Source organism: Pan troglodytes, chromosome 1 (assembly GCF_028858775.2).
Source record: "Pan troglodytes isolate AG18354 chromosome 1, NHGRI_mPanTro3-v2.0_pri, whole genome shotgun sequence".
Classification (NCBI taxonomy): domain Eukaryota; kingdom Metazoa; phylum Chordata; class Mammalia; order Primates; family Hominidae; genus Pan; species Pan troglodytes.
In genome coordinates, this window is record NC_072398.2 from 199,567,519 (window position 1) to 199,854,655 (window position 287,137).

At 46.5% G+C, this 287,137-nt stretch overlaps 4 protein-coding genes and 2 long non-coding RNA genes across 21 annotated transcripts; 4 read left to right on the top strand and 2 right to left on the bottom strand.

Moving 5' to 3' along the window:
• Positions 1-38,727: 38,727 nt before the first annotated feature.
• Positions 38,728-51,249, top strand: FABP3 (fatty acid binding protein 3). Of its 2 annotated transcripts, none has more exons than XM_016957917.4 (4): positions 38,728-38,887; positions 42,274-42,446; positions 44,336-44,437; positions 50,969-51,249. In XM_016957917.4, exons 1-4 carry the CDS (start codon positions 38,815-38,817, stop codon positions 50,999-51,001), a joined length of 381 nt encoding a protein of 126 aa, XP_016813406.1. In that variant the 5' UTR covers positions 38,728-38,814; the 3' UTR covers positions 51,002-51,249. The 2 variants fall into 2 exon arrangements, with proteins under 2 accessions (XP_016813406.1, XP_003307987.1); XM_003307939.4 differs by lacking the exon at positions 50,969-51,249 and adding an exon at positions 45,877-46,164 and having other exon boundaries at positions 38,729-38,887.
• Positions 46,885-114,983, bottom strand: ZCCHC17 (zinc finger CCHC-type containing 17). Of its 12 annotated transcripts, none has more exons than XM_063783564.1 (9): positions 114,709-114,807; positions 101,608-101,728; positions 93,532-93,601; positions 92,602-92,659; positions 74,509-74,609; positions 72,737-72,828; positions 65,049-65,149; positions 62,815-62,960; positions 46,885-47,791 (listed from the first exon to the last, which is right to left on the bottom strand). In XM_063783564.1, the coding sequence occupies exons 3-9, from the start codon at positions 93,571-93,573 to the stop codon at positions 47,630-47,632; spliced, it is 702 nt and encodes a 233-aa protein (XP_063639634.1). In that variant the 5' UTR covers positions 93,574-93,601; positions 101,608-101,728; positions 114,709-114,807; the 3' UTR covers positions 46,885-47,629. The 12 variants fall into 12 exon arrangements, with proteins under 12 accessions (XP_063639634.1, XP_063639636.1, XP_063639635.1 ...); XM_063783566.1 differs by having other exon boundaries at positions 114,688-114,772; XM_063783565.1 differs by having other exon boundaries at positions 114,571-114,722.
• LOC134807301 (uncharacterized) lies at positions 65,122-66,168 on the top strand. The gene is made up of 2 exons (XR_010147401.1): positions 65,122-65,211; positions 66,046-66,168. It is a non-coding gene; the product is annotated as an uncharacterized LOC134807301 (long non-coding RNA).
• Positions 114,984-115,032: 49 nt separating the features above from the next.
• Positions 115,033-151,985, top strand: SNRNP40 (small nuclear ribonucleoprotein U5 subunit 40). 2 transcript variants are annotated; one of them, XM_003307937.6, is made up of 10 exons: positions 115,033-115,173; positions 118,246-118,375; positions 119,587-119,680; positions 122,183-122,348; positions 130,079-130,201; positions 140,082-140,202; positions 142,337-142,419; positions 143,645-143,706; positions 149,994-150,097; positions 151,528-151,985. In XM_003307937.6, the coding sequence occupies exons 1-10, from the start codon at positions 115,033-115,035 to the stop codon at positions 151,575-151,577; spliced, it is 1,074 nt and encodes a 357-aa protein (XP_003307985.2). In that variant the 3' UTR covers positions 151,578-151,985. The 2 variants fall into 2 exon arrangements, with proteins under 2 accessions (XP_003307985.2, XP_063639631.1); XM_063783561.1 differs by lacking the exons at positions 143,645-143,706; positions 151,528-151,985 and having other exon boundaries at positions 149,994-150,092.
• A 14,193-nt stretch (positions 151,986-166,178) lies between these two features.
• On the top strand, positions 166,179-230,572 carry NKAIN1 (sodium/potassium transporting ATPase interacting 1). 3 transcript variants are annotated; one of them, XM_063783578.1, is made up of 7 exons: positions 166,179-166,457; positions 222,118-222,255; positions 224,984-225,064; positions 226,296-226,493; positions 227,713-227,773; positions 228,362-228,443; positions 228,591-230,572. In XM_063783578.1, exons 2-7 carry the CDS (start codon positions 222,196-222,198, stop codon positions 228,598-228,600), a joined length of 492 nt encoding a protein of 163 aa, XP_063639648.1. In that variant the 5' UTR covers positions 166,179-166,457; positions 222,118-222,195; the 3' UTR covers positions 228,601-230,572. The 3 variants fall into 3 exon arrangements, with proteins under 3 accessions (XP_063639648.1, XP_016813380.1, XP_016813374.1); XM_016957885.4 differs by lacking the exon at positions 166,179-166,457 and adding an exon at positions 171,638-172,118; XM_016957891.4 differs by lacking the exons at positions 166,179-166,457; positions 224,984-225,064 and adding an exon at positions 171,635-172,118.
• A 21,986-nt stretch (positions 230,573-252,558) lies between these two features.
• On the bottom strand, positions 252,559-253,305 carry LOC112209511 (uncharacterized). The gene is made up of 2 exons (XR_002944331.1): positions 253,254-253,305; positions 252,559-252,660 (listed from the first exon to the last, which is right to left on the bottom strand). It is a non-coding gene; the product is annotated as an uncharacterized LOC112209511 (long non-coding RNA).
• Between the last annotated feature and the right edge of the window lie 33,832 nt (positions 253,306-287,137).

Sequence of the window (287,137 nt, forward strand, 5' to 3'; positions counted from 1 at the left end):
CCAAAGTGCTGGTATTACAGATGTGAGGCACTGCACCTGGCAGATACCCTCCTCTTAAAGGTCCTTCTCCTTATCCCTCTTTCTCCCCTTTGAAGCTTGCTCACATGCCATACCTCTCAGTGAAGAGAGCCACCACCCTCACCCCCAACCCACTACCTGGTTCCATTAGGAATGAACATCCTCCTGATTCCCCCAAGCCTCCAAACAATATGGGCCTCCCTTATGGCCTCACAAACAACCTGAGCACATGCCCAACTTTCCCCCATGGTACCATTTGAGCCCCACAACAGCCCTGAGAAGTCGATTAATTCCCCACCCACTCGTTTACAGATGAGGAAACCGAGAAACAAAGAAGTAGTGACACGCGAAATGTAAATCAAGCGTCGAATAAATGTTGACTGTGATCACTGTGGTTGTTGTTACTGTTGCTGAAGGCCACACGGCTCAGAAGAAACAGAGCTGAAAGGCCACCTGGCCTGGCTTTCACCCTGATGTCCTACTGCTTCCCTTGAAAAAGTAGAGGTGACAATATCTAGTCTTCCTATTTTTCTGTCCAGTAATATTTCAGTCCTTCCCTAACCCGAGGCCTTTAGGGGACTGTGAACCACCCAAGAACGGTCTGCTCTCTGGCCACCCCCTCTCCTACCCAGAGCACAGTACAGGGCCTGGCACACAGTCAGGCAGTGAATGCTTACTGGATGAATGTCTGACCTTTTACCATAAGTCCACTTTCCTCCTTCTTCTGTGACTGACAGTCTGATCCAAAAACATACCCTACACAGTCATCTTCTGCACGGAAATCCTTTAGACTGAAATGCCACCAAGCAGTCTCAAGTGAGCCCTCCTCACATGCTCCCGTCCCAGGGTCAGCTCCCTTGGACACTTCTGCTCTAAGAGCTGAATTTTTCACCCCCAACCCCTCCCTATCCATGACCTAGAACAGTAGAAAGCACCCAAGACCAAGAGGATCAACCCCTGGGATTCTTGTTCTGCCACAGATGACCATGCCCCATGCCATCCTTGGGGGGCCACTTCACCCCACAAGGGATGTCCGTCCATGCCTTTCCCTGAAATAGGTAGGGTTATTCTGTTTAACCTCACAGAGCATGTGTGAGCATCTGCAAAAACATTCTCAGAAATAAGCAGTTATCTGCAAGGAACGAGGGATTAAGATGACTGTATGTGTAAAGGGATAGCCACTCTGACTTCAGGCTAAAATTTTCCAGAGCAAGGTAATATGCTGCCACTGTCCTGGCCTCCTGCCTGCCCAAGACCAAGGCCGGCTGGGCTCTCACATGCCCAGCATGGAGGGCATAACTCACTGTGTGGCTGGGTCCCGGTGACTCCTCCTCTCTCAGCCTCATGCTTCTCATCTGTAAAATAAAGATAAGTTTTTTTACCCCAGCTATATGAGGGGACTACTGAGGAGATGAAGTGAGGACATGGATAAAGAGCTTCATTTCTTGGTGTCCTGGCCAGCCCATCAGCCTTTACTCCCAGATTTGAACCTCCTGCATGGGGCCAGAGTAGCTCTGTCTCTTGCACCCCCAAAAGCACAGTCACAGTCAGCAGCTATGTGATACTGGCAAGTCACCCAACCACTCTGAGCCTCACTGGAGGGTTGGAATTCAGGATTCAGCTTCTCCACCCAATGCTATGTAAACCATGTCCCTTGAAATAAACATGTAGGGGTCATTTGGTCCATTGCCCTGTGCCCATCACCCAGCCCAGACAGATGCTCAACTCCAGTTCCCCCGCCCCAGTGCCCCCAATCCATTCTCTCCCCATCCCCTCTTACCATCCTCCCGTCCATGAGGACTCAGATGTGTGCCGGCTTTGAGCCCTCCTATTCCTTGGGCTTCGCTGTCTGTACTGGCCTCTATTTCCTGCTTCTGACCCATTTACAGAGCAGGGCTGAGGCCATCCCTTATGAATATGCATATAAGATAATGAGAGCTTGGGATTGGGGGAGCATCTGGGGAGAGGTATTCACATACGCACCATCCACTCTGCTCTCCCCATAAACACCCCCCAATCAAGGCTGTCCTTCCTCACAAAGCGTGCATGGGATTTCAGAGCAAAGGCTAAAGTAACAATAATCATATTCATAGCAAGCATTTTTAAGAGCTTACAACATGCCAGGCACTCTGCTGAGATTATCTCCTTTAAGATGCATTTAAGGTAGGAACTATTGCCCCCATTTAGCAAATAAGGAAATTGATGCTCCAAGAAGTTAGGTAACTTGTACATAAATCATACGGGGAACATGCACAGTGATCATGTGCAGAGCCAGGGTGGAACCCAGGTTTTCTCAGGAGAATGCAATTCCAAAGCTGGTGCTCTAAACCCCTGTGCCCAGATGTTCAGGGCCAAGCTAGGAGCCCTGAGCAGTCATGGGACCACATCTGGATCTCACATGTCAGCAGATGAGCCCACAGTGGTATTAGGTGATTTTGTGAAAGGACCCAGGTCCTGGAAGGGACTCTATCTGGAAAGTATGGAGACAGGCAGACACGATGCGTGTTCATACGTGTGCAGGCACACAGTGATGCAAGCTTGAGCATGCACACACACACAGGGTGTTCTGCGTGCATGGACGTAACTGTGTGGGGTGGAGGTACCCCTGTGGCTGCCCAGTGTATGTGCCTCTGTGCTGCTCTGGTGACTTTTTTCCAATCAACACTTAGAGAGAGCCACAGGGGGCCAGGAGCTGGGAATGCAGTGTGGATAGGGCAGACCCAGTCCCAGCCTGCATGGAGTGGTTGGTCTGTGGGATTTGCTTCCCATAACAGTAACACTCTGGAAGGAATCCGTTTCCTTTGTAGGAAGTGACTAGGGGTTGAGAGAGAAGATGGGTAAGAGTGGAAAAGGTAGGACATCTGAGGTAGGTAGCTCAAGGGAGCCTCTGGCACTTGCTAGAAATGTGTGGAGGAGACAGCCAGGACCTGGCACCGGCTCCACGACAGTCACAGGTCTGAGGATTCCCAAAGGTCTCCAGATGCTTTCCTTACAGATGTCCAGGGTCTTCTGTGAGTGTATATGTGGGCAGTGTGTGTGTGTTGGGGGGGGGGGGGGTGTTTAGGTATATGTGCACAGATGAGCATGTGTGGTTATGTGAATATGTGCATGGAATGTGCATGTATAAATGTGGGGACATGGGTAAGTCATATATGGTGTGTACGCAGGTGGGGTTTACATGTAGAGGTGGCGGTATGCTTGTGTGTGTGGCAGGGCCTGTTACTGCAAAGGAGAGAAGAGAGTGCCATTTGGCCCAGGCCTCACATTCAGAAGTCTCAAAAATGCATCCAAAAATGAGATGGAATGAAAGGAGGGAGGGAGGGATGGATGGCTAGGTAGATGGATAGGCAGAGGGCTGTCTGTGCAGAGAGATGGACAGAGGGTTGGACAGAGGAATGGATATGTGATAAAGCAGATACTGCAAAATGTTCATTGTAGTCCCCAGGTGCCGAGTATATGGGTGCTCACTGTACCATTCTTTCAACCCTTCTGGATGCTTGATACTTTTCATAATACAACAAGCACACAAAGTGGGCTGGATGTCTAGCCCCAGAGAATTATGGATGAGATGGGAAGAACAGAATGCTCTTCATGCCATTTGAAACTTACATCCCATCACTGGACCACACAGCAATGTGAAATCACATTTTTTATAATTCTTGTGACGATCTGGTGAGTCTCTCAGTTGCACTGCATTGGATGTGTGTGGGTGTATGTGTGTGTTAAAAAACATTAATTTGTTAAATAAAAACATACCACAGTTGTGAACATCCTATTTAGGACTTTCTTCATTTTTAAATTAGCAGGAGCCTTAAAAGACAGAAGTGGTCTGGCTCAGCTGGGCGCGGTGGCTCGCGCCTGTAATCCCAGCACTTTGGGAGGCCAAGGCGGGCGGATCACCTGAGGTCGGGAGTTTGAGACCAGCCTGACCAAGATGGAGAAACCCCACCTCTACTAAAAAATACAAAATTAGCCGGGTATGGTGGCGCATGCCTGTAATCCCAGCTACTTGGGAGGCTGAGGCAGGAGAATCGCTTGAACCCGGGAGGTGGAGGTTGCAGTCAGCTGAGATCAGACCATTGCACTCCAGCCTGGGCAACAAGAGCGAAACTCCGTCTCAAAAAAAAAAAAAAAAAAAAGAAGTGGCCTGGCTCTTTCCGTCTGTGAGCCCCTACTATGCAGGGTGCGTGTATGGGTTTGCATGTATGTGCACGTGTCAGGGATGTGAGCACACGTGGGTGGGTCAGGCTGACACCCATGTGAGTGCCCACACAGAGAGCTCAGCCTCCTCCAAGCCCCGCTGAGGCCAGCACCACTCTGAGGTGAGGAGGATGTCTTAGGATCGAGGAAGGGCAGCCACCAGCCCCAGGGCAGCATAAGGGACCAGGAACTCTGTCATCTGAGGCTTGGACACGCTCAGGCCAAGCGGCGTCCTCTGGCCAGCAGCGAGAGTGTAGGAGGCTGTTTCCTGGAGGAGGATGGGGCAAAGGCAGGATGTCCACAGCCCTCCTGGGCCCAGCGGCTCCTTTCTTCCTCCCCATACATTTATATCTCCTGTCAGGACCATTCATCCTCCCCTGCTCAGTGCCTGTGGGCCCAAGTGGTCAATACCCCATCGTTGGACAGATGGAGAAATGGAGGCCTGGAGAGAATGCAGCCACTCAGGCCACACAACAAATCAGCCCAGAGCCAGCCTGAGATCCAGCCTGGGTTCTAATCTCTGCCCCTACTGCCTGCCAACTCTGCATCTCCCTCCTTCAGTCATTTGTCCACCAGCCAAGGCCTGCAGGGGTCCTACAGAATGGGCTCCAGGCCCAGCAGACCCAGCAGGGGAGGCCCCAGAGTGCCCTCCTGCCTAGGGAGGTCACATGCAAAATCCAGGAAGACAGGTGGGCACCAGAAACAGCAGGTGGCTGAGAGGCAGGGCCTGGCTCAGCCACCAACCCTGTTAGAATGACCCTAGACAGCTCTCTGCCCCTTTCTGGGCCTGTTTCTCTATCTGTAAAATAAATGGGTTGAGGCCAGGAGCAGTGGCTCTCACCTGAAATCCCAGCACTTTGGGAGGCCTAGGTAGGCAGATCACTTGAGCTCAGGAGTTCGACACCAGCCTGGGCAACATGGCAAGACCCCCATCTCTACTAAAAATACAAATAGCCAGGCATGGTGGTGCACACCTGTGGTCTCGGCTACTCGGGAGGCTGAGGTGGGAGGATCGCTTGAGCCTGGGGAGTAAAGGTTGCAGTGAGCCAAGATTGCACCACTGCACTCCAGCCTGGGCATACAGTGAGACCCTATCTCAAAAAAAAAAAAAATACATAAATTAAAATAAATAGGTTGAACTATTAACAGTGGCTTTCAAATAATGTTTTGAAGCAGAATCCCTAAGTAGCTACAACAGGAGCTCTCCTGGCCCATGTGGGGAAGGCAGGTGGATCTTGGCCCCTCACCCACTCTCCACTAAGAAGCTGGCCAAAGAGTGTCCCACCGAATCACAGAAGCAGTGGACAAGAAACCAGCCTTCAGCACATAACCAGGGCCCAATTCCAGCTGGGCCATTTACCAACTGCATAGACCTAGGCAAGGCTCTCCAAGCCTCAGCTTGCTCATCTGTAAAATGGGGGCAACGATACCAACCTCCTACAGCTGTGTAACAATTAACTGAGATAATTCATGCCCAGTGTTTGGTATGCGGTGAACATATTAAAACTTGAAGCAACAGTGACTGTAACTACTAGTTAGCCCTCAGATGAGAACCGGCATGAATTTGCTGGCTTCACCATGAGTTGTATCTCTTGTGCCAGACCCCAAAGCCAGTGCATTTTGGCAGCTGCTATCCCAAATTCCTCAGCTCCGCCTACCTCTGCAGCTGCTCCAGAACAGCTGGGCATGCCGGGGCTGCTGCAAGGCCAGGCCTGGGCCCTGGGGAGGGCAAGCACAGGGCTCCCTGTAATCAGGCCAGGCCTCAGAGCAAGGCCCGTTTCATCTGGACAACCAAGCCCCTGGCAGGCCATCATTAACTCCCCCACCCTTGCTCAGCACCCAACCCTGACCCAGCTGCTGAAGCCTCAGAAGAAGGCAGCAGGTGTTTAGCCAAAGCCTTTCATTCCTAGGATCCCTCCCCAGGGTCTCCCAGGACCACTGGGCTCAGGGAAGGTTCTGGTGACATAAGCAGGAAGGAAAGTCTTTCTGAAGCCAGGGCCTCCACTCACCCTATAGGCAGCAGTTCACCCTGAGGAACAACGGAGACCTGGCATTGAGACTCCTACAACCTCAAAGTTGAAGAAAGCTCTAAAGCCATCTCATGTATATACATACAATACAATACTATTCAGCCTTAAAAAGACAAGAAATTCTGACACATGCTGCAACATGGCTGAACTTTGAGGATGTTATGCTAAGTAAATAAGCCAGACACAAAAGGACAAAAACTGTATGATTTCACTTATACAAGGTACCCAGAGTACTCTAATTTGTAGAGACAGAAAGTACAATGGTAGTTGCCAGGGGCTGGGAAGAGAGCAGAATGGAGAGTTATTAAAAAACACAAGATGGGCCAGGTACAGTGGCTCATGCCTGTAATCCCAGCTACTCAGGAGGCTGAGGCAGGAGAACTGCTTGAACCCGAGAGGCAGAGGTTGCAGTGAATTGAGATCTCGCCATTGCACTCCAGCCTGGGCAACAAGAGTGAAACTCCGTCTCAACAACAACAAAAAAAGATGAAAGACAAGTGTTGGCTGGGTGCAGTGGCTCATGCCTGTAACCCCAGCACTTTGGGAGGCTGAGGCAAGAGGACTGCTTGAGCCCAGGAGTTCAAGACCAGCCTGGACAACATGGCGAGGCCTCCATTTCTACAAAACATTTAAATCTTTTTTTTTTTTTTTGAGACGGAGTTTCGCTCTTGTTGCCCAGGCTGGAGTGCAATGGCACGATCTCGGCTCACTGCAACCTCCACCTCCCAGGTTCAAGCGATTCTCCTGCCTCAGCTTCCTGAGTAGCTGGGATTACAAGCACCTGCCATCATGCCCAGTCAATTTTTGTATTTTTAGTAGAGACAGGGTTTCACCACGTTGGCCAGGCTGGTCTCGAACTCGTGACCTGAGGTGATCTGCCCGCCTCAGCCTCCCAAAGTGCTGGGATTACAGGCATGAGCGACCACACCCAGCCTCATAAAAAGTAATTTTTTTACTTTTTGTAAGTGTTTATACTTTTTACAAGTGTTGGTGAGGATGTAGAGAAAATAGAACACTTGTACACTTCTGGTGGGAATGTAAACTGGTACAACCATTATGCAAAACAGTATGGAGGTTCCTGAAAAACTAAAAATAGAACTACCACACGATCCAGCAATCCCACTTTTGGTTATATATCCAAAAGAAATGAAATCAGTAAGTCAGAGAGATATCTACACTCCCATGTTCACTGCAGTATTATTCACAATAGCCAAGATATGGAAACAACCTAACTGTCCATCACGGACTGAATGGATAAAGAAATTGTGATGGCCAGGCACAGTGGCTCACGCCTGTAATCCCAGCACTCTGGGAGGCCAAGGCAGGTGGATCACCTCAGATCAGGAGTTCGAGACCAGCCTGGCCAACGTGGTGAAACGCTCTCTCTACTAAAAACACAAAAATTAGCCAGGCATGGCGGCGGGTGTCTGTAATCCCAGCTACTTGGGAGGCTGAGACAGAAGCACTGCTTTAATCCGGGAAGTGGAGGTTGCAGTGAGCCGAGACTGCACCATTGCACTCTAGCCTGGGGAACAAGAGCAAAACTCTATCTCAAACAAACAACAACACAAAAAAATTATGATATATACACAATAGAATATATACAGCCTTTAAAAAGAAGGATATCCTGTCATTTGCAACAACATAGATGAACCTGGAGAACATTACGTTAAGTGAAGTAAGCCAGGCACAGAAAGATTAACACTGCATGATCTCACTTATGTGAAATTTTAAGTCGGACTCATAGAAGCAGAGAGCACAACAGTGGTTAATAGGGGCTGGGGCCAGGCCCAGGAGAAGGGATTGAGGAGATGTTGGTCAACAGATACAAAATTTCAGTTAGACAGGAGGAATAAATTCAAGAGATTTATTGTACAACGTAGTCACTATAGTTATTAACAATGTATTGTATATTTCAAAATCACTAAGTAAATTTTAACTGTTCTCATTGCAAAAAAATTAGTATGTGAGGTAATGCATACTTAGCTCAATTAGCCATTCCACAATGTATACATATTTATTTATTTATTTATTTTTTATTTTTTGACAGGGTCTTACTCTGTCACCCAGGCTAGAGTGCAGTGGTGTGATCCCAGCTCACTTCAACCTCCACCTTCCGGGCTCAAGCCATCCTCCCACCTCAGCCTCCCGAGTAGCTGGGACTACAGGTGTGCAACACCATATCCAGATAATTTTTGTATTTTTTGTAGAGAGAGGGTCGCATCATGTTGCCCACGCTGGTCTCGAACTCCTGGGCTTATGTGATCTGCCCACCTCAGCCTCACAAAGTGCTGGGATTACAGGCATGCACCACCATGCCTGGCCAATATATACATATTTCAAAACATTATATTGCACACTATAAATGTATAAATTTGTATTTGTCAATTAAATTTTTTAAGTTCTCTGATTTGAATAATAAAGAGATAAACACACACATCTAGTGCCTTCTCTCAGTTAACAGATGGAGAAACTGAGGCCAAGACCGAAGAAGGGACTTACCAGAGTACACACAATGGGTGTGGGTTGAGAGGCATTCTCTGGCTTCCTGCTTCTTTCTAAACAAGCCCTCACCCCCACTCCCTAGTCTGCCCTACTGCTGGAACAGCCCCCTAACTACAAGCTTCCAGCTGGTTCTTCAGCACATCCGGAATTTCATCAGTCTTTTAAAAAAATAACTTTGCTCCTTTACTCTGGGTTTCATTCCCTCCAATTATAAAATCCTACCTGTCCCACGATAGCAGGGATCTTATCTGCCTGGTTCACCACAGGATCTCAACGCCCAGAGTTGCATCTGGCAGGGCATCGCAGAGGCTGAATAAAAAATGAAAAATGAATTTTAGGCCGGGTGCAGTGGCTCATGCCTGTAATCCCAGCAGTTTGGGAGGCTGAGGTGGGTGAATCACTTGAGGTCAGGAGTTCCAGACCAGCCTGGCCAACATGGTGAAACCCTGCCTCTACTAAAAATGGAAAAATTAGCCGGGCATGGTGGCGCACACCTATAATCCCAGCTCCTTGGGAAGCTGAGGTGGGAGAATCACTTGAACCCAGGAGGTGGAGGTTGCAGTGAGCTGAGATCATGCCATTGCACTCCAGCCTGGGCAACAAAGCGAGACTGCATCTCGAAAAAAAAAAAAAAAAAAAAAGAATTAAAAAATTCAAAAGAATTCACCAATGGATTCCCACCTTAGACATACTTTATGTCCCATTCTCATCTATTCTAATGCTTAAACGCTTTTCTAAAATTAATTTTAAAAAATTTTTGAGACAGAATCTTGCTCTGTCACCCAGGCCAGAGTACAGTGATGTGATCTAGGCTCACTGCAACCTCCACCTCCCGGGGTTCAAGCGATTCTCCTGCCTCAGCCACCTGAGTAGCTGGGATTACAGGCATGCACCACCACCTCAAGCTACTTTTTGTATTTTTAGTAGAGACAGGGGTTTCACCATATTGGAAAGGCTGGTGTTGAACTCCTGACCTCAAGTGATCCACCCACCTCGGCCTCCCAACATGCCGGGATTACAGGTGAGAGCCACCATGCCTGACCACTTAAACACTGTGAAACAATTTGGACTCACACTACCTACATAATTTTGTGTCCCATCTTTTTCACATAACATTCCATCATGAGCATTTTTCCTTGCCATTAAAATATTTTCTTAACAGCACTGAGATGGCCCCATACTCGCTGTCAGTGGATGTCCTCCACCCAGAAGCCATCTTCTCGGCCAGACTTCTGGGACCACTCAGGATGGGGCAAAAGAGAACAATGTATTGCTGGCTTCCAGCACACAGTCCCCCTCAACAAACATCTACAGAACATCTGAGGTGCCAGGCACAATTCTAGGCCCTGGGAGGACAGCAGTGAATCAAACAGACAAAAGCCCTTGCTTTCATAGAGCTTGCACTCTAATGGGGAGCGAATGAATGAATGAACCAACGAAACTACTTCCTGTGGTTGGACATTGAAGTCAGTGCTCCTTAAATGTTCCCTCTGCAGTAGCACTAGTGAACTGCAAGCAGAAAATCCCTTTAAAGTCTTATATGTTATTATTAATATGAATGTAAAGTCTGCATTCTATGTGGGCTGGCCAACTCATCCTGCTTTGCCTGGGACCTTTCTGGTTTGCGTACTGAAAGTCTCATGTCCTGGAAAAACTTTTTTTTTGAAACAAAGTTTCATTCTTGTTGCGCAGCCTGGGAGGCAGAGGTTGCAGTGAGCGGAGATCGCGCCATTGCACTCCAGCCTGGGCTCACTGCAACCTCTGCCTCCCGGGTTCAGGTGATTCTCCTGCCTCAGCCTCCTGAGTAGCTGGGACTGCAGGCATGCACCACCACACCCAGCTAATTTTGTAATTTTAGTAGAGACGGGATTTCACCATGTTGGCCTCTGCCTCCCAGGTTCAGTTGATTCTCCTGCCTCAGCCTCCCAAGTAGCTGGGACTGCAGGCATGCACCACCATGCCCGGCTAATTTTGTATTTTTAGTAGAGATGGGGTTTTGCCATGTTGGTCTTGAACCCCTGACCTCAGGTGATCCGGCCGCCTCGGCATCCCAAAATGCCAGGATTACATGCATGAGCCATTGCGCCCAGCCTCTGGGAAAACTTTCTGTACTGGGCAAACTAGAACAATTGGTCACCCTAATTCTATGCCATATCATATCCATTTAAAAAAAAACCACCTTTATTGAAATATATTTCACATACCATAAAATCCGCCTATGTTAAGAAACCATTCAGTGGTTTTTAGTACATTCACAAGGTTGTGCAATCACCACCACTAATTCCAGAACATTTTCATCACCCTAGAAGGAAACCCCATGCTCGTTTAGCAGTCACCCCGCATTCACACTTCTCCTAGGTCCCAGCAACCACTCATCTACTTCCTGTCTCTACGGATTTGCCTATTCTAGCCATTTCTTTTATGACTGTCTTCTTTCACTTAATATAATGTTTTCAAGGCTCATCCATGTTGTAGCAGGTATCACTGTATCAGTGCCTCATTCTTTTTACTTCCCAGACAAGATTCCATTGTACAAATATAAACCATACTTTGTTTATCCACTCATCAATTGTTAGACGTTTAGGTTGCTTCCACTTTTTGACTCTTATGAATAATGCTGCCATGAACACTCATATGCAAGTTTTTATATGAACATATGTTTTCATTTCTCTTGGGTATATACCTTGGAGTTGAATTACTGGGTCATATGGTAGCTCAATGTTTAACTTTTTGAGGAACTGCCAAACGGTTTTCCAAAGTGACCACACCATTTTACTTCTTACTAGCAATGTAAGAGGGCTTCAATTTCTCCACATCCTTAGCTATACTTGTCATCATCTGTCTTTTTGATTTTAGTCATCCTAGTGGTGTGACCTGCTATATTGGTTTTAATATAAAGTTTTTGTTCTAAATTAGTCACTATCAAGTAAAACCAACCCCCTTTGAATGTGCACCATGTCTACCATATTGCTTAGAGCACCCTAACACACAACTCAGTACCTCTGAGGGCAAGGGTGCCAGCCTGAAGCATGTGGATTAAAGTCATTTGTAATGTCTTGATATTATAAATGACACTGTGATAACCAGCCTTGTACAGATTTGTGCACCTCTATTATTTTTTTTCCTTAGGAAAAATGCATAGGGATGGAACAATTTGGTTAAGGGATACACATTGAAAATGTAAACACGTGGCACAAAATTTCAAAGGGTGTACAGAGAAAAGTAGAGTTTCTTTCTTCCCCTGCCCTCAGGTCCCCTCCCCAGAAACAACCACTGGCACCAGTTTCTTAAGTATCCTTCCCAAAACATCTTAGGGTGCACATTTTTGAGGTTTCCAAACAAATTGCCACCAGAAATTTGCACTCATTGATAGACCCACTGCTAGTGGGAAAGTTTTCTTTTCACCATTTTGCCTACATTGTTCTTTGTTTTTTCTTTTGAGACAAAGTCTCTCTCTTGTTCTCCAGGCTGGAGTGCAGTGGCATGATCTCAGCTCACTGCAACCTCCGCCTCCCAGGTTCAAGTGATTCTCCTGCCTCGGCCTGCCGAGTAGCTGGGATTACAGGCACACACCACCGTGCCCAGCTAATTTTTATATTTTTAGTAGAGACAGAGTTTCACCATGTTGAACAGGCTGGTCTCGAACTCCTGACCTCAAGTGATCCACCCACCTTGGCCTCCCAGAGTGCTGGAATTACAGGCGTGAGCCATGGCACCTGGCCTTGCCTACGTTGTTCTTTTTTTTCTTTTTGCCACGTTAATCTTTAATTTTTTTTAATTGCTAATGAAGTTGAACTTCTTTCCATTGTATTTGTTGTATTATTCATATATATTATTATTTGTATTTTTCATATGTTTATTATTTGTATTTCATATCTGGTGCCAGAATGATATTTAAAAAAAAAATCTGGCTGGGCGCAGCAGCTCACATGTGTACTCCCAGCACTCTGGGAGGCCGAGGAGAGTGGATCACTTGAGGTCAGAAGTTTGAAACCAGCCTGGCTGGTTTCATGGTGAAACCCCATCTCTACTAAAAATACAAAAATTAGCCGGGCATGGTGGCACACGCCTGTAGTCCCAGCTACTCGGGAGGCTGAGGCAGAAGAATTGCTTGAACCCTGAAGGTGGAGGTTGCAGTGAGCCTAAATCGCGCCACTCCACTCCAGTCTGGGCAACAGAGGGGAACCCTGTCTCAAAAAATAAATAAATAAATAAATAAATAAATTTTTTAAAAGAAATCTAATAATGCTCTTGGTTAAAAATTATTAGATTTTTTAAAAAATCTAATAATGCTTCCCCACTGCCTGGGAATAAAGACCCAGCTCCCTAACTGGTCCACAAAGCCCCACATAGCCTGACTCCAGCTGCTCCTGGCCCTGTTGTTTGGACAACTTGCAGTTTCTAGAAACAGCCATGTGGCTTCTCTCCTCCTGGCTCTGGCAGTTACAGACATCACCTCCTCTCTGATGACTTTCAGGCTCACCTCCATCACACATCTCTCATGAAATCACTTGCTTACAGGGCCAGCTTGTATGGGCCAGCTTGTATGGGTGTATGACCTCTGCAGAGGGACCCTACGGTTAAGAAGGGCCCCTGGACTGGTTTGATGCTCTGCTGTCACTGTTTTGAAATTCATAGTACATTTTGGACAAGGGGCTCTGCATTTTCATCTGCACTGGGACCTGCCAAATATGTAGCAGGTCCTGCTGGTTTACCTTGTGCTTCCCACAGATGATGAGACACCCCTTGACCTCAGGGTCAGTCCCACCCCCTCTTGCATCCCCAGTGCCTGGCAGGAACCAAATGAATGCCTAAATTTTGTGAATGAAATGAATGAATGGATGAAAACAAAGAAAGAATGATGGCATGAATTAAAGGAAGGAGTCTGTTATTCCTTGAAGAGTAAGGTAGATGGAATTATCAATGTAAACAAAAGTCAAAAAGGCATTCCAAGTAGAGGGAATGACCCCCATGGGCAAGAATTCACTGTGGGCAGGGCTGGGAGGCCCTGGGATTGTGGTTGTACCAGCCTCAGTGGAACCTCCTGAATCTGGAGGAAGTGGGAGGGGTGGGGCCATGGCTGATCTCTGGAAGGAGCTGTTTCCCTGACCCCAGTCAGGGAGAAAGCCCTGGAATCTAGAAGAGGAAGTTCTAATTAGTGCCCTCAAAGGGACTTCTCCTGTCACTGGGGGTAGCAAGAAGTGAGGCCAGGAAGTTGAGGGGGGTCAACGGGACGGCTTGACTCAGGGTTGGGGCATCAAAGCTTGGTGATCTTAATGACCCCAATTAAAGTGCCTTTGCACTACCTGGCCTCTGACTCACGGGTCAACACCTCCTGCCCACCCCGCATTTAGTTTAAAGGGTTTCTCTGGGCCCTAGGCCCTCCCTTGGCATCCTCCCCAACATTCCAGAAAGTGGATGGTCATCAGGGTCCCAGGACCAGTGGGACCAGTGGGAGATTAGAGGCAGCCCCTCAATGGATGCCCTAGCCACCCATGGAGACAGAAAGATAATGACGTTTTGGGGTTTATGGGCATAGGGCTTGGCCTTGCCCGAGCAAGGGAAAAAGCCCAATGGCTGCAAACCCCTTTAAGGGTTTTATATTGCCAACCTGGGTCCATCCACTCTTCCCCTCACCTCCTTCCACTCTCTCCTCTTCATTCCTGCCCTCCTAGTCATAGAGGCTTCCTTTCCAGCTCTTGACCACATCAAGTTCATTCTTGTCTCAGCCTTTGCACTTGCTGTAGTAATCTTACTGCTTGCAACACTCATCCCCCAGATCTAGGCACAGCTGCTTCTCATTAGGCAGGTCTCAGCTAGAAGACCACTTCCTCCCTAAGGAAGTCAACCCTTCTGCACCCCATGGCCTTGCTTAATTTTCAGACTGTCTGAATTGGAATCCTACCTCCATTAGCTACTAGCTTGGGCAAGATACAGAGCCTCCCTGTGCCTCTGTTTCCTCGCCTATACAATGAAGATAACAGAAGCATTTATATCATTACGCTGTCGGAAGTAGTAAATGAGTTGACACAGGGCCCGGCACATAGTAGGGCTCCATGCATATTAAGCATTATGACAATCACTGTCTGCCCCCTGGAGGTCACTTTGGGAGAAGAGACTGTGTCAGCCTGCACAGAGCTGTTACCCCAGGGCCTAAAACAGTGCTACATAAAAGGCACTCCAGAAATAGGTATCTAAATCATTGATTCATTTGTTTCTCTCTGGGTATTTTCCCTTTTGCTATTCTCCCTCTCCCAATTCAAGCAGATTGTTGGTTAGGCAGACAAGAGGCTTCCAAGGCTGGCAGGGGAGGAAAGATGGAGTGAATGGTAACTGCAGAGACACCTCTGGCTCTGCAGATGGTGGCCAGAGCCCAGTGACCAAATGACCCCGAGCCGCACTGTGAACCCAACTCCGCAGAACAATTCTTGCCTTTCTAGTAATGCCCAGAAGAAGCAGAGAGAGATGTCAGCCCCAGAAGGGCCACTCAGAGCAAAAAGGACAATGGGTGTTGCAAGGTGACCCATTTAGAAAACATGCCTGGGAACACACATGGACCTACCAAGCCTTAGCTGCACATACATTTATCTCCCATCCCAGCTTAGACACAGCTCCGGATTGAAGAGAAAGAAAGTTCTACTTCTTATACCCCTAAGTCAATCACACCTGGTGCTCAGATAAAAAGTTCCCTTATGACTCCTCACTGAGAGCCTCTCAGAGCCTCAGTTCTGCCAGTGTAAGGTGAAGGCAGTTCCATCTCTCCTACGATGCTTGTGCAGGTTTCAATCATGATAAAAAGTTCCCAAGGGCCAGGTGAGGTGGCTTACACCTGTAATCCCAGCACTTCGGGAGGATGAGATGGGAGGATCGCTTGAGCCCAGGAGTTGGAGACCAGCCTGGGCAACAAAGTAAAACCCTGCCTCTACAAAACAATAAAAAATTAGCCATGGTGGAGCCGCATGTGGTCCCAGCTACATGGAGGCTGAGGCAGGAGGATTGCTTGAGGCCAGGAAGTGGAGGCTGCAGTGAGCCACGATCGCGGTATTGCACTTCAGCCTGGGATACAAAGCAAGACCCTGTCTCAAAAAGAAATGTTCCCAAGGACTTGCTGTGTTACCTCTTTTAATCCTCTCAACAACCCTGTGTGATAAGAACTATGATCTCTGCTTTAAAATAAGGAAACCAAGGCACAAAGTGATTGTGTAACCAGGTGAGTTTGAGTAGCTGGTGCAAGACTGAAGCTCAGGTCTAACCCCAGCCCCCGCCACCCTTCCTCTCTACTCAGAAAAAGAAGGTAATCAGAGGGTGTGACAATGTTTGGTAAACGGCAAAGACTTGTGCTGATACGGGGTGACAGAAGGCGGGGCGGGCGCGGTGGCTCACGCCTGTAATCCCAGCACTTTGGGAGGCCGAGATGGGCGGATCACCTAAGGTCAGGAGTTCAAGACCAGCCTGGCCAACATGGTGAAACCCCGTCTCTACTAAAAATACAAAAATTAGCTGGGTGTGGTGGCGGGCGCCTGTAATCCCAGGTACTCTCGGGAGGCTGAGGCAGGAGAATGGCTGGGACCCGGGAGGCAGAGGTTGCAGTGAGCCGAGGTCGCGCCACTGCACTCCAGCCTGGGTGACAGAGCGAGACTCCGTCTCAAAAAAAAAAAAAAAAAAAAAGAAGAAGAAGAAGAAGGCGGGGGCGGGGAGCGGCCCTGGACAGAGAGGGAATGAGGCATGTGTCGCTCAGCACCGGCCACTGTCCAGTGGAGGTGCAATGCCATGCCAGACAGAGCTGTGGCTCTGCACAGCCTGGCCCAGGAGGGCCTTCGCTGACCCCAGTTGACGGGAAAAGAAGGAGCAGCCCGGCCCCCGGAAGTGGGGGAGGGACGCGCTTAGACGCCGGGAGAGTGCACCTGACTGGTGTCAGGAGGTCCGCGTCAAGTGCCAGCTCTGTCTCTAGTTCTCAGGGTGACGTCTGGCTAGTTCCTCTCCTCTCGGGACACCTGTTTTCCCGCCGGGCTCAAGTGCGGATGAATCAGGGCTGGGAGACTGCGGGAGCCCGAGCGCTCTCCTAGCTCGGCTCCGTAGTGCCCCCCGGTGGACAAACTGGTGCGTGCCAACCTCAGCTCCGAGAAGAACACCCGCAGGAATCGCCCCTTCCGTCTTCAACGCCTGGCCCTGGGTGCACGGAGGAGGCGCGCACATGCCTCATTTCCAGGGCCCAAGAGGAAGGTGAAGGTTCCGAGGAGATCTGGGCGGGCGAGGAGAATCCCCAGGCTCTGGCTGTGACGCTTGTTTGCTGTGTGAATTTGCACTCACCTTCCTCTCTCTGGGCCAGCTTCCCTATCCCTAAGAAAGGAGTTAATAGGATGAGTCCTGACCTGGGAGCCATAAGACTTGGTTTTCAATGTTAATGAGCTTAAGCAAGTCCCTGCCCTACCCTGGGCCTCAGTTTCCCCATCTTCACAAGTTGAAGGCACCAAATGGCCTCAGGACCCTTCTGGCTCTGACATTCAGTAGTCTAAATGGCAACAATGTGTTTAGGAGAATTAAGAAGAGGTGCAAGTGACCCCAAGAAGAGTTTCTTGAGGTCTGGGAGATGATTTTGACTGGGTCAAAAAGTATTAATATTTATAATTATAAATATTATATCATGGGGCCTCTTTTGTTGACAATGCCCTGTGGGATGCCTTTGGCTGGGGACAAGTCCATCAGTGTATAAGAGCCGCTCACACCAGCTAGCAAGAGAAAATTGCTAAAGTTTCAGGCATTTTGCAAGAGGGCTGTTGAACAGTCATTGTTAAAAATTAAATTGTATACTGGGCACAGCAGCTCACACCAGTAATCCCAGCTGAGGTGATTGGAGGATCACTTGAGGCCAGGAGTTCCAGATCAGCCTGGGCAAAATAGTGAGACTTCCATCTCTATTAAAAAATCATAATATCAGGCTGGGCAACATAGTGAGACCCTGTCTCTACAAAAAATTTTAAACATTAACGGGGTGCGGTGGCGCATGCCTATATTCTCAGCTACTCAGGAGGCTGAGGTGGGAGGATTGCTTGAGCCCAGGAGGTCAAGGCTGCAGTGAGCTGTGATCATGCCACTGCACTCCAGCCTGGATGACAGAGTGAGACCCTGTCCCCAAAAAATATATATCATCATAATAAAAATTTTAAAATTAAATTGTATACATTTACAATTAAATAAATTATATTAAAACAAAGATATTAAAAATCATCACTTCCTAATTATTTTACTATATTTCACTATTATCTATTCTGTTGAGTTTACCTACATCTATTTTTTTTCATTTTTATTTATTTATTTATTTTTGAGACAGAGTCTTGCTATTGCCTGAGTGACACCATCTCAGCTCACTACATGGAGCTGACTGGCACCATCTCAGCTCACTACAACCTCTGCCTCCCAGGTTCAAGCAATTCCCCTACCTCAGCCTCCCGAGTAGCTGGGATTACAGGCGCACACCACCATGCTGGGCTAATTTTTGTAATTTTAGTAGAGACAGGGTTTCACCATGTTGGCCAGGCTGGTGTCGAACTCCTGACCTCAAGTGATCCACCCACCTCGGCCTCCTAAAGTGCTGGGATTACAGGCGTGAGCCCCCGCACCCAGCCCTACATCTGTTGTTATCTGTGTAGTGGAATTATGACATAATGATGTGCTTCTGCACATCTCTTCCTAACTCTTGGCTCCATAACATCATGGCAGCAGCTTGAATCAGCCAAGTGGGGGTATTTACACCACAGAAATTGGTAAACAGTATATGGGGGCCAGGGAAAATTTTCCCTTTTGCTCTCTGAAGGTTCATGGAAAAATCAACTCACAAAAGGCAGAAAATTGGAGACAAAGCATACAAAAGTTATTATTAACATGTACATGGGAGCCTTCAGCATGAAGACCTGAAGAAAAACAGAAAACTATTCGTTTTTATGCTTAGGTTCAACAAAGTATGGACAGCCATGTAGAAATATGACTGGATGACAAGGCTATGATCAAATGCTAATAGACTGAGTGAGGAAGCCCAGCAAGGACTTCTGCCTGGATTCTTCCTGGCCTCTCTGAGCATTCATTCCTTCCTTCTGAATATGGGGCAGGACCCACTCTGGAATGAGGATCTTATGACCTAGAGTCAAGGTAGGTAAGATAACTTCTTTTCACACAGAAAGGTGGAGGAAAATCCAGAGTAATGCTTTTAGGTTTTACGGCTGGCTTCGGGGGAAAAGGGGTTTGTTTTCCATGAAATGTCTTGGGGAAAAGGGATGCTAGCCTTGGGGAAGAGAGATTCTAGTTTCTATGGCTAGCCTCAGGGGAGAATGGAACAGAAAGACAAGAGGACAGGAGAAGGTCAAAGAAAAACTTTTGCTTCTGAGGCCTTCATTTTGGGGTATTGTTGTCTGAGTCCTGATAGGTACAAATAAGGAACTGATTTGTTGTTTTGTTGACTTTCAAGACTAAAGAAAGTGATAGACAAAATGTTAAAAGTGCAAATTAAACTTAATAGTTTGTCAAGTCTGGTGCTAAAGCTGAAAGAAGTTTCTGTTTAATGAATATATCTGTAGAAGGGTGAAAAATATTATAACAGTAGGTTGGGTGCAGTGGCTCACGCCTGTAATCCCAGCATTTTGGGGGGACAAGGCGGGTGGATCACTTGAGGTCAGGAGTTCGAGAGCAGCCTAGCCAAGATGGTGAAACCCTGTCTCTACTAAAAATACAAAAAAAATTAGCTGGGGGTGGTGATGCACGCCTATAATCCCAGCTACTCGGGAGGCTGAGGCATGAGAATCACTTGAACCCGGGAGGTGGAGGTTGCAGTGAGCCGAGATCAAGCCATTGCTGCCTGGATGACAGAGTGAGACTCCGTCTCAAAAAAAAAAAAAAAAGAAAGAAAAATATTTTAACAGTAGATCCTGTAGCACATTTAATGACAATAAATTTATTAGGAAAATAATTAGCAGATTGGTATCTATGCAATTCAATTTCAAATTTTGGTTGAATTGCAACCATAGGTTGGCTACAGATATGAGTTTGGCAAAAATTAATGAAACCATTCTGCCAGAATCAATTGGCTGTATGGAATTTACTATCAAGTGTTTGTATATGGACCAGCATGGTGCCTCCCATCCATAATGCTAGTGCTTTGGAGACCCATGTGAGAGGTTTGCTTGGGGTTAGGAGTTTGAGGACAGCCTGGGCAACATAGCAAGACCTTGTCTAAAAAACAAAACAAAACAAAACAAACAAACAAAAAAACTGTTTAAATGATCTGGGTGTCATGGTACGAGCCTATAGTCCCAGCACTCAAGAGGCTGAGGCAGGAGGATCACTTGAGCCCAGTAGTTCAAGGCTGCAGTGAGCCATGATCGCCCTACTGCATACCAGCCTGGGTGACAGGGTGAGACCCTGTCTCAAAAAAAAAAAAAAAGGAGTTTGCATATTGTGTCATTTGTAAGTTAAGCTGTGTGCTACACAGCCTTTATTTATTTTTTTGAGACAGGGTCTCACTCTGTCACCCAGGCTGGAATGCAGTGGCACGATCTCAGCTCGTTGCAATCTCCATCTCCTGGGTTCAAGAGATTCTCCTGCCTCAGCCTCCTGAGTAGCTGGGATTACAGGTGTGTGCCATAATGCCCAGCTAATTTTTGTTTTTTTAGTAGAGACTGGGTTTTATCATGTTGGCCAGCTGGTCTCGAACTCCTGACCTCAAGCCATCTGCCCGCATTGGCCTCCCAAAGGGCTAGGATTACAGGCACGAGCCACTGTGCCTGGCCTACACAGCCTTTATATCAGTAAAATTTATAATAAATATATGTCCATATATAACCTATACATTTGGATTTTTGAGAAACCAGTTGTCAAATATTTATTGTCCAGCAAACCACTGGGCAATTCCAAGCTTAATAAAGTCCTTTCAAAGCACATTTCTTATCAGGAAAGCCATCTCCACTCCACTAGGGGATGTACACAGAGACAAACAACCTCAAGCTTCCACTGGGGATACTCCAGGACACATGTAAGCTCCACGGCTTTGGAGTCTGTCATATTCAAAAATGACCATAAAACCAACACATTTAGGAGATTTGCGGCACTCTCTTCTCTTTGATGTTTTCTAATTCAAGTGCCTTAAATAAGGCCCTTTGACTACAAGGAACAGAAACTGTCTCAGGCTAACGGAAAGAAAAATCAGGCGTTATCATAAGGATTGGGGGAGCAATTGTGGCCCCTTGTGGAGCTGGATGGCTTCTGGAGCTCAGCACTTTCCCCCTCTTCACTGCCTCATTCTTCTCTACCCCTGTAGAGAGCTTTCTGCTTCTTTTCTTCTGTGTAAACCGCAGTGAATGTGAAGGTGGCTGCTTTACAGTTCCCAAGATTACCTGTTCTCAGTTCAGGGGCCAGTCCCAGCCAGTGGAATGCAGATTCCCAAGCCCCAGACAAAGGACCTGATTGGCCTACTTGGATCAGATAGGCATTCCTGGATCAGTCAGTCTCAGTTGCTTCTGAGGCCTTCATTTTGGGGTATCCCCTCTGGGAAGCTGGAGGGGCAGGAGTCAAAGCATACAAACATGGCCTCAGGGGCCATACCTAGTAGGGAGCGGCAACTCTCAGAGAAGGAGGGTGGGGCTCCCGAAGGTTTGTAATGTTGAACTAAGTCATAAATGAGGCCCGCTGCGTGCCCAGAACACACACCGGCAGAGCAGGTTTCCTTGCATTCCCACCATTGAGAAAGCCCTCTATCTAGGCTGGGTAACCAGCCGCCGTGTGGACTGTCCATTATCTGACGGTGTATGCTATCAGTGAAAATGCCTTTATTACATATTTGACAATTTTGTCTGTAAAAAGGTAAAAAGGACTATGTCTCTCATGCAGACATCTTCCAAATATTGTGACTGTAGTGAAAGAAAATCATCTGTTCCACCAGCCAAGTGACCATCCTGGGGACTCCTGGGACTGACCACGGACCCCAGTCAAAAAGACGCTGCATCATTATCACCTTTTTTCATCATTTCACAGAGGACCTGAGCTCCTCAGGGGCAGGCCCTGGAACCACTGGGTTCACAGTGCCTGGCATGCCCAGTACAGTCACATCAACAACTGACAGACCATGCTGTCTACAGCAGGTTAAAATTCCGGCTTCCTCTCCTACTAGCTGTGATCTTGCTCAAGTGACTTAACTTTTCTGTGTCTCAGCTTCCTTACCTATAAAATGGGGATAAAAAAATATTACCTACTTCAGGGCCGGGCGCGATGGTTCATGCCTGTAATCCCAGCACTTTGGGAAGCCGAGGAGGGTGGATCGCCTGAGGTCAGGAGTTCGAGACCAGCCTGGCCAACATAGTGAAACCCTGTCTCTACTAAAAATACAAAAAATTACCTGGGTGTGGTGGCGGGTGCCTGTAATTCCAGCTATTCTGGAGGCTGAGGCAGGAGAATCGCTTGAACCTGAGAGGCAGAGGTTGCGGTGAGCCAAGATCGCGCCACTGCACTCCAGCCTGGGCAACAAGAGCAAAACTCTGCCTCAAAAAACAAACAAACAAAAAAAAATTATCTACTTCATAGGGTTGTGGGATTAAATGAGTTAGTATTTATAAAGTGTTGGAACAGTGCCTGGCACAGGTAAATGTTCAACAAGTGTTAGGTTTTTTGTTTTTTTGTTTTTGTTTTTGTTTTTGAGACGGAGTTTCGCTCTTATTGCCCAAGCTGGAGTGCAATGGCGTGATTTCGGCTCACTGCAACCTCCCTGCCTCCCGAGTTCAAGCGATTCTCCTGCCTCAGCCTCCTGAGTAGCTGGGATTACAGGCATGCACCACCACTCCCAGCTAATTTTTGTGTTTTCAGTAGAGACGGGGTTTCACCATGTTGATCAGGCTGGTCTCAAATTCCCGACCTCAGGTGATCCGCCCACCTCGGCCTCCCAAAGTGTTGGGATTACAGGCGTGAGCCACCGCGCCCAGCCAGGTATTATTATTGGCATCTTATCCCCAGCTGGGTCCCTGCAGGCTGGCTGCGGAGTGGGTGGAAGAGCTGGCATTGCCCTCTCCTCTATCCTCCATGGCCAGCCCAGCAGGTAGGCTAGTGTGCATTTGGGGGAGGGACTGTGTGGAGCAAGAGGGTGGAGGAGACCCTGGCAGCCCGAGAGAGGGGTGAGTGTAATGGCCCTGTGCCCTGGTGGGATGCCTGGACCCACCCAGCTGGGAGGAACTCTGGCTGTAGGTGAGGCTCTGTGGTACTGGGGCTGATGTGACTGTATGTGTCTGGGGTGGAGAGGTGGGTGTGCCCTCAGTGGTGATGGGTCTAGGGGTGTGAATGTTTGTCCCTGGATGAGTGTGTCTCTCTAGCAGGATGGTGTCTGTGGGACTGTGAGTCTCCAAGGGAATGGCTGGAATGTGTTAGGAGCAGAGCTAGCTAGCATCATTGGTGTGAAACCAACCTGTGCGGTCAAACAGAGCCCTCAGAAGGGCCCTGCTCTTGGTTTAATGATCTGCTGTCATCATCTTGAAATTCTTTTTTTTTTTTTTTTTTTGAGAGGGAGTCTTGCTCTGTAGCCCAGGCTGGAGTGCAGTGGCGTGATCTCGGTTCACTGCAAGCTCCGCCTCCCGGGTTCAAGCGATTCTCCTGCCTCAGCCTCCTGAGTAGCTATGATTACACGTGCACCGCTATGCCCGGCTAATCTGTATATTTTTAGTAGAGACAGGGTTTCTCCATGTTGGGCAGGCTGGTCTTGAACTCCTGACCTCAAGTGATCCACCTACCTTGGCCTCCCAAAGTGCTGGGATTATAGGCGTGGGCCTTATCTTGAAATTCTTAATAATTGTTGAACAGGGGCTCACATTTTCACTTTGCACTGGATCCTGCCAATTTTGTAGCCTTCTGTGTAGGGGCTGTGTGTGTATGGTCCACCATGGGCCAGCTGCAGGCCTCTGCCCTAGTCTCTGATGCCAGGTATGTGGTGAGGATATGTGGGTGAGGTCGTCCATGTGGATGTGTCTGGATGTGTGGGTGAGATCATCTGCATGGATGTGTCTGGGGGTGTGGATGAGGTCGTCTGTGTGGACGTGTCTGGGGATGTGGGTGAGGTCATCCGTGTGGATGTGTCTCGGGGTGTGGGTGAGGTCATCTGTGTGGATGTGTCTGGGGGTGTGGATGGTGAGGTCATCTGTGGGGATGTGTCTGGGTGTGGATGGTGAGGTCCTCCGTGTGGATGTTGTCTGGGTGTGGATGGTGAGGTCCTCCGTGTGGATGTTGTCTGGGTGTGGATGGTGAGGTCCTCCATGGGGATGTGTCTGGGTGTGGATGGTGAGGTCCTCCGTGTGGATGTTGTCTGGGTGTGGATGGTGAGGTCCTCCGTGGGGATGTGTCTGGGTGTGGATGGTGAGGTCCTCCGTGGGGATGTGTCTGGGTGTGGATGGTGAGGTCCTCCGTGGGGATGTGTCTGGGTGTGGATGGTGAGGTCCTCCGTGGGGATGTGTCTGGGTGTGGATGGTGAGGTCCTCCGTGGGGATGTGTCTGGGTGTGGATGGTGAGGTCCTCTGTGGGGATGTGTCTGGGTGTGGATGGTGAGGTCCTCCGTGGGGATGTGTCTGGGTGTGGATGGTGAGGTCATCCGTGGGGATGTGTCTGGGTGTGGATGGTGAGGTCCTCCGTGGGGATGTGTCTGGGTGTGGATGGTGAGGTCCTCCGTGGGGATGTGTCTGGGTGTGGATGGTGAGGTCCTCCGTGGGGATGTGTCTGGGTGTGGATGGTGAGGTCCTCCGTGGGGATGTGTCTGGGTGTGGATGGTGAGGTCGTCCGTGGGGATGTGTCTGGGTGTGGATGGTGAGGTCCTCCGTGGGGATGTGTCTGGGTGTGGATGGTGAGGTCCTCCGTGGGGATGTGTCTGGGTGTGGATGGTGAGGTCCTCTGTGGGGATGTGTCTGGGTGTGGATGGTGAGGTCCTCTGTGGGGATGTGTCTGGGTGTGGATGTGAGGTCGTCTGTGTGGATATGTCTGGGTGTGGATAGTGAGGTCTGTGGGGATGTGTCTGGGTGTGGATGGTGAGGTCCTCTGTGGGGATGTGTCTGGGTGTGGATGGTGAGGTCCTCTGTGGGGATATGTCTGGGTGTGGATGGTGAGGTCATCTGTGTGGATGTGTCTGGGGGTGTCGATGGTGTGGTCATCTGTGTGGATGTGTCTGGGGGTGTGGGTGAGGTTGTCTGTGTGGTTGTGCCTGGGGGTGTGGGTGAGGTCATCTGTGTGGATGTGTCTTGGGTTGTGGATGGTGAGGTCATCTGTGTGGATGGGCCTGGGGGTGTGGGTGATGTCATCTGTGTGGATGTGTCTGGGAGTGTGGATGGTGAAGTCGTCTGTGTGGATATGCCTGGGTATGTGCATATCTGGGATGTCTCTTCTGGACTTGAGAACCAGAAAACCATGGTCTCTGAAGGGGTTCCAGAAATTATTAGAGAAACCTTACCTCATCCCAACCCCAGACACAGGGGAAAGCTCTGTGCTCAGTTCCTCCCTGCACATCCTAGCCCAATCTCATGCCCCTACACCTGGACCTCTTTGTCACTGCAAAATCCCAACCCCCTTTTCTGCTGCTCCTGTCTGACTGCACCCCTATCCTGTCCTTGTGGAAAAGATAGGATGGTTAACTGGAGACTTCTGAGATTAACAAGTCCTGAGCAGAGTGCAGGACAAGCAGAGAGAAAAAAGGAAAGGGAACACAAGCCGGCTCCCATTGTATTATCTGTTTCCGCACCTCGCAGGGATGTGGAGGGGCCATCTCCCCGCTCCCCAGACAAGGCTACTCCCTGTACCTTCTATCAGAGCTTCCTGTGAGGAGAAGCTGGAATAGATGGTCAGTAGTCCCAGTTTTCATCCTGTCTCTGTCCGCAACCCATTCTGGGACCCTCGACAACTGGTCTTCCCACATCCAGCCTGTTTCCCCATCTATAAACCAAAAAAGTTGGAGGTTCCTTCAGCACTCCCACCTGACTCTTGGTTTTCTACGCTACCTTTGACAACCACTCCTGGCTCTGCACAATGAGACTGTGACCCTCACCTGGGCCAGCTGCAGGCCTCCGCCCCAGTCTCTGATGCCAGGTGCAGTCACTGACTCCTGGGTCTGGGAGCATCTAGTCCCATTAGACAGATGGAGAAAGTGTGGCCCCAGGAGGGGACAACACCCACTAACTTAGTGGCAGGGCCCAGGTTCAACCAAGTCTTCCTACCAACCCTCCCTCCAAGGCTCGGCTGCTGCAGCCACCATCACTGGCTCTGAACTATAAGCAAGATGCTCTCTCGGGAAACTCAGCACCCGCAACACAATCTCTGCCCCCATCCCCACTCCTATCATTCTGCCAGTCACAAATGAAAGGGCATTCATCCCTCATTGTACTGATGGAGAAACTGAGATCCAGAGAGATGCAGTGGCTACTCTAGATCACTTAGCCAGGAGCCTCCTGGCTCCAATCTCGTGGTTTCCCCGAAACACATTTCTTCTCTTCCCAACCCCCTACTAAAGACCCCAATCCCTGCTAAGCATCCAGAGTCTCTGGAATCTGAGGGCTCTCTCTGGGCCCCTCCCCCAGCCCAAGGGACCCAGGGCAAGACCACTGTGTCTGTGTGGGGTGGGACTGGGGTGAGTGGTGCTATTTCCCGGAGATTGAAAGACAGCCTCAAGAGAGGCACTGCTTGCTCTTTGCAAGTTGACTGGACCCCCATTCCCACCCAGGCTGCAGAAAGGACATGTGGAGGTAGTGGGGATGGGATAGTAGGCAGGGGTGGGATAGCCAGGCCTGCTTGAGGCCCAGAGAGCACAGCTTCCATTCTTTAAACTGGCCTCCGCAGACCCCCAGGACCATATAAGTGGGTTCCAACACCCTTCCTGGCTTCCACCGGTGAAGATCCCTTTTATCTCCTGGACTTCCAACTAAGAATTTGTGGTTTTTTGAGACAGAGTCTCACTCTGCTGCCCAGGCTGGAGTGCAGTGGCGTGATCATGACTAACTGCAACCTCGACCTGGGCTCAAGTGATCCTCCCGCTTAGCCTCCCAAGTAGCTGCGACTACAGGCATGTGCCACCACGCCCAGCTAATTACTTAATTTTTTTTTTTTTTTTTTTTTTTTGTAGAGATGAGGGTCTCACTTTGTTGCCCAAGCAGGTCTCAAACTCCTGGGCTCAAGCGATCCTCCCACCTCAGCCTTCCAAAGTGTTGGAAATACAGGCAAGAGCCACCACACCTGGCCTAAGAATTTGTTTGAAGATAGGATTTAATGGAGTAAAAATAGCTCTCAAACCACAGCCATGGACTCACATTACTCAGATGGGGAAAGAGCTTTAGAGGATAAGTGGTTTGTCCCAGGTAGCACAGCAAGGCACTGAGGGAGCCCTAGCAGGACCCACCCTCCTGTCTCCCAGCTGCCCTTCCTTCTCAAGGCTGCCTTTCAGATCCTCCCGTAAGCAGGGCCTGGGTGGGGAGGCTTCATGAAGGCTCAGTGGGGGGCCAAGTCTGGGGTTCAGTCAACAAACTCTGACAGCAGAACTGTTTTCGGTGGAGGCTTATACTGTGTCCTGCCCTGAGAAGAGGACAGAGAGATGAATAAGGCACAGCACTACCCTCAGCAAGCTCCCCATCTGTGCCTGAATATGGGGAGAGTGGGTTCCCACAAAGCTAATTCTAGACACCTCCCCCTTCACTCTAAGTTTTCATTTTCCTCAGCCATGAGCCCTCAATCTTACCATTCTGCCTTTCACCTGATGTTGCTATCCTCCTCCCTCTTGTTTCCTTCCACCCATCCTTTCCCTCCCACATTACTCTCTTATCCCACCCTATTTTACAACCAGTAGCCTAGGGAAAAGAGTATAGCTCAAATGAGGAAGAAGGCAGGACAGGCAGTCATGGCTTAGCTGGACTGAGCTGCAGTGCTTCTCCTTCTGGGGAAGGGGGTGCACTGTCATCTGCTACTGACATCCCTCCAAGGCACTCAGCCCTGCAGGGAGCAACCTGATTCTATGACTGACATCTAATCTTCACATTCACCTTGCAGGAAGGCAAGGAGAAGTGATCCCAGCCTCCAGATGGAAAGATCAAGGCCCAGAGAAGGTCAGTGGTGGTTGGAGGCCTGAGATCACACAGCAGCCAAGTCTGGAGTCACTAGTCAAGGTGACCTTGACTAGCCACCCCACCTCCCCTTCCCTGCCCCACCATGGCCCTGGGAGATCTGTTGTCCTGTGAGGGAAAGGGGCTCCAGGCTGGGCTGCATCTGAAGCCCCTAGATCCAGAGACTTCATTTCTTAGGCTATCTATCCTTGAATTATCTCTAAAATCCACCTTCCTTTCTTTTCCCAGGACCCTCATACCCTGCTCCCAGCATCGTCTGCCTCAGCTAAGCCATGGGGATTGAGAGAATGGAGCTAAAGGGCACAGCTCATAGTCCTGGCTGCCCTAGCCAGACATCTGCCCCACTGTGGGTGCCTCAGCGATTCCTGGGGAGTCGGGCAATACCTGTTCCCAGAGCCCCCACTTCTCTTAGAAACAGAAAATAGCTCTGGGCCTCATAAGTGCCAGAATCTATCTAAGCACTTGGTGTGTGTTAGCTCACTGTACCCTCAGAGGAGGCAATTGAGGCACAAGAGAGGGTGAGTAATCTGCCTGAACAGATGGTAAGTGGTTAAGGCAGGACTTAAACTCAGAAATCTGATTTCAGAGACTTTTTTTTTTTTTTTTTTTTTGAGACAGAGTCTCGATCTGTCACCCAGGCTGGAGTGCAGTGGCGCAATCTTGGCTCACTGTGTAGCCTCTGCCTCCTGGGTTCAAGTGATTCTCCTGCCTTAGCCTCCCGACTAGCTGGGATTACAGGCATGCACCACCATGCCCAGCTAATTTTTGTATTTTTAGTAGAGATGGGGTTTCACCATGTTGGCCAGGCTGGTCTCGAACTCCTAACCTCAAGTGATCCACCTGCCTCGGCCTCCCAAATTGCTGGGATTACAGGTGTGAGCCACCATGCCCGGCTCAGAGACTTTTAACCACTGTATCAGAGACCTCCAGTACCCTGATATCTACTCTCTCCCTTTTCTAGAGTAAAAAGCCGTCCAGAATAATCACTATATTTCCTAGTCTCCCTTGCATGTAGATGTAGCCAAGAGAGAAGAGATGTGTGCAGTGGCCAGGCCATGCCTTTAAGTAGGAGGAGTGTGTCCTCTTCCCTTTCCCCCTCTCTCTAGTTGCAGTGGGTGCATGGCTGAGCCCTGCCAGACTGTGCAGTCTGGACAGCTGCCACAGCCACCTAACTGATATCTTCCATGCAGCCTCCACACAGCAGACAGGGAACTCTTCCCATAATACAAATCAGATCATGAAGGTCCCCTGCCCGAAATCCTCCATTACTCTCAACTGCTTTCAGAAGGAAGGCCAGACTCCTGGATGATGAGCAAGGTCTTCTCCTGTGTGCCCTACATTATCTTTCCATTCTCATCACTTGCCATTTTTATCTTCTGCTGTCACCCCAGGGCAATCATCAGGAAAATCTCATCCTCTCTCAATGAATCCTTCTCCTCTGCCTTCCCAATTCCCCTCCCCACATCTAGTGGACTCCTATGTGCCTATCCTTCAAGACCCAGCCCAAAGAGTGCCTCCGTATGAAGCCTTTCCTGACTTTTCTGGCAGAGTGGGGGGCTCCCTTCCTCCATGGTATTCCATGGTATAGAGACAGCCCTATGTGATAGTAATAGCCTTTCTGTATTGTCATAGTCTGTAGACAAGTCCACCTCTCCCATCCCTCTATGAGGGCAGGGACCAAGTCTAGGTCATCTGTTGGTTATCCATACTCAGCATGAGGCCAGGCATCAGACTAGTGACAGTCAAGTTCAATGAGTGATTGACAGAGAAAATGTGTGTGTGCACATGCATGTGTGTGAATGGCCTAATCTGGCTAGAGGCCCAGGCCAAGGAGACAGAAGACATCTATAAATAGCCCCATCCCCAGGCCCCACACCAGGCCTGGTGCCCAGATAAACTGATCCTGGGTGAGGGGACAGGGGCCCAGAATGGGCGGGTAGAGACTGAAGACTGAAGAAGGGTCCTCTGGAGTCTGTTAGCAGAAGCAGATGGGCCTTGCCTGACTATTGGCAGGCGGACCTGGTGGTCAGACCTCAGTGATCCTCAGGGACCAGTGATATTTCAGGCTGGGGCTGAGCATCACCTGCTCCCTTGGCCCCACTTATAGGGCAAAGGGGAGCCTGCCAGCCTACTCACTGATGAAAAGGCAGAGACACTGGAAAAGTTTGTCCTGTCTCTGCTCTGGCCCCACCTCGCCCTCTCCCCTACTTGGAAGTTCCTTTCCTGAACCACTGACTGCCAAAGCTTGAGGGATTAAATAAATCATCTGGCCCAACCTCCTACCATAGAGTTGGGAACACTGAAGAAAAGAGACTGGCCCAAGGTCACAGAGAAGGCAGGGTGAACACTGTCACAGGGAGAGCCAGTGTAGAATAATGGTTAAGCCACGCAAGCTCTAGAGCCACTCTATCTGAGTGCAAATCCTGGCTGTCATCTGTAAATCAGGGATGAGAATAGTACCTGCCTCACTAGGTTATCGTCAGGGTGACATGAGTTTGAAAGACAAAAAGCTGCTAAGGCCGGTGCAGTGCTCAGGGAGTGCTGCACCAATGTTAGCCACAATTTTCTGCACCTGGCTCATAGCACACAAAGCTTCTCTATACCCACAATCTCATTTATTCTCTTGAAAGGTTAGACATTACTATCCTCATCACACAGAGGAGGAAACAGGCACAGAGAGACTGACTTGTCCAAGTTCATGCAGGTATTGTGTCTCCCAACTTTCCTTGGTGGTCTTTACGCCTCCTCCCCATTTCCTCTGACAGGTCATAAACTGGCTCACCAGTGGTGGGAGAAGAATCGGTAGCCAGACATATACCAGCCTACTATGACTCCTAGTGCTGCCTGGGCTGGTTTTTTGTTTGTTTGTTTTGAGACAGAATCTCACTCTGTTGCCCAGGCTGGAGTGTGGTGGTGTGATCTTGGCTCACCGCAACCTCCGCCTCTTGGGTTCAAGCGATTCTCTTGCCTCAGCCTCCCGAGTAGCTGGGATTACAGGTGCCCGCCACCATGCCTGACTAATGTTTTTTTATTTTTAGTAGAGTCAGGGTTTCACCATGTTGGCCAGACTGGTCTTGAACTCCTGACCTCAAGTGATCTGCCCCTCCTTGGCCTCCCAAAGTGCTAGGATTACAGGCATGACCTGGACTGTTTTTACTCCTGCACAGGGTGATCCCATTCTAAGGAGAGCCTTCTTCATCTGACTTTATCTTTTCCTGACTCTGATCCTATCCCTCTAACCTCATGGTCCTCCCACCGCCAACCTTTACAAGGAGAAATCTTTCACCCTGGGCTCCAGTCCTGGTCACCCCCAGCCCACCCAGTCCTTCCTGCAAATGGGCTCCTTCCTTTTCCTATCCAGTGTCTTTGTTTACTATAGAGTCCTGGGTTGCTGCCCCATCAACCCATCCCGGATAACTCCCAAGATCTCAGCCCAAGCCAGGCTGACAGTGTTGGCTTTGTACTTGCTTCCTGGAACACATCTGGCCTCAGACTCCTGAGGCCAAGACACACTCCCTGCCAGCCACCCTGCCATGGCTTGCCAGCTCTCCTCACCCAGGGACAACAGTGGGCATCTGTCCACACCAACCAGGCTCGTCAGGTCTCTGGGAGCTGCTTGAATCCTTCCACAATCTTGGGTAAGCTGTTCCTGAATAGAATGCATTATGAGGCATGACTACTGGACCATGTGTTTGGTGCCAGAAGAGGGGATGGAGGCCAGGCCACATGGCACATGAACATGCTTGAGACCTCATGGTGATGTGAGGTGCCATTTTATAAGCCTAAGGTTTACTTTTCTAATTATACTTTACCTAATCCAATATTAGAGGCTATTTAGATTTTTGCAGAGGCAATCTTTTTTTCATTTGAGAGAAAAGGAAACTGAAGTTTGAGGAGGGAGCCAGGGTCAGCCCCAGGTCTGGGGCCTGGTTTAATCACTTTCTGGGAATAGCCCCATCCCCCCAAAAAAGCTGCTGTTGAGATCCAGGCTACCCTCATGCTTTCCAAAGGGCAATTCTCACCTGGGAGTACTTGGGGCCCCACCACACACAGGAAGTGGCCCAGGCTACTGGCCCTCAGGGATGGAGTGAGAAAGAGGACACAAAACAGGATACTTTGGCAGGAGGAAAGTTGAGAGTAGTGGAGGAGATGGTGATGGTGTCAGAATTTCAAAACAGAGAGAACACTGCAAGAACAAGTGGCTTTCTTTTTCTCTGGAGAGACTGTCCACTCCACAAATACATGCCAGGTCCTGTGCACAGCAAGAAGCAACACAGACTGGGTCCCAGCCCTCTAAGGGCCTCCAGTGTAATGGCAAAGACAGACTCTGAAACAAACATCAAAGCAGGATAGGGAAGGCCAGGGAAGATGGTGCTACCCAGAAGCAGGATAGTTACGCTGAAAGCTGAAAAATGAGTAGGAGTTGGCCGGGTGTGGTGGTTCATGCCTGTAATCCTAGCACTTTGGGAGGCTGAGGCAGGTGGATCACTTGAGGTCAGGAGTTGGAGACCAGCCTGGTTAACATGGTGAAACCCCACCTCCACTAAAAATACAAAAATTAGCCAGGTGTGGTGGCAGATGCCTGTAATCCCAGCTACCCAGGGGACTGAGGCATGAGCATCGCTTGAACCTGGGAGGCACAGGTTGCAATGAGCCGAGATCGCACCATTGCACTCCAGCCTAGGTGACAGAGCTGGACTGTCTAAAAAAAAAATATATATATATATATATATATTTTTTTTTTTTTTTTTTTTTTTTTAAGATTTTTTAAAAAAGAAAAGACTGTAGGGGTGAGGAAGAGCACTGTTGGCAAACATAAAGAGAGAAACATGGTGTCCCCTCAAGGTACAAAAAGGTCAGAATGGCTGCAGTGTGTGTGGAAAGCTGGGAGAGGCAGGTGGGGGCTAGAGTGTGTGGGCTGTGATGCTATAGGCTGTGGCTATGGGGTCATGTCAAAGAAAGTGGGTCTTGTGCTCAGGACCACAGGCAGCCAAGGAAGGAGGCTGGAAGAGAAAAAACATAAACCAGGTACACCTGTCCCAGCTACTGGAGAGGCTGAGGCAGGAGGATCGCTTGAGGCCAGGAGTTGGAGAAACATCCTTTGTGCTGCATTCCTCAATTTGTCCTCCCCTAGCTTCTCAGAGTCCTTGGGAGGCTGGCTAGGTGAGAATAGTGACAATGCTCTTTGCAGATTTAGAAACTGAGACCCAGTGAGATCATGACTTGCCCGAGGTCACACAGCTGTTGTATACATATGGCAAGACTGGAACCCAAGTCTCACTCCAGAGCCCCTAAAACTAGAGAGGTAGATAGATTCTCTCCTTCACTCACTCATTTGTTCATTCATTCAATATACTGTACCTGACTACAACCATACCACCCTGAATGCACCCGATCTTGTCAATATACTATACCTTATTCTCCACCAGAAACTCTTCTTAAAAAGGATTTCAGCAACAAATTAGACCAAGGAAATAGATGAGACCAGGCTATACAGTCTGGGCTTTCTTCTGTCAGCAACAGGGAGAGGATGGCTTCTGAGAAGGCAGATTGCCCCTCCCCACTGAGGTACCCCCTGTCCCCCAGGGCAGGGAGGGTCATTGTTCTCATTTCAGGGAGCATTCTGCCACAGGCAGCAGTTTCTTAGAAGCAAATTGGTGTTGAGTAAACCTCTACCTTCTGCCATCATTTGTTCTCTCGAGCCCACAGTATCTGGAACTCTTGGGGAACAAGGAAGCAGATTTCCTAGTGGCAGAAAGAACACTCCACCCACTGTGGCTGCAATCCCCCTGCACTGTGAGCTAAGTGAGAGCAGGGAGCTCTCCTGTTCACCCTGGATCCCCACTGAGCCTAGCACAGTGCCTGGCCATAGGAGGTGCTCAATTAAGATTGGTAGAATGAATGAATATTTAAAGAGAGAGAAAGGGAAATATGAGGAAACTTATGTCCAAGATCTGAAGGCCACTCTGTGACCTCAATGAAGAGGAGTTGGCCATATACTTGAATCCTTTCCTACTGATTCAGGGTCTCAAAGGGCCTTGGCTTACTCAAATATCCCGGGGAAAAGAACTGGAAGGAGGAAAGGAGAAAGGAGTTACTATTCCTTCAATATTAGTGCACGGTAGGCTTTCCATTTGTTATCTCTTTTAATTGTCCTGACAACCCTGAGAAGTTGATGGCCTTCCTCTATTTGGGAGAAAACAAGACTCAGAAGGGGGAAAGGGAGCTTGTTCTAGGTCTCTAGCTAGTAAATGCAGGCCTGGAGTTTAGAATCGGGGCTCTTTCCAAAGACACTGCATCTGAAGATGTCAGAGGCATTCTAACCAGAGTGACTCCATCTTGAATAGAGGCTGGATAAAACGAAGCTGAGACCTGGCTGGGATGCATTCCCACAAGGTGAAACATTCTTAGTCACAAAATGTTTACAGTTAAGAGTTAAGGGAACAGGTTAATAATTTACTAAACAGACATTTCTTTACTTCTCTAATAAACTTGCTTTTACTTTATTCTGCAGATTTGCCCCGAATTCTTTCTTGTGTGAGATGCAAGAACTCTCTCTTGGGGTCTGGAATGGGACCCCTTTCTGGTAACAAAGACACCATGGACCAAGGGCATAAAAAGAAGGGATGCCTAAGACTTGCTGGTTCTATGGCAGGCAGAGGCAGAAAGAGCCCCACTATCATTCCCAGCAAATGGGAAAAGTTCCCAGTTGCAGATATTAGGGGTGGGATGGGGCGGGGGTAGTCAGCATCCATAGACTTAGACCCTGAAGAGGCAAAAAAGGAGGGCCATGTTCTTGGGTCAGCAGAGCTTCTACTCAGCTTCTTCAGCCTCTAGCTCTTTCCTGGTGCTAGTAGCACATTCTCTAGTGGAGGCATCCAGATGGCAGGGAGGGTCCAGGAAACAGCTGAACATGCTGAGCAGGCCTCCCCTGTCCCCGCTCCCCATGGCCCCATGGATCATCCGGTGCTGCAGCTCATCTCATTGGCTGGCTTCTGGTTACTCATCTCTCCTCTTCTCCATCTTCCCAGCCTGTGGTTGCCGTGGAAACATAGAACAGTGACCTCACCATAGGATGAGGGCTGGGGAGATGCTGTTCTTGGCAGGCGCTGGTCTTGCTGCCTGCCAGATGTTATATCCACATCTGGATCTGCCAAGGGCAAGACAGAGGAGTACAAAAAGGGACAGGGCTCACATTCTTCCCCAAATGTAGTCAGCATAACAGAGGAAGAGGATGCAGGTAACTCAGAGGGATGAGGAGAGAACTGTACATACTTAGAAGGGAGAAGGGTGTAAACCAGGAGGAAAGGAGATGGGGTGTGGCTTATGGGTTAACCTCGGTGACCCAGGTCTGAGCACCATGGCGAGGTGAGGGAAGGGCAGTGAGGGTAGTTGGTCTGAGGTTTGTCAAGTAGAGCTCCTCAAAGCCCCGTGCTGCTCAATTTGGACAGGCCCAAGAGAGGGAGCAAATGGATTTTCTGGCAGTGACCCCACCCCAACCCATTCTGAAAAACCTCTATAGCCCCTTTTTCACAGTTGAAGCCATTTCTAATCCTGTCCCAGAAATAATAAAACTGAGGATTAAAGAAGCAAAGCAATCTGCCTCGGGTAACTAACTCAGTAGGTAGTGGCAGAGCTCAGACTAGGTCTTAGGTGTCTGCACTATCCCTGGAGACAATAACAATAGCAGCAGGAGGAGCAGCAGCAGTGAACTTTCGTAAGTCAACCATGCTTAGCATTTAAATGTATTATCTCGGGCCAGGTGTCGTGGCTCACACCTGTAGTCTCAGCACTTTGGAAGCCGAGGCAAGCAGAATGCTTGAGGCCAGGAGTCCAAGACCAGCCTGGGCAACACGGCAAAACCCTGTCTCTACCAAAAAAATGCACAAAAAATTAGCTAGGCATGGTGCCATGCGCCTGTAGTCCTAACTACTCAGGAGGCTGAAGTGGGAGGATCCCTTGAGTCTGGGAGGTCAAGGCTGCCATGAGCTGAGATCATGCCACTACACTCCAGCCTGAGGGACAGAGTGAGACTCTCTCCAAATAAATAAATAGGCCAGGCGTGGTGGCTCATGCCTGTAATCCCAGCACTTTGGGAGGCCGAGGCAGGCGGATCACTTGAGGTCAGGAGTTCAAGGCCAGCCTGGCCAATATGGTGAAACCCCGTCTCTACTAAAAATATAAAAATTAGCCAGGCGTGGTGGCCTGCGCCTGTAGTCCCAGCTACTTGGGAGGCTGAGGCAGGAGAATCACTTGAACCTGGGAGGCTGAGGCAGGAGAATCACTTGAACCTGGGAGGCAGAGGTTGCAGTGAGCTGAGATAACAAGATTGCACTCCAGCCTGGGCGACACAGTGCAAGACTCCATCTCCAAAAAAAAAAATCCCTTCATTTTAAAGATGAAACTGAAGCTGGCGTGGTGGCTCATGCCTATAATCCCAGAACTTTAGGAGGTCCAGGTGGGCAGATCACCTGAGGTCAGGAGTTTAAGACCAGCCTGGCCAACATGGTGAAACCCCGTCTCTACTAAAAATACAAAAATTATCCAGGTGTGGTGGCAGTTGCCTGTAATCCCAGCTACTCGGGAGGCTGAGGCAGGAGAATTGCTTGAACCCAGGAGGTGGAGGTTGCAGTGAGCCAAGATCACACCACTGCACTTCAGCCTGGGCAATGAGACTCCTTCTCAAAAAAAAAAAAAAAAAAGGGAGACTCAGAATGGCTTAAGTGAATTGCCCAAGGCCACACAGCTAGTACCCAACAAAATTCAGATCAGAACGCAGATCTGCCAGCAGCCATTAGCCCAACCCCAGCTCTCCATCATTGCATTATAAGGGCCACATAAGGAGTCAGTTCTAGTTCCTGGCCACACAGTCCTTGAGAGGAGGCCCTATGTGTGAGGGCTGCGACCTTGAGTCAAAAATCATCTTTTCCCCCTCCTCCTCTCCCGGCACCTGTTCCAACAGTGAGATCACCAACGCTCCATGCCCAGCCCTGAGGCCTGTCCCTATAGCTTTGGCAGAAATGAGCCTCTGAGTCTTCTGGCAACTGGACCGTCCAAATGAATCAAGATCTTAGGGTGGGGAGAGGGCTCTTCCTCCCTGGCCTTGTTCTCAGAACAGTCCAGGGAAGGGAGGCAGGGTTTGCACATGGAGAAACAGAGTCCCAGGAAGGAGGGCCTGCCATACTCTACGCACGTGGCAGGCCTCAGGGCTCCTGTGTTGGCTCCTGCAGGCCCACCCTGGACAGACTGCTGCTGGCTGAAATTCAGTTCGGCACTACTCCTTGGTGTGCAGGGCCTCCTGCCATCCCTCAGAAACTCATTTATACCTCACTCCCTTTGAGAAGTCTACATTGGGCCCTCAGGTCAGGACAGGACAGGACTCCCTTTAGAGTCACCACGCTAGTTTTGTGTCTGGCTGCCCAGAGGTGAATATGTGTCTTGTTCCCTGTTGTCTCTCTCCAAAGCAGGGCCTGGCACAAAGTAGGTGCTTTATTAACTGCTGAATTAATGAGTGAGCTCCTCAGAGCTTCAACTTGTTCACCTTTTTAAAAAGAGAAAATAATACAGTAACACCTACTTCATGGATTTTGCTTTAAAAGTTCAATGAGGCCAGGTGTGGTGGCGTGTGCCTATAGTCCCAGCTGCTGGGGAGGCTAAGGTAGGAGGATCCCTTGAGCCCCGGAGTTTGAGGCTGCAGTGAGCTATGATGGCGTCACAGTACTCCAGCCTGGGAGACACAGCGAGAGACTTTGTCTCTAAAAAATAATAATAAAATAAAAAGTTCAATGAAACAATACACCTAAAGCCCTCAGCATGCAATAAATAGCAAGACAAGGCAGGTCTTATTTTTACTGAAAGTGCTTAGTAAACTATACAGTGACAAACCACCGCACAACAGGCTCTCGAAAGGAGGCAGCAAATTACCCAAAAGTGCAGGCGGCTTGCTAGTGTGCACAGGTCAAAGAAAGGGCGGCAGGTGGGGAAGGCAGCCATGGGCCTTGAAGAGCTGACCGAATTGGCAGAATTTCTGAAGGAGGGGAGCTGGGAACGACCTGAGCTAAAGCTCGGAGCTGTGCGAAGAAACCGGAAAAGCCCGGAGCACTTGCAGGGGCGGGTGGGGAGCTAGATGGTGGGGTGGGGTGGGGACGGAGGAGGGCCAGCAGGAGACATTCCGCAGGGAGGGGCAAGCACGTGTGAGGCGGGCGGGGCGCGAAGGGTCAGGCTTTTGCTCAAAACAGGCAGAGGACAAGGTCAGCTCAGCCGCAGACCGAGCCGCTGGTGACTGTCTCCGCCACCAGGCAGTGAGAGTGAAGGGAGAGCGCGAGCTCTGAAGCCCGCTAGACTAAGCTTGCAATCTGAGCTCCATTCACCCCCTCCTATTTCTTGAGACCTTGTCAGTTCCCCTCTGAGCCTCGGACTCCTCACTTGTAAAACGAGGACAGATGCCCGTGCCAGAAGTCAACCAGAGCTTTCCCCGGCGTGGGCACCAGCCCAAGGGCGTTTTACTTTTCTAGTCTCATCTCTGCTCTGACGCTAAGCTCAAAGAGGGACTGGGGGACGGAAGATATCCACCATGGCATGCGCCCTAGCTCTCGGGCTGGTGTCGGCTGCTTCCTTCTCAGATTCCAGAGTGCCTAGAGGCCAGGAAAGGGAGAAGGTCCTGCCAGCCTGGGGTAGGGACTCGGGGGCCAGGCACTGGCGCTGACGCAGGCTAGCAGGGCGCCACTGGCTGGTCCCCACCCACCTCGGTGGGTTGGGGGATGGGCGGACCAGCCCCTCCTGGGTGAGCCCTAGCCTGGGGCTTCCTATTTCGGGAGCCGGGGGCGTGGGCCACGTCTCCTCATGTGATGCGAGGGCTATTTAAAGCGGCAGCCCGGGCAGGGAGCCGCCGTCGGAGCCCTTGCACGCCTGCTCTCTCGTAGCTTCTCTCAGCCTAGCCCAGCATCACTATGGTGGACGCTTTCCTGGGCACCTGGAAGCTAGTGGACAGCAAGAATTTCGATGACTACATGAAGTCACTCGGTGAGCAAGCCGCGGGGCTCAGGATGCTGGCTTGGGGACTGGCTGGTGGCGTGCCTAGCCCCACGCAGCACTCCTGCCGCATCCCTCCTGGTTAAGACTGGGGAATAGGGGAGCGCAGAGATGGCAGCCTGGCCTAGAGCAGGTGGGGCCTGTTCGGAGGGGGCTTTGGTGGTCCAAATCTGGTTAGAGACCACGGTAGGGAGGTGGTGGAAGGAGGCAGCTGTGTGGGAGGCTCTTTCCAGGAAGAGGGATATGTGATTTGGAGGTAGGAGGAGGGTTTGGATAAAGAACACTGATCACAGGAAGGGGAGTCTAGCCAGGGGAGAAAAAGAACAAGGGCATGGGTAGTTTAGAAATTGGAGGAGACTGAACCCAGAAAGGGAATGGGGCAGCCAGGGAGTGTACTATGACGTAAACAAGTAGGAAATACGTAGGAGGAAAAAGATTAGTGGGGAAAAAACTGTGGATCAGTGAATCAGATATGAGAAGGACGTAAGACAAGAACCTGCAGTAAGCAGCAATCCCCATCTCTCCATGTTGGTTAGGGAAGAGAATTCTTGCTGGAGAATGCCCTTTCTCACCAGCCAGTCTGACCTTGTCCTGCAGTCTATGTATCCAGGCCTTCATCACTGTCTGTGAGCCTCGTGGTAGGGTGGGGCAAGAGGCCCATGATCAGCTGGGCCTTTCCTGCAACCCAAGGCTCACCTATCTGTGCGAGGGGTAGGCAGAGAAAGCCATTGGACTTCTGATGTGCAGTAGAGGGTCCCAAGGCAAGGTCAAGACCTAGGAGGGAGGAGCACTGGTTTAGGAGGATGTGGAGAACTGCTGTGGTGTTGGGATGGAGAAGAATCAGGATTCAAAGAATCTCACAGGTGAGGAACTTGGAGATTCCCATACCATCTAGTTCAACAGGGAAACTGAAACCAGGAGAGTAGAAATGTATTATAACAATTCCACAGCAGAGCCAATATGAAAACCTAAGGTTTCTAGATCTGTAACCCAGAGCTCTTCCCACTACCCTACAGGCCCTGCGAGTGGGAAGAAAAGTACAAACTGCTTAGCTAATGATTGACCTCAGCCCTTCTTCTACTGCTTTGGGCTTAGATGGAGAGGTCAAAGCTCTCAACGGCCTCTACCCTATCTTGGGCGCTATGCCCAGTAATTCCAGGCAGGCAGTCATTCTTAGAGGAGCACCCCCCAGCCCCCACGAACACAGCCCAGCAGCTATTGGGAAGTTGGAATGCCCAGATTTAGTTCCTCCTTCCAAAGCTGGGCCAGAGCTGAGTCTTGAACTGAGCTGCAACAACTTTACCATTCTTGTTCCCTTATTCTGCCCCGAGTTGGGTCGGCGGGCTGGTCTCCCTGAAGTCCTGTTATCTTTCAGCAGCTTATGTTAAGGCAGCCAGCATTCTCATCGTAGGAATGGAAAGCCTGGGAAAATACCCTCCTCAGCTCTCAGTAAGTAGTGCTGGCTTCATTTCTAAGTAGAACCCAGATCTTCCTGAGTCTCCTAAATTCTGTCAGCTCAATATTCTTAGTTTCTCTTGATTCAGACCCTCACTCATCCCGCAGTGGTTTCCTTTTCAAACACTCCATACCTCTGGGTAGATCCTAAGTGAACAGAGCTCCCAGTGCCGTGACAAGGTCCTGCTCTGTGCAGGGGAGTGTGATTGGCCTGACTCATCCTGATACCAAGGGGCAATGCCAAGTTCCTCACTGGCCAAGCAAGGGTGGGCTGATAGCATAATGGCAGAGGCAGCCCCTGCCCCTCCTGCTGTAGACCTAGGGCTCTCAAGGGGCAAAGAGGTCCAGTCTAGTACCAGTGACCACAGGCACAACTGCTGGCCTGGATTGAGTATGTGCTGGACAGAATCGCCCAGTGAAAATAGTCAACAGTTTTGGAGCCGAGGTTCAAATCTATGTCAGTAGTTTATTCTCTTTGAATTTAGAGAAGACACTTCGCACTCTTCATTGTAAACTGGGGATAATCTATGCTTCAAGGCTGTTACAAGCATTAAGTAAAACAACCCATGTAGGGCATGTGCAGAGTACCTAGCTTCCAGCAAGCACTATGTAGCCAGGTACATTTGGAGACTTTACACACACCACCTCACCACACTGGGCTGCCTCCTGCCTCACCTTTGCCTTGGAGGACAGTTCAACGTTAAGCTGCTGGGGGGAGAGGGGGCAGTCATGATTAGTTCTTTGTTCTTTACTTGGTTGCAGGACACTTAGGACTTTGCCCAGTACCCAAGGAAGCCATGCTTGGGTCAGGAAGAGAGTCTCCGTAAAGCCTTAGACTGGGAGTCAGGAGACGGGTTTGAGTCTAACTCATTGTTGCTACCGCTTTAGGCTCCTCCTGAATCTGTACAATAGGACAAATACTTCCTTTGTACCTAACTCCTAGATCATAGATAACAGGCTTTGAAAGTGATGGGTTGCCATGTATAAGGGACAAGAGCACTAACACTTCTTAGTTTCAGGGTAAAAACTTCCAAAGTTGGAAAACTCTTATGCCTAAGGCTTTGGAAGGGAAAGTCTATGTTTCTCTTCTTTCCTCAGCCTTATTCCTAAGGCTTTGAGAGCTTTTCAGGTGCCCTGGAAGGCAGCCTTATGCTCCAGCCTTGGGAGGTAGTATAGCTGAGCACTTAAGCAAGCCCTGGACTCAGACAATTCTGGGCTTCAATCTCAGATTTGTGACCCTGGGCTTTACCTCTGTTTTTGCATCTGTAACGTGGAAACAGTCTTCAGAAGAACAGGAAGAACTAAATGAGATAACATGTACAGTTCTTACTACACAAAAAGCTCATAGTACTTAATAGTAGCTTTTTTTTTTTGAGATGGAATCTCACTCTGTTGGCCAGGCTGGAGTGCAGTGGCACAATCTCGACTCACTGCAACCTCCACCTCCTAAGTTCAAGCAATTCTCAGCCTCAGCCTCCTGAGTAGCTGGGATTACAGGCACATACCACCACATCTGGCTAATTTTTTGTATTTTTAGTAGAGACGGGTTTCACCATATTGGCCAGGCTGGTCTTAAACTCTTGGCCTCATGTGATCCGCCTGCCTTGGCCTCCCAAAGTGTTGTGATTACAGGCGTGAGCCACCACACTCAGCCCAATAGTAGCTTATTCTAATCCCAGCTCTGCCACTGACTTGCTATGGCACTGCTGTTCCTTAAGTATCTCTCATCTAATGGGATCAGTAATCTGTGTTCACCAAACAGAACTAAGCACAAGACTGAATTTTAAAATTCCCATGCAAAGGCTTTGAAAGATACAGTCCTCCACCTCCCCATACCCAGGCTTGAGAGTTATTCATTGAATTTCTTGTACACTGCTTCTCTACCCCAGCTCGTATACTCATAACCTTCCCCCTACCCTCAGGTGTGGGTTTTGCTACCAGGCAGGTGGCCAGCATGACCAAGCCTACCACAATCATCGAAAAGAATGGGGACATTCTCACCCTAAAAACACACAGCACCTTCAAGAACACAGAGATCAGCTTTAAGTTGGGGGTGGAGTTCGATGAGACAACAGCAGATGACAGGAAGGTCAAGGTAAGTCAGGGAAACAGGGGTGGGGAATGGAGAGTGCTGAGACTCTAAAAGAGAATAGGCTGGTAGTCTTGGCTCCCTGGTATTGCACCCTGAGGGGCAGACTATCATGGGGAATTTAAATGAAACAAGATTCATAAAGCCTGTGTAGTGCTGGAATGCCACTGATGCTAAATACATGTCAGTTCTGTCCTCTTGTTTTCTTCCCTCCCTTCTTGGGATTCATCTATTGTCTGCCTCGGAATGGGCAGCACAGAGCCAGGATGTTCTTCTGACCTCAGTATCTACTCCAGCTCCAGCTGGGTGACCCTGTGCAAGGTATGCAGTAGCTTTAGGTTTCTTTCCCCTTCCATAGATGGTGGAGTTATGTGGCCAGGGCTGTGACCTGAAGTGCTTTAGGAATGATGCCCGGAAGTCAGGGCCCTCCACTGAGTGAGGTCATTGTGACCTCCAGCAGCAAAAAAGGCAGCCAGGAACTAGAAGCACTTACTCAGATGCCGCTTCAACTTCTAACTCCCAGACATGGCCAATGACCCTGACAAACTATTTCCAGTGTTGCCAGCTGACAGGCAGGAAGAGCTATGTTCCGTGATAGGGCATTCACCTTGTCATGAATGTGTATGCAGTGTCTTCCCACCAAGCCTTAGCCCCTCCTCCCAGGGTTCTATCACCCTGCAGTGGCTGTCTTGGCAGCTTGCCTCAGCCTTCCAGGCCAGGCATGGGAGCGAGAGAACTTAGGGGCTTTGACCTCTATAGGGTGTCCCTATAGCAGTGTTCTATCATGACACTATCATTCAGCCCCATCAGCTGTTTCCTCTTCCTCATAGCTGTCCCCAGAAAGAACAGGATCACACAGGTGGCTGGCAGCAGAGCTGGGTATGGTGCCCAAAGATGGCAGTCTACCTTGGATAAAGGTGGCTGCCCCACCACCTGCTCATACCTCCTTGGACTTGCCTACTTTCTCAAGGGGCAAGAACCCCAATTAAACACAATAGCCCTGTGGAATGCCTAGGGCAAAAATATCTACTGTGAGTAGGCAAAAAAACTAGGGGAATGAGAACAAGGAATAAGGTAAGGATAAAAAAAGAGCACACTAAGAGACAGGCCTCATACTCCTTATCACCTAAACAATACACAGAACCTTCTCAGATTCTCCTACTGAACCACCTTGCTCATCAGGATCCCTTAGCCTGGCCTTGTGACCCCCAAACTCCTAGGAAAGAGACCTGGAAGAGCTGCCAAATGAGAACCAGCTGATGTATGTATGCTGGCAGCACCCAGAGCTGAGGAACACTTCAAGGGCATCCAGTCACAGGACTTTGTGGTTGCTGCCCTCTTGTCGGCTAAAGAGGTCACATGATGTGGACCAAGAAAAGGTGTAGGAATACAGGGCAGGAAGTCTAATTATCCAATACTTCCTATCACTAAGGGTCTTTTAGACATTATGTGAACTAACCACAAGGCTGGAGAAAGATTCTCAGGACTACTCCTCCTCCTCAGTCAGTCTTTCCCAGGGATAGACTAGTAAATCTCACCTGTATCTGAGGGGACCAGGCTATGGGAATCACCTAGAGTACAGATAAGTGTCTGTCTTGAAGGCTTGTGGTACTTCTCAGAGCCAGGCTCTCTGGCTCCACCATACTGCCTGCCTCTCCCTCCTTGCCTAATATCTGAAGGCCTCTTCCCCAGCAAGGCAGTAGTGGAGCAGAGGCTGGAGGTGAACTAGATGTCCTGCAGGGATAGCTGGGAGGCGGACTGCCTGAGCTCTTGTCCTCACACCATCACTAGTTTGGGTCAAAGGCTGTGTCCTCTGTGGCCCAGTGTCCAGACCCCACCCTGCCCCTCAATTCCTGACTAAGATCACAGCTCAGGCCTCTACCCTCTTTCCACAGTCCATTGTGACACTGGATGGAGGGAAACTTGTTCACCTGCAGAAATGGGACGGGCAAGAGACCACACTTGTGCGGGAGCTAATTGATGGAAAACTCATCCTGGTAAGATGGGCAACTTTGGAGCTGTATCTGATTGGTTATTACTACTGCTCTTTCAGCCAAGCCTGTTCTAAAAAGCGAAGTCCTCCCCTGAGAGCCGTAGAAGCTGGGACAAGAGAGTGGTTGTGGGTCAGGGTGGTATCAGGTGGGAATTTTCTGTGTAGTGGCTTTGGACTCACACAGGCCGGAACTCAAATCTTACCTTATAGGCTACATGACTGTGGGCAAATCACCTTCTCCAAGTGCAACTGTAAAACGGGTATTAATAATACCAACCTTGTAAGGCTGCTGGGAAGCCTGTAAGAGACAGTGTATGCACAGCACAAAGCATCACTGATTGAGGAACACAGCAGGTGCTCCATGTCCTTTGTTTGCTCTTCCTGTGTTTCTACCTTGCCTCACCTCAGGAAGAAGTAGAAAACAGGGCCAAATCTGATCCCAGGCCCTCTAGGAGGGGCTCCCATTGCCTATCTCAGCATTCCCTTTCCTCTCCTCCCTAGGACTGCATTGTCACTTGCAGGGACAGGCTCTTGACTGGTGGGGACACTGAATGACAGTACAGTCCTTTCTTCCCCATTCTAGTCCTACCCCATTTTCATGCTTTCTATGTCTGGCCTACTGAAACTACTTGACTACTGCTTGGGTAGGAAGTACCACAGCCAGGCTGGCAGATCTGTTCAAGCTTGGGGACTTCACTTGGAGAATCTAGCCTTGACTGAATTCCCCCCAGACCCAGGGAGAGCAGCCAACTGTGGATTCTGCCTAACCACAGGGCCTCAGGTTTTCACCTAGGCATCTTCACTGCACACCTTCTTGGGTCAGCATAACCTGTTAACTGCATTCTTGTACTCATGTGGGACAGGGGTCCCCTTGAAGTTTGGAATGAGGTGCCTAGCTTTGGTGGGGATGTGATATGCAGGACCAAATTCTCAGTGGCAGCTGAACTATGGTGAGGCCATGGGTCTGGGTCTATGATGCCAGACCGGATAGTGGGAGGTACAGGGCTCTGGCCCTGGCACTACCCTAAGTTAGGGAAGGATTGGAGTTAGTAGCCAAACACAGTCGTTTCCTGAGTCTCTGGATATTTTTCCTATTTGTCAACTATATGCCAGGCACCATCTTAGACACTAAGGATGAAGGAAGCCAAATGGTATAAGGGAAGGAAAAACACTCAGGATCTTGACCAAATTACTTCCTCTCTACAGGCTCGTTTTTTCCAAATCTCTAAAATAAGAATTACAATGCCTGTCTTAAGGATTTGCTGTACATATCAGAAAAAAAAAATTATATATGTATACACACACACACACACACACACACACATACATATAGCCGGCACATAGTAGGTACTCAAGTGACAATTATCAGGAGGAAGGGAGGGTAGAATGCTCGCAATGGCCTTCCTGGCTCCACCCCCCATCTCACTCTGTCTTTCCTTCCAGACACTCACCCATGGCACTGCAGTTTGCACTCGCACTTATGAGAAAGAGGCATGACCTGACTGCACTGTTGCTGACTACTACTCTGCCAATCGGCTACCCCTCGACTCAGCACCACATTGCCTCATTTCTTCCTCTGCATTTTGTACAAATCCACGAATTCTTCTGGGGTCAGGTGCCACTGACCGGGATCCAGTTCCAGTTCCCATGGTGTATGTGGTTTTTTTTGTTTTTTTTTTTTTAACTGCACTCATAGGGTGCTCTGAGGTCAATAAAGCAGAGCCAAGGCCACCCAGTTGCCTTTTTGCCTTTGGTAACATAACTCTGGGAGTCTTGGTTTATCCTGTGTGTCAGAGAGTGGGCAGAAATAACGGCCCAAAGGTTACTGAGGAAGAAGCACTGGATGGGAGACTGAAATGGACAGTCTCGGAGCCTGTTAATCAGCTGATCACCTTACACATTTAATAATAAAACAGCTGTACCTACACGTTGCCTTTACACTGCCCCCCCCTCCATGGTCAAATGACCTAGTTCAGTCAGTGATGGGGCTTCCCCAGGTTTGGCTATTGAACTGTCACTTCAGGCCCCTCCTACACTGAAAGCTCTTGGGTCTGGCTGTTCTCTGTGAAATGCTGTAGTCTCTCCCTTTCCAGAATTCAGGTTCAGGGCACAGAACCCAGGCTTGTACCATGGTGGTGGGAGAAAATGACCACTGGCCAAGAGGACTGCTGACCTGTGCACCAGGCTAGTACTTATGACTACAAATTCTTACTGCTTCTCTAATCAACTCTGACGGCAGAGGGCATCTGATCATTACAAAAGGGAGGGCTTATAAGTGATCTCCCAAGAAGGCAGTGATCTGCTAGTGCCTTTGGCTCTGTACCTCTGCTGGGCATCTCTCCAAGGTCTAAGGTAACATATTAAATGTTTTTGTCAGCTAATGCAGGCTCAGTGACTTTAAGTCTGTAAGTTACCCAGGAAGAAGGATTATAGGAAAAATAACTCAGTAAGTTTAAAACCAAACACATTTCCATTTAGTGACAGGAATTTAAGCAAGGACCTGAAGTAGAATCAACTGATTCACACAGTAGTAAATACAAAGTAGAACAATGATCTTGGCTTCGCTGTCTGGTTCAGTGGTCTGCTGGAATGCAATACACAAGTTAAGTCACACTGCAGACTGTTTTCTAGCTGTGGCCGCTGGATGCCACTTCTAGCATAGTAGAACTATGTTAGGAGGAATGGGAAAAGTGAGCACCACTTCTCACCATGTTCCCCCCTCCTGCTGCCAGTCTCTCTGCTCCCATGTTGGATGCAGCAGAGATCACCCACCAGTTGGCCCAGGACAGACCAATAGGAAGGGTCCAATCACTCTAACTACAGCCGAACTCACCTCCACAACAGTCTCTGTGGCTCTAGCCTGGACTCCTTTACAGGAATCCAGCTCTGGCAGTGGCAGCTGGAGAGGGTAATAGGACCTCCTGCTGAATGAAGGAAGTTGGGTGAATGAATGGGTGAGCTGCAGGGTTCACTTGCAAAGGGACCAGGAGTGATAAGGAAACAACAACTCATTCAGGCAGCTGCTTTTGACCTCTAACTCCCAAACCTGCCTGTTGCATGAGGGGAAGCCATCTCCCATGGGAGCGAAGTTAATGGGGTGGGAGGCTATATTCTCACTATTGAGTCTTTCCAGGAGTCTCAAGGCACAAGGCTCCTGGTTTCTTACTCTCAACCACCCCCTACACTCTTTATACTCTCACTCCTTGTGCTTCTTCTTGTGCTTCTTCTTCTTTTTCTTCTTCTTTGCTGCCTTGCTGTCTTTTGATGTGTGCCTTGCCCTCTTGCCTGTATCACTCTCAGAGTCTGAGCTGTCAGAGTCAGATGACTTCCTATCTCTATGTTTCTTTTTCTTCTTCTCCTGAAAAGAAAATTTTAAAAATCAACATTGTATGTGTATATTTGCTTTTAACAATCATAGCACATAATTGGCCAGGTGCAGTGGCTCACACCTGTAATCCTAGTACTTTGGGAAGCCGAGGTGGGAGGAATGCTTGAGGCCAGGAGTTCAAGATCAACCTGGCTAACATAGCGAGATCTCATCTCTAAAAAGAGAAAAAAAGAAAAATTATAGCACACAATCAATAGGGGACCACTTAATTTTCTTTTAGACAGTCTCGCTCTGTTGCCCAGGCTAGAGTGCAGTGCAGTGGCACGATCACAGCTCACTGCAACCTCAACCTCTTGGGCTCAAGCAATCCTCCCACCTCAGCCTCCCAAGTAGCTGGGACCACAGGTGTGCACCACCACACCCTGCTAATTTTTATGGAGTTGGGTTTCTCCATGTTGCCCAGGCTGGCCTCAAACTCCTAAGCTCAAGCAATCTGCCCACCTTGGCCTCCCGAAGTGCTGTGATTACAGGTGTGAGACACCATGTCCAGCCAACACTTAATAAAGTATAAGACGTTGTGGCCAGGCACGGTGGCTCACGCCTGTAATCCCAGCACTTTGGGAGGCCGAGGCAGGTGGATCACGAGGTCAGGAGATCGAGACCATCCTGGCTAACATGGTGAAACCCCGTCTCTACTAAAAATACAAAATATTAGCCAGGCGTGGTGGCAGGCGCTTGTAGTCCCAGCTACTCGGGAGGCTGAGACAGGAGAACGGTGTGAACCCAGGAGGCGGAGCTTGCAGTGAGCTAAGATTGTGCCACTGCACTCCAGCCTTGGCGACAGAGCGAGACTCCATCTCAAAAAAAAAAAAAAAAAAAGTATAAGACATTGAAAACAATAAAGTAAATCTTTAAGTACCAACAAGAAAAAAACAGCTAAAACATGTTAAGTAAAAGAACCAAGACATAATATGTATTGTAGGTTCCAGTGTGTATAACATATACATGTGTATTTATATATACATGCACATGATATAAAGTGTGTATGTTACACATACTTGTGTATATTTAGTATACACAGAGAACACTGAAAAGGATATATCAAACTGGTAATAAGTGTTACACATTGGGAATGAACTGAATGGGGGAAAGGATATGGGTCTTTCACTTTTTCCTTCAAATACTTCTGTCCAATTTGATTTTTTTTAAACAAGTATCTTATTACTTTCATTTTTTAAAGTGCAGGATATTAAAGCTGAAAGGGGCCCCTAAAGACTAGCCAGTCCATCTAGAAACAGTGACTCACATATCCAAGGTCAAAGAATAGGAGTAAAAGATTTAGAACTCCTGACTGCTATTCTGGTTTCTATTAGATACTGGTGCCAGGGGAAATAACTGCCATCAAATAATAAGCCTGTACTTGCTACCCTTGAATATTCATCATCTCTAACTTTACAGCCACCTCACAAGATTATACTCATAAAGAAAAGAGCTGAGAAAGAACATTCCCAAAACTATACTCACCACACCATGCTACCAAAGTAACAGTACAAACCCATACAAAAGACGAGAGGCAGATTCCCAGGTGTCTAATGGGGCAGTACGAGCAGATTTTAAGCACGGCATAAATCTCTTCTTTGAATTTCAAATACCTATATTGCCTCTGTAAGGTTTCTAAGAAGAGGGAGAAAGTATGGGAGGAGAAAGAGAGCAGAAAAGGATGCCAGCTTCCAACCAGCACCCTCAGAACTATAAATCTAACTGAATGATACACCAGGTCTTAGAAGCTGGCTGTGAAAAATGGTGGAAAGAACACTGAAGCAGGTGTTAGATAGACCTGGACCTGAGTTCTGGCTCTGCCATTTACTATTCTGCATCCGTGGGCAAGTCATCTGAACTCACTGAGGCCTGTTCCCTTCAAATGTAAACTGGAGATAAGAATAACATCTACTGGCTGGGCGCGGTGGCTCATGCCTGTAATCGCAGCACTCTGGGAGGCCAAGGCAGGTGGATCATGAGGTCAGGAGATCGAGACCATCCTGGCCAACATGGTGAAACCCTGTCTCTACTAAAAATACAAAAATTGGCCGGGTGTGGTCACGCGGGCCTGTAGTCCCAGCTACTCAGGAAGCTGAGGTGGGAGGATCACTTGAGCCCAAGAGCTGGAAGTTGCAGTGAGCCATAATCCTGCCACTGCACTCCAGGCTGGGCAACTGAGCAAGACCCTGTCTCAAAATAAATAAATAAATAAATAATCTCCCCCTCCCCCCCAAAAAAAACACCTATGGTGACAAGTTAATGAGATAGTATCTAAGGCTTGGACAAGTTGAAAGCCACTTGTCCCAGATCGCATAGGCGCAGTTGGGATCTTCATGTAGATCATATGAATGGAAATCTCCGGAGTTTTCCTATGTAGCACATGGCCCCTCTTTCTGTATAGTAACAGGAGGCCTCATGGTATGGTCATTAGAACAACAAATTTTGGGATAGAATTAAGTTCAAATTCTAGCTCTGCAACTTAACTCACTATGTGACTTAGAACAAGGGACTTAACTTTTTTGAACCTCAGTTTTCTTTTCAGTAAACTGGAAATAATAAGTACCTATCTCAAAGGATGCTATGAGGTTTAAACAAGATAAGCACTAACTATAGTGCCTGACACATTATAGGCACTTAGTGGGAGCTATATGTATTTTTCTCTCATTAACTCCCAGGATGTTCTGACAGCCTGGCCAAGCATCTACAGGAGACAAGTCAAAGTTTTAAGAGAAGATGAAATAACAATTCTTCCTTGGCATCTCCAATGGAGTAGAGAGAAGGCAACAATGCTTCTTAGACCCACATTACCAAGCTATAACAACCATGGCTGGGAGGAGCTGAGAGTTGGCAAATCAATAGTTTAGCTATGTTGCTGAACCTTCCTGGATGGCAAGACCATGGAAGTCCATCACAAGATATTATGGGGTCAGGAGCCTCACTGGGTTCTGCCCCTCACATAGGTGAATATCCTGGGAAAGTAAAAATGAAAATACAGAGTCTGGCACCAGTTCCCTGCAAGCCTGGTCCAGCCTGGATAAAGAAGTGAGGAGAGTAATAATACTGCCTTACACCTAAACAGTGCTTTAGTTTATCAAGCTTTTTGCATCCTTATCTTACAATAATAGTCTGTAGAGTCAAAATTCATGAGTTATTATTCCCATTTTACAGATGGAAAAACTGCAACTCAGAAATGTAAAGTGAGTCGACCAAGGCTAAAGCGGCAAAACCACTATACTTTATAACACAGAGTTTGGCACTGTTTCCACTTTGTTCTCTCTCAAAGATGAAGGCTCAGGAGGAGGGAAGATAAAAACAAATCACTAGAGTCCTGGCATGCTGGAACATGGACTCTAGCTAGCAAGAAGGGCTCAAGGAGGTGGCCTTCTCCTAGACCTCAACTTTGATGCAAAAGCTGTTTTGCAGCCTGAACAAAGACAATCCAATCCTCCAGCAAATGGCGTCATTTTCCCTATGTGTCTAGCCTTGAGCTACAGAACAAAAGAACAATCACATCCGAAGTTGTAGTTCGCCCGGTTGCGGTGGCTCACGCCTGTGATCCCAGCACTTTGGGAGGCCAAGGTGGGTGGATCACCTGAGGTCGGGAGGTTGAGACTAGCCTGACCAACATGAAGAAACCCCATCTCTACTAAAAATACAAAATTAGCTGGGCGTGGTGGCACATGCCTGTAATCCCAGCTACTCGGGAGGCTGAGGCAGGAGAATCGCTTGAGCGTGGGAGGCGGAGGTTTTGGTGAGCCAAGATCGTGCCACTGCACTCCAGCCTGGGCAACAAGAGCGAAACTCTGTCTCAAAAAAAACAAAACAAAACATGCACACACAAAAACAAAATTAGCCGGGCGTGGTGGCGCATGCCTGTAATCCCAGCTACTCGGGAGGCTGAGGCAGGAGAATTGCTTGAACCTGGAGGCAGAGGTTGGGGTGAGCCAAGATTGTGCCATTGCACTCCAGCCTGGGCAACAAGATGGAAACTCCGTCTCAAAAAAAAAAAAAAAAAAGGTTGTAGTTCAAAAGCAAAGTTGGGAGTTGGGGTGGGGGAAGACTGAGAGCCAGAAGATGAACCAAGCTTCTGCTCTCGCAACTTCATTCAAGTGAGAAGGGAAACAGAAGATAATGGGTTAAAAAAAAAAAAAATGACATGGATTCAAGTATCAGATGGAAATAGAAAATTAAAAATAAAAAAGTTTTTAAACGGCATAGGAGTGTGAGCCCATGGCGCAGGTCAAGGGGGCACTGGAAAGAAGCCACTGCTCAAACATCTCAAAGACTGCTCTCTAGGAAAAGCACATATCCCTTGCTAGAGCAGCTAGTCTACCCATTTTCACTATAGTTCTGAAACAGGATAGCAGCAGCCCAGTGTGACAGAAAAACAAAAATAAAAGCAAAAACTGAAAAAAGAGAATATAGCAGTGAACATTTATCGAGTACTTAATTTTCTATTTTATTTATTTACTTATTTTTAGGATGGAGTCTTGCTTTGTCACTCAGGCTGGAGTGCAGTGGTGTGATCTCGGCTCACTGGAGCATCTGGCTCCTGGGTTCAGGCAATTCTCCTTGAATCGCTTGTAGTCCCAAGTAGCTGGGACTACAGGCGCCTGCCACCACACCCGGCTAAGTTTTGTTTTTTTTTTTTTAACTAGAGTCGGGGTTTCACCATATGAGCCAGGCTGGTCTCAAACTCCTGACCTCAAGTGATCCACCTGCCTCATCCTCCCAAAGTGCTGGGATTACAGGCATGAGCCACCACACCCAGCCAGTACTTAACTTTCTGAAGGCAGGTGGATCTCTTGAGCCTAGGAGTTCAAGACCAGCCTGGAAAACATAGTGAGACCCTGTCTCTACAAAAACAAACAAACAAAATTACCAGTAACCTCCACGTGGCCAAATCTAGTGGTCAATTATTGGGTCTTATTTACTTGGTCAGTCAAGATGGATACAGACCATCTTACCTAGAACACATTCCTCATGTTATTTCTACCACATTCTCTTACTTTTCTACAAACTTCCTTGGCTGTTCCTTTCCTGTCTTCTTTGTTAGTTCATCCTCATCTCCATAACCTCTAAGTGTTGAGCACTCTGGGGCTCAGTCTCTTCCCTATATTTACTCTGCAGGTGATCTCATGAACATAAATACCATCTATATGTAGATGACTCCCAAATTTATATATCTTACCTGGGCCTCTCCCTTGAACTCCAAACTATATATCCACTGTCTACTCTATGGTCTACTTGAATATCTGATAGGCAACTCAATTTCTATGCCCCACCCCCTCCCAAACCTAGACTCTCCCAGCTATCTTTCCATCTGTGTAGACAGCAACTCAAACTAAACTCCTGACTGCTCCCTACTCCCACACTTACTTCTCCTGCATTCCTTCTCTTAACTCAAATCTTCCAGTTACACAGTCCAAAAATTTTGATGCCATCCTCACCTGCTCTTATATCTTCAAAATATATACACACTTCAACTCCTTTCTCATCATTTTTGCCACTGTCATTCTAGTCCAAGCCACCATCATCTGGATTATCTATCAACTCACTGCTTCTACTCTTGCTTTCTGACCATCTAAGTTTCTACATAGCAGCCAGAATGATTCTCTTAAAAGGAAGTCAGATCATGTCATTCCTCTGCTCAAAACCTCTAATAACATCCATCTCACTCAAGTGAAAGAGGAAATCCTCCCAATCACCTATAAGGCCCCAGTGATCTGGGTTCCTTCTGATCTAACTTCCTCTCCTACCACTCTCTTTTCATTCATTTCACTGTAGCCACACTGGCGTCCTTAATGTTCTTTAATCATGCCACACTCTTTCCCAACATCAGCTGTTACATTTGCTGAAATGCTCTCTCTCCACTTACCTGAATAGCTTGTGTCCTCACTTCCTTCTGATATCCACTCAAACAACACTTTATGAGAAAGGCCTGGCCTAGGCCAGGCGTGGTGGCTCACGCCTGTAATCCCAGCATTTTGGGAGGCCGAGGTGGGTGGATCACCCGAAGTCGGGAGTTCAAGACCAGCCTGAACAACATGGAGAAACCCGTCTCTACTAAAAATAGAAAATCAGCTGGGCATGGTGGTGCATGCCTGTAATCCCAGCTACTCGGGAGGCTGAGGCAGAAGAATTGCTTGAACCCAGGAGGCAGAGGTTGCAGTGAGCTGAGATCGCACCATTGCACTCCAGCCTGGGCAACAAGAGTGAAACTCCGTCTCAAAAAAAAAAAAAAAAAGAAAGGCCTGGCCTTACCATCCTATCTAAAATGAAAGTCACCTGCTCCCCACATCCTCATTCTAGGACTCCCTATCTCCCTTAATCAAATTAATTTTTCTCTATAGCACTTATCACTACTTGATACATTATTTTTACTATTTTGTATTTGTTTACCAGTTTATTATCTGTGTCCATCAACCCCATCCATTAGAATCTAAGTGCCATGAAGATAGGGATTTTACCTGTTTTGTTCACTACTTTACCTGCAATGGCCAGAACAGAGCTTAGCACATAGTAGAAGCTCTATTAATGAATGAAGCTGGAGTATAGTGTGTGGGAAGAGACTGGTGGGAAATGATGCTAGGAAGCTGGGCAGATTGTGAAGAGTCTTAAAGGAACTTAGACTTTATGTCATAGAAGAAAGCGAACCACTGAAGGCTTCTGAGTAGGCAACACTGGGCAACGCTCTCTGCTGTATCTGAATAGGCAGAGAATGTGTCCCTGAGTGGGCTCAGGACTGGCAACCTTTCTCTATATAGGCACCAGAAGAAGTTCTCTGAACAGTAGGACAGAGCCAACACTGCAGCCAAAGAATGACATTCCTATTTCTTGTTCTTCTATATATGGTACAGCAGAAAATCATACGGTAAAATCAAAAGAAAATTATAATCTGAATCAAGTATATCTAAAGTTTACTATAATCAGTGGGCAGCTTGGTCCCCAAGGCACTTACTTCTTCATAACATAACACTGATTCAGAAAGACCTACGATGGCATATGATTAATGAAAGAGGCCAGTAAAGCACAGACCACAAGTTCATCAGAAGATTATCCAGGGATTCACTACAAAACCTCCATTCCTATTTTACCAACCACTTCATAGCCCATTTTCAATTGCAACACACAGTTTCCTTTTATCCTAATTATGCCCAACAAAAATTACTTATAACATTCAGTCACTGGGACAAAAATTGTTCATGGTGCCAGATGCACACAACTAAATCAATGCATCCTGGACTTGTGGGAAAAGGCATTCAATACATGTATGTTTTAATGAAAAGAGGTGGGAAGGCTCAAGGTTAGGAAGATCTGTTATTCTTACTCCTGCCCCTGCTCCTTTCATTATCGCCCACTGCCAGCAGCAGGAGTCAATACCTATTACTCTGCAATCTGAGGGCAGGTTTCACTGAGTGAAGACACCCAAGGAATGACAGAGAGCACAGACTATGAAGTCTATCTATTCACAGGTAGTTAGTGCATGTATTCCTATTAAGCACCAGGCATTATTTGTAAAAGGTGACATCCTTTCCTTATCCTGGGCTATTTCTGGTGGTTCCTCAACAGGTCTACCATTTTCTGTCTTAGAGGCTTTGCATTGTCTTCCACTAGACTATAAAAAGTGAGGTAATGAAACAGACTTGTGAAGAAACGGAGATGAGAACCTAATGAGACTTTCCAGTTCTAGTCCTAGGTGGCCTGACTACACTGCATTTCCTGTCCTTGGATGTCCATAAAATCAAATAACCTCCTTGGAATGTGTTTCTATCCTTTACCACCACACATAGCTTGGCTGCTTATCTTTCTCCTTATATGATTAGCCGCTTGAGTGTAGGTACCATATGATCTTTATTTCATGAGTTACTTTTTTAACTGTTAGAAATGCATTAACTGAACTTACATGAGTTACTATCATATATGCCCTTCCACACGCCAGGCATTCCTACTCTCCACTGTCCAACTCAGGAGCATGGACTGCTAAAGGCATGTTCCTTCACAAATCTACTCAGTTCCATATTTGGCTCCCAGAGCTGACTAGTCCTGAAACAAGTGTCCAAATCTGCCACTCACACACCAAAAAAGCCATCTCAGACAGATTTTACTGTTAAGGAAAACCAACCTCCTGCTGGAATCCAAGATTTAGAAGGTAAAAGGAAACAGGAGGGTTGGAATCTTGACTTACAGTTGTGAGCAGAAACAAATCAATAGATAACATCACATGATGGCTAACGGTAGCTGGGAACAAAACAAAAACCCACCAAAAACTGACTTGATGAGTCCTGATATGTCAAGTACCTAACACAATGCTAGATACCTATGAAGCAGATAATACATATTTGTTCAGTAAATGAATAATTGAAGAGTTAAATAAATGGTTGAAGTGTGATATACAGAAAAGAATATTGTTAGTAATCTGAAGACATGGGTTATTTTTTCAGCATTATCTCTTATATTTGTGTGACTTCCGGGGAGTTACGTCAATTTCTCTGAAGCTCCATTTTACTCATGTGTAAAATGGTGGGATAATAATTCCTGTTCTGGCTATCTCATAGAATTGTATAATGATAAAAAGAAACAAAAACAGGAATGTATTTTATAAACTGTAAGCACTAAACAAATATGAGGCATAAAAGATAATGACGAGATTAACAATGAGGTGAAAAGACAACGATGCTAAATACTATCTTGGTAGAAATAGTGGACATCAAGAGGTAAGTTTTACCCTTCTACACTCCCTAGAAAACTTTTTAATCAAAGAGGACTCATGAGTTAGAAGTTCATATACACAAAGATACTTTTTTTTTTTTTTAATTGAGATGGAGTCTCACTCTGTCGCCCAGGCTGGAGTGCAGTGGCGCAATCTCGGCTCACTGCACCCTCCGCCTCCTGGGTTCAAGCAATTCTCCTGCCTCAGCCTCCCAAGTAGCTAGGATTACAGGCCCTCGCCACCACGCCTGGCTAATTTCTGTATTTTTAGTAGAGACGGGGTTTTGCCACGTTGGCCAGGCTGGTCTCAAACTCCTGATCTCAAGTGATCCACCCGCCTTGGCCTCCCAAAGTGCTGGGATTACAGGCATGAGCCACCGTGCCCGGCCAAAGATACTTTTAAGAAATAATAATGTATAATGATTATTACTGCCATTGTTCATCAGACCATTCCTCTACTAAGTGAAAGGCAATGGAGGGCTGGGTAGTAGGTTGACTAAGCAGGTCATAAAAAGCCTCATACCTAGCAGATAGAGCCTCAGTAATTGGTTTTGTGAACTGAAATACATATCTCAAAGCAGCTTTAGAAACAAAGGAATAACAAATTATACTCAATATATTCAGCAAAAAGAACTCAACCAAAGACCCACAGAAGTGAGATATCCATATAACCACTTTAGGAATGTAACAAGTACCATTTACCTCTAAAAGGTTAAAAGAGAAAGAATAATGCTTGGAACATACAAATAGAATCACAGTTAAAAATCTAGATCTGGCTTGAGCCCAGGACGTCAAGGCAGCAGTGAGCCACGATCATGTGACTGTACTCCAGCCTGGGTGATACAGCAAGACTCTGCCTCAAAAGAAAAAAAAAACTAAATCTGCAAGAAAATTATTTCTGTTTACAGATGGCATGATCTTCTATGTAGAAAACCCTAAAGATTCCACAAAAAAATCCTGTTAGAACGAATAAGTGAATTTAGCAAAGTTGCAGAATACAAAACGAACATGCTAAAATCAGTTGTGTTTCTATACAGTAGCAAGGAGCAATCAGAAAAAAAATTAAGAAAACAATTCACACAGTAGCATCAAAAAGAATAAAATACTTAGGAAGAAACTTAACCAAGGAGATGAAAGACATGTATACAGAAAATTACAAAATGTTGCTGAAATTAAAGAAGATACAAATAGATATCCAATTTTCATGGATTGGAAGATTTAATACAGTTGAAATGTCCATACTATCCAAAGCAATCTACAGATTAAATGCAATCTCTATCAGAATTTGCAAAAATATAAAAATCTATCTTAAAATTCATATGAAATCTTTCAAAGGACCCCAAATAGCCCAAACAATCTTGAAAAAGAACAAAGCTGGAGGATCCACAATTCCCAACTTCAAAGCTTACTAAAAAGCTACAGTAGTCAAAACAGTGTGGTACTGACATAAAGACATATAGACCAGTGATAGAATAAATCCTCACTTATTTGGTCAAATGATTTTCAACAGGGTGCCAAGACCATTCAGTGGGGAAAAGGACAGTCTTTTCAACCTATGGTGTTTTAAAAACTAGAGATCTACATGCAAAGAAATTTTGGACCCTTTCTGTACACCATATACAAAAATAAACTCAAAATGGATCAAAGACCTAAACGTAAGAGCTAAAGCTACAAAACTCTTAGAAAAATATAAGGGAAAAGCTTCATGACATTGGATTTGGCAATGATTTCTTGAGTATGACATTAAAAGCATCAGCAATAAGGGAAAAAAAGGTAAGTTTAACTTAACCAAGATTAAAATTTTTTTGTGCAATGAATACCTATCATGAACATACTCAACATTACTGAACTGTACACTTAAAAATAGTTAAGATGGTAAATGTTATATGTTCTTTACCACTATTTTAAAAAGTCTAAATCTGATAGGGAAAAAAGGGACACTATCAACAGAGTAAAAAGACAATCCACAGATTAGAAGAAAATATTTGCAAACCATATATCTGATGGGATTGATATCCAGAACATATAAAAAATTCCTACATATCAACAACAACAACAAAATAAACAAGCTTATGCAAAATAGGCAAAGAACTTAAATAGCCATTTCTCCAAGGAAAATATACATATGGCCAATAAGCACATGAAAAGATATTCAATATCACTAATCATTAGGGAAATGCAAATCAAAACCACAATGAGATGTCACTTTACACGCATTAGGATGGCTACTCTCCAAAAAACACAAAACCCAGAAAATAAGTGTTGGCAAGGATGTAGTGACACTGGAACCCTTGTGCATTATTGATGGGAATGTACAATGGGAAACAGAGTGCTTCCTCAAAATATTAAAAACAGAATATATGATCCAGCAATTCTACTATTAGGTATATACCAAAAAGAAAGAAGAGTGGGATCTCAGAGATATTTATACATCCATGTTCACAGCAGCATTATTTATAATAGCCAGAATATGGAAGCAGCCCAAGTGTTCACCAAAAATAAATGGATAAGCAAAATGTGGTATATACATAAAATGGGGCTCGATGTGGTGGCTCATGCCTGTAATCCCAGCACTTTAGGAGGCCAAGGTGGGAAGACTGCTTGAGGCCAGGAGTTCAAGATCAGCCTGAGCAACATAGCAAGACTCCATCTCTACAAAAACTAAATTAGCTGGGTGTGGTGGCACACTCCTGGATCACTTGAGCCCAGGAGGTTGAGGCTGCAGTGAGACATAATTGTGCCACTGCACTCCAGCCTGGGCAACAGCACAAGACCCTGCTTCAAAAAATAAATACATAGAACAGAATATTATTTGGGCTTAAAAAGGAAGAAAATTCTAACATATGCTATGATGCAGATGAACTTTAAGGACATTATGCTAAGTGAAACAAGCCAGTCACAAAAACAAATACCACATGGTTTCAAGACAGAAAGTAGAACAGTGGTTGCAAGTGCAGAGGGGAGGGGTGAATGGGGGGCGTTATTGTTTAATGAGTATAGAGAGTTCTCGAGATCAAAGACAGTGATGGTTGTACAACAATATGAATGTATTTAATGCCAATGAACAGTACACTTCTATAACGGTAAATTTTATGTTATGTGTATTTTACCATAAAAACAAACAAAAAATACTATACAAAAAGGCTGCAGATTTTGGCTTATCAAATGGGTCAATGAGTTCCAATCACTGAGACAGGGCCAAATGTGGAAAGAACAGCTTTGGCTAGGAAAATTAAGTTTTGGAGGTATGTTAAACTTGATGCTAACTAGACAACCAGATGTAGACGTCAAGTAGGCAGTCTATTAACTAAATTTGGAGTTCCAGAGAAAAAGTCAAGAATAGCAATGCAGATTTGGATAAAATACAGACACAAGCACTTAATTTGGGGGTTATGAGTACAGGGATGATATTTAAAACCATAGGACAGGATGAGATTCCCTTGGAACACTCCAACATTCAGAGTTAAAGCATAGGGTGAGAAATCAACAATGAACAGAAGTGGGCAGTGACATAAAGTAGGTGGTTTTGTTGTTGTCGTTTTGAGGCAGGGTCTCGCTCTGTTGCCCGGACAGGAGCGCAGTGGCATAATCACAGCTCACTGCTGCCTTGACCCCTGGGCCCAAGCGATCCTCCCACCTCAGCCTCCTGAGTAGCTGAGACCACAGTCCATGCCCCACCATGCCCAGCTAATTTTCTCTATGTTTTATAGAGACAGGGTCTCCCTATGTTGCTTAGGTTGGTCTCAAACTCCTGGACTTGGGCTATCCTCCAGCCTCAGCTGGGATTACAGGCATGAGCCACCATGCCCAGCCAAAAAAGGTGCTTTAAAAAAAAAATAAAATGCCCAGACCTAGGCCCTGTAAACATGGTACCTAAGAGGTAGAGGGCAAATATGTCTTTTTTAAAACTCCCTAGGCTACAGCGTTCAATAGTCTGACTGTAAGAGAAGTGAGGGGATAAACTGTACAGTAGCAGTGGGAATGGGAATGGGATAAACAATTTTGAGATATGCACTTAAAAGGCACCACTGCCAGGACTTGGTGACTGACTAGATGTGGGATGGAAAAGGAGAGGAAAATAAATGACATTGGTTTCTTTCTTGGGAGACTGGGAGAGTATTGCTGCCATTAATAGGTAATATATGATAGAAAGGTAGAAACAAGGGTTTTGGTGGTACTGGTGATGGTGGTAGTGTGTGTGTGTATGTTTAGGAAGGAGGACTAAAAAAGATAATTAGGGCTGTCACAACAGCCAACGCTAATTAGGAACTTACTTGTCAGTGCTTTATATCTTATTTTTGGGAGTCAGGCATCCCTCTGCAAGAACATTGTCATCAAAGATCACAAGAATCCCACTTTGAAAATGAAAAAACAGAAGTTTGCCAGGCGCGGAGGCTCATGCCTGTAATCCCAACACTTTGGGAGGCCAAGGCAGGCGGATCACTTGAGGTCAGGAGTTTGAGACCACCCTGGCCAACATGGTGAAACCCTGTCTCTACTAAAAAAATTCAAAAATTAGCCGGGCATGGTGGCTTGCGCCTGTAGTCCCAGCTACTCAGGAGGCTGAGGCAGGAGAATTGCTGGAACCCGGGAGGCGGAAGCTGCAGTGAGCCGAGATCACACCACTGCACTCCAGCTTGGGAGACAGAATGACACTCCATCTCAAAAAACAAAAAGAAAATCAAAAATAAAGCCCCAAATTAACAGCTAGTAAATAGCGCAGAAGAGCCTTAAGTCTGGATTTGACTGATTCCAGCCAAAGTTTGAGGTACCCATGGCATCCTAGTTAAGGATGTGGAAGTCAATAATGCAGCTAAAGTCTCAGGAGGGATCGGATCACCGAGAAAGAGAATATATAGATTGGGAAATTATTATTCATATACTTGGCTAATTCTTGTAATGGTATAGAGAACTTTTCCTCACCCAGAAAATTAAGATAGTACTTAATCTATAGATAATAACCACTGAGGGCAAGGACCTCATCAGTTTTTGTATTCCTAGAGTTACAATGCCTGGTACAAAATGACCCCTCAACAAAAGTTTGCCAAAGATTTAAAAACGAAACAAAAGTCAATATACTGGCCATAGTTAGAAAAATCCTACACGATAGAAGAAATATTTCCTGATCAACCTACAGAATAGTTTTTATTGTCTGTGTAGCATGCTACAAATGCACTTTCTTTCTGGACCACAATAATATCTGTTTTATGAATTGCTCTGCCATAAGTAGTAGATATAGGAGATGGAATTCAGTGAGACAGGTGCTCTGATACACTGCTAGGGACAGATAAGTATTTTCTGGAAGGCAATTTGATAAAATGTATCAAGAGCGTTAAAGCCCTAACTCAGTAATCTTACTTAGGAATTTATCCAAGAAAACAATAAGAGATGTGGCCAAAAATTTAGGTTGGAAGTAATAAAAAAATCCAGTAATACGAAAATAATTAAATATATCATCATACAGCCATAGGGTAGAATATTATGTTGCTCTTAAATCAAGTTTTTGAACACTTAAGGATACTAGGAAATGCTTTTGATAAGTGAAATGAAAAAAAGGTATAAACTATACCTAGTATGACCACAATTTTGTATTTACATGTATGTGTAGCTATATATATCTGTATTTATTATTACCTAGAAAAAAGTGGACGGGTGTCGTGGCTCATGCCTGTAATCCCAGCACTTTCAGAGGCCGAGGTGGGTAGATCACTTGAGGCCAGGAGTTTGAGATCAGCCTGGCCCACAAGGCAAAACCCCCATCTCTACTAAAAATACAAAAATTAGCCGGGCATGGTGGCGCATGCCTGTAGTTCCAGCTACTCAGGTGGCTGAGGCATGAGAATCGCTTGAACCTGGGAGGCAGAGGTTACAGTGAGCCAAGATCATACCACTGCAAGAGACCCTGTCTCGAAAAAAGAAAAAAGATTAGAATATACCACAAAATGCTAATAAGAGTCTCTTTGGGTAGAAAGGTTACAGAAGATCTTGGTTTGCTTCATTATGTTTTTCAGTATTTCTAAAATTTCTGCAAAAAGCACATTTTCATTTTTCTTTTTTTTTAACAAAAAAAATTTCTTTTTAGAGATTGGGTCTCACTATGTTGTTCAGAGTGGAATGCAGTGGCTATTCACAGGCATAATCATAGCGCACCGCAGCCTTAAACTTCTGGCCTCGAGCAATCCTCCCACCTTACCCTCCCAAGTAGCTGGGACTACAGGTGTGTACTGCTGCATGAGGCTTTTCAGATTTTCATCTTAAGACTTGAAAAAGACATGATAAAATAAAAGCAAAGTAGCATTCACCTTCTTTCTTTTTCTAGAAGGATTCCTTGTAGGGTCAGGCTTCTCAAACTCTGCTGACTTTGCCTCTTCCTTTTCCTCTTCCTCATCAGGTATCAGAGAGTATTTGGTCCCACCTGGTTGCATGAAACAATCTTTTGCAAAGTGGCCTGCAGAAGAAAAGTAGCAAAGGTATAGAAAAAGGAAGTAGTCTCTCTTCTCAGCAAGTGAATCTTTCCCCAAGTCTCCTGAAATGGGCTAGCTGGCTCAGGAAATATTGTTGAGTTCATTCAAAGCAGCTGTTTGATTCAGGGTAGATTTTCTACCACCTCAACATGACACTGCTCACTCAACCACAGCCAGACTAGCAGCTGGTCTCAGGGCTGTGGGGAACACTGGTACTGTTCTCGAAATGGCAAAGGATATGAGGATGCAGGTTTTTACTGCCCTCCATTAGCAATGGGGCTTATTAATTTTTTAAGATCTATTTTGGAACATATTCCTGACAATCAAAGACTGCTCCAGAGAGCAGGATGTTTAGCAGAAGGAGCTGAGTGGCAGGCCAAGCCCTAAAGGAAGATAGCTTGTAGGCAGCTGGTAGCAAGTGGGCACTCACATCTAAGCTAACACACAGAGAAATAGGCACAGTCACCTAGGGGCACTGAACATTTACAGACTGTCAGGTCTGGCAAGCACCTTAGAGATCATTAAATCCATCCTACATTTGTAGAAGATGAAAGCCCAGATTTGAGAAGTAGCTCAAGGTCATATAGACAGAAGCAGAGTTCAAACTTATCCTGGGTCTCATGCCTCCCTGCCCTGTGCTTTCTGCTGCACCAAAACCAACTACCTTTGACCTGACCTTTACTAACTGGGACAAATTCCACCTCCCATTATTCTTCTCTTCTTTATGTAATGCCTGTTGGACACGGTTAAGGTTAAAAGACCCCCACCTTCACTGAGCCTATAGTGGTATTGAGGGGCCCTTTAACAGATGCTATGCTCTACACTGCTAGCTGTGTCTGAGTTTGTGGTAGATCCTGTCTTAGGGGCACAGAGGAATTGTATGAGATAATCAAAAAGCTATGTGTGGGCTGGGCACAGTGGCTTATGCCTGTAATCTCAGTACTTTGGGAGGCTGAGGCAGGAGGATCACTGGAGCCCAGGGAGACCAGCCTGGGCAGCACAGGGAAACCCCGTCTCTACAAAAAATTTTTAAAAATTAGCTGGACATGGTGATACACACCTGTGGTCCCAGCTACTCAGGAGGCTGAGGTAGGATTGCTTGAGCCCAGGAGGTCAAAGATGCAGTGAGCCATGATCATAACACTACACTCCAGCCTGGGTGACCCTACCTTAAAAACAACAAAAAAAGCTATCTGTAAAGTACTCTGTACCTCTGGGTCCAACAGCTGGGTGGCACCTGGCAGGGAAATATAGCAGAGTTTTCCAAATACCTGGAATGTTCCCACAATTTTCCTGAGGAGGTATTCTTTCTCTCAATTTTATTTTTTCCTTCTCCCCTCTATGCTAATGATAAATAGGGGCTTAAAACCCCACAACTTCAACCAGGGCACAAATCTGCTACCAGTTATTGTAGAAAAATCACACAGTAGGGTACACGGAAGACTAGGGAGAAGGGGTGACAATTGAGGTCACCCTGAAAATGAGAAGCTGGCAATCTCTCTCATTATAGCTCCAACTAGGGATCAGGCTGAAAGACCTTTTAATATTTGAGTAAGAGTAGAGGAAACCTGAGGAAATAGAGCTAAAAAGAAGTGACTATCCTGTATTCTTTATTCAATATCCTGTAAAAGGATATTGTATTCAGAACTCTGACATTAAAGAGATAAAGATGAGAGTCTGACTTGGATCTTTAAGTTATATATGTCTAAGTTGCTTAATTTTTGCAGAATCATCATCCTTGGAGATAAAATTAGAGTGTTAATCATAATCCAACACTCTTACTCCTCCTGGCATAGTTCATGGGGGTCTTGCCCAGACAAGGCATATGCTGTGGGTGGGGTGGGAGGAGTGGTGGTAGTGGTATAGTATCTGGTAGGGCCAGCACTCAGAAAAGAAAACAGAAAATGTATCACCCCATGAACTCTGATGTGAGTCTGGTGGAAAAAACAGCAAAGGCCATCACTTGGCTAAAAAACAGGGTAAACTAAACTCACACTGGGCTGCCTCCTTCTTCCAGAAAAGGGTCCATCCACAAGGAGAGAAACGTGGAAAGGGCAGAGGCTTCACCCTACCTTTACAGCCACACTTCTTGCAGGTAGTGTTCAAGACAGCCTCAAGGGTGATCTTCTGCCCAGTGTAATCCTGGAAGGATCGCCTCCGCCTCTCTTCTTGCCTATAATGAAAAAGATACCGACTGCCTGCCCCCTTAAGAGATATGGCCAGAGATACTACAAGGTAAGGTTGTATGTTGGTTTTTTGTTTTTGGCAGGGAAAGGGGAGAAAGAAAGAAAGTTTTTGGCAGAACGAGACAGGCAGTAAATGCAATGATGTGAAATAGCCCTAAATTAACAATTACGAATGAGACTAACCTTCATCTCACTAATGCACAGAGGATGAAAATATATAATTACTCAACATGCTAAACACCCTACAACCCTTACCAGGTCACTCATAGGTTTAAAAGACCTTCAAAGGCTTTCTAGAAAATCAGCTCCAAATTCTTTACCTTGGCATTCAAGGTCTTTCACAGTCTGTCTCTAAACTACTTTTCCAGCCTCATCTTTACTCACACAATATGCTCTGGCCAAAGAAGTCTATTTTCTCTTATCCATGTGGCTCAGTGCTTTTGCTCAGGCAGTTCTCCCCCTCTCTGAAATGCTCTGTTTCCCCACTTGACTCTCACCTCACCACTTCACTATACCTAGACATTTCATGGCTCAGTTCAGTTACTAGCTCTCCTTCTATCAAGTCTTTTCCTCTGAGCTCCTCAGACAGAATTAATCTCTTTGTTGCATTTCTCATAGCCTTTTAAAACATTTTTAAACTTCTTACCAAAATATAATATATATGTTGATGTGATTTGGCTCTGTGTTCCCCCACACACAAAAATCTCATGTTACATTGTAATTCCCAGTGTTGGGGGAGGGACCTTGTGGGAGGTGATTGGATAATGGGGTCGGATTTCCCCCATGTGATAGTGAGGGAGTTCTCATGAGATCTGATGGTTTAAAAGTGTGTGGCACTTTCCCCTTTGCTCTCTCTCTCTTTCTCTCCTGCCGCCATATGAAGATATGCTTGCTTCCCCCTTCACCCTTCAGCCATGACTGTAAGTTTCCTGAGGCCTTCCCAGCCATGCCTCCTATACAGGCAGTGGAACTATAAGTCAATTAAACCTCTTTTCTTTATAAATTACCCAGTCTCAGGTAGTTCTTATAGCAGTGTGAGAACAAACTAATATATATATATATATAAACGTCTGTCATAAGTATACAGCTCACTTGATTTTTCATAATTTGAACATACCAAAGTAACCAGTACTCAGATCAAAAAACAGAACATTAAGGCCGGGTGTGGTGGCTTATGCCTGTAATCCCAGCACTTTGGGAGGCCAAGGCGGGTGGATCATAAGGTCAGGAGATCGAGACCATCCTGGCTAACACAGTGAAACCCTGTCTCTACTAAAAATACAAAAAATTAGCCGGGCGAGGTGGCGGGCGCCTGTAGTCCCAGCTACTCGGGAGGCTGAGGCAGGAGAATGGCATGAACCTGGGAAGCAGAGCTTGCAGTGAGCCGAGATTGCGCCACTGCACTCCAGCCTGGGTGACAGAGCGAGACTCTGTCTCAAAACAAACAAACAAACAAACAGAACATTGCCAGCATCTCAGAAGCCCATCTCATGCTCCCTTCTAGTCACCTGCCTCCCCCAAGGGTAATCACAATTCTAATTTCTAACAGTACAGATTCCTTTTACTTAAAAAAAAAAAAAAAAAAAAAAAAAAGCCAGGCATGGTGGCTTGTGTTTGTAGTCCCAGCAACTCGAGAGGCTGAGGCAGGAGGATCACTTAAGCCTGCAAGATTGAGGTTGCAGTGAGCAGACTGCACCACTGTACTCCAGCCTGGGTGACAGAGCAAGACCCTGTCTCCAAAACAAACAAACAAACAACAACAAAAAAAAACCCATAACAAAGGCAGAAACTTGAGGACATAACTCAAGGAACTCACAAACATGGTTTTTGCTTTCACCTATCTATTTGTAGAGATGAGTTTCAAGTGGCTGTGAGTTGCAGCTTAAGCAACCCCCATGACAATCAGTTCCAATACTCTGTGGCTTCTAACAGACTACAAACCAAATCATACTTCCCACTTAACACTCAATTCAACAAATGTGTCAGTCACCCACATCTCTCTTTTTGTCCTCATTGCCATCATTCTAGTTTAGGCTCCCATCATGTTTCATCTAGAGTAATAACTCCCTCACTGGTCTCCCTGCCTCCAGTTTTCTTCCTCCAATCCATCCCAGCACAGATTCTGAGATTAATCTCATTTTTTCAGTACAGCTAGTAAGTGGATAACGCCAGTGCTAATACTAGTGATAGTAATAATTATGTATACCAAAACGAACAAAACATGATTCTTTTCTGGAATGAACTAATAGTCTGGCAATGGAGGGAGACATACAAATGAAAAATTTTAACACAGTTAAGTCATATGTGCTTTTTCTAAAGACTACCCTATGGACCAGGAGTTGTGGCTCACACCTATAATCTCTCAGCACTTTGGAAGGCCAAGGTGGGAGTATCACTTGAGACCAGGAGTTCAAGATCAGCCTGGGCAACACAGCAAGACGTCATCTCTACAAAAAATTTAAAAATTAGGCCAGGCATGGTGGCTCACGTCTGTAATCCTAGCACTTTGGGAGGCCGAGACAGGAAGATCACCCGAAGTTAGGAGTTCAAGACCAACCTGACCAACATGGAGAAACCCCGTCTCTACTAAAAAAACAAAAATTAGCCGAGCATAGTGGTACATGCCTGTAATCCCAGCTACTCGGGAGGCTGAGGCAGGAGAATTGCTTGAACCCAGGAGGTGGAGGTTGCAGTGAGCCGAGATCGTGCCACTGCCTCCAGCCTGGGTAACAAGAGTGAAACTCTTGTCTCAAAAAAAAAAAAAAAAAAATTAGTGGGGCATGCTGGCATGGACCTATAGTCTTGGCTACTTGGGAGGCTGAGGGAGGAGGATCACTTGAGCCCAGGAATTTGAGGTTGCAGTGAGCTATGATCACTACACTCCAGCCTGGGAGACAAAGACCCTGTCTCAAAAAAAAAAAAAAAAAAAAAAAAAAAAAAAATTATATACTACACTCAATTCTGATCTTGATCATAATAAAAAAGAAAAAGACTGTACTTTGCGGGCTACGCCTAATTGGAAACTGCTTTTAGCCCCTTTCCATTTACAGAGTCACTTATTAGATTATCTCATTAACACTTTGGGACCTGAGGGGATGAATATAAGAGTTAGATTTTTATGGAAAATGAAAGGTGGCTGACAAACTATGGATGGCTGAAGACAGGATGAGAATACTGAGCATAACAGGGCAAGGCCAGACAATGGGATTCCTGGGGAGGTTAATCTGACGAGAAGCCTCTCTGTCCAAAGGCTTTTTTAAAAAAATTCATGGGCTGGGTGCGATGGCTCACGCCTGCAATCCCAGCACTTTGGGAGGCCAAGGCAGGCGGATTACTTGAGGCCAGGAGTTCAAGACCAGCCTGGCCAACATGGTGAAACCCCGTCTCTACTAAAAATACAAAAATTAGCTGGGCGCAGTAGTGGGCACCTGTAATCCCAGCTACTCAGGAGGCTGAGGCAGGAGAATTGCTTGAACCTGGGAGGCGGAGATCATGCCACTGTACTCCAGCCTGGGTAACACAGCAAGAGTCCATCTCAAAAAATAAATAAATAAAAATTCATATTCTTTAACTGATATTCATGGCTCTCCACAATCTGACCCTAAATTATCTTTCAAGCCTTCCATTCTAGTACTTGACCATATCCTCTTCTTTCCTTAAACAAGGTTCCCAAATGTACTATGTGCTTTCCTGCCTCATTCCTTTCCTCAAACCATTTCTTTTGCCTGAAATACCATTCCTTCCCCTGCTGTCTGACAAGATCTTATCTGTTCTTCAAAACCTAACTCAAATACCACCTATTCTCTGACCATCAAGGCCTGAAGTAAACTATTCCTCCTCAAGTAAATTCCTAGAACCCTTTCTTTAAACAGGGAGTCCCTAACCCCCAGGCCACAGACTGCTACTGGTCCATGGCCTGTTAGGAACCAAGCTGCATAGCAGGAGGTGAGCAGCAGGTGAAGGAGCATTACCACCTGAGCTCCGCCTCCTATCAGATCAGCAGCAGCATTACATTCTCATAGGAGTGCAAACCCTATTGTGACCTGCACATGTGAGGGATCTAGGTTGCGCACCCTCTATGAGAATTTAATGCCTGATGATCTAAGGTGGAACAGTTTCATCCCAAAACCATTCCAGCCCCCTATCCATGGAAAAATTGGTCTTCTACAAAAGTAGTCCTTGGTGACAAAAAGGTCGGGGACAACTGCTTTAAACTACGCTTTTAGTATTTATTACAAGTTGCCTTATATTTGTTGAACAAATGAATAAATGAAAGTACTAACTAGGGCCGAGCGGTAGTGGCTCATGCCTGTAATCCCAGCACTTTGGGAGGCTGAGGCGGGGGATCACTTGAGGTCAGGAGTTTGACACCTGCCTGGTCAACATGGTGAAACCCCGTCTCTACTAAAAATACAAAAATTAGCCAGGCATGATGGCCTATGCCTGTAATCCCAGCTACTCGGGAGGCTGAGGAATGAGAATTGCTTGAACCCAGGAGGCAGAGTTGCAGTGAGCCACGATTGTACCACTACACTCCAGCCTGGGTAACACAGTGAGACTCCATCTCAAAAAAACTAAATGAATACTATGGATGCTATACATCAGGCACAATGGCAGACAAGTCATGGTCTCTGTTTTTGTGGGTCTTACACACACATTCTTTCAAAAGCAAAGGTGTGGTTCCATACACCATAGTATGAGGAAAAAAGAAAAGGTGCTATAATCCCAGATATTAGAGGATAAAACAAAGCGGCATTTAAAACAATAACTACAAGTAGCTACATATATGTCTACCATAGACTAGACATGAAGCTGGCTCCTTACAAATAAGATTTTACTTAAATCACTCAAGCATTCCTTAGATATATGTTACTGTCTCCTTTTATAGTAAAGAAGCTAAGATTCAGATAGACTAATTAATCTGCTCAAAGTCATATATTAGTTTGGAGCAGAACCAGTACTCTTTCTGATTCAAGTCTAGCTCTAAATCCTCTAATCATTCCATTATGCCATGCTTCCTTCCTGGATGCAGCTATAGACATAATTTACAACAAAAGTTACTGTTTCAGCCACTTGATTATTACTAAAAATAGTTCTACACAGAGACAGCCCAAAACCAGGGAGCCCTTTCCCTTCCCTACCCATTTTCTGAGAAACAGGGTTAGCTCTTTTATCTTACATGTTTTATATTTTATCACTGTAAGGGTGGCTTTGGGAAATTTCACTACTTTTTAATGAGTCCATATAGCATTGGATTTTTTGGAGCAGAAGCAATTTATTACAATGCAATCATCAGAATTTTTTCTTTTTTCTTTTCCAAACACTAACTTGAACCACAGCCAGATTTAAACACTTCTGCACTCTGAGTTATAAAAGATTCCTACTATTACTGACAGTATTTTGTCAATAATCAGCCTTACAAACATGTTAATATTTAGAGACTAAACTACAGAAATATGAAAAGTTCTGTAAGTCACATGCAAGAGTGAGAAGCATTATGTGGTGAAAAGGGCATTAGCTTTAAGGTCAGAGAGACCGAGTTTTGAGTCCCTGATAATTTGCTATGTAACCACAGGTAAGTTACTTATCACCAGGCACCAAACTATAAAGTAGGAATATAAGGTAAAATGGAGATAACGTCCACTTTGCAGGTTGTTATGTACCCAAGAATGTACATAAAATGCCTGGCACTGCAGTATGTATTCAATATCATTTCCCTTACTTCCAGATAAAATTCCTTCAAATTCAAAGTGATTTTGCTCAGAACTATAAACATAAGGCTTTCCAAACTTTTCACCAATAAGATCCCACTCAAATAACATTCTATCATTTTTCTTGTCTTTTAAATTCATCAATGACATAACTGTCATTGAGCATACCTAATTAACATAAGACAAACAATGTGATATTTTATCATCAAAAGCAACAAAATAACAGCATGGTTAACCTGAGGACACACATAGAATTTTGGATGGCTTTCTAAAACACTAAAAACAGTTAATAAACCCTCCAAGGGCCGGGCGCGGTGGCTCACGCCTGTAATCCCAGCACTTTGGGAGGCCGAGACGGGCAGATCACCTGAGGTCGGGAGTTCAAGACCAGCCCGACCAACATAGAGAAACCTCATCTCTACTAAAAATACAAAATTAGCTGGGCATGGTGGCACATGCCTGTAATCCCAGCTACTGTGGAGGCTGAGGCAGGAGAATCACTTGAACCTGGGAGGCGGAGGTTGCGGTGAGCCGAGATTGTGCCATTGCACTCCAGCCTGGGCAATAAGAGCGAAACTTGTCTCAAAAAAAAAAAAAAAACCCTCCAAGATCCCCCTTTAAGAGACTTTAGGGATCCAAGAACCTCCGATGAGAAATTTAAGAAAGAAGCCTGGGCATGGTGGCTAACAATTGTAATCCCAGCACTTTGGAGACCAAGGTGGGAGGATCGCTTGAGCCTAGGTGTCCAAGAACAACCTGGGCAACATAGGGAGACCCTGTCTCTACAAAATAAAAATTAGGTGTGGTGGCGCATGCCTGTAGTCCCAGCTACTCGGTAGGCTGAGGTGGGAGGATAGCTTGGGCTTGGGAGGTCAAGACTGCAGTAAGCCGTGATTATGGCACTGCACTCCAACCTGGGCAACCCCATCTCAAAAAAAAAAAAAAAAAGAAAGAAATCCAAGAAAGACTTGAGACAGATAGAACATTCCTTGTATTGCCAGACATTGTCCTACATAGATAATTTCCCATTCCTAAATGAAAGGTCAGAAGAGCCAACGAAAGTAAGATGTTGTTTTCAGAGCACAGTGTATCCCAAGATGTGGGAGTCTAAACCCCGCTGGAGTTGTTCCTGGATTACTCTACCCTTCCACGTGGTCTCTATGTGGAAGAGACCCACGTAACCCCACTGCAGAAATCACTGAGAGAGAGGTAAAGAATAGTTCTTCATGAATGCTTATTAGCTATCTCGTTAAAGGGCAGAATCAGAAAGAGGTTAAGGGAAAGGAAACAAAACCATTGATGGAGCACTCCAATGCCAGGAGCTTGGTACGTTAACGTTTCATCTTAGAACTCTATGCAGCAAGGTGTTAACTATTTTTATTTTATTACTTTATTTTATTTTTTGAGACCGAGTCTCACTCTGTCATCCAGGCTGGAGTGCAGTGGCATGATCTCAGCTCACTGCAACCTCTGCCTCCTGGGTTCAAGAGACTCTAGTGCATGACTCAGTCTCCCAGGTAGCTGGGACTAGAGGCACGCACAACCACATCCAGCAAATTTCTAGTTTTGTATTTTTAGTAGAGACGGGGTTTCGCCATGTTGGCCAGGCTGGTCTCAAACTCCTGACCTCTTACGTGATCCGCCCACCTCAGCTTCCCAAAGTGTTGGGATTACAGGCGTGAGCCACCACGCCTGGTCTAACTTCATTTTACATTTCTAAAAACCAAAGATTGCAAAGGTTACGTAACTCATCAATATCACAAAGTCCATAAATGGTAGAGTTACCAGTTCAGTCTGATTTACTAAACCATTTTATGCTTTGGGAGGCAGAAGAATTTTCACCTTTCCAAACCTTTTACTTACTCAATGATAACGTTGTTGGGATCAAGGTCTTTCCCAGTCCCTTGATTGACAACCTTCATGGAGAGGGATACTTTTATTCTATCATTTTTCATCTGAAAGAGACCAAAAAAAGTCACCGAAAACTTTAAATACATCATTTAGATGGCCAGTCTAAAATTAAGAGTCAACATTTTCATCATAACATTGAGCTTCTTTAATGGACCAGGTACTGTGCTAGGAACATTGCAGATACAAATACGCCTAACAGGTAGACCCTGTGGCAGAAGAATTTTAGGAAACAGTCTTAATCTCATTCTTGTCCCTCCGAGGGAAAGACAAAAATGGTAGCTCAAAAAATCCATGGCTTGTGGAAGTAACCAGGCAGAAAATAAAAGTTTTTCTTCCAGGTAAGTTCAGCATAGTGATTTGTTCAGATATCCCTAAGTCCAGAATAGGTTTTTGAACACTTCAAGAGACTAGATCTCCTTCTGGACTTGGTCTAGAGCTTCTTTAAGCATGAAGGCATTTGTCACATTGGTCTTCTTTTGCTTCCCGCAGCACATGAAGCATTTCTTCACTTCAGGGTCTTTGCATCAGTTATTCTCTCTGCCTGGAATGTTCCTATCCCAAGTCTTCCATGACTAGTTCCTTTTCTTTAAGGTCTCAGCTCATATTCTATCTCCTCAAAGAGTCCTTTCCTGACAACTAGAAATCTTCCAATAGTGTTTGAACCCAATATAGCACTTAATATAACTTGCAATTATTTTATGTATATTTGTCTTGGTCAGGCATGGAAATTCATGCCTGTAATTCCAGCACTTGGGGAGGCAAACGCAGGAGGATCACTTGAGCCCAGGAGTTTGAACCAGCCTGGGTAGTAACACAGTGAGACCCCATCTTGACAAAAAAATTAAAAAAAAAAAAAAAAAAAAAAGGCCAGGTTTAGTGGTGCGTGCCTGTAGTCCCAGATACTCAGGAGGCTGAGGTGGCAAGATCAGTTGAGCCCAGGAGGCTGAGGTTGCAGTGAGCCGTGATGGCACCACTGCACTCCAGCCTGGGTGACAAAGAGAGACCCTGTCTCAAAAAAGAAAGAAAAATTGTCTCTACTTATATTCTATATTAACTCCATAATAGCTGGGATCATTTTTGTCTGGTTCGCTCTTATATCTCCCAAACCTAGCACATATTAAGCACTTAAATATTGTTGAATAATAGTTCTTTCATGCCTATCTCCCGTGCTGTCTCTGGTAGAACAGGACTCAGCGTATGCTCTTATTTCTCCTGTGGTCGGCCCACACCCACAGCCCTCATACCCTCAAGTGAGTAACAGGGTCCTTCAGATTTTTTTCACTTTCTGCACATTGCATGGTGCCAGATATTAGGGAAAATGACTGTAAACTATCTGTGTTCTTTTTGTTTTGTCCCAAATTGAAGTGTATCTGGCAGGTATTCTTTGAAGTCTGTGATAAACACTTGTCCCATAGGTCAACTTTCCTTCTCTCTTTTTGGTTCTTTTTTTTCTCTTCCAGCCCACCCTATGGGTAAACTTCAGGGAGGGAAGTTTTACAAACGTGCACTTATTGCACCACACTTTTATAGCTCATATCATTCCTTCTGAGTTTGCAGGACAGTCTACCAGAAGGTTTGAATTCAGAATAGATTCTAATGGCAGGATTTAAAAATAAGATTATCAGCACAATTAACAAAATTTACACACTCACTATCATAAAATATCAAAAATCCCAGCTCTTCCTAATCCTTTCTAACCACAAGGGAGCCGCACAGAACTTTACCTCTCGGCCAATAAGCTTCACCCACACTTTATCTCCGACATCTACTATCTCAGAGGGCTTATCCACCCGACAGGATGACATATGAGTTCGATGGACCAGACCTGGGCACAAGAAGAAGAAATAACGTAAAGCAGAGGGCATATCTGGTATTTATACTCTAAACTGGATAAGAAGGTAAGAGTTGGGGAATGCAAGGGAAAAATGAAAATTTTTACTGAAAAGCGTGAAACTTAAAACTGCAAATTGAGACTGCTTTTTATACCCAATCAACCAACAAACATTCTTAAAATAATGCTCAAAGTGGCCGGGCACAGTGGCTCATGCCTGTAATCCCAGAACTTTGGAAGGCTGAGGCGGGCAGATTGCCTGAGCTCAGGAGTTCAAGACCAGCCTGGGAAACATGCCAAAACCCAGTCTCTACAAAAAATACAAAAAAAAAAAAAACCTGGCCAGGCATGGTGGCACGTGACTAGCTCTAGCTACTTAGGAGGCTGAGATGGGAGGATCGCATGAGCCCAGGAGGCTGAAACTGCAGTGAGCTGCAACTGTACCACTGCACTCCAGCCCAGGTGACAGAGTGAGACCTTGATTCAAAAAAATAAGTAAATAAAATAGGCCAGGCACAGTGGCTCACGCCTGTAATCCCAACACTTTGCAAGGCCAAGATGGGAGAATACCTTGAGGCAAGGAGTTTGAGACCAGCCTGGTCAACATAACGAGACCCCATCTCTAGTTTTCAAATATTGTAAATCTTATTTTAAAAATAAAAAACAAAAAATTTAAAAAACGTAATGCTCCATATTAGTAAAGATGGGATAAAATATCTGTAGTTACACAATACTGATAGAAATATAAGTTGGTAAAATTATTTGAAAGCAAAAAGATAAAGATGTTTATCTTTGATGCAAGAATATCATCAATAGAATTTTTTCAAAGGAAAAACTCACAGGGGCAAAAAAACTTACAGAGCTGAAATAACTTGCAGTCTAGCCTGGGCAACATGATAAAACCCCATCTCTACCAAAAATACAAAAATTACCTGGGCGTGGTGGTGCAAACCTGTGATCCCAGCTACTCAAGAGGCTGAGGTGGGAGCACTGCTTGAGCCCAGGAGGCAGAGGTTGGAGTGAGCTGAGATTGCGCCACTGCACTCCAGCCTGGGTGACAGAGCAAGACCCCCATCTCACAAATAAATAAATACATACATACATACATAAATACATAAATAACCTGCAGTATTATTACCTACAGAGGTTAAAAAATATATAAGAACCATAAAACAACCCTAATGAACAATAACTGGAAAACAGCATGGCAAACACAGTAAATCTGTGGAATAAAAAAGTAAACAGCCATTTAAATTAATTACAAAAAATATTTATGATAGACGTTAAGTTAAAAAAGGAAATATAAACAAGCTACTATTTTTAATCCATTAAATTAGCAAAGTATTTGGAAAATAATATTCAATGTGGTGAAAGGATAGTAAAATAAGAACTATTACTAAGGCTAGAATAAACTTTTGGAAGTCACTATCAATGGCTATCAAGAATGATAAAATACTAATAAACTATTACACATTTAATAAAAATAATTTAAAATGAAATAATTGCTGGGCATGGAAGCTCAGGCCTGTAATCCCAGCACTTTGGGAAGACTGCTTGAGCCCAGGTATTCAGGACTAGTCTGGGCAATACAGTGAGACCCCATCTCTAGAAAAATTACAGAAAAATTAATAGGATGTGGTGGTGCATGCTTGTAGTCCTAGATACTCAGGAGGCTGAGGTGGGAGGATGGCTTGAGCCCAGGAAGTCAAGGCTACAGTAAGCTGTGATGGCACCACTGCACTCCAGCCTAGGTGACAGAGCGAGACTTTGTCTCAAAAATAAATCAAATCAAATAATAATTTAATAACATTTAATAAAACACTTATAGCAGACATCCTTTTCCTGTCTGTCCAAAATCCTTTCCTTGGGAGAACCACCTTGCTTATTACATTTTACATATACAAATCAGGATTGTAAACTACAAAAAATTGCCAATGCCAATCTTTACCACCAGACGGCAAGAGTCTGCCAGAGAAAAGCAAAGAAGAGCACTGGTAAACAAGAAACAAAGCCCTGGGAGTATAAACTGAGCACCCAATACAGCAAAGGCTGAAGTCCCAGCAATAGAGGAAAGAGACAAGGGGCAGAAACATAACTGAGAAACATAACTGAGAGTTATCCTGGAAGCCCCTGACAAGATTGGCCAAAATGTTTCCCAATTAAGTTTCTGCCCCTTGCAACCAAGAGTTCTAATACTTTATTTGACCCCAATTGCTTCTGGGAACCTGTCCTAAGAAAATAACTTTATACATAGGAAAAACTATATGCTTCAGGAAAAGTGGTTTACATCAAAATATTCAATGTATTTTTAAGACAGGAAAATTTAGAAACAACAAAGGGTAACAATTAGGTCAATTATGGTATAGTCGCTTGATGGTCCATTCAAAAGATTTTTAAACAAGTCAATAATTCCTTCTTTAGTAAATAGTTATTGAGTGCCTATTATGTATCAAGTACTGTAGGTATCTAGCATTTTCCCATACTAAATAACAAAAGCATAATGCAAAATTATACAGTATGATTACAAATGCTTTAAAAACATTTTAAAAATTAGAAAGAAATGACTTGAAATGCCAACAGTGGTTATAGTATTACAAGTTAACCTTTTCATTTATTTTCGATAATAAATAATAATAGAGGATTACTTCGATTCTGGAGAAAATGAACATAAATAATTACTCTGAATGAATAAAAATCAGTCATCCTGTCTAAAATAACTGCCCTCCCTAAAGTTGCTTGGGAAATTTATCCACCTCTATTCTCATTCTCCCACTCTCTCTTTCACACACACACACACACACACACACACACACAGAGAGAGAGAGAGAGAGAGAGAGAGAGAGATGCACATGGATGCCTGCACATGCCTGAAACTCAAAGTACCTGCCCTTTCTGTTTAGAGCTCCTACTGGGAGCCACTAGTTTCTCTATCCATCATCACTACATCCCTCATACCTACATAAGCTGATTCTGGAGGTTGATAGCCTACCTACTACCTATCTAAACAACTCTGGGGCCTCTAAAATGTTTTATATACATTATGTTTTTAATTTTACATCAACACATAATCTCCAAATTTGGTGAAATTCATGCAAATGGGGTTTATTTTTTTCCCCTATGATGTAATGAGCCAACTAGCCTAATTTTAAAGTTTGAAGAGGAAATTCAGATCCCATAAAGGGGAAGCCCTTCATCTTGACTTGTTTTTGGCTGCAACTGTCCTCTACTGGTTAAAATTCATCTCTTTCCTCTATTGCTAATGAAAGTTATGAAGGAAATTAATGTTGAACCTAATATACTTGAGAGAACACTATTCTTCTTCCCTAAAACAGAAAGTCTATTTACTGGAGTACCACATAGAAATAATGGCATCAAAACTTGTCCTTCTCTCACCTGATTCCATATAACCAGTGAAAAAAATGACAAAAGATTTCAAATGAACTTTTTTTGTCTTTAAGTAGCTTAAGCAAGTTAATTTGAAATATTTTGCTCTTTTATGCTATAAATGTATTTATTTTATGCTACAACTGAATTTCCATGGGTGTTCAGAGTATATGTAAGAGTTAGTGAGAGTAAACTATATATATACACACACATACACACACACATATGTATTTTATTTTATTTTTTATTTTTTTGAGATGGAGTCTCACTCTGTCACCCAGGCTGGAGTGCAGTGGCACAATCTCTGCTCACTGCAACCTCCACCTCCTGGGTTCAAGTGATTCTCCTGCCTCAGCCTCCCGAGTAGCTGCGATTACAGGTGCCTGCCACCACGCCCGGCTAATTTTTTGTATTTTTAGTAGAGACAGGGTTTCACTATGTTGGCCAGGCTGGTCTTGAACTCCTGGTCTCGTGATCCACCCGCCCTGGCCTCCCAAAGTGCTGGGATTACAGGTGTGAGCCACTGCACCCGGCATTTTTTTTTATTCTATTTTATTATTTTATTGTACTTATTTTATTTTTGGTACAGGTAGCTCTCTCCTGGATAAACATGACCAGTCTAGAAGCGTTAGCAGTGAAAAACTGGAAACAACTTAAAATGATTATGTGGTACATCTGAATGACAGAATAAAGCCATTAAATGTTTATAGAAAATATTTTTTTAATGGGGAAATGTTTAAGGTCCATTACGTGCAAAAAACTACAAATTTTAAATATACAGTATAATCTTAATCTCAACATATTAAATTGTGTACACATATGTGAATATACAGAAATACACCAAAATGTTGGCCAAGCGCGGTGGCTCATGCTTGTGATCCCAGCACCTTCGGAGGCTGAGCCGGGCGGATCACTTGAGGTCAGGAGTTCAAGACCAGCCTGGCCAACATGGTGAAACTCCATCTCTACTAAAAATACAAAAATTAGCCAGGTGTGGTGGCAGGAGTCTCAGCTACTTGGGAGGCTAAGGCAGGAGAATCGCCTGAACCCAGGATCGTGCCACTACACTCCAGCCTGGTGACAAAGCAAGACTCCATCTCAAAAAAAAAAAGAAATACACCAAAATGTTAACAGTGCCTATCTCTGTATGGTAGTAACAGCACATAATGATCATTTTCCATTGTGTGTTTTTCCCTCTATTTTTCTATGATGAGCATGCATTATTTCCAATCATAAAAATTTATATATTTTTATAATTAAATAATATATACACTATGAAATAATGTGAAACTATGTCTCATATGGACATAGACCAAAAGGAAACATAAAAATAGTTATAACGGGGTACAGGATTATTAAAGTTGAGACATTAATGGCTTATTACCAAAAGGCCTTAGCTTATGCAGTGAATTAAACAAAAGACACGGTCTAGCCCTCGCCCTCGATCTTGAATGCAAATGTCAGGTAGGCAGTTGCATATCCAAGTCTGTAGCTCAAGGGAAAGGTATGAACTGTAGATATAAGTGCAGGAGTCTTTAGCATGCAGATGCTTATATACTAAAATACATTAACCAGATTGTCAGTTTAGTGACGGTTCAGAGAGAGACACACACCAGTTTATTAATTTACAATACAAGATATACTTTCCTTATACCTGGAAGGTTCTCAGTCCTCATCTAGGTAAACTAGCTGCTGCCTTCAGATTAAATACCTGAACAATTACATTAGTGATCAGAAATTGCTTCCACATGGAATCAGAACAAAAGGGAGACAACTATTTTGAGATACTTTTTTTGTCCATGAAGGTTTAGTGTACTATCACTTCCTCATAAAAAAATCCATCTCGGCCGGGCGTGGTGGCTTACGCTTGTAATCCCAGCACTTTGGGAGGCTGAGGCAGGCGGATCAGGAGGTCAAGAGATCAAGAGCATCCTGCCCAACATGGTGAAACCCCATCTCTACTAAAAATACAAAAATTAGTTGGGCATGGTGGCGCACACCTGTAGTCCCAGCTATTCGGGAGGCTAAGGCAGGAGAATTGCCTGAACCCGGGAGGCAGAGGTTGCAGTGACCCGAGATCGAGCCATTGCATTCCAGCCCGGCAACAGAGCGAGACTCCGTCTCAAAGAAAAAAAAAAAAAATCCATCTCTACAGTTCCTATCATTAGATTCATTTCTGCCCTAAATAAGGCAAGATAAACTCTGCCAACTTCAAGCACTCAGCCTGTCTTTTACTATGTTTACCATGTTTTAAGCTGACAACCCCCTGCTTGTTCCCATAATCTCTCCCTCAGTAGAATATTATGATACAGGACGGGCACGGTGGCTCACGCCTGTAATCCCAGCACTTTGGGAGGCTGAGGTGGGCAGATCACTTGAAGTCAGGAGTTCTAGACCAGCCTGACCAACATGGTGAAACCCCGTCTCTACTAAAAAAAAAATACAAAAATTAGCCAGGCATGGTGGCACTTGCCTGTAGTCCCAACTACTAGGGAGGCTGAGGCACAAGAATCACTTGAACCGGAGACGGAGGTTGCAGTGAGCTGATAATCGTGCAAATGCACTCCAGCCAGGGCGACAGAGCAAGACTCCGTCTCAAGAGAAAAAAAAAAAAAAAGAATATTATGATACAATCAACTAGATTTCAGTCTCCTAAATTACAATTTCATTCCAATCCCTTTTCCCTGGAATTACACCCAGATTATCTTGTTTGCATCTTGAGTGCTCCCATCTCTTCAGTCTGTTTTATAGGCAATTACCTGGTTTATTTCTATCTATGGCTGAAACTATACTCTGTATGGGAGGGATTCATGACTAGATTCATTCTCAGAAAGCAGTCTGAATTCTTGTGAGAGACTTCATTGTTAACGTGGACACACCACCAAAAGTCAGATGACGTGTATGCAGTAGAGGACACCATATAAAATATTTGAGGCCCCTTCCCTTTGTGCTGAGTACCTCACTATATATACTACATCCATCCATTCATTTAATCCTCTTTGACAAAGGTACATGGGAAAAAATCATCTAGAAATCATATAAATTATCCAGGATCACAAGGCTGATAAATAACAGAAGTGCAATTCAAATATGAGTTTATCAGGTCTCCTACATCATACCAATATTTTCCCCATTTTTATTATTAATCTATATTATCCTTACAATTAAAAAAAGGAGAAAGATGAACTTACCTACAAATAGAGGAAAGTACATCTAATTCTGTTCTAGCATATGCTCCAAAATCAAACAGAAACAAACAAACAAAAATGCTTTGCTTGCCACGCCACACCAAAGGGAGCTCTTCAGAGCAATCTGTGCATGGATTTCTGACATCAAGCCATAAATAAATGCCCAAGAGGCATATCAAGTCCATCATCAAGTTCAATAAACCCAACATGACACTTAAACAGAATTAGTCCCATCTGAGTGTCTGCTGGTAAAAACAGGAAAAAAACCAAACCTGACAACTTGGAAAGGGCTAGCTCCTCAATCACCACATGAGAGTAACAGAGTGAGCCCATTATAGTCCCCTTAAAACCGTTACCCCAACTGCGTTAGGTTCAACATTAATTTCTTCCACAACTTCCACTGGCAATAAAGGAAAGAAGTGAAAATCTCAAATCATTAGAGGATAGCTGCAGCCAAAAAAATGTCAAAACAAAAGGTCACTGTTACCCTTGGGTAATCTTAATTCCCTCTCCACAGTTTAAGTCAATTCATCTCCCAATCAATGGTATATGACAATAATATAAGCACATTCGTGAAAGTGTTTTAACACCCTTTATTCTTGTTGGGATTAAGGATTCACTAAAACATTTACTAAACGCTTAAACTATATTATAGGCAAAAATATATCCAAGCGTTAATGAAACATGGTCCTCCCAGTCAAAACAACTCAAGACCCTAAAATATGCACATCATTCCCATTTCAGGGATAAGGAAATTAAGGCTCAAAGACTAGGAGACTTGCCAAGAAGCCAGTTAATGGTAGAACTGAGGCTATAATTCATTCATTCATTCAGTGAGATTTACTGAACACCCACCCACTATACCTCAGGTATTGTACTATGCCCTGACTCATCCAAACAGCCTAACCGTTCCACAATTCCATGGACTAAGTGCAACAACACTCATTTTTATTACACGCCACTCTAATTTGTTTACATCACTAGACTGTAAGCAATCTGAGGGCAGCAAGGGATTATGTTTCTCTTACCTCTGTGTTCCCACCAAAAAAGCTAATCAGAAAATAGAACTCAATAATTATTTGCTAAACTGAATCCACTGCTAAATATATTTGAGCTTCTATCATAAGCAAGAAACTCTGAAAGTATAATGTTGAAAAATCTGTTCTCAAAATTTCATAGTTTAGTGCTGGACGGCAGAAGACAGTAGGAAAAAAAAAAGAACTTTATAATTGTATAGGGTTGCACTGCCTAATAAGATAGTCACTAGTCATGTAGCTGTTTTAAGTTTCAATTTCAATTAGTTGAAATAAATAAAATGAAAAAGTCATGTATCAGCACAGATGTAGTATAATACAAAAATACATTTGTCCATTTTCCTGTCAAAGAACTTCTAAAACTCCTGGGATTTACTAAGCGATAGGAGTGTATTCTGTTATTCATAGTAAGCCCCTTTTGATTATACCTGAGTTTATGTTAATGAGGTGACAGAGTGGGATCCCTAGATAGCCTCAGGATGGACTAGTCACCAGAAAGACCAAGCGATCAGAGGGCTGGAACTTTTTCTATTTTGAGACAGGATCTTGCCATATTGCCCAGGCTGGACTCAAACTCCTGGACGGCTCAACTGATCCCCCTGTCTCAGTCTCCCAAGCAGCTGGAACTACAGGTGCTCACCACCATGCTGGCTTAGAGGACTGGAATTTTCAATCCCACCCACCAATCTCCTACTTCTAGGAAGAAAGAGGAGGGTTGGGAGCTAGAGACTGAGCTCTATAAAAACTCCCATACATGAGATTTGTAGTTTCTGGGTTGGCAAACACATCCTAGTGCTGGGAGGGTGGCATACCAGAGAGCATGAAAGCTCCCCACCACACCTTACCCGATCCCACTCCACTCCAGCCATACCCTACCCCATGTATCTCTTCAATTATTTGGCTGTTCCTAAGTTGTATCCTTTATAATAAACTGGCAAAGAATAGTACCGAATCCTATACATACTATGTTTTTCCTATACATACACACCTAAGATAAAGTTTAATTTTTTTTTATTTATTTATTTTTTTTTTTTTTTTGAGACAGGGTCTTGTTCTGTCACCCAGGCTGGAGTGCAGTGGCATGATCTCGGCTCACTGCAACCTCTGCCTCCCAGGCTCAAACAACCCCCTCAGCCCCCTCAAGTAGCTTGGACTACAGGCACACACCACCATGACCAGTACATTTTTGTATTTTTGTAGAGATGGGGTTTCACCATGTTACCCAGGCTGGTCTCAAACTCCTGAGCTCAAGCGATCCACCCACCTTGCCTCCCAAAGTGCTGAAATTACATGCGTGAGCCACCATGCCTGGCTGTGAAGCTTAATTTATAAATTAAGCACAGAAATAGATTAACAATAATAACATAACAACATACTGTAAGAACAGTTATCACACACTGTTGCTGTAACTTTTGCAGTTAGAAATTCGACAGCAAAACTAGTATGAATTTTTCCTTCTTCACAATTTCACACACAGAAGATTCATTCTTAGGGTAGATCTTAGCAACCACAGGATAGGATTACATTTTCTTTCCTTAATCTTTTTTTTAACCTTTATTTTAGATTCTGGGGGTACATATGTTCAAGTTTCTTATCTGTGTACACTGCATGATGCTGAGGTTTGGGATATTAATCATCCCGTTACAGAAGTACTGAGCATAGTACTCAAAGTTAAATTTTTCAACCATTCTCCCCCTTCCTCAGTCCCCCCTCTAGGGGTCCCTGTTTTTCCCTTATTAAGTCGAGAACTTTTACCTTTTGACTTAAAGGAAGCCCTTTATGGCTTCTCTCTGGCATATCAAAATTGCCAGCATCAGTATTACACTTTGGGGCCATTAAGTAAAATAAGGGTTACTTGGAACACAAGCACTGCAACAGCAGTCGATCTGATCACTGAGAAGGCTACTAAGGGACTAATGGGTGGGTAGCGTACACAGTGTGGATGGACAAAGGGATGATTCACGTCCCAGATGGAATGCGGCAAGACAGCACAAGATTTCATCACACTGCAACTGCAACTTAAAGCTTATGAATTGTTTCTAGAATTTTCCCTTTAATATTTTCAAACCTCAGTTGACCTAGGGTAACTGAAACCGTGGAAAGTAAAGGCACAGATGAGTGGGGACTACTGTAAAGTGTTTTCCTGACTTCTGTAAGCCATTCTGGCAAAGTCTCAAACCTAAGTAGGTGGTCATGGAACCCCTGTTTACAGCTGATTGGTCAGAAGTACAAGTGGCCCAGGACTTGCAGCTGGCATCTGAAATGGGGGAAATTTTGTGGGACCGAGTCCCTTAAATTTGTGAGATCTAACACAAGCTCCAGATAAATAATGTCAGAATTGAACTGAGTCATTGGACACCCAGTTGGTGTCCAGAGAATTGGGGAGTTGGTTGATGTCAGGAAACAAATCAGAGAACATAAGGAATATTTTCATCATCACAGAAAGTTATATTGGATAATACTATGAGAGGGGAAAGAAAATCTAGCTTAGGTTTGAATAGTAGGAAGGGGTCTTCAACTCAGTGGTGGCTGAAGTATTCTGAGAACATGACATCTGGGAAACCAGCTCAAATTAGAATCTATCTACCTGAGCCAAAGATGTTAAGACCTGATCAGACCAGAGTTATTTTCTAACTCAGTCCTTTCAGGCTGAGACTTAATAATCTTCCCTCTTTATGGGCAGAGAAACTAAGATACACTGTAAGGAAGTCAATTGCTCAAGTTATCCAATAAACCTATAGATCTCAGGATTAAAACTCACAGAGTTTCCACCTAATTATTTGGCTCCCTGAGCTTTCCCTCTGAGGCTTGCCTCAGCCCAGCTGTCAGACTGACAGATTCACTTGTAAGCTGTCAGCCACAATCAGAGGCATCACCTGACAGGGTATGGATAAAATGAGTTGAAGATTGACTGCTGGAAGGTCACAGGCCTTTAATCCCACACAGTCCCCAAAGTGTCACATATGCCCAAATTAGAATGGGACTTTCAGGCACTGGCAGCTATGGCAAGTATACTAACAAGAAAACCTGTGCTCAGACAGAAAGAGATGAATGTCCTGTGGGGTGGAGAAGAGTTCGATGTCATTAAATCCCAGACAACATAAAATGAGAAACTTAATTACAGACTGCTGACTGCCAGCTTGAAAACTGCTGGTAAACCATTTCTTAAGCAAAGATGCAAGTTGCAGAATAGTAGTCTACAAGGTTAGAGGCATGGATTTATTATCCAAAGATCACCTCTTGGATTTTTTTTTAACAGAAAAAACTTAAAAAAAATTTCCAGAAGTCAAAGTCCCTCTTCCATGTACATCCCTTCCTTAGCAAAACCAACTCCCCAGAAGTGACCATTGTTAATCTGTTGAATATTCCTCCAGCCTTTCTTCTAAACATAGGCAGTAAACTATATAAAGAAAAACGATATATAAAGGCATATGCACACTTGCTTTAAAAGGGGAAGAGAGATGCTATACAAAGTCTTCTGCAACATGTTTTTAAATTTTATTATCTTAGACTTCTTTCCATGTCAGATTTTTTCTTTTTTTTTTTTTTTTAAGGGACAGGGTCTCACTCTTACCCAGGCTGGGGTGCGGTGGCACAATCATAGCTCACTGCAGCCTCTAACTTCTGGGCCCAAGTGATCCTCCTGCCACCACACCCAGCTAACTTTTTTGTAAAGATGGTGTCACAAGATTCTTCAGGTGTCACTTTTCCAGCCAGAAGCTGCTGTGGCCAGCAGCACCTTTGCCCGAGTTTTGCTTGGACCTGCTGGGCTCGTTCTGCCCACTTGGCCTGGCAGGCTGCATTCAGCTTTGCTTGGGGCCACTAGGCCTGTTCCATCCACTTGGTCTAATGGGCTGCGCTTGGCTCATGCTGCCGTCCCAGATCCCACACCTGCCAAGGGTGAGCCAGGCTTGGAGTGGCGAGGGGTGCATGAGTGAGTGAGCATGGGGTCCAGCCACTGTGCACAGCCAGGCACACTGGCTGCTGTGGTTGGGCAGGCAGCTCCAGGTGCTGGCACAGGCACCAGCTCCATGTGAGGCTGTGGATGGACCAGGCATACCACAAGCGGCTTCCACTGTGAACTCTGGGGAACATGGTGGTGCCCAGAAGCTTGGAGATGCCAGGAACCATAAAGCCCCAAAGAGGTGTCACAGCTCTGGCTCAGGGAGCCCTTGGATCTGTTATAGCTCTTTCAGTCCCGCCATTCAACGGGTCCCAAGTTCTTGTCTTGCATCCAGGAAGAATGAGGTACGCAAACAACTGGAGGGTAAGCAAGGCAAAGAGTTGCTTTATTGAGTGATGGTACAGCTCTCAGGAGACCCAAAGTAGGTAGCTCCTTTCCACAGGCAGGTCAACCTGTTGAGTGCAGCTCTTAGCAGAGAGGAGACCCAGAATGGGCAGCTCTTATCTGCAGGCAGGTCATCCCAACATCTGCAGCCCTCGACGGAGAGGAGACCCAGTGTGGGTAACCCATTTCCACAGGCAAGTCCTCCCAGTGTCTGCCCAAGTCTGGCTGAGTCCAGGGTTTTTACAGTCTCCAGAAGTGTGTGCTGACTGGTCCGTGGGCAGGCCCAGGAAAAGCACCTTAAGTTCTCACTCTGGGCCACAGACTCCACCTGGAACTGACAGCCTGGCCCCTATGCTTCAGGCCATCCCTGGCTTGAAGGTGCGGCTTCACCGAGACCTGCCCCTTTCCACCCAGGAGCCTGTCTGCCTCTTGTCACCATCAATCATGTTGTCCATGACGCCCAGTTGTTCTGTGCCCGGGGGCACCTGCAGGCCCATGCTGAGCCACCCTCAGCACCCCTTTGGCCTCCCTCCTGTGCTCACTGGCACCCAAAGTCCAGAAGGGGCCAAGGTGGTAGGAAGCTGGCATGTCAGCACCACCCCAAGGTGTGCAAACCCAGCCAGGTTGCAATAGTGCCCAGGCTCAGCTTCGACTTTGCTCCAAAATCAGAGCAGGAGCCGGGAGCTGGGAGAGTCCAGGCGGTGGGAGCAGGCACTTCTGAGACTGTGGGGGAAAGGGGTCTTCCCGGACCTCCAAGAGTGCAGGGATGCCTGGGTCTGCAGCCAGGGCTGGGTGGCGGCAGCTGCACCCATGAGGGTGGGCTCCCACCCCACTAACTCATAAGGGGGCTGGGCTCCTGCCAGCTCCATGGAACATGCAGCCCTGGCCGCACAGCCCCCACTATGGCTGGCATCTTTGCAGCAGCCACTCTAGACAGGCCTCCATCGCCATCAGTGGGGTCTTGCTATGTTGCCCAGCCTGGCCTCGAACTCTTGGCCTCAAGTGATCTTACTACTTCAGCCTCCCAAGTAGCTGGAATTACAGGTGCATGCCACCACTCCTGGCTCATGTCAGTAAACTGACATTTATTGTGTTTCATTGATTCTAAGATGCACTTTCTTTTCCTCTCACTTTAATATCTCTGAAATTGGAGTGCTTCTCATAATCAATGATGTTTTACAACTGTTATCAGTCAGGTAGCAGTGTGATGGAATTGTATGAAAACCTTCCATGGCATCTTTCTGGTAAGATGAGGCATAATTATGTCTTAGAAATACAGTCATTCTTTTAATCATCTGCATAGTCTACAAAACAGATGCACATAATTTATGTAATTCTCTACTTACACTAAATTCTTCAAAGAATTTCTGGATTAAAGGGTAATAAGCACATTAAAGATGTTAATAGGCACTGCCAAAGTCTGTGAAATTATGCTCCTGATAGAGAGTAAAAGTATCCATTTCTAACACTGGGTATTAACAGCAATCTTTTAAAATATTTGTTAATCTCAAAGATTTTAGGAGTGTTTTAAATCGTTTTTTAAAAATATTTGATAACTTTGCTGCCCTATGTGAAAAAAAAATTTTTGAGATAATTGTACATTCATCTGCACTCAAAAGAAATAATACAGAGGTCTAGGCCGGGCTTGGTGGCTCACGCCTGGAATCCCAGCACTTTGGGAGGCCGAGGCAGGCAGATCACGAGGTCAGGAGATGGAGACCATCCTGGCTAACACAGTGAAACCCTGTCTCTACTAAAAATACAAAAAATTAGCCAGGCATGGTGGCGGGTGCCTGCAGTCCCAGCTACTTGGGAGGCTGAGACAGGAGAATGGCGTGAACCCAGGAGGCGGAGCTTGCAGTGAGCCGAGATTGTGCCACTGCACTCCAGCCTGGGCAACAGAGCGAGACTCCGTCTCAAAAAAAAAAAAAAAAGAAAGAAAGAATACAGAGGTTTTATGTACACTTTATCCAGTTTTCTCCAATGGTGACATTTTGGAAAACTATAGTACACTAACACAACCAGGATGCTGGCATTGATACTGTGGTATAAGAAATACATATTCGATCTTTGTCCCTAGTTCCTGGCAGAGTTCCTAAAACCCTTGGACTATTCTGAGTGATAGAAGTGTCTTTTGTTATTCATTAAGTCCCTTAATGAGGTGACTACTGTGGGTCCCTAGATAGCTTCAGAAACAGAGAAATCAACGATGTGATTAGATAGGGTTAGAAATTTCAGCCTGGGCTGGGCATGGTGGCTCACACCTGTAACCCCAGCACTTTGGGAGGCCAAGACGGGCAGGTCACAAGGAAAGGAGTTTGAGACCATCCTAGCCAACATAGTGAAACCCCTTCTCTACCAAAAATACAAAAATTAGCCAGGCATGGTGGTGCACACCTGTAGTCCCAGCTACTCGGGAGGCTGAGGCAGGAGAAATGCTTGAACCCGGAAGGCAGAGGTTGCCGTGAGCTGATATTGCACCACTGCACTCCAGCCTGGGCAACAGAGCTAGATTCCCTCTCAAAAAAAAAAAAGAAATTTCAGCCCTACCCTCTGACTTCCAGGAAGGGGAGAGGGGCTGGAGACTGAGCTCTATCACTGAAGGCCAAAAATTTAATCAACCATGTCTATATAACAGATCCTCCATATAAACCCCTAAGCAATGGAGTTTGGAGAGTTGGTGAACACATCCATGTGCCAAGAGGGTGACACACCCCAACTCCATGGGGACAGAGGCTTTGTACTCGGAACACTTTGGGTCTCACCCTGTGTACTTCTTCATCTGACTGCTCATTTTTATCCTTTAAAATAAACTAATAGTAACTATAGCATTTTTCTGAGTTCTGTGAGTCACTCTAGCAAATTACCAACTTTGGGGGGAAGTGCTGGGAATCCCAAAAATTATAGCCAAGTGAGACAAAAGTGTAGGTAATCTGAGGATTCAATATTGGGGCTGGCATCTGAAGTGAGGGTAGTCATGTGGGACTGAGCCCTTAAGTATGTGGAATCTGACACTAATTCCCAGGTAGTTAGTGTCAGAATTGAACTGAATTGTTGGGACATCCAGTTGATGTTAGAGAATCAGAGAACTGGAGAATTGGTTGGTGTAGGGAAAAACATCTCAGATAAAATCGACTGGCTCTTGTTCAGATTTCCCCAGTTTTACCTGTACTCATTTGTGTTTCTGTATGTGTATGTATTTAGTTCCATGTAATTTTACCACATGTGTAGATTCATGTATACACTGCCACAGTTAAGATACAGAACAGGTCCCTCACCACAAGGATCCTTCATATTGCTACTTCCTTCCCCTTCTTAATCCTTGTGAATCATTAAATAATTTGTTCTCCATTTAAATAACTTTGTCATTTCAAGTATGTTACATAAAAATCTTTGCAAATCATATATTTGATATGGGACTAGTATCCAGAATATATGACAAACACCTAACTCAACAATAAAAACAAAAATAACCCTATTTTTAAAAGGGAAAAGGCAGGTGTGGTGGCTCACACCTTTAATCCCAGCACTCTGGGAAGCTGAGGAGGGCAGATTACTGGAGGACAGGAGTTCAAGACCAGTCTGGCCAACATGGCAAAACCCTGCCTCTACTAAAAATTAGCCGGGTGTGGTGGCACATGCCTGTAATCCCAGCTACTCAGGAAGCTGAGGCATGAAAATCACTTGAACTCAGGAGGCAGAGGTTGCAGTGAGCCAAGATTGCACCATTGCACTCTAGCCTGGGCAACAGAGCAACTCTGTCTCAAAAAAAGAAAAGGATTTTGTATTAGTCTGTTCTTACACTGCTAATAAAGACATACGAGACTGGGTAATTTACCAAGGAAAGAGATTTAACTGACTCACAGTTCAGCATGGCTGGGGAAGCCTCAAGAAACTTAACAACCATGGGGAAAGGGGAAGCAAACACATCCTTCTTCACAGGGCAGCAGGAAGGAGAATAAGTGCCCAGCGAATGATGGTTTTATAAGGGAAGCCCCTTATAAAACCATCAGATCTTGTGTTACTATGATGAGAACAGGATGGGGCAAACCACCCCCATGATTCAATTATCTCCACCTGGTCCCTACCACAACACATGGGGATTATGAGAACTACAATTCAAGATGAGATTTGGGTGAGGACACAGCCAAAATATATCAGATTTGAATAGACATTTCCCCAAAAAAGATATACAAATGGCCAATAAACCCAAGAAAAGAGACTTAACATCATTAGCTATTAGGGAAATTCAAACCACAATGAGATGTCCGGGCACATCCATTAGGATGGCCATACCCAGAAAGATAATAACAAGTGTTAACAAAGATGTAAAGAAAATAGAACCCTCATACATTGCTGGTAGGAATGTAAAATGGCGTGGTCACTTTGGAAAAACAGTTTGGCAGTTTCTCAAAAAGTTGAACATAGAGTTATCATATGACCCAGTATTTCCACTCATAGGTATATACCCAATGAAAGCAAATATCCACACAAAAAGTTGTACACAAATATTTATAGCAACATTATTCATAATACTAAAGAAGTGGAAACAACCCAAATATCCATCAACTGATGGAATTGCAATAAATTTGTAATGGCAATAAAAAAGAATTAAGTACATATTATAAAACAGATGAACCTTGAAAACGTGCTAAGTGAAAGAAGTCAGTCACAAAAGACTATATACTGCATTATTCCATTTACAAAAAATGTACAAAATAAGCAACTATACAGAGACAAAGTAGAATAATGATTGCCTAAAGCTGGGGGCATAGAGAGAATCTGGAGTGATGGCTAATAGGTACAGGGTTTCTTTTTGGGGTGACAACAATGTTCTCAAAGTAGATCGTGGTGATGGTCACAAAACTCTGAATATACCAAAGAAACCACTGAATTGTACACTTTAAGCAGGTGAAATGTGTGGTATGTGAATCATATCTCAAGTAAAACATAAGAATGTTATATAAATGGAATCATAAAGTGTATAACCTTTTGAGATTAGCTTTTTTCACTCAGTATAATTTCTGGAGAGGGATGATCCAGGTTGTTGCATGTATGAATATTTTATTCTCATTCCTTTGTATTGTTGAGTAATATCCCATTATATGAATCTACCAGTCTAAGTTACTTTTTAGTCATACGGAGAATGAGTATCTTTTACTATAGTACCAAGTAATATTTTTTTATCCTGTGAGTTGTTTTTTCATATCCTTGGCACCTTTTCCTAATACCCCCTTTGTATTAGCTCTTTATCATATGTACTACAAATTCTTTTTCCAAACTTAACTCTGATTACAATGATTTTTGCAGTTAAGTTTTTAATTTTCATGTAGTGAAATATTCTTCTAGATTTTCTTCTAGTATTCTTATGGTTGCCTTTTTTAAAAATGTTAAAATCTTTAATTAAACCTTATTTTAGCATAAGAAGTTAGCAAGTTGAATCTTTGGATCCACCAGCAGTGTGATATAGTAGAAAGATCCAGGGGCTAGGAATCAGAAGGATTGGGTTCTAGTCTTGGCTATACCACTACCTAGCCAAATCACTCTGGGCAGACAACCGGTCTGTGGAACCTGCCTTTTCGGCTTAACATAGTTTTGGTAAATAAATAAGATTATAGACTTATAACAGGATTCTCAAAAAAATGTTCAACAGATGCCTCTTTATGAAAAAAACTTAAAATATTATATATATTATATATGTTTGTATCACTTGCAATACTAATCCCATTTCATGCGCTATCTACTAGAAAACTCACACTGTCAGCCTCAGACAGAGGTAGCTTGCCCTCCCGCAAATCCTGTGTCTAAAGAAGTCAAGTGATTTGCCTAGGGTCACAGGTGAAGTCTAAGGAGGACCTGGTTTCAGAAGTAAACCCAATTAGCTATACCCCAGTCTTCCTCCTGAGTCAGAGACCACAATTCTCTGCCCACTAAAAATGAACTGTCATCTTGTATTCATATCTATACATTAAAAAGAAAACAAAGGAATGAAAAACTACTGTCTGAAAAATGTACAGCCTATAATTAGGAGGTGGTGGGGTGTTAGCAGAGAGTAGAATCAGAGGGCTGAATTTCAAGTTATAAACTCCTACCTTGCTTCCGACAGCCTGGGATTTTGATAAAGGCCCCATAGTCTGTCACCATAGCAACCTATAAAGATGGGGGAAAAAAATCAATGTCACATACATGAGAATCTTTCTTCTGTAGCATTTAACCTAGTCTCCCCAAATTTGTACTTCATATTGACTGCCTCTGTATGCTACAAAACTGCCTAAAAATGATGCTCTGTCAAACATTCTTTCTGGGTTTTTTTTGAAATTTAGACTGACAGGTATGTGTGTACACATTAAAAACACTGGGAGATTAGAGTGTTATCACACGGTGTGATGATACTGAGGAATACCCAAATCCTATACCTAGTAAAATCACCAACAGAGTTTCATGAACAAAGGGAACATATTGATATTACCAGAGGAGTTTCATGAACAAAAGGAACAAAAAGCAAAAAACCAGGTAATAAAGTTATACTTTATATTAACTAGGACTGAGGCCTCCAAACCCAATACAGAGAACTTTAATAAATTTGGGATGGATCACGCAGGGCATTCCTCCCCTCATACCTGAACTTCAAATCAAACCAGAGCATACAGCCTGTTACATTTAACTCCAAGTCTGAGTCTTGGGTTTCATCAAGACAACTAGATAAAAAGCCAATACATACACATCTGACAGAACCTGAAAAGATCTAATCAGAGAGAAAGAGTTGTCCCCTCAGTCTTCTGCAGAGTTGTCTAAGATGAAGTTAGAGGCTTGATGGGTCTATGTAATAGGCAACCAATAAATGTTAGTGATGAAAGGCCCAGAACCCTTGCCAGATAAATCATTAACCTAGGCTCTAGCTCTCTCTTCCCCCTGTAGCCTACCCCATCCCCCAACCTGTGGATCGAGGGTAATGTTGTCACTATATGCTGAATTTAACACTAAATGATTATTTGTAAAATATTCAATATAATCTTACATACATAAACTTTATTCTTTTCAGTGTCTTCAATTAGCTGCTTCATCTTGAGCACTGTTTCAGCTTCACCATAACTAAAACAAGGGGAGTAAATAAAACAATCCTGACTGCACTGCTATTTACTAATATATACTGAATACTCACTATATGCAAAATAATATTCAAAATGCTTTGCATAATCCTTATGTCACTGTACGGAGTTGGTACTATTATTCCTATCCAATAGATGACAAAAAGATGCATGAAGAGATTAAGTAACATATCGGAGGTCCAAAGCTAAATAAGTAGCAGAGCTGAGATTTGAATCCGGAGTCTTAATTACACTAGAGCTGCTCATAGGTCCCCTCTAACTATAAAATTCTAATGGCCAAAAGCAATGTGGTATCTGATATCCTATCTATTCCTAGCAACAATCCTAGAAAGCATATACAGTAGATCCTTATGTTGCAAATGAAGTGGAATAGTATAGGTGTATCTGGGTGCTGTGCCACGTGCCTGTAGTCCTAGCTACTCCAGAGGCTGAGGCTGGAGGGTGGCCTGAGGCCAGGAGTTGAATCCAGCCTGGATAACATAGCAAGACCCCATCTCTAAAAAAGCTTTAAAAAAAAAAAAAAAAAACAGTATAGGTATAGAAAGTGAACATGCTTTGGAGTGAAAGATGTGGCTTCTAATCCTAGCTCTGCCATTTCCCACCTGTAGGATCTTGCACACAACTTGCCTTTCAGGGCCTAAGTTCCCATTTGTTCTCACTTTGCTGCTGCAGATAACAAATGATGTACATAAAGTGACTGACATAGGTATGTGGCACATAATGGACATTCAACAAAGTGTAGCTTTTCAATAATTTACAGTCTAAGACACTGAAGCACAAAAAGATTAGTGACTGGTAGGAAGGCACACAACTACTTGAGAGTTAGGGAGGCCAGGCACAGAGGCTCATGCCTGTAATCCTAGCACTTTGAAAGGGCGAGGCAGGTGGATCACCTGAGGTCAGGAGTTCAAGACCAGCCTGGCCAACATGGTGAAACCCCGTCTCTAATAAAAATACAAAAATTAGCTGGGTCTGGTGGTGGGCGTCTGTAATCCCAGCTACTCGGGAGGCTGAGACAGAAAAATCACTTGAACCTGGGAAGCAGAGGTTGCAGTGAGCCAAGATGGCGCCATTGTACTCCAGCCTGGGCAACAAGAATGATACTCCATCTCAAAAAAAAAAAAAAAGAAAAGAAAAAAAGTTAGGGATAGAACCTCGGTCCCTTGACTCCCTAGTCCAGTGCCTTATACTTAACCAAATATCATCATTACTCACTTCAATGTTAGGATGGAAATAGATAAAAACTTCCATTCTCATTTTTTAATGGAGACATCGGACGGAGCACTTGAATTAACTCTCCAAGACAAAACATGAAGAATGGGTTATGAACCAAAAGTTCTAAACTCATGTTTTATACTAATGAACATGTTATGCTGGGTTAGGAACCAGAGAGTCCCAAAGAAACAGTACAATCACACAGATGCTTAAAATTAAGGCAAGGTAGAGCCAACGAAATGACTTTAGAGATTAGCTGGTCCAGTTCTACCATGTTTCAAATGAGGAACGTAGAGATCAGAGATACAAAGTGCTTACCTGAGTTTACAAAGCAATTTGTTCTTTGTAAAAGAGGGCCACATAATAAAGATAAGTCTCCCAATTTTTAATTGAAATAAAAGCAAATCACTTCTTTCTGGACCAAGTGAAGGCACTTGGCTTTTGTTCCACAGTTCTAGAAAGAGGGCTGAAAAGTCTCATACTGTGTAACAACATTATTAAAGAGCATAATCATCCAACAAACTTAAAAGTAGCATCTGGGTCAGGCGCAGTGACTCACACCTATAATCCCAGCACTTTGGGAGGCTGAGGCAGGTGGATCACTTGAGGCCAGGAGTTCGAGACCAGCCTGGCCAACATGGTGAAACCCCATCTCTACTAAAAATACAAAATTTAGCTGGGCATGGCGGCACATGCCTGTAATCCCAGCTACTTGGGTAGCTGAGGCACGAAAATCGTTTGAACACAGGAGGTCACGGTTGCAGTGAGCCAAGATCATGCTACCGCACTCCAGCCTGGGTGACAGAGCAAGATTCTGTCAATAAATAAATAAATAAGTGAATAAATAAATAAATAAATCTGGAAGTTAGAGCCAAATTCACCTCACTGCTATAAATTAAGACAATCTCACTTTTCAATCCTGAAGCTCCAGTGTCACATTATGGTCTTTAGAGGTAATATAATAGACCTTAATTTGGTCTCTCCCAAAAGGAAAGGTTAATATGCTCCAGAATGGATGCACTCAACTGTTTAGGCATTGTTTCAGATTTCTAGCACCAGGTGTTTTCATCACTGTGTCTCCTAGGGTGCAATCACACCTGCCACAGATGATCACACAGTCTGCCTGGTGTCCCAAGAATAATTAGTCAAATAGCTCAGGGGAAAAAATTCAGTAACTATCTCAACTGAATTCATTAGAGCTTGGGTAAAGTAAATTTCCCATCTTCAGATTATAGGTGGCAAATGGCCTTGAAACTTGTTATCACCATAACGTAAATGAAGAATTTGAGGCTCAGGGGCATAAGTTACTTGTTAAAAGTCACAAAGTTAGATAGTAGCACAGCCAAGTACAACACAGACTTTTTTTTTACTTCTAGTCCAATGCTATTTCGACCTTACCAACATGAATCTCCCCTCAGCATTTCTTGGGCTATGGCAAGCCTAAGCCAAATCCCAAGTCTCATTGCTATGCTCGTACCCCCTACCATGTATTAATATAATGCACTCTGCTACCAACATGCTTCTCAGAGGATGACAGGATGAATATTGGCTTCTCAGCTATTTAATTACTAGGTCCCAAATCCCTGCTAAGTTCACCAAGAGAAGAGCTGGGACATGGGCTGAAACACCACCTTCTTCAAGGACAACTAGTCCTGTGAGTCTTGGGCTCCATTTTAAGCACCTATCTACTATGTACAAGATACCATGTCAGGTACTGTGAAATAAAGACAACTTTAAAAAAGGGATGCCCAGTCATTTTAAATAAATTTGAAGTAGTTACCAAGACATGTGAGACAATCATGGCCTCTGCTCTACAGTCACTCACGATCTAGTAGTGGAGAGAGACACATACAAGTAATAATAATACAAGACAGACCAGGATAAATGCTGTAACAGAGTTGTACCAACAAATGACTGTAGAACCACCAAATTTATCTATATTCCTCCTATAACTCAATTCAGTCAAAAGAATTCTCTTGGCTGGGTGCGGTGGCTCACATCTATAATCCCAGCACTTTGGGAGGCCAAGGCAGATGGATCACTTGAGGTCAGGAGTTCGAGACCAGCCTGGTCAACATGGTGAAAACCCATCTCTACTAAAAATACAAAAATTAGCCAGGTGTGGTGGCATGCGCCTGTAATCCCAGCTATTCAGGAGGTTGAGGCATGAGAATCGCTTGAACCCACTGCACTCCAGCCTGAGCGACAGAGGAAGACTCCATCTTAAAAAAAAAAGTATTCTCATGGGTCTTTTGGTTCCTCCACACATTTATGTACAATTGCACAACCCCAGCTGCAGTTTAGCAGAAAGTAAACTTGGAAAGAGGACCTGATTTAGAATCCTAGCTTTGCCATTTATTAATCCCTGGGCGATTACTTAACTTCTGAGAAGAGTCTCCTTATCTATCAAATAGAGTTAACAATTTCTTTGGAGAGATTCAATAAGACAGAATGTGTGAAAGTGCTAGCATAGATTAGGCTTACACCTTTTTTTTTTTCAATTTTAATGTAACTCCTCTTCTTTGTAAATATTGGGTACTCATTAAATGTTTATTGGATGAATATTCTGAAAAGTTTCTTCTTTCCAATTTATCATATTTCTCTTTCCCTAACTCCAAGTCACTTCTAAACCATCCCTTTTCAAAATATGCTACTGAAATAGTAAGTTAGAACCATAAAGTTCTCTCTGAACATTCCTAAAGACCATCCATCCTTGATAGTAATATATAAAACCTACACTAATTCAAGCTCCATCTCATATAAGAAAGCTGTAGGTGGCCAGGCACAGTGGCTCACACCTGTAATCCCAGCACTTTGGGAGGCCGAGGTGGGCGGATCACCTGAGGTCAGGAGTTTGAAGTCAGCCTGGCCAACATGGCAAAACTCTGTCTCTACTAAAAATACAAAAAATTAGCCGGGCGTGGTGGCTGATGCCTCTAGTCCCTGCTACTCTGGAGGCTTAGGCAGGAGAATCACTTGAACCCGGAGGCAGAGGTTGCAGTGAGCCGAGATTGCACCACTGCACTCCAGCCTGAGTGACAGAGCGAGACTCTGTCCAAAAAAAAAAAAAGAGAAAGAAGAGAAGAGAAAAGAAAAGAGCGAGCTGTAGGTTAGGATCCACTTTAGAAATCCGAGTTATTCTGTGGAGGGCAGAGTGTTCTTCCCTTTCTTTTGGGCAGCACCTGATGAGTGAGGGCTTCATGATCAGAAAAATCAGTTTCACCTCCAGTGCTACACTTCCTTCTTCTGAGCTCCGGTACCTTACTAACCTTTGGGGATACCATGAGCCATAAAGAAAAAGGACAGAGGCTTTAAAGAGCAGAGCTGTTTGCTATGTGTTAAAATGGTATTATACTTTGTATCTTGACTGTTATATTACAAGTTGGGATCAACTTAACAGAAGTCAAGAGCCACAATTATCTATAACTGACTGATAGTCACAAAGTCTGCCCTCCAAGACCTCACATTATTAGGATGTAAAACTTTTGTCAACCATATAAAGCAAGTATGAATGCCAAGTATGAATATCAAGTATAAATGATACCATTAAAATACTATAGGCTCAGGCCAGGTGCGATGGCTCACGCCTGATCCCAGCACTTTGGGAGGCTGAGGTGGGCAGATCACTTGAGCTCAGGAGTTCAAAAGACCAGCCTGGGCAACATAGTGAGACCTTGTCTCTACAGAAAAATTAGCCAGGTGTTGTGGTGTGTGCCTGTAGTCCCAGCTACCTCGGGGGCTGAGTGGGAGGATCACTTAAAACCCAGGAGGTGGAAGTTGCAGTTAGCCAAATCACACCATTGCAGTCCAGCCTGGGCAACAGAGTGAGATCTTATCTCAAAAAAAAAAAAAAAAAAAAAAAAAAAAAAAAGAGGCCCAGTATGGTGGCTCACACCTGTAATCCCAGCACTTTGGGAGGCCGAGGCGGGTGGATCACCTGAGGTCAGGAGACTAGCCTGGCCAACATGGTGAAACCTTGTCTCTACTAAAAGTACAAAATTTAGCTGGGTGTGGTGGTGGGCGCCTGTAATCCCAGCTACTTAGGAGGCTGAGGCAGGAGAATTGCTTGAACCTGGGAGGTGGAGGTTGCAGTGAGCAGTTGCAGTGAGCTGAGATCACACCATTGCACTCCAACCTGGGCAACAAGAGCAAAACTCCGTCTCAAACAAACAAACAAGCAAACTACATGCTCTTGTAAGACACTGAAAACAATTTTTTGGCTTTACTTTCACTTCAAGAGGAGGGAGCCAACATTAATTAATTCCTACTATGTCTCAGGCATTGTATTCTTATAGATGATAGCTTATTTAACCATCACAGTAATTCTATGGAAGAGAATTACTGTGAATAAATGGAACCTCCATTTAACAAATAAGAAAACTGAGGTTCAAAGCGATTAAGTGACACCCTAAAGGCTCACATAGCAAGCAAAAGAGCTGGGACTAGAATCCCGATTTTGTCTGGTTTCAAAGCCTCTGCTCTTGAAACAAATATGCCTTCTCTGCCAAAGGTTGATAATTCATTCGGTCATCAAAAATGTATCAAGCACTTACTATTTTCTACCCATCCACCTAAGACTGAGATATACAACAAAACAGACAGAACTCAGCCCTCATGGAGCTTAGTGTCTTGTGAGGAAGACAGACATTAAACAAGTATATAATTAAATACAGTGTGAACCTATTTATTTATGATGGGTAAAAAAAATTCTGAGGAGACATTAGGGCTGAGACCTAAAGGATGAATACAAGATGATGGGAAAGTGGGTAGTTAAAAGGAAGAGTGTCTTAGTCTGTTTGTGCTGCTATAACAAAATACCATAGAAATTTATTTCTCACAATTCTGGAGGCTGGGAAGTTCAAGATCAAGGTGCCAGCAGATTTTGTGTTTGATAAGGGCTCACTGTCTGCTTCCAAGATGGCACCTTATTCCTGTGTCCTTTGGAGGTGACAAATGCTGTGTCTTCACACAGCAGAAGGAATGGAGGGGCCAGGCAGCTCCCTGTAGCCTCTTCTATAAGGGCATTAATCACATTTACAAGGGTAGAGCCTTCATGACTTAACCACTTCCCAAGTGATTAATACTTCTTAATACCACCTCTTAATACCCCCACGTGGGGGACTAAAGTTCAACATGAACTTTGGTATTTCTCCAATATTCACTTTGAAGCCTAATCCCCAATTCAATGGTATCAAGAGGTGGGGCCCTTAGGCCCCTCATGAATGGATGAGTGCCTCATAAAAGGGCTCGAAAGGGTGAGTTCGCTCCTTCTGTCCCTTCCGTCATGTGAGGACACAGCATTTCTTCCCTCCAGAGGATGCAGCAGGAAGGTGCCATCTTGGAAACAGAGTAGTCTTCACTAGACACCAAATCTGCTGACAACTTGATCTTAGATTTCCCAGCCTCCAGAACTGTGAGAAATAAATTTCTGTTCTTTATAAATTACCCAATCTCAGGTATTTTGTTATAGCAGCACAGACTAAAAAGAAAACAGCATGTGCAAAAATCCTAAAGAGAGAGCAAGAACTCAGACTGTTCAAAGCTATTAAGGAGGCCAGTGTGTCTTGACTACGAGCAGGGTAGAACAAACAACATTGTGAGAGCACCCAGCGGCAAGCTGTGGAAGGTCCATGTCTGTATTCAATTGTAATGAGAAGCTTCTGAAGAGCCGTGAGAAAGCAACATGTCCAACCTACTTTAAAAATCTTATTCTAGGCCAAGCACAGTGGCTCATGCCTGTAACCCCAGGACTTTGGGAGGCTGAAGTGGGAGTATCACTTAAGCCCAGGAGTTTGAGACCAGCCTGGGCAACATAGTGAGACCCCAGCTCAATTTTTAAAAAAGAATTAAAAAACAAAAACAAAAACAAAAATCTTATGCTAGCTACAATGTGAAGAACAGACTGGAGAGGAGCTACGATGAAGCAGGGATCCCAGTAAAGACCAGGCAAGAGATAGTGAGTTTTAACTAATAGGGTGCCAAGGGGATAAAGAAGTACATAGACCAGGGATATAATTAGGACTTGCAAATAGACTGGAGTGGGAGGGAAAATCAAAATCAAATCAAGAAGAGAAATCAAGGATGATGGCCAGATGCGTAGTCTGGCAACCTGCAGGATAGTGGTTCTATTCGTTGAGGTGAAAACATCTAGAAGAGAAACAATTTTTTGAGTGTCTCAGTATGTTCTGTGTTACTTTAACAGAATACCAGAGACTGGATAATTTATAAAGAAATGAAATTTATTTGGCTCATAGTTCTGGAGGTTGGAAAGTCCAAGAGCAAGGTGCCAGCATCTGGCAAGAATCTTCTTGTTGTGTCATCCCATGGTGGAAGGTAAGAGGGTAAGAAGGAGAGAAAGAGATCAAACTCACAGCCTCAAGCCTTTCAATAATTGGCATTAATCCATTCAGGAGGGTGGAGCCCTCAAGAACTAAATACCTCCTACTAGGCCCTACCTCCCAACGTTGATGCACTGGAGATTAAGTTTCCAAAACATGCTTTTTAGGGGACACATTCAAACCACAGCAGTGAAAAAATAAATTTATTTTAAAACATAAATTACACATGCTGGTATTCCAATGACGATGTCAACTACGCACTTAAATATCTGGAGCTTAGAGAAGGCACATGTGATTGCCAGATGTTCCGCTGGCCCTTCCCATTTAAGCTGTAATGCTCAAGACAGACTTAAGTGGACAGGAACAACAAACCCAGTTGTCACCCTTAATCTATTTTAACATAAATGGTGGGTTTTCAAAGCACAAAAGAATATACCTCTCCTTGGAAAATAGTGTAGAGAGCAGGCAAGTTTTCCATGGTCTCAGGCCTTCCTGAATTCATCCTTAATATTCTATGGCTCCTCCATTTCTCTTCTATTAAAGCTAATACAAGTGTCCTGTCATAAAGAAATCAGACACCAATTAGAGAGATATCTGCGTTAAAGAAATGAATATGCAGACAATCCACAGCTATTCTCTACAGAATAATACCACTAGATTTAACACCATATACTTTTATCCAAATCTCTTTTGTTTATTCTAATTGTGGGGAGTTCTGGAAACCTTGATCCTATTTCTCAACAATTTGTTACTTACCCAAGGCCATTAGGCTACTAATTTTGTTGTGTTTGGTTTTTTTAAATTGCTATTTTTGCTATTTTTTTGCCGGGGAAGAATTTTGGGGGAGGGTGGGAAAAGATGTTAAGTATGTTTGACCGGATCTCGAAAAAATGGAATAACAGAAATAAAAACATTAATGCAGCACTTACTATGTCCAGGCACTGTGCTAAGCACTAGACATGCAATCTCATTTAATTCTCAAAACTCAGGCTGGGTATGGTGGCTCACACCTGTAATCCCAGCACTGTGGGAGCTGAGGTTGGACGATCTCAGGATCAGGAGTTCCAGACCAGCCTGGCCAACATGGCGAAATCCCATCTCTACTAAAAATACAAAAATTAGCCAGGCATACTGGCAGGAGCCTGTAGTCCCAGCTACTTGGGAGGCTGAGGGAGGAGAATCACTTGAACCTGGGAGGCAGAGGCTGCAGTGAGAGATCATACCACTGCACCCCAGACTAAGGAACAGAGCGAACTCCATCTCAAAAACAAAACAAAACAATTCTCAAAACTCTTAAAATGTAAGTTCTATTACTATTATATTATACAGATGAGAGAACAAAGGCTTCCAGAAGTCAAATTACTAAGCATGTCAAAAAGCCAGGAAATGGGGAGTCAAACTGGCTGACTCCAGAGTCCATTCTCTTAACTACTATGCTAGGTATTAAATCTGAAGTGACTTCAAAGAGAAAAGGGCTTACTTTTTTTTTCTTGATAAAATTAAAACACATACACACTGTGAAAGTTCAGATAATAAAAAAATTCAGATAATACATTAATAAAGAAAATGAAATCACCTGTAATTCAATTTGATCTATATTCTTAACAGTTTTTTTATATTTAGAAGTGGTTTTTTAATGGAATCATGAAATCATTTTCTTATTACAGCAATTCATACACATACACAACTTTTTGTTAACACGCACCTAATAATCCATTGTTGGATGTACCAAATTCATTTAACTATTTCTGAATTATCTGAAAATGCAGATTGCAGTTCAGTAGGTCTGAGGTGTTACCCGAGATAATGCATTTTCAACCAGCTACTAGGTGACACTGATGCTGCCTAAGTAGCAAAACTTACAGCTTTGGATACTTACCTTAGAGATAATCTTGCTCAGCCTCCTGATCTTAAACAGAGGGGAAACCAGCAATCTAGCGGCTCTTAAACATGCCTCTTTACTCTGTTGGATAAATCACTGCCAAGATAAATCTAATGGTACTATCCTCAGTTCTCTTTCCTCCCAATTATATTTGACACCAGTAAGACCTGAAATTATTTTTCTTGTGTTTTCACAGGTAAATACTTTCTTCTCTCCTCAACCCCCACTGCTTCCTTTCACTTTCAGAGGATGACTTGATGTCCTGATTTTGGTAAGTATTCCTGATTTACAATGACCATCCATTAAATTGACAGCTTCACTTGAAACAGAAATGAAAGAAAATCCTTTCAGGACATCCAAATCCTTGTTCTAGTATTATCCCACAGCTCAGGAACATCCCTGTCCTCAAGCTCCCTAAGATAATCTTATATCCTTATAATAAACTTGCCCTTTTCTGCTTCGGTCGGCCAAAGTGTCTTTTTATTACTGTACTAAAAGTACACAGAGCTAATACAGGCAGATTTGTCAGTTCTTGAGAAATAGCTCATAAACAGGTTAATTCCAAGTTTTACATTCTGGTTAAATCCTGCCTCTTCCATTTCATAGCAATACAATCTCATCTCTAGCCTGTCCTTTCCCTCTGTCCAGTATCCCTCACCTCACATGCTAGAACAGGAGTTACTAATCTATCAAGTTCTATCAGGAGACTTTTATTATCCCTCCAACACTTGAAACGTGTTAGTGAGGTACAGAATCCATAGGGGCACCAGCAGCTGAAACATCTAAATTAACTTCAAACATCTTAATCTATCATCTGTTACTCTACACACAAAGGTCATAGGCCAGGTGCAGCGGCTCATGCCTGTAATCCCAGCACTTTGGGAGGCCAAGGCGGGTGGATCATCTGAGGTCAGGAGTTCGAGACCAGCCTGGCCAACACGGTGAAACCCCATCTCTACTAAAATACAAAAAATGAGCCGGGCATGGTGGTGCACACCTGTGGTCCCAACTACTTGGGAGGCTGAGGCAGGGGAATTGCTTGAACCCAGGAGGCAGAGGTTGCAGTGAGCCGAGATTGAGCCACTGCACTCCAGCCTGATGACACAGTGAGACTCCGTCTCCAAAAAAAAAAAACAACAAAAATCAGCCAGGCGTGATGGCAGGCGCCTGTAATCCCAGCTACTCTGGAGGCAGGAGAATCGCTTGAACTGGTGAGGTAGAGGCTGCAGTGGGCCGAGATCAGGCCACTGCACTCCAGCCTGGGCAACAGAGCAAGATTCCATCTCAAAAAAAAAAAAAGTCTAAAGCAGAAATGAATTTACATTGTTGCTTACAGACTTCTGCTGTGATAAGCATATAAAAAGCTAGGTTTAATGCTCCCAGATTTATACCTCCTGTAGAACAGTGGCCTAAGAAACCCCATGCAATTCTTCAAGAAGGAAACTGGGGCCAGATGCAGTGGCTCACGACTGTAATCGTGGGAAGCTAAGGCGGGAGGATCACTTGAGGCCAGGAGTTCAAGGCCAGCCTGGACAACACAGTGAGACTCTATCTCTACTTAAAAAAAAAAAAAAAATCAGCCAGGCACAGTGGCTCACGCCTGTAATCCCAGCGCTTTGGGAGGCCGAGGCGGGCGGATCACAAGATCAAGAGTTCGAGACCATCCCGGCCAACATAGTGAAACCCCATCTCTACTAAAAATACAAAAATTAGCTAGGCGTGGTGGTGCACACCTGTAGTCCCAGCTACTTGGGAGGCTGAGGCAGGAGAATTGCTTGAACCCGGGAGGCGGAGACTGCAGTGAGCCGAGATCGCCCCACTACAGTCTAGCCTGGTGACAGAGCGAGACTCCGTCTCAAAAAAAAAAAAAAAAGAAAAAAAGAAAAAAAATCAGCCAGGTGTGGTGACACCAGCCTATAATCCCAGCTACTTGGGAGGCTGAAGCAAGAGGATCGCTTGAGCCAAGGAGATCAAGGCTGCAGTGAGGTACGATCATGCCAATGCAATCCAGCCTGGGCGACACAGTGAGACCTTATCTCAAAAAAAAACTGGCATGCATTTTTGAGGGAAAGCCTGAAATATAACAGTACAGTAGTCCTCCCATCCACAGTTGTACTTTCCACAGTTGCAGTTACTCACAGTCTACCACGGTCCAAAAACACCAAATGAAAAATTCCAGAAATAAACAATTCATAAGCTTAAAACTGTTATGTTGTTCTTATTAGTGTGATGAAATCTTGTGCCATCCCACTCTGTTCCATCTGGGATATGAATCATCCCCTTTATCCAGCGTATCCATGCTGCATACACTAGTCACTCAGTGTATATTAAGTGCCCATTAGTCACATAGTAGCCATCTTGGTTATCAGACTGACTGTTGAAGTATCTCTGCTTGTGTTCAAATAATTCTTTCTTTACTTAATAACGGCCACGAAGCAGAGTAGTAATGCTGGCAATTTTGGTATGCCAAAGAGAAGCTGTAAACTGCTTCCTTTAAGTGAAAGGGTGAAAGTTCTCAAGGGGAAAAAAAAATTGTATGCTAAGGTTGCTAAGATCTATAGTAAGAATGAATCTTCGATGTCTGAAATTGTGAGGAAGAAAAAAACATTCATGTTAGTTTTGCTGTTGCACCTCAAACTGCTAAAGTTATAGCCACAGTGTATGATAAGTGCTTAGTTAAGATGGAGAAGGCATTAAATTTGTGGGTAGAAAATACAAACAGAAACATCTTCCAATTGATAGCAACTTGGTTCAGCAGTGCCCACAATTTTAGGGATCCAATGGGGGTCTTGGAATGTATCCCCCATGAACAAGGGAGTATGACTATAACAGGTTTACAATTTCGGGAAAGTAAATGGTTGTCATTTTTTAAACATGGAATATAAAACTTTTTTTCAAATTCTGTAGAAACTGAGGGTTCTATTGCGGTTACTCAGAGGCTCCTTAGTTAATCCAAATTTATTTTTAAAAAGTCAACTTCCAGGCCAGGTACAGTAGCTCACACCTGTAATTCCAGCACTTTGGAAGGCGGAGGTGGAAGGAATGCTTAAGCCCAGAAGTTCGAGGCCAGCCTGGGCAACACAGCGACACCCCATCTCCACAAAATATTTTTTAAAAAAAAGAAAAGAAAATTATGGCTGGGCATGGTGGCTCAGGCCTGTATCCCAGCACTTTGGAAGGCCAAGGTGGGTGGATCGCTTGAGGTCAGGAGTTCAAGACCAGCCTGGACAACACGGTAAAACCCTATCTCTACTAAAAATACAAAAAATAAAATAAATTAGCTCGGCATAGTGGCACCTGCCTATTGTCCCAGCTACTCAGGAGGCTGAGGCAGGAGGATCACTTGAGCCCAAGAGATGGAGAGTGCACTGAGCCGTGATCATACCACTGCACTCCAGCCTAGAAGACAAAATGAAACCCTGTCTCAAAAAAAAGAAATTAAAAAAAAAAGTCAACTCTGAAATATCTAGGTCACCACAAGGTCCCAGACCAGTGAGGCTGCCTCTAAGTCAACCAACCAGAGGTGAGCCTCCATACCAAAGGCTGAGGGAGTAGAACCCCCAAAAAAACTAGAGCTGGGAGAAGTCCCACTCAGAGCAGTTGGGTAGAAGCCTCTCCTCAGTAATTAGGCAAGGTCAATTATTACTGATTCACAGTTAATCTCCCAACCTTATGGTGGGCCACAGTGAAAGGGGGAGTGAGTGAGAATTACTGCAAGGGTGCCTACTGTAACAACGTATTCTGCTTTGATCCAGTTTACATATTAAAATTCTGTGTAAGATTTCACTTGGAAAAAAAAAGAGTTCTGCTACTTTTAAAGAGTATACAGCTGTGCGCGGTGGCTCACGCCTGTAATCCCAGCACTTTGGGAGGCTGAGGCAGGTGGATCACGAGGTCAGGAGATCAAGACCATCCTGGCTAACACAGTGAAACTCCATCTCTACTAAAAATACAAATAATTAGCCGGGCGTGGCAGCGGGCACCTGTAATCCCAGCTACTCGGCAGGCTGAGGCAGGAGAATGGCGTGAACCTGGGAGGTGGAGCTTGCAGTGAACCAAGATCGTACCATTGTACTCCAGCCTGGGCGACAGAGCGAGAGTCCGTCTAAAAAAAAAAATAAGAGTATATAACATTGAGCCAGGCACGGTGGCTCACACCTGTTAATACCAGCACTTTGGGAGGCCATGGCGGGTGGATCACTAGAGTCCAGGAGTTCGAGAACAGCCTGGGCAACACGATGAAACCCCACCTCTACTAAAAATATGAAAATTAGCTGGGCATTGTGGTGGGCACCTGTAATCCCAGCTACTCAGGAGACTGAGACAGGAGAACCACTTGAACATGGGAGGTGGAGGTTGCAGCGAGCCGAGATCATGCCACTGCACTCCACCCTGGGCAACTCCACCCTGGGCAACAGAGACTCTGTCTCAGAAAGAAAAAAAAAAAAGAGTATATAACATTAAGATAGATACAGTCAGTCAGACAGGACCACATTCATACACTTAAAAGAGCCAGTAAGTTGACAAGGATTGAGGTACACCATTTGGAGTTGCCTTGCAATAGCTCTGAATGCAGAACAAAGCATTTTGCTTGCATGTTTTAAACAACTGTGTTACATAGGGAAGCAACAGGGGACCAATTACTAGCCACTCTCTTTCCAAAACAAGGGACAGAGAAAGGAAAGTATGGGATGGAAGTAAAGGATACAGGAGAAGAAATGGTGGCCCAGAGTGAGGTCAGAGTCTATGCTGGGTGAGGAGGAAATCTACAAAGAGAACTGCAATATAGGGAAGAGTAGGGTGATGAAGGCACACACTGGAGCAGCCCAGAATGGGTAGTCAGAGCTCGAACATCAAGAGGTGGGGCCTGAGGATCAAAGAAGTAATGCAATGTTAATTTCATAATGTTGGTAATTACACTGTGGCTATAGAGGAGAATGTCCTTGTTTGTAGGAAAAAAAGTTTTCAGGGCTGTTGGGGTATTGGGTCAGCAATTTAACTCAAATAATTCAGAAAAATGTTATCTGTACATGCTTCCATAATTTTGTGATAGTTTCAAAAAAAAATTTTTAAGTACACATGCAACTGGGAAAAAAACCCTACACATCCTGTCCTCCTATCCCCCAAGCAATGAAAAGCTTAAAGAACAATATTAAATTGGCCAGACATTTTATAGCCTTTTTGGAACTTCATTTAATGTGTCACCTTACTGACCTGGTCAAGATTTTTGTTATCATTTTCCAGCTTGTTTGGATTTAGATTTTTTTGTTACTTGAGTACTAATTGACTAGAACCCTAAGAATTTAAAGGAATTTTAGTTTATCTTTAAGCTGTGCTGGAATTGTGAGCAAAGTAAGCTAACTAAAACTACTAGGATATGAACAGAGACAGAATAATGACTCCAGAGCCTGCACTGTTTGCTTTGTTTTTTGTTTTGAGGCAGGGTCTCACTCTGTTGTCCAGGCGGGAGTACAATGGTCCAAACATGGCTCCCTGCAGCCTTGACCTCCTGGGCTCAAGCTATCCTCCCGCCCCAGCCTCCCAAGTAGCTGGGACAGAAACACACCAACGAGCTTGGCTAATTTTTTTTTTTGGCGGGAGGGGCTAGAGACTGGATCTCATTATGTTGCCCAGTCTGGTCTTGAACTCCTGGCTCAAGCAATCCTCCTACCTCAGCCTCCCAAAGTGCTGAGATTACAGGCATGAGCCATGGCACCCGGCCAAGAGCCTGCATTCTTAAGCACTATACCTCAAAAAGAATTCACAATCGAATATGGTTTGGCTTTGTGTCCTCACCCAAATTTCATCTTGAACTGTAATCCCCACATGTTGGGGGAGGGACCTAGTGGGAGGTGACTGGATCATGGCGGTTTCCCACAGTCTGTTCTCATGATAGTGAGGGAGTTTTCACGAGATCTGATGGTTTAAATGTGGCAGTTTCTCTTGCTCTCTCTCTCTCTACTCTGACACCACTTAAGACGTGCCTTGCTTCCCCTTCACCTTCTGCCATGAGTTATAAGTTTCCTGAGGACTCCCCAGCAATTCAGAACTGTGAGTCAATTAAACCTTTCTCCTTTATAATTACCCAGTCTCAGGGAGTTCTTTAGAGCAGTGTGAAAATGGGCTAATACACGGTCTAAATCTAAACTTTGTAGAGTATAGCTCTAACACTAACTAGGTCCCAACATCAGAGGAATCAATGTGGATATCATTCATGGAAGAGCTAGGATGAACAAGGTCTGGATCCATTCATTCAAACATGAAACCAAGGACCATTTCTTATTTGATTTTGTGTTCCTCGGGTCTGGTATACTACAAGTACTCAGTTTTTTTTAAATGAGTGAACTGAGCCTCACTATATGCCAAGCACAGGTAGAGAAAGAGGGGGGAACACATTCTGGTCTAAAGGATATAGAAGAAGAAGGAGCTAGGTCTCATTTAATATGTTGGACAGATCAACAGACAGAACACTTTATTTTTTATTTTTTATTTTTTTTTAAGATGGAGTCTCACTCTGTTGCCCAGGCTGGAGTGCAGTGGTGCGATCTCGACTCACTGCAACCTCTGCTTCCCGGGTTCAAGTGATTCTCTCACCTCTGCCTCCCAAGTAGCTGGGACTACAGGCATGCAACACCATGCCCAGCTAATTTGTGTACTTTTAGTAGAGACATGGTTTCACCATGTTGGCCAGGTTGGTCTCAAACTCCTGACCTCAAGTGATCTGCTCGCCTCGGCCTCCCAGTGTTAGGATTACAGGTGTGAACCACCGCACCCGGCCGGGACACTTTCAAATGTCAAACTGGTGGTCCAACTTTCCTCCCTCCCACCAAATTCTAGAGTGACCATGTAAGATAGATGCTTCTCGCTTTCAAATTCCAGTCATGGACCTGTTGAGAAAATAGCCAAAAGCAGGAAAGAGGAATAGTAAAATGCCAGGAAAAACACAAAAGGTGAACTCAGAAAATGTAAAAACTTAAAGGAATTATGGAAATAATTAAACCTATTACTTTTATGCCACTGAAAATGAAGCCAAGTGATTTGACAAAGGCTGCTCACAGTTAGCAACATTGGTACAAGACCCCAGGATCAGCACTTATTCTACCACTCGACACTACACTTTCAGTCAATTATTCCTAAGATCCCTTCAAAGTCTTATAATAGCTAATATTTGAGTGCTTCATATCTGCCACGTATTAATCTAAGAGCTTTACTTCTCTTAACTAATTTTTCTTTTTAAAATTTTATCTTCATGACATTCAATAATTCTCTTCTTGACTATCCCATAAAACAGGCAATTATCATTGCCATTTTAAAAATGAGGACACAAGAGAAGCTAAGTAAACTCGCTCAAGATTGCAAAATATGAATGCTGGAGATGGGATTCAAATCATTTTTAGGGACATTTTTTTCCTCCCTTTGTAGAATGTGGAATTCTTGTAAGCATGCCTTTGTCTTGCACATCATCATATACTTCCTCCCCAAATCTCCAGTGCCTAGCACAGTGTAACACACATGGAAATTGTCTACTAAAATAGTGAAGTATTTAATTTTACCCCATTTAAATTGTTAATTCATCAATTCAGTATGCTATTGATTGATGTTTATATATAAGGTACTTTATAAACCTGCTTTCAATCCTTAAAACTCCTCTACAAAGCAAGTAATCCTATTTTACAAGAATGAAATAACTTGTCCAAAACCACATAGCAAGAAAGAGACAAATCTTAGGCCATTCCAAGGGCCACACACACTTGCCACTAAACCACTCTTTTTTTTCTTTTTTTTTTTTTGAGACAGAATTTCGTTCTTGTCACCCAGGCTAGAGTGCAATGGCGCGATCTTAGCTCACTGCAACCTCCTCCCAGGTTCAAGCGATTCTCCTGCCTCAGCCTCCCGAGTAGCTGGGATTACAGGCACACACCACCATGCCCAGCTAATTTTTGTATTTTTAGTAGAGACAGGGTTTCACCATGTTGGTCAGGATGGTCTCGAACTCCTGACCTCAGGTGATCCACCTGCCTCGGCCTCCCAAAGTGCTGGGATTATAGGAGTGAGTCACGGCACCCAGCCTAAACCACCCTTTTCAACACAGTCCCTGTTCTCAAAGACCTCCTAATCTGATAGGGATATCAGATATCATCATTCCAACAACACTCTAAACTCCCTTTAACTCTGTCTTTATATTTAACTATCTGGCAGTACGTCTAACCTAGCCCGGGACAGTTGCAGACAACAGAACCCACTTAAGCAGAAAGGGATGTATTGCAATAACGGACTTTGGCGGAACTTCCAGGAACAACACGTAACCCACAAAATAACACCAATTACACTGCAATGTGATAAGTGCTAAAGCAGAAGCTTGGGGGCCAGGCATGGTGGCTTATGCCTATAATCGTAGCACTTTGGGAGACCAAGGCAGCAAGATCGCTTGAGGCCAGGAGTTTGAGACCAGCCTGGACAACATGGCAAGACCTTATCTCTATAAAAAATACAATTAGCCAGGCATGGTGGCACATACCTGTTGTCTCACCTACTGGAGAGGCTGAGGTGGGAAGATCACTGGAGCCTGGGAGGTCGAGACTACAGTGAGCCATAATCATGCCACTGCAATCAGCCTGGGCAACGAGTAAGACTCTCTCTCAAAACAAACAAACAAAAGTAGTAGCTAGGAAGAGAAAGAGAGTCTGGGGGAAGTAGAGAAGTTAAACAGATAACTGAGTAAGCCTTTTAGGATAAACAGAAATCCTCTAGCAGAGAATACTATTCTTTGACCTCATTAGAACCCTGATTTATTGGCCTCTATTTTCTTCCAATCTATCAGCCCTCCGCTTTTTCTTCAGTTTTCTTCCAATCCAGCTTAGATTCCATAGCCCATCATTCCAACAACACCCTAAACTCCCTTTAACTCTGTCTTTATATTTAACTCTCTGGCAGTACCTCTAACCTGGTCAGGGACAGTTGCAGACAACAGAACCCACTTAAGCAGTAAGGGATGTATTGCAATAAAAGACTTTGGCAGAACTTCCAGGAACAACACGTAACCCACAAAATAATACCACCTTTGCCACAATCCAGGAAAGTTATGGCTATCACTGCAGCAAGCCACCAAACCAGGGAGCTATTGACTGGAGAAATTTACTGCCATGACTGGCAGCAAAACTGGATGACTCACACCCTCCTTCTTTCCACATTTAACTCAGTTCCAAATTCAATTTTCACCTTAGGTGCAAGGGAGTCAAGAAAATGGTTTTTAGTTTTCCAGATTTTTCAGTAAGAGAAGACATATTAGAGGTTAGAATGTGTCTTGAGCAAGCGATGTCCTTGCCATACCCAGAAAGGTTTTCTCCATGCATGCACTAAACCGCCGGATATGCTGGAAAAAAAATTTTTTTTTCCTTGCATCCTACATTTCTCTAGTAACCTCATTCTCCCACACTCCACAGTGACTTTCAAATCTTCTACAATATTCTCAAATTTCTCACAACTGGATCCTCAACTGGATCCTGGATAATCCCTTATCCCCATCGGTTAGCACATCCTCTCCTCCTCTTTACAATCATATCTATGAAAAATACTGTGTAGGTTCACTACCTACATTTTCTTGTCCAAATTCTTGCCTCATATCTGGCTTTTGGCCCAATCACACCAACAAAATAACTCTTGCTAAGGTTACTGTGACCTCCATGATGATAAAAGCCAAAATATGTTTTTCAATCTTCATGTTATTTAAATTCTAGAAATTTCTATCACAAATCATTCTTTTGCTTCTGAGACATTCTTCCAGTCCTCCTTCCTTCCTTCTGTATCTCCTGTAGGTTAATTCACCTGTTCTTCACCATTAAATGTTGGAACTAGTCAAGGTTCTGACTTAGCTGACCTTACCCACACCTATGGCTCAATTCATGTATATACAAATTATGCCCAATTTTATATTCCCAACACAAATCTCTCTTCTGAGCACAAAGCTGTATTTCAAACTGCCTCTTGGATGTCATGAATGACCCCACACAATCAATCAATCAATCAATCAATCAAAACTGGTCTCAGCTGGGAGCAGTGGCTCAGGCCTGTAATCCCAGAATTTTGGGAGGCTGAGGCAGGTGGATCACTTGAGGCCAGGAGTTGGAGACCAGCCTGGCCAATATGGTGGAACCCCATCTCCACCAAAAATACAAAAATTGGCCGGGCACAGTGGAGGCGCCTGTAATCCCAGCTACTGGGGAGGCTAAGGCAGGAGAATTGCTTGAACCTGGGAGGTGGAGGTTGCAGTGAGCCAAGATTGCACCACCACACTCCAGCCTGGACGACAGAGCAAGAACCTGTCTCAAAAAAAAAAAAAAAAAAAAAAAAAAACTGGTCTCTAATCATCTTCTAGTGTTCCCTATCCAGCTTGAGGGATTCCGTGATAGTGAGTGAATGGTACCACCATCTATTCAACTACATAAGCCAGAAACCTAGGAGTTACCTTTGATTCCTCTCTTCACCCCCTAAAATCAACCCATCACCAAGTCCCACCCATTTTACCTCCTATATACCTCTAGAATCTGTCCAATTCTCTGCAGTTCCACCCATATCTCAGTCCTCACTGACATCTCTGACCAGGATTACTGCATATCCCAAGTGGTCCACATACATCCACTAGGGCTTCCCCAACCCCAGTCTGTTCACACCACTGTGCCTGAGGGATCAAGCCCCCTCCTCCACCACACCCCACTGGGGGAAGACGGCTCAGTGGTATCTCATCCGTTTTAAAATAAAAGCTACAAATTCCTGCAAGGTCTGACCGCTATCACGTACAGCTTCATCTTGTACCATACTCCCTTCATTCTCTTTGTACCAGCCACACTGGCTCTTTGTGCTTTTAGTCATTTTCCTCCCAAGTGCCTCAGGGCTCTGAACAAGTAGTTCTCTATGGAAGGTTCTGCCTTCACCTCTTCACCTAATTAATTACAATACTTCCTGCAGCTACCAGCGCAGGCATCTTTTCCTCTGAAAAACCTTCCTGCTTATTTCAGGCACTCATAGCATCAGGCAGCAGTAGGAGGCATTTCCATGTATTAGTGAGGTCATTGTTTAACGTTTTCCCCACCAGAGTTAAACGCCCTGAGAGTAGGGACCGTGTCCGGTTCACAACATACCCCCAACGCGCTGCTAAATAAATATCAGCAGGACGACTGAGGCAATGACCACGTTCATGGGCATGAGTCTCAAATTTCTCAACAAGACTGTGCTCTGGAGAAGGAGTCGGACATTTCCTTCATCACTGTCTCTCTCAGGGGGGCATACAGTAGGCCCTGATCAAAAACTGCAAAATCAGTGGCAGAAACAAGTCAGCCTCCTCGGCCAAATGGGGCACCGGAGGAGGCTGGGACGCAGGCCTTTCTCCCTGGGAATGCCCGGCACAGGACTGGCCACGATGGGCGCTCTTGAAGAAGGGAGCCGCAGGGGCTGGGTCTTGCCGCCAGAGACCCCAAGGCTCCGCTCCTGCCCCGAAAGGGAGCCCAGGCTACTACTTACCACAGCTGGGGACTCGGGGCCCGCCTCCCACCCCTTGCTATCAGCACCCTCAGCTGAGAAGGGCAGGTTCAGACTGCACAACCGAGGCGTCGCCTCCAGACTCAGGCAGCCACCCACCCCGTTCTTCCTCATACGTACTAGGCGTCAGCTCCAGGTCCCCGAGTCGCGGCGCTGAACTAAACGCCGACCCCAGTCAGCCAGCGCGTTTCCACCCACAAGACCCAGCGCGCCTAGGGCGGTCGCCAGCTCCGTCCACCAATCCTGGTATCGCACTCTCATGACGTCAGAAAGATATGCCCAATAACAAGAGACTATCCGAGGGCGGTGCAAATGGGAATATTGAAAGCCGATTGGTTCTTCCAAGCTGGAAGTTGTGGAGGAAGGACTAAGTTGGAACCAATTGCGTGGCGCCTGAGAGTGTCAGCGCGGTCAGTGGCGGCGCTGAAGAGACCGGTTGCCGCCATGATAGAACAGCAGAAGCGTAAGGGCCCAGAGTTGCCGCTGGTTCCAGTCAAGCGGCAGCGGCATGAGTTGCTGTTGGGAGCGGGGTCTGGCCCAGGAGCCGGGCAGCAGCAGGCGACGCCGGGAGCTTTGCTGCAAGCGGTAAGTGAAGAAGCAGGCGGCCTTTGGCCCTCAGCTCATCTTCCTCCCCTCAGAGCGCTGATCCCCGACACTTTACCGCATTGCGGGGGCAGAACGAGAGTTTCTACGCAGAGTTAAAGCACATAAACACTGTAAAAGCTCCCCATAGCCTGCGAATGCTGCGTACGTGTTCCCCCGTTTGGCGCCCGTTTTCAGCCTCTCGACTGCCCTGAGATAGCATTAGAATTAGAGTTGAGGACCTTGGGCTCAAAACCCTGACCCGGGTTTAAGCATCCTGACTCTAACATGGATCTGGCATAGAATAAAAATTCCGAAGAGTTTGTAGAATGAATGAATGAGGGAGGGAAGAAAAAAGGGAAATGATTTGTGTTGGCTCGTTTTGGGACTTTGGGCAAGTTGCTTTTCCCTTTATTTCTCTGCACTAGTATTATTAGCAACTAAATAGCAGCTAACATTCATTGACTGTTGTACTAAAGTGTTTCGTATATGAAATTTCCATTGATCTTGGTAGCAGCCTGTTAGGAACGTTATTAACCCATTTTGCAGATGGAAAAACAGACTTACCAAGTACGTGATAGAAGCAGATTTCGAACTGAGAAACCATGCTCCTAACTACATTTTTTGTAAGATAGAAATAGTGATCACACTTCTAATGTCCTGTTTAGGCTCAGACGAGGAAATACGAGTGTCCTCACATCTCCTCAATAAATCCTGCTGGCACCGTGCTCAAAATAGGTCTAGAATTGCTACTTCTACCATCTCCATCATTGCCTCATGGCCTAAGCCATTATTATCTCATCTGGCATTTTTGTAGTGGGACCCTAACTGGTCTTCCACTTTCTGCCTTTGTATCAGCGCCTGTTACCAAGCCAATAACCAGAGGAATCCTTCTAAACATCAGATCACATTACACTCTGCAGAAAACTTTCTGGTGGCTTTGTACTTCATCCAGAGTAAAAACCAAAATTCTTGTAATTATTTGCCCTCTTTCCCTTTACCTCTCTTACCAATTTCTTATTGCTCACCTGGCTTCAGTTACACTCTGTTCCAAGCCTCTGCCTCAGGACGTTTGCATTTGCTGTCCTCTCTGTGGGATTGCTCTTCACAAATGTTTACATGGTTTACTATTCAGCTCCTGTGAATATTTGCCCAAATGTAATTTTTTCAGTGAGGATTTTCCTGACCACCCTATTTTAAATTGCAGTGCCACATACTGTGGAACCCACATTGCTTCTCTCTCTCTCTTTTTTTGTTTTTTTGTTTTTAGACAATCTCTCTGTGTTGACCACTGGCTCAGTGCAGCCTCCACCACCTGGGCTCAAGTGATCCTCCTGCCTCAGCCTCCTGAGTAGCTGGGACCACAGACACACACCACCACATCTAACTAATTGTATTTTTTTGTAGAGACAGGATTTCACTCCTGAGCTCAAGCAATCCGCACACCTTGGCCTCCCAAAATGCTGAGATTACAGGCATGAGCCACCGTGCCCATCCCTTCTTTTGCTCTATAGCACATGACACCACATATATAGTTTGCTTGTTTTCTCTCACCTTCCCTTCTCCCTTCCCCCTTTCCCACTGGAACAGCGAGCTCCATTGTTTATTTTGTTCATTGCTGTTTGCCCAGTGCCTAGCACATAACTTCTTTTTTTTTTTTTTTTAAGATGGAATTTTGCTCTTGTCGCCCAGGCTGGAGTGGAGTGGCGCAATCTCGGTGCACCACAACCTCCGCCTCCCGGGTTCAAGCGATTCTCCTGCCTCAGCCTCCTGAGTGGCTGGAATTACAGGCGCCCGCCACCATGCCTGGCTAATTTTTGTAGTGGGTGCCTGTAATCCCAGCTACTCGGGAGGCTGATGCAGGAGAATCGCTTGAACCCAGGAGGCGGAGTTTGCGATGAGACGAGATCGCGCCATTGTACTCCAGCCTGGGCAACAGAGCAAGACTCCTTCCCAAAAAATAAATAAATAAATATGAAAATGCTGGAAAGTACTGAAGAGATTTGGGGATTATGGGTAGTATACTTCTCCCATTTGACAAGTGAGCATATCAGCCCATGTTTAGATGAATTGCCCAAGTGTCATCTTGGTGTCCAAGACCATAATCAAAACTACTTCACCCATGCTGAGGATCCCTTTGCTATGAAAAAATAAGAAATAAAAATAGGCCAGGTGCAGTGGCTCATGCCTATAATCCCAGCACTCTGGGAGGCCAAGGCAGGCAGATCACATGAGGCCAGGAGTTTGAGACCAGCCTGGCCAACATGGTGAAACCCCATCTCTACTAAAAATACAAAAATTAGCCAGGCGTGGTTGTGCATGCCTGTAATCTTGGCTGCTCAGGAGGCTGAGGCACCAGATCCCTTGAACCCAGAAAGCATAGGTTGCAGTGAGCCGAGATCACACCACTGCACTCCAGCCTGGGTGACAGAGCAAAACTCTGTCTCAAAACACACAAAAAAAATTTTAAATAAAACAAAACTATTTCACCCAGTACTCCATACCAAGCAGAGTTGTTGGGAAAGTCAGTTCCATCATTTGTTAAATGAGCCAGGCCAAATGTGGTGGCTCATTCCTATAATCTTAGTGCTTTGGGAGGCCAAGGAGGGAGGCCAGGAGTTTGAGACCAGCCTAGGCAACGTAGCAAGACCTCATCTCCACAAAAACTAAAAAAATTAGCATGGCATGCTAGTTCATGCCTGTAGTCCTGGCTACTCAGGAGGCTGAGGCAGGAGGATCACTTGAGCCAAGGAGTTTGAAGCTGCAGTGAACCATGATCACACTACTGCAGTCCAGCCTAGGTGACAGAGTGAGACCCTATCTCCAAAAAAAAGTTGGTCGTACAACAAGAGCTGAGAGAGTGAACAAGAGAGTCATTATAACAGGTAGATAATGGAAAGTTTCAGAGAGTATCAAGTTGGAGGCATTCATGTGAGAAGAGCTGCCATTCTGTAAGTCAGATGAAACCCACTTAATCATTGTTTTCTTGGTCTTTTCCCTCCACTCCCCACCCCCTAATTTTGTAGCCTCCTTTGCCTGTATGCAGTAGTTACCTTGTGCTTCTCTTTTGTTTAGGGACCTCCAAGGTGTTCCTCCCTTCAAGCCCCAATCATGCTGCTCTCTGGACATGAAGGGGAAGTATACTGCTGCAAGTTCCACCCCAACGGATCCACCTTAGCATCTGCAGGATTTGACCGACTGATATGTGAGGCATAGTTTTTGAATCTGGAATAATTTTTCCTGCCAGATACTGATTTTTTTTTTAAATCTTGGGTGCCACAGAAGGTATCACTCTATGATGGCAACATAACAGGCTACATGGCTAATATGCTAAAATTGGGGCATGAACATGCTGAATGATCTTGGGTGTAGAACCTGGAGTCCATGGGGTAAATACAGAAGCCATTATTTTACTAGTTGGAAAGTGAGTTGTTCTGGTTTGAGAATGTCTTCCTCATAGAGGCAAATCTCCAGCTAATTTACCAAGGCACTTAGCAATCTAGACATAACAGGTTAATGGCAGTAATGAGGAGAGAAATAACTTTTATTTTCCCAAAGGTATAAGGTCCTCTTAATTCACACCCAGAATCCTAGCTAGCATATGGGAAGGAAGGAATCCTAAAGTGGTAACTCCCTTAAATAATCTACCTGTACATCATTAGGATCTACTACCAGATTTCCATTTTTGAGAAATAAGAATTTCTCATACCCATTTTTGAGAAGTAAGTAGAAAAAGTCATTTTATTTATACTCCAGCAAATGAAGCCAGAAGGAAAAAAAATCAGATGCTTCTGTTGCTACTCTCTTGCCAGATTATGGGATGAAATGAGTTATTTGGCTCTTTTCTGTTAACTCTTTTCCTCGGTGCCGGGTGGATGATACCCGTCTTCACTGCCCATTTTGATTTGGATGTTCTGGCTCTATGATGCTTAAGCTTACTAGTGGCCAAACGTCTGGATTGCTTAGGGATCTTTGCAGAACATATACGAATTATTGATAGGCTTAATTTCATCAGACAAACTACATAGTTTTTTTTGTTTGGTTGGTCGGTTGGTTTTTTAGAGACAGAGTCTCACTCTGTCACCCAGGTTGGAGTGTGGTGGCGCGATCTCGGCTCACTGCATCCTCCGTCTCCTGGGTTCAAGTGATTCTCCTGCCTCAGTCTCCCAAGAGCTGGGATTGTAGGCGTCTGCCACTACACCCGGCTGATTTTTTTATTTTTAGTAGAGATGGGGTTTCGCCGTATCAGCCATGCTGGTCTCGAACTCCTGACCTCAAGTGATCCACCCACCTCGGCCTCCCAAAGTGCTGGGATTACAGGTGTGAGCCACCGTGCCTGGCCTGAGAACTGTTGTTCTGATAAATTTATAAGTACCCTTTGCCTAGTAATGCTCACAGAACCCGTCTCCCTAACAGTACTGTGGAATGTCTATGGTGACTGTGATAACTATGCCACACTGAAGGGACACAGTGGAGCAGTGATGGAATTGCATTACAACACAGATGGCAGGTGAGTATTCTGCATAATGGAATGACAGCTTCTTATACTAATTCTTCTTGGCGTCCTTTCACCTTTCATCCTTTCTCAGGAGACCCTGCTATCAAAAACTACTAATTTTGGGTAGCTACTTTAGTATCCGATTTATCACTGTCACCCCAAGTGAGGTGTTTATAGTCTGTGTATGCAAATATAAAGATGTTATATCTGTCATTTCAACAACCCAGACAAATTTTTCTTTTTTTAAGACATAAAATAAATGTGATTTTTATGTGTAGGCTGGAGTGCAGTGGCACAAACATGGCTCACTGCAGCCTCAACCTCCTGCTCGAGGGATCCTCCCACTTCAGCCTCCCAAATAGCTGGGGCCACAAGCCCACGCCTCCATGCCCAGCTAATTTTTAAAAATCATTTGTGGAGACATGGTCTTGCTGTATTGCTCCTGAGCTCAAGCAGTCCACCTGCCTTAGCCTCCCAAAAATGCTGTGATTACAATAATTAACCACCACGCCTGGCCTGAAATCAGCTATTTCTATTATAAAAATCATTTCTTTTGAGAAACAAAAAAAAGCAGAAAGATGAAAAAATAGTCTATATTTCTACCACTCCAAAGATAATCAGTGTTAATTTTTATTTTTTTTTTTAATTTGAGACGGAATTTCACTCTTGTAGCCCAGGCTGGAGTGCAATGGCACGATCTCGGCTCACTGCAACCTCCGCCTCCCAGGTTCACGTGATTCTCTTGCCTCAGCCTCCAGAGTAGCTGGGATTACAGGGATGCATCACCATGCCTGGCTAATTTTGTATTTTTTGTAGAGACTGGGTTTCTCCATGTTGGTCAGGCTGGTCTTGAACTCCCAACCTCAGGTGATCCGCCCACCTCAGCCTCCCAAAGTGCTGGGATTACAGGCATGAGCCACCGCGCCTGGCCAATCACTGTTAATTTTATACATTTTTCTAATGCCTTTTTTTCTACTCAGAACTGTTTAGTTTTTGCATATTTGTTAGAACTATGTGTACAATCTTTTTTATTTATTTATTTTATTTTATTTTTTTGAGACGGAGTCTTGCTCTGTCGCCCAGGCTGGAGTGCAGTGGTGCGATCTCAGCTCACTGCAAGCTCCGTCTCCCGGGTTTACACCATTCTCCTGCCTCAGCCTCCTGAGTAGCTGGGATTACAGGTGCCCGCCACCACGCCCGGCTAATTTTTTTGTATTTTTAATAGAGATGGGGTTTCACCGTGTTAGCCAGGATGGTCTCGATCTCCTGACCCTGTGATCCGCCCGCCTTGGCCTCCCAAAATGCTGGGATTACAAGCGTGAGCCACCGCACCTGGCCAGAACTGTGTGTACAATCTTATTTGCTGCTTTTTTCTCTTAACATTGCTCAGCCAACATCTGATGTCATAAACGTTATTTTAATGACTATATTATTTTAGAATATATTATAGATAATATAGAAATCTGGCTATACAAAAGTAATTACATTGTTAGGTAGTCTGGTAAACATTCATTGTTTTACATTTCTGACCTCTAAAATCTTAGGGTGCTCCATCAATTGATACATAGCATTGTATACATTTTAAATAAAGCATTAGAAAGCTGGGCCCGGTGGCATGTGCTTATAATCCCAGCTATTTGGGAGGCTGAGGCAGGAGGATTCCTGGAGCCCAAGAGTTCAAAACCAGCCTGGGCAACACAGTGAGACTCCATCTCAAAAAAATGAAAAAAGAAAGCATTACAAGATCAGTTATAACTTAGAAAGCATCCTCAGAGGCTGGGCGTGGTTGCTTACGCCTGTAACCCTAGCACTGTAGGAGGCTGAGGCAGGAAGATTGCTTGAGCCCAGTTCAAGACCAGCCTGGGCAACATAGTGAGACCTTGCCTCTACAAATGATTTTTAAAAATTAACTGAGCATGGTGGCACAGACCTGTGGTCCCAGCTACTCAGGAGGCTGAGGTGGGAGGATCACTTGAGCCCAGGAGGTCAAGGCTGCAGTGAGCCATGATTCCAACCCGGGTGACAGAGCAAGATCTCATCTCAAAAAAAAAAATGAAAGAAAGAAATTGTCCTCAGAGACAAAAGAAAAACTTTGGTAAAGAGAAAAGATTGGAGTCACTCAGCTGTCAGGTCGGTACCACAGTCTGTCTGATCTCTGCAGCACCAGGGAGTTATTAAACATTTCCAAGTGAGAGGGTGTCTTATGTTTAAAATGTTACCTATCACAAAAGAGGAAAAGATAGAGCAAACTGCTACATTAGATGTATGTCATGGGGACTCAAAGAAGGGGAATTTTTTAAACTTCACAGGGGTAGATCTTTTATCTGGGCCATCTGGGCCTAGAGCACAAATAGGATTTTGGTAGGGTGAGGCATTCCAGCATCATGGGCAAACTGGCGTAGCACAACAGGTCAGTGATCTTGAAAAATTTGGCACCTTTTGGCAAGTAGGAAAGATAGATTGTTACTGTTTATCTTCACTTATTTCTTTTTTATTCTTTCTCTTACTTTCTAGTATGCTTTTCTCAGCATCCACAGATAAAACCGTGGCTGTGTGGGATAGTGAAACAGGTGAGAGGGTTAAAAGGCTAAAGGGACATACTTCCTTTGTGAATTCCTGTTACCCAGCCAGGAGAGGCCCTCAGCTTGTCTGCACTGGCAGTGACGATGGCACAGTTAAGGTGGGTATTGTCTCTCCGTGTTCCAGTTTCTGAGGTGATGTGATGTGAACCTTATCTTGCCTTGCCACTGGTACTCTAGCTTCCTGTGCAAAACTTAATTTTAGCAGTCATTTCCCATAACACACTTGAAATTTTTCCCCATTTAAAATAAAACATTTAATTCATGTTTTAATTACCCTACAGAATAATAATAGAACCATAGAATAAATTGTTACTTGAAATAGGCCGGGCGCTGTGGCTCACGCCTGTAATCCCAGCACTTTGGGAGGCCGAGGCGAGTGGATCACGAGGTCAGGAGATCAAGACCATCCTGGCTAACACGGTGAAACCCCGTCTCTACTAAAAATACAAAAAATAAGCCGGGCGTGATGGCGGGCACCTGTAGTTCCAGTTGCTCGGGAGGCTGAGGCAGGAGAATGGTGTGAACCCGGGAGGCGGAGCTTGCAGAGATCGCACCACTGCACTCCAGCCTGGGCGACAGAGCAAGACTCTGTCTCAAAAAAAGAAAAGAACTGTGACAGTAATATGCGTGTCTTTCAAGGCTGTTATGAGTATCCCCACCAACAGGGAGGCAGCAAAAAAAAAAAAAAAAGAAAGGCTGTTCTGAGATTATAGACAATATATAAAAAGTTCAGTGAATAGTTTTAGTATGGCACAAGATGGGAACTTAAACATCGTTTATTCAGATGGTTGCCAGCCTATCTTTATATCATCATCACCTGAAGAACCTGTTAAAAATACCCAAAGAATCTGGTTCAGTGGATCTGCAATGGGAATCAGATATTTTAATGTGTCCTTCAAGTGATTCAGTGTAGCCAGTCTCACATTCTGGGAGCCACTGATCTCACTGAGCATCCTCATTTTATAAATAAGGAAACTGAGGCCTAGAAATAATAATTTATCTCAGAGGCACACAAGGACACAGTACATCATAGTACCAACCATTTGATTCTCTCTTTGACACGAATTTTGGACTCTGGTTTATATTTTAATTGTTAAACAGTGAGGGACTTCAAAAGAGTACATCTGGGAAACTACACCCCCATACTTCTTATTGCTTTTTAAATGAATTAATGAATTTGCTTTTTTTTTTTTCTTTGAGACAGGGTCTTGCTCTATCGCCCAGGCTGGAGTGCAGTGGCACAATCTTGGCTCACTGTAACCTCCACCTCCCAGGTTCAAGTGATTCCCCAGCCTCAGCCTCTTGAGTAGCTGGGATTACAGGTGCGCACCACCATACCTGCCTAATTTTTGTATTTTTGGTAGAGATGGGGTTTCACCATGTTGCCCAGGCTGGAGTGCAGTGGCGCAATCTGGGTTCAAGCAGTTCCCCTGCCTCAGCCTCCCTAGTAGCTGAGACTACAGGGACCCATACCACGCCCAGCTAGTTTTTGTATTTTCAGTAGAGGCAGGGGTTCATCATATTGGCCAGGCTGGTCTCAAACTCCTGACCTTGTGATCCACCCCCCTCGGCCTCCCAAAGTGCTGGGATTACGGGCGTGAGCCACCACACTTGGCTGAGACGTTTTTCTACTGAGTGGTTTTCTTATACCTAATCACTTGGGGCCCCTTGATGGTTGGATGGGAGGAGAGTCTGTGGTTTAAGATTGGTTTCTAAACCAGAGCTCTGACCTAGATGTCACTGTAGTTGGAGAGTCTTAACAGTAGCTGATTTACTAATTGTCATTTCAGAAGATAGTAAGAGGTGGAAATGCCCCAGTGAATTTTGTTAACATTATTATTGAGGGCCTGCTGTAATAAACATCTAGGAACTATTTAGGTAGTAGAAAAAGAGTATATGTCCTTTCTGTCTTCCTTTTGCTTTTTTGCTTCTCTTCTGCCTTAATTAAACATGATTTGGAATAGTTATTTTTACCTTATTACTCAAGTTAATACTTTTTTTAATGAGCAGTATGTCACATCACCTAAAGATGACTGCTTTTTAACCAGCTCCGATTTTTAATGTCAGTATATTTATATTTAAGGCATCATTAAACAGCTTTTTGCAATGTACTTTTCAGTTACTTGTGAAGTTGGAATGCTTTGTGTTATTGTATTTTTGTTACTAGGTTGCAAGTACAGGAATTGAATAACTTCAGTTTAAGAGGGAAAAAAGTCATGTTGCTTTTTACATGTCAGAGTTCTTAACAGAAAGCAAAGGTTTCCAACAGCACTTGCATTTTTAGTCTAAAAGCATTCTGGGCATTATTCATACAGATCGTTTTCAAACTTTTTATCAAGTGCATTCTTCTAATAAAATTAAGTGAAATACTGCTGTATGTGTGTATGTACTCATATATATATAAATTTCCCTTTCATGAGCAGTTCAGTCCTAAAGCCAGTTATATAGGCCAAAGCAGGGAAGGTGCTCTAGTTAGAGATGGGCCAAGGTGGCCCAGAGTAGGGTGTCAGAGCACAAGTGTGGTAAGGAGAGCATCCACACTGGGCAGGGCAGTACATTGTAGGGAGTAGTCAGAGAGTGAGGAAGGCATCCATACAACACAGGGTAGGTAACCAGTGTGGGGAATTTGAGGGTGAGGGAGGGGCAGCAGCCCAACAGTGCCCTAATGGGGTGAAAGGGTCGCCTGTACATGAAGCAGTACGGGGAGAATGTGGATGTCAAAGCCTGAACTGAGGGCATCCACACAGGGTAGAAATGATTTGGTGTAGGGAGTCTGAGACTGAGCAAGATGATGACAGCATGCTTGGAGAAGTGCAAACTGGAAAAGAGCCGTAGCAGAGTGATGAGGGTGTTCACACAGAGGAATGACCCAAGTTGGTTAAGGAAGAGTCACACATGGCTTCAACCAAGAATGGGAATCACAATTCAAGTAGGGAAAGGAGGAAAATTATCCAGGGGAAGGGTGGAAGAGAATATGGGAAACTGGTTGCATGCAGGAAGCGTAATCAAATATATTGAATTTAATGGGAGGCTGATTTCTCTGTCCAAGAACAGAGTTACCAGTACAAAAGAGAAGACTAAAATGAATCTTGTGTGAGGTATAAGTGTGAACTCACAATATTCAATATAGAAACATATAGAAAAAATAGACATAAATGTGTGAGTGTGTGTGTGTGTACCTAAATGTACATATATTGCCTGACTGTCCACTGAAAAGGTTTAGGAGCAACAAGACCCCAATAGCAATAGCACCCCTTACTGCACAGGTACTGTTTTCCATTAAAAGGAACCAGGGCTCCTATTTCAGCCCAGGGGCAGTGAAAGTACAAGATAAGCCTTGTACTTGTCAAGGCTTATTTTGTCAAAACAACATCCTAACTAAATTATCAAATCGACCTAATTAGTAATGGGACAAGACAACATCATGAGCCATTTGCTAGGATACAACAAAGATGCAGCATCATTTCTGTGATATTCCTACCAAAGATGTATAACTTAAATCTAATCAAGAGGAAACATAAGACAAACCTAAATTGGGGATGATGACTGTCCTGTAACTTTCAGAAGTGTTGAGTTCATAAAACTCAAGAAAAGTTTGAGAGAGTCTTGCAGGCTGGAGTCTAAATTTAACATATGATTCCAGACTGAATCCTTGTGCAATAAGACATTTGGGATAACTGGTAAAACTTGAGTGGGATTTGAGGATAAAATGGTGATAGTGTATCTGTATTTCTTGATTTTGATGGTTATGTTGAGATGATGTAGGAGAACATCTTTGTAGGACAGACACTATTTAGGAGTGATAAGGGGCCAGGTGCAGTGGCTTATGCCTGTAATCCTAGCACTTTGGGAGGCCTAGGCAGGTGGATCACTTGAGGTCAGGAGTTCGAAACCAGCCTGGCCAACTTGAAGAAACCCTGTCTCTACTAAAAATACAAAAAAGCCGGGCATGGTGGCAGATGCCTGTAATACCAGCTACTCAGGAGGCTGAGGCAGAATTGCTTGAACCCGGGAGGTGGAGGTTGCAGTGAGCGGAGATCACGCCACTGCACTCCAGCACGGGCAACAGACAGAGTGAGACTCCCATCTCAAAAAAAAAAAAAAAAAAAAAAGTGATAAGGCATTGGGTAAGCAACTTACTCTCAAATGATTTAGACCAAAAAAAGTGTTCTTTTTACTTCCAAGTTTTCTGTAAATTTATGATTGCTTCAAAGTAAAATAATTATTAAAAGTGGTAGTTATCTGGAACTAAAATTCTAAATTATTTTAAACAAACTTTGACTACCATGACTTTTAGGAGAAAGACAAAGATAGATTTGACCTGAGTGAAGTATCTATTGAGACAAAGATTATAGTACAGTTTATAAAAGATATAGGATCTAAATTATTAAGGCCTTGAATTCCAGGTTAAGAAGTTTGGACTTGATTCTGTAACCACAGGAGTTGGGGGAGTGGGAGATGTTGGGCATGTAGGAGAGGAGTGAAGCGTTCTTTTTGGACCATTTATCTGAGTAATGAACTAATTTTTAGTTCGTATTTACATGAACAAAGAAGAAACTACTTTTCATCCTAAACCATGAGAATTGGGAGGAAGAGGCATCTTGGCACAGATCCTACTCAGACTCTCCTTGTTGACTACAGGATTGAAGTTAAGCCTATGACCTTCCCTAAAGTTCCGTGGCTGATTCCTTTCTTTTTGATGCCAGCCCTTTAAAACTTGGAACAGTCACCCCAAAGTCTCTTTCTTCTGAATGAAACGACCCATACTCTTAAAACATTTACTTGTGGTTCATCTTCTCAAGTGTGTCATTCATTTATTGAAACATCTCTGAGCCCTCTCTGTGTTATCCATGCTTTAAAAATGTAGAGCTATAAGGGTTTGTTTGTTTAAGAGATGGGGTCTTGGCCAGGTGCAGTGGCTCACGCCTGTAATCCCACCACTTTGGGAGGCCGAGGTGGGTGGATCACTGGAGGTCAGGAGTTCGAGACCAGCCGGGCCAACATGGTGAAACCCCCGTCTCTACTAAAAATACAAAAATGAGCTGGGCGTGGTGGCGCATGCCTGTAATCCCAGCTATCCAGGAGGGTGAAGCAGGAGAATTGCTGGAACACGGAAGCAGAGGTTGCAGTGAGCCGAGATGCCGGCACTCACCCAGGCTGGAGTACAGATCCGCAATCACGGCTCACTGCAGCCTCAACCTTTCTGGCCCAAGCGATCCTCCCATCTCAGCCTCCCAAGTAGCTGGGACTATAGGCATATACCACCACACCGAACTTTTTGTTTTTATTTTGTAGAGACGAGGAATCACCATGTTGCTCAGGCTGGTCGCTAACTCTGGGCTAAAGCCATCCTCCTGGCCTCGGCCTCCGAAAGTGCTGGGGTTACAGGCATGAGCCACCACACCTGGCCCTCTAAGAATTTTATAGTTTTAGCTCTTACATTTAGGTCCTTGATCCATGTTGAATTAATTTTTGTGTATCATGTTAGGCAGGGGCTTACCTTCATTCTTTGGCATGTGGTTAGCCAGTTGTCTTAGCACAATTTGTTGAGAAGACTACTTTTTCCTTCTATATGGACCATAGTTACTTGCTTCTTTGCATGCCTTGTATTTTGTTGAAAACTAGGCATTTAAATATTATAGCGTGGTGACTCTGGAAATTAGGTCCCCAGAGCTGCTTATTGTAGTTGTTTGTTTAGTGACTTTCTGTGGGTTGGGGTACGGTGAGGGTGGTTGGTTGGTTGGTTTTTGAGACAAAGTCTCGCTCTGTAGCCCAGGCTGGAGTGCAGTAGTGCGATCTTGGCTCACTGCAACCTCCACCCCCCGGGTTCAAGTGATTCTTGCACCTCAGCTTCCTGACTAGCTGGGGTTACAGGGGCACACCACCATGACCAGCTAATTTTTGTATTTTTAGTAGAAACAAGGTTTTACCATGTTAGCCACGCTGGTCTTGAACTCCTGACCTCAAGTGATCCATCCACCTCGGCCTCCCAAAATGCTGGGATTACAGGCGTGAGCCACCATGCCCGGCCTGTTTAGTGAATTTTTGAACTAATTTTGTAAAGTTTGCATTCTTTGTCCTGTGTGACCACTGAATTCTTTTTTTCGTTAGCTTAGTGGTCAGCTAGTGAATGACAGAAGTTTCCTAAATTACCTACAACAACAAGAACAAAAATTCTCCCAGTCTTTGCAGATTGTCTTTTTGTATGTTGGAGCCTGCCTTCAACTCCTTGCCATGCAGTTTACATCTCTCCTTAGCTTTCACTTCCTGCTTGTGCAGAGCCTGAAGGTCAACCAGAGAGCTTACGGCCTTCTCAGATCTTTTCTAAGTATGTGCCCAGCCCTGGACATGCAAGTGGTCTAGATTGCCAGGGGTGGGCCAGGCGTGGTGGCTCATACCTGTAATCTTAGCACTTTGGGAGGGCGAGGCAGACAGATCACTTGAGGCCAGGAGTTTGAGACCAGCCTGGTCAACATGGCGAAACCCTGTCTCTACTAAAAATACAAAAATTAGCTGGGCATAGCTACTCGGGAGGCTGAGACATGAGAATTGCTTGAGCCCGTGAGGTGGAGGTTGCAGTGAGCCAAGATCGCACCACCGCACTCCGGCCTGGGTGACAGAGGGAGAGTCTGTCCCTAGATAGATAGATAGATAGAGATAGATAGATAGATTAGATAGATATAGATGATAGAAAGATAGATAGATAGATAGATAGATAGATAGATAGATAGCCTAGGCGACAGAGGGAGAGTCTGTCCCCAGATTAGATAGACAGACAGATAGATAGATAGATAGATAGATAGATAGATAGATAGATAGATAGATAGCCTAGGCGACAGAGGGAGAGTCTGTCCCCAGATTAGATAGATAGATAGGTAGATAGATAGATAGTTCCCCAAATTGTCTCCTTCCCCAGCCCTTCCTCCCAAGGTTTTTGGTTTGTATTTTTGCCCCAACTGTTTTTCCTTGCCCCCAGGAACCAGAGGCTAATAATGTCCTTTCCTTTAAATGTTTTCAAGAGAAGTTCCAAGTTAGGCAAAATAAATGTAAGTCCTTTGGGCTCATCCTTCAGGGAGCCACCAGACAGGTAAAAATAAACAATTTTTATTGTTTGTTCTTTGACAATAAGAAATAGGCCCCCTTTGCTTCCTCAGTACTAGGAAACCATACTGGGAATATGGGTTATCTTCAAAGCTGTTGCTGAGCAGGAGACAGAGCCAGCACAAGTTAAAACACTACAAAGCCCTTTTACTGGGACTCAGGGAGTTTTTTGTTTCCTTTTTCCTCATTAAGGGTTTGCCGGGTTACTATAAACTTTTGATTAGTTTTGAGAGTTCCAACAGTTGATTCTGACAGATTTTGCTGGTTAATTTGCTGCTTTCGTGGAGGGACAAGCTTTTGTCATTGTTTATTATACTATTTTCACTGACATACCCTCTATTTTTTTAAATGTGGGTTGCAGCCTACTAATGAATTAGTCTCTACGGTTTGAAAAAATTGTCTGATATCCTTGTTGTTCTAAAAAATATATGAACTAAGTAGTTAGGGGAATTCCATTCTAAGAGTATGTTGATTTAACTCTGTTCACTTTAACAAAGAAGTCTGAAAATATAACCGAAGTTTTGTTTCACCAGCCTTCAAATGTCTTGGCAAAATTGAGGACACTGCTTACCATGTGTGTTATTAGGATATCCAGGAGTTAGTGATATAGGATCCCAATTATAGATGTGTTCATGTCCACAAAGTCCTCGTACTTAAGGGATATTTGTACTGTGCAATTGCTTCTTAGAATGATGTTGCTGATAGACTGTCTTGTCCTTTGCTTCAGCTTTGGGACATCCGGAAGAAAGCAGCCATCCAGACATTTCAGAACACGTACCAGGTGTTAGCTGTGACCTTCAATGACACAAGTGATCAGATTATTTCTGGTGGAATAGACAATGATATCAAGGTATGTTTATGTTTATGATATATTTCCATTTCATCTGTCTGCACTTAGAAACGAATTTTTTCAAACTTCTGAGATTGTGGTAGCTTTGCACTTAATACCAACTGAAAGGAAAATAGTAACTTGGAACTTATTTTCTTTTTCTCCTGTCTTCATTGACTTCCTAAATTAAAGGTTGCATTGCAGATCTTATAAATGCTGTCAGGGACCAGGCACTTAATGTGAAGTGTGAAGTCTCTGTAGGGGGACTATGTAAAAAATAAAGAGTGCATTTCCTTTTAAAGACATTCAAAATCTTTTTTTAACCATCTTGGTTTAAAGAGAGCAGTGAATCAGTTTGTGATTCTGTATCCTCATCTCTCACTGTGTTTTTCTTTTTGACACTATGGAAAGAGAGTTTTCTAAGTTTCTCTAAGAATGAGAGAAGGTAATGATATTAAAGAGGCAATAGACCATATGGCAGTACAGTGTAGCTCAAACTTTCAAGTAATTGACTTGGGTTCTAATCCCAGTTTCACCATTTTCTAGTTTTGTGACTTCAAGCACCTTCTTTAAGCCTCTTTTTCTTGTGTGAATGGTGAGGGGGTAATGATAAAAAAAAAAACAGTAGCATCTACCACATACCATTGTGGGGATTAAATGAGCCTGATTCATTAGAGCACTTAGCAGAATTCCTGGACATAACAAGTGCCAGGAAATGTATTATTTTGGGCCTGCACAGCTTCTGTCTTCCTTTCCTATTGGCTTCCTTGGGATCTTAACGACTTTGACCTTACCTTCTGCTTTATACTAAGAAGAGTAACTGTCAGATAAATAGCTTTCTGTGTTGTCCTTACCTAGAAGTTGTACTGTATTTCCATCCCTCGTTGTTTACTTTGCTGTTACTTTGGATGAAATATCCTTGCTTTTGGCCAGGTGTGGTGGCTCACACGTGTAATCCCTGCACTTTGGGAGGCCGAGGCGGGTGGATCACAAGGTCAGGAGACCGAGACCATCCTGGCCAATGTGGTGAAACCTCGTCTCTACTGAAAATACAAAAATTAGCTGGGTGTGGTGGTGGTGTGCCTGTAATCCCAGCTACTCAGGAGGCTAAGGCAGGAGATTACTTGAACCTGGGAGTCAGAAGTTGCGGTGAGCTGAGATCACGCCACTGCACTCCAGCCTGGCCACGGAGCAAGACTCCATCTCCAAAAAAAAAGAAAGGAATATCCTTGCTTTTGTCTAAAGGTAGTCTTTTTTTTTGAGTCAGAGTCTTGCTCTGTAGCCCAGGCTGGAGTGCAGTGGTGCTATCTCAGCTCACTGTAACCTCTGCCTCCTGGGTCCCAGTTCAAGCAATTCTCCTGCCTCAGCCTCCTGAGTAGCTGGGATTACAGGCATGTGCCACCAAGCCCAGCTAATTTTTGTATTTTTTAGTAGAGACAGGGTTTCACCATGTTGGGCAGGCTTATCTCAAACTCCTGACCTTGTGATCCACCTGCCTCGGCCTCCCAAAGTGCTGGGATTACAGGTATGAGCCACCGTGCCCGGCCTAAAGGTAGTCCTTTAAATGTGAGGGTTTCAATCCTTCGTCACTTCTTTCAACCTCTTCTTTTCTACTTTTCTTTTTTTTGAGACAGAGTCTCACTCTGTCGCCCAGACTTGAATGCAGTGGCGTGATCTTGGCTCACTGCAACTTCTGCCTCCTGGGTTCAAGCAATTCTCTTGCCTTAGCCTCCTGAGTAGCTGGGACTACAGGCATGTGCCACCATGCCTGGCTAGTTTTGTATTTTTGGTAGAGACAGGGTTTCTCCATGTTGTTCAGGCTGGTCTCGAACTCCTGACCTCAGGTGATCCACCCGCCTTGGCCTCCCAAAGTGGGATTACAGGCATGAGCCACCAAGCCTGGCCCAAAACTTCTTAAAAAGGATGATGATGGTGGTGGTGATAATATTGTTATCATCATTATCTAACACATAGTGCTTACTTTCTGCCAGTTGTTGTTCTCAGAGCTTTACATCATTAATTCATTTAAGCTTCGCTATTGACCTCCTCACGGATCTTAAAGACTTTGACCTTACAACCTCATGAAATAAATCCTACTGATGCGATTGTACAGATGAGGAAACTGAGCTAAAAGAGGCACAACAGCTTAAACCCAGGTTACACAGCTAATACGTGATGGAACCTCAGTTCAAATCCCAGAGTTTCATTCTAGAGTTATACTCTTAATACTTAGAGGAATCCCCTGGAGATTTTTCTGCACTCACTGTCTTCAGTTCCTCACATACCATTCATTCTTCATTCCTAATAGTCTGTTTTTTTGTGTGTGTGTTTTGTATGGTTTTTGTTTTTTAACATAATCGCTCTGTACCATAGACCTGGTCTTCTCTCTTCCGTGAGTTCTGTGACAACAAACTGTCCTATCCATCTGGTAGTTTCTTCTCCTTCTCTACATACCATTATGAGCTACTCTGTCTGTGGAGTCTTTAAACATCATTATTCGCCAAGGGCCTTTGCTTTTCTCACTGTGTACATTCCCCAAGACAGATCTCGTCTACTTCCACAACTCCATCATCCCTCTGCCGAAGACAGTTTTCCCACCCCAGATCTTAAGCATCAGGTCCTTGTGTACAACTAGCTGTACAGTATCCCCCATTTGAATGTCTCATAGGTACCTAAGAATTCAGGTTTTCCAAAATTGAACTTCCCATCCCTTTTCCATCATATAAATACTTGGAGAATGAAGAATTAGAACATAGAAACTTAGATCAACTTTAATAGCTATGCACAATATTTCCCAGAATGGAGTTGGGAGCTCACTGGCGTCAGAATCACTAGAAGCCGTCTTGTACACATGAAAATAGATTAATGTCATCAAGCTATGATAACTTTTATACTTTTCAAGACATGTAAATTTACGTACAGTGAAATAAACATTTTTGGTGTACAGTTATAAGAATTTTAATGTTTGCATAGATTCACTACCACCAACAGAGTACCAAATTTGATTAATGCCCTCGTCTCCTCTGTGGGGATAGACTAACCTAACAATAATACTCTTGTGCTAGTAAAGTCTTCTTACTACCAATAGTATGGCTTACTTTGGGCTCTTTATCTGGACTGTTCCTGGGCCTTCTAAAGACAATAGTGCTATATAGCACAAATTCTCACAGCTTAAATAAAAGAAGCTAGCCTCAAAAGGTTTTATATATATATATATATATATATATATATATATATATAGGATTCCTTATATTCTCAAAAAAAATCATAGGGCAAAGAAGAGATCAATAATCAGCAAGTGTTAGGGATGAAGAGGTTTGACACAAAGGAGAAAAATTAGGAAATTTTTGGGGTGATGAAAATTGTTCAGTACTCTGTTGGTGACAGTAAACTAAAAAGTGTTTGCTGGGCGTGCTGGCTCACGCCTGTAATCCCAACACTTTGAGAGGCCAAGGCAGGCGGATCACTTAAGGTCAGGAGTTCTAGACCAGCCTGGCCAACATGGCGAAACCCCGTCTCTACTAAAAATACAAAAATTAACCAGGCATGGTGGCATGCGCCTGTAATCCCAGCTACTCAAGAGGCTGAGGCACGAGACTGGCTTGAACCAGGGTGGCGGGGATTGTGGTGAGCCAAGATCGTGCCACTGCACCCCAGCCTAGGCGACAGAGAGAGACCCTGTCTCAAAGCATTAAAAAAAAGCTAAAAAGCGTTTAATCCGTCCACAAACATTCAAATTTTTCTGCCAATGCTTCATTTTCGGGGAATTTTTTAAATTAGAAGTGCACCCAGCACTGAGACAGTCCCCTTGTTTGTGTACTGTATATATTGTATTCTCTTTTCTAAACAAAAAATCAGTATAGGCTTTTCCTAATTTGTCTACTTATTTACCTTAAATGTTTTATGCAGATATAAAATTTGCATTCAAATATATGTTTAACAAATCAACTTTATTGGGAATAACATTATTAACAATTAATTACAATTAAAATAGATTTAGTAATAAAAGTGATACTTTGTATATTAAAGTGCAGAAAATGTAAAAGAATTATAAAAATAGATATGTCACTGTAGTTTCATCATCCAAATTCAGTCAGTCTTACTATTTCACAGTGTACTTCCTTCAAGTCTTTTCTGTACTACAGTGTTTTGTATGTAAACATTATAATATTCATTCTTTAGATAATGCTTTTTTTTTTTTTTCAAGAGAGAGTCTCGCTCTGCCGAGGCTGGAGTGCAGTGGTGCAATCATGGCTCACTGCTGCCATGACCTTCTGGGCTCAAGCCATTCTCTCACCTCAGCCTCCCAAGTAGCTGGGACTATAGGTACATGCCACTATGCCCAGCTAAATTTTTTTTTTTGAGACGGAGTTTCACTCTTGTTGCCCAGGCTGGAGCGCAATGGCACGATCTCAGCTCACTACAACCTCCACCTTCCGGACTCAAGTGATTCTCCTGCCTCAGCCTCCCGAGTAGCTGGGATTACAGGCACCCGCCACCATGTCCTGCTAATATTTTGTATTTTTAGTAGAGACATGGTTTCACCATGTTGACCAGACTGTTCTAGAACTCCTGACCTCAGGTGATCCGCCCACCTCAGCCTCCCAAAGTGCTGGGATTACAGGCGTGAGCCACCACGCCTGGCCAGTTTGGTTCGTTTTCGTTTTTGTTTTTTTAGAAATGGGTTCTCAACACATTGCCCAGGCTGGTCTCGAACTCCTGGCCTCAAGCAGTCCTCCCTCCTTGGCCTCCCAAAGTGTTGGGATTACAGGCATGAGCCACTGTGCCCAGCCATGATCTCTTTTCACTTATTATCACATAGCTGCTCCTTTGTCAGGAATCCCCCACCCCCACCTTTGATGCATTGCTGTGACTTGCCTCTTATCTTCAGATCACAGCATAGATATCTCTTCTGGAAAGTATATCCTAAACTAAGCCCACTTCTAGTTGCTCTCTATCAAATCATTCTTATTTTCTTAGAATTGTAGTTAGAATCATTTTCCTTTCCATTTTTTTGCTTTATTTTGAGGCCTCACTCGTGTTGCCCAGGCTGCAATGTGGTGGTGGAATCATAGCTCACTGTAACCTTGAATTCCTGTGCTTAAGCGAAGTTGGGATCATTTTGCAATTTGCCACTTAATTGCTAGCTTTGTGATCTTAAGAAAGTTGTTTTAACCTCATCGTCTCCATTTCTTATGTCTAAATGGGAATTGTCAGCTCACCTCATATAATTGTTACATTAATTAAATGAAGTAAGGATATAATATTCCTAGCACCGTGGCAGGGACATAGTGTGTTCAATATATGTCAGCTGCCATTATCATCATCATTTTTTTTATTATTACAGTATTAAATAGCTTAGTGACAACCATGTCATTGGACATTTAGGCTGTTTCATGTGAATCATTATCACAGATTATGCTGCTATGGACATATTTCTGCATGAAACTTTTTCTGTATTTGTTTTCTTAGAATAGATTTCCAGATGAAAATTAATGTGTTTTAATAAGTATAAGGATGTTTCATATTTGGGATACAGGCTGCCATATTGTTTTCTGGCAGGAGCAGTTAATACAATGTTTGAAACCAGGTTGCTAGAATTATTTATTTTTGCTCTTGTATAACAGAGATGGACTGGAGAGAGTTGTATATGTGTTAGAATTTAGTTAGAAGGTAGTCTTTTCCCTATTAAAAATACCCTGCTGATGGCCAGGCACGGTGGCTCATGCCTGTAATCCTAGTACTTTGGGAGGCCAAGGCGGGCAGATCACTTGAGGCCAGGAGTTCCAGACCAGCCTGGCCAACGTGGCAAAACCCCGTCTCTACTAAAAATACAAAAATTAGCTGAGTGTGGTGGCACACACCTGTAGTCCCAGCTACTTGGGAGCCTGAGGCACGAGAATCGCTTGAACCCGGGAGGTGGAGGTTGCAGCTAGCCAAGATTGCACCACTGCACTCCAGCCTGGATGACAGAGTGAGAGACTGTCCTGATTAGAAAAAAAAAAAAAAAAAATACCCTGTTGTTACATGCAGAGGGGAGAGTAATTGCTCTCTCGAACTCAGGAAGACTCTTAGTTGTCCTAAAAGACCTCATAAATTTCTTTAAACATGCAAAAGAGAGGCTCCTTTTCAATCAGAAAGACTCAGGAAATGTCAAACCTGAAAAGAACCTTAGACATCACCTCCATCCCTCACTTTATAGGTGACTGAAGTGAGGCCCTAAGAGGTTAAGTGATCTGGCCAAGATCAAATAGTCATCACTCAGTCAGTGGTAGAGACAGGACCAGAGCTCTATCTCTAGAGGGCTAATAGTCTTGCCACTCTGTCTTGTTACCTCTAGTCAATTAACAAGTACCTATTAAGCACCTAGAGGCTTACCAGTCTTGAGCCCTTGTGTGACAAATCACCATACTGCCTCACTATATTAGGAGATGCTCCTCAGAGAGCCTGGTTTTTGTTTGTTTCTCAGTCTATCTTAGGTAGCACTGCCTGTTCTAAGAAAGAGAAACAAATAAGGAGTGGGAACCCTTTTTAAAATCTGAGGTAAACAAATTCTATGTATATTTGTGAGCAGATAATGCTGTTCCCACCAATCTCTTGGAACTTCCTACCTGGTAATAGGATTGGGGAGTCAGAGGAAAATGAAGAAAGAAGAAAATGTGTCACTTGAGAGCCTGATGGTCTGGCTGGCAATCTGGCATTTCTTGTAATCCTGAACTCTAGTTAGGATGGGAGTTCAGTTTGGTTTTTTTTTTTTTTTAATGTAATGGTTAAAAGGATAGATTAGGCCAGGTGTAGTGGCTCATGTTTGTAATCCCTGCACTTTAGGAGGTCTCATCCCTTCAGTTATTAAATATATGGGCCAGGCCAGGCGCGGTGACTCACGCCTGTAATCCCAGCACTTCAGGAGGCTGAGGTGGGCGGATCACAAGGTCAAGAGATCGAGACCATCCTGGCCATGGCCAACATGGTGAAACCCCGTCTCTGCTGAAAATACAAAAATTAGCTGGGTGTGGTGGTGCGCGCCTGTAGTCCCAGCTACTCTGGAGGCTGAGGGAGGAGAATCACTTGAACCCGGGAGGCAGAGGTTGCAGTGAGCCGAGATTGCACCACTGCACTCCAGCCTGGCAACAGAGGGAGACTCGGTCTCAATCAGTTAATCAGTGGGTCAGAAGGATCTTTCCAGAATATACAACTGAATGTCTCATTTTTCTATTTTGAACCCTTCTTTGACTCCCCAGTGAAGGAAATAAAGTGCAAGCCAGGCATTCAAAACCTTTCATGAGCTGGCCTCTGCCTGTCTACCTGATCATCTGCTGCCTCTGGGTGCCTAATCTCCTACAATCCAGCAGTGTTTTTCATGCCCCTCTACTTCCATAAATTATCTTGTCCTAGTAAATACCCTTCCACTTTGTCTAAGTTAAAAAACAACAAAAAAAAACTTCCTTCTTCCAGACCCTGCTCAGGTGCTTCATTTTCTGTGAAAGCTTCCCTTTCTCACTCTCATCTCTGTTCCACCAGAGCTAAACCCTCTGACCCGTATACAACTGTACCTTGCATAGGCCTGTCATTACTTGTTTAAACATCTTAAGTTTGTTCCTTGTTATACTGAACACTCCTTGTGAGCAGGGCCATGTCTTTTTTTAATCTCCAGCAGTACCTGCCACTAATCAGATGCCCAGATTTTCACTGAACAGCTGAGTAGGATACTTGCAAAATGTTTTGCTTAAATTCCTGCTGTAGATTTTTTTTTTTGAGACAGAGTTTTGTTCTTGTTGCCCAGGCTGGAATGCAGTTGTGTGATCTCGGCTCACTGCAGCCTCCACCTCCCGGGTTCAAGTGATTCTTCTGCCTCAGCCTCCCGAGTAGCTGGGATTACAGGTGTGCAGCACCATGCCCGGCTAATTTTTTGTATTTTTAGTAGAGACAGGGTTTCACCATGGCCAGGCTGGTCTTGAACTCCTGACCTCAGGTGATCCAACCACCTTGGCCTCCCAAAGTGCTGGGATTACAGGAGTGAGCCATTCCTGCTGTAGATTTTTTTTGTGGCAAATTCTGGATACTTTTTGGCCCTGCACAAACAAGGTGTACAGACCTCAAGGGGGAAGTTTGGAAATAACACACAAGTTCTGTGAGGGGTTGGCAAAATGCATTCTCTCCTAGTTGTTACAAAGCTAGATTTCAACAGTGCCTTCTCAGAAGAGAAGGAACAACAGCTTGAACAAAATGTCAGATATTTCAGGCTTTCCTGATTACTGAAGCAGCAAACATCTTGATATGAAAAAATGATCGTATAGAAAATGTGTTGGGCTCCACACGTGAGTGAGTTACTGATGGAGAAAGTGGAGTTGTCTGCCCTATGTATTTCTCTGCTGTGTAACACCTAACTCATTTCTACATAAGGAAAAGTGTCTTGATTTAAGGAACAGCAAAAGTTTTATTCACTTAGAAAAAAACTACATTGCAATATGAAATAAAATTGGGGGAAAATTTGTATTTTATGTAATACCAGTGACCTTAACAAAATTACTGTTCTTTTTGCCATGTGACTTTCCAGACTATTTCTGTTAGCTTGAAAATATTTATTTTACATAACTGTAGTCTGTGTAAAGATAAATACTGTTTTGTATTTTCCTTTTTTGCTTAATAGCTTATTATGTAAATATTTTTACATTTGGTCTTCTGAGTTATTTTTAGGAACTGCTTAACAATAGCTACACATTATTGAGGACCTGTCTTGTGCCCGGCATATGCTAAGCATTCTTATAATCTTTACAACAGCCGTAAGAAGTAGCTATTGTTATCCCTAATCTTACAGACCAAGAAACAGGCCCAGAAAGAACTAGTGACCCAATGACACATAACTCTTAAGTGGCAAGGAACAGTTTATTCTTACCCTAAGTCACCACTCTTTCTACTCTGTCATGCTATCTCCTGTATGAGAATTCAGTTTTGCAATGTGCTTATGAACCATAATTTAATAAACCACCTATTTTTCCTGCTTGACATTTAGGTTATTTTCTGTATCTTTCCTATACAAGCAATAGTGAACCTGTAATTTATTTTAATAAATGTGCTTTTCCATAGTGTATGTGCATGTACATATCCATACATGTACATATATATACATTTATTGTCACATATTGTTACATTAAATGAAAAATTTTAAGCATCTGTATTTTTCATATTGTTACACAAACATGTAATCATAATGCCTTTTTTAAATGACATGTTCATTTTATGTATTTATAATAATTTTAATGGCTAAGAATCATAGTTTAAGCATTTTAAGCACTCTTTAGTTTTTTTCTATAATAGTTTTTCTTTGCTATGATTTGAAAATAACCTTTCTGAATTCTATTTTTTTGTGTGTAAAACTTTATCTTAACATTTGATATGCATTCGTTTGTATTTATCTAGTCAAATGTGGTAACCTGAGCTACCTTTTTAGAAAGACAGAGATTGGCCAGGCATAGTGGCTCATGCCTGTTCATCCAAATACTGAGAGGATGAGGTGGGAGGATCACGTGAGCCCGGGAGTTCAAGACTAGCCTGAGCAACATGGTGAAACCTGTCTCTTCAGAAAAATTAGCTGGGTATAGTAGCATGCTCCTGCAGTCCCAGCTACTGGGGAGGCTTAGATGGGAGAATCACCTGAGCCCGGGAAGTCAAGGCTACAGCGAGCCATGATAATGCCACTGCACTGGGCAACAGAGTGAGACCCTGTCTCAAAAAAAAAAAATTAAAATTAAAAAAAGGTGTTTTTCTCTTTGACAGAAATCCTGTGTTTTATAGTAGAGTAATATCAGTGTCTCTGGGCAATTGACTCTTGTCTCTTGTGTCATTCTCTTTCTCTGCTTTTATTAATTTGATTTCTGGGGGCACCTTTCTGTTTTTGCAGGTCTGGGACCTGCGCCAGAACAAGCTAACCTACACCATGAGAGGCCATGCAGATTCAGTGACTGGCCTGAGTTTAAGTTCTGAAGGCTCTTATCTTTTGTCCAATGCAATGGACAATACAGGTAACTTTGGAAAGGAAATCTCCCCCAGGATCCAAGGAAAAAGTCAAAGATTGCTCACAGATTCCATCAGACGATTAGAATGTGTTGTAATGGGGAAAGCTTTCGGTGAGATAGTCAAGAATCTAGGACTGTAGTCTCAGATCTCTGTCTTGTCCCTGAACAGCTTCGCACACAGCATTTCTTCTCTCTAGGCATCAGTTTCTACATTGATAAGAAGACTGGACTTTAAGACCCATCTCAGCTCTGGTATGCTGTGTATCCAACAGGATATTAGAAACTCTAGGTGATGAGTTTAATGAAAAAGATGTGAATCTAGAAGTCTATTCAAGGCAGTTCTTGTGTGTTTTCAGAGAGCACCAAGCTTGGATGATCTCTTCTGCTCTTTCCTGCCAGTCTGTCTTCCCTCCCCACTCTGAAAGCATTGGTGTAGGAAGAGGTCTTCATTAAAACATTCTGGATTTACACGAACACACTCTTGCTCTTTCTCTTTACTTGTTTTTGAGTTGTAGGCTGGGAGGATGGGTTACTACAGAAAAAAAGTAAGGTGACTTGCTGGATTATATGCTTAATGTTGAGGGAGTTTGGAAATGGCCCTGGTATACAAAATTATAGGCTTGTCAGGAACTAAAATGTATTCCCTGACATTTTGTAACAAAAACAATACCTGACATTCATTGGGTACTTAATAAATATTTGTTGAATTAATGGACATCTTTACCTTTTAACTATATTCTCAATGGCAAACTTTCATGCATAGCTTTGCCTTTTTATGCCTGTCTGACTCCAAGGATTGATAATACTTTTTTCATACTCAAATAAAATGACATCACTGAAATTCCACTATAGGTATAGCTTCAGTTACAACGGCTATAGCTACTGCTTACAATAGATGTTTATACACATTTAATCTAGCATTAAAAAAATATTTTTTCCTTAATTTTTTTGATAAGACAGGATCTTGCTGTGTTGCCCAGGCTGGTCTCAAACTCCTGGGCCCATGCAAGCCTCCCAAGTACCATGCCTAGCTAATTCTAGCATTCTTTATAATGAGGAACAATGAGGTTTCCTAGATTGATACTAAAATAAGGAAAAAATAATAGAATAATTTCTTGTGGCTGCATAATACAATTATAAATTCTTTATTTTTGTTTGTTGCCTACAAATTTTAGAACCTTTGCACATATATCATCTCATTGGATCTTTAAAATAGTGTTATTGGCTGGGCAGGGTAGATCACCTGAGGTCAGGAGTTTGAGACCAGCCTGGCCAATGTGGTGAAACCCCATCTCTACTAAAAATACAAAAATTAGCCAGGTGTGGTGGTGGGCACCTGTAATCCCAGCTACTTGGGAGGCTGAGGCAGGAGAATCACTTGAATCTGGGAGGCGGAGGTTGCAGTGAGCCGAGATCGCGCCACTGCACTCCAGGCTGAGCAACAAGAGCGAAACTCCATCTCAATCATATCAGTCAATAATATTATTTTAAAAAGAAGACAGATAGTTTTCTCTTCATTTTACAGAACAGGAAAACCAAGACACAAACAATCTCACTGTTTACCTGACATCACCCAAATATGTAACAGAGATAGAATCAATGTTTACTTTTTCTGATTTTTGGTATGGTACAGTGCTCTTTTGATTTATTTGACCTTTTATATATTTTATATATATCTGACCTTGTTCAGTCTTAGACTATCAGGTGCCCATATGAGGGAAATTAGGAAAGGGCGATGTAAGTTTGGCTTTTATAAGTTCATTGTCACAGTAGTTCCTGGTATTTAGTTTGTCACATTGAAGCTTTGCTGGATGTGACTAAGCTGGCAGAGAAATCTTGCAAAATATCTTTTTGAAATTAGTATCACACCCAACTGCATTCTGTTGCAAATTACCAACATTGCGTGTGACATTTTTCCTTCCTGCCCCTCAGCTAGCCCCAGTTATTGGGATTTAGATGTGTTTTCCTGCTTGAAAAAGAAAAGAGCCTTAACAGGTGGCAGTATGTCATGTTGGACTTCGCCCACCGAGGAAACAGCATCTGCCATTGATTGACATGATACTAATTTCAGCTGGGTGCCCAGGAGGCCTCTGGCCGATAGTTGTTTTGGTTGGTTTGTTTATTTGGATTTGTTTTGCAGTTCGTGTCTGGGATGTCCGGCCATTTGCCCCCAAAGAGAGGTGTGTAAAGATATTTCAAGGAAATGTGCACAACTTTGAAAAGGTGAGTTCTGCATGGCAGAGAAGTTTTACTGTTCATTTACTTCAGAGAAACATTTAAGGTGGTACTAAGGATAGAGAGCAGTAGCTCTGCTAAGAATGGACTTCATTCCAATAACACTGCTCTTAATTAAAACTTGTTGCCAAAAATAAAACGGATAGAAATAATAGTGACTGGGGAGAAGCCGGTCACATAGCCCAAAAGGAATGGAGCCAGCCCTCAAACTGAGGGCATCTGACTTGACACCACCCTCAACAAGAGACTCCTGGCCTTTTAATTACTTGGGAATTTTACCCTCCTAAATCAGTTTTCCATATGGAACCCAAGCTCCCATAGCTGTAACCTGGATGGTCTCCCTACCTGCCTCCGCATCCCGTGACCATGTGTGTTAGAACCCTAAGAATACATCTCTTCCCTCAGTAACTACCATGGCCCAAGTTCTGAGAGAGAAAATTTTTTTCAAAGCCTCAAATTTCAAGGTCAGCTCTATTGAAAGAAGCTTTTCCCCTCAGAGGATTTGTTAATAGAGATTTTTTTTTTTTTGAGAGCTCATTGAGATTCAGTTTCACTGTATAAATCAAATTTTGTTTTTTAGACCTGGCATGGTGGCTCACAGCTGTAATCCCAGCACTTTGGGAAGCTAAGGTGGGAGGCCAGGAGTTAGAGACCAGCCAGGGCAACATAGTAAGACCCTGTCTCTACAAAAGATAAAAAATCTGGGTGTGGTGGCATGTGCCTGCAGTCTCAGCTGCTTGGGAGGCTGAAGTGGGAGGATCACTTGGGCCCAGGAGGTCAAAACTACAGTGAGCTATGATTGTGCCACTGTACTCCAGCTTGGACAAGAGAGCGAGATCCTGTCTCAAAAAAAAAAAACCCAAAATTTATTATTTGTTGGGTTTGCGTGTATTTTTCTTCAAGATAAATAGGAAAAAAAAATGAGTATCAAGATAAATGGAGCAAAGGGAGCCTCCATTTATAAGTAGAACAAAATTTTGTTGCCAGGTTCAATCTAATTAACTGTAAGTTAAGTATTTTCTACAGTTTTTATATGGTGTAAAATAACAAAGTATGCTGTTTTGGGCCATAGAATATAAGATAATTACAGACCATCTTCCTGCAAAGAGTAATTAAAACTCTAGTTAGGAAATTTAAAGCCTCTTAGTGATTCAGTAGCCTTGCAAAGAGGAGTTTGGTATATTACTATTCAGTGGATTCTTGTTTATCATAGAACCTTCTGAGATGTTCTTGGTCACCTGATGGAAGCAAAATAGCAGCTGGCTCAGCCGACAGGTAAGGATTAGTGGGTGCAAAGTAAAGAATGATGTAGCTGGCTGGATGAGGTGGCTCGTGCCTGCAATCCCAGCACTTTGGGAGGCCGAGGCGGGCAGATCACCTGAGGTCAGTTCGAGACCAGCCTGACCAACATGGAGAAACCCCATCTCTACTAAAAATACAAAATTAGCCGGATGTGGTGGCACATGCCTGTAATCCCAGCTACTCAGGAGGCTTAGGCAAGAAAATCACTTGAACCTGGGAGGCGGAGGTTGCGGTGAGCCGAGATCACGCCGTTGCACTGCTCCAGCCCGGGCAGCAAGAGCGAGACTCCATCTCCAAAAAAAAGAATGATATAGCTATGCAGGATGTCTTCTTGTGTTTTATACATAAAGCATGGATATGGAGCTAGAGCAGACATAGAGTTATGACTGTGCTTGAAGATGAAGCTCTGTGCAGTATGAAGGGTTTCAAAACCGTGTTCGACAAACAGATCATTTCTACCCACTTCGGAGACATTTTAGACCTAGAGGATCAACAATTTGTTTGATTCTGTTGGGTTCCCTTTGCCATCAGAATAAAATTCAGTCTCATAATCTGTCTCTAGTTTCCCTCACCACATTTCTTATTCCATGCTTCAGTTCATTTGAATACATATTAAATACCCACCTCCCCCACCATCATCACAATGCTGCTCACATGGAATTTTCATATTCTAACCTCCTTTTGCGTTCTCACCTCTAGGTTCTCTCTCACATTCCCTCTTCATTATCTAAACTCCTATATCTCTCTAGTAACCACCTCTATGTTACATCCATAAACTGTCCCTGGTCCCCTCTCTCTATTACCTCTTGGAGATAACTAATTGTTCTTTGTGCTGTAATCCCATTTCATACATCTAAACTTTGGTAGCATTTATTACATCTTACAATCAGACAGACAAAGTGAGGTACCTCCACTAAGTTATTTCCTCCTAGAGATTAGGGAATGAATCTTAGTCATTTCTGTGAACCCATGGCACTGTTGTCAGTGCTTGAGCTTTTCTAACCAATTAGTTTATATTACATGAATGAATTCCTAGCTGAAGAATGGCAGTCCAATTTTACCCTGCTTAGCAGCTCAGCTATTGGTAATGCCTGCCTGTGTTGGAGATGATTCAGAGCTGTGTCTGGGTTAGTGGGAAGTGCAATGATTGCTAGGTGCAGGGTGTAACAAAATGTGAACTAGGTATTTTCCACCCCATGCTGAATTAATCAGCTAAGGCTTTATGAAATACGAATCTAAACTGGCTCAGGCATTATGTGCTGAATGAGAAACAGAAGGGAGAGAATTCTTCTGTCAGATGCTGTTGTATTTGGCATGTCTGTGGTAACCTGTGCTTGGGGGAGAATCAGAGGTTGAATAGGGATGTCCAGGTGTCGAGTCTGATGGGCTGCAAATGAGGCCTGGTAAAGAATGATAAGACCCTCTGACAGCAAATCCTGTGTTTAGCTCTCATTGGGCAGTGTCTTGACCCTTTTTAGCTTAATCCTATCCTCCCCTTTAGAATTTCTCTTTCAATCCTACTGAAACAAGCACCATCCTATAAATAGGAAGCCTTTCTTGGGCTAGCCAGGGCTTTCAGCATATTCCAGGGTTTTCCCCTATTTGGGGCCCTAAAGCTGCCACACAGAAGCTGCACTGTGGTCTGTCCCATACCTTTCTATTAATGAATAATACTGAACATATTTAAATTCCAGAGTCTACTTTTTTTTTTCTTGACAAGTTTAATGCCAAGAAAAATGGACAAGTATTCAGGTTTTTTTTGGAGGAAAAAGAAAGGGTCCAGGTGAAAGTGTCACATTGATCATTTGAGTGCAAGTGGTTTAGAGAGCTGCCTAGAAGAGGGAAATCTAAAGAATTTTAAGTTGTCAAGTTGCTAGAGAAGACTTAAAGAAACAGACTAAGGTGTCTCATATTCTGATATAGTAAGAACTATCCTAAGTATTTTTACATAATTTTCTGCGGAAAGAGTGTATCTTTTGTAATTAAATTTTTTTGTTTGTTTTTGAGATGTAGTCTCACTCTGTCGCCCAGGCTGGAGTGCAGTGGTGCAATCTCTGCTCACTACAAGCTCCACCTCCTGGGTTTACACCATTCTCCTGCCTCAGACTCCCGAGTAGCTGGGACTCCAGGTACCCGCTACCACGCCTGGCTAGTTTTTTGTATTTTTAGTAGAGATGGAGTTTCACTGTGTTAGCCAGAATGATCTCAATCTCCTGACCTCATGATCCGCCTGCCTCGGCCTCCCAAAGTGCTGGGATTACAGTCGTGAACCACCGCACCCAGCTGTAATTAAATTTTTAAATTATATTTACATACTTTTTTTTTCTGATGAGCAGTTTGTTTCTGGCATTGGCCCTTTCTGAATTGCAATGTCCTTTTTTTCTCTTTCCCTCTCCACTGTTCCTTTAAACTTTACATGTGGTCGATGGTGCACACCTTTAATCCCAACACTCTGAGAGGCCAAGGTGGAAGGGTGGCTTGAACCCAAGAGTTCAAGACCAGCCTGGGCAAGATGGCAGGACCCTGTCTCTATAAAAAAAATATTTAAAAAATTAGCCAGGCATAGTAGTGTGCACCTGTAGTCCCAGCTACTTGGTAGGCTGAGGCAGAAGGATCCCTTGAGCCCAGGAGTTCGAGGATATAGTGAGCTGCAATCATGCCACTGCTCTCCAGCCTGGGCAACAGAGCAAGACCCCATCTCTTTAAAAAAAAAAAAAACACATGTGAAAGCGTGGTATGAGGAAAGCCTATCCCTCTCTACCTGCTGGGGGTTGGCAAGATTTGACAGGCCACCTCACCAATTGGCCCCAAGTCAAGAAGCAGCTCGGTTACATAAGGCTCCTGGTTCCTGCCAAATGTTGCCATGCCAAAGTAAGGAGAGGGCAAGGAACCCCTCTAAATTTAGCATCTAATTGGCAGCCATCAAGAGTGAGACCTTGAAGTGTAAACCCTTGGAGATCTGGGATTCTGTCTTTTATGTGCCTGGGAAATGTATCCTCAGAAAACTGCTTTTCAGCTTGGCCTGGATTTGGCAAATTTCTCCTTTCTACTAACTAATAACTTACAGATCACCTCCTCATATTCAAACTTGAAACTCTAAATAGTCCTATAGACTACGGGAAGGCTGACCAGTCTCTCGGCCAAGAGTGATTTATTCAGCCCATTGACTGCATGAGATTCTGTTTTGATGATGAGTGTACTTATAATAACAATAGCTATAATTAATTCTGTGTGCCAGGCACTTTGCATATATTACCTCATTATTTTTCTCAACAAAGTTATGAGATCAGTATTTTCTCCATCATTGTAACTAAGCAGCTTAGAGAAGTTAAATGATCTGCAATTATTTAACTTCTCTGAGCTAAGCTTACTTAGCTAGTAAATAGCTGCACTGAGACTTGAACCCCAGTCTTCCTGACTCCAGAGCTCATACTCTTTCACTATGCCATACTGCCCTTTATTGAATTAATGAGGACCAGCTTTTTGTGCATGACAAGAAAGAAGACAGTAGGAAGGGCATGAGTATCAGAGCCATGGAGTCTAGACAGATGGAGTTCCTGCTTCTCTTCCATCTTGTTCAGAACTTATTTTCTATGGAGCCTAGCTGATGACAGCTAAATAGTATAATTAAGAAGCTCTTGTTTATTTGCATTTTTGACCAAAAGTGTAAGTTGGATTAGAACTAGGCATTTTATAATCCAGTACTGGTGAATATACCATTTTTATGATCAAGTACTGGTGAGTTGTTGATTGCACAAAACAAAATATGTAAATAATTTTAAATACCTGCTTCAAAACTACCAGCCCTTTATATTTACCAACAGATGAAGTTTACATCATCAGATTAAGATAATAGCTCTATACTTTACCCTTTAATGACTTAAGCAAGGTTGAGGGTCAAAGGAACTTTTGTTTTTTTTTTTTAAAGCCAGTATATTTATGGAGGGTAAGTGAAAGTAAAATACGAGAGTATATTAAGAGCTCCAGAGTCTTGGGTTCAGCTCTGTAGTTTCTGTGGCTACTGAAGAGGTGGTCAGGAACATAGGAACCCCCTTCTGGGCTCCTGGTCACTTCTGTCTGCTCCATGGCAGGAAACCTTCAGCACAGGACATCAAGGCAAGCTTGAATAAGAAAAACAATTTCTTCTTCCTAAGCCATATCATATCAGTTATACAGAAGTACTACTTTGGGAAACAGTCTTCAGGAGAGCCTAGATGAGCTCATAAAATCTCAGCAGTTCACTCAACTTGCCCTTCAAGTTTTACTTCAGTTTGATAAGGCTATAAAGTCATCATTGGCTCAGAGGATTAGGAACAGAGTTGATTTCAGGGGCTCTCTAAATACATACAGATTCTGCCATATGCCATGCATGGTGGCTCATGCCCGTCATCCCAGCACTTTGGGAGGTGAAGGCAGGAGGATCGCTTGACGCGAGGAGTTCAAGACCAGCCTCAACAACATAGGAAGACACTGTCTCTACAAAAAAAAAAAAAAATTAATTTAGAAAAACAAAAAGATTCTGTGATAATATGTAGACTTTTGTATTCAATGATATTGAATTCCAAAAGGTGATAGAACTTATTAAAGTGGATGAAGTGAAAATTATGGCCTGTGATGATAAAAATACTGGCTCTAATACTATAGAATGAATAAGAAAAAAATCACATTTTTATGACATCTTCTGTTATTATTCATCACTTTTGAAGAGAAATGTAGAAGTTTTTTTTTATTCTAGCATTGCAGAAAGTACATTGTGTTATTTCAGTAATTCAGTAGTATTTCAGTAGTATTCAGAGTATTTCAGTAGAAAGAAGCTTAAAACTCTATAGCCTCTTACATTACCTTTATTATACAGCATGAAAAAAACATAATTTTTTTTTTCTTGAGACAGGATCTCACTCTGTCACCCAGGCTGGGGTGCAGTGGTGCCATCTCAGCTCACTGCAGCCTCTACGTGCTGGACTCAATCAGTCCTCCCACCTTGGTCTCCCAAGTAGCTGGGACCACAGGCATGCACCACTACACCTGGCTAATTTTTTTGTAGAGATGGGGTTTTACCATGTTGTCCAAGCTGGTCTCAAACTCCTGAGCTCAAGCCTTGGCCCCCCCCAAAGTGCTAGGATTACAGATGGGAGCCACCATGCCCAGCCTCATAATTTTTTTTAATGACAAATAAAAATTTTGTCTTCTAAGAACATTCTCTAATAAGCTCTTTTTTTTTTTTAAGAGTTCTAATTTTAGTTATGCCGTTGATGAACTATATTGCCTTGGAAACGTCACTGTGCCCCAGTTTTCTTATCTCTAAAATAAGGAGTTTAGAGAAGCTGATTTCTTTTTTCTCCTCATTTCTTTTTTTTTTTTTTTTTTTTTTGGAGATGGAGTCTCACTCTGTCACCCAGGCTAGAGGGCAGTGCCACGGTCTCAGCTCACTGCAACCTCCACCTCCCAGGTTCAGGCAATTCTCCTGCCTCAGCCTCCCGAGTAGTTGGGATTACAGGCACACGCTACCACTCCTGACTAATTTTTTGTATTTTTAGTAGAGACTGAGTTTCACCTTGTTGGCCAGGCTGGTCTCAAACTCCAGACCTAAGACGATCCACGCACCTCGGCCTCCCAAAGTGTTGGGAGTACAGGCATGAGCCACCACTCCCAGCCTAGACAAGCTGATTTCTCTTGGCCCCTTCCCATTCTAGAATTCAGTATTCCTTCTGCCTGTTAATTCAATGGAAAAGTTGGCTCAAGTGAGTATTAGGTTAGCAAACACTATGAATATTTTATATACCAGACACTTCCTGTCCCTTCTCAGGGCTCTGTTTGAATACAGTACTAAAAAGTTCATCTGGATCAGCAGCCTAGGCTCCCACCCTGCCATGAGTTGGGTTACCTTTTAGATTTCCTGGATGAGTATGAAGTTAACTGTAGCCTAATTATACTAGACACTCTGAAAAAGGTTTTTGTGTGATGTCTGCAGGAAAAACTTTCTTTTCTTCCCTGTGGTGTTTCCCATTTCAGAAGCTTGTATTCAAACATGCCAGTCATGCTTATATTTTTAGTTATTCTTATTTCTCCACCCCATTGCTCAAGAGGTGAGTCCATGTCTTATTCAAACTCTGTATTCCTAGTTTCTAAAAGCCAGAACACGGTTCAGTAAATGTAAGGTAAGTAAATAATTGTTGCTTCCATTTCCTTTAAAAAGCCATGCCTCTGTCCTACCCCCAGCTTTAAGAGGCCTTACCCTTGCTTTTCATGATACCTTACAGGTTTGTTTATGTGTGGGATACCACAAGCAGGAGAATATTGTATAAGCTGCCCGGCCATGCTGGCTCTATCAATGAAGTGGCTTTCCACCCTGATGAGCCCATCAGTAAGTCTGTCCCAACGAGGGGGAAAGGGAAACTGGAAATCTCCCCGTAGGGATCCTGGGAATACAGAGTCAAAAGCGTGTATCTGTTTTATGCAAATTTCCATGCAAACAGCCTTTGGGTGTTTTTGTTGTTGTTGTTGTTGGTTTTTTTGTTGTTGGGTTTTGTTTTGTTTTGTTTTGTTTTTGAGACAGTGTCTCGCTGTTCTGCCCAGGTTGGAGCAATGGTGCAATCTTGGCTCACTGCAACGTCTGCCTCCTGGGTTCAAGCAGTTCTCCTGCCTCAGCCTCCCAAGCAGCTGGGATTACAGGCACCCACCACCCACCATGCCCAGCTAATTTTTTTTTTTTTTTTGTATTTTTAGTAGAGACGGGGTTTCACCGCATTGGTCAGGGTGGTCACGAACTCCTGACCTCCAGTAATCCACCCGCCTCAGCCTCCCAAAGTGCTGGGATTACAGGCGTGAGCCACTGTGCCCAGCTGCAAACAGTCTTTATGTGGGTATCAATGACAGTCTCACCATTGCTCATAAGTGGTGAGAGTAAGAGCAATGCTCCATTTTCTTCTTGATCTCAAAGGGAAGTTGGTAAGTCTAATTTTTTTTTTAATTTACTTCCATCAAGTCTGTTTCAATGATGTATTTGATTAAAAGAATGATACTTTTTTTTTTTTTTTTTTTTTTTTTGAGACAGAGTCTCGCTCTTGTCGCCCGGGCTGGAGTGCAGTGGCACGATCTCGGCTCACTGCAACCTCTGCCTTCCCAGGTTCAAGCGATTCTCCTGCCTCAGCCTCCCAAGTAGCTGGGACTACAGGCACCCACCACCACACCTGCCTAATTTTTGTGTTTTTAGTAGAGACGAGGTTTCACCATGTTGGCCAGGCTGGTCTCAAACTCCTGACCTCTGGTAATCCACCCGCCTCAGCTTCCCAAAGTGCTGGGATTACAGATGTGAGCCACTGTGCCCGGCCAAGAATGATACTTTTTAATATTTAGATATAAATTTCAGCTTAAAATTTTTTGGCTGGCTAAACCAAATAATTTAAGCCTTGAATTAAAGGAGAAACTGTAACTTTCTCCAGGGCTAAGTATAACAAGCAGAAGCACATTTACAAAATGACTGGCACAGCCATAGATTCCTCTCTTCTAGAATGACTGGGAAAGTCTTTTTCTTGGGGTTTGACTGAAAAGGGATGTCAGTATTTAGTGTCTGATAATGTATTTCCCATAGTACAGTCATCCTCATGATATTAGAGGACTTGGATTGAAAAGCCAGGCTACAATTTCCTGTGGATGGTGTTTAGGAGGGGAATTTAAGCTAAGTCCAATTGCTCTTTTATACCAAAATTGGCTCTTGACACAAGAGCCCTTGAGCACCAAGTCTCCTTGAGCCTTCATTATTTCTAGTTATCTTATCTGTTCTTTTTACCTCAGTTATCTCAGCATCGAGTGACAAGAGACTGTATATGGGAGAGATTCAGTGAAGATATGGACTGGAAGACTCCAAGGCCGCTTGTCTTTGAGACCTCAGACTGCATAAGTGACGCCAAATGTTGGATGTCCAGGCTGGCACCCTCCCTTCAGATGACCATTGCTAGCAAGAAACAGGAGGCGGTGGCCATATTCCAAAAACCACTTCTGTCCCATTTCACCAGGATGACTAAGGCAAGCTCCCTGTGGCCTCTAAAAACCACCTGCCAGATTTCAGGGACTGTTTTATTTTTTTCTTTTTCTTTTTTCCTGTTTTCTAATGCAGGCCCAATGTGACAAATTTGTTGGTTGGGATTTTTTTTTTTTTTTTTTTTTTTTGTAACTGGCTTGTATGATATTTTCTTTCTGTATTTCTCTAAATCATTTTGTATTAAAAGCCAAATAGATGCCTTTTTACAAGAGCCATGTGGATTGGATTTATTGCTGTCTTTTTTTTGAGGCTTGATTGCTATAAATCAGAATAGAGCATGATGTGGCCACAGAATACAATTCATTTAAACTTCCAAGAAGCTGCTCACTTGTTTTTTTCTTCCCCCTTTTCTGTGTTTTTAGGTTTACTTACTTCCATGAAAATGACAAAGAATAATTATCAGTAACAATACTTTTTTCCTACTAGAAGGTTAGCAGCCAGGAGGTGATAAATAAGTTCTAAAAGAACCTGGTTTTGCCAGACGCGGTGGCTCATGCCTGTAATCCCAGCACTTTGGGAGGCCAAGGCGGGCGGATCACCTGAGGTCAGGAGTTCAAGACCAGCCTGGCCAACATGATGAAACCCCGTCTGTACTAAAAACACAAAAATTAGCTGGGTGTGGTGATGCACATCTGTAATCCCAGCTACTCGGGAGGCTGAGGCAAGAGACTCGCTTGAACCTGGGAGGCGGAGGTTGCAGTGAGCTGAGATTGCGCCACTGTACTCCATCCTGGGCGACAGAGCAAGACTGTGTCTCAAAAAAAAAAAAAGAACCTGGTTTTGTGTACTTGCACCTGATCTTTAATGAACAGAGCCTGTGTTTACTCTGCCTCCTGCCAAAAGAACTTTTCTGAGCAGCATTCTCTATTCTCAGGCTCCTGAAAGTGGGCCGATTTGGGGCAGTCTTAGCTGGTAGAAATGACATTGCCCAGAATGCTGCATCAAACTAACTCAAATGGAATGTGAGAATGTTTGGGTGCAACTTAACTGTGACATTATGAGACACGTAACTGAGACATCTTTATGATTCTGTTTACTTGTCTGGCTTTGCATAAACAGACAGGGACATTAAGAAATGCTATTACTTTCCTTCTACCACTAAGACAGGTTACTGTCTCCCTGGATCACTGGGTGACAACACCCAGCACACAGATAGACACTAGTGAATCTCATCTGGCACTGGGGAGTAGAATGTGTTTTTTCTGAATCTCTTATCTCAGAACAAAAAGATCTTCACAGTTCTAACCTGTTCTGAGCATGTTTGGTTGTATACTTTTGGCTCACAAACCTGAATCATCTATTTATCTTAAGTTAGAGAGAGGATATCTACCCTGGGTTTGGGGCATCATCATTCAACAAACACATCAACCCCTATTATGTGGCAGGCATGACCATTGTTGCCGAAGACAGAGATAAATAAGGTACTGTCCTTGCCATCTTGAGAAGTGCACACACCAGTAGAAAAAACCATCTCAAATTCATTACTTTTTTAAGTAAGCACATGCCAAAGATTTATACAACTCACCAATGAAGGAACCAGCAGGATGGTAAAGCTTTCAAACCAATTACTTTTAATACAGTGAATAACGTTTGAATAAAGTGCACTGGAAACACAGGAGTAAACAATTTATTTTGCCTTGGAGCATTTAGGAAGTTTCACAGATTATGTGATTATGCTTAGATTGGGACTTGGAGGATGAGTAGGGCTTGCCAGGTGGACAAAGAACATGTGCCTTTCAGGAAACAGCAGGCACAAGCTTGAAAGTGTGGCACATTTTATAAACCAGAACAACTTGAGGATGATTAGAGTTGGGGAGCAGCAAACAGTAAAGTTACAGAACTAAAAGCCAAATCTGAGAAAGCTTGTACTTCATGTACGTGATCCATAGGTTGAGGTTTCCCAAAGTGCATTAAACAGAACACTGTTTTTCAGATAGTTTGTTAGATATCTTGGGGCATAAAGATCCCATGCTCAAGACCAGGTTAAATAAAGTGAAGCCAGTTTATTTACTGCAGGACTGTTTAGAGCCTTTAATATACATAGTATGGTAGAATCTCCAAAGGGAATAGTGACTTTCAGATTTCTGGTCTGAGCAATATATATGTATGGTTATGCCTTTAACCGGGAGAAATTTGGACAAAGATAGTATGCAAGCTGCTTTTCACACCTCCAGCAGTATCACTGAACACTCCCTAATAATCCTTTTTAAGCACCAGGTCCACATACAGGTAGAACATCTGTCTTGGTCCATTTTACATTGCTACAAAGAAACATCTGAGGCTGAGTAACTTAGAAGTTTATTGAGCTCACAGTTCTGCAGGCTGTACAAAAAGGGTGGCACTAGCATCTGTTTCTGGTGAGGACCTCAGGAAGTTTCCAGTCATAGTGGAAGGCAGAGGGGGAGCAGATGTATCACATGGCAAGAGAAGGAGCAAGAGAGGAGGAGATGTGCCATGCACTTATAAATAACCCATGAAAACTCTACCACAAGGAGGGCACCAAGCCATTCATGAGGAATACACCCCCTTGACCCAAATACCTCCACCTAGGCCCTGCCTCCAACATCGGGCTCAAATTTCAGCATGAAATTTGGAGGGAACAACTATCCAAACTATATCAGCATCCCTAATCCAAAATCCTAAATGCTCCAGAATTTAAACTTTGAGGGCCCATATGATGCCACAAGTGGAAGATCCCACACTTAATCTCATGTGACAGGTCGCAGTCAAAACTTTGTTTCAGCTGGACACTGGCTCACACCTATAATCCCAACACTTTGGAAGGTTGAGGTGGGAGGTTCACTTGAGCCCAGGAGTTTGAGACCAGCCTGGGCAATATAGCAAGACCTCATCTCTACAAATAATTTAAAAGTTAGCCAGGTGTGGTGGCACACACCTATGGTCCCAGCTACTTGGAAGATTGAGGTGAGAATCGCTTGACCCCAGGGGATCAAGGCTGCAGTGAGCTATGACCATGCCACTGCACTCCAGCATGGGTGACAGAGTGAGACCCCATCTCCAAAAAAAAAATAATATTAACTTGGTTTCATGCACAAACTATTTAAAATATTTTACAAAATTATCAGGCTATGTGTATATGAAACAAATGAATTTTGTGTTTAGACTTGGGTCCCAAGATATCTTATTATACATATGCAAGTATTCAGAAATTGGGTGCAATGAGTCATGCCTGTAATCCCAGCACTTTGGGACGCCAAGGCGAGAAGATTGCTTGAGCCCAGGATTGCTTGAGATCAGCCTGGACAACATGGCAAAACCCTGTCTTTACAAAAAATGCAAAAATTATCCAGGTGTGGTGGCATGCACCTATAGTCTCAGCTACCTGGGAGGCTGAGGTGGAAAGATTGCTTGAGCACAGTGGGTGGAGGCTGCAGTGACCCAAGATCCTGCCATTGCACTCCAGCCTGGGTGAGAGTGAGATCCTGTCTCAAAAAAAATAGTAAAATCCAAAATCTATAACACTTATGGTCTCAAGTATTTTGGATAAGGGATATTCAACCTGTACTTGAAAACCGGTCCAGTCCCTTCCACCCACCCTCATCTTTTCTTGGGTTGGAATACAGCAGGGCTTCAACCTTGACACTGCCCTTTTAAAAGCCTACCAATCCCTTGAGAAGTTGGCAGTGATTGGGAAGAGCCAAGACCCTGGAGACTGTGAGGGCTTTCCTCTAACCTCAGCTTCTTCAGTCCCCCCTCAGGTGCCTTCTTCAAGAGGCTGGGTAGAAGCCATTAGCAGGAAATAGCACCATTTAGAATTTGAAGAAAATAGAAGCCCCAGCCTGGGGAATAAGGATTTGCGTATAAAAGATCCCCAGAGGGTGCAGATTGTATTCTCACTTTGGGAGAGATAGATTGCTCCCTAATGAGTAATGGCATCCCTGATTTTCAGTTAATTTCCCTTTATGACTTCCACAATCTCTAGCACTTAATACTGTTGGCACTTAAAGAGCCAAATTTCTTTTTTGCTGCGTGGCTGAGTTTTGTGGGTTGAATTTTCAGGGAGGCAGATTTTCAGGTTATTTTTCCTTTTTTTTTTTTTTTTTTTGGCCTCCCTGATATAATAACTACCTTTTCTCCTAGTCAGTAGCCCTAATCCCGTTCAGTCCCAACCCCCTAAACAGTTTATTTACGGGCCAGCCCATCAGAACAAAAATTGGTACTGTCTTCCCTCACCTGCTTCCCCTGGTTGTTCAGGGATGGTCGATCCCTTTTCAGGTTAGAGAAGCTAATCCCTGAAGACCTTCATGGGCCTAGTGAAGTTATGCAAGGATGAGTCCTGTAGGGAAGCAGATCCAAGCCTCCAGACGTTGTCTTCTATTTCAAGTAAATAGGTAATAGGCAGAGTTGCTGGTTTCAAAGACAAGAACAATCTTTTTCAGGGATTGGATCTAGTTAGCTAGAAAGAACAGGTAAAGGCTTATCAGAGTTGCTTCTTCACAACAAAACTAGAGTATTTGCTTCTTACTAATAGACTAGAGTCTGCCGCTTACTAACATCTCAAAGTAGAAGAATGGGAAACTGAGGTAAGAGAGTTCTGAGCAATTTGGAGCCATAGGCAGTTGAGCCTTAAAGAAAGGTTGTCAGGTCATTTGGGTTAGGACAGGATTGCTTTTTCCAAGAGTCTTTGGGGCTTGACAGCTGATGTCCCAGGAAAGAGGGAGGGGCCTGACTTAAAATGGACAGCCCTGTTCCTGTGGAACCAAATGATGCCAGGTCTGAGCTCTTAGCCTGCCCTTTGATCAATTGTCTGTGAACCCCAGACACATAATGATGCTCCTCTGAAAGAAGCCTGCATGGATGGCCATCCTCCGCATCAAGCCTGGGGATGTTCCAAACTCTTTCTTCTAGGCTTCAATTTCTTTTCTTCAATTGACACTGCAACCCACCTAGACTCTTGCGTTCTTTTTTAACTTAGATCTTCTAGAGCAGTGCTTCTCAATCTTAGGCAATTTTGCCTCCCAGGGAACAATTTGACAATGTCTGGAGCTATCTAGAGGGGTGCTACAGACATATAAGTGGGTAGAGGCCAGAGATGCTCAAAGAATTAACTGCTTTAGGATGTCATGAGTGATGCTTTTGAGAAATCCTGCTCTAGAGCAGTGATTCTCAAAGTGGGGTCCTGGATCAACAGCATCCACAACTTGAGAACTTCCTGGAAGTACAGTTTCTAGTGCCCCACCAAGGCCTGCCAATTAAATCAGAATCTCTGGCCGGGCGCGGTGGCTCACGCCTGTAATCCCAGCACTTTGGGAGGCTGAGGCGGGCGGATCACGAGGTCAGGAGATAGAGACCATCCTGGCTAACACGGTGAAACCCCGTCTCTATTAAAAAATACAAAAAATTAGCCGGGTGTGGTGGCGGGTGCCTGTAGTCCCAGCTACTCGGGAGGCTGAGGCAGGAGAATGGCATGAACCTGGAAGGCGGAGCTTGCAGTGAGCCGAGATTGCGCCACTGCACTCCAGCCTGGGTGACACAGCAAGACTCTGTCTCAAAAAAAAAAAAAAAAAAAAACCATCCTGGCTAACACGGTGAAACCCTGTCTCTACTAAAAATACAAAAAAATTAGCCGGGCGCGGTGGCAGGCGCCTGTAGTCCCAGCTACTCGGGAGGCTGAGGCAGGAGAATGGCATGAACCTGGGAGTGGGGCTTGCAGTGAGCCAAGATCGTGCCACTGCACTCCAGCCTGGGCGACAGAGCCAGACTCCGTCTCAAAAAAAAAGTTAATTAAAATAAATAAATAAAATAAATCAGAATCTCTGAGGTGGACATCAGATTTTAAAGCCTCCTTAGGTGATTCCAGTGTGCAGTCAAGGCTGAGAACACTGGTGCTGGCCATGGCTAGAACTATAGTCAGGAGGGCAGCATAAAGCCAAGTTAACTTCTCCTTCAAGAAATTTTGGGGGAGTAAAGTGTTCAGTAGCCTGTGTTTTAGCAAGCCATCTGGGAGATTCTGGTGCAAGTTTGAGAACCACTGTTCTACAGGCTCGGAAAGTTTTAATCTTTCCTAGGAGAGTGCTAGAGCCTTGTCCTGTTTAGTTATTAATAGTTGTCCTTGGCCAGGCACGGTGGTTCACCCCTGTAATCCCCGCACTTTGGGAGGCTGAGGCGGGTGGATCACCTGAGGTCGGGAGTTTGAGGCCACCCTGACCAACATGGAGAAACCCCATCTCTACTAAAAATACAGAATTAGCCAGGCATGGTGGCAGATGCCTGTAATCCCGCTACTCGAGAGGCTGAGGCAGGAGAGTTGCTTGAACCGGGAGGCAAAGGTTGCAGTGAGCCGAGATCGCGCCATTGCACTCCAGCCTGGGCAACAAGAGCGAAACTCTGTCTCAAAAAAAAAAAAAAAAGTTGTCCTTGGCCAGGCCCCAGTGGCTCACACCTGTAATCTTAGCACTTTGCAAGGCCAAAGTGGGAGGATCGCTTGAGCCGAGGAGTTCAAGACCAGCCTGGGCAACAAAGCAAGACCCCCATCTCTACAAAAAAATTAAAAAAAATTAGCTGAACGTGGTGGCATGCACCTGTAGCCCCAGCTGCTTGGGAGCTGAGGTGGGAGAATCACCTGAGCCCAGGAGGTTGAGGTTGCAGTGACCCGTGTTTGCGCTACTACACTCCAGCCTGGATGATAGAACGAGATAGTCTCAAAAAAATTATTTGTAATTTTTAATTTTTTTAAAAAGAAATTTTACCTTGAATCTCTGATCCTCCAACTTTTTACTTTAAAAATTTTGAAATACAGGCCAGGCACAGTGGCTTACGCCTGTAATCCCAGCACTTTGGGAGGCTGAGGCAGGCAGATCACAAGGTCAGGAGATCGAGACCACGGTGAAACCCTGTCTCTACTAAAAATACAAAAATTAGCCGGGCGCGGTGGCGGGCACCTGTAGTCCCAGCTACTCGGGAGGCTGAGGCAGGAGAATGGCATGAACCCAGCAGGCGGAGCTTGCAGTGAGCTGAGATTGCGCCACTGTACTCCAGCCTGTGTGACAGAGCGAGACTCCTTCTCAAAAAAAAAAAAAATTTCAAATATAAAAATTGAGAGACTAATGTACTGAACATCTGTATGCCACCTAGATTCAATAATTCAAAATCTTTTCACTGTCACACACATGTATGTACACACATACATATTTGACTTTCACTGGCCATTGAAAGTAAGATGCAGACGTACTCCATAATAATTTTCTTTTCTTTTCTTTTCTTTTTTTTTTTTGAGACGGAGTTTCACTCTTGTTGCCCAGGCTGGAGTGCAGTGGTGCAATCTTGGCTCATTGCAACCTCCGCCTCCCATGTTCAAGCGATTCCCCCGCCTCAGCCTCCCGAGTAGATGGGACTACAGGCACGTGCCACCACGCCCAGCTGATTTTTTGTATTTTAGTAGAGATGGGGTTTCACCATGTTGGCCAGGATGGTCTTGATCTCCTGATATTGTGATCCACCCACCTCAGCCTCCCAAAGTGCTGGGATTACAGGTGAAAGCCACTGCGCCCGACCCTAATTTTCTTTTTTTTTAAGATGGGGTCTTGCTTTGTTGCCCAGACTGGACTTGAACTCTTGGGATCAAGCAAGTCTCCCATCTCAACCTCCTTAGTACCTGAGGCTACAGGTGAACACCACCACACTGAGCTCAAACATCATAATTCTTTACTCCCAAATATTCTTAAATTAATATCTTATATATATGTTATATATATAGTGTATATATGTTATATATATATTGTGTATATATATGTTATATATATTGTGTATATATATGTTATATATATATAGTGTATATATATGTTATATATATAGTGTGTGTATATATATATATATTCCAGTAAGCATCTCCTAGGAATGTTCTCTATTACCATACCTCAGAAGATTAAAAACAATTTCCTAATACCATCTAATGATCATACCAGCACCACAAATGTCTTATAGCTATTTTTCAATCAAAGATCTATCAAGTTTTATATTTTGGCTATTCTTTCTAGTGTCTCAATCTGGAACAGTCCCCTGACCTTTTTTCCCAGTGAAATTGACTATTTAAAAGTATGTGGACCAGGCGCGGTGGCTCACGCCTGTAATCTTAGCACTTTGGGAGGCCAAGGCAGGTGGATCATTTGAGGTCAGGAGTTCGTGACCAGCCTGGCCAACATGGTGAAACCCCGTCTCTACTAAAAATACAAAAATTAGACAGGCGTGGTGGCATGCACCTGTAATCCCAGCTACTCTGGAGACTGAGGCAGGAGAATCGCTTGAACCTGGAAGGCAGAGGTTGCCGTGAGCCAAGATCATGCCACTGCACTCTGGTGGGCGAGAGAGTGAGACTCTGTCTCAAAAAATAAATAAATAGGCCGGGTGCGGTGGCTCACGCCTGTAATCCCAGCACTTTGGGAGGCCGAGGCGGGCGGATCACGAGGTCAGGAAATCGAGACCATCCTGGCTAATACGATGAAACCCCATCTCTACTAAAAAATACAAAAATTGAGCCAGGCATGGTGGCAGGCACCTGTAGTCCCAGCTACTCGGGAGGCTGAAGCAGGAGAATGGTGTGCACCCGGGAGGCGGAGCTTGCGGTGAGCAGAGATCGCGCCACTGCACTCCAGCCTGGGTGACAGAGCGAGACTCCATCTCAAAAAATAATAATAATAATAATAGTAAATAAATGAAATTTAAAAGGTACGTGGTTTTGTATGTTGCTTCATAATATTGTTGTGCTTGTTTTATGTTGATAAGACTCTGAGACAGAGTCTTGTTCTGTTGCCCAGGCTGGAGTACAGTGGTGGGATCGTGGCTCACTGCAGCCTCTATATCTTGGGCTCAAGTGAGCCTCCACATCTTGGGCTCAAGTGAGCCTCCCACCTCAGCCTCCCAAGTAGCTAGGACTACAGGCACATGCCACGACACCTGGCCAATTTTTCATTTATTTTTTGTAGTAACAAGGTCTCCCGATGTTGTCCAGGCAGGCCTCAAACCCCAGGGCTCAAGCAATCCACCCACCCCAGCCTCCCAAAGTGCTGGGATTACAGGCATGAGCCACTGTGCCCAGCCAATAAATGTTTTAAATGACTTGGCACCAACTAAAATGGACACTCCAGGAAGATTTACTAACTACATTTACCCTATGCTTTGTGTCTTCTCACTTACTTGTTTTAGACCAGTTATCAATTCAAATACAATCTAATAAAAAAAAATACAATCTAATACACGTTGTCAAAGGCATACCTGCAAAGATGGCAATGCATAGGGAGGAGTTAGGAAAAGTTTTACTGAGGGAATAACACGGGGTGAATCTTTGTTGTTGTTGTTCTTTTTTTTTTTTAGCTGGAGTCTTGCTTTGTCGACCAGGCTGGAGTGTAGTGGCCTGATCTCGGCTCACTACAACCTCTGTCTCCCGGACTCAAGCAATCCTCCTGCCTCAGCCTCCTGAGCAGCTGGGACTACAGGTGTGCACCACCACACCCAGCTAATTTTTGTATTTTTAGTAAAAACAGAGTTTTGCCATGTTGCCTGGACTGGTCTCAAACTCCTGACCTCAAATGATCTGCCCACCTCGGCCTCCCAAAGTGCTGGGATTACAGGCGTGAGCCACTGCATCCAGCCTAGGTGAATTTTAAAGGAGGATCAGAAACTGTGGAGAAGGGAGGGAGCTGGGAGTGTGGGTAGGGGCTATCTAGATAGATAGTGGAATAAACATGGACAACAACACAGATTGCCAAAACTGGTGTGTTCAAAAATAACACACAGCATATGTGGTGACAGCATGTTGGGGGAGTAACAGATGAGTAGGAGCCTTGGAAAGTGATGGAGCCAAATTATGAAAGGCCTGGAAAGCCAAGTTGGCAGCTTTGGCTTCGTCCTATGGAAAGGGAGCCACCAGAGGGTTCTTGGTACTCTGCACAAGAGGTCAACCACACCTGAGGATGCCTTTGGTTCTGGGTGCCCTCTTGGGAAGTCATTGTGGGGAACAGTTGTAGGAACTAGGGAAGAAGACAGGTAAGATCACTGCCTTAAACAGCAAAAAGCTGCCTTGGAAAAGAGAGGAAACACTCTTATTCTGGGATGCCTCAAAGTGCAGAGCCAAGACAAAGTGAACCATAAGAAGGCAGATTTATACTGAACAAAGAAAGAGCAACAGGCCAGGCATGGTGGCTCATGCCTGTAATCCCAACACTTTGAGAGGCCTAGGCAGGGAGATCACCTGAGGTCAGGAGTTCAAGACCAGCCTGGCCAACATGGTGAAACCCCATCTCTACTAAAAATACAAAAATTAGCCGGGCATGGTGGCACATGCCTGTAATCCCAGCTACTTGAGAGGCTGAGGCAGGAAAATCGCTTGAACCCAGGAGGTGGAGGTTGCAGTGAGCCGAGATCAGGCCACTGCACTTCAGCCTGGGTGATAGAATGAGACTCTGTCTCAAAAATAACAACCAAAAAAAAGAAAGAGCAACCATCAGAGCTGTTTCCAGAATGGTAGGGAGTTCCTCATCTCTGGAGGTATGCAAGCAGAAGCTGGGTGACCATTAGACAGGAATTCCTGTCGGATCGATTCAGAGGATTAGAGCTACTCATCAGAATCCCTGGGGAGTATATTAAAAACACCCATAACCAGGTCCCACCTCCACAGATTTTGTTTGAGTTGGGCTGGTGTGGAGCCCTGATTCAGATGCAGGTGGTCTGCACACTAACATTTGGGAACTGCTCCATTTAGAAGTCCTTCCAGTTTAGCCAGGCACGGTGGCTCACACCTGTAATCCCAGCACTTTGGGAGACTGAGGCAGGCAGATCACTTGAAGCCAGAAGTTCGTGACCAGGCTGGCCAACATGACAAAACCCCATCTCCACTAAAAGTTCAAAAAGAACTCAGCCGGGTGTGATGGTACATGCCTGTAATCCTAGCTACTCAGGGGGCTGAAGCACAAGAATCACTCAAACCCAGGAGGCAGAGGTTGCGGTGAGAGGAGATCATGCCCCTGCACACTGCACTCCAGCCTGGGCAACAGAGTGAGACCCTGTCTCAAAAAAAAAAAAAAGTCCTTCCAGCTCTACTGTTCTGTGATTTTAAGATGACAGTTTTCCTCAGACTCAAAGATGGTAATTTTAGTATCCTAAGAACTGTTGGCTGAGAAGAGACACCTGGATGAGGCCCTATGGAAAATGACTAGGAGCGGGGAGCAGCAGGGAGTTGAGAATCTCATCAGGGCATTTGGGATGTGCTAGAGGGGCCAGGCTTGAGCTGACTCCATCTGTCTTCCTATCCTAGTTGGTCCCTAGACAACCCCAGTGCAGCATAATGACTCAACACAGTAAGGGGCCAATTGGCGAGAAGGCCTCTAGCCATCTCTCCTTGTCCCCAGCTCAACTGGCCTGAGGGCAGACTTGAACTGAAAACCCACATGGTTTCCAAAGGCTGGTGGAAAGGGAGATTTGTCTTGGCTGTCAACAGATTCTGTGCTAAAGACTGGCCCCCACAGTCCAGACAAGAAGAGTAAATTTTCACCAGGCACGGTAGCTCATGCCTGTAATCCCAGCACTTTGGGAGGCCGAGGCGGCCACATCACCTGAGGTCAGGCGTTCGAGACCAGCCTGACCAACATGGAGAAACCCTGCCTCTACTAAAAATACAAAAATTAGGCCGGGTACGGTGGCTCATATCTGTAATCCCAGCGCTTTGGAGGCCTAGGTGGGCGGATCACAAGGTCAGGAGTTCGAGACCAGCCTGGACAACATGGTGAAACCCTGTCTCTACTAAAAATACAAAAAATTAGCTGGGCATGGTGGTGCTCACCTGTAGTCCCAGCTATTCGGGAGGCTGAGACAGGAGAATCACTTGAACCCAGGAGGCGGAGGTTGCGGTGAGCCGAGATCGCTCCACTGTACTCCAGCCTGGGCGACAGTGTGAGACTCCATCTCAAAAAATATATATACAAAAATTAGCTGGGAGTGGTGGCTCATGCCTGTAATCCCAGTTACTCGGGAGGCTGAGGCAGGAGAATCGCTTGAACCTGGGAGGTGGAGGTTGCAGTGAGCCAGGATTGCGCCATGGCACTCCAGCCTGGGCAACAAGAGCGAAACTCCATCTCAAAAAAAGCAAAAAAAAAAAGAGTAAATTTTCTACCAGCTTTACTGCCATCAGAACTGTTTAGGATTTCCTGCCCTAGATCCCTAGACGCTGCCATTCATATACACCCTGTCCTAACCCCTAACCTCTTCCCTTTTTCTTGACCATTCTTTCTGATCAGAGATTTTGTTTCTCTCCTTTTTTTTTTTTTTTTTTTTTGAGACAGAGTCTCACTCTGTCACCCAGGCTGGAGTGCAGTGGTGCTATCTCATCTCACCACAACTCCGCCTCCTGGGTTCAAGTGATTCTCCTGCTGTAGCCTCCCAAGTAGCTGGGATTACAGGCATGCGCCACCACGCCCAGCTAATTTTTGTATTTTTTAGTAGAGATGGGGTTTTACCATATTGGACAGACTGGTCTCGAACTCCTGACCTTGTGATCCACCTGCCTCGGCCTCCCAAAGGGCTGGGATTACAGGCGTAAGCCTCTGTGCCTGGCCTGTTTCTCCTTTTAATATTTGCTCTGGAGGTGAGATTTGGAAGATAGTTAGTTAAAGGAAATAACTTACAGTAATGGCAGTAAGGAGGCAAGAAGAAGTAAAAAGTGTGGGTGGAAGTTAAAGAAAAGAGGGGTCATAGTTCCTGAAAAAGTATGGGCAGAAGTTAGACACTTCTGCCGTGCAAGTTGGCTCATATCTGTAATCCCAGCACTTTGAGAGGCCAGTGCAGGTGGATGGCTTGAGCCCAAGAGTTCTGAGACCAGCCTGGGCAACATGGTAAGACCCCATATCTACTAAAAAAAAAAAAAAAAGGGAGAAGAAGAAGGAGAAGGAGGAGGAGGAGGAGGAGAAGGAGAAGGAGAAGGAGAAGTTAGACACTTGTGTGTCTGCACATCTTTTCTTGTTTGGAAACCTATATTTCAGGCATCATCTTTTCTCTGAAGTTTTTCATTACTGCCTAATCCCAAGCAAAGTTAATTATTTCTTCCACTATTCTGTTTATGTACCTCATAGACGCTATTGCCAATCTATGTATTGCTTATAACTCTGTTTATATGTTTTGCCTCTCCAACAGGCCTAAGAGTCACAAACTTAGATGCCAGTAGAGGCCAGAGAGGAAAAACAACTGGTGAAGCTGCTGAGTTTAAGACAGTGATCAGTGGACAATGCCACACTGTTGGCCACTGTATTAACCTCAGGTCTTTATCCCAGGGCTTTCTTGGGCACACCTGTGCCATTCATGTTTGCTTCCAAAGCTCCTAACACAATACCTGGCAGAGTAACCAAACCGAAGTGACCCAGAAGTGTTGAGCTCCAACTCAGCCCCTAAGGTGCTATGTAACTGTAAAGAACTCAGTCAGCATCTCTGCCCTTCAGGTTCTCCCTTTCTTTCTCTCTCCCCTCTTCAGAAAAAGGCACCTTGAAGATCATCTAGGCCAATGGGTTTTCTACTTTGTTCGTTAGAGGCCTTGGACTGAGGAGCTGATTTTGGAGGCCTTCACAGAAGGCAAGGGCACATTGAGAGAGCAGGTTGCTAGTCCTCTTTCCCTATACAATCAGACAAGTTCTACTTTTTTCTGTTTTAGAAATGTATGCTTTCTTTTGAAGAAAAGGGTCTACTGTTAGAAAAGTTTGAAAACATAACAAATGGTATAGGCAAAGTTGTTCTGCCTGGGATCAAATCCTATTCTATGACTTCCTTGTTATATGACCCTGAGCAAGTGATCTAACCTCAGTTTCCTTATCTAGAAAATGGAGATGATGATAATAGCACCTACCTCAAAGGATTGTAGTGAGGTTTAATGAGTAAATACATAGAAATTGTGCCTGGCACATCGTTTTTGTTTTTTTGGGTTTTTTTTTTAGGCAGGGTCTTGCTCTGTCAGCCAGGCTGGAGTATAATGGCACAATCATGACTCACTGCAGCCTCAAATCCCTGGGCTCAAGTGATCCTCCCGCCTTAGCCTCCCAAGTAGCTGTAAGTACAGGCTTGCACCACCACACCTGACTAATTTTTTAACAATATTTTTGTAGAGACAGGGTCTCGCTACATTGCCCAGGCTGATCTCGAACTCCTCAGCTCAAGCAATCCTCCCACCTCAGCCTCCCAAAGTGCTGAGATTACAGGCATGAGCCACCACACCCAGCCTGGCACATAGTTCTTGATAAGTGTTGGCTACAGTGGTATAATACAAAAACATATTTGGTCTTTGTCCCTGGATCTTGGGAATTTCCTGAGCAATAGGAGTGTTTTTTCTTATTCATAAGCCCCTTCTATCACACTTGAGTTTACCCTAATGAGGTGACTTAAGTAGAGCCCCTAGATCTAGGGATGGGACTAGTCACCAGAAAGACCAAGTGATGAGAAGGTTGGAAATTTCAGTCCCACCCACTGACCTCTGAGAATGGGGGGTGGTGCTGAAGATTGAGCTATATGAAAACTCTTGAACAATGAGATTCAGAGAGCTGGGTTGGTGAATGCATCCACAGGCCAGGAGGGTGGTGCTCCCTGACTCTTCAGGGACAGAAACTCCTGCACTTGGGACTCTTCTGGACCTCACCCTGTATACTTCTTCATCTGGCTCCTCATTAGTATCCTTTAAAATAAGCAGACAAATGTAAGTAAAATGCCTTCCTGGATCCTGTGAGCCATTCTAGCAAACTATTAGAACTGAGGAGGGGATCGCAGGAACCCCCAATTTATAGCCAGTTTATCAGCAGTATAGCTGGGTGGCCAGAGACTTGTGACTGGTCTGAAGTAGGGGCAGTCTTGAAGAACTGAGTCCTTAACCTGTGGGGTCTACACTAACCCCTAATAGCTAGGGTCAGAATTGAACTGGATTGCTGGCCACCCAGTTGGTGTGAAGAATTTGGCTGATGTCAGAAAATATCCCAGAGGCTGTAATTAGTGAGCATGTTCAGTCCTCTAACTTGAAAGCAGGGAAATTATTATGTTTAACAACTCAGCTATCTTATAAATGAACTTTCTCAGAAGCCTTTAGTGTTTTAACCCACAGAGAGACTAATGGTGGAAGACTGAAACACTGACAAGCCTTGGTTCAGGGCAGGGGAGAAAGTTCTTAACCCTCTAGAAATCTCATCACCTCAGCAGAACCTACCATGCTTCTCTCCGGGCTGACCATGCCTCTGTCTTCTCGCTCAGGAAGTGTGGATATATTCTGAATCATCTCTCTCCTTTATTTCCAAACCCTGCTTCATTCTCCCCACAGCATTTCTTTGGCCCAAGGGTTAGTCATCCTTCAAGGTGAATATTGATGTCATCCCCAGCTCCTAGCCCCTCCAACTTCTTGCCAAAGATGTTTCTATCTGTTCCTACAGTTAGGCTGTCTTCCTCCGTAGAACCCTGACTTCCAGGTGGTAAAGAGGGCACAAGATATGCTGGGCACTGAAGCAGGAACGACAGGAGTGCTGGGTGTGCAATCATTCATTTGCTACACATTTGCTGATTCCTGCCCTGATCCTAGCCCTGTAGGATGTAGAGATAATTTATGACGTAGTTGCTTAAGAGTGGAAGTATGAGAGGGCATCCTGTGTGCGTGAATTCGTCAGGGCAGCACTTGCGGGAATGAGCCAGGGGCAGAGGTTAATTCTACTGAGGTCAGACAGGCCATCCCCACTCCCACAGGACAGACTTATAAGTGAGTCAGCCAGGCCTTGGAATAGAGGTTACAGGCATGACCAGATATAGTCAAGAGCCGGCAGGGGTGGTCAGAGCCCCAGTGGGAATCCACTGTTACTATAGGAATTAAATGAGATAATGCATGTAGAAGCTTGGCTCAGAGTAAACACTCAATAAATGGTAGCTATTATTGTCTTTTTGTTATTGAGTTGCATTGTTAGCCTCACAGAGGTAACTGGCAGAGATTATATCTGGAAGAGGCCCAGCAGAGGATCTGGTAGAGAACGTTACATCTGGGCTGAGCCTTTGTGGAGGTGGTTGTATTCTTTTGTGGGAAATGGACTCTTTGGAGAACCTGACGAAAGCTGTGCCTCTCCCCAGAAAAAGGCACAGCTGCTCACATGATGCTTTGCATATTATTTCAGGGACTTCACAGACTCCTGGAAGCCTGTCTAGTCACGGAACCTGGTTGGACACAGCTGTTATTTGCCAAGCATGGCTGAGAAAATTTCCTGCTGTTCTGCCAGGCACTGTGGCTCACACCTATAATCCCAGCACTTTTGGAGGCCGAGGCAGGTGGATCGCTTGAGCCCAGGAGTTTGAGACCAGCCTGGGCAACATGGCAAAACTCTGTCTCTACAAAAAACACAAAAATTAGCCAGGCATGGTGGTACATGCCTGTAGTCCCAGCTACTCGTGAGGCTGAGGTGGGAAGATCAAATGAGCCTGGGAGGTCAAGGCTGCACTGAATTGTGATCTCTCCATTGCACTCCAGCCTGGGCGACAGAGCGAGACCCTGTCTCAAAAACAGAAAAAGAAAAGAAAAGTTCCCACTATTAGCTTATTGACCCAAGTGAAAACTTCAGCACACATAGGATATTCAACGGTGGGGATATTCTGTGTCTTTTAAAATACAAAGTGGTATCCTGCAGAATGGGTGGAAGAGGGAGACCTGTGAAGAGACCCATCTTTTTTTTTTTTTTTTTTTTTTTTGAGGTGGAGTTTTGCTCTTGTCACCCAGGCTGGAATGCAGTGGCACGATCTTGGCTCAGTGCAACCTCCGCCTCCCGTGTTCAAGTGATTTCTCCTGCCTCAGCCTCCTGAGTAGCTGGGACTACAGGCGCCTGCCACCACATCCAGCTAATTTTTGTATTTTTAGTAGAGACAGGGTTTCATCATGTTGGCCAGCCTGGTCTCAAACTCTGATCTCAGGTGATACACCCGACTCAGCCTCCCAAAGTGTAGGGATTACAGGTGTGAGCCACCACGCCCGGCCAAAGAGACCCACCTTAAAGTCCAGGGAGAAGACACAATTGGCTTCATGGGCATGTGACCTCTGCAGTCACACAGGACCCTGCATGTTTTGTTTTCTGTTCTTTGTTTTTTTGAGACACCATTTCACTCTGTCACCCAGGCTGGAGTGCAGTGGCACAATCTCAGCTCACTGCAACCTCCACCTCCTGGGTTCAAGCAATTCTCATGCCTCAACCTCCCAAGTAGCTGGGATTGCAGGCACATGCCACCACGCCCAGCTAATTTTTGTATTTTTTTAATTTTTATTTTTTGAGATGGAGTCTCACTCTGTCACTGGGCTGGAGTACAGTGGCGTGACCTTGGATCACTGCAATCTCCGTCTCCTGGGTTCAAGCGATTCCCCTGCCCCAACCTCCCTAGTAGCTGGGATTACAGGCATGCACCACCACGCCTGGATAATTTTTTGTATTTTAGTAGAGATGGGGTTTCACCATGTTGGACAGGATGGTCTCGATCTCCTGATTATCTGCCCGCCTTGGCCTCCCAAAGTGCTGGGATTACAGGTATAAGCCACCACGCCTGGCCTAATTATTGTATTTTTAGTAGAGATGGGGTTTTGCCATGTTGGCTAGGTTGATCTTGAACTCCTGACCTTAAGTGATCCACCTGCCTTGGCCTCCCAGAGTCCTGGGATTATAGCGTAAGCCACAGCGCCCGGCCCCCTGCATGTTCTTGACTTCAAGTTCTGCTGTGTTGCCATCTTGAAATTCTTAATTTTTTTTTTTTTTTTAGATGGAGTTTTGCTCTTGTTGCCCCAGGCTGGAGTGCAGTGGGGCGATCTCAGCTCACCACAACCTCTGCCTCCTGGGTTCAAGCAATTCTCCCACTTCAGCCTCCTGAGTAGCTGCGAATTACAGGCATGTGCCACCACATCTATCTAATTATTTTTTGTATTTTTAGTAGAGACAGGGTTTTTCCATGTTGGTCAGGCTGGTCTCGAACGCCTGACCTTGTGATCTGCCCGGGCCTCCCAAGTGCTGGGATTATAGGCATGAGCCACTGCGTCTGGCCGAAATTCTTAATTTTTTAACAAGAAGTGCTGCATCTTCATTTTGTGCTGGGCCCCCAAACTATGTAGCCAGTCCTGGAAGAAAACAGGGACACATTTATTTGCATGCTTACTATGTGAGCAGCAAACAAGTGACAGTGCTGGAACCGGGACCCAGGCTGTTTGGGTCCAAAACCACGGGTCCTAACCTACATCTTACCATAATTCCTGTCTCTCGAATCAAGAGGGCTAGTGAGAGTGGAGAGGAAGGGAAAGAATAAGAACCTTCTGTTTCTCCCACCAGAACACTCTTCACTCCCCTGCCTCTCCTTCCTTCCTATTGTCGTCTCAGTATCAGTTTCATTTCCTCAAAGAGGTGTTTCCTGGTCCCCAAACCTAAATTATGCCCCTCTCATTCTCTCTTTTCTCCCTTAGTATTTTATTTATTATTTATTTATTTTGACAGAGTTTCGCTTTTGTCGCCTAGGCTAGGGTGCAATAGCATGGTCTTGGCTCACTGCAACCTCCACCTCCCGGGTTCAAGTGATTCTCCTGCCTCAACCTCCTGAGTAGCTGGGATTACAGGTGCCTGATACCATCCCTGCCTAATTTTTGTATTTTTAGTAGAGATGGGGTTTCACCATGTTGGCCAGGCTGGTCTCGAACTCCTGAACTCAGGTGATCCACTCACTTTTGGGAGGCCGATCTCCACTCAGGTGGAGGTTGCAGTGAGCTGATTCGGCCTCCCAAAGTGCTGAAATTACAGGTGTGAGCCACCGTGCCACGTTTCTTCTTTAATATTCTTTAGAGTATTCATCAGAACTTTGTGTATTTATTTGTATATTTCCTTGTTTTAATGACAATCCCTCACTAGACTGTGTGCTCAATGAGGGCAGAGATTTTGTCGGGTTTTGTTCCCTTATCCCCAGCAGAGAACCTGGCACATAGTGGGTATTTCATAAATGTTAGTTGGAAAGTACAGTTTATAGAATGTAATGACAGATCAGATGTAATTGTAGGGAAGCCTGGAGGATGACCTAGGAAATTCCACTTGGGTGATGCTAATTGCCAAGGTGAATATAGGAAGTTAGGAGTGGGACAGGAATGATTATGTGGATTTGAGATGTGTCCAGTTCGAGGGCTTTTGGGGGTGGCTTGGAGAAGGCAATCTTCTGCTGGGAAACTTCTGACTCTGTCCCTACTGCAGCCCAGGGTAGGGGCTCCCTACCTCCACCTGGGCAGATCTCTGCCATCACCCATCTCACTGGCATGCTCTTGGGAGCCTATCTGTTCCCTGGGCGGTGCAGCTCTACGGGATTTGGAACAGTGTTGCAGGTCTCATCTCTGGCTCGCAGGGCCCCCAGGGGTGTGTATGCAGTCAGGGCTCAATAAATGCCAGTAGAAGGAAAGAAGGAAGGCGAAAAATGTGGCCAGGCACTCAGGGGAGAGGCTGGGGTGAGGAGCAGATCTGGGAACGTAAATAGAGCTAGAAGTCCAAGTTGGAACCCTGGTGCCCTAGAGACAGGGTGGACAAAAAAGTGTTCCAAGCCAGGCCAGGCACAGGGCTAAGCGCTTTATTCACGTGACTGCATTTCATCTTCATATCTACACTAAACAGGCATAATTATTCCTACTTTGTTCATGAGAAAACAGGTCCAGAGAGGTGACGTGATTTGCCCAAGGTCACACAGCGAGTGAGCAGCAAAGTCTGGATTTGACTCAGGGCTGTTGTCCCCTAAGCCCGCACGCACTCTTCCACTTCACTCCCTGCCTCTCCAACCCTCCACCTCCCTATCCCTCTCCCCTCCCCTCCCGCGGCTGCCCCGCCCCACCCCTCTGCCGTTCCCCCCCACTCCCTCCCTGTCGGGTGGCGGCGGCGGAGCCACGTGGTGGGGCCGAGAAGCCGCGGCCGACGAGAGCCCGGGCGTCTGCCCCAGCTGGGCAGTGCTGCTCTGCGCTGCGCCGCGCTCGGGGCTCGCTCTCCTTGCTCCGCGCTCCCCGCCAGCCGCCCCGGGGCAGGAGGCGCGCCTGACGGACGGCACGCTAGACAAAGGAGGCGCGGCTCGGCGGGGCCAGCGCGCGGACGGACGGACCATGGACTCGGAGCGCGGGCGGCCGGCCCCAGCCTTGGGGACCGGACACTCCCAGGCCCGGCCCTAGGCGCCCGGCCCCGCCGCCCTGCGCGCACAGCGGGGAGGACGTGGAGCCCGCGCGGCGCGAGCAGGCGGCGGCCGCGGAGCAAGAAGGGCGCCGCGGCGGGCGGCCCGCGCAGCCCCCGGAGCCATGGGCAAGTGCAGCGGGCGCTGCACGCTGGTCGCCTTCTGCTGCCTGCAGCTGGTAAGCGTCGCGTGCCCAGGCAGTCGGGGCAGGGTGGGGCGCGGCGGGGCGCGGTCCCAGGGCGTGCGGGTGAGGTTGCGTGTGTCTCTGTGTGTGTGTCTCGTCCGTGTGCCCGGGCGGGGGGTGGTCTGGAGTCTCGGAGCGGTCGGGCGGAGCCTGCTCCCGCTGGCCGGGCTGTCTCTTTGTGTGCGCTTCTCGCTGCTGTGCCCGGCGCTCCTCCGGTCCCCAAGTGCGTCCTGTGCGCGAGTCCCCGGCCCGCCCGCACTGTACAAGTGGCCTCCTGTTGGGGGATGCGCTGTGGGACGGTGGCTTGCTGGGACGGGGGGTGTGTCTGAGGCTGATCTGTGGATCCGTTGAGGTCCTGCTGTGTGTTTCCCTGTAGATCCCTCGTTTGCATGGGTCTCTCCCTTCCTCTGGGTCTCTGCCTCTGATCACCACCCCTGTGTGAGCGTTTCTCACAAAGTCTCTGCTCCGGCGTGTGTCTCTCTGGGTTTCTCTTTGGTGTGTCTCTAGATCGCTGACCATTTCTGGCCCATGTTCATCTGTGTTCTGGGATCTTAGACTCCAAGAACCCTCCAATCCTTTGTGTTGTTTCTGCCTCCCTTCACCTTCCTGACCGGGCAGTCCTGGGAAAGGAGAGCCACCTCCCTGGAGAGGGTCACCAGGAGCTGCCAGATCCTGGGCCAGCCTGACCCAGCCTGGACCACACTTCCTGCTTTGGTCTGGCCGCTGTGGCCATGGGGGTTCCATCAGTCATCAGTTCCACCCACCAGAGCAGCTCCTCTGCCAGGGCCAGCAACAGTGGGGGTGGGGACACTTGGGTGCCCTAGGGAGGACCAGAGCATCTGAGGACACTGTGCCTAGCCCCAGCATAGGGAACTCAGGTTCTTGTCTCAGGGAGGAGTGACTGTAGTGGACTAGAAGAAACAGCACTGCCCTTCAAATCAGGCCCTGGCAGGGGAATTTGGGAGGGTGGTTAAAGAGAGGCAGGGGTCTCCTACCTACCCTAGAGCTGAGATTGAACAACTAGGGAGGTTGAAGCTGTGCTTCTCCTCTAGGCAGAGGTGTATGGGGACCTCCATCGCCGAACCCAGGTCTGAGAGTGGGCAGCGAGGAGCCTGAGCCCCCCTCATGCTGGACTCCTTGTTCTGGGTTTCCACTCTTGCCTGCATCCATCACGCCCTCCCCACCACAGGAGCCAATGATAATGTAGAGTGAAGTTTTGAGCCTGGACATGCAGACCTCCTCATTCGTCTTGCTTCTCTCCTCCTGGGGACACCAGCTTCAAACATGCCATCCACAGACCTGGCCTGGGCAGTGGTGGAAACAGCCCTAGCTCTGGAGATTGTAGCCCTGCTCCCAGCTGTGGGAGACTGGACAAGTGACTTCCCCCCACTGGCCGGCCTCAGTCTTCTTATCTGTAAAATGATTATCCCTGAGGATTGCAGAGGGGATTAATTAAGATCAGGTGGATTGGGAACTCCAGAAGGGCAGAGATTGTCTGTTTTTCTTTATCTACTTTGAGGAACATGAAATGCCAAGAAATGTTTAAACCTTTCAGAGGATTCTCCTGTGTTTGTTAATTTTTTAATTTTAAACTAGGGGTTTTTTTTAATTAGAAAAGTAATATACATATATTGTAAAAAATAAATACATACATAATCAAACAGGACAGATAAATAAAAAGTAAGTTTTCTAGGCCAGGCATCGTGGCTTATGCCTGTAACCCCAGCACTTTGGGAGGGCGAGATGGGCAGATCACCTGAGGTCAGGGGTTCGAGACCAGCCTGGCCAACATGAAGAAACCCCATCACTGCTGAAAATACAAAAATTAGGCATGGTGGCACGCATCTATAATCCCAGCTACTCGAGAGGCTGAGACATAAGAATCACTTGAACCCAGGAGGCGGAGGTTACAGTGAGATGAGATCACGCCGCTGCACTCCAGCCTGGACGACAGAGTGAAACTGTGTCTCAAAAAAAAAAAAGAAAGTTTTCTTCTCTCTATAACTAGACCCCTCCCCAAAGGTGAACCTGTTAGCAGTTTGTCCCATGCTCATTCTCTGTTGGCGATAATAACGGTTAGCTTTGGAGAGCTCTTGACTAAGTGTCAGGTACTCTTGGAAGCACTTTTCCATGTATTAACTCATTTAATCCTAACAACCCTATGAAGTAACTTGTCCAGAATTCTACAGGAACTAGGACCCAGGCTTTGTTTTGGGGGTTTTGTTTTTGTTTTTGTTTGAGACATGGGCTCGCTCTGTCATCCAGGACAGAGTGCAGTGGTGCAATCATAGCTCACTACAGCCTTGACCTCCCAGGCTCAAACAATCCTCCCACCTCAGCCTCCTGAGTACCTGGGACTACGGGGGCACACCACCATGCCTAGCTAATTTTTTTGTGTTTTAGAGATGGGTCTCACTCTTGTTGCCCAGGCTGGTCTCAAACTCCTGTGGTCAAGCCATCCTCCCACTTCAGCCTCGCAAGTGCTGGGATTATAGGCATGAGCCACCACATCCAGCCAGGATCCAGGCTTTGAATCCAGGCAGTTGGCCAGGTCCTCTGTTGCCTTCTTAATTATAAAATAAGTAGTTCTGGCCCTGGTAAGTCTGGGGCCCCATGGGAGGAGCTCATGGCTCTAGAGAGAAATGAAGGTGGTAGAGAGTCTCTCTGCCTCCCACTTCCCTTCCTCCATAGTTCTCCCTTGCTAAGCTAACCCCACTCTTCCACTTAGAGGAGCTCACCAGCACTAGAGGCTTGAGTTAGATGAGACCTGGGTGGGATTCCGGTTCTCCCACATCCCGACTGGGTGGCTTTGGGCAGCTTGTGAAGGTTGCACAAGATCATTTGCGGGAGGGACTTGAAAATTGCTCTCTTGGCTCTGTTGCACTATCTGGGCTCATTGCAGAGTGGGCCCTCCAGTTGTCACTAACCCCCATGAGCCCCTACTGCCTGATAGCTTCCATAATGTGCCCCGGGATGTTGGAATTCACCAGCCTGAGGGGAGAAGAGAGTCTTGGTTTTCTCATCCAAGGGACTGAAGGGAAAAAAGAGGCTGTTAAATATCTTTCAGCTGAAAACTTAGGAGGAACTGTGTCATTTTTCTTTCTCAAATGGAGTTTAATCGTTACAATGAATCAGGCCAATTCGAAACATTCTTCCTCAGTTGGGATAGATGTGATTTGGGTGAGGGAGTGAGGTGTGAGGGTGCCATGGGGTTTAAGGGAAGCAGGTAGGGACTGTGCCTTTCAGATGGATAAGTGTAGGATAGTAGTTAAGGCTCTGGAGTTTGACAGGAGAGACCTGGCTTTTAGACCTGGTTCTGTCACTTCCTGGCTATGCAATTTTGGGCAAGTTGCTTACCGTCTCTGAGACACATAGTTTTGTCATCTGTTAAATAGAGAGAATATAAAACAGTTCCTAATCCTTAGGGTTGTTGTGAGGACTCAGTCCATATAATGAATTTAGCACTCTGGCAGGTACAGAGTGAGTACTCATTAAACTGTAGCTTATTGTTATTATCTTAATGATTCATATCATGGGATGTGTCTGTGGCACTGTAGCCCAAACATATCCAGGTGACCCCCTGCACTGTCCTTTATGGACTGTCCTTTGTGGGAAGTAGCAGGTAGTTGGGCACTGAGCTGAGAGGCAAAAGACCTGGATTCAAGCCTGGCTCTGCTTCTGACATCCTGCAATTTGGGGCAGGTCTCTTCCACACTCTAGGCTTTGGTTTTTTCCATCTGTAAAATGGGAGGCATTATTGGTCTGGCTCGCTGGGATCCTGCCAGCTGTACTTGTCAGGAACTCAGGGTGATGCCTGGACTGGCATGTTTTGTTTATTTATTGTTTATTTTTTAGAGATAGGCGTCTCACTGTGTTGCCCAGGCTGGAGTGCAGTGGCAATCATAACCCACTGCAGCCTCAAATTCCTGAGCTCAAGTGATCCTCCTACCTCGGCCTCTCAAATAGCTGGGACAACAGGTGCATGTCACCACACCTGGCTTTGGCATGGCAGTTTTGTTGCATCTTGATCCGGTTCCTTTCTGTAGAACATCTTGGGTCCCTTGCTTTCCAGAATTCTTTTTGGTGTATCATTTTGACAACGTTATTAACATATTCACCCTCTAATTTTTAATCCCTTGCCTTTTCTCTCTCCTGTCCAAACCCAGCACTTCCTTGTTACCTCCTTCCTGAAACCTTACAGGCCACTCTGTTCTTCCTGGAAGGGGATGAACCAGTGAGATTTGCCCTAGGGAATCCCCATCAATTTCTTCATCATCATCATTATCATTCCCATTTCAGGAGTCCTGTGCTAAGCACTTTATATGCATTACCTCATTTAACCAAATGAGCATACATATGTAAAGTGCTTGGCAAAGTGCCTGGTACATGTTAAACGATCAATAAACGTTAGCTCTTTTACTGCTTTCATCCTTCTTATTGCAATTCCACACAGTGGGATAGATGTGTTTATTATCCCCTTTTTCAGGTGAGGAAATTGAGGTGCGAAGGGGTGTGACGTTTGCCCAAGCTCGCTAAGCTAGTCAGTGACAGAACCAAGATGTGAGGACTCTTCTGTCTGAAAAGAGAGCCACCCTCTCAGCCCCGTGCTACTCTACTGCTCGCGTTTAACCAGTGCTTGACCCCAGACAGGTCCAAGCCTGCGTTTCCTCATCTGAAAATGAAGATGATCATATTTCGATAGCCTCATGCGTAGTGCCTGCACTGTGAGCCAGTGAGTGCCCAATAATAGATCACTGCCATGGTTGTTTCTGTCCCAGCTCTGTGTGACCTTGGACACACGCATTCACTCCTCTGGCCACAGTTTCTTCCTTTGTAAAAGAGGAAGAGTCATCTCTAGCCCACAGAGTTGTAGAAAGGGCTTCCTTGGCCAGGTGCCAGACACATAGTAGGTATTCAGAAAAATGTTGGTTTCATTCTTTTCCCTTCTAGAAAGCTCTTTGCTTTCTGGAAGGTGGGGGCGGGGGGCGGGATGTAGCTTCCAGCTGAGCTGCGAGTAATGGTGTGAAACATGGTCAACCTGATTGATGTCGTTATTAGCAATAGTGACGGCGAAGACCAAAGGGAGATGGGCTCCAGCAGGGGCCTGCACTCTGGAGCAGCTGCAGCTGCAAGCTCATGGCTTCCTTGGGAGGGCCTGGTTCTGCTTTGGGTGCTTGAGGTCCTTGGGCGGGGTATCAGAGTCAGGAGCGTGAAATTATGCAGGCCACTGGCCCCTTTTGTTCCTCATACCCCTTTGGACAGAGTTGGCAGGGATGATCAACTCCCTTTTGTGAATGAACAGACTGAAGCCAAACTGCCCTCAAGGCCCTTATGAGATGGGTGGAGCAGGGTAGAATGGAGAAGAAGGCCTCCAGGGGACCTGGGGATGGCCCTGGTTCTCCTCCTTTATAAGGGTAGGTGAGTGGATGGTTTTTAAATAAGCAGCCCATAAATGGCAGCTTCGCTGAGATCTGGCACAGGGGCTAGGAGCACTACATCTGGGATCAGGCCTTGCTTTGTGACTCCCAGGAAGTCCTGCACCCTCTCTGAGCCTCTGCCTTCTTACTTACAAAGTAGTCAGAAGAACAGCTTCTACCCCACGAACGAGCCCATGGCAGTTTGGGGAATTCGCAAGCTGATGCCGGGATAGCCAAGTACGGTCCCTGGCCTAGGAAAGTGCTCTCCAGGGCTAGCTATGATTTGCCTTGAGACTTGGACAAGTCACGTCAGCCCCATCTCTGCCTGTATTAGAGGATTTCGTGATCAGGGTCATTCCCACAAACACTCCAGCTCTTCTTTATGTGGAAAATACGGGGCTGAGTGGAAAATTAACATAATGAGAATTTCTTTTTGTTTGGTGTCTGCTATGAGCCAGGCATTGTACTAGGTATTTTACATATGTCTCTTGCTACTGTGTGGCTTATCCGTGGCCACATAAATGATAGGTACAGAATGAGTATTCAAACTCAGATCTGGGACTCCACAGCTTCTCCCTGCATGCCCCATTGCCCCCTGCTAGTATTGTGGGACGCTGGAGTGGAAGCAGGTGGAGAAATCCAAACCTTTCCTCAGCCACAGGGCTTGTTACCAGATGCCAGATCTAACTGCTTACACAGATGCCCCCTCTCCCCATTCTACCCACCCCCAAGCTCTGTGCTGGACTTAAAAGAGCTGTGATGCATGGCTGGGTGCGGTAGCTCACACCTGTAATCCCAGCACTTTGCGAGGCCGAGGCAGGCGGATCACTTGAGGTCAGGAGTTTGAAACCAGCCTGGCCAATGTGGTGAAACCGCATCTCTACTAAAAATACAAAAAATTAGCCGAGCATGGTGGTGGGCACCTGTAATTTCAGCTACTCGGGAGGCTGAGGCAGGAGAATCATTTGAACCTGGGAGGCGGAGGTTGCAGTGTGCCAGGGAGCTGTGATACAGATTGAGAAAACCAGGGAATAAACTAACCTGTATCTACAAGTGATCCATCCTCATAATAACTCTATGAGATAGGTGTGGTTTTTATACCCATTAACTGATGGACATACTGAGGCTCAGAAGAGTAAAATGACATCTCTCCAAGGAAACAGGAGATAATAGTCTGAGCCTCAGAGTAGTCATCAAGGGGAAAGGGCTTGAGAACAATTGTTATAAAATCTGGACCAAGCAGAGATAGTCAGCTCTGATCACTGGAACATGTTGTCTCCTCTAGTCAGTCCTTTTATTTTTTATTTTGTATTTTTTTATTCTATGTGGTAGGAGACTCCCAAACTACTCTTCTCTAGTATTAAGGAGAGATGGGTGACAGGAAGGCCGACTAAGGCTACAGGTGTATTTTTAAAAACTAGTTCCAGGCCAGGTGCGGTGGCTCACACCTGTAATCCCAGCATTTTGGGAAGGCAAGGTGGAAGGATCGCTTGAGCCCAGGAGTTTGAGACCAGCCTGGGGAACATAGTGAGACCTCCCCCACTCTCTCTCTCTCTCTCTCTCTCTCTCTCTCTCTCTCTCTCTCTCTCTCTCTCTATCTATCTATATGAAGTAGGCCAGACACGGTGGCTCATGCCTGTAATCCCAACACTCTGGGAGGCTGAGACAGGTGGATCACCTGAGGTCAGGAGTTCGAGACCAGCCTGACCAACATGGTGAAACCCTGTCTCTACTAGAAATACAAAATTAGCCAGGCATGGTAGCTCATGCCTGTAATCCCAGCTACTCGGGAGGCTGAGGCAGGAGAATTGCTTGAACCTGGGAGGCAGATGTTGTGGTAAGCCAAGATCACGCCATTGCACTCCAGCCTGGGTAACAAGAGCGAAACTCCCTCTCAAAAAAAGAAAAAAAAAAAAGTAAAAAGTTAGCTGGGCATGGTAGCATGCACCTGTAGTCCCAGCTACTGAGGCAGAGGGGAGGATTGCTTTTGCCCAGGAGCTTGAGGCTGCAGTGAGCCATGATTGCACCACTGCCCTACAGCCTGGGCAACACAGTGAGATCCTGTCTCAAAAAAAATTAAAAAAAAAAAAAAAAAAAGCTAGTTCCAGCCAGGCACAGAGAGACAAACTTCAGATGTTCTTACTTATTTGTGCGAGCTAAAAATTAAAACAATTGAACTCGCCAGGTGCAGTGGCTCACGCTTGTAAATCCCGGCACTTTGGGAGGCCAAGGCGGGCGGATCACAAGGTCAGGAGATCGAGACCATCCTGGCTAACACTGTGAAACCCTGTCTCTACTAAAAAATACAAAAAAGTAGCCGGGCGTGATGGCGGGCGCCTGTAGTTCCAGCTACTCGGGAGGCTGAGGCAGGACAGTGGCATGAACCCAGGAGGCGGAGCTTGCAGTGAGCTGAGATGGCGCCACTGCACTCCAGCCTGGGTGACAGAGCGAGACTCCGTCTCAAAAACAACAACAACAACAACAACAAACAACAACAAAAACAATTGAACTCATGGAGATAGTGTGTAGAATGAGGAGGTTGGGCACTGTGGGTCACGCCTGTAATCCCAGCACTTTGGGAGGCCAAGGTGGGTGGACTGCTTGAGCTCAGGAGTTGGAGACCAGCCTGGGTAACATGGCAAGACCCTGCATCTATTTAAAAAAAAAAAAAAAAAAAAAAGTAGAATAAGGATTACCAGAGGCTGGGAAAGGTAGTCGAGGAGTGGGGAGGTTGTATAAAAACATGGTTAGATAGGATGAATAAATCTTGTCTTTGATAGCACAACAGTGTGACTACAGTCAACGAAATTTACTGTACATTTAAAAATAACTGGATGGTGCAGTGGCTTCCACCTGTAATCCCAGCACTCTGGGAGGCCGAGGCGGGTGGATCACTTGAGGTCAGGAGTTTGAGACCAGCCTGGCCAACGTGGTGAAACCCCATTTGTACTAAAAATACAAAAAATTAGCTGGGCATGGTGGCGGGCACCTGTAATCCCAGCTACTCAGGAGGCTAACACAGGAGAATCACTTGAACCTGGGAGGCGGAGGTTGCAGTGAGCCAAGATCGTGCCACTACACTCCAGCCTGGGCAACAAGAGCAAAACTCCGTCTCAAAAAATAAAAATAAAAATAACCCAAAGAGTATGATTGAATTATTTGTAACACAAAGAGAGGATAAATGCTTGATTTACCCTGATGTGACGATTGCACAGTGGATGCCTATATCAAAATATCTCATGTGCCCCATAAATATATATACCTACTATGTACCCACAAAAATTAAAAATTAAAAACATTTTTTAAATTGAACACTAGATCCAGGCCATGGGGGGAGAGCTGGGTTTAGGCCCAGGAAGCCAAGTCCCAGTGCTTTGCCTGGCTTTCCTTGCCCTGGCCTGGAGAGGGATGTCGATTGATTCACAGATGAGGGAGAGCTTCAGACAGCAAAGCAAACTTCCCCTAGAGGCACTGAATGAGCACTAAGGTTTTAGAAGAGCTGTTAAGTGTGGTTGCAGGTTTTCCTGATTTACATTGGCCTCCTGGCCCCTCTCAAAGCAGCTGACAAATCCAGAGACAAGGAGGTGGACTGGGAACTGGGAAGAACCCGGGCTTTGGGGTCAGGCTGGGATTTGAGTTCCAGCTTTGCCTCTTTGTAGCTGGATGACCTTGAGCAAGAAGACACCTAACCTCTCTGAGCTTCCACTTGCACTTCTCTAAATCAGGATAATGATCATCTACTTCAGAGAGTTGTTGGGAGGCTCCTTTGAAATAAAACGTGTGGAGTGGGAGCTCACAAAGGGGGTACACTCTTGAATGCCCAGGATATGAGGCTGCAGGTTCTGCAATCCGAGTACTGTGGGGTAGGAAATGAGATGACTCCCCTTTCTCAATGAATGGAAGGCTCAAGCTGGAGCAGCAGTTCTTCTTCATCTGTGTGGTCTTGGCATTGCTGGACCGTGGTCTTCTCTTCTGTAAAATGGGAATAATAATAGCACCCACCTCATAGGACTATCATGAGGGCAACCTGAGATAATGCAGGGAGAGCCATGGGCACAGGCTGCCACTCACTAAGAGGGGTTCCAAGATGAAGGCGTGGCCTCTGTGGGCCTCTCTCTTGCTCTGTATGGGGAAAAGGTTGGACTCATCATCTCAAAGGACCCTTCCAGCTCTGAGTCAGTAATGAGCTCCTTCTCTTCCCAGGTGGAGGTAAGAGGTGCTGCCTGGCCCACCTTGTTGCAGGCAGTGGTGACTGATGGAGTGTCAGGGCCTGGGGTCAGGAGGAGACTTCTGCCTCTGATGGCTTGCTCAAGACTTTACACCTGGGTGTCAGGTTGTCAGGGACTCTGGTGACCTCATCTTTCTCCTGTCTGTCTGTCTGTCTGTCTGGTGAGCTGAGATCACGCCATTGCACTCCAGCCTGGGTAACAAGAGCGAAACTCCGTCTCAAAAAAAGAAAAAAAAAATGTAAAAGATTAGCTGGGCATGGTAGCATGCACCTGTCATCCCAGCTACTGAAGCAGAGGGGAGGATTGCTTTTGCCCCGGAAGTTGAGGCTGCAGTGAGCCATGATTGTACCACTGCACTACAGCCTGGGCAACACAGGCTGCACTGCTCCCACCCCAGATGCCCATGTAGCATATTTTGATTGTAAGATCAAGTCTCAAACTACAGAGATTCAGAGCTGGGAGGCTTGTGGCCCATCACTCACCTCCAGCTCACCATAGGTGAGCTTCCTGAACTACAGAAAGACTAATACTCTTGGGTCAGAGAGTGAGAATTGCCTCTAGCTAACTCTACCTGGAGTTGAATCCAGCAAATATTTATCAAGCACACACAAACTGCCATGCATGATTCTAGGTGCTGAGTCACCTTAGGGTATGAAACATGCCCTCAGCTGCAAGACAGAATGCCTGGGTTCTAGTACTCACTGCTGTGCAACTTTGAGTTAGGCCTGGCCTTCTCTGGGCCTCATTTATCACAGCCTATGAAGTGGGAAATGAGAGGAGAGTACTGAACTCTGTTAGCAGCTTTCAGACCCTCCAGAGGCTCTGCAGGGGTGGGGGCTGATAACCAGGTGGTGAGTTTCCTGTCCTAGGCAGTGGGATTTATGTGTGGCCAGGCCTGGTGGCTCATACCTATAATCCCAGCACTTTGGGAGGCTGAGGCCGAAGGATGACTTGAGGCCCGGAGTTCAAGACCAGCCTGGGCAACACAGTAAGATCCCATCTCTAAAAAAAAATTTTTTTTAATTAGCTGGGCATGGTGGTGCCAGCCTGTGGTCCTAGCTACTGAGGTGGCTGTGGTAGGATGATCACTTGAGCCCAGGAGGTCAAGTGTGCAGTGAGCCGAGATCATGCCGCTGCACTCCAGCCTCAAAAAAAGAAAAAAAGCAAGAAAGAATTTATGTGTAGGTCGGATGACTGCTTGGACATGTAGTGGATCTAGTGATGACCCAGATCCCTTGGAACCACTCAATGCTGGTTCTAGGTCCTGAGAGGACAGTGCTAACAGCACACAATGATATCTATAATTATGAACATTTCTGTGAGCTCACCATGTCCCCTCTCTTTAGCATACTTCTTCCCACCCCATACCTCAAATCACAGGGCCTGGTGAGCTCATGGTACAGGCAGTAGGGGAAATGGAAATCTATAGGCATTTTATCCCTTTGCCTGCTCTGGCCACCCCTTGCCCTAGAAGGACAAAAATTCTGAGATTTTCAGGATAAGGATTGGTTCCTAAGCCTGTTTTTTGGGAGGAGGTGGGCATGTTTCACAGCCCCAGCCTGAACCAGAGATGTGGGTTTTCAATTACACAATTAAATGCACAATTAGGTATAATTACCAGTGCTCAGAGCCCGAGACTGCTCATAATAGGCGTGTAATCTACTGCAGCCTCTGTTTATACTACTCAGCGCGCTCCCTAATGATGCCAGGATGCCTTCACACTGCACTGTTGCCATGGAGACAAGCCCGCCACCACCATGCAAAGCTGACAAATGGTGTTCTGGTCTTGGGCCTTTGGATTGTTTCTGAGGCTTCTAACAGCCAGCACTGGAGTGGAGGGGCTGGCCAGGGGGGCAGGAAGGTGGGGCAACCCTCCCTGGACTCTGACACACCCCACTGGTTCAGGCCAGCGTTGGAGCCACCAGGGAGGACAGGGGAGAGGAGCATCAGCCACCTCTCACCCCTAGAGTCCTCAAGCCATGAGCAGGATGGCCCGGGGCCATGAAAGGTCTTGTGGTTATCCATTCATACATCTCACGCTATCATGGAATCAAAGGTCTGGACAGGGGGTCCTGCCTACACCAGGTTCAAAGATAGGCCTGGCTCTGCTGTGAACTGGCTCTGTGACCTTGGGCAAGTCCTTGGCCCTCTTGGGGGCTGTGCTTCCCCGTATATAAAATGGACTGCAGGGTCTCTGCACATGGCATAGTCTAATAGAGAAGATTTACTGAGCACTTATGACCCACCTCATTCTGCTGTAACTGCTTTACCTGGAGTGGCTCATTCATCCTCATGGCACCCTGTGGGGTGGGCACAGCTACTACCTCTATTTCACCGAAGCAGAATCTGAGGCTGAGAGCAGTCACATCCAGCAGTGGCAGAGCTGCGCAAACCCAGGTCTTGCCCTTAACCCCAATGCCACATAGCTTCACATGTGCCACCTGAGGTCATCCTCACAACAGCCCTAGAGGTGGAACTTTGTCACACCCATTTCCGTTTCCTAGATGAGGACTCTGAGGCTCAGAGAACTGAAGTCACTTGGCCAAAGTCACGCAATGAGGCAGCGGCAGAGCACAGTCTGGCTGGTGCCAACAGCCAGGGTTCCTACCTTTGGCTTCTTAGTGGAACTCATAAAGGGGTAAAAAGATTTCCTTTGGCTGGGCACAGTGGTTCACACCTGTAATCCTAGCACTTTGGGAGGCCAGGGCAGGCAGATCACTTGAGGCCAGGAGTTTGAGAACAGCCTGGCCAACATGGTGAAATCCCGTCTCTACTAAAAATACAAAAATTAGCTGGGTGTGGTGGCGTGCACCTGTAATCCCAGCTATTCAGGAGTCTGAGGCACCAGAATCACCTTGAACCCGAGAGGCAGAGGTTGCAGTGAGACGAGATTGCAACACTGCACTCCAGCCTGGGCAACAGAGCAAGACTGTATCTCCAGAAAAAATGATTTTCTGGCCGGGTGCGGTGGCTCACGCCTGTAATCCCAGCACTTTGGGAGACGGAGGCGGGCAGATTACCTGAGGTTGGGAGTTCGAGAACAGCCTGGCTAACATGGTGAAACCCCGTCTCTACTAAATATACAAAATTAGCTGGGTGTGGTGGTGCACGCCTGTAATCCCAGCTACTCCAGAGGCCGAGGCAGGAGAATTGCTTGAACCCGGGAGGCGGAGGTTGCAGTAAACCGGGATCGTGCCACTGCACTCCAACAACCTGGGCGACAGTGAGACTCCGTCTCAAAAAAAAAAAAAAAAAGATTTTCTTCAACAAGCACATACCATGGAGCCCCGATATCCCCATCTGGCCTGGCCCCAGCCCCCGAGGAGTCAAGGAGTCCCAGGGTCCCTTAGACCCAGCACTTCACTTTGATCTTGAAGGAAATTTTGGTCTAGCTCTTCCTCTATCAGCTCACCCCCACCTTGGTCACTAGAAGTGGGGCTTGTTTTCACAGGATTTTTTTTTGCTGCATTTCTCTGTAATTCAGCACATTATTTATGGATACCTACTATGTGCCAGCCCCTGGGGACACAGGTGGATCACACAGTGGGTTCAAATCCTGGCGCTTAACGTGGGATGCTGGGCAAGTTGCTTGATGTCTCTATACCTTGGTTTCTTCATCTGTAATGAAGGCGACAGCCTGTTCCTTGCAGGGTTGTTGGCAATGTTAGCAATAACAACTACCACTTATCAAGCACTATGTGCCAGGCAGTCAGCTAAACCTTTTATATTCCCTGGGTGAAGCTTCATAACATAATCTGTCATTCCCATTTAACAGATGAAGCAACTTAAGGCTCAAGAAGCATAAGTTGAGTGAGGTAAGTGGCAGAGCAGGCACCTGAGTCCAGAGCCCTTGCTCTTCCCCACCCAGTGTCCCACCAGCATGGAGGTGGCAGTCACTGAAATGTGAGTTTCTCCCACCTCTTCCCTACAGCCTCCAGCCAGCTTCTCCTGGAGGAATGAGGCATTTGAATGGAGGGGTAATCTGAGGGAGGCAGTGCCCACCTGAGAGGGGCATAGCCCAAGACTCTATCTGGCTGGATGAGTCCCCCCCTGGACATCTTAAATTCTAGTTTTCTGAGAGGGGGGCTCTCACACATCACCTCCACCTTCACACTATGTAGCTGGGAAAACTGAAGTCCAGAAATGGACTATGAGGCGTGGTGGCTCGCACCTGTAATCTCAACATTTTGGGAGGCCAAGGTGGGTGGATCACTTGAGGCCAGGAGTTCAAGACCAGCCTGGCCAAGAGTGCAAACCCTGTCTCTACTAAAAATACAAAAATCAGCCAGGCATGTCGGTGGGTGCCTGTAGTCCATTCAGCTGGGTGAGGCATGAGAATCGCTTGAACCCAGGAGGCAGAGGTTGCAGTGAGCCGAGATTGTGGCACTGCACTCCAGCCTGGGCAACAGAGTAAGACTCTGTCTTTAAAAAAAAAAAAAAAAAAAGGCCGGGCATGGTGGCTTATGCCTGTGATCCCAGCACTTTGGGAGGCTGAGGCGGGCAGATCATGAGATCAGGAGATCAAGACCATCCTGCCCAACATGGTGAAACCCCATCTCTACTAAAAATACAGAAATTAGCCAGGCGTGGTGGCGGGTGCCTGTAGTCCCAGCTACTTGGGAGGCTGAGGCAGGAGAATTGCTTGAACCCAGGAGGTGGAGCTTGCAGTGAGCCGAGATTGTGCCACTGCACTCCAGCCTGGCAACGAAGTGAGAGTCCGTCTCAAAAAAAAAGAAAAGAAAAAGAAATGGGCTATGGCTTGCCCAAGACCACAGTCTAAGTCAAGGGTATTTGATCCACAAATCTCCATGTGCAGTGTCCGCTGGCTTCGGGTCCCACTCTCAACTCTACCCTTGTCAGGTGGGCACTGCCCCCCTCAGGTTGCCCCTCCATCCAAATGCCTCATCCTCCAAGAAAAGCTGGCCACCCTCCAAGAGAGGAGGCACTAGGGAAGAGGCGGGAGGAACCCACATTTGGTTGACTGTCACCTCCGTGCTGGTGGGACACCGGGTGGGGAAGAGCAAGGGCTCTGGATCCAGGTGCCTTCTCTGCCACTCACTGGCTCTGAGGCCCTGGGCAGGGCACTTACGCTTCATGAGCTTCAAGGTGCTTCATCTATTAGGAAACTTCTTGTTAACTTCCTTTTATCCCCCACCAGTCTGTTGGAGAGGGACATTTGGGGGCTGTGGTATGTTTCTGTGTTTGTATGTACAGCTAGCTGGTCCCCAGCTTACAGCTTACAGTGGTTCAACATGGTGTTTTGACTTACGATGGGTTTATTGGGGTGTGGAATGCATTTTCGATTTAGGATGGCTTGATTGGGACGTGGCCCCGTCGTAAGTCAAGGAGCATCTGTATTCGAAACTGCACACTGCTGCATGCCCCAGCATTTGTGGGGCGGACACTGGCACGTAGAGATTTGTGGATCAATAAACATCCCTTCCCGCTTCCTCCCTGTTCATTTATTCATGAACTCTGAACTCCTTGGCTCCAGAGAAACTGCCTGGAAGAAAGCAATTAGAGCATAATTAGAACCACTCCTATCATTGGCTCTCAGAGGGAGGGAAGGGGGCTGCTGGGGCATGGGGGGATGTCCCCAACCTCTGCAGCTGCCCATTCAGCTCCTACTCACCCCATGGAGCTCAGCCTCCCCAGAGTCCTGGACACTGGAAACCGCTTTACAGGGAGATGCCTCATCCCTGGAGGCATTCAAGCAATTGATAAGGCTAGGGAGGAGAGCTGTCTGTCTTGCATACTGAGTTAGAGTAGATGATCTCCAAGTCCCTTCCTTGCTGAGCTTCTTGGGTGCTGCCTGCCAGGGACTGGAACAGGCATTGCAGGAAAACTAAAAAGTATAACATAGCTCCTGCTTTCTAGAAAACATTCGTTCAGCAGATTGTAGTGAATGAAGACTACAAGGACAATAGGAAATGCAGATTACCTGGAGGAAGCAATTTACCAGGCAGGGTTCCATTCATTGCCAGGTGATTAATGGTAATAATAACAGTACCAGCAGTCGGCTGGGCGCGGTGGCTCACGCCTGTAATCCCAGCACTTTGAGAGGCCGAGGCGGGCAAATCACGAGGTCAGGAGATCGAGACCATCCTGGCTAACACGGTGAAACCCCGTCTCTACTAAAAATACAAAACATTAGCTGAGTGTGGTGGCAGGCGCCTGTAGTCCCAGCTACTTGGGAGGCTGAGGCAGGAGAATGGCGTGAACCCAGGAGGTGGAGCTTGCAGTAAGCGGAGATCGCGCCACTGCACTCCATCCAGCCTGGGCGACAGAGCGAGACTCCGTCTCAAAAACAAAACGAAACAAAACAAACAGTACCAGCAGTCAATGTTTATGGAGTATTTCTTTCTTTCTTTCTTTCTTTTTTTTTTTTGAGATGGAGTCTTGCTCTGTCTCCCAGGCTGGAGTGCAGTGGAGCAATCTCAGTTCATGGCAACCTCCGCCTCCCAGGTTCAAGCAATTCTCCTGCCTCAGCCTCCCGAGCAGTTGGGATTATAAGCACCTGCCACCATGCCCAGCTAATTTTTGTATTTTAGTAGAGACAGGGTTTTGCCATGTTGGCCAGGCTGGTCTCAAACTCCTGACCTCAGGTGATCCACCCACCTCAGCCTCCCAAAGTGCTGGGATTACAGGCGTGAGCCGCCGCGCCTGGCCGTTTATGGAGCATTTCTGATCCCAGAGCTGCTGCTTTTCCCCAGCAAGTGTCCCAGCATCAAGGAGAGCAGGTGTTCCTCTCTCCCTAAAGAAAAGAGGACAAGACGCAGGGAGGTGCCAGGCACTGTGCATCTCACTTCAGATGCATTTCCTCAGTTGGTCCTGCAGTAACCCTAAGAGGTAGACACTATTATATGGATACTATCTCCCACGTACAGATGAGAAAACTGAAGCTCAGGGAGTGACAGAGCCTGCCCAACATCACACAGTATTGGTTCAGGACTCTAACCCAGGCCTTTTGGACTCCAAACTCCTTGAACTTTGCATTTCACCAGGTTTGAGGGTGCAGTTTGCTCTCTCTTCCTTTCCCCTCTCCTGAGCTTCAGTTTGGGCCTCAGTTGTTCTGAGCTTCCTTGTTGGGGAGCCTTGAAAAGCTGTTTAATGTGCTCCTCTGCATCCGTCTCCTGGTTGAAGAGGATGCATTGAGTCCTCCTGTTCCTCTTCCTCTCACCCTGCACCAGCTGAAGAAAGAATGGGAGAGTCCCACCACTGGTGACGGGTCACCACCCCCAGATGGGTCCATACCCTGCCTTGGCAAAGGAAAGTGAAGGCCTGGCAGATGACAGTCTCTGGCCTCTTGACCCTCTGTAGGACTGTGCCCCCTTTATCTGAGTGACAGGTGGTCACCCTGGCAACAGGCCCTTTGCCCAGCAGGGGTCCCTGACTTCCCAGTAGCCACTTCCCTTTCACGTGTGAAGATACACACATGTTCTGCAGCCACAGCAGCTCTGTCCAGCTGGAGGGAGTCTCCATGTCAGGCCAGCTTTCAGATGTGGGTTTTTACCAGCCCCTCACCAGACTGCCCTGGACCCAGCCTGCGCAAGCAATCTTAATAAAATGCAGTTCTGCTGGGCACAGTGGCTCACGCCTGTAATCCCAACACTGGGAGGCCGAGGCAGGTGGATTCCCTGAGGTCAGGAGTTCAAGACTAGCCTGGCCAATATGGCGAAACCCTGTCTCTACTAAAAATACAAAAATTAGCCAGGTGTGGTGGTGGGCGCCTGTAATTCCAGCTCCTCAGGAGGCTGAGGCAGGAGGATTGCTTGAACCCGGGAAGTGGAGGTTGCAGTGAGCCAAGATCGCACCACTGCACTCCAGCCTGGGTGACAGAGTGAGACTCTGTCTCAAAAAAATAAAATAAAATAAAATAAAATGCAGTTCTGATACTGCCTCGCCTCTGTTTAAACCCTACCCCTGGCCCCTTATTGCCTTCAGGATAAAGTCTAAAGCTGTGTTTCTCAAACTTTAGCATGCATCAAAAGCACTTGGAGGTTTGTTGAAATATGGATTTCCAGGTCAGGTGCAGTGGCTCATGCCTGTAATCCCAGCACTTTGGGAGGCCGAGGTGGGCAGATCATGAGGTCAAGAGATCGAGACCATCTTGGCCAACATGGTGAAACCCCGTCTCTACTAAAAATACAAAAATTAGCTGGGCTTGGTGGCGCATGCCTGTAGTCCCAGCTACTTGGGAGGCTGAGGCAGGAGAATCGCTTGAACCCGGGAGGCGGATGTTGCAGTGAGCTGAGACCGCACCACTGCACTCCAGCCTGGCGACAGAGCGAGACTCTGTCTCAAAAAATATATATATATATGGATTTCCAGGCTTCATCCCCAGAGTTTCTGATTTAGGAGGTCTGGGATGGGGGCCAAGAATGTGCATCTCTAACAAGTTCCAAAGTGATGCTGATGCTGCTAGTCCAGGGACCACACAATGAGAATTATTCGTCTAGACCAGAGAGACACTCAAAGCCTGCCCAGGCTTGCCTGCTAACCGAAACTCACCACTTCCGTGTCCCTAAACTCAGGTTGCATGGACCTAAACACCCTGGGTTGTTTCACACCTCAGAGCCTTTGCCATTTGCTGTGCCTGCCTCTCTGGAAGCTCTTTCCTTCTTTATCTCCTAGGCCTGCTAATCCATCATTTCCTCCTCGGAGCATCTCTGTACTCCCGCACCCTCACCACACTGACTTCTTCCTCTGGGCCCTGACAACTTGTCCCCTACCTCCATCACAGCAGGTATTATGCTGTTGTAATTCTGCTCTATTTCCACATCAAATCCCTCTCCCTAGACTGGGAGCTCCTTGAGGCCTGGAAGTGTCCACTGAGTGTGGACATGGAGTGTGGCCCTCAGAAGGAACTCAGTGAATGTGTGATGCTTGAATGAACCCCAAGAGCAGATGGAAGGCCCAGGTGAATAATCACAAATCACAAAGTTTCATAGTTTATCCAGTCAGTCAGATATTCACTGGATGCTTTTTATTTTTTGATGGAGTCTTACTCTGTCGCCAGGCTGGAGTGCAGTGGCACGATCTTGGCTCACTGCAACCTCCACCTCCCAGGTTCAAGTGATTCTCCTGCCTCAGCCTCCCAAGTAGCTGGGATTATAGGTGCATGCCACCACACCTGGCTAATTTTTATATTTTTAGTAGAGACAGGGTTTCGCCATGTTGGCCAGGCTGGTCTCAAACTCCTGACCTCAGGTAGTCCACTGGCCTCGGCTTCCCAAAGTGCCAGGATTACAGGCATGAGCCACCATGCCCGGCCACTGGGTGCTTATTCTGTGCTAGGTAGGTGCTGGGGATACGGTAGTCTGGGAGGCAATGTCCCTGCCCATGTGGACTCAGATGCTATCAGTGATCATGTTGGGACACAGATGGTGAGCGTTATACAGGAAAAGAAGATCGTAAAAGATCTGAATGTTGCCAGGTGTGGTGGCTCACGCCTGTAATCCCAGCACTTTGGGAGGGCAAGGTGGGCAGATCACCTGAGGTCAGGAGTTCGAGACCAGCCTGACCAACATGGAGAAACCCCGTCTGTACTAAAAAAAAAAAAAATACAAAATTAGCTGGGCGTGGTGGCACATGCCTGTAATCCCAGCTGCTCAGGAGGCTGAGGCGTGAGAATCGCTTGAACCCGGGAGGCAGAGGTTGCAGTGAGCCGAGATCACGCCATTGCACTCCAGCCTGGGCAACAAGAACAAAACTCCATCTCAAAAAAAAAAAAAAAAAAAAAAAATCTGAGTGTTCTGAAGCAGGTTTAGCAGCAGTGGCCAGGGTGGAGTTGAATAGCCTGTGCAAGCAAGGCACAAACATTTCACAGACCTTACTGCATTCATTTGCTCCTTCATACAACTCTGCTAGGCAGAAACTGTCATCCCTGTTTTACAGATGAGCAAATGGGAACCAACAGGGGAATTTGCTGGGCCACAATCACAGCCAGCACGTGGCAGAGCTAGGACTTGAACCTGGATTTCCTGATCCCACGCTCTCCAAACCCTTGGGCTACTCCTGGAGTCTAGGCACCTGTATGGCCTGAGACCCTCCTTTGGGAATGTGTCTCCAGTGATGATTTACGAGTTTGCTCACAACAGACACCACAGCCCCGCTACAGGGGACCTGGGCGGTACCGGAAGCATTAGGGGGCCTTCTGTGGCCCTCCTCTGGCCATGCCCCTTTCCCCAGGGCGGGCAGTCCACAGGATCAGGGGGACATGCTCACTGGAAACCTATGCCTACGCTCCCACCCTAGACTCCACCCCAGATACTCAGGACCCCAGATTCCCCCATCCAGTCAACCCCAAGCCCACTGTCAGGGCCTGCCGGGGCTTCTCCAGAGGACAGCCTGCGCTGCCAGTGTGTGTATGTCCACCCATAGACAGCGCCAGCTGCTTGGAAGGAGGGGCAGGTATGGGCGTAGCTTACACATGTGTCCTAGGATTCAGACCTGCGTATGAGACCCCAGCCAGAAATGGGACTGCTAGCTGGGGCTGGCTTTCCCATATGCTGAAAGATGCTACTACCTTCTGGCTCAGAACTCCAAGAAGTCAGAGGAATTGAAATTCACAGCCTGGCCCACTAGACCATTAAGTCTATTAGAAGACAGAACATATATTTAGGAGGTTGTTAGTTTGGTTTGTAACTTAGATATTTAGGCATGTGAGGGGTAGACCCGCATTGGTGCTCCTGCCCTGGTCCACAAGGCCCCCAAATGTTAGAGAAGGGTCTGGACTTGAGGGCAGAATGCAGGCCAGGGCTCCCCTGGGTGTCTGATCAGCCTCGGGTGATGCCAGCTGCTCAGCCTGTCACTGCCTGTCTGCTGGTCAGCAGCCCCACGAGTCATCTGAGCGCACTGCCATCCCCAGGCTGCCGCTAGCTGTCATCCTCAAGACAGGCCACCAGAGACAGGGATCATCCACTGAACTGAGAGGCTGTCTGGGGCCCAGCCTGGGAATCACACTGTGGTTGTCGACTATGACAGGCTGGGCTGGTTGGTATCAGGGACAAGTAGGACAGGAAGTGGGGACGTGAGGAGGAGGGTACAGGGGCACAGTTTATCAAGGCCTGCTATGGCCAAATGCTTGATGCACCTGATCAACTCTCACTCTCCCAGCAGCATGAGGTGATGGTAAGATTTCCTCCCATTTTGCAGAAGAGGAAGCTGAGTGGGTGGAAATCCTGCATCTGTTACTTCCTAAAAGTGTGAACGGAGGCAAGTTGCCCAGCCTCTCTGAGCTCAGTTTCAAGTTTCTTCATCTGTAAAGTGGAGATGAGTGTACCTGCCTCTTAGAGCCATCCAGCAAATTCAGTGAGAGAATCCATGAAATGCACTCAGCACAGCAGCACCTGGCACTTAGTTAAGGCTTAGAAAATGGTAGCTGCGGCCAGGTGCAATGGCTCATGCCTGTAATCCCAGCACTTTGGAAGGCTGAGGCGGGAGGATCATGAGGTCAGGAGATCGAGACCATCCTGGCCAACATGTTGAAAACCCCATCTCTACTAAAAATACAAAAATTACCTGGGCGTGGTGGCACGTGCCTGTAATCCCAGCTACTCGGGAGGTTGAGGTGGGAGAATCGCTTGAACGCGGGAGGCGGAGTTTGCAGTGAGCCAAGATCGCACCATTGCCCTCCAGCCTGGGCAACACAGAGAGCCTCCATCTCACACACACACAAAAATACAAAAATTAGCTAGGCGCTGTGGCAGCCACCTATAATCCCAGCTACTCGGGAGGCTGAGGCAGGAGAATCACTTGAACCCCAGAGGTGGAGGTTGCAGTGAGCCGAGATGGTGCCACTGGACTCCAGCTGTCTCAATAAATAAATAAATAAATAAATAAATAAATAAAAGTCAATGCCACAGGCGTTCCTGGGAGATCAAACCCCACTGATGATGGCCTCGCCCCTCCTTTGGAAGAAAAGTCCTCCAGCTCTCCTAGCAGGGCAGCAAGTCTGTTAAACTCATGAACATGAGCCAGGGGACCTGGTCCAAATCTTAATCTGCCATATGACCTCGGGCAAGTTACTTTTTGGTGTGCTTCAGTGCTTTCATATGCAAAGCGGGCTTGACCTTAGGCTGTACCTGGCATGTTTCTTTGAAGATTAAATGAATCAAAGTGTTCTAAACTTGGAGAGATGCTTGACATAGGGTAAGCATTAGCTATGATTCCCTCACAGTGTCATGCTGGGGATGAAAGGAAATGCCACCTGTGAAGAGCAGTGCTCGGCATAGGCACATTCAGACTAGGCCGTGAGAACCAGGCCTTCCTTGCCCTCCTCACTCCACTCCTGCTCCCACGTGCAGACGGCAATTGCTTCCTCCAACAGATCCAACCAGCCGCCTCTGGCCCAGGGCCAGGAAATGATTGTTCCATTCCGTTCCCCCGTTCCCCCGTGCTCCTCTGCCCTCCCCTTTAATCTTCCCAGCCTGCCTGCGAGATAGAGGGAGAGAAAGTCTCCTCCCAAAGCTGCAGTGGGGCCTGCAGGTATCTGCTTAAGAGCTCAGGCTCTGGGACCAGACCACTTGGGTTTACTGCAGCTGTGCCCCCACTCCAGCTCTGAGATCTTGTCCCCTTCGTAGAACAAGGGGGCAGTCGCCCATCCCTCATTTGTAGTTGTGAGAGCTGAATGACATGGGGCACAAAAAGTGCTGGCCCAGAGTCCATGTGCATATCTTAGCCATTGTTATTAGTGCTTTTATTATAGGTCAGAGCCAGGTATTCTGAAGAGAAACCCTTCTAGCATAGTCACTGGGGGTAACTCGTCAGAGATGCACCACTCATGGCCTCTGCCATGATTCCTTCTTACTGCTCCAGCAGTAACAGGCCCCAGGTGATCCCTCCCAGGGCCTTCGGTTGGGCCAGACACCCCCATCCCTCATATACGATGGATTACCAGGAAAGGGACTGAGGGGAGGGGTGGAGGAGGTGTCATTTATTCCTTCGTGCTGCAGGAATCAGAGCAGGAGGCCTGTGCTGATAATCAGAGCCTCAGCATAGGAATGAGTAGTGCAGTGCCAGGGAAGGACACCAGACTGACAGACCCCCTACACCTGTCTGAGCCTCAGTGTCCTGGGCGGTCTGATGGGGATAACAGTCCCACATCACGGGCAGCGTAAATCACAATCTGAGTGGTGAAGCGCTGTCCAGATGTTGGTGCCTGCTGTGATTCTCCACTGGAAAGAGAAGCGGGATGCTGGGTCGGAGCCAAGACTGGGACAGAAAGTAGGTAAGGGGGATCCCGAAGCCCTGGGTTGGGGGGAGTACTGCTGTGCAACTTTGCCCGAGGGGCTCCTGACACCCACTGCTGTTGCTAGGCAGACTTCCCCACCTGGCTTTTAGTCGGAAGGAGAAGTCAGAAGTGGTTGTTGTTGCCATAGCAGTGAGACTGGTTTTCATCAGAATTTCCTTCCTGGGAGAATCAGTACAAGGAGCTGCCGCTAAATAAGTCAGGGAATTGGATTTTTTTCTCCTCCCACGAGGTCACATGAAGAGTGGCCTCAGCCAGAACAAATGACCTCCGGGCTCCTTCCAGATGCTGACCGGGAACACTTGACTCCCCACCATAGGTGCTTAATGCCTCCAGCATGATGTTTCGCCCTAGGGGGCACCCGGAGGGCTTAGTGTCCCATCCCAGGCTGCTTTCTCTGTTCAGGCCACAGGGCACGACGGCCCCTCCAGCCCTTCCCTTTGGTGTCCCTCCCTGGCATTCCCCCAGCTCTAGCCACCTGGGTCCTTTCCAGCGCCTGCTATTATGTCCACCTCCCTCCCTCCACAGGACCTTTGCACAGGCGCTCATCTCTGCCTGATTCTCCCTCCCTTTCCTCCTTATCCTGTTACCTCTTCCTTCAGATCACTTCCTCGCAGAAGTCTTCCTCGAACACTCTCATCATAGCTCTTGTCCTTGGCACCCTTCCTTCAGAGCACTGAGCACAACAGGGATTTTGTGCTGCACAGGTGTGCACACACACGCATGCACAAACGCATGCAGACACACACATGCATGCACACATACACATATACACATACACTGAATGTAAGCTCTATGAGGCCAAGATCCGTTTCTGGTTTTTTTCTTTTTCTTTTTTAAATTTTATTGAGATATAATTCACATACCATAAAATTGTTCCATTTTAAAGTGTACAATTCAGTGGTTTTCAGTGTATTCATAAAGTTGTGCAGCCATCGCCACTATCTGATTCCTGAATATTTTCATCATCCTAAAAAGAGACCCCCAAACCCATTAGCAGTCACTCCCCACTCCCCCTTGCCACCGGCTTCTGGCAACCACTAATCCACTTTCTATTTTTCTGGATTTGCCTATGCTGGACATTTTGTATAAGTGGAATCATACAGTAGGTGATCCTTTGTGACTGTTATCCTTCACCTAGCATAATGTTTTCACGGGTCATCCATGTTGTAGCAGGTATCAATACTTCATTCTTTCTTGTGGCTTAATAATATTCTGTTGTATGGATATATCACTTCTTAAATTATTTTGTTTTATTAATTAATTTATTTATTTATTTATTTTTATTTTATTATTTTTTTTGAGACAGGGGCTCACTCTGTGGTCCAGGCTGGAGTGTGGTGATGTGATCACAGCTTACTGCAGCCTCAATCTCCCAGGCTCAAGCAATCCCCATGCCTCAGCCTCCCAAGTAGCTGGGACTACAGGTGTGCACCACTACACCCAGCTAATTTCTAAATTTTTTGTAGAGACAGGATCTCCCTGTATTGCCCAGGCTGGTTTTGAATTCCTGGGCTCAAGGGATCCTCCCGCTTCACCCTCCCAAAGTGCTGGGATTACAGGTGTGAGCCACTGCACCCAACTTGTGTTGCAATTTTTTATCCATCCATCAGATGATGGACATTGGGTTGTTTCCACTTTTTGGCTGCCATGAATAATGCTGCTATGAGCATTTATGTACAAGCTTTGTGCTAACTTTGTTTTCACTTCTCAGGTGTATATACCTAGGAGAAGAAATGCAGGGCCGTATGATATCTCTGTGTCCAGCTGTTGGAAGAACTAGCCCCATTTTCCACAGCAGTCGCACCATTTTACATTTCCACCAGCAACACATGAGAGTTCCAGTTTCTCTGCATCATCATTAACACTTGTTATTATCTGCCTTTTTTATTAGAGCTACCCTAGTGGGTGTGAAGTATGTCACACTTTTGATTTGCATTTTCCAAATGACTATTTTGAGCATATTTTTTTGTGCTTATCAGCCACTTGTATACCTTCTTTGGAGAAATTCTTTGCAAATCCTTTTTCCATTTTTAATTGGGTTATTTATCTATTTACTGGCGAATTGCAAAAGTTCTTTATATATCCTGGATTTTGGACACTTATTAGATGTATGATTGGCAAACACTGTCTCATATTGTATGGGTTGACTTCTCACTTTCTTTTTTTTTTTGTATCCTCAACAACTTTATCTGTACAAATTTTCACTTTCTTGATAGTACCCTTTGATATACTAATGTTTTTCAAAAAAAAAAACAAAAGAAAAAGCTTTTTATTTTGTGTATTTATTTATTTATTTTTTGAGACAGGGTCTTGCTCTGTCACCTAGGCTGGAGTGCAGTGGCACAATCTTGGCTCACCACGAGCTCCATCTCCCGGCTTCACACCATTCTCCTGCCTCAGCCTCCTGAGTAGCTGGGATTACAGGCGCCTGCCACCACGCCCAGCTAACTTTTTGTATTTTTAGTAGAGACAGGGTTTCACCGTAGCCAGGATGGTCTTGATCTCCTGACCTTGTGATCCGCCCACCTCGGCCTCCGAAAGTGCTGAGATTACAGGCGTGAGCCACCGCGCCTGGCCAAGCTTTTTATTTTTATGGCTGGGTGCGGTGGCTCACGTCTGTAATTCAAAAGTTTTGGGAGGCCAAGGCGGGCAGATTGCTTGAGCTCAGGAGTTCGAGACCAGTGTGGGCAACATGGTGACACCCTGTCTCTATCAAAAATCCAAAAAGTAGCCGGGTTTGGTGGTGTGTGCCTGCGGCCCCAGCCACTCTAGAGTCTGAGGTAGGAGGATCACTTGAGCCTAGGAGATGGAGGTCGCAGTGAGCAGAGATTGTGCCACTGTACTCCAGCCTGGGTGACAGAATGAGACCTTGTCTCCAAAAAAAAAGAAAGAAAGAAAGAAAGAAACTATTACCTAATCCAGAGTAATACAGATTTATACCTATGGTTCCTTCCAAGGATCTTATAGTTTTAGCTCTTACATTTAGGTTTTTGACCCATTTTCAGTTAATTTTTGTATATGGTGTGAGGAAGGAGTGCACCTTTATTCTTTTGCATGTGAGTATCCAGTTGTCCCAGCAACATTTGTTGAAAAAACTATGCTTTCTCCATTGAATAGTCTTGGCACCCTTGTTGAAAATCAATTGACAATAGATGTATGGATTTGGTTTGGGACTAGTCTGTTCCATTTATCTGTATGTCTATCCTTATGCTAGTACCACACTGTCTTGATAACTGTAACTTTGTCATTGTAAGTTTTGAAATCAGGAAGTATGAGTCTTCAAACTTTGTTCTTTTTCAAGATTATTTTGTTATTTGAACTCCATATATATATTTTTTTGTTTTGTTTTGTTTTGTTTTGTTTTTGAGACAGAGTCTCACTCTGTCTCCCAGGCTGGAGTGCAGTGGCGCAATCTTGGCTCATTGCAACCTCCGCCTCCTGGGTTCAAGCGATTCTCCTACCTCAGCCTCCTGAGTAGCTAGGACTACAGGCATGCGTCACCACGCCTGGCTAATGTTTTGTATTTTTAGTAGAGACGAGATTTCACTATGTTAGCCAGGCTGGACTCGAACTCAAGCAATCCACCCCCCTTGGCCTCCCAAAGTGCTGGGATTACAGGCATGAGCCACCGTGCCCAGCCAAGATTCCACATATTTCCATATGAATTTTAAGGCCAACTTATACATTCCTGAAAAAAAAAAAAGGTAGTTGGAATTTTGGTAGAGTGCATTGAATCTGTAGATCAGTTTGGGAAGTATTACCATTTTAACAATATCAAGTCTCCCAATCCATAAATTTGGGTCTTCTTTAATTTCTTCAATAATGTTTTGTTTTCAGCGTACAGGTCTTGCACTTACTTGGTTAAATTTATGCTAAGCATTTTCTTCTTTTTGATGCTATTGTAAATGAAATTGTTTTGTTAATTTTATGTTTAGATTGTTCATTGTCAATGTGTAGAAATTCAAGTGATTTTTGTATATTGATCGTGGACTCTGCAGCCTTGCTGACCTAAATTAGTAGCTCTAGTTGTTTTTTGGGGATTCTTTAGTTTATTCTACATACAAGATCATGTCATCTGCAATTAGCAAATAGTTTTACTTCTTCTTTTCCAGTGTGGATGCCTTTGATTTCTTTTTCTTGCCTAATTGTCCTGGCTAGAACCTCCAGCACGGTGTTGAATAGCAGTGATGAGAGCGGACATCCCTGTCTTGTTCCTGATCTTAGGGGGAAAGCTTTCAGTCTTTTACCGTTAAGTATGATGTCAGCTGTGGCTTTTCTGTAGATGCCCTTCACCAGGTTGAGGAAGTTCCCTTCTCTTTCTATTTTGTTGCGTGTTTCTGTCAAGACAGGGGCTATGTCTGCTTTTGCCTTTGTCCACTGCTTTGTCTCCACTGTCTAGTGTTATGATTGACATCCAATAAATATTTATTAGTTGAACAAATCAGATAAGAATGGAGAGGACTCACAACAGCTGGTGGAGCCCAGCCTCCCCAGGCCCTTCCTTCAGGGATTCTAAATGTCCATGTCCCTAACTTCAGGGTTGGACCCTTTCTCCTTACTCACCCCTGTCAACCTTTCCCTGGCCTGATGCACAGATGTGGGTTCTGTTAGAAATGATCTCCATTTCAGATGAGGAAACGGGCTCAGCTGTGTTGAGTGACCTAATGTTAGGTTTGGTGCAAAAGAGATTGCGTTTTTTGCCATTGAAAGTAATGGCAAGCCGGGTGTAGGGGCTCATGCCTGTAATCCCAGCACTTTGGGAGGCCAAGGCGGGTGGATCACCTGAGGTCAGTTGTTCGAGACTAGCCTGGCCAACGTGGTGAAACCCCGTCTCTACTAAAAATATAAAAATTAGCTGGGCATGGTGGTGGGCGCCTGTAATCCCAGTTGCTCAGGAAGCTGAGGCAGGAGAATTGCCTGAACCCAGGACACGGAGGTTGCAGTGAGCCAACATGGTGCCACTGCACTCCAGCCTGGGCGACAGAGTGAGACTCCATTAAAAAAAAAAAAAAAAAAAAAGAATGGCAAAAACCACAATTACTTTTGCACCAAACCTAATAGCTTTGTGGCCTGTGGGTATGGCTGGCTTCTGAGGTTGCAGTTCTTGTACCTGCTGGCTTGGGAGAAGGAGGGCGCTGAGCCCTAAGAGATGTATTACTAAGACATAATGCATTTCTGCAAAGCATCATTCTACCCTGAATTTGGTGGGCGTGAACTAAGGAGGAGGCTGTATTTCAGAGTAGAATGCTGGATGATGTGTTGGATGATGCTGGATCAGCCATTGTGAGTCCTCTTCATTCTTATCTCTTTTTTTTTTTTTTTTAATAAGACAGGGTCATGCTCTGTTGCTCAGGCTGGAGTGCAGTGGCCCAACAATAGCTCACTGCAGCCTTGACCTCCTGGGCTCAAGGGATCCTCCCACCTCAGCATCCTGAGTAGCTAGGACTACAGACATGCGCCACCACACCTGGCTAACTTTTTTTTTCTTTCTTTTTAGAGACAGGGTCTCACTTTGTCACCCAGCCTGGAGGGGAGTGATGCGATCACAGCTCACTGCAGCCTTGACCTCCCAGGTTCAAGTGGTCTTCCTACCTCAGCCTCTGGAGTAGCTGGGACTACAGGCATACACCACTATGTCTGGCTACTTTTTTTATTTTTTGTAGAGACAGGGGTCTTACTATGTTGCCCAGGCTGGTCTCAAACTCCTGGGCTGAAGCAATGCTGCATCAGCTTCCTAAAACATTGGGATTACAGGCATGAGCCGTCATGCCTGGCTATACGTATTCTTTTAGGATAAAAAAAGAGTTCCAGGAGACTCCCTTTTTGCAGGAGACTCCCTGGAGGTGGACTCTGCTGTTGGGATTCTCAGCTGGGAGAGGGGTGGAGGCTGCACTCTGCTGGGCTGCTGGTTGTTTTTTTGTTTTGTTTTGTTTTGTTTGAGATGGAGTTTTGCTCTTGTTACCCAGGCTGGAGTGCAGTGGCGCAATCTCGGCTCACTGCAACCTCCGTCTCCCGGGTTCAAGCGATTCTCTTGCCTCAGCCTCCCGAGTAGCTGGGACTACAGGTGCCCACCACCAAGCCCAGCTAACTTTTGTGTTTTTAGTAGAGACCAGGTTTCACCGTGTTGGTCAGGCTGGTCACGATCTCCTGACCTCAGGTGATCCACCTGCCTCGACCTCCCAAAGTGCTGGAATTACAGGTGAGAGCCCCCGCTCCAGGCCTGGGCTGCATTTCTTGGCCCAGTCTTGGCCCAGTGGGATGGTCTTCCTGTTAAAGCCACGGAGGGCATCTTCCCTGTGAAGGGAGAGCTTGATGGCTCCCAGGATGTCAGTTACCCCATTGGATCCACTCCCACCCCCTGGGAGGTGAGAAGGGTAGGAGTTATATTGCCCACTTTACAGATGAGAAAACTGAGGCCCTGGAACATCAAGTGTGATTTGCCCAAGGCCTCAGTATCACAACTCGCAGAGTCCGACAGCATGTTATAGACCCACACCAGAGTGTGGCACGGAACAGGAAGAGCCAGAGTTCCTGAAAGTCAGGAGGTTTGTGTAACGCCTCTGCTGTAGACAAGGGCTGACCGCTCTCAAAGTCCGGGGCAGCTTCAAGGGAGCATTTTGAGGGAGGCCTGTGGCCTAACAAACTGTGCACTTACATCAGAGGTTTCCAGGGCCCCCCCCCCACTATGTGGGGGCCACATAGACCTTGGGTTAATTGCAGGATCCTGTGAGCTTTGGTGTCTCTGTGTCTGGGATCCCCACCCCCAGGGGTGCTGTGAAGGCAGGTAGGCTTCCCTGCTTGATAGGGTAGCAAAGGCCTGTGGGTAGGACTTCTGCATTTTCTCTTATTAGCAAGGAAGAGAGGCTTCTGGAAAGAATGAAAGAAACCTTCACGAAAGGAAGCCGGGAATGAGAAAGCTGCAGCAGAGGCGGATCTCCAACAGAACACAAGTTTCCATAAGCGGGGGGTGGAAGAAAGAATTGGACTCAGAGGAGACCAAAGAATGGCATTTGTTGGGTGCTTCTTCTGTACCAGGCATTATGCTTTGCATGCTTTAGTGTCACAGTGACTCTGAGGTTTTATTCTTTTCCTTTTTATAGATGAGGAAACGGGCTTAGGGAGATTTAAACACTTGCCAGAGGTCACACGGCTAGTAAATGATGGAGTGGGGATTTGAACAGAACACATCTCAGCCATCATCGGTGGCACGAGCGGATCCATTGGGAGAGTTTCCAGTTCCAGTAGTGCAGGGAGTCAGGCCACAGCGGTGATGCTTTGGGGGCCCAGCGGCCATCTGTGGACCAGGAGAGCTAGTGGGGAAACCTGGGGTGGTGGCAGACAGGCTCTAGAGCCTGCAGATCTGTGTTCCTGCCTCTACCGCTTCCTGACTGTGTAACCTGGGATCTGTTACTTCACCTCCCTGGGCCTCAGTATCCATGTATGTAAAATGACACTTCTCCAAGGGTTGAGAGGAGTACATGATATGGACATCAAGCAGCGTGTACAGGGCGGGCTCAGTGCAAGTCCCCAGAGGGTGGGCAGCGTCAGTTTCAGTCCTTGCCCTCTTCCTTGGGCTTGTGTAATTTGATAATTGAAGTTTGTCTGTGTCACCATAGATTTGGCACAGCTCGTGGCCAGGGCAGGGGCTGTTCCTCTTTGCACCCAGGGTCAGTGCCCATGAATGCTTCATGGGCAAAGAACAAGAGTAGGGCAGGGGGATCAGGCAGCTGCTGGGCTGCTTGGGGATGAGTGGGGTGAAATACCACCTGGCCTCAAAGCGACCTGCACATTAGGACAACTGTGATCCTTTCTCCTTCAGTACATGAGTCCTCTGTATGAGCAACACAGGCCCAGAGTCTGCACTACAGGGAACAATCATCGTAGCTAACACTTCTATGGCTATGAACCAGGCAGTGTTCTGAACATTTGACACATATTCCCTACTTAAGCTTCACAACATTCGCTTGAAATGGGTACTGTTATCATCATCCCCATTTTACAGTTGGCTAGTAAATGACAGAGCCGGGATTTGAAATTAAAGAACAGAGAGGTTAAGTGACTTACTGAAGGTCACACAGCTAATAAGTATTAAAGGTAGGATTCAAACCCAGATAGTTTGGCTCCTAGGCCATACTTTTAACCTCTATGGTGTACAGCTTCTTGGGGAACAAGCAGCAAGAATCTGATCTTGGTATGAAACCAAGGATTTAACAATTATCCTAATAATGGCACATGTGGGCACAGCACTACACATTTAAAAAGCACATACAGCCAGGTGGGATTACAGGATCACACTTTTAATCCCAGCACTTTGGGAGGCTGAGGCGTGCGGATCACTTGAGGTTGGGAGTTCAAGACCAGCCTGGCCAACACGGCGAAACCCCATCTCTACAAAAAAATACATAAACTAGCTGAGCGTAGTGGTGCATGCCTATAGTCCCAGCTACTCAGGAGGCTGAGGTAGGAGGATCTCTTGAGGCTCAGAGGTTGGGGCTGTAGTGAGCCATGATCATGCCACTGCACTCCAGCCTGAGCAACAGAGTGAAACCCTGTGTCAGAAAAATTAAAATAGGCCAGGTGCAGTGGCTCACACCTATAATCCCTGCACTTTGGAAGGCTGAGATGGGCAAATTGCTGGAGCTCAAGAGTTTGAGACCAACCTGAGCAACATGGTGAAACCCCATCTCCACCAAAAATACAAAAAATTAGCCAGGTGTAGCGGTGTGCAACTGTGGTCCTAGCTCCTCAGGAGACTGAGACAGGAGGATCACTTGAGCCCAGGAGGCAGAGGTTGCAGTGAGCCAAGATCACGCCACTGCATTCCAGCTTGGGCAAAACAGTGAGACCCTGTCTCAAAAAACTAAATACATAAAATAAATAAAAATTTAAAAAATAAAATAAAAATAAAAACCACATACTACTATATAACTTGCTTTCATGGTTGTGATTTACTCAGTTCTCTAACTTCTCTATGAAGAAGATAGGGCTTTATTGGCTTCTTTTTTAAAATGTTTATTTCTCATTTAAACCAGAGTTTGTTTATTTTTATTTTATTTATTTATTTATTTATTTTTGAGATGGAGTTTTGCTCTTGTTGCCCAGGCTGGAGTGCAGTGGTGGGATCTTAGCTCACTGCAACCTCCTCATCCCGGGTTCAAGCGATTCTCCTGCCTCAGCCTCCCAAGTAGCTGGGATTACAGGTGCCCACCACCATGCCCAGCTAATTTTTGTATTTTTAGTAGAGACGGGGGTTTCATCATATTGGTCAGGCTGGTCTCGAACTCCTGACCTCAGGTGATCCACCCACCTCAGCCTCCCAAAGTGCTGGGATTACAGATGTAAGCCACTGCACCTGGCCTAAACCAGAGAGTTTAAAATGCTTGTCTGGGCCGGGCGCGGTGGCTCATGCTTTTAATCCCAGCATTTTGGGAGGCCAAGGCAGGCCAATCACCTGAGGTCAGGAGTTCGAGACCAGCCTGACCAACATAGTGAAACCCTGTCTCTACTAAAAATGCAAAAATTAGCTGGGTGTGGTGGCACACACCTGTAATCCCAGCTACTTGGGAAGTTGAGGCAGGAGAATTGCTTACACCTGGGAGGCAGAGGTTGCGGTGAGCCGAGCCGAGATCGTGCCACTGCACTCTAGCCTGGGTGACAGAGTGAGACTCCATCTCAAAAAAAAAAAAAAAAAAAAAAAACGTGTCCGCTGGGTGTGGTTGCTCACGCCTGTAATCCCAGCACTTTGGGAGACTGAGGCGGGCAGATCACGAGGTCAGGAGTTTGAGACCAGTCTGGCCAACATAGTAAAACCCCATCTCTACTAAAAATACAAAAATTATCTGGGCATGGTGGGGCGTGCCCGTAGTCGTGGCTACTCAGGAGGCTAAAGCAGGAGAATGGCTTGAACCCAGAAGGCAGAGGTTGTGGTAAGCCGAGATTGTGACACTGCACTCCAGCCTAGGCAACAGAGCCAGACTCCGTCTCAAAAAACAAACAAACAAACAAACAAAAAATTAGCTGGGTGTGGTGGCAGGCACCTGTAATCCCAGATACTCGGGAGGCTGGGGCAGGAGAATTGCATGAACCCAGGAGACAGAGGTTGCAGTGAGCCGAGATCGAGCCATTGTATTCCAGCCAGGGCGAGACTCCATCTCAAACAAAAAAAAAATTGCTTGTCCAATCCGTGATAATTTATTGAACAGTTACATGCAAAGTCATTCATTCACATTACCTCATTGAATCCTCCCACAAATCCAGGAAGTAGATATTATTGTTCCCATTTTACAGTTGAGGAAACCGAGGCATTAGTAGGTGGCTTTCCCAGATCCTACAACTTGTGAGAGCTGAGACTCACTTCCAGGCCTGCCCGAGTGCAGAGCCTGAGCTGATAATTACCGGGCTCTCCAGCAGCCTCAGTCCCATCCTGGGTAGATGTTACCTCCTGCTTGTTTTCATTCTGGCCTTCCCCCCATCACTTCCATCCCTCTAGCCACTCCTGAAATTCCGAACACTGCCTTAATTAATTCTCTCTACCTAAGTGCCCGCTTCATTAAGGTGCTTTCTGCCATGAGTTTTTGGCTTAATTATGTGGTGTTCTTCATTGTACTTAGTTGGGGAATCTGATTAATCACCATTTTATTTATCCAAATGTTCATTTATCTGCAGCCGGCGTCTCCTGGGAGAGCCTTGTTTTTGCTGAGGTTGCCCTTCCTGGATTGTCTTCCCCTTCACCCCTGTCTTAAGTGCTCCTCTTTGGAGGGCACCTTCTTTCCAGGCCTTGGCTGCCCACTCCAGAGCTTGCCGGGGTCCCGGCATCTGGGAGATGGGACTGGGGATGCCTCAGTAGTTTAGACGTGGGAACATGGGCAGAAGTAGAGTAGGAATTGACAAGAAGATGGGAGTCCTGGGAGAGTGGGACCTCAGGCATGGAGGATTCTGGGCCCTGTCTCAGCTTGCCAAGAAAGGCCTCAGCATCTCCTCCTGGTCTCCCACTTCCAGTCCATCCTCCTCCTGTAGCCAGACAGCACTGCGCCCAAAGCACCCAGCTTCCATGTCTCTATGCTCAGACCTTCCCTGCCTCCTAGGGACCAGCAGAATAAAGCCCTGGGTCCAAGGTCCAGCCACATCTCTTCCCCACCCTGCCACCCCTCATTTTATTCATCCAGAGCCACCCCAGGCCTCCAAGCTGTCCATACCCTCTCCATATCATGTGGCCAGCTTGTCCCAGTTTGCCCAGAACTTTTGGAACTTGTCCCTGAAAGTGCTGTGCTCTAAGAAACCCCATGGTCTCAGGCACACTGGGACAGTTGGTCATCCTCAGCTCAGGGTCACCCACAGTCTCAGGCAGACTCATGGGGGTGTGCTCATTTGTCGCCATCAGTTTTGTCTTTGAATGTGTTTGTTCACTTATAAAAATATTACTCATAGGCCGAGCGCAGTGGCTCACGCCTGTAATCTCAGCATTTTGGGAGGCCGAGGCGGGCTAATCACTTGAGGTCAGGAGTTCAAGACTAGCCTGGCCAACATAGTGAAACCCCATCTCTACTAAAAATACAAAAATTGGCCAGGCGTGGTGGTGGGTGCCTGTAATCCCAGCTACTCAGGAGGCTGAGGCAGGAGAATTGCTTGAACCTGGGAAGCAGAGGTTGCAGTGAGCCAAGATGGTGCCACTGCACTCCAGCCTGGGTGACAGAGCAAGACTCCGTCTCAAAAAAAAAAAAAAAAAAAATTACTCCTCGATGTAAAAACCTTGCAGAAATATATCTGGCTGAATCTCAAAGGCCCCCATAATCCCATTCCCTAGAGTTAACAAATTAACAGTTTGATGATTCTTTGTTTTGTTGTTATGCGTGAAAACAGCGTTGTCCTACTCAAGGGGCTCTGCAGCGCCGTTTCAAACGTGGTAGCTTGGCCCTCTTCCCACACTCCATTGTAATGGCTGCATTGTGTTGAATCGTGTGGAGGCACTGTCATTGACTGTGACCCCTTCTGAGGGACATCCACAGTGTTTTCATTATTTTTTATTTATTTTATTTTATTTTTTATTTTTTTGAGATGGAATCTCGCTCTGTCACCTAGGCCAGAGTGCAGTGGCGCAATCTCGGCTTACTGCAACCTCTGTCTCCCGGGTGCAAGTGATTCTCCTGCCTCAGCCTCCCGAGTAGCTGGGATTACAGCCACCATGCCTGTCTAATTTTTGTATTTTTTGTAGAGATGGGTTTCACCATGTTGGCCAGGCTGGTCTCGAACTCCTGACCTCAGGAGTCCGCCCACCTTGGCTTCCCAAAGTGCTGGGATTACCCGCGTGAGCCACTGCCCCTGGCCTTTTTTTTTTTTTTTTTTTTTTTTTTTTAAGACGGAATCTCTCTCTGTCACCAGGCTAGAGTGCAGTGGTGTGATCTCAGCTCACTGCAACCTCCACCTCCTGGGTTCAAATGATTCTCTTGCCTCAGCCTCCCGAGTAGCTGGGACTACAGGCGCACACCACCACGCCCAGCTAATTTTTATATTTTTAGTAGAGACAGGATTTCACCATGTTGGCCAGGATGGTCTCAATCTCTTGACCTCGTGATCCGCCCACCTTGGCCTCCCAAAGTGCTGGGATTACAGGGGTGAGCCACTGTGCACAGCCTGATTTTTTTTTTTTTTTTTTTTTTTTTACACAGAGTCTCCTCTGTCGCCTAGGCTGGAGTGCCGTGGCACAATCTCGGCTCACTGCAAGCTCCACCTCCTGGGTTCACACCATTCTTCTGCCTCAGCCTCCCGAGTAGCTGGGACTACAGGTGCCCACCACCACACCCGGCTAGTTTTTTGTGTTTTTAGTAGAGATGGGGTTTCACCGTGTACCTCGGCCTCCCAAAGTGCTGGGATTACAGAGATGAATGAACCACCCTGCCTGGCCCCTGGCCTGATTTTTTTTTAGACTTCCCCTTGGTAGCACCCTGGGCCGTTTGGCCTAGGATTTATGCAAATTAATGTAGATATATGCTAATTAGATCACTGCCAGGCACTTTGTTCTAATGGAGTTGCCAGCTCAGAGGTGCAGTGGGTTGGATCTGCCCAGAAGGGGCTTGCAGAGCCCCCCAGCTGGGGAAGGGGTGGGGATGGGTCAGTGGTCACTGAGATGAGGGGATGGGGTTACCATGGAGACAGAGGCCAGGCCCCTGCTGCTGCCTCCTGACAAGACCAGGGCTGGCCCAATCAGTCGCATCCTGGGCCTCCCTAGCAGCTCCAAGCTGGTCTCTGAGGGCTAATGATGCAGAAGGTGAGCAGATGCTCCCTGGCTCCCCAGGCCCAGCGGAGGTAGAGGGCTGGGCCGCAGCAGGAGGGCGTGCAGACAGGCAGATGGCAGTCAGGGGATCGGGGGTCCAGGACCTGTCCCGAGGAGGAGGAAGTTTACCCCTCCAGGGTGGAAGGCACCTCCAGCAGTGCCATAAGGGGTGAGACTCCCAAATGCTGGGGCATGCAAACAGGCTGGGCGGCCAAATCTCAAAGAGCACCGTGGTAAGAAGTGGTGGAAAAGAGCAAGGGTTTGGCCCCAGACTGGTCGGAGTCAGCCGTTCTGCGTCCCCTTAGGCAAGCCTGCCACTGCTCTGGGCCTCAGTTTCCTCATTTATAAAAAGGGGTAGGATTGGCCGGGCGCGGTGGCTCACGCCTGTAATCCCTGCACTTTGGGAGGCCCAGGCGGGAGGATCACGAGGTCAGGAGATCGAGACCATCCTGGCTAACACGGTGAAACCCTGTCTCTATTAAAAATACAAAAAAAAATTAGCCGGGCATGGTGGCGGGCACCTGTAGTCCCAGCTACTTGGGAGGCTGAGGCAGGAGGATGGCGTGAACCCGGAAAGCAGAGCTTGCAGTGAGCCGAGATAGTGCCACTGCACTCCAGCCTCGGCGACAGAGAGAGACTCCGTCTCAAAAAAAAAAAAAAAATAGGGTAGGATTAAAAGGTGTGACATGAACATGAGGTTTATAGACAATGAGTGCTCCATAAAGTATCCTAAGGTAGACCCCTTGAGAGAGGTTACTGATCTTCTGGGAGATTTGGTTTGTTTTGTTTCCTAATGGGACAGATGTTACTGGTGTCTGCTCTGAGGAGGGAAAGGGCAAGACTGTCATCCCCAAGAGGACAGGAGCTGGGTGCACTGTATTCACCACTGTGTTCTCGGGATTTAGCACACAAGAGGCACTCGAACTCCTGACCTCGTGATCCACCCGCCTTCGCCTCCCAAATTGCTGGGAGCGTGAGCCTGACCAAGATGGCGAAACCCTGTCTCTACTAAAAATACAAAAATTAGCCAGGCATGGTGGCAGTCACCTGTAATCCCAGCTACTCAGGAGGCTGAGGCAGAGAATTGCTTGAACCAGGGAGGCGGAGGTTGCAGTGAGCTGAGATCGCACCACTGCGCTCCAGCCTGGGCGACAGAGCGAGACTGTCAAAAAAAAAAAAAGGCACTCGAGAAATGTTTATAAGACGAATACATGTTATGTACTCAGAATACTGTCTAGATCAAATAGGAGAGAAATAAATGTGGCCGGGCACAGTGGCTCACACCTGTAATCCCAACACCTTGAGAGGCCAAGGCAGGGGAGGATCACTTGAGCTCAGGAGTTCGAGACCAGCCTGGGAAATATAGTGAGACCCTTGTCTCTACAAAAAAGTTTAAAAAATAGCCAAGTGTGGGTGGCAGCTGCCTGTAGTCCCAACTACTCAGGAGGCTGAGGTGGGAAGATCACTTGAGCCCAGGAGGCTGAGGCTGCAGTGAGCCCGGATCATGCCACTGCACTCCAGCATGAACAACAGCAAGACCCTGTCTCAAAAAAAAAAAAAAAAAAAAAAAAAGAGAGAGGAGACTTCTGGTCCAACTTTGTTGTAAGACATTCCGGAACTATAGAAGTGCATATAGTTAAGATTCAAAGTCTCCCCATCTCCCCACTCCCTAGAAATAACATCTCATAACTGTTTATTGTTATGAGATAACTCCCTGGCTTTTGGTCCTGTGTTTACAGTCGCACGCGTTTGGTGCCTTTTGGGGGAGGTGTTTACACGAACAGAATCATGTTGCTCTGCAGCTTGCTTTTTTCACCTAACAGTGATGGCCTTGGCCATTTCCCAGTGGGATCCGGGCTGGGATAGAGAGGCAGAAAGGCTGCAAAAGCCCTGGAAGAAAGACAGGAGAGAGGGGTGTGCGTGCATGTGTGTGAATGCATGTGCGCGCATGTGTTTGTGCGTGCGTGCGCGTGTGTGCGCGTGCATGTGTGTGCGTGTGTGTGTTCGGGGACCAGGGAGGCATCTTCACAGGTCCCTAGGCACAGTGGAGGGGAACCTGGCAGAGAAGCCCCCATCATCAGCTCATCAGCTCCCAGAGGACAGTGGTCTCTGTCTCCAGACGAGCTCTCTGAGGCGGGATCCACGCCATGTTGTTCACTGCCATATGTCCAGGGCCCGGCACATTGTAGGTGCTCAAGAAATATTTGCTCAATGAATTGAGTCCTTACTGGGCCCATCTTCTTTGGCAGGGTCAAAGACCACTTGGTCTCTGTGACTGTTCCTTTTAATCTTATGTTGAGTTAAATCTCATTTCAACTCATGCTCAGATGGGAATGACCCCAGATGGACCCCTGGAGATGGGGAGATGGGGGCAGAGCTCAGGGAGAGGGAGGAGCCCCTCCCCTCAGGCACATCACTGCCCCCTCTGCTGTCAGTTTGCTCACCTCCCTAATGAGGGGGTTGGGCCAGCAGATCTCAGGGGTCCTTCCAGCTCTGTTGTCTGCGGCTTTCATCCCACTCCCTCATTTCACGGATGAGGGGTTGAGTCGAGTTTAATTTTGTCAGCTGCCTCAGAAATCCATTGGGAAAAGGGGGGTCTGAGGTTGGGGATGCAACAAAAGCTGTTGCCATATAGTCAGCACCAACTGCGTGCCAGACATCTGGCTGGCTGCGAGCTTTATGGGCACTGTCTGAATCCTCAGGACATTTCACTAATGAGAAAACTGAGGCTCAGAGAGGGGGATAACTTGCCGAAGGTCACACAGTGAGTCGATGAGAACTGGGGCTGGAACTCAGGCCTCCCTGTCCTTAAATGGAGAGCTCGTCCCTCAGTGGACTGAAGTCAGTGAGAGAGACAGAACCAGGCTGGACCAAAGCTTTCTCCAGAAACTTCAAGGGTCCATCCCTCATCTTTCCCCAGACAGGCTGACTTCTGTGTCTAAGGCCTATGGCGACATGGCTGGAATTTTGGCCAGGAAAGTAGTTGACTTGCCAAATTGGCTGGCAAGGGTGGGGCACGAGAGACTTCTGATGGGTTCAGTGGCCCTGAGCCTTGGCCCTACGCTACCTTCTCTCCCAGCCAGCTTCCTGGGGCTAGGGTGGGCCCATCTGCATTATTCAGCCCTTGTCCCTCACTCCCCACCTTGTGTGGGCTCCTGGGGTTGGCGTCTAGACAGACAAGAGCATCCTACTGAGAACAGAGGCAGCCCTGACTCGGGGCTGAAGGTTCCTATGGCAACAGCATCCCCCTTCAGCTGGCAGCTACCTGATAAATAAATAATTAGGGGTGGGGGCGGGGAGTGAAGGGCAGGGGGAGGGGCAGCAGGGAGCCTCAGGGAGGCCCCACTCTGGAGAGCAGAGGGGCCAGTTAGGTTTGAAGTAGGATGGAGGGCAGGGGGGTTGGCATTGCTAGGTGAGAGAAAGTGGACGGAAAAAAGTGGCCAGATATGAGAGATTTGGAAGATCCCAGAGAGCCAGGGCTTGAGGACAGGCTGCGGGGAGTGGGGGACGTGGAACAAGTGGGGAGCATGAGGGAGACTGAAACCTAAAGTTTAGGTTCCTAGCTCAAGCGGCTGGACACATCATGGGGCCCAAAACACTGGACATGGACCAGGTTTGGGCATATGGAGTTCACAATGAGCTGTTCACTGAGTCATTGGTTAGAATGCAGCTGGGGGCTGCACGTGAGCAGGTAGTCACTGAAGCTTGGGTGGGCATGCGTTTCCTGGGATAAGTGTGGCATGAAGAGGGCCTGGGATGTAGCTTTGGGGCACTCTAATAGTTAGGGGCCTGCTGCTCTAGAACGGGGTAGTAGCCAAGGAAGGTGGAGAATTTGGTTTTAGCACCTGGAGTGTGCCAAGCACTGCTCTCACCACTGAAAATACGGCAGTGAACCACACAAGCAGAAATTCCTGCCCTCACAAAGCTTGCCATCCACTGCAGGAGACAGACCATAACTAAATAGTGTGTAAAAAGTGTGTTTGCCAATGATAAGCACAGGCCAGCGTGGTGGCACATGCCTGTAGTCCTAGCTACTCAGGAGGCTGAGGTGGGAGGATTGAGCCAAGGAGTTCAAGGCTGCAGTGAGCCGTGATCACACCACTGCACTCCAGCTGGATGACAAAGCGAAAATCCCATCTCAAAAAAATAAAAATAAAAAGTAAAAAGCCACCAGGTGCAGTGGCTCATGCCTGTAATCCCAACACTTTGGGAGGCCACGGTGGGCAGATCACTTGAGGTCAGGAGTTTGAGACCAGCCTGGCCAAAATGGTGAAACCCCATCTCTACTAAAAATATAAAAATTAGCTGGGCTTGGTGGCAGGTGCCTGTAATCCCAGCTACTCCAGAGGCTGAGGCAGGAGAATCGCTTGAACCCGGGAGACAGAGGTTGCAGCAAGCCGAGATCGCGCCACTGCACTCCAGCCTGGGCGACGAAGCTAGACTCCATCTCAGGAAAAAAAAAAAAAAAAAAAAAAGGCTGGGCACGGTGGCTCATGCCTGTAATCCCAGCACTTTGGGAGGCCAAGGTGGGCAAATCACAAGGTCAGGAGGTCGAGACCAACCTGACCAACATGGTGAAACCCCATCTCTACTAAAAATACAAAAAATTAGGCCAGACGTGGTAGCTCACGCCTGTAATCCCAGCACTTTTGGAGGCTGAGGCGGGCGGATCACGAGGTCAGAAGATCGAGACCGTCCTGGCTAACACGATGAAACCCCGTCTCTACTAAAAATACAAAAAATTAGCCGGGCGTGGTGGTGGGTGCCTGTAGTCCCAGCTACTCGGGAGGCTGAGGCAGGAGAATGGCGTGAACCTGGGAGGCAGAGCTCGCAGTGAGCTGAGATTGTGCCACTGCACTCCAGCCTGGGAGGCAGAGTGAGACTCTGTCTCAAAAAAAAAAAAAAAAAAAAAAAAGTAAAAATCCAATCATAAGCACTGTGGAAAAAATAAAGGAAGGAGGGAGGTAGGGAGTTTTGCAGGAAAATATAATTTTAAATAATACTGACTCTTCTCGCAACCCTATGAGGAAGATACTGTGAATCATACCCATTTTGTTAACCAAAAAACAGGCACAGGAAGGTTAGTGCCGTGCCAAGAGTTGTATAATAACCAGCACACCAGGATTCTGACTCAGGCTTTGCTCCTGACCACTAGGTCATCCTGCCTCTGGGACGGTGCCATGGGGCAAAAGCCAGAAAAGAGTGCTGCTGGCAGGAGAGAGGGCAATTGAGGTCAGGTAAGATGAGGACTGAAATTCATCTGCTGAGTTTATTATTTATTTATTTATTTATTTATTTTTGAGATGGAATCTCACTCTGTCGCCCAGGCTGAGTGCACTGGTGTGATCTTGGCTCACTGCAACCCCCACCTCCCGGTGGAGGTTGATTCAAGTGATTCTCCTGCCTCAGCCTCCCTAGTAGCTGGAATTACAGTTGCCCACCACCATGCCCGGCTAATTTTTCTATTTTTTTTTTTTTTTGAGTCAGAGTCTCACTCTGTTGCCCAGGCTGGAGTGCAGTGGCACGATCTCAGCTCACTGCAGGCTCCGCCTCCTGGGTTCAAGCCATTCTCCTGTCTCAGCCTCCCGAGTAGCTGGGACTACAGGCACCTGCCACCAGGCCTGGCTAATTTTTTGTATTTTTAGTAGAGACAGGGTTTCACCGTGTTAGCCAGGATGGTCTCGATCTCCTGACCTCGTGATCCGCCCGCCTCGGCCTCCCAAAGTGCTGGGATTACAGGCGTGAGCCACCGCACCCGGCCAATTTTTGTATTTTTAGTAGAGGCGGGGTTTCACCATGTTGGCCAGGCTGGTCTCAAACTCTTGACCTCAAGTGATCCACCCACCTCGGTCTCCCAAAGTGCTGGGATTACAGGCCTGAGCCACATCACCCGGCCTTATCTGCTGAATTTAATGACAAGGAGATCGCCAGTGACCTCAGTAAGAACTGTTTCAGTGGCCAAGCAGAAAGTCACTCTGGCAGACTGAGTGGCAGGGAAGGCCATGGAGACCTTTTATGTAGTTTTGGGGGTGAGAGTGTTGAGATAGATAAGGCTGATATCAGCTGCAAGGTGGTAAGAAGCTTTTTTTTTTTTGAGACAGGTAGGCTATCACAGCTCACTGTAGCCTCAGCCTGCTGGGCTCAAGCAATCCTCCCACCTCAGTCTCTCAAGTAGCTGGGACCACAGGTGTGCACCACCACGCCCGGCTGAGTTTTTGTATTTTTTGTAGAGGTGGGGCTTTATGCCATGTTGCCCAGGCTGGTCTCAAACTCCTGAGCTCAAGCAGTCTACCCACCTGGGCCTCTCAAAGTGCTGGGATTACAGGCATGAGCCATTATACCCAGACACTTTTTTTTTCTTTTTTTAATGGGAGAGGCTTTGAGCTTGTTAAGAGCCAGTGAGAAGGATCTGGGGAGAGGGAGAGGCTATGTTTACAAGAGAGAAGGGACTGTGGATGGTGTGGGCTCCTGAGAAGACAGGAGGAGCTAGATCCAGAGTGCAGGTGGCGGGGGCCAGCCGCGGCGGCAGGGCAGGGCAAGGCAAGGCAAGGCAGAAAGAAAGAAAGGCCAGGCGCGGTGGCTTATGCCTGTAATTCCAGCACTTTGGGAGCCTGAGGCAGGTGGATCACCTGAGGTCGAGAGTTCAAGACCAGCCTGGCCAACATGGTGAAACCCCGTCTCCACCAAAAAATACAAAAAATTAAGCCGGGCATGGTGGCGGGTGCCTGTAATTGCAGCTACTGGGAAGGCTGAGGCAGGAGAATAGCTTGAACCCAGGAGGCGGAGGTTGCAAGTGGGCCTAGATCGCACCACTGCACTCCAGCCTGGGCAACAGAGTGAGACTCAAAAAAAAAAAAAAAAAAAAAAAGGAGGAAGGAATATATAGAGAAGAGAGAGAAAGAGAAGAAAAAAAAAAAGAAAGAGTCAGGCGCGGTGGCTCACGCCTGTAATCCCAACACTTTGGGAGGCTGCGGCGGGTGGCTTATGAGGTCAGGAGTTCGAGACAAGCCATGACTAACATGGTGAAACCCCATCTCTACTGAAAATACAAGAATTAGCTGGGCATGGTGGCACTCGCCTGTAATCCCAACTACTTAGGAGGCTGAGACAGGAGAATCGCTTGAACCTGGGAGGCGGAGATTGCGGTGAGCTGAGATCCCGCCACTGCACTCCAGCCTGGGTGACAGAATGGGACTCTGTCTCAAAAAAAAAAAAAAAAAAAGAGAGAGAGAGAGAGAAAAGGAAGGAAGGAAAAGGAAAGGAAATGAAAAGAAAAAAGAAAGCAGGCCAGGTGCAGGGGCTCACGCCTGTAATCCCAGCACTTTGGGAGGCCGAGGCAGGCAAATCACCTGAGGTCGGGAGTTTGAGACCAGCCTGACCAACATGGAGAAACCCCGTCTCTACTAAAAATACAATAATTAGCAGGTCATGGAGGCACACACCTGTAATCCCAGCTACTCAGGAGGCTGAGGCAGGAGAATCGCTTGAACCCAGGAGGCGGAGGTTGCAGTGAGCCGAGATCACGCCATTGCACTCCAGCCTGGGTGACGAGTGAAACTCCATCAAAAAAAAAAAAAAAAGGAAGGAAGGAAAGAAAAAAAAGGAAAGAAGGAAAGAAAAAGGGAAGGGAAGTGAAAGAAAAGAAAAGGAAAAAGAAAGAGCTGGGTCAGGGGAGAACAGAGATCAAAGGCAGAGAGGACTGATGGGCAGGAATGTGGGGCTTCCTCTGTGAGCATTGGCAGGTGAAGACAGAGATGTGAGGCCTGGGTGACATGTTTTCATCTGTCACTCTGGGACTACAGTCAGGGGGCTCATTCTGTGTGGCTGGGATGAGATTTGTATTTTAGAAAAAGTAACTGAGTGGGGTGGTGGCCAGCCTTCCCCTGGCGGGAGATCAGGGAGAAGTCTGTATCCACTGTCCCCAGGAACTTTCACCCCAGCTCACTTAGGAGAGGGATTCAAGAAGCTATCTTGGCTTGGCTTGCAGCTCACTAGGTAAAAATATCTCCAAACGAAGGAAGGAATTTTTCCCCCAGTGCACATGCATTTGCAATTTTTGCAAAGGAGTAGATTGCTGTTGCCTCTGCACAGTTCCTGCCTTCTAAGTAACAAAGACACAGCAAGGCCAGTTATGATTTACAATCACCACAGCCCTCAGATTAGTGTTTCGGAGCTGACGCAACCAGGTGGGAAAGGTATTCCTCTTATTTTGTCCTTATTATTATTTGTTAATTAGCTGCATGTAACTGCTACACAAGCAGAAGTCCTGTAATATTTGACTTGGTGTTTGTTTGTTTGTTTGTTTTGAGACCAAATTTCACACTATCACCCAGGCTGGAGTGCAAGGGCACGATCTCGGCTCACTGCAACCTCCACCTCCCGGGTTCAAGTAATTCTCCTGCCTCAGCCTCCTGAGTAGCTGGGATTACAGGTGCGTGCCACCACGCCCATCTAATTTTTTGTGTTTTTAGTAGAGACGAGTTTTCCCCATGTTGGCTAGGCTGATCTAGAACTCCTGACCTCGAGATCCACCCACCTTGGCCTCCCAAAGTGCTGGTATTACAAGTGTGAGCCACTGCACCGGCCTTGACTTGGTTTTCTAATAAAAAATAATAACTTTAAAATTGAGATTGTTGCCGGGCGCGGTGGCTCACGCCTGTAATCCCAGCACTTTGGGAGGCTGAGGCGGGTGGATCACAAAGTCAGGAGATGGAGACCATCCTGGCTAACATGGTGAAACCCCGTCTCTACTAAATGTACAAAAAATTAGCTGGGCGTGGTGGCGGGCGCCTGTAGTCCCAGCTACTTGGGAGGCTGAGGCAGGGGAATGGTGTGAACCTGGGAGACGGAGCTTGCAGTGAGCCGAGATCACGCCACTGCACTTCAGCCTGGGAGACAGAGCGAGACTCCGTCTCAAATAAATAAATAAATAAATAAATAATAAAATAAAATTGAGATTGTTTATAAGACACTGAATCTGATTTTTTTTTTTTAATAGAGATGGGATCTCACTATGTTGCCAAGGCTAGTCCCAAACTCCTGGCCTCAAGCCATCCTCTGGCCTTGGCCTCCCAAAGTGTTGGGATTACAGGCATGAGTGACTATACCCAGGCTGCATCTAAATTTTTAAAAAGATATATTTAGGCCAGGCACGGTGGCTCACGCCTGTAATCCCAGCACTTTGGGAGGCCAAGGTGGGTGGATCACATGAGCCCAGGAGGGTATGAGACCAGGCTGGGCAACAGGGCGAGACCCTGTTCTCTACAAAAAATACAAAAATCCACTGGGCATGGTGGGATGCGCCTGTAGTCCCAGCTACTCGGGAGGCTGAGGCAGGAGAATGGCGTGAACCCTGGAAGTGGAGCTTGCAATGAGCTGATATCACGCCACTGCACTCCAGCCTGGGCGACAGAGCGAGACTCCATCTCAAAAAAAAAAAAAAATTATTTAAATCTGCACTCACCATCGGAGGAAGAGACGGCCTTTTTCAGGCCTGGGTCACAGCCCTGAATACCCTGGTTTGTACTGATTTCCTGTCCCCTCCTCTACTAAGTGGGTCCTGAGTTCCCAAAGGGCAGGGACCCCAACTTCTTCACTTCTGCATCCCAGAGCTAGCACAAAGCCTGACATAGACTAAACGTTCTGTGAATAAATAAGGGATGAACCCTGGCTGGGTGAGGGCATGTCAGATGTGGGATGGATGGATAAATGGGTCTAGCTGGTTATAGATAAATGAGTGAATGATTGTTGGGTGTGAGGATGAAGGAAGGCCAGAGCCATGCTGAGAGTGGGAAGAACAGCCCCCACTCCATGTCAAGTGGAGAGAGCAGTGCCTGTGGGCCAGTCAGGGAGGCCTTCCTACCAAAAGAGGGAACTGAGCTACACTGTGAAAACTAAGGAGGACTTGGGTAAAGCCAAAGGGAGGCCCGGCGCAGTGGCTTATGTCTGTAATCCCAGCATTTTGGGAGGCCAAGGCAAGAAGATTAATTGAGGCCAGGAGTTCAAGACTACTCAGGGCAACATAGTGAGACCCAATCTCTACAAAATATTTTAAAATTACCCAGATGCGGTGGCACATGCCTGTAGTCCCAGCTACTAGGGAGGTGAGGCAGGAGGATGCCTTAAGCCCAGGAATTTGAGGTTACAGTGAGCTGTGATCACCACATTGCACCCCAACCTGGGCAAAAGTGCAAGACTCTTTCTCAAAATAAAATATAAAATAAAAAATAAGGCAAAGGCAAATGAAGGTAGGACTTTAACTGTTGTTACAGCCTCTTGGGGGCAGGAGCTGATGGGAAATACAGGATTGAGCCAGATCCTAGTGGGCCCTCAGTGCCAAACTAAGAAGCTTAGACTGTTAAGCCTTCTATTAATTAGCCACTATGTATCAAGTCTAATTGTCTGTTAGTTTATGTGATATCTCTATATCCCCACAACAACTTCTCAAGAGAGGGATTATCTTCTCTATTTATAGTTGAAGAAATAGATTCAGAGAGGGAAAGTGACTTGCCCTAAGTCACACAGCAGAGCTGGAATTTGAATCTGAGTTTAAATGACTACAAATCTGCTACTGCTTTAAAAAAAAAAAAAAAAAAAAACCTCTCTCTGTTTTCTATCAATAAGGTCACAGAGAACAGAGGGGGTTTGAGTGGGTGCCACTTTGGCTGGAGATGATATCACCTCTTAGGTGGATTTTTTTTTTTTTTTTTTTTTGAGACAGAGTCTTGCTCTGTCACCTAGGCTGGAGTACAGTGGCGCGATCTTGGCTCACTGCAGCCTCTGCCTCCCAGGCTCAAGCAATTCTCCTCCCTCAGCCTCCCAATCTGCTGGGAATACAGGCATGTGCCACCACGCCCAGCTAACTTTCGTATTTTCAGTAGAGATGGAGTTTCACCATGTTGGCCAGGCTGGTCTTGAGCTCCTGACCTCAAGTGGTCCGCCGACCTTGGCCTCCCAAAGTGCTGGGATTACAGGCGTGAGCCACTGCGCCCAGCCTTAGGTGGAAATATTTGGCAGGGTGCCTCCTCAGCTGCACCATGAGCCTGGATTGCTCTGTCACAGCCTCCTCCGTCCTCTGATGGAGACCTTCTCCCTTAGGGCCAGGTAACAGCTGAGTCAAGAACATCAAGCTGGACCCCAGAACACCAAGGCTCCCAAGGCCAGGCAGAGTCAGGGTGGAAGGAGGAAGAGTGGAGTAGTGGAAGTGTGGGATAGGAGCAGCAGACAGAGACCATGGCAGAGGCCCCTGGACAAGCCTGGGGAGTTTCTCCCCCAAGGCCAGCAGCTGATGGAAGTCAAGGCTGGAAGGGCCCTTGGAGATTACCTAGTCCAGTGACTTCCATGCATGGAAGAGGAGCCCCAAACCCAGCGGGGAAAGTGGGCTGCCCAAAGTCGCCCAGGAGTCAGAGGCAGACTTCCCACCACAACTTACACCTCTTGACTCCCTTACCAGTGCCAAGATGGGAAAAGGTGGTGCCAAGATGGGACAGGTGGCTGAGAAAGGCCTATTCTGCCACCAACCTGCTGTGTGACCTTGGACAAGTCACTTCCCCTCTCTGAGCCTCATGTTCTCTTTCCTCAAAATGAAATAATGATTCCAGCTCTGCCTTTCTGCCAAGGAGCATCCAGTGAGAGTTGAGCTTTACAACCTGCAGATCCCTGGGAGGGGAGTCACCGACAAGAGGCAGGCTGGTGCCAAGTGGGTAAATGCCAAGGTTGGGCCTGGCACCACCAGGCTTCCCTCACCACCTTACCCAAGCCTGCAGCTTCCTTGGTCTCTGCCCAAGCCTTGCCATCTGTGTGGTAGCATCAGCTCCACCTCCTCCTGCCTCCCTGCCTGGAAAAAGGCTTCTTATATCTTCTCACTTTATCTGAATATTCCCTCCCGCTCCCCAGCCAGACCCTCTTCTCTCCTCTTCTGTTGTAGTTAGGACTCTTTGTTGCAAATGACAAAAATCGGCAGGACAAGGAGGGAGAACCAGCTTTAGGCATGGCTGTATTCAGAGGCCTGAAAGATGGCTCAGGACATTCCCTTGTGTGTTCAGTCTTCCTCCCACACACACTCTCTCTGTACCTTAGCTATGGCTTTCTCCTCAGGCGGGCCATCCACCTGAGGTGGCCAAGGCAGCCACCAACAGCTCCAAGCTCACACCACACCCATTCAGGTATCCTGGCAGGATAGCAGCTCTGTTCCGATTGTTCCAGCAAATATCTAGGGTGATTCTCAGGGGCAGAGCATGGGGTGAGTGCCTATCCCTAAATTCATCATTGTCTTTGATTATTTGGCTAGACTTGGCTTACCTGCCCACCCCAGAAACTAGAAATGAGTCAGCCCCACTCAAGCCATGTGGACAGAGTGGTAGGAGGTGGTTCTTTAAAGCAAAATTTGGCTGGGCGCGGTGGCTCACGCCTATAATCCCAGCACTTTGGGAGGCTGAGGTGGGTGGATCATTTGAGGTCAGGAGTTCAAGACCAGCCTGGCCAACATGGTGAAACTCTGCCTGTACTAAAAATACAAAAATTAGCTGCGTATGGTGGCAGGTGCCTGTAGTCCCAGCTACTCGGGAGGCTGAGGCAGGAGAATTGCTTGAACCTGGCAGGCGGATGTTGCAGTGAGCTGAGATAGCTCCACTGCACTACAGCCTGGGCGAAAGAGCGGGACTCTGTTTAAAAATAATGATAATAAATATTTAGAAATAAAAAATAAACGACCATTTTATTTAGTTCATGATTCTGTGGGTCAGCTGGGAGATTCTTCTGGTCTGGACTATGTGTCTGTGGTCAGCTAGTGACCCAGGGTGATCTAGCATGGCCTCGCTCACATGGTTGATGGCTGATGGGCTATTAGCCGGGGTGCCTTCGCTCTCCTCCCTGTGGCTTCTCATCCTCCAGCAGGTCAGCTGGGTCTTGTTCACAAGGTGGTCTTGTTACAAGTGAAGCAAGTGGGCAAGCTCCAATGAACGCCGTTTTTTTTTTTTCTTTTCTTTTCTTTTTTTTTGAGACGGGGTCTCACTCTGTCGCCCAGGCTGGAGTGCAGTGACATGATCTTGGCTCACTGCAACCTCCGCCTGCTGGGCTCAAGAGATTCTCTCACCTAAGCCTCCCGAATAGCTGGGACTACAGGTGCGCACCACCACACCTGGCAATGGTTTGTATTTTTTGTTGAGACGGGGTTTCACCACGTTGCCCAGACTGGATGCATGCATTTTTCAAGCCTTTTTCAAACATGGTTTGCATCGTGTTTGCCAAAGTCCCTTTAGGCAAAGCAAGTCGCATGGGCAAGCACAGCATTAGTGTGGAAGGGCACTACTGAAGAGCATGGAAATAGGAAGAGGAGGATTCGAGGCCAATTTTGCAATCTATTCCAGCTCCTTCAGGGAAGGGGAGTGAAAAGCATTCCTTCTCTGTAGCCCAGGAATGCCATGGGCCAGGGCAAGCTCCAGATGGGGATCCTTGGAAGAGGTGACTCGGGCTCCAGGACTTCCTTGCCCTCCAAGGCTAGGGGTGGCAGTCTGGATTCTGATCCCACCATCTTCTCCACATGGAGAAGGTGCAGGAGCTTGAGCCGCTAGAGGGAAGGGCCTCCTTGGCAGGGAGGAAGGTGTTCTGAACCCTCACTCCTATCACCTTTCAGCCCACCCCAAAGTGATGATCAGGCTTAAGGACCCCCCAGCATCCCTTTGGTAGTGAAGGACTGGATTGTTCTGAGACTTATGCCTCATCACCATGGTAACTGGTGCCACCTGCTCCCCAAGGTCAAGCAGGAATCCCTGTCCTTCCCTTTCAGGGGGGTGACAGTGGCCTCAGCCTGTCTCTTCCACAGGTGGCTGCGCTGGAGCGGCAGATCTTTGACTTCCTGGGCTACCAGTGGGCTCCCATCCTAGCCAACTTCCTGCACATCATGGCAGTCATCCTGGGCATCTTTGGCACCGTGCAGTACCGCTCCCGGTACCTCATCCTGGTACGGCTCACCTAGCCCCTTCCCAAGCCAACTCCTCTCCTCACCCCTGCCCACTCCACCCCTCCCTGCTCCTCAAAACCAGAACTGCCCCCCAACACTGGGGCACTGGTCTTGGCTCCACCCAAAACAAGATGGGGTGAATGTGCACAGCCCAATGCTTCTTTGCACAGAGGAGACAAGGGGTTTTTTTTCCTGAAGAATTTTTTAGGGAAATAATCCAAATATAAACAAAATGGATCATGTAGTGAGTGCCTGGCATGTGCCAGGCACGCTGCTAAATTTCACATGCTTCATCTCATGTCTACAATAGCCCTGTGAGGTAGACCTTAACAGCTCCATTTTCCAGATGAGGAAACTGAAGCTCAGAAAGGTTGCGAGTCTTCCTAAGGTCACACAGCTAATGAAAGCAAGGCAGGATTAGAACATCAGATCAACAGTGAAGGCTCCTGCTGCGGCACCACACGGCCTCAGGAAGGGGTGGGCGCAAGGACACAGGAGGGATGGGCTTCATCTTATTTAGTTTCTCAAGAAGCTTCAGGAAGGCTTGGCATTTGTCTCTCTTGCCCAATGTACATCAAGGATGTGTTCTGGAGCAGCTAGTGTGGCTTTGAGGTCAGTGCCTCCCTGCACTCCAGCCCCAGGAGTCTGGGTCTCTCTCCTCCTCCCCGACAGCCTCTTCCCAAGTCCTGGTCCCTGATAGTCTCTGTCAAACTCCTGCCTTCAGCTAGATTCACCCATATTCCCTGCTGTTCCTCAGTGACCTCTTCACATGGCTCTCTTGAGGGAAAAGGCTTTTCACTAGATTTACTACATACATGCTTGACACCTACAATCACAATGACATGCAATGTCATGCTGCCTCCAGAGCCCACACACACTCATTCTAGGACTTCTCTCGCCACCTCCACAGGCTCAGCTCCCAGAAGCCAGGTGAGCAGGACCCTAACAAGGCTCTCTCTCATCTGACATAAGAGAACACTTCTCTCCAGTTCTCAGGAAAGCCCCAGACACCACTGTCAACAACACTATCTGCCATGTGACAGCCACTAGAATTGCAGGCACAGGACTTGGGTAGAAGCATCCAGATCTCAAATCGACCCTAACCTCCTTTCCAGCTCACTACCGTGGGTGGAATGCTGTTCTCCCCAGAGGTGGCCACATTCGGGATGTGGGAAAACTGAGGGGCCCAGGGGCCTCAGTGCTGACCTAGCATTGCTGCTCCAGCATTGCTGCTCCCAGTCCCTCCCATCCCAGCCCTCTCCTTCCAGACAGATGGAAAGATTGCTGGAGCGGGGCACATTGACCTGTGTCATTCAAGTACAATTTATAGAGCAAGGAAGGGAGGAAGGAAAGTGATGGAGTGAGGGCATCCAGGGCCCAGGCTGGACTCCCGTTCTATGCTTGGGGTCTCAGTTTGGTCTGCTCACCCCAGCCTTTCTCCAGGCCCCATCCATGATCCTGCCTCCACCTGCCCTGGTTCCCTTATACCCAGACTCCAGCCACAGCCATGTGAGAAGATGTCACACACATACTCAGGCACAAGGCTGCAGGATAACCTCCTGTCTCTTTTGGTCTAAAGTTCCCAGCATCCACTGCCCTCCAGCCTGGGTGACAGACCGAAATCTTGTCTTAAAAAAACAAAACAAAACAAAAACAAAAACACAAAAGAATTAAGACTTTTTTTTTTTTTTGAGACGGAGTTTCGCTCTTGTTGCCCAGGCTGGAGTCCAGTGGCATGATCTCAGCTTACCACAACCTCCACCTCCCAGGTTCAAGCGATTCTCCTGCCTCAGCCTTCCGAGTAGCTGGGATTACAGGCATGTGCCATCATGCCTGGCTAATTTTGTATTTTTAATAGAGATAGGGTTTATCCATGTTGGTCAGGCTGGTCTCAAACTCCCAACCTCAGGTGATCTGCCCACCTTGGCCTCCCAAAGTGCTGGGATTACAAGCGTGAGCCACTGCGCCTGGCCTCTTTTTTTTTTTTTTTTTTTAATATGGGTTTTCTCCATATTGCCCAGGCTGGTCTTGAACTCCTGAGCTCAAATGATCTGCCCACCTCAGCCTCCCAAAGTGCTAGGACTACAGGTATGAGCCACTGCACCTGGCCCATTTCCTATAGTCTTAATGGGTTCATCCAGCTATTCTGTGCTAGGCATTGGCATTGCAGTGGTGAGCCAGGCAGGCAGAGTCCTCGCCCTCTAGTGGCTTACCACCTGGAACATGTTTCTGAAAGTGTCATCTGAGTCACAATCTCCTAGGGATTGCTTAAGCAATCCCTTTTAAACATCCCTAGAAATTCAGAATCAGTAGGTCTAGAGGTAGGACCCAAGAATCTGCATTTTTGACAAACATCCTTGAATGATTCCAGTATTCTAGAGACAGCTGGTCTAGAGGATGTTGTTAGCACAGTGGATGGGATTAGCTATCAGAGAACTTGATTTGAGTGGCAGCCCTACCTCCTCCTAGCTGTGTGATCTTAGAAGCCTTAAACTTCCTTTCAGCTTTAAGTTAGTTCTCTCTAAAAGAGGGCAGTGCCGACCTTGCAGGGCTGTTGTAAGGCCTGATGGGTGTGTAAATGATTTGTAAGCTACACTGTGCTCTCTGAGTGAGGTATTCTCATAATTTTCCCTGCCCAGATCTCCTCATCCCTGAGCTCTGTCTCCATTGACACTCCCCATCCCCCACTCCCCAGGCCCCACCCTGATCCCACCTCTGCTTTCCCCAGTATGCAGCCTGGCTGGTGCTCTGGGTTGGCTGGAATGCGTTTATCATCTGCTTCTACTTGGAGGTTGGACAGCTGTCCCAGGTAAGCCTCAGACCTGGCAGTGCCATAGGGCAGAGCCTGACCATTCCCATCCCCTGCCCTAAGGGTACTGTGGTATAGGACCAGAGCATCATGTCTTGAAGAAGTCTCTCTCTCCTTACATGCCCAAATAATCTGTGTGCCCCAATTCCTACCTACACAATTTATTTCTGGCTTCCTCAAACACAATGATGGAGCAGATAAGGCTGAAGAGCAGTCCATGTGAAGATGAGCCAGGGGTCCCAGTTGATCACAAGCTCAGTAAAAACCAACAGTATGTGGGAGTCCAGAAAGCTACTCTTAGGCCCCGCTAATAGAGGTAGAGTATTCAGAGCAAGGGAGGTGAAAATGCCATGCACTTTGTAGTGCTTAGACCACAAAGATTTGGGTTAATTCTGATCAATATTTTTCAGAAGGGAAAGAGACTAGTTAGAGTTTGTTCAGGGAAGATTGAGCAGACCATAAAGTAGGACTGTTTCGCTTGAATAAGAGCAAGCCCAGAGAGACACAACTTCTATTTTTAGATATAAAGGAGGCAAAATATGTGAATTTAAGAGCATTGGCTTTGTAGTTTGACCCTGCTAGATTCAAATCCCAGCTCTAAAACCTTCTAGCTGTATTACCCTGGGCAAGTGGCTGATCCTCTCTGAGCCCCAGTTTCCTCATCTAGTAAGTGGACATAATAGCAACTGCAACTTCATGTGGTTGCTGAGGGGATAAAATAAGGTCACACATCTGAGTGCTTGGCCCCTGGTCGGCAGGCAGTGAGTATTTATCTGTTGAATGAGTGACTGCATGGATGGGCACATGGGTACACACCCTGGGTAAGAACTTCTGATCTAGGCCAGCCCCTTCTCCATTTAATAAATGTGGAGACCAAGGCCCCAGAGGAGAGGCTCGCCCAGGGTCGCACACAGGGGGAGCAGTGGAGATACTGAATGGGCTGTTAAGGGGCTGGTACTGAGGATTTCACCTGTGGCTGGGAAATTGTTAATGTTCCTTCCAGCTCTGAAAATTCTGAGGCCCCTGTGAGTCCACACAAACCCCTTCCCATCTCAGTGACAAAAGAGTGAGGCCTATGTGGTCATTAAGTGCCACCTGTTGGTCAAATATGGACTTGCAGGTGCAGGCTCCCTGAATCCCTTCACCGATCAATATAGTCTTCCTGGGCTGGGGGAGTAGCTCCCCCGTCCCTCTCCCTCACACTCAGTATCCCAGGCCCCTTTGCCCCCAGGACCGGGACTTCATCATGACCTTCAACACATCCCTGCACCGCTCCTGGTGGATGGAGAATGGGCCAGGCTGCCTGGTGACACCTGTTCTGAACTCCCGCCTGGCTCTGGAGGACCACCATGTCATCTCTGTCACTGGCTGCCTGCTTGACTATCCCTACATTGAAGCCCTCAGCAGCGCCCTGCAGATCTTCCTGGCAGTAAGTCCTTCTGTCCCCCACCCTACACACACTTCCCGATCCCTTTCTTTAGCTCTGGTTGAGGGGATGGGTTGGGCGCGGTGGCTCACGCCTGCAATCCCAGCACTTTGGGAGGCCATGGCTGGTGGATCACCTGAGGTCAGCAGTTCAAGACCAGACTGACCAACATGGAGAAACCCCGTCTCTACTAAAAATACAAAATTAGCCAGGCATAGTGGCACATGCCTGTAATCCCAGCTACTCAGGAGGCTGAGGGAGGAGAATTGCTTGAACCCAGGAGGTGGAGGTTGCGGTGAGCCAAGATTGCACCATTGTACTCTAGCCTGGGCAACAAGAGCGAAACTCTGTAAAAAAAAAAAAAAAAAAAAAAAGAGGGAATGAACCTAGGTCTTCCGCCTGTCTGTCCTTTTGTCTGGATCTGTTTCCATATCCTGTACCGTCTTCCCTCACCGCTGCCCCAGCCCCTGTGCAGAGAGTGAACAGGTTTAGTGAGTAGGATGAGGCATCAGACTATGAATCAATCCTGGGTTTAAGTGCTCAATACACCCACTATGTGACTTTGGACAAGTCACCGGCCTTCTCGGAGCTTGTTTCCTTATTCACAAAAAAGAATGACAATACCAGCCTCAGAGTTGTGAGAATAAGAAAGTGACCCCAGTGGGCGTGATGCCTCATGCCTGTGGACCCAGCTACTTGAGAGGTTGAGGCAGGAGGATCACTTGAGCCCAGGAGGTTGAAGCTGAAGTGAGCCATGATTGCAGCACTGCACTACAGCCTGGGTGACAGAGTGAGACCCTGTCTGAAAGAAAGAAGGAAAGGAAGGGAAGGGAAGGGAAGAAAAAAAAAAGAAAGAAAGAAACTCCAAGATAGGAGTAGTTCCTGTTTCTAGAAGGGCCAGCCCTGTCCTAGGCACTTTGTACCCACAAAGTCACATAATCCTCTTTCTTCTTAACAAGCCATAAGGTATTGCCCAAGTCCAAGTGGGAAAACTGAGGCTCAAAGAGGTAAAATGATTACTTGTCTCAAGTTACACTTTCAGAAGCGTTAGACCATGTATGTTTGACTTTAAGGTGAAAACATTTAATTGGAAGTTGTTACAGTTTGCCTTCATCCTGGCATGCCTCCTCCCTTGCCAGTCAGGGCGTACAGGGCCCGGCAGGGGGTGGAGGAAGAGGTTCCCACTCCTCCTTCCTCCCTGACGTGTCATCTCCACTCCCAGCTGTTCGGCTTCGTGTTCGCCTGCTACGTGAGCAAAGTGTTCCTGGAGGAGGAGGACAGCTGTGAGTAAGGCGCCCCTGGGGAAGTGGGGAATCTGGCCCTGCGCCTTCAGCACCCTGGACAGAGGCCTGTGACTGGCCCCGGCGGGAGGGAGCCCAGGGTCGGCCACGGGCCCCTTTCGAGGGGAAGAGGCGGCTGGTATGGAAGGCTCTGCATACCAGCCCGTTCCAGGCTGGGGTCCAGACGTCCAGGTGCCCAGTCCCTGGCCCCAGCACCCCCTTCCCCAATCTCGCCCCACCCCTATCAGAGGTCTTGTCCCGTTTAGAGGCTCTAGCCCCGCCCCCGAGAGCCTTCTCTCCCATAGGACTGCCCGGCCTCCCAGGCCCAAGCCTTAAGGACTGGGGCCTGACCCTCAGCTGGCCCGGCCTCGCCGCCTCCAGACCCCCAGAGGCCCATCCCTCAGGGTCCAGCCGAAGCCCCGCCCCAGGCCCTGCACGGGGTCTGACCCTCGCCCCTCCCCTCCTCATGGCTTCTCTGGCTCTGCTTCCTAGGGTGGGAGTCCTGCCCTCAGATTCTTCCCCTTCAGGACCCAGTCTCCCTCTCCTCGCCCCCGCCGCCGATCCCTAACATGCGCCGCCCCTCTTCCGCAGTTGACTTCATCGGCGGCTTTGACTCCTACGGATACCAGGCGCCCCAGAAGACGTCGCATTTACAGCTGCAGCCTCTATACACGTGGGTCACGGCCCCCTGCTGGCTTGGGGCGGCCTGGGCGTCGGGGTTGCGAAAAGGAGGGGATGGAGGAGTGGGCAGGGCAACCGGGTCTCTCCGCCCCCATACTTTTGGGATCCACTCTCCCTAACCTGCCTTTGTTTCCCGCAGGTCGGGGTAGCCTCTGCCCCGCGCCCACCCCGGCGCCTCGCCCTGGGCTGACCGCAGCTGCCGCGAGCTCGGGCCAAGGCGCAGGCGCGTCCCCCTGGTGGCCCGCGCGCTCACTGCAGCCTGTGCCCAACCCCGGGTCTGCAGCTGGAGATGCGGACTTGGACGTGGATTTGGACTTGGACTTGGACTTGGACTTGGATTTGAGCTTGGCTCTTCGCAGCCCGGACTTCGGAGGAGTGGGGCGGGGCGGGGGAGGGGCACCACGGGTTTTTTGGTTTTTGTTTGTTTGTTTTTAATCTCAGCCTTGGCGTGAGCTGGGGCCTTCCTCTCTTCTCCAGCCTCTCCCTTTCACTCTTCACCCAGCATCCTGCCCCCCTGTCCAAAAACAGCAGGACATCAGACCCATCCCATCCCACCACACTCACTCACCAGCTCTGGGGAAAGCTACTGTGAACTAAGAGCAGGATTCCTGGGTTCTAATCGCAGGTCCATCACTGACTGTGACGTCTAGCAAAGCCCTTGCCCTCTCTGAGCCTCGGTTTCCGCACCTCAAGTAATTAATCCCTTAGCAAATGGACTCTTTTAGACTTCTCATTTAACTCAATTCCCTGAGCTAGACTGGGATTAAAATTCTCATTTTGCAGTACATTAAAACTGAGGCCCAGAGATGTGATTTGCTTGAGGCCACACAGTTAAGATTTTTGGTGGAAATGGGCCTTGAACACAGTGTACTTTCTGCAGTTTCTGACTGTAAAACCCAGTGTCTGCTCTCTGAGTTCCATTTCCAAGCTCCCCTCCATCTTGGACCTATGTGGTCTCCACCATATTCACACACCACCGCCACCACTTGCCAATGCCTCTCTTAAAGCAATATACCCATTCGTTCTCTTATTGGGAACTGGATGGATGAAGCCCTAAATTCAGCCCCACCCACAGAGAAGCCTTCCTACACTCAGCCTCTGTCCACCCTTGGCAAATCTTTCAAGCTCTCTCCTCCAGGAAAGTGGGGCCCCAACTCAGTCACTCCACCCCCCTTCCAGGTCCCTGAGGCTGGTTCTACTGTATCCCCATCACCTCCACAACTCCACTCACCCCTGACGGCTCCATCCACCTCACCAGTTGGAAGGCTTGTGGTTTCAGAGAGGAGCAATGCTGGTCAGCGCTGCCCAGACTCCAGTGTTTACAGATCACCAGCATTTACAACCAATCCAATGGCCAGAAGCCTCCTCTAACAAGCCCAGAAGGAGTTCTGAAGGGGCAGATGGGGGTGTGAGTAGTCGGGGAGTCGGGATTGCCAGCACCCTCACCCTTCCTTGGGGGCAAGTAGAGGTGAGAACACTTTCCCCACCTCCCTCCACAGACACTCCTGAGGACGCTGCATCCCACGCACTGCCTGGTGCGTCCATAGAGAGAGGATCAGGTCTCAGCATTTCATCTGTGAAAGAGGCATGGCCCTGGGTTAGAAAGGAGGGCAGGAGACATGGAGGAACTGGGGGGCACCCAGATGGTGCAGATGGTTTGCACACCTGAGCCTGTCTGTGGTGACCATTCCGCTCCTCTCCCACTACCCTCCAATCTATCATTCCCTACTCTCTAAGGCCAAAATATCCTGAGCGAGGCTGACAACCCCACCCCACCATCCCAACTGCAAGCAGCCAGGCCCAGGAGTTCCTCTGGCCCCCACAGGCATGGAGCTCCCAGCTGGTGGGTACAGCTTGAGAGGGGGGCAGCTCCCTCAGGCTAAGCTACTGCCCTTCACTGGGCCAGCCCTGCCTCCAGCCCTCACCTCTCTCACCCCAACTCTCCCCCAAGCCCCTTTCTACTCAACGGGTGTAGCCACTGGTGCTTTGAAGCCTTTTGTTTTTATAAGATGGTTTTTGCAAGGGGACCAGGTTCTCTTTTCACTGGGACCTTGCAAGGAGGGGAGTGCTCTCCTGGTTTCTGTGCAGGCGGGTTGATTAAAGATGGTGTTTTCTTCTCTATCTTCCTGTCCTGCCCATTGGGTCTATAGAACTTTCTAAGTGAGAAGTCCCTGCATGAGGGCAGGCAGGAATGATTTGATGTTGATGTTATCAAATATTCCTGGGGTGGCCAGGCACGGTGGCTCATGCCTGTAATCCCAACACTTTTGAAGGCTGAGGTGGGCAGATCACGCGAGGTCAGGAGTTTGAGACCAGCCTGGCCAACATGATGAAACCCTGTCTCTACTAAAAATACAAAAATTAGGCAGGGCCGGGAGGCCGAGGAAGGAGAATCACTTGAACTTGGGATGCAGAGGTGGAGTGAGCTCAGATGGCGCCACTCTACCTCAGCCTGGGTGACAAAGCGAGACTCCATCTCAAAAAAATAAAAAAGAAAGAAATCCTGGGGCACTGGCCTGTAACTCTGGGTGTGTAGCTTTAGGCAACTCACTCTCCCTCTCTATACTCATCCAAAAAAAAAAAAAAAAAAAAAAGCAGAGGTCAAACAAAATCAGTGGGTTCCCAAATGTGGCTTCATAATCCCTTAGAGATCTTCCTACTTATTTTCCTGATAAAATGCATTTTAAGTTTATGCTTTCAAATATCCTTTGCATCTTGGCTCTTCCTGAGAATTCAGTTCCGGGTGTGGAATGAAGTGACACACAGTGCTTTAGACATGGATTCCTGCATCCAACCTTTGATATCCTGGATACTTTTCTGGGGATACAGTGCAAGAATCAGTGTTTAGAATGTTTTAATTTGTGTGTCGGCAGGTATGTGGGTGAACGGGTAATATGTATATAAGGTACAGAAGTCAGAAGGTCCCAGTGGGATTATATACTCATACCTTTTTTTCATATCTTTCCAAGGATAGGCCTTTTTTAAATTATACAATTTTTGGTCAGGCATGATGGCTCATGCTTGTAATCCCAGCACTTTTGGAGGCAGAAGCAGGAGGACTGCTTGAGCCCAGGAGTTCCAGACTCACCTTGGGCAACATAGGGAGACCTCATTTCTTTAAAAAAAGAAAAATGTAAAAATTAGCTGAGCATCGAGTGGCACATGCCTTTAGTCCCAGCTGCTCAGGAGGCTGAGTCAGGAGGATTGCTTGAGCCCAAGAAGTTGAGGTTGCAGTGAGAGCTGAGATTGTGCCACTGCACTACAGCCTGGGAAACAGAGTAAGACTGTCTCAAAAACAAACAAACAAAATTACACATTTTTTTGTTTTTCACACAAATGGCAACATATTCTACTTACTCTTTGACCCCCTGCTTTTTTTTCCCCCCTTGAGATAGAGTCTCACTCTGTCTCCCAGGCTGAAGTGCAGTGGCGCAATCTCAGCTCACTGTAACCTCCGCCTCCTGGGTTCAAGCAATTCTCCTGCCTCTGCCTACCGAGTAGCTGGGATTACAGGTGCCTGCCATCACACCTGGCTAATGTTTGTATTTTTATTTTATTTATTTACTTATTTATTTATTTTTGAGATGGTGTCTCGTTCTGTTGCCCAGGCTGGAGTGCTGTATTTTTAGTGAAGATCGGGTTTCGCCATGTTGGCCAGGCTAGTCTCGAACTCCTGACTTCAAGTGATCCACCTGCCTTGGCCTCCTAAAATGCTGGGATTACAGGAGTAAGCCACCACACCTGGCCTCTTTCACTTAATCTTGGAACTCCTCCCCCAATAATTCCTGTGGAGTGTCCTCTTTTTCTTCCATGGTGACAGGTCTTGATGCAGCTGGCAGGTAAGAATCAGAGGTCCTTAAATAATGATGCCCCAGGTCAGTTATGCAAACCCCTGTGGACCACTCCTGACCGTGGGGTCCAGAGGAAAATAAGCCACAGACACAGAACCTCCAAGGAGCTTCTGATCTTCTGCTGATAGCGGGCAGTCAATGCTGAGGGCACAGAGTAGAGTGAAAGGCAATCATTAATAGGAGTTCAGGAGAGAGATCTGAGTGCCCCAGCAGAGGCAACAGCATGAGCAAAATGGTGGAGATAGGAAAATACATAGTGGCCAGGTAAGAATAGTTGGAGACGAATTGGTTGGAGAAGGCTTCAGTAGATAATATATTTGTTTATATTCGTTTCCTATTTCTGTTTTTCTTTTTTTTTTTTTTTGAGATGGGAGACAGGGTCTTGCTCTATCACCCAGGCTGGAGTGCAGTAGCATAATCATGGCTCACTGCAGCCTTGCCCTTCTAGGCTCAAGCGATCTTCCCTCTTCAGCCTCCTGAGTAGCTGGGACCACAGGTGTGTGCTCAGGAGGATAGCTTGAGCCCAGGAGTTTAAGCCTGCAGTGAGCTCTTATCATACCACTGCACTCCAGCCTGGGTGACAGAGCAAGACCCCAACTCTCCCATCTCTCTCTCTCTCTTTTTTATTTATTTATTTATTTTTTATTTATTTATTTTTTTTTTTTGAGACAGAGTCTCACTCTGTCACCCCAGGCTGGAGTGCAGTAGCTTGATCTTGGCTCATTGCAACCTCTGCCTCCCGGATTCAAGCAATTCTCGTGCCTCAGCCTCCCATGTAGCTGGGACTACTGGCATGTGCCACCACACCCAGCTAATTTTTGTATTTTTAGTAGAGACAGGGTTTCGCCATGTTGGCCAGGCTGGTTCTGAACTCCTGGCCTCAAGTGATCCGCCCATCTCAGCCTCCCAATGTGCTGAGATTACAGGCATGAGCCACTGCAGTTGGTAGAGACCCAATCTCAAAAAAAAGAGAGTTGTATCTAGGTTACAGCAGTCCTGATTGTTGAATCAATGCATCAGCCTGAGTGATAGCAATGGGGAACTATTGAAGGATTTCCATCACAAGCTAATCAATTAGAGCCATACTTTAGAGAGAGTGGGCAGGGCTGGAAGGTTAGGCTAGAGGAGGAAAGCAGGAAGCAATGTTCTGTCTGCAAGAGGCCTAGCGTGTCTCACTTCTGCATGTAGGCATGTGTCTCGTGTGTGATGATGAGCACTCTGGGTATTAACTTGGGAGAGCTAGTACGGTAATAATCAGCATGAACTGCAGGAGTCAGGCAGACCTGGATCCAAATATTAAATTCCCCACTCTGGAACCAGTCGAGCTGGTCCTCCCAGGCAGTCCAGTGGATGTTCCCCCAGCTCCTGCTATCCTGAGGCCATCTTCCAACAACCTCTGCATATTAAAATAATCCAGGTAGGGCTGACCATCTTCCAATAACTGCCGAGTCATAAAGGTGCCCATGGCATTCTTTGAAGCAATGAAATGTGAATTGACCCATGGTGCATTTGACAAGCACAACAGTCTACTGGGACTTAGGGACATAATGTTTTCTTCAGTGCATTGGAATGTGAGTCTTGCAACTTTTAAACAGATTAGGGATGAAGTAGGTCCTGACACCAAGGCCTCATTCCTTTCTAAGAAGATTCATTATTCCAAAGGGCCAGGGCAGTCGTTTTCAATCTTACAGAATTTTTTTTTTCTTTTTTGGAGATGGAGTCTCACTCTGTCACACCCAGGCTGGAGTACAATGGCGTGATCTCAGCTCACTACAACCTCCACCTCCTGGGTTCAAGCAATTCTCTTCCCTCAGCCTCCCGAGTAGTTGGGATTACAGGTATGCGCCACCACGCCCAGCTAATTTTTGTATTTTTAGTAGAGATGAGGTTTCGCCATGTTGGCCAGGCTGGTCTTGAACTCCTGACTTCAGGCGATCCACCCACCTAGGCTTCCCAAAGTGCTGGGATTACAGGCATGAGCCACCACGCCTGGCCCAGTCTTGCAGAATTTAAGAATCCCTTAAAATCCAGATTCCTGAGCCCCAATTACTCTGAGACACACTGAATCCAACATCCCCTAGGCAGTGATGGGAATCTGTGCTTTTCACCAGTGCCCCAGGTGATCCAGGTTTGGGAAATCTTAGGCCCTGGTGAAGAGGCATTCAAACAGCTTTGAAACCCACCTATGTCACTGTCTTCAAGACCCTGTCAAATTATGCCTGCCAGCTCCCTCATATCAAGAGCTGGCTTTAAGAATATTTTCTCAAGCCAGGTGTGGCAGCTCACGCCTGTAATCCCAGCACTTTGGGAGGCTTATGCAGGTGGATCACAAGGTCAGGATTTTGAGACCAGCCTGGGAATTTGGTGAAACCCCATCTCTACTAAAAATACAAAAATTAGCCGGGTGTGGTGGCAGGCACCTGTAGTCCCAGTTACCCAGGAGGCTGAGGCAGAAGAATCACTTGAACCCGGGAGGCGGAGTTTGCAGTAAGCCGAGATCATGCCACTGCACTCCAGCCTGGGTGACAGAGTGAGACTCCATCTCAAAAAAAAAAAAAAAAGAATATTTACTCAAAGCTGGCCGGTGCAATGGCTCATTCCTCTCCCAGCACTTTGGGAGGCCAAGGCAGGCAGATCACCTGAGGTCAGGAATTTGAGGCCAGCCTGGCCAACATGGCGAAACCCAATCTCTACTGAAAATACAAAAATTAGCCAGGTGTGGTGGCACGCACCTGTTGTCCCAGATCCTTGGGAGGCTAAGGCAGGAGACTCACTAGAATCCGGGAGGTGGAGGTTGCAGTGAGCCGAGATCACGCCAGTGCACTCCAGCCGGGGCAACAGAGCGAGACTCTGTCTCACAATATAAAAATAAAATAAGAATATTTTCTCAAAGCTGAATTACATTTAAGCTTAATTTTATTTATTACTGACAATCTTAAAATTTTTAAAAATGGATTAGCCATTTCAAAGGCTATAACCCAATTCCTGAAATTGAGCATTGGTTTAACTTCACCACTAGATTAGTTTGGTCAAAGACTGGGGTCCTGGTGTAACCGCCCAATGAATTCTCCTTACCCACTGCCTAGACAGTGCCGATTTATCAAGACAGGAGAATTGCAATAGAGAAAGAGTAATTCATGCAGAGCTGGCTGTACAGGAGAATGGAGTTTTGTTACTCAAATAAGCCTCTCTGAAAATTCAGAAATGGGAGTTTTTAAGGATAATTTAGTGGGTAGGGGCTCAGGAAGTGGGGACTGCTAATTGGTCAGGTTGGAGATAAAACCAACAGGAACCATAAGGTTGAGGTGAGTTTTTCTTTCTTTTTTTTTGAGACAGAGTCTCACTCTGTTGCCCAGGCTGGAGTGCAGTGGCACGATCTCGGCTCACTGCAACCTCCGCCTTCCAGGGTCAAGCAAAATTCTCCTGCCTCAGCCTCCCGAGTATCTGGGATTACAGGCATGTGCCACCAGGCCCACCTAATTTTTTTGTAATTTTTGTAGAGACGGGGTTTCACGTTATGATCCGCCTGCCTCGGCCTCCCAAAATGCTGGGATTATAGGTGTGAGCCACCGCACCCGGACCCTATGAAGTGAGTTTTTCATGCTGTCTACTGTTTCAGGGTGAGATCAAAGAACTGGTTGAGCCAGATTATGGGTCTGGATGGCGTCAGCTGGGAACAGCAAGGTCTGCAAAATATCTCAAGCACTGATCTTAGGTTTGACAACAGTGATGTTATTCCCAGGAGCAATTTGAGGAGGTTCAGGCTCTTGCAGCCAGAGCCTGCATGGTTCTTAAACCGTAATTTTTTTTTTTTTTTTTGAGACTGAGTTTTGCTCTGTCACCCAGGCTGGAGTGCAGTAACAGGATCTCGGCTTACTGCAACCTCCGCCTCCCAGGTTCAAGCGATTCTCCTGCCTCAGCCTCCTGAGTAGCTAGGATTACAGGCGCCCACCATCATACACCCAGCTAATTTTTGTATTTTTAGTAGAGATGGGGTTTCACCATGTTGGCCAGGCTGGTCTTGAACTCCTGACCTTAGGTGATCTGCCCACCTCGGCCTCCCAATAAACCATAATTTCTAATCATGTAACTTCTTTTTTCTTTTTTTTCTGAGATGGAGTCTTGCTCTGTCACCCAGGCTGGAGTGCAGTGGCGTGATCTCAGCCTACTGCAAGCTCTGCCTTCTGGGTTCATGCCATTCTTCTGCCTCAGCCTCCCGAGTAGCTGGGACTACAGGCGCCCGCCACCGTGCCCAGCTAATTTTTTGTATTTTTAGTAGAGATGCGGTTTCACCGTGTTAGCCAGGATGGTCTCGATCTCCTGACCTCGTGATCTGCCTGCCTCGGCCTCCCAAAGTGCTGGGATTACAGGCGTGAGCCACCGTGCCCGGCCAATAATTTCTTAGTCCTATGAAGGCAGACTGGTCCCCAGGCAAGAAGGGGGTTTATTTCAGCCGGGTGCACTGGCTCACGCCTGTAATCCCAGCACTTTGGGAGGCCAAGGTGGGTGGATCACGAGGTCAGGAGATCGAGACCATCCTGGCTAACATGGTGAAACCCCATCTCTACTAAAAAAAATACAAAATTTAGCCGGACGTGGTGGCAGGCACCTGTAGTCCCAGCTACTGGGGAGGCTGAGGCAGGAGAATGGTGTGAACCCGGGAGGCAGAGCTTGCAGTGAGCTGAGATCACGCCAGTGCACTCCAGCCTGGGCGGCAGAGCAAGACTCAGTCTCAGAAAAAAAAAAAAGAAGGGGGTTTATTTCGGGAAAGGGCTATTATAATTTTTGTTTCAAAGTTAAAGTATAAACTGAATTCCTTCCCAAGGTTGCTTTGGCCTACACCCAAGAATGAACAAGGGCAGCTTAGAGGTTAGAAGCAAGATGGTGTCGGTTAGGGCATCTTAGAGGTTAGAAGCAAGATGGTGTCGGTTAGGTCAGATCCCTTTCGCTGTCATAATTTCCTCAGTTACAATCTTTGCAAAGGTGGTTTCACTTGAAGGGAGGGGGTCCCACGAATGGGGAGGCAGTCTGAGCTCTCTGCCTGTCCCTCTTCCGGCCTCAGCCTCAGTCACCCGGAGGAGGTGGGGGCAGTCCCACTCTGCCCCACCCCTAACCAGGCGATGGAGGCCACGCCCTGCCTTGGGCCTCAGTTCCAGTGACTCAGCAGTTCCCCTCAGTCAGCCCTGGAATGAGACTGAGCAGGCCCAGGCCAGCTGGAGCTCCAGGGAGCCTTGTGTTGGGTATCCGACACTACTGTTGGCACTAGTTCTTTCTCTGTCAACAACCTGTGACCTTGGGGAACTACTCCCACTCTGCTCTTGGTGATGTCATCTGTGAAATGAGAGGGCTGGACTTTGCTTGCATGATATTCACTGGCTGCTTTACTGCTGACATTCTGGGATAGAGCTTCTCAACCTTCACTGTACTTGGGATGCCTTTCTAAAATACAGATACAGCTAGGCACGGTGTCTCATGCCTGTAATCCCAACACTTTGGGAGGCTGAGGTCGGCAGATCACTCGAGGCCAGGAGTTTGAGACCAGCCTGGCCAATGTGGCGAAACCCCGTCTCTACTAAAAATACAAACATTAGCCAAGCGTGGTGGCCCACACATGTAATCCCAGCTACGGGGGAGGCTGAAGCATGATAATTGCTTGGACCCGGGAGGCGGAGGTTGCAGTGAGCTGAGATCGCACCACTGCACTCCAGCCTGGGCAACAGAGCAAGACTCTGTCTCAAAAATAATTTCTAATAATAAAATAAAATATAGATTCCACTAGGCTCAGTGGGGTGCACCTGTAGTCCTAGCTACTTGGGAGGCTGAGACAAGAGGATCCCTTGAGACCAAGAGTTTGAGTCTAGCCTGGGCAACATAGTGAGATCCTGTCTCCTAAAATAAAGTTTATAAACATATATACGTATAAATTTTTTAAATAAAATACAGATTCCTGGGCTCTACCTGCGTAACAGGTTATAATTCATTGGAACCTGGAGCCCATGCATCTGAATTCATCCTTCAAATGTTTATTAAGCACCTGGTATGTGCCAGAAATTGCGAATAAGCAGTGAACTAAACAGACAGTAATCCCTGCTCTTGGTGAGGATGTCTCCTGGGAGGATGCACACCATAAATAAACAAGGGGCCTGGGGAAGTGGCTCACACCTGTAATCCCAGCACTCTGGAGGCCAAAATGGGAGGATTGCTTGAGCCCAGAAGTTCAAGGCCAGTCTAGACAACATAGCAAGATACTGTGTCTACAAAAAATTTAAAAATTAACCAGCTGTGGTTGCACATGCCTGTGGTCCCAGCTATTCAGGAGGCTGAGGCAGGAGAATCACTTGAACCTGGCAGGCAGAGGTTGCAGTGAGCCAAGATTGTGCCACTGCACTCCAGCCTGGGCAAGAGAGTGAGACTCTGCTCAAAAAAAAAAAAAAAAAGAAAAGAAAAGAAAAGAAAAAGAAAAAGAAATGCTTAATGAATACCTACTATGTTCCAGGCACTGTCCTAGATACTGGGCTACAGCAGTGAACAGGACAGACAAGGCCCTAGATTTCTTTCTTACAGCTTACCTACTGGACAGAATCAACATAAATGCTCTTGTTAGTCTTCCTAACAATCCTAAGAAAGTAAGTTCTATTACCACCAGCTTATAGATGGAGAAACGAAAGCTGGCATAGATAAAGTCACTTACCCAAGTCTACACAGCTAGTAAGTGGCAGCATCCACATTCAAGTCCAGCCTCTCTGACTCCTGAGCTCAGTCTCTAACCACTGAACACATATTGTTTCACGGCAAATTCCTTTTCATTTTTTTCTTAACATTCATGGGGAATTCTGATGCCTAGCCAGAGCCATGAACCACTACCCTAAAACTTGGGGGACTCTTAATTTTTTATTGCTCGCATAGCAAATCACCCCAAAACAGTGGCTAAAACCAACAAACATTACTTCCCACAGTTTTTGTGGGTCAGAAATTCGGGAGCAGCTTAGCTGAGTGGTGCTGGCCAGAATCTTTCATGAGATTGCAGTTAAGACTTAGGAAGCTGGGTGTGGTAAAGCACACCTGTAATCCCAGCAATTCAGGAGGCTGAGGTGGGAGGATCACTTGAGTCTAGGAGTTCAAGGCTGCCGTGAGCTATGATTGTACCACTGCCTCCCAGCCTAGGTGACAGAGTAGGACCGCATCTCTAAAAAATGAATTTTAAAAATTAAAAAAGGGATGGGAGTGGTGGTTCATGCCTGTAATCCCAGCACTTGGGGAGGCCGAGGTGGACGGATCACTTGAGGTCAGGAGTTCAAGTGGAACCCCATCTCTACTAAAAATACAAACATTAGGCCGGACGCAGTGGCTCATGCCTGTAATCCCAGCACTTTGGCAGGCTGAAACAGGCAGATCACAAGGTCAGGAGATCGAGACCATCCTGGCCAACATGGTGAAACCCCGTCTCTAGTAAAATACAAAAAAAAAAAAAAAAAAAAAAAAATTAGCCAGGCATGGTGGTGGGCACCTGTAATCCCAGCTACTTGGGAGGCTAAGGCAGGAGAATCGCTTGAACCTGGGAGATGGAGGTGGCAGTGAGCTGAGATCATGCCACTGCACTCCAGCCTGGGCGACAGAGACACTGTTTCAAAAATAATAATAATAAAATAAAAAATTTTAAAAGTTGGGCGCGGTGGCTCATGCCTGTAATCTCAGCACTTTGAGAAGCCAAGATAGGCACATCACTTGAGGCCAAGAGTTCAAGACCAGCCTGGCCAAAGTGGTGAAACCCCATCTCTACTAAAAATATAAAAATAATTAGCTGGGCGTGGTGGCGGGCGCCTATAATCCCAGCTACTGGAAGGCTGAGGCATAAGAATCGCTTGAACTCAAGAGGTGGAGGTTGCAGGGAGTGGAGATCACACCACTGCACTCCAGCCTGGGCAACAGAGTGAGACTCTGTCTCTGTTTGTTTGTTTGTTTGTTGTTGTTTGTTGTTGTTTTGAGATGGAGTTTCCATCTATAGCCCAGGCTGGAGTGCAGTGGTGCCATCTCAGCTCATTGCAACCTCCGCCTCCCAGGTTCAAGCGATTCTCCCACCTCAGTCCCGCTGGGGTAGCTGGGATTACAGGCACATGCCAACCACACCCGGCTAATTTTTGTATTTTTAGTACTGACAGGGTTTCTCCATGTTGGCCAGTCCTTATTCCTGGGGAGAGCCCTCAGACTGGATGGGGAGAAACTTAATACAAAAAAAAAATACAGAATCAATGCTCTAATGGCAGTAGGATTCCAGGGCGGGTGGAGGCTCATGGTGGAAGCACAGAAGAGGGCAATCAAGGGAGTCTTCACAGAAGAGGTGGCACCTGAACTAAGACTTGAAGGATGAAGAGGAGTGTATTTGGAAGACACGCGTGGGGAGAACAGCATTCTAAGCCAAAGTACAGCTTGTTCAAAGAGGTCAAACAGCACAGGGGTGTGATAGAGCCTAGCATGTTTTGGGAATTTCAGAATTAGAAGGAACCTGATATCATTGAGTGGAAACCCCGTGGCATCTCCTAATAATAGTAATGGCCAGCATTTTCAGAATGCTGAAATTGCCAGCACTGTGCTAACCACTGTGATTGGACTGTCCAATTTAATCCTCACAATGACCCAAAGAGGTAGATACTATTATTATCTGCAGTTCATAACTGAGGAAACTGAGACTCCGAGAGGTTAAGTACCATGTCCAAGGTCACACAGTAAGTTGTAGGGCTAGGACCTAAATCAAGATCTTTCTGACATAAAATCCTGTGCTTTTAACCTCTGCACTGTACTACATCTACATTGGTAAGTGGCCCTGTGACCTCAATTTGCACAACTGAAGTGACAGAAAGCCTGCCACCTCTCTGGCAAGGACACAGAGGCTGTGGGGTCTTTCACAAACATCCCAGTCCTGGAAAAGCCACCAGCCTAATTGAAGCAAGAGGTCAATAGACGAAAGACACTAACTGTGTTTTTTGGTTTGTTTGTTTGTTTTTTTGTTTTTTGAGATGGAATTTCACTCTAGTTGCTTAGGCTGGAGTGCAATGGTGCGATCTCAGCTCACTGCAACCTCCACCTCTCAGGTTCAGGCTATTCTCCTGCCTCAGCCTCCCGAGTAACTGGGATTACAGGCACCTACCACTATGCCCAGCTGATTTTTGTATTTTTAGTAGAGACATGGTTTCACCATGTTGGTGAGGCTGGTCTCAAACTCCTAACCTTAGGTGAGCCACCTGCCTCGGCCTCCCAAAGTGCTGGGGTTACAGGCGTGAGCCACCGCGCCCAGCCCTAACTGTGTTTTAAGCCAATAAGCATTTACTGAATATACCTTCAATACCATCTGCCCAAAGAGCTCTGGTTAGAGGCAGGACAACCAGCCCTGTTAACAGCACGGCTGGTGGCTGCAGGGGCTACAGGGAGGAGCAACCTCTCCTGGGTGGGGAGTCAGGAGAGGCTTCCTGGTGTGACCCAGAGGGAAGGGCGTGCATTACTTTAGATCAGAGTTTCACAAGCTCAGCAGTGCTGCCATTTGGGGCTGGATAGTTCCTGGTTGTGAGAGGCCATCCTGTGTTACTGGAGGACGTTTAGCAGCATCCCTAGGCTCTAGCCACAACATGCACCCCCCACCCCTGGTTGTGACAACCAAAAATGTCTCCAGACATTGCCAAATGACCCTGGAGGACAACACTCACACTTGAGAACCACTGTTCTAGGCAGAGGAAAGACAGTTAGTAAAGCTACCATGAAGGAAAAGTGAGCCTTTAGATCTTGAGCCTTATTTTTCTCATCTGTAAGATGACATAATATATCAGAGCTATTGTGATAATTAAGGAGAATGCTTATAAGCCACCTGACACATAGTATGTCCCCAATAAACATTAGTTCTTTTCTGCTACAGGACAATGACAACCCCTGACCCCTGGTCTTAACAAAAACTAGACTCTGTCCTTTGAGCTTCAAACTAGGGCCTCAGTGTCTCTGCCTGTAAAATGGTGTTTGAGTTAAAGTGGAGAATGTACTAGATCAGCATTCCCACCTTTTTTTTTTTTTCCTGAGATGGAGTCTCGCTCTGTTACTCAGGCTGGAGTACAGTGGTGCGATCTCGGCTCACTGCAACCTCCCCCTCCTGGGTTCAAGATATTCTCCTGCCTCAGCCTCCCCAGTAGCTGGGATTACAGGTGCCTGCCACCACGCCCAGCTAATTTTTGTATTTTTAGTAGAGACAGGGTTTCGCCGTGTTGGCCAGGCTAGTCTTGAACACCTGACTTTAGATGATCCACCTGCCTCGGCCTCCCAAAGTGCTGGGATTACAGGCATGAACCACTGCACCCGGCCACTCCCACCTTTTTTTTTTTTTTGAGATAGGATTTTGCTCTCTTGCCCAGGTTGGAGTGCAGTGGCACAATCATGGCTCACTGCAGCCTCGACCTCCTGGGCTCAAGTGATCTACCTCAGCCTCCCGAGTAGCTGGAACTACAAGTGTGCACCACCACACCCAGTTAATTTTTTTCTTTCTGTAGAGATGGGGTTTCACCAGGTTGCCCAGGCTGGTCTCGACCTCCTGGGTTCAAGCAATCTTCCCATCTCGGCCTTGTTGTGCTGGGATTACACGCATGAGCCACCTTGCTCAGCTGCTCCCCACTTTCTACCGTCCACAACCAGGTCCCATTTTTAAAAACAGAGTATTGATTAAGAGTTAATTAGTTTTCCATTTGCCAACAACAGCTGTCCCAGCAGCTCTGCTGGGCAGGACACACTATGTGGCATCCTAGAGAGCTGATGATAGCCCCAAACAGAGATTCTTCTGTGGGCCTGAGCAACCTCTTCCCATTTAACTATGGGATGGTTCTCTGGATTTCAGAAACATCACACTGGCATGAGGACCCCAGTCTGCCATCACAGGTTACCAAATATTAGATTAAGAACCACAGCTTTGGCTGGGCGTGGTGGCTCACACCTGTAATCCCAGTACTTTGGGAGGCTGAGGTGGGTGGATCACGAGGTCAGGAGATCGAGACCATCCTGGCTAACACGGTGAAACCCTGTCTCCACTAAAAATACAAAAAATTAGCTGGGCGTGGTGGCATGCGCCTGTAGTCCCAGCTACTCCAGAGGCTGAGGCAGGAGAATCGCTTGAACCTGGGAGGTGGAGGTTGCAGTGAGCTGAGATCATGCCACTGCACTCCAGCCTGGGAGACAGTGAGACTCTGTCTCAAAAAAAAAAAAAAAAAAGAATCAGAGCTTTAGTGGCCGGGCACAGTGGCTCATGCCTGTAATCCCAGCACTTTGAGAGGCTGAGGTGGGTGGATCACCTGAGGCCAGGAGTTCAAGACCAGCCTCTCCAACATGGCGAAACCCTGTCTCTACTAAAAATACAAAAATTAGCTGGGCATGGTGGCAGATACCTATAATCCCAGCTACTTGGGAGACTGAGGCACAAGAATCGCTTGAACTCAAGAGGTGGAGGTTTCAGTGAGCCAAGATCATGGCATTGCACTCCAGCCTGGGCAACATGAGTGAAACTCTCTCTCAAAAAAAAAAAAAAAACACAGCTTGGGCTGGGGGTGGAGGGGTGGGGGTGACTCACACCTGTAATCCCAGCACTTTGGGAGGCTAAGGCGGTCAGATTGCTTAAGTCCAGGAATTCAAGACCAGCCTGGGCAACATGGTGAAACCCTGTCTCTCTGAAAAAATACCAAAAAATTAGCTGAGTATGGTGGCACATCCCTGTAGTCAGAGCTACTCAGGAGGCTGAGGTGGGAGAATCACCTAAGCCCGGGAGGTTGAGGCTGAAGTGAGCTGAGGTGGCGCCACTGCACTCCAGCCTGGGCAACTGGGGTGAGACCCTGTCTCAAAAAATAATAAAATAAAATAAAATAAAATAACCACAGCTTGGTTGGTGATCTGTGACGAGACAGCAGGGGTCCCAAGCCCCCAACACCAGTGCCAGCAAGCCCTGCAGCTACTGCTATTTGAATGCCCACTCTGTGCCAGACACTAGGCTGGAGTTTCACATTCGCCGCTGGCTCTTTCACTGATATCCATTTCACAGACAGGAAAACTGAGTTTTAAGCAATGATATCACCTGCCAATGGACACCAGCTTTTTTTTTTTTTTTTTTTTTTGAGACGTAGTCTTGCTTTGTTTCCCAGGCTGGAGTGCAGTGGCGCCATCTCAGCTCACTGCAACCTCCATCTCCCAAGTTCAAGCAATTCTCCTGCCTCATCCTCCCAAGCAGCTGGGACGACAGGCGCATGCCACCACACCCGGCTAACTGTTGCATTTTTAGTAGAGACGGGGTTTCACCATGTTGGCCAAGCTGGTCTCAAACTCCTGACCTCAGGCAATCCACTCGCCTAGGCTTCCCAAAGTTCTGGGATTACAGGTGTAGCCGCCACGCCTGGTCGACACTGACTTTCAAACCCTGTCACCCTCCAGAGTGAACACACCCTGAATGCATCTCTGTCCCCCTCAGTATCCTGCCCTTGTGTCCAGAGAGAGTCCTTGGTGTGACAAGAGGTCTACACAGGTGGGGGGAATAAAACTCTGGGAGCCCAGCAAGGCAGATTGTTGCTGATAGGAGGAAAATAATCAACATTAAACCCTTACCAAGTCCTTACAACATGCCAGATGGACATTAACTCTCTGAATCTTCACAGCATCCTATTTTATAAATGAGGAAACGGAGGCACAGAGAAATTAAGAAAAATAAGGCCAGGCACGGTTTTAATCTCACCATTTTGGGAGGCTGAGGCAGGAGATCACTTGAGCCCAGGAACTTGAGACTTGCCTAGGCAACATTGCAAAAACCTATCTCTACAAAAATACAAAAATTAGCGCCTGCCCGTAATTTCAGCTTTTGGGGAGCCTAAGGTGGGAGGATCACCTGAGCCCGGGAAAGTCGAGGCTGCAGTGAGCTGTGATCGTGCCACTGCATTCCGGCCTGGGCAACTAAGTGAGATCCTGTCTCAGTGAGAAAAGAAAAATGACACACACACACACACACACACACACACACACACACACACACACAAGAAAAATGACACAGGTGGTAAAGTTCCTAGAAAATAACCCCTGTTTGTTGAGCATCTGGCTGGGCATTTTTCCTAAGTGATATTGTTCAACCTCCCTACTATCTCCAGCAGAGGTATGGCCCGTGTTTACCATCGCTATCTCTTCCCTGTCTACACAATCTTAATCCGACTCAAATATCTCACTCTGCTCTTTCCATCAGAACACCAAAGAGAATGGGTGTCACAGCGACACCTGCTGGCTGGCGCTATATCTCCGCTGCCCCTAGACTTTTGTTTTGTTTTGTTTTCCAAAACGGAGTTTCGCTCTTGTTGCCCAGGCTGGAATGCAGTGGCGCAATCTCGGCTCACTGCAACCTCCGCCTCCCAGGTTCAAGAGGTTCTTCTGCCTCAGCCTCCTGAGTAGCTGGGATTATAGGCACCTGCCACCACACCCAGCTAATTTTTGTGTTGTTAGTAGAGACAGGGTTTCACCATGTTGGCCAGGCTGGCCTCGAACTCCTGCCATCAGGTGATCTGCCCACCTCGGCCTCCCAAAGTGCTGGGATTACAGGTGTGAGCCACCGTGCCCAGACTTTTTTTTTTTAGAAGGAATTTCACGCTATCAGCTGGGCTGGAATGCAGTGGTGCAATCTCAGCTCACTGCAACCTCCGCCTCCCGGGTTCAAGCGATTCTCCTGCCTCAGCCTCTCAAGTAGCTGGGATTACAGGCGCCCGCCATTATGCCCAGCTAATTTTTTTGTATTTTTAGTAGAGACAGGGTTTCACCACATTGGCCAGGCTGGTCTCAAACTCCTGACCTCGTGATTCGCCTGCCTCAGCCTCCCAAAGTGCTGGGATTACAGGAGTGAGCCACCACGCCCGGACTTTTTGTTTTTTTCTTTGAGACAGGGTCTCACTATATCACCCAGACTAAAGTGCAGCTGCATGACCACAGCTCACTGTAGCCTCGACCTCCCCCAGGCTCAAGCAATCCTCCCATCTTAGCTTCCTGAGTAGCTGGCACCACCGACACACACCACCACACCCGGTTTTTTTTTGTTTTGTTTTTTGTTTTTGTATTTTTAGCAGCAGCAAGGTCTTGCCATGTTGCCCAGGCTAGTCTCGAACTCCTGAGCTCAAACAATGCACTTGACTTGGCCTCCCAAAGTGCTGAGATTACAAGATTACAGGCGTGAGCCACCACATCCGGCTGCCCAGCTAATTTTTGTAGTTTTTGTAGAGACAAAACATGCAGTTTGTCTGTTTTGGACCAGGCATCTAGACTGGGAGGAAACTATCCCTTCCTGCCAGTTGACTGGCCCCAACCCCATCCCCAGCACCTCCCCCGCGCACCCCCCCGCCCCAGGAAGTTCAAGTCCTCCTGCATGTGTGATCATCCTTCTGCCTAACCAGAGCCCGCCGTCTCCCTCTCCATTTTTGGTCTTGGCCCCTGAAAGGTCATGGGCTTTAGACTAGACCAGGGGGAGTTCATATCCCAGCTCTGCCAATTGCTAACTAGGTAATCTTGGCCAACTCATAATTTCTCAGAAGCTCAATTACTTCATTTGCAAACTGCCTCACCAGGCAAGGTTCTAGGAGGATCACAGCAGGTAATAGATGTAAAATTCCCTTTCTCTAGCATCCAGGCATTTGTGGGGTTTTTTCGTTGTTGTTTGTTTTTTTTTTTTTTGAGACGGAGTCTCACTCTGTCGCCCAGGCTGGAGTGCAGTGATGCAATCTCGGCTCACTGCAACCTCCGCCTCCCGGGTTCACGCCATTCTCCTGCCTCAGCCTCCTGAGTAGCTGGGACTACAGGCGTGTGCCACCACGCCCAGCTAATTTTTGTATTTTCAGGAGAGATGGGGTTTACACCATGTTGGCCAGGCTGGTCTTGATCTCTGGACCTCATGATGCGCCCACCTCAGGCTCCCAAAGTGCTGGGATTACAGGCATGAGCCACCGCGTCCGGCCCGGCATTTGTGCTTTAACAATGCCTGAATTGAAGACAGTCTTAATGGTGGGGCATAAAGCCTTGAGTTTGTGGAAGGGGCTGAGGAAGGAAGAGGAAAAACTTGGGGACATGAATGTCCTTTTTTCCTGCCCAGAGCCAGAGTGTGATACAGTAGGATTTGCCTCCAGACTACCTCCAAATCTTTGACCTTCTCAAGTCCCTTACCTCCTTTTGAAAGGTAACAGCTCAGCGAGGCGCAGTGGCTCACACCTGTAATCCCAGCACTTTGGGAGGCCAGGGTGGTTAGATTACTTGAGGTCAGGAGTTCATGACCAGCCTGGCCAACATGGTGAAACCCCGTCTCTACTAAAAATACAAAAATTAGCCGGGCGAGCCAGGCATGGTGGCGCATGCCTGTAATCCCAACTACTCGGGAGGCTAAGGCAAGAGAATCGCTTGAACCCAGGAGGCGGAGGTTGCAGTGAGCCAAGGTCGTGCCACTGCACTCCAGCAGTGAGATTCTGTCTCAAAAAAAAAAAAAAAATTAACACCATGGATGGGGATCGGGAGGTTTCAAGCCTCCAGGAGAGTTTAGGTTGGGGAAAGGTCAGTGGGGAGATGGAAGGAGTGGGGATGGGCTAGAGCCCTGGGAGTGACCCGGATGCTGAGTTTTGTCTCTGCTGAATGGCTCACTTTAGGCAGGTTAGCCTGATATTCTTAGCCTCAATACTCCCACCTGTAAAATGGCCTGAATAATGTGTACCTCAGAGTCAGAGAGGGTAAGGGTAAGAGCTTTGAAAATTGTAAACAGTTGTGCACATGGGAAGACCTCTTATTATATTTTGGATGGCCTGAGACCCCCTTATCAGACCATACCCTAGAGCAGGCCTAGAGGGACTTGAGTCTGGGCTCTGACTCCCAATGGGGCTTACAGAGGTTTCTCCAGACTGGGGCATCTCTGGAGGCTGCTTAGACTATTTTGCCAGCTCCAGCCTCTCTCCATTTGCCTCTGCAGCACTCGTCTGCCCACTTGGGATGGCCTATCCCACCGACAGAGCCTGGCCTGAGAAACAGCCACTATTTCCTTCTGCCTTCTCTCTACCATGTGATCTGCTTATCTCCCTGTGGCCTTTGCCTTTATGAAGCATCTCCAAGCCTCCACCATGATAAGCACTCCCATTCCCCAGAATTTAACGTGTAGCCTCCACTGCTACTGTGCCATGGCCTGCACAGGGTTCAGGACTTGGGTTTAGCTGTGCAAGGGCTCAGGACAGCTTCAAGGAATTTAGGAGACATAGTCCCCAAGACTGCTTTTTTAATGCTGGAGCCGTTGGGAAGTACACTCTCTCTTCAGGGACCCAGAGCTATAAAGTCAATGAAAGCCTAAAACTGCTTGTAGCCACAGTCATCTTTCTGTTTTCTTTCTTTTTTTTTTTTTTTTGAGACAGGGTCTCACTCTATTGCCCAGGGTAGAGTGCAGTGGCACAATCATAGCTCACTGTAGCCTCGAATTCCTCTCACCTTAATCTCCTGAGCAGCTGGAACTACAAGTGCAAACCATCATGCTCAACTAATTTTTTTCTTATTATCTTTTGTAGAAATGGGGTCTTGCTATGTTGCCCAGGCTGATTTCAAACTCTCAGCCTCAAGCGATCCCCCCACCTTAGCCTCCCAAAGTGCTAGGATTTACAGGTGTGAACCACTGCACCTGGCCCTAGAACGGCTAGTAGCCATCTTGCTTGGCTGCCTATAAGAGAGAATTGAGGGATAACGAGAGACATGGAGCTGTGAAACCTTCTCTTGAGCCCCTGGGATCCAGCCATACTTAACATACTTCAAAACATACTTCCGGCCAGGCATGGTGGCTCATGTCTGTAATCCCAGCACTTTGGGAGGCCGAGATGGGTGGATCACGAGGTCAGGAGATCGAGACCCCTGGCTAACACGGTGAAACCCCGTCTCTACTAAAAATACAAAACATTAGCCAGGCATGGTGGCAGGCGCCTATAGTCCCAGCTACTCGGGAGGCTGAGCAGGAGAATGGCGTGAACCCAGGAGACGGAGCTTGCAGTGAGCCGAGATCGCGCCACCGCACTCCAGCCTGGGTGACAGAGTGAGGCTCTGTCTCAAAAAAACAAACAAACAAAAACATACTTCCAGAGTTTGTCAGTAAATCTTCCCCTCCCTGCTCCAATCCTCTCACCTCAGCCTCCCAGTAGCTGGGACTACAGGCATGTAATGTCACCCCTCACCCTGGCTTTTTTTTTTTTTTGGCAGAGATGAGGGGTCTCACTATGTTGCCCAGGCTGCTTCTTAAACTCCTGGGCTCAAGCTATCCCTGTAGGCCTCCCAAAGCCTGGAATTACAGGGAAATTTACTACAACAGGCCTGTGTTATGTTTCTGTTACTTGCAACTGCTAGAATCCTGGTTGATACAATGTTTGAAATAAGTCTGATCTAGATCTTAGGTGGACTGGAGACCAGAGCCAAATCTTAAACGGTTTAGCATAGAACCTGGCACATAATAATAAGCACTGGCTGCTCAGAAAACACTGCTCCTGTAGTTCCCTGTACTTCTCCACTAAGGTGCATATGATAATTTTTTTTTAGACAGAGTCTCACTCTGTCACCCAGGCTGGAATGCAGTGGCACGAACTCAGCTCACAGCAACCTCCGCCCCCCAGGTTCAAGCGATTCTCCTGCCTCAGCCTCCCGAGTAGCTGGGATTACAGGCACCCACCACTACGCTCAGCTAATTTTTTGTATTTTTTTAGTAGAGACGGGGTTTCGCCATGTTGGCCAGGTTGGTCTCAAGTTCCTGACCTTGTGATTTGCCCGCCTCTGCCTCCCAGAGTGCTGGGATTACAGGCATGAGCCACCGTGCCTGGCCACATATCACAATTTTAATTGAATAACGATTCATATTGTTAATTGTTCAGTCTTTCAACCAGCCTGCAAGCTTATTTGTGTAGGAACTGTAACTTGTTCACTGTATTCCTCAGCACATGACCTAGCAGAGTGGGTGTTTCACCATGTTGGCCAAGCTGGTCTTGAACTCCTGACCTCAGGTGATCCGCTTCCCAAAGTGTTGGGATTACAGGCGTGAGCCACCGCACCCGGCCGAGACAAAATTATGAGAAATTTAGTATAAAAATATCAGTTGGCTTTATTTGCGATTCCACAATTGGGCAGCACCTCATTCTATAAAATAGAATAAGTATGTCAATGATCTGAACAGAAGAGCTTGGCTTTATAGACACAGAAGGGTTAAAGAAAGCATTGGCAAAGAATAAAGAGTATATTAGGCCCAGAGCCCTGGATCACACCTGTAATCCCAGTGATTCAGGAGGCTGGGATGGGAGGATCCCTTGGGCCAGGAGTTTCAGGCCAGCCTGGCCAACATGGTGATACCCCGTCTCTACAAAAATTTTAAAAATGGGCCAGGTGAGGTGGCTCCCTGGAGGCCGAGGTGAGCGGACCACCTGAGGTGAGGAGTTCCAGACCAGCCTGGCCAAGATGGTGAAACCCTGTCTTTACCAAAAATTCAAAAATTAGGCCGGGCATGGTGGCTCACACCTGTAATCCCAGCACTTTGGGAGGCCGAGGTGGGTGGATCATGAGGTCAGGAGATCAAGACCACCCTGGCTAACATGGTGAAACCCTGTCCCTACTAAAAATACAAAAAATTAGCTGGGTGTGGTGGCAGGCACCTGTAGTCCCAGCTACTCGGGAGACGGAGGCAGGAGAATGGCGTGAACCCGGGAGGTGGAACTTGCAGGGAGCCGAGATGGCACCACTGCACTCCAGCCTGGGGACAGAGCGAGACTCTGTCTCAAAAAAAAAAAAAAATCAAAAATTATCCGGGTGTGGTGGAATTTTTTTTTTTTTTTTTTTTTTTTTTTAACGGCCAGGTGCAGTGGCTCACGCTTGTAATCCCAGCACCTTGGGAGGCTGAGGCAGGTGGATCACTTGAGGTCAGGAGTTCGAGACCAGCCTGGCCAACATGAAGAGACTGTGTCTCTACTAAAAATACAAAAATTAGCAGGGCATGTGGTGCACGCCTGTTATCCCAGCTACTCAGGAGGATGAGGCACAAGAATCGCTTGAACCTGGGAGACAAGAGGTTGCAGTGAGCTAAGTAGCACCACTGCACTCCAACTCCAGCCTAGGCAACAGAGTGAGACTCCATCTCAAAAAAAAAAAAGGCCAGGTGTGGTGGCTCGCACTTGTAATCCTAGCACTTTGGGAGGCCGAGGCAGGCGTTCACCTGAGGTCAGGAGTTCGAGACCAGCCTGGCCAACATGGCAAAACCCTGTCTCTATTAAAAATACAAAAAAATTAGCCAGGCGTGGTGGCATGTGCCTGTAATCCCAACTACTCGGGAGGCTGAGACAGGAGAATTGCTTGAACCCAGGAGGCGGACGTTGCAGTGAGCCGAGATGGCGCAAGACTCCATCTCAAATAAAAAAATAAAAATAAAAATAAGCAGAGCGTGGAGGTGTCCACCTGTGGTCCCAGGTACTCAGGAGGCTGAGGCAGGAGGATCGCTTGAGCCCAGGAAGTCAAAGCTTCAGTGAGCTGGGTTTATGCCACTATGCCACTGCACTCCAGCCTGGGTGACAAAGCTAGACCCTGTATCTTAGAAAAAAGAAAAATTTTTTAAAAAGGCCAGACACAGTGGGTTATGCCTGTAATCTTAGCACCTTGTGAGTTCTAAGCGGGTGGACCACTTGAGCTCAGGAGTTCGAGACCAGCCTGGCCAAAATGGTGAAACCCTGTCTCTACTTAAAAAAAAAAAAAAAAATTAGCTGGGCGTGGTGGTGTGCGCCTGTGATCCCACTTACTTGGGAGGCTGAGGCAGGAGAATCGCTTGAACCCGGGAAGCAGAGGTTGCAGTGAGCCGAGATTGCACCACTGCACTCCAGTCTGGGCGACAGAGCGAGACGCTATCTCAAAAAAAAAAAAAAGAGTATATTAGTTATTTTTCAAAGTTACTTTTACTTTTCTTGTAAGGCAGGACAGACCAATAGAATAATAACCGAGTGGTTACTATCAGGTTCTTTCAGGCCACCTTTTTTTGCGTAGGATTAAAGCAGGGAAATGTGATGTTGATTGAGGATTTAAACGGGCCTGTTTGGGAAATTGGCTGTTGTCTCTTGATTTCTCCCCAGGTTAGATGGCAACTCAGTTTCCATTCGGTAATGTGGAACTTTAGCATGGGTGACTCTTTTGATTTTTAGTCTGGTCGGCTGGGGCCTGGTGCAGAAACTTAGTCCAAAACAGTGGCCTCCTATAATGTTTATTTAACGGTAGGAAACACATGTTAGTTAAGGTGATGGTGAAGCCTTCCTCTTCACTTCCATTCTCTCAACCCACTCTCCCAGGGCCCTGCAAAACAAGAAGGGCCATCGTCATTTCACAGAAGCGGAAACAAGACCCACGCAGGGAAGGACTTGCTCCAGGGCTCGGCGGGGAGCCGCACAGCCTGGGACCTGCGGGTTCTCAGGACAGACGTGTGGCGGGGCCAACAGTGCGGCGCTCAGGGATAGTGGGGCGCGGCCCAAAGCGGGTGGGGCGCGCAGACTCCACGTGGCCCCGGCGCCGCCCTCTGCGCCCCCTCCCGGCCTCTCCCGGGCCACCCGCGGATTCCCCCAGATAGGATCGCGCCCTGAACCCGCCGCCCCCGGCTCCTGAGGCCAGGCCTCGCCTCCATTCCTGCCCCCCGCCCTCCCCCTCTCCGGGGCCAGGGGGCCCTCTAAGCTTCCGGGTCTCCAGCCCCCAAAAGGGCCCCGCTCTAGCGGCGACTCCCCGCCTGCCTCTCCCGGGACTCGGGTCCCACCTCCAGCACCCACTTTAGCCTCCCCCAGATAAGTCCCGCCAGACCCCCACACCCCCAACCCCCACACCCCCAGCCCCTTCCCAACTCCCCTCGTCCCCACCGCCAGCCCCGCGCCCGTGCCCGCGCCCGATCCTTCACGGACTCGTTCCGAAGATCCAGCCTCGCCCTGCCCCGCCCAGGGCCCGGCCGCTCCCCGCCCTCGTCCCCCGGCCCGGGCTCCGCCCCTCCCTCGACTCCGGCCCCGCCCCTCCCCCCCGCTCCCTCCGGTCCCCGGATCGGGCCCCGCCCCCGCCCCCGCCCCAAGGACTCTCTTTGTTCCGGAGTCAACCGGCCTCGGTCCTGGGATCGCTGATTCCACGGAGGAGAGCCAGACCTGGGCGTCTCCACCCCCCACCCCACTGTCTCTGGAGACCAAGGCCGGCGCCGGGGGAGGCGGGTGTGCGGGCGCGCGAGCCGAGCCCTTTGTTCAGGAGAACATTCCTCAGCGCCAGTCTCCCCACCTGGAGAGCCTGTGGTTCCTGTTTCAGGCTTTGCCTTGGAGAAACTCTCGCCGAGTATGCAGCTCTCAAGCCTGGCTTCTGGCGCATCCTACTTCATGGCCTTCAACGGGTCCTTTGACCTCCCTGAACCTCAATTTTCTCACTTGTAGAATGGGAACCAAAATTCTGACGTCGAATGATCGCTGTGAAAACAAATTAAATGCTAAAACACAAATGTAGAGTATCTGCAGGCATAAGGTGAATGTTAGATATTGCGTTTGGAAGACCTTCACCGAAAGAAGCTAACATTTTTGTATTGAGTTCACCCTACTCCCCCATCCCGCTTTGTATGGGCAATTTGTAGTCCTCCCAAATCTTTGAAATCTCACTTTCTTAGTAAAGACTTTCCCTGATTTCTGGGGCACACCCTCATGGAGTCACCCTCTGGCATATTTCCATAGCATGCTGTAACGTCTATTAAAATATTTGCAATTACTTTTTTTTTTAATTGAGACTTAATTTGCATTCAGTGAAATACACACAACTTGGCCGGGCGCGGTGGCTGGCGCCTGTAATCCCAGCACTTTGGGAGGCCGAGGTGGGCAGATCACCTGAGGTCAGGAGTTTTGAGACCAGCCTGGCCAACATGGCGAAACCCCATCTCTACTAAAAATACAAAAATTAGCCGGGCCTGGTGGTGCGTACCTCTAATCCCAGCTACTCAGGAGGCTGAGACAGGAGAATCACTTGAATCCAGGAGACGGAGGTTGCAATGAGCCGAGATTGGGCCATTGCACTCCAGCCTGGATGACAGAGCAAGACTCTGTCTCACAAAAAAAAAAGAAAGAAAAGAAAGAAAAAAAGAAACTGCCAAACAGTCCTCTCAAGTTATATAGTTATATCCTTTTACATTCCATTCTTTACATGCGTTTTTTTTTTTTTTTTTTTTTTTTTTTGAGACAAGGCCTCACTCTGTCACCCAGGCTGGAGTGCAGTGGTGTGATCATAGTGATCATAGCTCAGCAGCCTCGACCTCCCGTGCTCAAGCCATCCTCCCGCCTCAGCCTCCCAAAGTACTGGGATTACTAGCTTGAGACTCTTTGCCCAGCCCCATTTTCCATTCTCACCAGCAGTTATAAGCATTCCAGTTGCTCCACATCCTCTTGAGCATTTGACATTGCCAAACATTTTACTTTTAGCCATTGGAATGGGTGTAGTGTATCTCATTATGACATTACTTTTTAAAAATGAGTAATACAAGTATTCAGTTCTAAAGGTACAAAAGCCTGTTTAATTTTTCTCCCTGAAAAGTATGTTTCATGAGTGGCTTGTGTCTCCATTTACACTGACATTTCTTTTTGACTATCTGTCTTTTTTCCACTAGAATATAAGCCCCAGGAGGAGAGGGACTGCCTATGGTGATCACAGCTGTCATCTCAGCTCCTTTCTAAAGCTAGTAAAAGCCTAATAAATATTGGTGAATGAATGCCCAGCACTATTCTTCTAGACAAGTCACATAATCTATTACATTATCACATTTTGATTCAAGAGAGTAGCAGTTTCCTTTGGGACTAAGTGTGGAACTGAGTGATATCAATACAAAGTTGTGGCCGGGCGCGGTGGCTCACACCTGTAATCCCAGCACTTTAGGAGGCCGAGGTGGGTGGATCACGAGGTCAGGAGATCGAGATGAGCCTGGCCAACATCATGAAACCCCATCTCTACTAAAAATACAAAAATTAGCTGGGCGTGGTGGTGTGTGCCTGTAATCCCAGCTACTCTGGAGGCTGAGGCAGGAGAATCGCTTGAACGAGGGAGTCAGAGGTTGTGGTGAGCTGAGATCGCGCCAGTGCACTCCAGCCTGGCGACAGAGCAAGACTCTGTTTTCAAAAAAAAAAAAAAGCTCTCCCTCTCCCTCTCCTCCCTCTCCTCCCTCTCCTCCCTCTCCTCCCTCTCCCCCCTCTCCCCCTCTCCCCCCTCTCCCCCTCTCCCCCTCTCCCCCCTCTCCCTCTCCCTCTCTTTCCACGGTCTCCCTCTGATGCCTAGCTGAAGCCGGACTGTACTGCTGCCATCTCGGCTCACTGCAACCCCCCTGCCTGATTCTCCTGCCTCAGCCTGCCGAGTGCCTGCGATTGCAGGCGCGCGCCGCCACGCCTGACTATTTTTCGTATTTTTTTGGTGGAGACGGGGTTTCGCTGTGTTGGCCGGGCTGGTCTCCAGCTCCTAACCGCGAGTGATCCGCCAGCCTCGGCCTCCCGAGGTGCCGGGATTGCAGACGGAGCCTCGTTCACTCAGTGCTCAATGGTGCCCAGGCTGGAGTGCAGTGGCGTGATCTCAGCTCGCTACAACCACCTCCCAGCCGCCTGCCTTGGCCTCCCAAAGAGCCGAGATTGCAGTCTCTGCCCGGCCGCCACCCTGTCTGGGAAGTGAGGAGCGTCTCTGCCTGGCCGCCCATCGTCTGGGATGTGAGGAGCCCCTCTGCCTGGCTGCCCAGTCTGGAAAGTGAGGAGCGTCTCTGCCCGGCCGCCATCCCATCTAGGAAGTGAGGAGCGCCTCTTCCCCGCCGCCATCCCATCTGGGAAGTGAGGAGCGTCTCTGCCTGGCCGCCCATCGTCTGAGATGTGGGGAGCGCCTCTGCCCCGCCGCCCCGTCTGGGATGTGAGGAGCGCCTCTGCCCGGCCGCGACCCAGACTGGGAGGTGAGGAGCGTCTCTGCCCGGCCACCCCGTCTGAGAAGTGAGGAGACCCTCTGCCTGGCAACCGCCCCGTCTGAGAAGTCAGGAGTCCCTCCGCCCAGCAGCCGCCCCGTCTGAGAAGTGAGGAGCCCCTCCGTCCGGCAGCCACCCGGTCTGGGAAGTGAGGAGCGTCTCCGCCCGGCAGCCACCCCGTCCGGGAGGGAGGTGGGGGTCAGCCTCCGCTAGGCCAGCCGCCCTGTCCGGGAGGGAGTGGGGGGGTCAGCCCCCCGCCCGGCCAGCCGCCCCGTCCGGGAGGGAGGTGGGGGAGTCAGCCCCCCGCCTGGCCAGCCGCCCTGGGAGGGAGGTGGGGGGGTCAGCCCCCCCGCCCAGCCAGCCGCCCCGTCCAGGAGGTGAGGGGCGCCTCTGCCCGGCCGCCCCTACTGGGAAGTGAGGAGCCCTTCTGCCCAGCCACCACCCCGTCTGGGAGGTGTACCCAACAGCTCATTGAGAACGGGCCATGATGACAATGGCGGTTTTGTGGAATAGAGAGGGGGGAAAGGTGGGGAAAAGATTGAGAAATCGGATGGTTGCCGTGTCTGTGTAGAAAGAAGTAGACATGGGAGACTTTTCGTTTTGTTCTGTACTAAGAAAAATTATTCTGCCTTGGGATCCTGTTGATCTGTGACCTTACCCCCAACCCTGTGCTCTCTGAAACATGAGCTGTGTCCACTCAGGGTTAAATGGATTAAGGGCAGTGCAAGATGTGCTTTGTTAAACAGATGCTTGAAGGCAGCATGCTCGTTAAGAGTCATCACCACTCCCTAATCTTAAGTACCCAGGGACACAAACACTGCGGAAGGCCACAGGGTCCTCTGCCTAGGAAAACCAGAGACCTTTGTTCACTTGTTTATCTGCTGACCTTCCCTCCACTATTGTCCTATGACCCTGCCAAATCCCCCTCTGCGAGAAACACCCAAGAATGATCAATAAATAAATAAATAAATTAATTAAAAAAAAGAAAGATGGAATTCATGCCCTGCTGAAAATAAGAACTCAGATGAGAGCATTCACCAGATGGTTTCAGTTTTCTCTGTAGGGCATAAGTTTTGGAAAGAGTTCAAACAAGAGGGCTTAAGAGAAGAAGAGATAGGAATAATCACTTGGATAGTATGTATAAGGGAGATAAATGAATGAATAAAATGAGTTATTTAGAGATGAATAAAAATAACTGATTTCACAGAAATACTGGTTAGATTGGAGAACAATTTACCTGCTGGTGTCAACTCACACAGATACAGAATTGAGGATAAAGTGTTCTGTGAGAATGAGAAATTATTAAGTGGCAATAGAGGAGAACAGGGAAATCCAGCCCATCATTCTTTCAAAAAACATTTATGGATATCTACTTATCTACTAAGTGAGCCTCTATATTAGGGCCTGGATATTCCCAGATGAATAGAGCATGAGCTTGCCCCTAGGAAATTCATACACAACTGCAAGAAGTTTGATACTGAGTCCTTATGGTATTTGGCAACTTCAATTTTTTAAAGGCAATTTTTAAACTGTTTTCTTCTCTAGCATTATGTATTTATAATATTTGTGTTATATGAATTATGAACCATAAAAATAAATGCACATTTGTACCCCACCACCCAAAATAAATAAATAAATAAATATGAAAAAAAATACAAAGTTGTAAAATGAATGAATGTTGATGAAGGAGCTCTCGGGGTGTTCTTGCATGCAGTGCAAGCTGGCTTTTTGAAAACAACAACATCTATATGTTAAGTGCTATGCAAACTTTGAAAATAAACATCTGTTACTTCTGCTGCCCAGCATTACTTCACCCTTCTAGTAACAGGACACCAATTTTTCTCTGGGAAATTGTCCTCCTCCACTTAGTCCACACCTCCATCAGCTTCAGGGCATGTGACTCAACCCCAACTAATCAGAGCATCTCAGCCCCTTGACAACTGTGATTGGTTCAGGGATGTGCCCACCGAATTTGGACCAATGAAAGCCAGCCCTGTCTTGTTGGGCAAGAAAGCTCGTTTTCCTGCAGGAGTTGCAATTGTGGTGATGAAAGACTAGGAGAAATGAGATCAAGGGGAATCGAGCTATTAATGAAGTGATGGAGGGAACATCCCTGGTATTAGGAAGAACAAGAAGAAGGCCACTGCAGTACAGGGAAAAAGGAGAGAGGTAGAGGATGAGAGGATGAGTTCAGGGGCAGGCAGAGGCCAGATCTTTTTTTTTTTTTCAGACAGAGTCTTGCTCTGTTCCCCAGGCTGGCTTGCAGTGGCGCGATCTCAGCTCACTGCAACCTCCGCCTCCTGGGTTCAAGCGTTTCTCCTGCCTCAGTCTCCCGAGTAGCTGGGATTACAGGCACGTGCCACCATGCCCAGGTAGTTTTTGTATTTTTAGTAGAAACGGGGTTTTGCCATGGTGGCCAGACTGGTCTTAAAATCCTGGAGAGGCCAGATTTTGAGGGGCCTCAAGGAAGATCCTCAAGGATCATGGGAAGGATTTGGAGTTTACCTTTTTTTTTTTTTTTTTTTTTTGAGACAGAGTCTTGCTCTGTCACCCAGGCCGGAGTGCAGTGACGCGATCTCAGCTCACGGCAACCTTCACCTTGTAGCTCACTTGCAAGCAAAGTTGCAAGCTCACTGCAACCTGGGCTCAAGCAATTGAGCCCGAGCAGCTAGGATTACAGGTGCCTGCCACCACACCCGGCTAATTTTTATATTTTTAGTAGAGACAGGGTTTCACCATGTTGGCCAGGCTGGTCTCAAACTCCTGACCTCAAGTGATCCACCTGCCTTGGCCTCCCAAAGTGCTGGGATTACAGGGGTGAGCCACGGCACCCAGCCTGGAGTTTACCTTGAGAAGCTATTAGAAGAATTTGAGCAGAAGAGTCAATGATCTCATTAACTTTTTTTTGCGACCAAGTCTTGCTTTGTCACTCAGGCTGGAGTGCAGTGACACAGTCATTGCTCACTACTGCAACCTCAACCTCTTAGGCTCAAGGGATCCTACTGCCTCAGCCTCCTGAGTGGCTGAGACCATGGGTACGTGTCACCATGCTCAGCTAATTTTTAAAATTTTTTTTGTAGAGATGGGGACTTGATACGTTATTCAGGTTGGTCTTCAACTCTCCTATCTCTGCCTCTCGAAGTGCTGGGATTACAGGTGTGAACTACTGCACTGGTCAAAAAGTATTTCAGTGACATATCAATACAGGAAAACACATAGCTTGTAGCTCATCCTTTAAAACCAGAATAGCCAAGTGAAAAGTCAGTACAGCTTCTTATTTTTACTTTAAAAAAGACATCAGCCCAGGAGCAGTGGCTCACGCCTGTAATCCCAGCACTTTGAGAGGCCAAGACGGGCAAATCACCTGAGGTCAGGAGTTCCGAACCAGCCTGGCCAACATGGCAAAAACCCATCTCTACTAAAAAAAAAAAAAATTAGCTGGGCATGGTGGCAGACGCCTGCAATCCCAGCCACTCGGGAGGCTGAGGCAGGAGAATCACTTGAACCCAGGAGACGGAGGTTGCAGTGAGCCGAGATCATGCCACTGCACTCTAGCCTGGGCAAAAGAGAGAGACTCTATCTCACCAAAAAAAAAAAAAAAAAAAAAAAAAAAATCAAAGGTACGCATTGGGAATTGAACTACTATGTTTTTTCTTCTTCCTAGAGATGTGACATACATGTTTTCTGGTAAGTAACATTCTACCAAATATTGTCTTAAACCAAAGCAGAGAGATGACCAGTGAAGCTTCTTACTACCCCCTACTTACTAAGGTAGGAGGATTGCTTGAGCCCAAAAGTTCAAGGCTGCAGTGAGCAGAGATGGTGCCACTGCACTCCAGCCTGTCCATCACAGTGAGACCCTGTCTCAGAAAAAACACAGGATACTTTTTAGGCTATTTCTAGAACACAGTATACATGCATTGGTGCCCAGTAAAATAGGAACCACCACCAATGTAGAAGGTATTTTTGCCTTCATAACACTAACAACTAAAAAGCACAGGGCATGTGATAATTTGATTTTTTTTTTTTTTTGAGACAGAGTCTCGTTCTGTCACCCAGGCTGGAGTACAGTGGTGCGATCTCAGCTCACTGCATCCTCTGCCTCCCAGATTCAAGCGATTCTCTGCCTCAGCCTCCAGCATAGCTGGGACTACAGGCGCACACCACCACGCCTGGCTAATCTTTGTATTTTTAGTAGAGACAGGGTTTCGCCATCTTGGCCAGTCTGGTCTCGAACTCCTGACCTTGTGATCTGCCCACCTGGGCCTCCCAAAGTGGTAGGATTACAGGTGTGAGCCACTGCGCCCAGCCTTTTTGTTTGTTTGTTTGTTTTGTTAGATGTAGTTTCCCTCTTGTTGCCCAGGCTGGACTGCAATGGCATGATCTCAGCTCACTGCAACCTCCGCCTCCTGGGTTCAGGTGATACCCCTGCCTCAGCCTCCCAAGTAGCTGGGATTACAGGCATGTGCCACCACACCCGGCTAATTTTGTATGTTTAGTAGAGACAGGGTTTCTCCATGTTGGTCAGGCTGGTCTTAAACTCCCAACCTCAGATGATCCACTCGTCTCGGCCTCCCAAAGTGCTGGGATTACAGGCGTGAACCACTGCACCCAGCCTGATATTTTGATCTTTAAGTGGGTAATCATGGGTGTTTCCAGATTATATCCACTAGGTTAGCCGGAGTATTCGTCTATAATATATATTCTCAAATATTATGCTTACAGCCAGATGCTGTGGCTCTTGCCCATAATCCCAGGGTTTTGGGAGACCAAGGCAGGAGGATCACTTGCGACTAGGAGTTCAAAATCAGCCTGTGCAACACAGGGAGACCCCATCTCTATTTATAATTTTTAAAAATTAAAATTAAAAATAATAATAGTTAAAAGAGACTTCTAGAGGTTGGGCGCAGTGGCTCATGCCTGTAATCCCAGCACTTTGGGAGGCCGAGGCAGGTGGATCACCTGAGGTCAGGAGTTCAAGACCAGCCTGGCCAACGTGGTGAAACCTGGTCTCTACTAAAAATACAAAAATTAGCCAGGCGTGGTGGCAGGCACCTGTAATCCCAGCTACTCGGGAGGCTGCAGCAGGAGAATTGCTTGAACCCGGGAAGCGGAGGTTGCAGTGAGCGGAGATGGCGCCATTGCACTCCAGCCTGGGCAACAAGAGTGAAATTCCATCTCAAAAAAAAAAAAGAGACTTCTAGAAAGAGTGAGATTACATCAGAACCAGCAGAAAACATAGTGATATAAGGACTGCAAATGTAAAACTAGGAGTGGAGTTTCACATGTAGCTTTTAGGTAAAGGACATCTTTTTCAGTTAATTCCTAAAGACAAGACAAGGTGTGATCATAGGAGATTCAGAAACCTCAAGATGGGAAGCTGGTTTGAGGAACATCCTAGATAAATATAAAAAAACCCCAATGAGGCCAGGTGTGGTGGCTCAGGCTTGTAATCTCAGCACTTTGGCAGGCCAAGGCAGGAGGATCACCTGAGATCAGGAATTTGAAATCAGCCTGGCCAACATGGTGAAACCCCATCTCTACTAAAAATACAAAAATTAGCCAGGCATGCTGACAGACGCCTGTAATCCCAGCTACTCTGGAGGCTGAGGTGGGAGAATCACTTGAACCCGGGAGGCAGAGTTTGCAGTGAGCGGAGATCGTGCCACTGCACTCCAGCCTGGGCGACAGAATGAGACTCCATCTCAAAACAAAAAAAATTAATTTCATATAACCTTAGATCAAATAATTCTACTTCTATAAATCTGACTTACCAGATATACTTGTACATGTACACAAAGATATACAAAGAATATTCATTGCAATCTTGTTTGTTAGAGTACAGACTGGATACAATTAAAATGTTCTTCAATAAGGGAATGCTTAAATAAAGTCAAGCCTATCCATGTAATATAATATTATGCAATCACTGAAAAGAATGAGGATTATCTAAATGTATCGCCATGGTACCATCTTCAGGATGTGAAATAAGGAAAGTAAGAAACAATATGGATAATATGCTACTATTGTTTGTTTTGTTTTTTAGAGAAGATAGGAAATAATATGTACATACTTTTTTTTTCTTTTCTTTCTTTCCTTTTTTTAAGACAAGATGTCTCTGTCACCTAGGCTGGAGTGCAGTGGCACAAACACAGCTCATTTTCCAGGCTCAAGCCTTGACTTTCCAGGCTCAACTGCTCCTCCTACTTCAGCCTCCTGAGTAACTGGGACTAAAGGCCGATACTACCAGGCCCAACTAATTTTTAAATTTTTTATGGAGACAGGATCTCACTATATTGCCCAGGTTGTTTTCAAACTCCTGGGCTCAAGTGATTCTCCTGCCCCAACCTCTCAAAGTGCTGGGATTGCAGGCGTGAGCCACTGTGCCCAGCCTACACATAATTTTTTTTTTTTTTTTTTTTTTAGACAGAGTTTCTCTCTTGTTGCTCAGGCTGGAGTGCATGGTGCAATCTCGGCTCACTGCAACCTCCACCTCGCGGGTTCAAGCTCTTCTCCTTCTTCAGCCTCCCGAGTAGCTGGGATTACAGGCATGTGCCACCATGCCTGGCTAATTTTGTATTTTTAGTAGAGATGGGGTTTCTCCATGTTGGTCAGGCTGGTCTCAAACTCCCGACCTCAGGTGATCCGCCTGCCCTGGCCTCCCCAAGTGCTAGGATTACAGGTGTGAGCCACTGTGCCCGGCCTCATACATACTTTTACAGGCATAGAATGTCTCTGGAAACATAGTCCTTCTGAGGCAAAGCAACAAGGGCTAGGTTTTTTTTTGAGACGGAGTCTTGTTTTGTTGCCAGGCTGGAGTGCAGTGGCGCGATCTCGACTCACTGCAACCTCTGCCTCCCAGGTTCTAAGCGATTCTCTTGCCTCAGCTTCCAGAGTAACTGGGACTACAGGTGTGGACCACAACACCCAGTTAATTTTTTTGTATTTTTAGTAGACACGGGGTTTCACTATGTGGGCCAGGATGGTACTGATCTCTTGACCTCGTGATCCGCTCGCCTCGGCCTCCGAAAGTGCTGGGATTAAAGGTGTGAGCCACTGTGCCTGGCCGCTTAATAGGTAATTTAACATACTACCTATTAATTTTTTTTTTCCAACCAGCAGCCCTTGTGGCAGCTCTGCCTATGGCGTAGCCGTTTTTTTTGTTTTTTTGTTTTGAGACGGAGTCGCTCTGTTGGCCAGGTTGGAGTGCAATGGCGCCATCTCAGCTCACTGCAATCTCCACCTCCCGGGTTCAAGTGATTCTCCTGCTTCAGCCTCCTAAGTAGGTGGCATTACAGGCACGTGCCACCATGCCTGGCTAATTTTTGTATTTTTAGTAGAGACGGGGTTTCACCATGTTGGTCAGGCTGGTCTCGAACTCCTGATCTCGTGATCCACCCGCCTCGGCCTCCCAAAGTGGAGACTGTTGATGCTCAATCCAGATTCCCTTGGATCTCTTCTTATCATTTCTGTGTGCTCGTTTCCTAGTTTCAGAGCTGGTGCCTTAGTTTCCAGTGGATCACATGGACCTTGTTCAGAAGACTGTTCAGCTACTGGAGCTACCCCGTCTTGGCAATAGTACTTGGAAGTACCTGGAAATTTTGCTCTCTCCTCCTCCCCACGTCCTGCCCTCTGGACATGCTTTGGCCAATGATTGAGCAGAACAGAAATGAACACCAGCACTCTTACCTCAGGACAGGCAGTAGTTCCCCCGGCCCCGCCACCCAACCTGGAATTGCCAGGTCGGGCCAGGCTGGCAATGCACACCTCTGGGAATTTTGTCTGAAATCACACCCTTGTTTGTCTTCTTCCCCTTCACCTTCCTGCTTCCCCACTGCCTTACCAGTTTCTCCGTAGAGCCCTCCTTAATTAAGCACTCGTGCAAGAATTCCCATGTTGGGGTCCGCTTTTGAAAAACCAACCTGTGGGCCAGGCGTGGCAGCTCACGCCAGTAATCCCAGCACTTTGGGAGGCTGAGGCAGGTGGATCACCTGAGCTCAGGAGTTCAAGACCAGCCTGGCCAACATGGTGAAACCCCATCTCTACTAAAAATACAAAAAATTAGTTGGGCGTGGTGGCGGACGCCTGTAATTCCAGCTACTTGGGAGGTTACAGCAGGAGAATCACTTGAACCCGGGAGGCAGAGTTTGCAATGAGCTGAGATCGTGCTACTGCACTCCAGCCTGGGCAACAAGAGCAAAACCCTGTTTCAAAAAAAAAAAAAAGAAAAGAAAAATGAAAAAGAAAAACCAACCTATTTGTTTATTTGCTTTTATTAAAACAGAATTTATGTATTTATTTGGTCATTTATTTAATTACGCAAGTAATACAGGCATTTACTATCATTGCAAAATCCAAGCAAAATTCAGCACAAAGCAATGTTAAATTTCACAAATTCCAAGTCCTCTGCTCCTCAAGAGGGTAAATTGTGTTATTAGTTATCTGTATGTCCTTTTAGACCTTTAACTGTGTGTTTTCACTCAGACCTGTATTTTGTTTGGTTGTGTTTTCATAACTAGGATAGCTCTGTTTCATTTGGCAACCAGCTTCTTTTCTTTGAGAGTCTGTCTTGAGTGTTTTTCCATGTCAGCACATATGGACCTGCCTCCAGGGTGACCTTCCTAAACCGTTTGTGACATCGGGCTGCTCCCCTCCTTAAAGGCCTTGAAGTTGAGAAAAGAAAAATGCACAGAGCAGCCTGAGCTCAGTGAGATATGCAAAATGTATCAAGCCCAGAGAGACATAAGCATGGGACTTCAGTCATGCCTCTCCACTCATGCCCAGGGGCAATTGTTTAAAAGCATTTTGTTTCTAACTAGCTACCTCACCCATTATCTTCACGTTCCAGGAATTTGTGATACAAAGAACAATGTATAGCCAATCAATAGCTTATGTTGTTTTCATGTAAATTCCTGGTAAACAGCTTAGGAATTGCCTTCTCTTTTCCTTTATTTATTTTTTATTTTTTATTTATTTTTTTTGAGACAGAGTCTTGCTCTGTCGCCCAGGCTGGAATGCAATGGCATCATCTGGGCTCACTGCAACCTCTGCCTCCTGGGTTCAAGTGATTCTCGTGCCTCAGCCTCCCGAGTAACTGGAATTACAGGTGCACACCATCATGCCCGGCTAATTTTTTGTTGTTGTTGTTGTTGCTTTGAGACAGAGTCTTGCTCTGTCTCCCAGGCTACGGTGCAATGGCGCAATCTCAGCTCACTGCAACCTCTGCCTCCCAGGTTCAAGTGATTCTCCTGCCTCAGCCTCCTGAGTAGCTGGGATTACAGGTGTGCACCACCATGCCTTGTTAATTTTTGTATTTTTAGTAGAGACGGGGTTTCACCATGTTGGTCAGGCTGGTCTTGAACTCCTGACCTCGTGATCCACCCACCTCAGCCTCCCAAAGTGCTGGGATTACAGGCGTGAGCCACCATGCCCAGCCTGTATTTTTTTTTTTTTTTTTTTTTTTTTTTTTTTGAGGCAGAGTCTTGCTCTGTCACCCAGGCTAGAGTGCAGTGGCTTGATTTCGGCTCACTGAAAATTCCGCCTCCCGGGTTCAAGCAACTCTCCTGCCTCAGCCTCCTGAGTAGCTGGGATTACAGGTGCCCGCCACCGCGCCCAGCTAATTTTTGTATTTTTTAGTAGAGACGGGGTTTCACCATCTTGGCCAGGCTGGTCTTGAACTCCTGACCTCATGATCCACCCACCTCGGCCTCCCAAAGTGCTGGAATTACAGGCATGAGCCACCGTGCCTGGCCCCGGCCTGTATTTTTAATAGAGATGGGGTTTCAACATCTTGGCCGGTCAGGTCTCGAACTCCTGAGTTCAGGCAATCTGCCTGCCTCACCCTCCTAAAGTGCTAGGATTACAGGCGTCAGCCGCTATGCCTGGCCTCTTTTCCTTTAAAAACCTCATTTGTAACTGTCACTAATCGGAGTGTATATTCGGGGCAACTTGAATCTATGCTGTTGGGTTGCAGCCCTCAAATTTGGCCAAAATAAACTCTCTACTTCTAAGTTTGCCTCATTTTTTCCCTTTAGGTTGACATAGTAGTGCTTCCCATTGCATTTGGAATAAAATCCAAATGCTTTCACAGTGCAGCAAGAGTGGCCTGATCTGGTCCTGCCCAGTGGCTTATTTCTTATCTCCTCTTGCTCACTCCAGCCATACCAGCCTTCCCCTAGTTACTTGAATGTGCCATACTCTTTATTATTACACCAAGGCCTTTGCACACCCTATTTCTTTTTCTTTTTCTTTTTTTTTTCTTTTTGAGATGGGGTTTCGCTCTTGTTGCCCCGGCTGGAATGCAATGGCGCGATCTTGGCTCACTGCAACCTCTGCCTCCCAGGTTCAAGCGATTCTCCTGCCTCAGCCTCCTGAGTAGCTGGGATTACAGGCATGTACCACCACGCCTGGCTAATTTTGTATTTTTAGTAGAGACAGGGTTTCTCCATATTGGTCAGGCTGGTCTCAAACTCCTGATCTCAGGTGATCCGCCCTCTTTGGCCTCCCAAAGTGCTGGGATTACAGGCATGAGCCACCGCACCCAGCCTGCATACCCTATTTCTTATCCTTTTTTTTTTTTTTTTGGAGACAGAATCTCGCTCTGTCACCTAGGCGGGAATGCAGTGGCAAGATCTCAGATCACTGCAACTTCTGCCTCCTGGATTCAAGTGATTCTCATGCGTCAGCCTCCCAAGTAGCTGGGATTACAGGTGTGAGCCACCATGCTCGGCCCCTATTTCTTCTTTCTACAATATTCTTTCCTCTTGCTCTTTGTCTGGCTAGCTCCTACTTATCCTGGAGGTCCCAGCAGAAAATTATTCCCTGAGACCCCAGGCTGGGTGACATCCCATGTCATATGTCTTTTCAATTTTGTTATAAGTCTTTATTTTATTTATTTATTTATTTATTTATTTATTTATTTATTTATTTATTTTGAGTCTGTCTGTTGCCCAGGCTGGAGTGCAGTGGCACGATTATGGCTCACTGCAGCCTTGAACTCCCAGGTTCAAGTGATCTTCCTAAATTAGCCTCCCAAGTGGCTGGGACTACAGAGTTTCCCTCTTGTTGCCCAGGCTGGAGTGCAATGGTGCGATCTCGGCTCACTGCAACCTCTGCCTCCCAGGTTCAAGCGATTCTCCTGTCTCAGCCTCTGGAGTAACTGGGATTACAGGCATGCGCCACCATGCCCGGCTAATTTTGTATTTTTAGTAGAGATGGGGTTTCTCCATGTTGTAGAGGCTGGTCTCAAACTCCCGACCTCAGGTGATCCGTCCACCTCAGCCTCCCAAAGTGTTGGGATTATAGGCGTGAGCCACCACGCCCGGCCTGTTGTTGTTTTTTTTTAATGGAAATGGGGTGTCTCACTGTGTTTCCCAAGCTGGTCTTAAGCTCCTGGGCTCAAGCAATCCCACCTGGGCCTCCCAAAATACTGGGATTACAGGTGTGAGTTACCATACCCAGCCCTAAGTTGTTTTTGTTGTTGTTGTTTTTGTTGTTGTTGTTTGAGAAGGAGTCTTACTCTGTCACTCAGGCTGAAGTGCAGTGGCAGGATCTCGACTCACTGCAACCTCCGCCTTCTGGGTTCAAGTGATTCTCCTGCCTCAGCCTCCTGACAGTAGCTGGGACTACAGGCGTGTGTCATAACACCCAGCTAATTTTTGTATTTTTAGTAGAGATGGGGTTTCACCATGTTGGCCAGGCTCATCTCAAATGGCTGACCTCAAGTGATCCACCCACCTTGGCCTCCCAAAGTGCTGGGATTACAGGTGTGAGCCAACATGCCCAGCCTTTTTTTTTTTTTAATATGTCTTTAGAGTACACTCTATTTTACCTTTGGAGCACTTACAAATAATTAGTCTTGTCATGAATTCACATCTGTAATTATGACTCTGGAGATGTCCTCCCAGAGTTAACAAGAATTCCGGACAGATATACAGTTATAATTGAGCATTAACAAGGCTGCACTTTGACCCACTTCCTTGTGATCAAAAGTCAAGTAACACCAGATAATGACCATTTGTGTCTTCACAGTTCCTCTAGATAGGATTTCTGACTTAAAATCATAAGGCTTTCTTTAAGAATTGCTTAAGCAGGGCAGGACGCGGTGGCTGACGCCTGTAATCCCATCACTTTGGGAAGCCGAGGCAGGTGGATCACTTGAAGTCAGGAGTTGGAGACCAGCCTGACCAACATGGTGAAATCCTGTCTCTATTAAAAATACAAAAAAATTAGCTGGGCATGGTGGTGGGCGCCTGTAATCCCAGCTACTTGGGAGGCTGAGGCAGGAGAATCGCATGAATTTGGGAGGCAGAGTTTTCAGTGAGCCAAGATCATGCCATTGCACTCCAGCCTGAGCAACAAGAGCAAAACTCTGTCTCAAAAAAAAAAAAAAAAAAAAGAATTGCAGGGCCGGGCGCGGTGGCTCACACCTGTAATCCCAGCACTTTGGGAGGCCGAGGCAGGCGGATCACGAGGTCAGGAGATCAAGACCATCCTGGCTAACACAGTGAAACCCCATCTCTACTAAAAATATGAAAAATTAGCTGGGCATGGTGGCAAGCACCCGTAGCCCCAGCTACTCAGGAGGCTGAGACAGGAGAATGGCATGAACCCGGGAGGCAGAGCTTGCAGTGAGCCGAGATTGTGCCACTGCACTCCAGCCTGGGCAACAGAGCGAGACTCCATCTCAAAAAAAAAAAAAAGAATTGCTTAAGGAGAACCTAAATTCCAGAGGAACAGCTGACCAACCAGTTTAAAGACCCTCACCAGCCGGGCATGGTGGCTCATGCCTGTAATCCCAGCTCTTTGGGAGGCCGAAGTGGCTAGATCACCTGAGGTCGGGAGCTCAAGACCAGCCTGACCAACATGGAGAAATTCCATCTCTACTAAAAATACAAAATTAGCCGGGCATGATGGCACATGCCTATCATCTCAGCTACTCAGGAGGCTGAGGCAAGAGAATTGCTTGAACCCAGGAGGCGGAGGTTGCAGTGAGTCGAGATCGTGCCACTGTACTCCAGCCTGGGCGACAAGAGCTAAACTCTGTCTCAAAAAAAAAAAAAAAAAAAAAGCCAGAAAACAAAAAAAGCCCTCACCAAGGAACTGAACCAGCATGAGAATGCCATTTCCACATCTCCCTGTCCTATCACTTCACCCTGCACTCTTTGACCAGTGATCTCTACACTTCGGCCCACTCCAAAACCTTTAAAAACCCTAGCCCCAAACTCGTCAGGGAGACTGATGTGAGGTCTCCTCTCCTCTCCTCCTTTGATAGTCTTGTGATTAAACTTCTTTCTCTGCTGCAAACTGGTGTCTTGGCATATTAACTTGCCTTATGCATTGGGCAATGGCACTATTAGAGTTACAATTCTAATAAACGAAATCATAGGCTGGGCGCGGTGGCTCACCCCTATAATCTCAGCACATTAGGAGGCTGAGGTGGGCAGATCATTTGAGGCCAGGAGTTCAAGACCAGCCTGGGCAACACGGCAAAACCCCGTCTCTACTAAAAATACGGAAATTAGTCAGTTGTGGTTGTGTAAGCCTGTAATCCCAGCTACCTGGGAGGCTGAGGCAGGAGAATAGCTTGAACCTGGGAGGCAGAGGTTGTAATGAGCCAAGATCGTGCCACTGCACTCCAGTCTGAATGACCGAGCAAAATCCTGTTTCTCTCTTGTTGCCCAGGCTGGAGTGCAATGGTGCGATCTCAGCTCACCGCAACCTCCGCCTCCTGGGTTCAGGTGATAACCCTGCTTCAGCCTCCCGAGTAGCTGGGATTACAGGCATGTGCCACCACACCCAACTAATTTTGTATTTTTAGTAGAGACAGGGTTTCTCCATGTTGGTCAGGTTGGTCTTGAACTCCGGACGTCAGGTGATCTACCTGCCTCGGCCTGCCAAAGTCCTGGGATTAAAGATGTGAGCCACCGCACCCGGCCTAAAAAAAAATTCTAATTAATGAAATCATTATCCATGCAGCTATGTGTTTCACTATTTCTCCCCCACTGGAGTGTGTGTGCCAAAAGGGGAAGGCCCTCTTCAGTCTTGTTCATCCATATACATAATGACTTGCACAGTTAGAAGCAAGGAAGAGAGGCTCAATAAATGGTTGCTACGTGAATGAAAGGAAGGACTGGAAAACTGTTAGCTTCTCTCTGTCTCCCTCTCTCTGAGGCAATGCTGTCTTTTGTCTCTCCTTTGCCCTTGGGCCTTCTGGATTCTTCTCTCTGTCTATATCTATCTATTTATCTATCTATCTACAGATAGATATATAGATTTTTTTTTTTTTTTTTAGATGGAGTCTCGCTCTGTCTCCCAGGCCAGAGTGCAATGGTGTGATCTTGGCTCACTGCAACCTCCGCCTCCCGGGTTCAAACAATTCTCCTGCCTCAGCCTCCTGAGTAGCTGGGACTACAGGCGCCCGCCACCCCGCCAGGCTAATTTTTTTGTGTTTTTTTTTCTCGTAGAGATGGGGTTTCACCATGTTAGCCAGGATGGTCTCGATCTGACCTCGTGATCCGCCCGCTTCGGCCTCCCAAAGTGCTGGGATTACAGGCATGAGCCACCACACCCGGCTCTGTCTATATTTTTAAATCATGTTTCTTTGTCTGTTTTGTTTTTTCTTTTGTTTTGTTTTGTTTTGTTTTTGAGACTGAGTCTTGCTCTGTTGCCCAGGCTGGAGTGCAGTGGCACAATCTCGGCTCACTGCAACCTCCGCCTCCTGGGTTCAAGCAATTCTCCTGCCTCAACCTCCTGAGTAGCTGGGATTACAGGCACGTGCCACCATGCCTGGCTAATTTTTTTGTATTTTTAGTAGAGACGGGGTTTCCCCATGTTGGCCAGGCTGGTCTCAAACTCCTGGCCTTGTGATCTGCCTGCCTCGGCCTCCCAAAGTGCTGGGATTACAGGCGTAAGCCACCAAGTCCAGCTGTAAATCATGTTTTTAATTAAAAAGAACTTTTGTGCTGGGCGCGGTGGCTCACGCCTGTAATCCTAGCACTTTGGGAGGCCAAAGTAGGTGGATCACCTGAGGTTGGGAGTTCGAGACCAGCCTGACCAACATGGAGAAACTCCATCTCTACTAAAAATACAAAATTAGCCAGCAAGGGGGCGCATGCCTGTAATCTCAGCTACTTGGGAGGCTGAGGCAAGAGAATCACTTGAACCTGGGAGGTGGAGGTTGTGGTGAGCTGAGATTGAGCCATTGCACTCCAGCCTGGGCAACAAGAGCGAAACTCTGTCTCAAAAAAAAGTTTGGCTGGGTGCGGTAGCTTGCGCCTGTAATCCCAACACTTTGGAAGGCCAAGGCAGGAGGATCATTGAGTCTAGGAGTTTGAGACCAGTCTGGGCAACATGGCGAATCCTTGTCTCTACAAAAAATACCAAAATTAGCTGGGCATGGTGGTGTCAGAAGCATTTGGACCAGAGCAACTCCATCTTGAATAGGGGCTGGGTAAAATAAGGCAGAGACCAGGGCTGCATTCCTGAACAGTTAAGGCATTCCCGGACAGTTAAGTCACAGGGTGAGACAGGAGATCGGCACAAGATACAGGTCATAAAGACCTTGCTGATAAAACAGATTGCAGTAAAGAAGTTGGCTAAATCCCACGAAAACCAAGATGGCGACAAGAGTGACCTCTGGTCGTCCTCACTGCTACACTCCCACCAGTGCCATGACAGTTTACAAATGCCATGGCAACAGCAGGAAGTTACCCGATATGGTCTAAAAAGGGGAGGCATGAGTGATCTATATCCATTACTTAGCATATAGAAATAAAAATAAACCATAAAAATGGGCAACTATCACCCCTCAGGGCTGCCTTGTCTATGGAGTAGCCATTTTTTATTCCTTTACTTTCTTAAATAAACTTGCTTTCGGCTGGGTGCGGTGGCTCCTGCCTGTAATCCCAGCACTTTGGGAGGCCGAGGCGGGGAATCATGAGGTCAGGAGATCAAGACCATCCTGGCTAACACGGTGAAACCCCGTCTCTACTAAAAATACAAAAAATTAGCCAGGCGTGGTGGCACACGCCTGTAGTCTCAGCTACTCCGGAGGCTGAGGCAGGAAAATCACCTGAACCCACGAGTCAGAGGTTGCAGTGAGCCGCGATCATGCCACTGGCACTCCAGCCTGGGCAACAGAGCAAGACTTCTTCTCCAAAAAAAAGATAATAATAATAATAATAATAAACTTGCTTTCACTTTATTCTATGGGCTCTCCCTGTATTCTTTCTTGCACAAGATCCAAGAACCCTCACTTGCGGTCTGGATCAGGACCCTTTTCCAGTAACAGTGGCACAAGCCTATAGTCCCAGCTACTAGAGAGGATGAGGTGGGAGGATCACTTGAACCCAGGAAATCAAGGCTACAGTGAGCTATGATGAGGCCACTGCACTCCAGCCTGGGCAACAGAGTGAGATCCTGTCTTAAATAAAAACCTTAAACATTTATTTATTTTTTAAATTTAATTTATTATTATTATTATTATTATTATTTTGAGACAGGATCTTGCTCTGTTATCCAGGTTGGAGTACAGTGGCACAATCTCAGCTCACTGCAAACTCCCCCTCCCGGGTTCAAGTGATTCTCGTGCCTCAGCCTCCCGAGTAGCTGAGATTACAGGAGTACACCAACACGCCCGGCTGATTTTTATATTTTTAGTAGAGACAGGGTTATTCCATGTTGGCCAGGCTGGTTTTGAACTCCTGGCTTCAAGTGATCCACCCACCTCGGCCTTCCAAAGTGCTGGGATTAAAGGTGTCAGCTGCCATACCCGGCCTATTATTGTTTTTTTATAAAGCCAGGTTTCTCCATGTTACCCAAGCTGGTCTTGAACTCCTCCTCTCAAGTGATCAGCCTCCTGAAGTTCTGGGATTATAGGCATGAGCCACCATGCCAGACCAAAAAAACCCATTTTTTTTGTTTTTGTTTTTTTGGTTTTTATTTTGAGACGGAGTTTCCCTCTTATTGCCCAGGCTGGAGTACAATGGTGTGATCTCGGCTCACTGCAACTTCCGCCTCCTGGGTTCAAGTGATTCTCCTGCCTCAGTCTCCTGGGTAGCTGGGACTACAAGTGGGCACCACCATGCCTGACTAATTTTTCTATTTTTAGTAGAAATGGGGTTTCACCATGTTGGCCAGGCTGGTCTCGAACTCCTGACCTTGTGATCCACCTGTCTCAGCCTCCCAAAGTGCTGGGATTACAGGCATGAGCCACTGTGCCCAGCCAAAAAAAACTTTTTTAGAGATGGGGGTCTCACTCCATTTCCCAGGCTGGAATGTAGAGGCTATTCACAGGTGTGATCATGGTATACTGGAACCTCAAACTCCTGACTTTAAGCAATCATCCTGAAATGGGATAGTTTCCTTGACCCCTTCGCAGGACTTGGGAAGGGGTGGGCTTATTTACTCACCCCAAAGCTCTGAAACCCTCACAGGAGGGGGGACATGCAGGTGAGCAGGTGCAGGGTCCAGATGAGTGTTTTTGGGCACTGGCAGGAGCAGAACTCCATGTGTCCCTGCAGCAGTTTCTGGGGGGCGGGGTGGATACTCACAATCCCCAGAGCCCCAGAGGGCTTGTGTTACGTGTGTTCTTTTAGCTTTGCCATCCACGGATGGCTTAAGTGTTTTTGTTTTGTTTTGTTTGAGATACAGTCTCACTCTGTGGCCCAGGGTGGAGTTCAGTGGCATGATCTCAGCTCATTGCAATCTCCATCTTCTGGGTTCAAGCAATTCTTGTGCCTCAGCCTCCCAACAGAGCTGGGATTACAGGAATGTGCCACCAAGCCCAGCTGATTTTTGTAATTTTAATAGATATGGGGTTTCACCATGTTGGCCAGGCTGGTCTTGAACTCCTGGCCTCAAGCAATCCACCCGCCTCGGCCTCCCCAAATGCTGAGATTATAGGCATGAGCCACTGTGCCTGACTGACTTACATGTTTAACAGCTCAGTGGAGGCTCAGGGTGACAGTCTTTTGCACCCACCCTCTTGGTACCTGAGTTCTTGTCCAGCATCCAGGAAGAATCAGGTCACATGAATGAATTGAAGGGTGGTGAATGTGGAGGATTTTATTGAGCAGTGGAAGTGGCTCTCAGTGGGATGGGGAGCAGGAAAGGGGATGGAGTGGGAAGGTGGCCAAAGTCCCACTGTCAAGCCATCCTGCTGAAGTCAAGCTGCTTCTCTTTAAGGGTCTGGCTGCTGCTTCTCTTCTCTCCTTCTCTGCCACTCCACTCTTCCACTCAGCTGCTCTGCCGCTCTGCTGCCCCTCTGCCATTGGAGCCTGGGGTTTTTATGGGTACAGGATGGGGGGTGGGGCAGGCCAAAAACAACATATGAACAGGAAAACAGGAATGCATGTTCTTACTTTGGGCTGCTGTCCCAGGCTTGAGGGTGTGGCCCTCACTGGGGACTGCCCTCTTCTACCCAGTATTTCCCTGCCTCCTGTCCATTTCAATCCTGTCTCAGCCTCCCAAGTAGCTAGGGGTATAGGCACAATTCCCAAGCTGGGCTCTCTTCTCTCTATAGACCAACTTACAACACTCGAAGTTAGTTGCTGCTCTCCCAACACTTTGGCCTCCCTGAAGTTCGGGCTTGCCCCTGGGCCCACCGTGGTCCTGACTGTATATGAGGGCCTTTCTGCTCTAGAGCCAGCTGCCAACTGACCACACCCTTTGGGTCTCTTTGCTTAAATTCTTAGAAAAGACTGGGCATGGTGGCTCACGCCTGTTATCCAAACACTTTGGGAGGCCGAGGCAGGTGGATCACCTGAGATCCGGAGTTTGAGACCAGCCTGGCCAACATGGCTAAACCTCATCTCTACTAAAAATACAAAAATTAGCCAGGCATGGTGGCACGTGCCTGTAATCCCAGCTTCTTGGGAGGCTGGGGCCGGAGAATTGCTTGAACCTGGGAGGCAGAGGTTGCAGTGAGCCGAGATCGCATCACTGCACTCCAGCCTGGGCAACAGAGTGCGACTCTGTCTCAAAAGAAAAAAAAAAATTATTGGGAAAGAGTCTCCATCACCTCAATCCAACAAAAGGATTAGTTTCCCTTGGGCCAGGAATCCACCCTGGCCATTTCTCTCTGGCAAGGATAATAGCACGAGAGAGTGAGGGAACCGGGCTAGGTCAAGCCAGGAGGGGAAATTGAATGTGGCCAGAATCTGACTGGCATTTTTGCCACAAATGTAAAAGGAACCAATATATAGTACTTTTTTTCTTTGAGATGGAGTCTTGCTCTGTTGCCCAGGCTGTAGTGCAGTGGCACAGTGTCGGCTCACTGCAACCTCTGCCTCCTGGGTTCAAATGATTCTCCTGTCTCGGCCTCCCAAGTAGCTGGGATTACAGGCGCCTGCCACCATGCCTGGCTAATTTTTTTGTTTTGTTTTTGAGACGGAGTCTCACTGTGTCACCCAGGCTGGAATGCAGTGGTGTGATCTTAGCTCACTGCAACCTCCCAGGTTCAAGCGATTCTCCTGCCTCTGCCTCCCAAGTAGCTGGCATTACAGGCACATGACACCAAGCCTGGCTAATTTTGTACTTTTAGTAGAGACATGGTTTCGCCATGTTGGCCAGGCTGGTCTCGAACTCCTGACCTCAGGTGATCCACCTGCCTCGGCCTCCCAAAGTGCTGGGATTACAGGCATGAGCCGCTGCGCCCAGCCATACTTTTTTTTCTGGTTTAAAAAAGTTGAAGCTGGCCATAGTAGTGTGTGCCTGTAATCCCAGCTAGTTGGGAGGCTGAGGTGGGAGGATCACTTGAGCCCACAAGTTAGAGGCTTCAGTGAACCATGATTGGGCCACCACACCTAAGCCTGGGCAACAGTGCAAGACCCCATCTCTAAAAATAATAAATAAATAGATAGGTAGATACATTTTAAGTCACTTCTTCACACCCGTAGAACCATTTTAAGGTATCTGTCCAGCCCTGATTCTCTGGGAACTAACCTCTCCCACAGTGAAGGGTGGGCATATGATCATAGCTGATTGGTCCGGGGTGAACACCTAACTTAAGTTGGGCCAATCAGCATCTTTGTACTGAGAATTTGGAATTTACCATAAAGCTCCCGAACCAACTCAGTAATTTACTACCATATGCTCAGAAAGGCAAGAAAAAGAGAAAAAGCAGACTGCAAAGATAAATATTTATTCATTAAATAAATATTCAATAAATACTTTTTTTTTTTTTTTTTAGATAAGGTCTTGCTCTGTCACCCAGGATGCAGTGCAGTGGTATGATCCCAGGTCACTGCAATCTGTCTCCCAGGTTCAAGCAAGTCTCGTGCCTCAGCCTCCTGAGTAGCTGGGACTACAGGCATGCGCCACCAGGCCTGGCTAATTTTCATATTTTTAGTATAGATGCAGTTTCATCATGTTGGCCAGGCTGGTCTCAAACTCCTGACCTCAAGTGATCCACCGCCTTGGCCTCCCAAAGTGTTGGGATTACAGGAGTGAGCCATCGTGCCCGGCCTGAATAAATACATTTTGAAAATCAATGATGGGTCAGGCACTATTCTGTGTGTTGGGGACGCATCAGTGAACCATGAAAGTAAAAACCCCTGCCCAATGGAGGTTACATTTTGTTAGAGGAGAGACAATAAGCAAGATAAATTTAAAGAAAAATAAAAGTTAGATGATGATATGAGCTAAGGAGAGGGGAAAAAATGCCGGGATGGAGGATAGGAAGTATCTGGGCAGGAGAAGGCAAGTATTGAAATGTTGGTTAAGGTGTTCAGAGAAGTCTTCACTGAGAAGGTGACATTTGGGTAAAGATCTGAAGGAACAGAGGAAGCAAGCCATATGGTCCTTGGGGAAAGAACAATCAAGGGAAAGGGAATAGCTAGAGCAGAGGTCTTTAAGTGCGAGAGTGCCTGGGGAGCATTGCGGTTGAAGAAAAGTGGGCAAAGGGGAGATGGTAGGAGATAAAGTCAGAAAACCCATAGAGGCTGGTTCTGCAGGCCTTTGTGGATAAGAAAGCCATTAGGAAGCCTTTTGTTTTTTTTTCTTTTTGCGGTGGCAGTCTTGCTCAGTCGCCCACGCTGGGGTGCAGTGGTGCGATCTCGACTCACTGCAACCTCTGCCTCCCACGTTCAAGCGATTCTCCTGCCTCAGTCTCCCAAGTAGTTGGGATTATAGGTACACGTCACCATGCCGAGCTAATTTTTGTATTTTTTTGTAGAGACAGGGTTTCATCATGTTGGCCAGGCTGGTCTCGGACTCCTGGACTCAAGTGATCTGCCCGCCTTGGCCTCCCAACATGCTGGAATTACAGGTGTGAGCTACCGCACCTGGTCTTGTTTTTTTTTTGTTGTTTTTTTTTAAGATGAGGTCTCCTGTCACGTAGGCTGGAGTGCGGTGGTGAGATCATAGCTCCCTGCGGCCTCAAACTTCTGGGCTCATGTGATCCTCTTGCCTTAGCCTCCTAGGTAGCTGGGACTACAGGTGTGCCCTATCATTCCTGGCTCCTTGGGAAGTTTTCTGTTTTTGTTTTGTTTTTTTTTCTGAGACAGAGTTTCACTCTTGTTGCCCAGGCTGGAGTGCAATGGCATGATCTCGGCTCACCGCAACCTCTGCCTCCTGGGTTCAAGCAATTCTCCTGCCTCAGCCTCCTGAGTAGCTGGGATTACATGCATGCACCACCCACACCAGGCTAATTTTGTATTTTCAGTAGAGACTGGGTTTCTCCATGTTGGTCAGGCTGGTCTCCAATTCCCGACCTCAGGTGATCTGCCCACCTCAGCCTCCCAAAGTGCTGGGATTACAGGCATGAGCCACCGCACCTGGCTGCATCTTTGCAATTTTTGATTAAGCACAACCAGTTTCTTAAAAGAAATTATTATTTTTATTATTATTATTTTTGAGATAGAGTCCCTCACTCTGTCACCCAGGCTGCACTGCAGTGGAGCAATCTCGGCTCACTGCAACCTCCATCTCCTGGGTTCAAGAGATTCTTCTGCCTCTGCCTCTCGAGTAGCTGAGATTACAGGCGCTTGCCACCACCTCCAACTAATTTTTGTACTTTTATTAGAGATGGGGTTTCATCATGTTCTCCAGGCTGGTCTCAAACTCCTGGTGTTTTTTTTTTTTTTGAGACAGAGTCTCGCTCTGTCGCCCAGGCTGGAGTGCAGTGGCGCAGCCTCGGCTCACTGCAACCTCCACCTCCCAGGTTCACGCCATTCTCCTGCCTCAGCCTCCTGAGTAGCTGGGACTACAGGTGCCCGCCACCACGCCTGGCTAATTTTTTGTATTTTTAGTAGAGACAGGGTTTCACCGTGTTAGCCAGGATGGTCTCGATCTCCTGACCTCGTGATCCACTGCCTCGGCCTCCCAAAGTGCTGAGATTACAGGCGTGAGCCACCACGCCTGGCCTTTTTTTTTTTTTTTTTTTGAGACGTAGTCTTGCTCTGTCACTCAGGCTGGAGTGCAGTGGTGTGATCTCGGCTCACTGCAACCTCTGCCTCCCAGGTTCAAGCGATTCTCCTGCCTCAGCCTCCCAGGTAGCTGGGATTACAGATGTGTGCCACCATGCCTGGCTAATTTTTGTATTTTTAGTAGAGATAGGGTTTCACCATGTTGGCTAGGCTGGTGTTGAACTCCCGACCTCAGGTGATCCACCCGCCTCGGCCTCCCAAAGTGCTGGGATTACAGGCATGAGCCACCTAGCGTGGCTAATTTTTTTGTGTGTGTGTGACAGGATCTCACTCTGTCACCCAGGCTGGAGTGCAGTGGCACCAACTCAGCTCACTGCAGCCTCTGCCTCCTGGGCACAAGTGATTCTCCCACCTCATTATCCTGAGTAATTGGGACTACAGGTGTGCACCACCACGCCCAGCTAGTTTTTATATTTTTAGTAGAGACAGTGTTTTGCCATGTTGCCCAGGCTGGTCTTGAACTCCTGAGTTCAGGTGATCCACCTGCCTCGGCCTCCTAAAAAATGCTGGGATTGTAGGCATGAGCCACTGCGCCCCACTGATTATGTTCTTTTTTTAAAAATTTACAGGCCGGGAGCGGCAGCTGACGCCTGTAATTTCAGCACTTTGGGAGGCTGAGGTGGCTGGATTACCTGAGGTTAGGAGTTTGAGACCAGCCTGTCCAACGTGGTGAAACCCCATCTCTACTAAAAATACAAAAATTAGCCAGGCGTGGTGGCGTGTGCCTATAGTCACAGCTACTCGGGAGGCTGAGGGGGGAGAATGGCTTGAACCTGGGAGGCAGAGGTTGCAGTGAGCCGAGAAAGCGCCACTGCACTGCAGCCTGGGCGACAGAGTGAGACTCTGCCTCAAAAAAAAAATTTTTTTTAATTGGGCCGGGCATAGTGGCTGGGTTCAAGCAATTCTCTGAGTTCAAGTTCTCTGGGGTCAAAGAAGTTTGTTCTTTGTTTTGCATGTAGAGATGCTTTTAAAAAGCTAAAAAACGCCGGGCACGGTGGCTCACATCTGTAATCTAAGCACTTTGGGAAGCCGAGGCAGGCAGATCACCTGAGGTCAGGAGTTTGACACCAGCCTGGCCAACATGGTGAAACCTGTCTCTACTAAAAATACGAAATTAGCTGGGCGTGGTGGCGGGCACCTGTAATCCCAGCTACTCGGGAGGTTGAGGCAGGAGAATTGCTTGAACCCAGGAGGCGGAGGTTGCAGTGAGCCGAGATTGTGCCACTGCACTCCAGCCTGTCAAAAAAAAAAACAAAAAAAAAAAACTAAAACAGTTTTCTGTGTAAAATCATGTTTGACACACATATAAAACAGGTATTGAAATAAAAATGACAATAGCAATGAAAATTAGAATAGAAGAGTTGGAGTTATGTTACAGGAAGATCACAGAAAATAGTGCAAAACAACATCGACAGAAAATAGGGCCAGTTATAGTGGCTCACACCTGTAATCCCAGCACTTTAGGAGGCCAAGATAGACTGATTGTTTGAGTCCATAAGTTCAAGACCAGCCTGGCAGCATGGTGAAACTCTGTCTCTACAAAAAGTACAAAAATTAGCTGGGCATGGTGGCATGTGTCTATAGTTCCAGCTACTTGGGAGGCTGAGGCAGGAGAATCGCTTGAACCTGGGAGGTGGTGGTTGCAGTGAGCAGAGATCATGGCACTATGCTCCAGCCTGGGTGACAAAACGAGACCATGTCTCAGTAAATAAATAAATAAATAAAATAGGGCAGAAATGAGAAAATCAGAGGGCCTGTCTAGGAAGTGTAATATTTCAGTTTCAAGAGTTCCAGAAAAAACAGAGGAAACAGAGGGAAGGAAATCCTCAAAGAAAACTCAAGAAGTTTAAAGAACATTGGTTTCCATGGGATCTACTAAGTTCCTAGAAAATTGGATGAAAATCGGTTCATGCCAAGGTAACCTGGCAAAAATTTCAGAACAAAGAGACAAAAAGAAGATGTTACAAGATTACAGAGAGAAAAACAAGTTTTCCAATCCTGTGTTCAGAAGAAAATATGCTGATGTAAACCGCACAAGCATGCACACACGCAGTCTGGCCATTGATGTTAAATCTTTGTAAACAAAAGACACCCATTCTGTTACTAGACAAAAAACAGTATGGGCAAGGATTTTTTTTTTTGGATGTAAGTGAAGTTACAGTGAATTCTATTGTTTTATCTGCCCAGAAACTACACCTCACTCTTCTGGGGAATGTTCCTATCCTCCTTTCCCCCACATACACCATGTGTTCCAAATGGGTGCCCCCAAGTCTTACAGGCCCCACCTCCCTGGCCATGTTACGTCAAAGTGTATTTAACCCCAAGATTGCTTAAACCTGGAGCTAGAGAGAATGACTCTGACTTCCAGTTCAGTGGTGAAGATGGGAGACTCTATGGCCACTGGCCACCATGACTCCAGCATAGGTTTGGAACAATAGAGTTCAGGTGGAAAGAAGCAGAGATGAGAGACTGGGCAGTGTCTGAGACCCTGGATCTAGCCATCCCTGAACCCTTGCAACCTGGACCCTTGCACTTTCCATGGTGATGCCAGTCTTCCAAAAGAAAACAAAATAAAAACCATTTGTCTGATCTGGGTTTCTGTCACTTGAAACAAGTCATGGCTGATACAGAAATGTGAGAGGGCAACTACTCTTGCTCGTATCAGAACTAATTATAACGAACATACCGAGAATTAGGATGCACCAGGCGCTGTCTGAGCACTTTCGTCTCATGTACTCTGAACTGAAAAGAAACTGAGGAGGCTGGGCGCGGTGGCTCACGCCTGTAATCCCAGCAGTTTGGGAGGCCGAGGCGGGTGGATCACGAGGTCAGGAGTTCTTGACCAGCCTGGCCAACATAGTGAAATCCCGTGTCTACTAAAATTACAAAAATTAGCCGGGCATGGTGGCACATGCTTGTAGTCCCAGCTACTGGGGAGGCTGAGGTAGGAGAATAGCTTGAACCTGGGAGGCGGAGGTTGTGGTGAGCCGAGATTGTGCCACTGCACTCCAGCCGGGGCAACAGAGCGAGACTCCATCTCAAAAAAAAAAAAAAAGAAAAGAAAAGAAACAAGACAGAGCAGGTGGGTCACTCATTCATAGTCTGGGGTTTAAGCTCAAGTACATAAAAGACCATCAGAGACCTCCCCTCACTGGGACACTCGCCTCCCGCTCACATCTACTTCCCCTACTCCCCCCAGGCCACATCCAGCCCTGCCACTTTGCTCATGAGTTATCTTCTGTGAGACGGTCCTTTCTTCCAGCTCCAGCAAAATCCTATTTGCCCTTCAAGGCCCACTCAAATGTCTCCTGCCCTGCTCCTCTCTGGGCCCCTCATCCACAAATGCAAGTTAAAACCTCGTCTCCTCTGTGTCCTCACTGCATTTGCAAAATATGAAATTGAGAGCGGGCTGGGCGCGGTGGTTCACGCCTGTAATCCCAGAATTTGGGGAGGCTGAGGCAGGCGAATCACCTGAGGTCAGGAGTTTGAGACCAGCCTGGCCAACATGGCAAAACCCCATCTCTACCATAAATACAAAAATTAGCCAGGTGTGCTGATCCCAGCTACTTGGGAGGCTGAGGCAGGAGAATCGCTTGTACTCAGGAGACAGGTTTCAGTGAGCTGAGATCAGGCCACTGTACTCCAGCCTGGGAGACAGAGCAAGACTCCCTCTCAAAAATTAATTAATTAATTAATTAAGAGCACAGCTCTGATTTATTTATTTATTTATTTGAAACAGGATCTCACTCTGTCACCCAGGCTGGAGTGCAGTGGTGTGATCACAGCTCATTGCAGCCTCAATTTCCCGGACTCAAGAGATCCTCTCACCTCAGCCTTCTGAGAAGCTGGGACCACAAGCATGTACCACCATGCCAGGCTGATTTTTGTATTTTTGGTATAAACTGGGTTTCACCATGTTGCCCAGGCTGGTTTCCAACTTCTGGGGTATATCATCCACCTACTTTGGCCTCCCAAAGAGCTGAGATTATAGGCATGAGCCATCACACCTGGCCACCTTACTTTTTCTAAGCCTCAGATTCTCTTTTTTTTTTTTGGCACAGGGGATGGAGTTTCACTCTTGTCACCCAGGCTGGAGTGCAATGGTACAATCTTGGCTCACTGCAACCTCTGCCTCCCAGGTTCAAGCAATTCTCCTGTCTCAGCCTCCCAAGTAGCTGGGACTACAGGCACGTGCCACCATGCCTGGCTAATTTTTGTATTTTTAATAGAGACGGGTTTTCACCATGTTGGCCAGGCCGGTCTCAAACTCCTGACCTCAAGTGATCTGCCTGCCTTGGCCTCCCAAAGTGTGCCCAGCCTCAGATTCTTTATAATGTGGAAATAATGAATGCCCAGCCTTGTAGGATTGCCATGAAGTTTAGATCAGCAACTGTTTGTTAGGCACATAGCGTATCATCAACATGGGCTGGTGGTGCCAGCAACTGATATCTCCGTCTATATTGGGAGTTTTCCCAGTATATTTTTCTGGGGCTTTGTCTCCTCTCCTAGGCTCTGGCTCTTTGAGGGCAGATACCCTATGTGATGATTCAAGTGGCCGCTCACTTAAGACGTCTCCCCCTGGCTTCCAAGTGATTAGCTTTCCAGTTAGGAATTCAACATTTGAGTCTGGTTAGGTTATTTTTTAAAAATAGTTCCTGACTGCATGTGAGACGCACCGATCCAGTCTCCTTATAAAAAATGTATGCATTACAGCTAAGGCAAAGATCTCCTATGAGCATCAAACCAATCCCAACCCTTTTAGAGGCTACCCCAGCTATCAGTTTGATGTGTTTGATGACTTATTTTTATTGAAGCTACTCAGTATTTGGGTACTTTTACTCTGAAGGCTCATGTCTTTCTTCTATTCTGGAAAAATCCTCAGATTTTATTTCTTAAAGTATTTGCCATCCACCCCATTCTCAACTCCTGGACTGTATGTTAGATGCTCTCAGAACAGCCTCCCTATTTCTTATTTTCTCCCTCTTTTCCTTTTCCTTCCCTTTTCCTTCTGGGTCAATTTCTTAGTACTACATTTTTTCCTGCAATTTTACTATTATCATTATTATTATTATTTTGAGATGGAGTTCCACTCTTGTCATCCAGGCTGGAGTGCAATGGCACGATCTCGGCTTACTGCAACCTCTGTCTCCCAGGTTCAAGCGATTCTCCTGCCTCAGCCCCCTGAGTAGCTGGGATTACAGGCACCTGCCACCATGCTGGCTAATTTTTATATTTTTAGTGGAGATGGGGTTTCACCATATTGGCCAGGCTAGTCTCAAACTCCTGACCTCACATGATCTGCCCGCCTTGGCCTCCCAAAGTGCTGGGATTACAGGTGTGAGCCACCGTGCCTGGCCACAATTTAATTATATTATAATAAAGCAATAAAGAATGTTTCAGAGCCTAGTGATGGATCATTTAGTCTAACATCTCATAACAACTTTGAAAAGCACAAGATATCAAATTTTTTTGTTTTGTTTTGTTTTGTTTTTGAGACAAAGTTTCACTCTTGTTGTCTAGGCTGGAGTGCAGTGGCACGATCTTGGCTCACTGCAACCTCCACCTCCTCGGTTCAAGTGATTCTCCTGCCTCAGCCCCCCAAGTAGCTGGGATTACAGGCATGCGCCACCATGCCTGGCTAATTTTGTATTTTCTGTAGAGATGAGATTTCACCATGTTGGCCAGGCTGGTCTCGAACTCCTGACCTCAGGTAATCCACCTGCCTCAGACTCCCAAAGTGCTAGGATTACAGGCATGAGCCACCGCACCCGGCTGATATCAATGTTAAAATTGTGGCATACAGAAAGTTTAATAAAGAAGGAAATGTGGAGAGTAAAATGTAGTTGTAATCCTATTAAAGGCCTTGTCCATTTTCTTTTTTCGTCTGCCAAGAACAAGCAGAGAGTCTTGTCCGTGATGAAAGACTGACAGTGTATTAAAATGCTTAAAGTATTAGGAGGTGGAACACACTTTCAAAGGCAGTTAATAACATTCGCCATATGAACAGTCATTTGATTTAGCACAATAATCTCAGCATGAAATGTGTAATTTTGCACATAACTGAGTGGCCCCTCCATCTCTGCTACACAGCTCACAGCTCCCTAACCTATCCTGCCCCAAGTCTGACCATCATAAATGCACATCCTCTTTACCTCACTCAGGAATCCAAGTCCCATAATGATTACAGAGTGGCTGCTCAGATTATACTCAATAGCCCCGAGATGGGAGAGCCTGAAAGCTAGCCAGTATCAACGACTTTCACCAGGAACAAAGAACTTAATGATCATTCTCCAGCAAACTAACTTATTTTCCAATACCTCCTTAACCTGGGACCTAACTACATGTGGTCTCTTTGTTGCTATTCTTGTTTACTAATTATGACTGCAAGAGATATTTTAATCCAGATATGCTCAATGTATTTCTATTTCCTAATGACAAAGAAGGCTTGATGTACACAGTGCGATGGGTTATCTTTTGTTCCTTTTACTGTGCTCTGATTTGTTACCCATTAAGGCATATTTGGGCAGAAAAAAGAAAAACTGGGAAGTGGATTGCAACACACACATTTCTTTCTTTTTTTTTTTTTTTGAGACGGAGTCTCGCTCTATCACACAGGCTGGAGTGCAGTGGCATGATCTCGGCTCACTGCAAGCTCCGCCTCACAGGTTGAAGTGATTGTCCTGCCTCAGCCTCCTGAATAGCTGGGATTACAGGTGCCCGCCACCTCGGCCGGCTAATTTTTGTATTTTTAGTAGAGACGGGGTTTTGCCATGTTGGCCAGGCTGGTCTTAAACCCCTGACCTCAGGTGATCCACCCACCTCGGCCTCCCGAAGTGCTGGAGTGAGCGAGCCACTGCACCCTACCAACACACACATTTCTTTTTTCTTTTCTTTTCTTTTCTTTTTTTTTTTTTTTTGAGATGGAGTCTCGCTCTGTCGCCCAGGCTGGAGTGCAGTAGTGGCACAATCTCAGCTCACCGCAACCTCTGCCTCCCAGTTCAAGCGATTCTCCTGCCTCAGCCTCCTGAAAGCTGGGATTACAGATGTGTGCCACCACACCCAGCTAATTTTTGTATTTTTAGTAGAGATAGTGTTTCATCATGCTGTCCAGGTTGGTCTCGAACTCCTGATCTCAGGTAATCCGCCTGCCTCTGCCTCCCAAAGCACTGGGATTACAGGTGTGAGCCACCGCGCCCGGCCAACACACAAATTCCTTAAACTGAGAAACCTCTGAAAACATGTGATCTAATTCAGCTTTTCCCTAGAAAAAAATTAAAGAGGCTGGGTGTGGTGGCTCATACCTGTAATCCTAGCACTTTGGGAGGCTGAGGCAGGCAGATCACTTGAGCCCAGGAGTTCAAGACCAGCCTGGGCAATGTGGCAAAACCCCATTTCTTAAAAAAATACAAACATTAGCCAGGCGTGGTGGCACACACCTGTAGTCCCAGCTACTCAGGAGGCTGAGGTGAGAAGATCACCTGAGCCCAGAAGGTCGTGGTTGCAGTAAGCTGAAATCGTGCCACTGTCTCCAGCCTGGGTGACAGTGAAATCTTTTCTTAAAAATAAAAAAGAAAAAAAAAATTTAGGGCCGGGCGCTGTGGCTCACGCCTGTAATCCCAGCACTTTAGGAGGCCGAGGCGGGTGGATCACAAGGTCAGGAGATCGAGACCATCTTGGCTAACACGGTGAAACCCGTCTCTACTAAAAATACAAAAAATTAGCCGGGTGCGGTAGCGGGCGCCTGTAATCCCAGCTACTCGGGAGGCTAAGGCAGGAGAATGGTGTGAACCCGGGAGGCGGAGCTTGCAGTGAGCCAAGATAGCGCCACTGCAGTCCCGCCTGGGCGAAAGAGCCAGGCTGTCTCAAAAAAAAAAAAAAAAAAAAAAAGCAACTTTGGTGCTTGTTCAAGCACTCTTATCATGGTGTCAAATTCTACCATAAATTATAACACTCAAAACATACGTACTTTTAAAAGAAAAATAAAAGCAAGCCATTTAAAAATAATATTTTTGGTCAGGCATGGTGGCTTGTCCCTGTAATCCCGGCACTTTCGGAGGCCAAGGTGAACGGATTGCTTGAGTCAGGAGTTCGAGACCAACCTGGGCAACATAGGGAGATTCCATCTCTACAAAAAAATTTAAAAAATTAATCAGGCGTGATGGCACACACCTATAATTCCAGCTACTTGGGAGGCTGAGGTGAGAGGATCCCTTGAGCCCAAGAGTTAAGAGGCTGCAGTGAGCTATGATCGCACCACTGCACTTCAGCCTGGATGATAGCACAAGACCCTGTCTCAAAAAATGAAATAAAACAAAAACCAAAAAAAAATTTTTTTTTCTAAATGTCACTTGTTGGTTTTTTGTTTTTGTTTTTGTTTTTTGAGACAGAGTTTCGCTCTGTCACCCAGGCTAAA

Excerpts from the sequence above, each read along its gene's own strand:
- FABP3 (XM_003307939.4), top strand. The coding sequence starts at position 38,815 with ATGGTGGACGCTTTCCTGGGCACCTGGAAGCTAGTGGACAGCAAGAAT. Across the intron at positions 42,447-44,335 it reads CAGATGACAGGAAGGTCAAG|TCCATTGTGACACTGGATGG; the intron begins GTAAGTCAGGGA and ends CTCTTTCCACAG. Across the intron at positions 44,438-45,876 it reads TTGATGGAAAACTCATCCTG|ACACTCACCCATGGCACTGC; the intron begins GTAAGATGGGCA and ends CTTTCCTTCCAG.
- ZCCHC17 (XM_001158971.6), bottom strand. The coding sequence starts at position 101,673 with ATGAATTCAGGAAGGCCTGAGACCATGGAAAACTTGCCTGCTCTCTAC. Across the intron at positions 65,150-72,736 it reads CCCAACAACGTTATCATTGA|GCAAGAAGAGAGGCGGAGGC; the intron begins GTAAGTAAAAGG and ends TTTTCATTATAG. Across the intron at positions 47,792-62,814 it reads CTTCTAGAAAAAGAAAGAAG|GAGAAGAAGAAAAAGAAACA; the intron begins GTGAATGCTACT and ends TTTTCTTTTCAG.
- SNRNP40 (XM_003307937.6), top strand. The coding sequence starts at position 115,033 with ATGATAGAACAGCAGAAGCGTAAGGGCCCAGAGTTGCCGCTGGTTCCA. Across the intron at positions 118,376-119,586 it reads AGGATTTGACCGACTGATAT|TACTGTGGAATGTCTATGGT; the intron begins GTGAGGCATAGT and ends TCTCCCTAACAG. Across the intron at positions 122,349-130,078 it reads GTGACGATGGCACAGTTAAG|CTTTGGGACATCCGGAAGAA; the intron begins GTGGGTATTGTC and ends CCTTTGCTTCAG.
- NKAIN1 (XM_016957885.4), top strand. The coding sequence starts at position 172,065 with ATGGGCAAGTGCAGCGGGCGCTGCACGCTGGTCGCCTTCTGCTGCCTG. Across the intron at positions 172,119-222,117 it reads CCTTCTGCTGCCTGCAGCTG|GTGGCTGCGCTGGAGCGGCA; the intron begins GTAAGCGTCGCG and ends TCTCTTCCACAG. Across the intron at positions 222,256-224,983 it reads GCTCCCGGTACCTCATCCTG|TATGCAGCCTGGCTGGTGCT; the intron begins GTACGGCTCACC and ends TGCTTTCCCCAG.